Source organism: Anolis sagrei, chromosome 2, assembly GCF_037176765.1.
Source record: "Anolis sagrei isolate rAnoSag1 chromosome 2, rAnoSag1.mat, whole genome shotgun sequence".
Lineage (NCBI taxonomy): Eukaryota > Metazoa > Chordata > Lepidosauria > Squamata > Dactyloidae > Anolis > Anolis sagrei.
Genome location: NC_090022.1, coordinates 96,152,264 through 96,396,622, shown reverse-complemented (window position 1 = coordinate 96,396,622; position 244,359 = coordinate 96,152,264). Strand labels below are relative to the sequence as shown.

General features: G+C 39.6%; 1 long non-coding RNA gene across 1 annotated transcript; it reads right to left on the bottom strand.

The window, feature by feature from the left end:
* Nucleotides 1–81,951: 81,951 nt before the first annotated feature.
* Nucleotides 81,952–240,503, bottom strand: LOC132766661 (uncharacterized). Its single transcript, XR_009630536.2, has 4 exons — nt 240,369–240,503; nt 239,186–239,350; nt 186,564–186,664; nt 81,952–82,007 (listed from the first exon to the last, which is right to left on the bottom strand). It is a non-coding gene; the product is annotated as an uncharacterized lncRNA (long non-coding RNA).
* Nucleotides 240,504–244,359: the final 3,856 nt, after the last annotated feature.

Sequence of the window (244,359 nt, the reverse complement as noted above, 5' to 3'; positions counted from 1 at the left end):
AAACATTTCCTTCCAAATTATCATGGTTTTTAGTGAGAAGCTAACATTATTTAAGTTCCCTCAACATTTTTAGATTGGTTGTTTCTGCAGCATCCTCCAAATCAGTTTGATGAAATTCTGTGGAGTTCCAAGTTGTTAGAGAAACAGAATGAAAAAAAGGATGGCTTGTTAGAGCTATATGAACAAGGGAGTATGCCCATTTTAACCAGGAAAGGTCCTCAGCATTATAGTACATTTCTTTGCTTATTCTGGGGAGTTTTTTTTTGGGGGGGGGGGGAGGGCGTCTTAATATATTGTAGAAAGAAATGTGGAAACTGTGCTTTAAACAAATAAGAGATTTGTTGTTGTTTTCATTTGCCTTGACATCATTTCTGACTTATGTCAAACCAAGAGTGACCCATCATATGTTTGATTTGCCCAGAGTTACCCAGTGGGTTCCATGGTTGAGAGGGGACTTGAACCCTCGTCTTCAGAGTTGTAGTTCAGTTCTCAAACCACCACACCACAAGATCACATTTCAACAATTCCAACACTAAATGAAAGCAAAATTGATTACATTTAATTTGCTTATACTCCTGTATCTGCTTGTTGTGTTTCTATAACATCTTTTCATGTTATTTCAGTTTGTAAAACCCCTTTGGAAAAGAAATAGCCATTATCTCTAATGATCAAATAGTTTTGAAAGGCACATGGATTTTACCAGACTATATTTCCATTTACCACCAACCATTCTTCCAGAGCACCATTTCCCCAAATTGCACCATTTCCTCAAATGTATTATTTGAACATGAAAAAAGCTTTGTGAAGTGCACCAAGTTCTTCAGTGACAACACATCTGAGAAATATTAAATCTATTCCACAACATAATTTCGGTGTCAGCCAGTGCAATGACGGAACATTAATTAAAGATAGAGAGGAGTACATTTTGTACATTCAGGCTCTGTTTTGAGTAATCATTCAGCAAACACATTTACCTGAATATTCATAGTTACTCAGGAGGCAAGATGACTCCATGAACTAAACAGATTTTTTTTTATTACTGAAACCTGGCTCCATGGTCACCAAAACCTTACTGTTTTTAGACTATAGTATCCAAGGGTGAATTCACTACAGGTTTTTCAAGATAAAAGATATTCAGGAGTGGTTTACTACTATGCCTTTCATGCAAGACTAACAAGAGTTTGTTAAAGATCCAAGTCTGTTGTCTCTGACGGTGCATCCACACTGTAAAATTAATGCAACTTGATGCCACTTTAAACTTTCAAGGCATAGTGCAGTGGTTCCCAATCTTTGGTCCTTCAGGTGTTTTGAACTTCAACTTCCAGAAATCTCAGACATCTTACCGGCTATCAAGAATTGTGGGAGCTGAAGTCCAAAACACCTGGAGGACCAAAAATTGGGAACCACTGACTTAGTCCTTTAGAATCCAGGAATGTGCATTTTGGTGACGCACAAGCATTTTTTGGCAGAGAAGGTTAACAACCTTGTGATACTACAACTCCCATGATTTCATAGGATGGAGCTATGGCAGTTAACATAGTGTCAAATCACTTTAATTCTACAGTGTAGATACACCCTGAATTTGTCCATCTGTGTCATCTCACTTCAACTACTGTTGTTGCCCAGTTAAGAAGATTGCAGTAGGAGAAGAGGAAAACAACATATCTGCTATGGTTTTCTTCTTTATTGAACTGCATTATATGAGTCTACACTAACCAGATAATTCAATTTCAAACTGCATTATATGGCAGTGTAGATGATCCTGTGTCTTTCGTCTAGAAGTATAAATATACTCAGAAGTTCCATTCAATAAAATGATCAAAACGTGTGCCATGTCACCAACATTTACAAATTATGGTTCTTGATAGCAAGTGGGCAGGCAGAAAAATGTGTAGCATGTTTCTGCGTATATTCAGAGATGCTCAAAATATTTCTGATTCGGAATTCTCCATCTTTGATTTAATGACTGATCTTTCCATCCAGCCTCTTATTGCTGCATTTCCATTGTCCTCTAGCTGTAACAAACATATAATTCCACCACAATTTCTAGTACCACTCCTTAGTACTTGTACTAAATAAAACGTTTGAAAGGCAAGTGACTAGTATACATGATGGCAAGGGTAGGAGAGAAACTGAGAAAAAGAGGGAAGCTATAGATCAGTGGCAAACTTTAGTTGATGAAGTTGTTACATGACATCCCCTGCTTTAGGACAGTCTCATCTAACCTGGTAAAGAGTCTGGGAGTCCTTTTGGACCCTCTGCTGATGATGGAGGCCCAGATCTCCGCCGTTAGCAGAACCGCTTTTTTTCATCTGCGGCAGGCTAGACAGCTGGCCCCCTACCTGTCCAGGGACAACCTAGCTACGGTAATCCAGGCTACAGTTATCTCAAGACTGGACTACTGTAATGCCCTCTACATTGGCCTTCCTCTGTCAGTGATCCGAAAGCTCAATTGGTTACCAATTGAGCACCGGATCACTTTCAAATTTCCAGATGTGTTGAACTTTCACCACCTCTAGGCAAGGTCTGTATGTGTAATCCATCTTTGGAAACAATTCCATATTGGAGAAAGGCAACCAGAGGATTGGTAAAAATAAATTCTAACAGGAAAATAGGCAAGGGAACATTCAATGTAAACGATATGGAGGCTTCAAGAAGGGGAGGGAGGGAGCTGCCTGGTTTGCAACTCTGTGATGATATATTGTGATTTCACTCAACCCAGCTGAAGCTACTATTTGGCCCACAGTGTCAACAAGACTTTTAAAAAAGACCAGAATGAATAACCTGTTTTATTTGACAGCTCCAAAGCAATAAAAATTGGTTTGAAATAAATATCTACTTAATGTCATTCTCACCAGGCCTCCAGAAGAGTTTAGCAAAGAACAGATGATGTAAAGATGGTACTGCATCTCAATGTCACCTCAGATAATCCTTCCAGAAGTTTTCGGACACCTCAGAAATATCCTCTTGTGAACTTCATTTCCTAACACAGAGATGGAATTCTACTTCAGTAAAAAACACTTCTGGCACCTTTAAAAGATTGAGTGGCCTTCTTTGTGGTTTTCTTTCAGTTATTCCCTGAAAGGATATTCAAGGTTAGGTGGTATTAAAATGATGAATACTGAAACAATCATAGCAAAAATTTCATGGCATTGTTTTGCAGTAAAGGACAAAAAATTACAGGGATAAAGGAGACCAAAACAACTGGCAAGAAAAATCGCCAACATCTCAAACATCTGTTGGAATAGAGAATAAGACCCTGGCCATGAACTGCGGCATGGAGGAAGGGAGGTGTTCCGCTAGCCGAGGGGGCCCCCATAGAGGTCGTGGTGGGAAGGAGGAGATGCGGGAAAAGGAGACCTCAAATTCGGCCAAATTCGGACCATTTATCTAAAACATTAACAATTCCAACTCGGTCTCCTAAGGTAAATTGGTGTAACCAGGTGAGCGGACCCTCTGGACTAAAGGTGGTGCTGTTGAACGCCAGATCTGTCAACGGTAAAACGACCTGGATCCAGGACCTAATCCTGGACGAGCGGGCAGATCTGGCGTGCATCACGGAGACCTGGTTGGATGAAGCTGGAGGAGTAAATCTGACCCAGCTTTGTCCTCCGGGTTTCTCCGTGCAGCACCAACCAAGATCCGGAGGGCGGGGAGGCGGGGTCGCAGTGGTCTATAGAGATTCCATCCATCTGACCAGGTGCCCCATCCCGCAGACCGCAAATTTTGAAAGCGTCTACCTGAGGGTGGGTGACCGGGACGGAATAGGGATTCTGTTAGTGTACCGTCCACCTCGCTGCACTACAGTCTCCCTACCTGAGCTAGCGGGGGTGGTCTCGGGCCTGGCGTTGAAGTCTCAACAGCTCCTTGTGCTGGGAGACTTCAACATCCATGCCGAGGCGACCCTCACAGGTGCGGCTCAGGACTTCATGTCTGCCATGGCAACCATGGGGCTGTCCCAACAAATATCTGGCCCCACCCACTGTGCTGGACACACATTGGACTTGGTTTTCTGCCAGGGATGGGAACAGGGTGGCGGTGTGGAGGAGTTGTCCATCTCTCCGTTGCCATGGACCAACCACTTCCTGATCAGATTTAGGCTCACTGCACCCCCTAACCTCCGCAAAGGTGGAGGACCTATTAATATGGTCCACCCCAAGAGGCTGATGGATCCGAATGGATTCCTGACGGCTCTTGGGGATTTTCCCGCCACCTCGGTAGGTGACCATGTCGAAGCCTTGGTGGCTCTCTGGAATGGGGAGATGGCCAGGGCTATTGACATGATTGCTCCGGAACGTCCCCTCTCAAGTAGCCGAGCTAAACCAGCCCCTTGGTTCACTGAGGAGCTGGCAGTGATGAAGCGAAGGAAGAGGGAACTAGAGAGCGTGTGGCGTTCGGATCCGAGCGAGTCAAACCGAGCACGGTTTGTGTCCTTTCTTAGGGCATATGCCGCGGCAATAAAGGCCGCAAAGAAAACTTTCTTTGCGGCCACTATTGCGCCTGCAAAGAACCGTCCGGCGGAGTTGTTCCGGATTGTCAGAGGTCTTTTAACTCCCATCACTGCAGATGGGAGCCCTGACAATTCGGTCGCGCGCTGTGAAGCATTTGCTCGGTTCTTTGCAGACAAAGTCGCCTTGATCCGTTCCGGGCTGGACGCCGCGTTAGATGCAGTCTCCGAGAATGTAACAAGAGAACCTGCTTGTCCTATTTTGATGGATTCTTTTCAGTTTGTGAAACCCGAGGATGTGGACAAGATACTTGGAGGAATGAGGCCCACCACGTCCATCCTAGACCCCTGCCCATCCTGGCTTCTAAGGGAGGCCAGAGGGGGATTGGCTGAGTGGGTAACAGTGGTGGTGAACGCCTCCCTTCGGGAAGGCAAGATTCCAGCGAGCCTAAAACAGGCTATTATAAAGCCGCTGTTGAAGAAGCCATCACTGGACCCCACTAAATTGGACAACTTTCGGCCTGTTTCCAATCTCCCCTTTTTGGGCAAAGTCATGGAAAGCGTGGTGGCTTCACAACTCCAGGTATTCTTGAGAGACACTGATTATCTAGATCCGGCACAGTCTGGTTTCAGACCGGGGCATGGTACCGAGACGGTCTTGGTCGCCTTAGTGGATGATCTGCGCCGAGAGCTAGACAGGGGGAGTGTGTCCCTGTTGATGCTCCTGGACCTCTCAGCGGCCTTCGATACCGTCGACCACGGTATCCTTCTGGGGTGCCTTGCGGAAATGGGTCTTGGGGGCATTGCTTTGCAATGGCTCCAGTCATTTCTGGAGGGTCGCACCCAGAAGGTGTCATTGGGGGACTCCTGTTCCACACCACAACCTTTGACTTGTGGGGTGCCACAGGGTTCCATACTGTCCCCCATGCTGTTTAATATCTACATGAAGCCGCTGGGTGAGATCATCCGGAGTTTCGGGGTGAGGTGTCATCTGTACGCAGATGATGTCCAACTCTGTCACTCCTTCCCACCTGCTACTAAGGAGGCTGTCGAGGTCCTGAACCGGTGCCTGGCCGCTGTAACGGTCTGGATGAGGGCGAACAAACTGAAATTAAATCCAGACAAGACAGAGGTACTCCTGGTCAGTCGCAAGGCCGAACGGGATATAGGGTTACAGCCTGTGCTGGACGGGGTCGCACTCCCCTTGAAGGCGCAGGTTCGCAGCTTGGGTGTGACCCTGGATTCGTCGCTGAGCCTGGAGCCCCAGGTTTCGGCGGTGACCAGGGGAGCATTTGCACAGCTCAGGCTCGTGCGCCAGCTGCGCCCGTATCTCGGGAAGTCTGACTTGGCCACGGTGGTACACGCTCTTGTCACATCCCGTTTGGACTACTGCAACGCTCTCTACGTGGGGCTGCCCTTGAAGATGACCCGGAAGCTTCAGCTGGTTCAGCGCGCGGCAGCCATGTTACTAACTGGAGCGGGGGGCAGGGAGCACACAACGCCCCTGTTGTCCCAGCTCCACTGGCTGCCGATCTGCTACCGGACCCAATTCAAGGTGCTGGTCTTGGCCTACAAAGCCCTAAACGGTTCCGGCCCAAAATACCTCTCAGACCGCATCTTGGCCTACGAGCCCACGAGGACCTTGAGATCGTCTGGGGAGGCCCTTCTCTCGATCCCGCCTGCCTCACAGGCACGGCTGGCGGGGACGAGGGAGAGGGCCTTCTCGGTGGTGGCCCCCCGGCTGTGGAACGCCCTCCCTGCACACATCAGACAGGCGCCCTCCCTCATATCCTTTCGGAAAAGCCTTAAGACATGGCTGTTCGAGAGGGCATTTAATTAAGTGCTTACATTACGGTAATGAAGAATCGGAACGGAACAAGGAATATGAGATGGGTTATGATTCCACTACGAGACGAAGCGGATTTTTAGTGTAGTTTGTAAGTGTTGTTAGTTTAGATGTTGTTGAAATTGCCTTTTGTAATTGTCTTTTATGTGTACTGTACACCGCCATGAGTCGCCCTTCTGGGCTGAGAATGGCGGTTAATAAGTGCATCAAATAATAATAATAATAATAATAATAAATAATACATCCGAGGGAGACTATAGAAATAATGCAGTTTGGCACTACTTTAAATTCCATGCAATGTAATTATAGATGTTGTAGTTTGAAAAGGTCTTTAGCCTTCTTTAACAAAAAGAACAGATCTCTCATCAAACTAAAAATCCCAGAATTCCATACCATTGAACCACAGCAGATAATTGGTGTCAAAATTGGTGTCAAACCGCATCAATTCCACTGTATACATACACCCTAAGATACCTTTTCACCCAACAAATGTCTCACAAACATCCTAACTGCAATTTTCTCTCAATCTGAGTTCTTTTTTAATGAAATATATTGTCAATTTTATATATACTTAAGATTTTTTTTGTTATTTCCATGTTATTTAGTTCATTATGTAAAGTATAGTGTAATAGAGTAACATTTTAAACATGAAATTCCCATGTTGGAATTTTCTTTTCTCCCTGGAATTTTTGAAAGGTTCTTTTTTGAATATTTAAGTGTCTTTTATCTGTTAAAATGTCAATTTCCACTCTTTCAGCTACTTTTAATATCAATTCATCCATTTTGATGTTTCTTCTAGTTTTCACATCTGCGTATGCACAATTCTTGCTGTAGTTGTCATCAGAATGAAAAGTCTGTAATATGTCTTCAAAAGTGATCTATCTGTTATGCCTAGTAAGTGTGCCTGTGAATGGATGAGTATTTTTTTAAGTTTTAATGCTTTTTCTATAGTTTTGTAGATTTCAATACAATTTTTTGCCTTCTTGCAGGACCACCACATATGAAGAAATGATCCCATTGCTTGTTTACATTTTAAATCAGTATTTCTCATTATGGCTTCATTTTAGCTATTTGTATAGGTGTCATGTATTAATGATTATGTATATGTCCTTTTGATATTAGTGGTGTATTTGTGTAAATTCAAACCAGTTCAGGTTGTAGCTATCTTCTCTTGGAATTTCCACTTTGTTTAAAGGCTTTGTGAATCAAAGTTAATTGTGGTCTTTTTGTATACAATTTCCTTTCCTGCTTGTTTCAAGTTCTCATCAGAATTTTCCTTATAGGGTGTTTATTAAAGTTTGGGTCTTCTGCCACTTTTCCATAAATTAGGTATACATGCAAGCCAATTTTAAATCTGCTCCTTCAAGAAGTATGAGGATTTGATTATCAAGATGGTTCCATTATTTTAATCAATGCAGTATAGCTGCTTCTCAATATAGTTTTAAGTTTGCGAGGGCAAGTTCTCCTCTTTGTTTAGCATCTTGCAAATTGTTCATCTTTATTCTAGGATTTTCCATCTCCAAATAAATCTTGTATGTTCAGCATTCCAGTTCTTATATTCTTTTTCCTTAATATCAATTGGGATATTTTGGAACAAGAAGTATAGTTTGGGTAGGATGTTCATTTTTATTGTAGTTATCTGTCCCAGAAGAGAGATCTCCAAATTCATCCATTTCATCCAAAAAATTCATCCAAAATTCATCCAAAATTCTAAACGCAGAAACTCTATCCAGCTTAGCTAACAGTCAGGAATTTTAGGAGCTAAAGTTCAAAAGCATCTGGTGGACCAAAGTTTGGGAACCATTGAGTTGAGCGACATAATTTAAAAAATCATTACATGCCTATTTGACTAAGGAAAGCATGGCATGCCTACTCCATCTGGGGCATTTTTGCTCCATCTTTATGCTGGCATTTCAACCAAATGAAACAGATATTCAGTTGTCATACCTTTAACACAGTGACATACTTAAATACTCAAAAAATCACCAGCTGCCACATCTATTTCTAACCTTCGGTGTTGGGTTTGTTTTTTTTTTAAAAAAAAACAACCCTCCTTTTTACAATGATGGCTCCTCTTTGTTAAGGCTCGAGTTCTTTCTTCTCTAAAGGAAATTTGTTCTCAAAAGACCACATTACACTTCCCACGTTTCATGAATGAAGGTGTAAAATCATCCTGGCAGTCTGTTTATAGAGGCAAAATGTGTTTCCTCCATGTGTTTTCCTTCACGATTTCTTCAGCAAGCTGCTTTGTCTTTCCAGAGAACCTATAAATACACACGTTGTGTTCATTATGAAAAACAGAAAGCCAGGCACATTTTCACAGTTCAAAAATCTCCCTAATCAATCAATTCCAAGAATTCCAGGCTAACTTTAGGCAATTCCAAACCTCCTTTGAAGAAGTATTGGAAAAAAACAACAACTAGGAGAGGGTACCCATAAGTAAAAGTTGATTTGAAAGCACATAATAACAACTTCCATATGTCAATGCCACTTTTTCTGACTACAGATCATTTTTTTCATACACTGCTCTTGACTGGAATTCCTTTTGCCCTTAATCACTTCTGAACATTTGGAGTCAAGTCACGCATGAAGTTGAAACCTTTCTCCAAAATTTCAAATAAAATTATTAACAAAGATTATTTCTAATGAAATTTTAAAATGTATTACTGTTGTCAAAATGGACTTTTAAAAAATAGATGTTTTCACCTTTAGTAATAGGTTAGTAAGAAAAAGAGGCTTCTTGACTTTTGAACTACAGATATTTTTCTACCTAAAATCAGCATTTCCCCCAACGACTTGCTTTTTATCCTACACAGCAGAAGATAAAGGTCCCCACTTCTTGTAGGAGAAAAGAAGGGTACAGATTTCATAAATTTCATAAATAAATAGCTTAATGTAAAAAATCAAGTTTCTGGGAGCAATTTTGAAAGAAAAAACAGGGGAAGATATAGCTAAGCAGCTCTTCATTTATTTAGAGCTTCTCAACCTCCAAAGAGGGACTCAGGCCGGCTAACAACAGGAAATTCATACACAAATAAGCTAAAACATATTAATATCATAATATGTTAATACATTAAAACACATTAAAATACAGATTTGTGCCACTCTTTCACTAAAATGTCCAGCCTCTGATAGCATCAATAAACTTAAGAATCAAATAAAAGTTCCAAGCAACTATGTATGATGTGCTGTCTGGGCCAAAGAAAGAGAAAAACTTTAAAAAGCTTACATTACAAGAACAGCCAAAACAAAGAAATAGATCTGATTCATCCCACAGAAAGTTATAATATTTCTCCATCAGGATCATTTGCAGTTAAATTGTTTTGATCTTGAGTATAAATCAATGAATGAAAAAAAGTTTGAATTAATATGGCCACTAAAAATCCAAAATGTTAGTAGACTGTGGGTGTTAAAAGACATGATATTAAGGAATACATTGTTTACACAATGTTGTTGCAAACTTTCAGGTTGTTTCCTACTTATTTTGATCCTGATTCTTCCTGAGAAACACACACCTTTCCATGCCTATGTATCCCAGCAGGCATGGAAAATATGTTCTTTCCTTCCCTCCCCTCTGTGTGGTCTCCACAGCACATGTGTTTCTGAAAAGACCTAAACAGCTGATCAGTTGCTTTAGCACAGCAGGCTAACCACCAGCTGCAATAAATCTTGTTAATCAAAAAATTGGAAGTTTGAAGCCCAGGTCAGGGGTGAGCACCCAACCTTTAGCCCAGCTCACTGCCCACTTAGCAGATCGAAAACAGCTGTGAATAGATAAATAGATACCGTTTAAAAAGCAGAGAGTTATTTTAATGTCACCATAAGGAAATACCAAAAAATGATGGTGATTTGACAAAAAAGGAGGAAGTCTGTGAACAGGGCACTTTGGCATGGTGAATGGAGTAACAACTGCCTCAAAAGGGGCATAGTGTCTAGATTGAGGAAAGTCATGGTGTCTTCCAATTCTGCTTTGGTTAGACCTCACCTGGAATACTGTGTCCAATTCTGAACACCACAATTTCAAAGAGATATTGAAAGCTGGAAGGTGTACAGAGAAGGGCAGCTGAAATGGTCAAAGGTCTGGAAACCATGCCCTATGAGGAGCATCTTAAAGAACTGAGTAAGTTTAGTCTGCAGAAGAGAAGGTTGAGAGGAGCCATGATAGCCATGTATAAATATGTGAAAGGATGTCATAAGGAAGAGGGAACAGACTTGTTTTCTGTGGTCCTGGAAACTGGGACTAGGAATAATGAAAGGAGATTCCACCTAAAAATTAGGAAGAAGTCCCTGACTGTAAAAGCTGTTCAGCTGTGGAACTCTCTGCCTTAGAGTGCGGTGGAAGCTCCTATCTGGGAGGCTTTTAAACAGAAGCTGGATGGCCATCTGTCAGGAGTACTTTGATTGTGCTTTTCTTGCACGGCAGGGAGTTGGACTGGATGGCACATGTGGTCTCTTCCAACGCTATTATTCTATCACTTTGCTTAGTCACTTGGACGATCTGTTCCTCAGCTTTCATGCTGATCACAACATTTTCTCTAATCACCTCAATACGTATCTATTTCGAGGACAAGTTGACCAGTGTACCATTGTATGACCATGTTCATCTCTCACATTATACACCATATGGGATGAATCAGACCATCGGGTAGGAGGATGACCAAGAGGTCTCATCCATCCCCGTCAGTACCATGTTGTTGTGGCATTGCTCCAGCTCCCACCTGTCCTGCACATCATGTGGCTTGCAAAGTGATGTTTGAGTTGGCCTACATGGCATAGAGGATCGTTCACTTTTGATATTTTTGAACATCCTTGTTGTGCAGTCTGTGTTCTCTCTGCTTTCAAAGAGACATCCCAATGAGCTGTCTTTCAAGGGAGGCATACATTATCTGTAGTTGTTCCAAGAGAGCGTACATCTTTCTCCATGTCTCTGCACCATAGCATAAGGCAGGTAGCACAGTCGAGTTGAACTACTGTACTATTTTATGATTCTATGAATTCTAGAATCTTTAATGCATATCTTCCATTTCTCAGCCTACCTCCCTCAAAAGTAGCACTGATTATCCTCAAATTAATGTTTCCTATACGGCCAAGTTTTGGAACTCGCTATTACGCCTTTCTTCTAATTTACTTCCATAGGATAAGCTGTGTAAACTACTGGCTCTTCCCAGTTCCTAGGATCTTATCACACTCCACTTATAGTGTGGTGCTTTCATTTCATTTTAACATTATAACTTGGGAAACGGGAAAAACCAATAACTGAGATCTAGAGAGCTGCCGCTAGATAGATTGGCCAATGCTGGTTTAGGTTGGACAAAGGAGGTGTTTCAGACTATTATGACACAACTCTCAGTATTTCCTACTTGCCCTCAAATACACCTATATAGAAAAAGGGGTGAATGCATGATAGAAAGAAGCATCACATGCAGCAGATATGTTCCAGAGGGTGTTGACAGTGGGTGTTGACATTTAATTTTAGACTTGGGTGACATCTCCAAGATATCGCATTACGTGTACACAAATATAACAAAATCCAAAAAATAATAATCCCAAATTTAAAAAAAATTGACCCCAGGCATTTTGGAAAAAAGACACTCAAACTGTATAAATTTCAGATATTTATTATGTTTCCAGATACCAAAGCATCCAATGGATGAATTAATGTTCTTTTTAGCATGCAGGACAATTATTATCGCTTTCACAAGGAACAATATACTCAGTTCTCCCAAAGATTTGTGATCATAGTTCAGCCACTTTCGGTGCAATAAACCTCCTGACATGACGCACATTCCAAGAAAGATAACTGACCCATTTGATAACCATGACTCATCTCCTGTTGCACTTATCAGAGAGAGGGAAAATGACCCAGTCACTTCCCCCACAGTTTCAGGCAATTTCCAAACAACACAGGAACCCAAGCTTCAAAGAGCTTTAGTGCAAACATTAGAGGGAGCACTTAAACCTCTGCAGGTTTCTCAACAATTCAGCAAACACATACTTTTGTTTTAGGCAGGCTAAGCATCATGTTTCCTGCTTCTGTGTTATGTTACACTGCACTGCAGATTCAAAGGCAAAGCAATTCAAATGTTATTAATGTTAGCTCTTGTTATCATGCCAAGAAAAGCATCGGCATTATTTGAGGTGAGCTACATTTCATTACGCTATACAACTGCTTGCAGCAGTGACTCATAAGGTAGTTTGCTTGAGGGCTTTCAGCTTTTGTCACTGAGCAACAGCTGAATGGGAGAGAGGTCCCCAGGACTTTATGGGACAATATTGGGAGGCAAAAACACTGCAGAAATATAACAGTTTGGAATTACTTGAACTGGTATAGCTCAATATTATACAAATCTAGAATTTGGGGTTTTGTGAAATATGTAGCACTTCTCCGTCAGAAAGTTCTGGTGTCACAGCAAACATCCTAGAATTCTATAGCATTGAGCCACTGCTATAGAATTATTATAGCAACATTTAATTATTTAATATCTCTACACCTTTATACGTATGTCAAGAGAGACTGCATGATATTGTATTTCTTCATTTCTAAGACATATCCCCCCTTATAAACATTTCTAAAAATAGGGTGCATCTTAGAATCATGGCTGCTTTTTATGTATCAAAAGCTTTTTTTTCTGTTGCTGGTACTGAAATAAGTGTGCCTCTTATAATTGACAGTGTATTAGAATCAAAGAGATACAGTATATCAGCTTCAATTTTGGACTGGGAGACCAAGGTTTGAACTGCTGCTCAGTTATGGAACTCAGTTGGCTGACCTTGTGCAAGCCACATTCTCTCAACCTTAGAGGAAGGCAATTGCAAATTCCCTTTAAATAAATCTTGCCAAAAAGATTTTCCTTAAGAGTCAACGTAATTGGGAAATGACTTAAAGGACACAACAAGGACAAATGATGAGCAAGGAAGAAGTAAGCGATAAGGGAGGTAGGACAAGCTGAGATGGAATTTGTCCCACTCAATCCCTCCCCCCCCCCAAAAAAAGATAGTATGAAAACCAACTAGTTAATCAATCTTATAAATGTCTCAAAATGGTTCATCATCGTGGGCTTAAGTGAAACATTTCATGACCATAGACTGTCAGTAGTCTGAAGACAGAAAGTAGTGTGAAGTGGATTAGAGTGACATTAAGTAGCATGGGAGGGGGGAGGACACAATGACATTCAAAACAATGCAGGATGCATGCTTTAAAGGTGGCTTCTGGATTGCCCATGTATTTTTTCATTAATTGCCTAATTTCCCAGTGTTACAGAATTAAGCTAAGCAGGTTCATTTGTGGTTCATACATGGATAGGAGACTATGGGGAAATGGAGGAAGGAGTGAAGAGCTTGCAAACCACCCTTTGAAGCATACACACTGTAGGCTTCAGGAGAGGTGGCAAACCCTTGAATAATCAAATCTACGAATGTCAAACCCACAAATGTGGTGAATCCACTGTAGCCCCAAAGAGTAGGCCTGCATCATTCAAATGAACATTGTGAAATCAGCCTGCTTATCAGGATGATGGATGAACAGACTGAGGACATGACAGATAACAGAACTGTCTGTATGTCTTTCATCTCTTCTGGTAATATTCTGAAAGCTGCCTCTTTTTTGTAAAGAAAAGCCTTAGGGTTGCTATAGGTCAGAAACAACTTGAAGGCACACAATGACAACAGCAAAGCTGCCCCAGGATTAGGGAAATGGTGGGCTTAAAATTAACGAAATATAAATAAATTGCAATGAATAATATTAACCTTTTAATAAAAAATGGAACTTAAATGGAATCTTTTCTTAAGGTATCGGGATATTTTGTTATGGATTTTATCTATATAATTTTAATAAGTTAAATTAAACAACTATTTCTTATTTCTTCCAGATTTTAAAGAGAGGAAGAAAAAAACCAATGTATTTGGCAAATATCTATTACTATTAATCAACAGTGCTATCAGCAGTCATTAAGAAACCTCAACATCTTCCTGCTTCCATTCTGTTTTTACTTTAGCATTTGCTAAGCTACTTAATTACAAATATCTCATTCTTTATTCGGCATTCAATTTTCCAAATGAAATAAATGATCTGTTTGCATGCATCACTTAGACCATCTGGTTCCAAATGAGAATTCAACAAAGAATCTATTAAGTGTCAGTCATGTTTATTCAGCAGCCTGAATCCATAATTCCTATAAATGATTTACTCACAGGATCCTTAGCAAATAACTATTGCTTTGACATTCCACACTTGAAGGGGTGTTTGACTAAATACAATATTCTCTTAGATGATAACATCTTGAGTTATATATGTCAGTTTCCTTCAGGATGTTCAACATGACACAAGTCATTAAACATGAAGATAGGTGAGGTTACACGAGAAAGAAAAAGAAGTTCGGGAATTGGTTAGATTTGAATATGAACATTATAGAAAGATGGCTTCAAATAACATTTATTAAAGCTTCCTGGAACACAGTACATCATATGACTTGAAGCTGAGTCTCTGAATTGTTATCTTACTTTTGTCCCAAATTGAACATATTCTCCTCAATTCTTACAGAAAGGTTAGTTAGCATTGAAGCCCTCTAGGCCCCTTCCACGCAGCTGATTAAAATCTTACATTTTCCGCTTTGAACTGGAATATATGGCAGTGTGGACTCAGATAACTCACTTCAAAGCAGATATTATGGGATTTTCTATATTGATATTCTGGGTCATATGGCTGTGTGGAAGGACTCTGAGATTGCCTCTTGAAAAAGTACGCAATACTTAGGAAAAATGATAACATAATCCATTTGTATATAGTATGATCCCAAATCCATAGAACCAAGAATATGGTTTCACTTATCCACAGTTTCACTTATTTATTTAGGGCCTCAGATACAAACTCTTCTTGGTAACTGCCATTCATTCCATTGAAAATGACAGGGTTCGCTGTTATCTGAGATTTCAGATATTCCCGCAAAATCTGGAAATATATCCCAGCAGATATAGGGGTCATAATGTATTTTGAGACAAACTGTTAATTACTATTGGTGCCATAAATCATGCATAATTTTCCTATTTTTTTTCTTTGATAAGCAAATATTTGATAGATAAGGATACTATAAAACACTGTGCTTTGCCCTCATATTCATATAGAATCATAGAGTTGGAAGGGACCACATGGGCCATTCAGTTCAACCCCCTGCCATGCAGGAAAAGCACAATCAAAGCACACACCCGTCCCCGCACCCGAAATATGGCCATCCAGCCTCTGTTTAGAAGCCACCAAGGAAAGAGCTTCCACCATACTCTGAAGCAGTGAGTTCCACTGTTGAACAGCTCTTACAGTCAGAAAGTTCTTTCAAATGTTCTGGTGGAATCTCCTTCCCTGTAATTTGAACCCATTGCTCTGAGTCCAATCTCCAGGGTAGCAGAAAGCAAACCTCTTCCTCTTACTTATGACATCCTTTCACATGTTTATACATGATTATCATGTCTCCCCTCACTCTGCTCTTCTGCAGGCTAAACAGACCCAGCTCTTTAAGACACTCCTCACAGGCCATGGTCTTCAGGCATTTGACCATTTTAGTTGCCATCCTCTGGACACCTTCCAGCTTGTTAATATCTCTCTTAAATGGAGGCCCCAGAACTGGACATAGTATTCTGAGTGAGGTCTGTCCAAAGCAGAATAAAGAGGCACCATGACTTTCCTTCTTCTAGACACTATACTCCTTTTGATGCAATGTATAGTGCACTATATAAACTCTGGCTGATCTACAACATTTCTCCTCACTGTCGAATATATACAACTTCATGAGTAAATTATAGGAGATGAATCACAAGTGTTGTCATAATATAGAAGCACAATTGATTGGAAAATCCTCAACAAGTTAATGTGGTAAAAGATTAAAGCAATCTTATGATGCAAGGATTTCTCTGTAATTCAAGTCTCCTTAAGATCTTCATGAATGCAAAAGAAGAAGAAGAAGAAGAAGAAGAAGAAGAAGAAGAAGAAGAAGAAGAAGAAGTGGAATATGATTTTGGTGTAATAGACCCAGATAACAACATCTTTCCAAGATGAGAACAAGAGTGGTATAAACGACACAAAATAGCAAATATAGTGCCTTTCATTTTGTATTGCACAGTGACAGGATTACTTTTAAAAGGCAATTTACTTCAAATCCTGGCTATCTGTTTTTGTGAGGGACATCTTGAATATGATGTAGTGCAATGCTACTCTCCATTGATGCTCAGAAAGAGCGTCCTTTGGATTAAGAGCAAATAATGTGATCCTGGAGTCTTATCAAGATATGTTTTGGGCACAAAGCCATCAAAAATACCCAAAGTGATTTGTAACTTCTCCATATGATTTCCTTGTCTTTTGGAATAATTAAGGCTTTGTTACCACGATGGACATTCATCTATTTTTTTCTCTCATTCTAAAATTCACAACAACCAAGCCAAGAAACTTCTGCCTTTTTTCCCCAACAAAAACATCACACATGAAACAAGCCATAGATTTCTTCCATTCTGTTCCACCCCAAAGACAATGTGTTGTAGGGAACTTAAATTACAGTGTTGGGGGGGGGGGGCAGGATTTGAGAGAGACTTGGGGCCACAAATAGTAAGTTATGCTTTAAAAAAAACATTCCCAGAAATTGGAACTAGTAGTTATCAGATATGCAGTCATGGTATTGATTTTCCAGTTAGAGATGGGTTGAGGATTATAGGCCATTCCTCAAAAAAGTATTCTAAACACTAACAGCTACTGCTAGAGACTTTCAGGCATGGCAAAATCTCTTTCTTGGTGGAAAAAATGATTCAGGATGGGTTATATTTCTTTGCAATTTTTTTTCTCAAAAGAAGAAATGAGCCTTGCACTGAAAATCCAGTTTGCAGAGTAGCAAAAGATTCTTGTCAGTCCAGTATTCTAGTGTGACCTAGTGTCAGATATGTGAATGTGGAAGAGGATGAATTTGTAATTGGCTCTGAATCCAGAGGAGTCTGAATCTCTACTTGTTATTGATTGCATTAAGTCATCTTTGACCTATGATAACATCCTGATCTCAGAAGCCAGATCAAACCTGCAAATGCAGGGTTGTGGCTTCCTTGACTAATTCTATCCACCTGTAATGTTCTCTTACTGTCTCCTATTTTATAAATCATTACTATCTTATCCAATTAGTCAGGTCATCCCAGTGTATGGTCAAGACACCATAGCATCGGTTTAGTCATCTTAGCTTCTAGGGCAGTGATTCTCAGCCTTCCTAATGTCACAACCCTTTAATACAGTTCCTCATGTTGTGGTGACCCCCAATCATAAAATTATTTTCGTTGCTACTTCAAAACTGTAATTTTGCTACTGTTATGAATCATAATGCATATATCTGATATGCAGGATGTATTTTCATTCACTGGACCAATTTGGCACAAATACCCAATACGCCCAAATTTGAACACTGGTGGGGTTGAGGGACATTGATTTTGTCATTTGGGAGTTATAGTTGCTGGGATTTATAGTTAATCTGCAATCAAAGAGCATTCTGAACTCCACCAACAATGGAATTGAATGAAACTTGGCACACAGAACTCCCATGGCCAACAGAAAATACTGGAAGGGTTTGGTGGGCATTGACCTTGAGTTTTGGAGATGTAGTTCACCTACAACCAGAGAGCACTGTGGACTCAAACAACGATCGATCTGGGCCAAACTTGGTACGAATACTCAATATGCCCAAATGTGAACACTGGTGGAATTTGGGGAAAATAGACCTTGATGTCTGGGAGTTTAGTTGCTGGGATTTATAGTTCACCTACAATCAAAGAAAATTCTGAATTCCACCAATGACAGAATTGGGTCAAACTTCCCACACAGAACCCCCATGACCAACAGAAAAGACTGTACTTTCTGATGGTCTTTGATGACCCCTCTGACACTCCCCTTGTGACTCCCCCCAGGGGTCCAGATCCCCAGGTTGAGAAACGCTGATCTAGGGAAAGGTGAAGCTTCATTTCCTCCAGGACCCATTTGTTTTTTATTGGGGCAATCCATATTATCCATAGAACTGACTTGGCCACGGTAGTCCACGCTCTGGTTACATCCCGTCTTGACTACTGCAACACTCTCTACGTGGGGTTGCCTTTGAAGACGGCCCGGAAGCTCCAATTAGTCCAACGGGCGGCAGCCATGATACTAACAGGAGCGGAGCGCAGGGAGCATACAACTCCTCTGCTGCACTAGCTCCACTGGCTGCTGATTTGCTACCGGGCTCAATTCAAAGTGCTGCCATTGGCCTTTAAAGCCCTAAACGGTTCTGGCCCAACCTACCTATCCGAACGTATCTCGGCCTATCAGCCCACCTGGACCCTAAGATCTTCTGGGGAGGCCCTGCTCTCTATCCCGCCTGCTTCACAGGTGCGGCTGGCGGGGACGAGAGACTGTGGTGGCCCCTCGGCTTTGGAATGCCCTTCCCATGGAGGTAAGATCAGCCCCCTCGCTGATGGTGTTTCGAAAAAGATTGAAGTCCTGGATGTTCGAACAGGCATTCGGTTAATTCGGTACAATGAATTTGATGACTAAAGGATTGGTAATATGGACGATGAAATTGGATTGCGATTTTAGTTAAGAGATGCATTGGATTGTTATTGATGGGCCAATATTGTGTATTGTGTATGTTTTTTATGGTTTTTAAACTGAATATTGTTGATTGTTGTATTTTGTTGTAAACCGCGTTGAGTCGCCAATTTAGGCTGAGAAACAGCGGTATACAAGTACAGTAATAAATAAATAAATAAATAAACTTTCATCCAGCATCATTTTTCAAAAGAGTTGCTTCTCTTCCTGAGCTTTCTTCAGTATCCAGCCTTTACAACCATGCATAGAGATCAGAAATAAAATGGCATGGATGAGCCTGACTTTGGTATTTAATTATATAACTTTGCAGTTGAGGATCTTCTAACTCTGAGAAATAAAACTCATAAAATGCAGTGTTCGCTTCCTCTGTTTTCAGTTTACATCCAGGACTGGGTTACTTCCTTGCCTTTGGTAAAATATACAACAAAATTCAGATATGATTTCAGGTGATTTTCTACAAAAAGATATTTTGATAAATGAAATGGATGGGTAGGATTTTGTTTTTCAAGTTCTACAATGAAATGTCTTGGCTTGCCTCAGCATAAATGTGAATATTCTTCTTCCCACCGCAAAGTTATTCATAAAATGTCCTTATTAATGGTACATCCACTTTCATAACTTTCTAGCCACTTATGACAGGTTCTTCTGAAAGGCTGTTATCTCTCTCAGTCCAAAAATCAATATCTAACAGCATGCCTCCTCCTTGGCAAATGTTTGATTCATAAACTGCCACACTATTCATTGCACAGGAGATGAGACAACAGGAAATGTTACTTTTTAATCATCCAATAAAGTTTCCCAAAGTTTGAAGCATTTTACTGCTTCAATTTTTTCCATATTATTAACATTATCAGTGTACTGTTCGCTCCTTTACCCCCTTTTTTTTTGCAGAGAAGAGACATAGTTTGTGTTGAACACATGTACAATTCCCAAAGTAATGCTGTCCCCAGGTGATATGTGTTGTCTTAGTAGAGCAGGTACTTTATTTCCAAATCTAAAAACATCCGGAATATGAACACTACTAATCCCAAGCATTTTGGATAAGGGATACTCAAGCTTTATCTGTAGCATGCTGCTTTGGAGCTTTGGATGTTATGCTATTCCCATGTTCTTATTACAGAAACAACAATCCATGGGCTTAACTGAGCAATGATGGACATCACTTGCAACAGTGATGATAAACACTACCATTAATAGTATTCCAGATGCACTGTGGAGATTAAAACAAAGGCCCGCAGATGCAGGTGGCAAGCATAGGATAGATTGTGTTGTCTAGGGTAGAGTGCAGAGCCCTGCCAGGGGTTGCATTAGGGATGTGCTGGCAGCAAGTATGAAATAAAAGTCAATCTCCTGACTAGCCTAATATGAACTCAACCCTTTGATTTCATGTTGTGATTTGAAAGCCTATTTCCAGATAGCAATCACAGGGGAGTGGATGACAGGCTTGAGGTGTTTGCTCAGAATTTTCAGAGAATGGCAGCTTGCTGCTTACTGACTAAATGAAACTTTGTTACCTTCTGACAGGGATCATTCATCATTAAAATTGGTTTCCGGTGATTCAGAAGTATTTTGTGGGGAGAAATTAGATTCAAGGAAGGTTGAAGACAGACATACTATTAAATGTGGCTTTTCATGGAGATATGGCAGGTCATCTTCACGGTTAAACTGAGTGACAACCATCTTGGCAAAATGAGAGCTGATTCAAGCTGTCCTTGCTGTTCAGTCGACGACCCCTGCCCCCTCTCCTTACTCCATCTATGCAATTCGGCAGCAATTTACCCTGATGGCGTTGACCTTCCTTAACTGACCCAGGGCTCAATGTATAATGCTTAACCATTTCCACTCCACGATGCATATAATTTGTCCTCACAAAAAACCTTTGTTGTTGTTTATTCATTCAGTCGCTTCCGACTCTTCATGACCTCATGGACCAGCCCTCGCCAGAGCTCCTTGTCAGCTGTGGCCACCCCCAGATCCTTCAAAGTATAAAGCTGAGACATCAACCTGGTTCAAGAAAATGGGAAAACGAGAGAGCAAGAGTATAAAGCCCAAATGAGCACATGTCTGCACCCAAAACTTCCACCCAGAGATGCAATTCTACACTAATTTTCTCAAAGGAATCAAGGAGGAATTTTTGCAATGTTCTTCCTGCTATTACAAAGTTTGAAAATGGTATAGTTTTTCTAAGGGTATTCACAAGTCAGGAGTTATTCTTCACCAAATCCACACAATTGAGGCAGTTCCACACATAAAACATCACTTTCTCCAGAGACAAGAACATTCCAGCCTAGAAATATTATTTTCTGTAGAGAAAATGCTGTTTTTTGGACAGAAAGTGCAATTTTCTATGCAAAACAACCACATGTGAATTTTACACAGAACTGAGAAGGTTCTCATAGTTTATGGTTCTTTCCCGTGGTTTTTAAAACATGAAAAACATGTTTTTCAACCATTATTTTGGATACTGTTGAATATTCTTTTAATCCACACCCATACCACATTGTCACCATGAACAACCTTCTCCTTCAGAATTGTCCAAACATGTTCAACTTGCAGAGCTAGGATTCCTGACTGCTGACTGCAGGAGGAATTCTAAGTACATTCAACAAAGTCCTTGCATCTCCCTGTCTAGTTATCGCATGCACTTCTAATGTATGTGGCTGTCTCTTTTGTGTGTGTGTGTGTGTATACACTGCTAACTTATCAATCTGGATGGCCAAATCTTCCAACATACAGAGATTCCTTGTCAAAGAAGCTGATGTGAAATGGTTTCCTTGCAGGTAGAAAATCTGAAACTGGTTGACAGTTAATTGTACTTTTGCAATTGTACAATTGACAATATAATCTAATTATTCATGTCTAATTAGTTTAGATGTGAATGAGCTTTTGATTAATGATAAAGTGGACTAGATATTTCCTTTAAAGCTAAACAGATTCAGATTTCAGGAAATAGTGATTAAGAACAGTGAGTTCTTGATATCTGCTGGTTTTGGGTTCTGGCCCATGTAGCCACAATCAAAATCTGTGGATGCTCAAATTTCACTGTATACAATAGTAGAAAAATGGTCTCCCTTGCATTATTAAACATTTTTTTCAGCTGTGGATAGAAGAATCTGTGGATACAGAGTACCAAGGTTATCTAGAACAGCAATGGTGGGCACTCGGTTTTAGAAACCAAGTGCCCAAACCACAATCCAAAGCTATAAGCCGAGCAGGCAAGTGCACGAGTGGGGGACAGGTGTGCCATAGGTTTGCCACGACTGTACTGGAATATTATTCTTTGGTACTAGAAGAGAAGATAGGTCTTCAGTTAACATTTAAAAAAATGAGCAAAGCCAATACATTCCTTTCAAAAATAAATATTTCATAATTATAGCTTCTAAGCAATTTTTGATGCTATTGTTTCAGTTTTAAAGCAACTATACACTTACCCAATAATCAAAACTAACTAACACCGTTGCATTTGGATAATTTAAAAAAATATCAGCATTGTACCTGGCACTGGTCTGTTGTAGAAAATGTGCTTAAGCAATGATTCTACATTTTACAATTACAAAAGTAACATAGTTACTGAAACATAGTTATATTGTGATAAGAGTTGCACAGTCTTGATATAACTAGGCTGTGTCTTAGCTGTCTCAGAAATGAATGAATTACAGGCAAGATATCATTCTAATGCATTCTAATGCATTCTAATGCATTATGGCCAAGGTCTGAAAATGTGAGAATGCAGTGAGTGATTATTTTCAAAACATTTTGTAATGTCTACCTTGGACATCTCTACTTCTCATAACAAGATTGAGTGAACTGGTGGTAAGCTGCATAATAGCTTGTGAGTAAAAAAGAAAGAGCTCACTAAATGGAAAGCAACACCATGCATCTTCTTGCAAGACTTTTTTTCATGTCAGGAGTGACTTGAGAAACTACAAGTTGCTTCTGGTGCTAGAGAATTGACCGTCTACAAGGACATTGCCCAGAGGACACCCAGATGTTTGATGTTTTACCATCCTTTGGGAGGCTTCACTCATGTCCCTGCATGAGGAGCTTGATCTGCAAATGGAAGCTCACCCCACTACCTGGATTCAAACTGCTGACCTTTCGGTCAGCAGTATGAGTCGGCACAAGGGTCTAACTGATTGCACCACCAGCGGCTCCATCTTGCATTTGGCATTGAAAATTGATAATAATGTAAGTCTGAAATCTGGCTCAGAAATTGACCTGAGTAACAGATTCTGGCTGATAAAGCTGAGCATATACCAATATATTCATGTATAAGCCAACCTTATGTATACATCAAGGGTAGGTTTTTTGGGCAAAATCATGGATTTGGATATGACTAAAGAATGAGGGTCCATTCTACAGTGATGGGAAATGTTGTAGATCAACCAGAAGCTGATGGTTTAACTGATGAGTTAAAGAGAATTGTGAGCTTTCCTGTGGCATAAAGTGATAGACCCTCAAGTCTGGGAAATTCCGGTCTGGGAAATGATTGTTCTCTTCATGAGGAAACTGGCTCAGAATGTGCAGGGCCTCAAGGCCAGTTAGAGGAGCCAGAAGTAGCAACAACAGATGAAGGACCGAGTGAAGAACTGAGTGATAATAAGGGTTCCCAAGAGAAACCACCTGTAGCTACAGAGATAAACAAGCCTTCATTTACAAATCAGAGCTGAAAATAGATGTTGTCGTTCAGAGAGATTACATGAGAAAGTTGTGAAGAAAATTCATGGGAGACGTAATGCTCTTGTGCAAGAGATTTTATCTGTGAAATGTATATTAAAGTCATCACAGTGACTACTGAAGGTTCTAGCAATGGATTCAGAGGGAAGGCACCTGGATTAAAGCTGGGTAAAGGGGGTCAGTGCTTCTTTTAAGATATTCAAGAATGAACTATCAGTTAGCTCCTATTTTCACCACTCTATTCGGATAATGAGATATTTCCTTTTTTTTATAAGGGTTAAGGTACCATAGTCTCATTGACCAATTGATAAGTCAGTCCAGATTTCTGAGGTTGATTTTTTGACTAATGTTTCTAGACTTATACATGAGTATATAAGGCATGTGTGCAAGTCAACCACTCCTTTATTCCACACAAACATGTATGTGGAATAAAGCTTCTTAGGGCAGAGATATGTGTCTCCAGTTATCTGTTGACATGACAGCCCCATTAATTTGATAGGGTTTTTCTTAGGCAAAGAATACTCAGAGGCTTTTGCCAGTTCCTTCGAAACAATAGTCTACAACACCTACTATGGGTCCAAGGACTAACTAGGGCTGACCCTGCTTAGCATTCAAGATCAGACAGGATCTGGTGTCTTTAGCAGACTCTGTCCTTAAATATTTTATAAAACACTATGTACACTGATGGCACTATATAAATGAAACAGAAACAATGGTTCCACATGAGTGGGTAGAGAGAACTGGTTATCTTTCCTGCCTTTAGCAGGCAAGTAGAATATGAGTTCATTCTCTCTCTCTCCAACACATATTTCTACAAGAAATTAGGTGAATTCTGCTCCCACCCTTCCCTCATCTTGTCATTAATAAGTGCTTACTATGAGAAAGGCTGGAAAGCTCTTTCCCCTTCTTTCCCATGCCTTAGGGGAAATATGTTATTGATGGTACTGAAAGCTTGAAGGAAACCATGGAGCTGAGTTTATAGACCACAGAAGATTTATGCAGCTGCTGGTAACTAGTATGCACATGTTTGCAATTAGCGTTCATCCATACATTTACTGGAGTCAAATGATTCGTCTCCTGAGTCTTGTCTCTCTACCACTGTGCAGCACTTATTCTCTTTACTGATAGGAACTCATGCATACATGTCAAAGATAGGGAGAAGAAGGAGGGAAAGGAGGAATCAATTCACCCAAACCACAAAAGGCTACGTTTTAATAGATTAGGCTGAAATATTATACTAACAATTTTGTGAGTGCCAAAAAATGTAATGGAAAATATTTATATTCAACAACTGCTTCTAAAAAAACACAGGAATGCATGCAAAAACTGTATTTCTGCCTTCATTTGCATCTCTCTCTCTCTCTCTCTCTCTCTCTCTCTCTCTGAGCATATCTGTGTGTATATTTTACATCAGGCATGTGAGGTAGCTACATTTACATGTGTTTGTGTGTGTGTCCTCTAGAGTATTAGTGCCTAGATGAAGATAATGATGCAGCTGTATCCTAAAAAAAGGTTTGCAAACTACAAATAAGCAAAAAATAGGCAAATTCAGTTTGGTGCCAAGCGAAAGACAGAGAATCTATGTAATTGATATTAAAAGCAAAATAATTAGGAGGAAAACAACTGCCTGAACTAATTAGGGATGATGTGTTGTTTAGCAATTGATCTATCTGGTTGAGAGTTTCTAAAATAAAATCTGCATGATTATATTAAACAGTATGAGAAGAGAACTGGTTTTCTATTTCATGTGTGCATGCTATAAATATCAATGGTTTAAACATATTACCTTGTTTATGGCATTAACATAGGTAATACAAATAACACAAAAATATCCTCATGAAGCTTCATAGATGTGTGTGTGGGGGGGGGGGGCAACATAGGAAAGGCAGAAGAGATTTGAAGGAACTTGATAATGTTCATGTCACACCAGAGAAATGGGAATTCCTGCACAGAGCTGAAATAGCAACATTGAATTTGGTAGGGGGAAGGCTTTGTGCACCTCAGAGTTGCATAAAATGGAGATGTGGTTGCCAAACTGACTACATTTAAAAGGAGATTGCATACCGTTATTCTTAGGTCCACTAGTGGCTACCAGTCCGGATAGCTATATGTTCCCTTTAGAATAAGAGGAAGTGTAATATGTCATTTTGTAAAGGCTATATGGAGCACATAATGAAGGATGCAGCTTCACTCACATATACTTTGAAGTTTACTTTGAGTAGTGATTTGAACCAAAAATGTTAGAATATGATGTGCAGGTGGTATTTGACACAGCGAGGATTTCTAAGATGTTGGACAGCTCTAACAAATGTTGGAAACATGATCATGATGTTGGGATATGCCATCATATGTACTGGTCTTGAAGAACGGTTCATATATTATTTATTTATTTATTTATTTATTTATTTATTTATTTAGGGCTTTTATATCCCGTCCTTTCTCAACCTCTGCAGAGGGACTCAGGATGGCTAAAAGTGGCACCCCATGGTGCCCACATCAAAACATATACAATTAACAGTAATGTAATAATAATAATATAAACCAGTATAAACAGTATAAAACTGTATAAACAATATAAAAACAATATAAAAACAAACAACAAATAGTCAATGGTCACCAATTTAAATCATTATCCAAGAGCAGTCCATCAGTTCTAAATCAGACAACACATCAGTAGGTCAGCCTATTCTCCAAAGGCCTGATCCCATAGCCAGGATTTTGCTTGTTTCTGGAAGGTCAAGAGGGATGCAGCAGATCTAATTTCACTCAGGAGTTCCACAGCCAGGGGGCCACCACAGAAAAGGCCCTGTCCGTTGTCCCCACCAGATGCAATTGTGACAATGGGGGGACAATGAGCAGGGTCTCCTCAGATGATCTTAGGGCCCGAGGTGGATCGTAGTGGGAGATACGTTCAGACAAGTAAACTGGACTCACACACTCACATAGTGGAAAATATTGTTAAACTTAAATTTCAGATGAGTCCAGAGTTTTATTCACTGAGAATGCTAGATGATCATCTAGGAAGAAAATTTGGGAAAATCCTATAATGTGCAGTAACTGCTACAAGAGCTGTATATGATCAAAGATGGGATGAACCAGTTATCCCAATGCAGGAAGAATGGCTGGTGGCAATTTGTGAAATAGCAGAAATTAACTATGCTGATTGGGATGAAATATTTGACTAATTTAAGATGTAATAAGACCTGTTTAATTTTAAAAATACGTAATATGACTTGTTCATTTCTTTTTCACAAAAATGTTGTGGGAATTTATGAATTGTGGGATTTCTAAATTAGAAGATGGTTGCTTAAAGTAAAAAAAAATGTGATTATCTTATCATTTAAAGGGAGTAGATTAGCAAGGAATAACAACCAACAGCTAGAGTGGGACGTTTGTGGTTAAGTTCTTTGATTGTAGCATACAGTGTAAAGTTGTGTAGTTTTATACATCTAAAATGCCTGTTTAGGTGTTTTATTTCTTCTCTTTCTACAGGCATCAAGTTGACCATTATGGGAGCAGAATGTGGAACTAAATAGTCCTTGGTCCGTGTCCTTCATATAGCTCTTATTATATCCTTGTGTTCTGTATGGGCAGCAGAGGTAGAGGAGCAAAACAGCTGCTGAATTGGGACCAGTGAATGTGCTTTCTGTGAGTTTTGATTTTCAATAACACTTAAAGCAGATATTGATGAAAAAGAAATTTCCATGTAACTCAAAAGCCATTGTTTGACAATATTTTAAGCACATGCATGAAATGCAAATATAAAGAATGGGGGATGCCTGACTCAATAGCAGTACACGGGAAAAAGATCTTGGAGTCCTCTTGGACAACAAGTTAAACATGAGCCAACAATGTAATGTGGCACCTTAAAAGGCCAATGGGATTTTGGCTTGCATAAATAGGAGTATAGTGTTTAGATCAGAGGTTCTCAACCTGTGGGTGCCCAGATGTTTTACCCTTCAACTCCCAGAAATCCTAACAGATGGTAAACTAGCTGAGATTTCTGGGAGTTGTATGCCAAAACACCTGGGGACCCACAGGTTGAGAACCACTGGTCTAGATCCAGGGAAGTCATGCTACCCCCTTATTCTGCCTTGGTCAGACCACACTTGGAATACTGCGTCCAATTTTGGCTGTGCAATTTAAGGGAGATGTTGCCAAGCTGGAATGTGTCCAGAGGAAGGCAACTAAAATGATCAAGGGTTTGGAGAACAAACCCTATGAGAAGCAGCTTCAAGAGCTGAGTATGTTTAGCCTGCAGAAGAGAAGGCAGAGAAGAGACATGATGGCCATGTATAAATATGTGAGGAGAAGTCATAGGGAGGAGAGGGCAAGCTTGTTTTCTGCTGCCCTGGAGACTATGATGTGGAACAATGGCTTCAAACGAAAGGAAAGGAGATTCCACCTGAACATTAGGAAGAACCTCCTAACTGTGAGAGCTGTTCAGCAGTGGAACTCTCAGCCCCGGATGGTTCCTTCTTTGAAGGCTTTTAAAACAGAGGCTGAATGGCCATCTGTCAGGGGTGCTTTGAATGCAATTTTCCTGCTTCTTGGCGGGGGTTGGATGGCACACGAGGTCTCTTCCAACTCTATGTTTCTATACATAGAACCTGTGAATATATTAGCAATGATCAAATAATTGGACTTTCAGATTTTTACTGCTCAATTTTCTTTCATTTTGCTTAGCTGAGTAGTATCACAATACTACGAAACAAGGGAAACAACCCGGGAGACCTTGTTGTGTGTCACTGCCAGTGATGTTGTTTATTGAAGAAGAACTTTCTACAACATAGAAAGTGTTATTTTGTGTCACTGTGCCTGACATTGTTTATTGAAGAAGAACGTTCTACAACATAGAAATTGTGATTTTGGAAACTGAAGTTTCATTATATGACATTCAGCAATATTTGAGTTACTATTTCTAACATCATGTACCTATGAAGAATCTCCTGGTATATAGTAATTGTTATTTTGGAAGCTCTAGTTTCACTGTGTTGACAAAGTATTGATAAACTATCTTCTATTTATAAACAGTCTCTAATTAATCGTGTTAATGTTCTCATGTTACATTCAATGTAAAATTTCTTGGAACATAGAAATTGTGAATTGCAATCTACAGTTTTTGTAATTGTTGTTATAGATATCTGTGCATGTTACACTAGTATTACAATACAGCAACTTCAAATATAATTTGGTTCCATTTTTTATGATGAATACCAATGGATAAAATACTTTTTTATGTGTGCATTTGGATGAACATTGAAGATGTGGCCTCATGATACTTGAAAAGCCATTTGAGGTTAATTAGTAATCCAAAAGTCATAAAAACATAAAGGTACAAATGGATCATATGTTTCCTGTAATATTGCATGAGAAAAATGTTTGCATGTGATCTTGCTGTTTGCCACAGATTTTTAATTTTTAATTTCTATATCAATTAATTAGTGTAAGATAATAGCATAGAAAAGCTCATTCTTTGCACTATATCATCACACTACTCTGAAGCTCTTTATAATTTGAAATATAAACTTTTGCATGTTTTCATCTATATCAACTCATTATCACCTGAAAGAATGTAATGTTGTGTTACTAACCAACTTCTTGTGGAATAAATTAACAAGATCTTGCATTTCTGCATTTACATGCAGGCTGAGGAGCTGGTCTAGGGTAGACCTGGCTTTGGCTAGGATTCTTGAGACTTGAAGTCCAACAGCATCTGGAAATAGTATCTGATTCCCACTCCTGAGAGGAAAGGGGAAGACTCCTGATGAACAATTAGATTTTGCAATCAAGAAAACTTTATTAAAATGAAGAAATAAGGAATGAATATGTGACAATATATTTGCTTTCTTGATAACATTTCCCTGCTGAGGGTCCAAAAACTTTAATCTGTTGCTACAAAACCCAATTTTTCTTGTGAACTTATGAATTGAGTGTGAAAGTTATTTACTCTAGAAACCCAGGAGATTCTGACTCAGCAATGCTTAGAGCAAATCGGTAGGATGTAAACTCTGAATATGTTATATGAATAAGTTATGGGTAAGATATAACAATAACAACAACAATACTAACAATATTTCTTGGTTACCCACCCCTCCCCAAGGTTCAAAGTGGAATACAGCATAGTTTAATAAACAATATATAACCAAAACACATGAACTCATTTAAACACATACATTAAAAGCACATAAATACAAAATTAAAACACAAACACATAAAAATAATCCATATATAAACGTTAAAATGTCAACTTAAAATTCATATCAAAGTCTCCTGCAGAGGTGAGAGGATCCCTCTTGTCCATTGCTGAATGTAGCATTTGTTGGATGTTCTTAGTGGGTCTGTAGCCTTCGACAATACAATATACAAGACATTAAATAATCAACAAAAAAATCTGATGCCAACTATTACACCCAATCTATTTTATTGGGGGGGGGGGGGTTGTACTCAATTAAATCACCAGCCAACTGCTACCCAACTTGTCCTCAAAACTGAGCAGAAGAAGATTGTCACATTTTCTTCATCAAAAGAATTAGATACTGTTAGGATTTTCAATTTAAAGTAATTTCATTTTAAAAGTCCAAACAGTACATTCAAGAAGTCTGAAGCACAGAGAATTGGGAGTGGACAAAATATAAAACAGTTTCGAAAGCTAGAAAACATTATTAAATGAAGAGGAAGATATTTTATTATGGATGATATAAGTTTGTTTCTTTTGAAGGCTGAATATTATAAATGGAGATTTAGAATGGCAATGTCATTTTGATGATTAAAAAATGCAGTTTGTGGAAAGAGAATAATTTTTGTATTTTGTATCTATCTTTTAAATGGAAGAAATATTAATTCTGATTCAAAAAAGCTGTTCTATACAAAAAGGTAATATGGTTACCAAAGAATGTTATGTACAGATTGATAGAATTGGAAAGCACCTTGTTTTCAGTCAGTGTGTGGGTGGGCATGTGGTTTGAGAGCTATATTTACTAGAATATGCAAGGCCTTTGCAGGTTGGAGCCAGCCTGAGATCACCCCAAATGCCCTATGGGGAGTGTAGTTGGCTCATGGGGTTACATTTTCCTCAGTCCTGATGTAGAAAACTAGCAGTTTATCCTCTGTCAAACAATTCCCTCAAAAGACAACTCAGTACCCCCATGTGAGATTTGTTCCTCTATAAAGCAACTCTTCATTTAGGAAGTTTCTCCCAGAATTTGTGAAAGTGGCTGGATTTGGGGAAAGTGCAGTTCAAAAGATGACTTTCTAAAGTTGTCTTTGCCCTTAATGTTTAGTTAAAATGTAAGCTAACCTTTTCAGAACTCTGTTTTTAATCTGTTTTTTACTTCTGGTTTATGATGCATCAACATTGTAAAAGTAATGTAGTTTGATACCAATTTAATTGCCATTGCTCCATGCTATGAAATTATGAAAGCTATAGCATTTTTTGACAGATAAAGCTAAATACTTTGCAAACTACGACTACCATGATTCCATAGCATTGAACCATGGTAGTAAAAGCTGGTGTCAAATCGTATAAATTCTATAGTGTAGATGTGGGGTCCCCAAACGAAGACCTGCAGGCCAGATATGACCCTCCAAGTCCTTTTACCCTGCCCTAAACCTTACACTCAGGGTCACCCTAAGTCTGAAATGACTTGAAGGCACACAACAACAACAGTCCTAATGAATTTGACTATCTCATCAGCCAAAAGCAGGTTTACACTTCCCATTGAAATACTGGTAAGTTTATGTTGGTTAAAATTGTTCATTTTAAATATTGTATTGTTCTTTCAAAAAAATTTTGCACCACAAATAAGATATGTGCAGTGTACATAGGAATTCATTCATATATTTTTCAGACTACAGTTCAGCCCCCCCCCCCCCAAAAAAAAAAAAAAAGTCTGAGGGACCATGAACCAACCTTTGGCTTAAAAAGTTTGAGGGCCGCTGGTGTAGACGCACTCAAAGAGCAGAACATGAAGGTGGGTGGAAAGGACAGATGTTCAGTCATATATTATAAAAATGAATACCCTTAAATTTTCATCTCAATTATACAAAACAGTTCAGCCATCATGAAATCCCAGAACTCACCATATCCCCAACTTCAAATCCTTCAGACCTTCCCAATGTCTCTAGCTGCCCTCACTATTTTCACAAACAAGATACCAGCTTATATTTTTCCTCTCATATGCTTCCCATCTCATTATTCTCTGAGCTGTAGTTGGCACTAAGCAAGCTTGCCCAGCTTTCCCTTTCCCTATGGGTTGTGCAAGTGCTGGTAAATGCAGATGAGGAAAACCCTTGACCGGGTAAACATCTTTACAGTTTAGAATTTATTCTGCACAGAAAATGTATATGGATTTCTTTCAGCAGAGTGACATTTCTGTACAGAAATGACATTTCTGAACAAAACCCTAGCATTTCCACACAAGAAATGCAATGTTCTGCATGGAAAACCTGTTTTTTCATGCAGAAATGTACCCACATCCTCGTAAGGATTGGTAGATGTCAGGAAAGTGTATGTTCTGGTTGCTTGAGAGTTATTATTAAAAATGGGCCTATTACTGTGCCATATTATGCCACACCATAAACTGTGTATTGACTTAATATTAATGCTGAAATACAGTTATTATAAACAAATAAAAACAAACCTAATTTAATATAACAGTGTTATTGTTTACCTGCATTATAAAGACAGTTTTTAAAATTAAAAATATTATTTCTTTGATTTTTCCCCAGTTGTTTGAGTTCCAGCTAACTGAGAGTCTCCTGTATATGTCTGGAACTAAACACTGGTGCCTGATAAAGTAACAATTATTCTGTTTGTTGTGAAAATAAAGTTAAATTACTTGTTACTTTGTTAGACTCAGCTTTCTTAATCCTGGAGTATAGAGTATCATGTTTACCATTATAGGAACCAATTGTAAAATAAATTTGTTAACACTGAAAGGTTTATGATCCTAACCGAAGGAGGGATTTAAGTGGAAATCATCAGGGGGAGGGGAGCACAGAAGTGAAGGATAGAAATACATATATAAGAGTGAAATGTACAGTAGATATAATGAGATTAATGAGGGAGGGGGAGGATTAAGTGCCTTTGATATTATATCTCTGCTGTATTGTAAATATATTGCTTTATTTTATTATACACACAACAACAACAATAACAACAACAACAACAACAACAACAACAACAAATCATAAGGCAGAATGACAGTGGAGGGCATCCAATGCTAGAAACTGTGGGGCCAGCCTTGACAAGTCTACATGACACTTCCCAACTGTGTTCTTCAGAGAGCATGCTGTTCTTAATGGCTTTCTCCCAGAAAAGAAAAAAAAATAGTAAAATGATTCTGCGAGAATGACATTTGTAAAGATTTACATGTCTGCTTCAAGATCATTCTCTCAGAAGGGGCTCTTTCATTAAAGTTAGTCACTATGAGTTTGGTAAGCTTAAAGTTTAAAGCTTACCAAACTATAAACAGCATTTGTCCCTGTTCCCACCAAACAGTGGAGTCTCCAAAATTCTCCAGGATTAAAAAACTCTAAAATTACAACAGCAAAACAACAGAGAGGAAACAACCAGGCACAGATTAACACCTCCCAGCAAGAGATTTTCCCAGGCTCAGGCAGGCCTTCAAATGCTAATGAAGGTGATCAGCTGAAACATTCACACCTAACTGCACCAGGGAAGAGCTCCTTGCCCCACCCCAGCCATTCCACAGATATATAAACCCATTGTCCTAATTCCAACAGACCTCACTACCTCTGAGGATGCTTGCCATAGATGCAGGCGAAACATCAGGAGAAATGCCTCTAGAACATGGCTCTATAGCCCAAAAAAACCCCACAAGAACCTACTCTCCAGGATTAGTTCATCCACAATATACTCCAAAAAGGACCAGTATGGAAAGGAATTGTCTACCTAATTAATGCCATGGTTGTGTTACAGAAATCCCATGCTAGCTGCACGAAGGCTAAATGAGTTCATTGAGATTAATATTATTACATTAAATGTCACAGGAATGAATAATGAGCAGGGCTTTTTGCAACGGTTCCATGAAAATGAATGATTCTGTTCAAAGAAAACAATTTCACATGAACACATATTAAAAATTGAAGGAATTAAAGTAATCATATTACCATCTCCCCTGGGTCTTATTACAATTACTGAAAAACATCAAGTACTCATTTGCTGCTGAGGATTGAGATTTATTTCTCTGTGTCAGCCATCCTTTTATGGGGTTATCACCTCCCCCCGCCCACATCTGGATTGGTTTATTTCAGTGGGAAAATGCTATTCATATTATGAGCAACCTAGCACATCCTGCAGTTTGAAAAACTGTGTGGAATGCAGTTGAACAAATGCAATGGACTTCTATTTAATACTGCCATGAGTTACAATCACCTCTCTTTCTTCTCCCATACCACATGGATTTAAAATAATTATAAAGTAAACCTGGATGCAGCCCTAACAAGTGTATTTGGCATATTCTTGTATATCGACACTTTCCTTCAATTTTAAAGTTTAAGCTCTAAGTGTCAAACAGTAAGGACATCATCACACTATGGTGTTACAGCATCATAGTGGAATATTAGTCCTGCTTTTGGCTCAGCCTTAATGCATGACATTCTCCAGGCATTGTTGCATTGCAGGCCCATTGAAGGCTCCTCTTGCACTGGAAATATGGTAATCCTTTAATGACTCTTTTTCCCCCATAATTCTGTAACCATTTCAAATTCAGATTTCTCTAGTGATTTCTTCCACAAATGATCGATTAGTTGGTGCAGTGTGGATGAATTATCCCTTCTTCAAGAATTCCAAAGGAAATATTTGACAGAGAAGCCCCAGATCAATCAGAAAAGGTTGCTTTTCTGGTATGTTTAAGTCCCTCTTCTGGTTTTGTATTTGTTTGATGTTATACTGTTATAACATTATATAGTTACTAGGGTTGTGCATGTATCCCAATACCTTTGGTACCTGAGGTGCCTCTGGCACCTCCAGCACCTTTGGGAGCCCATAATGGGAAGGTGGGCCCCAGCACAAAAATCTGCTTAACATGAAAGCAAGCAATAGCTGACACCTGCTCCCCCTCTGCTTTCGTGAATATGTGGGCTCCATGCCTCCTTGCCTTGGAAAGACAGTGTGTGTGTGAGAGAGAGAGAGAGAGAGGTGCAGGCCCACTGCATGTGCCTGCCTGCAACTAAACACCTGAATGCACAAGCCTAATAGTTACATTGTCATACTATTTCGGAACACAGCAACAGAACACTGCATGAATTTTGTTTTAAAGCATAATAACACAATTTCAGAAGAAGGCATTTGTAATTCTGGCTTCATCCTATCTAATTTGATTGTACTGTTTGAAGAAAAAGTGCATGAGAGGATACGCTTGAGAATTTTTTGGTTTTTTTTTAAAAAAAAAACACCTTTACTTTTGATCATCAGGTTCATCATGCTGGGTCCCCATTTTGAGCAATGGCAAACATGAACAGGAAAAATAAACTTTCACATTTTTAAAGTTCTAGGTAACACTCCTCTTTCCCTTGCTCCCAGATCGTCTTTCCTATTACAATAGGGACAATGAGGGTTCTTTGCCAATGTTGTTACTTTGGACATTTCTACAGACCATGGACATAACATTACATTTTTCTCTGTGTTGTATTTTTTAAATTTATTTTTTATGTTCATTTATGTTCTTTTGGGGCCATAATGGATCTGCAAACCATGCTGGTTTTTTTTTCCAAAGTGCATAAAGGGGTGATCTAGGAGTGTACCTTTTTATTCAGGGTAGTGTCAGGAAAGAGTGTGTGAAGGGTATACTGAACACCTATCTGGTTATACACCTTTTGTTTCAATCACCCCACTGGTCATATCTGAGGGCCATTTTGAGGGCCATTTTGAGTGCAGGTGAGGAAACAGAACACTGCATGAATTTTGTCATCTCTGGTGATCATATCCAGGTGGATCATGTGGTATTCTCCATACCATCCTATATATTTTCTTACCTTTTAGTTATAATTTGATGTGTTGTTTCCATCTCTCACCCTCCTCCACTGCTCAAAGGTTATGCACTGCTTTCTCCTTGCTATAGGGTGCTCCAACATGCATGGAACAGAATGCTCTCTAAACTGTGGAAATGAATTCTCAACTAGGCACCTAAAAAGATACTATCCAGGTATGTGTGCTTTTCTGATTCTGACCAATAATTCTAGGTACAATCTGTAGCTATCTGGAGGGCTGGGAGGGTCAACCTAACCCCTTCCTCTTTTACTTGCAGTCAGCTGAATGTAGGACCTCTAAACAAGCTTCAGCTCTTGTTGCTCTCAGGCAACCATGTAGTTTAAACCTTTCTCCTGCCTTCAATTTTTAGGTTACTGTTGCATCTACAAGGGATGCTGTGCACAGAAAGAGTAGACAAAGTCATGAAAAACAAGGTGATTGCAGACAAGGCTTTATATATTTTTTCCTGTATCAAAGCTAACACCGGGAACCTGAAAAAATCCCTTTCTTCTTGTCCCCCAGCATTGTCTTCGTATTTCCACCATGTTCTGCTTCTGGATTTCACTTGGGAATCAGGCTGGCCACTGTAAGAACAGAATGCTAAATTAAATAGACTGGGAAACAATTACAAATCCTCTCACCTCTGCAGGAGTCTACCGTATACCATGCAGCTGTGGACAAGTCTACATAGGGACCACCAAACGCAGCGCCCAAACAAGAATCCAGGAACATGAAAGGCACTGCAGACTACTTCAACCAGAGAAGTCAGCCATAGCAGAGCACCTGATGAACCAACCTGGACACAGCATATTATTTGAGAACACAGAAATGCTGGACCACTCTCACAACCACCATGTCAGACTACACAGAGAAGCCATTGAAATCCACAAACATGTGGACAATTTCAACAGAAAGGAAGAAACCATGAAAATGAACAAAATCTGGCTACCAGTATTAAAAAATTCTAAAATTGCAACAGCAAAAACAGCAGGGAGAAAAACAGGCAGGGACATCTAATCACCCTTCAAGAAGAGTTTGCTCCAGGCATAGTCAGCCCATTGTATGCTAATCAAGGTGGTCAGTTGAAAGATTCACACCCAGCCCAACTTACAAAAGCCTTTTGTCTCACCCTGGTCATTCCACAGATATATAAACCCCTTTTTTCCCAGCTCCAGCAGACCTCACCTCTGAGGAAACTTGCCATAGATGCAGGCGAAACGTCAGGAGAAATGCCTCTAGAACATGGCCATATAGCCCGAAAAAACCCACAAGAACTGAGTGATTCCGGCCATGAAAGCCTTCAACAATACAATTACAAAAAAGACTGGGAGCCATATCTAAAGTTCATCAAAAAAAGAAAAATAACCTCACAACCAAGGATAGAGGATAATAGCTACTTTAAAAGTATGTGCCACAAAATTAAACAGAAATAACACATTCAAGCTAGGAACAGATTTTTTTAAAAAAAAACATTACAGAATGCAATAGTGGCCATTCTCTTGGGTCAAAAATGTGAAAAATAGCATTTTTATATGGTTCATAATTAACCTGTTAATAAAACATATCATAATAGATTTTTGAGCCTCCATGAAGCCTTGCTGAAGTCTTGATGTATGGCTGCACAGTTAAAACAAACTATGTAAATTATATCTGAAACTGGTATTTTAAATATTAAAGTTGAAATTCAACTTTATTTTTCAAAGTACTTTAAAGAAAGCTCTCTTGATGAAACAAAGTAAAGGTCAAATTATTTGGTTGTTTGTATCCCTAGTATACCTCAAATTGTGTTTTTGAAAAAGAACACAAACCTGGAATATAAATTCTTTCTCAGAGCAATTAAAACATTGAATAAATTTCACTAATATGTGTACATACATCTATCTGTATAAAGTGCACCTGTGAAATTGAAGTTGTCTTGCCTCAGGGATGGAAGGGATAAAATAAAACAGAAACACAGTTAGCTCAAAATATCAAAATAATACAATATGGTCATTGCAATGTTCAATACTCTATTTTTAGGAGAAATTGAGGAAATATTTGTCAAGTATTTTGTGAAAATAAAACTGACTTCCACCATGAGCCTAGTTGTTCTAATCTCAGAGTTTATGTTCATCTTAGTGTTTATGGGTCTTTTAAATAAATTTTGATGCTCATATAAGATCTGAATATATTGAGATTTGTCTAATGGCATGCACAAGCAATAAAAGGTATGACTGTACAGTAAGTTCTGGTGTTTCTTCAAGAAAAAAACGAAGGACCCATATGGGAATTCTGGCATAAAGAGGCAGGAGATAATGAGGAAACACCATGACAAGCTAACACTGGAAAATAAAGAGGAGCTATTTTCACTCAACAAGCCCTAAAGGGACATATACATGCTCAGTGACTACAACAATGAGCAGATAAAGTGACACTAGAGGGGGAATGAATCTCCTTACCTCTCCTGCCTCTCTCTCTCTCTTTCTAAATCTCTGCTAAATTTGAATTGTGAAAAGTGTCTTGGAGGAGGGTCTCCATTTGGATAAGAAATATGATATGGAATGAAGGGGCAATTAACCCTCTCCTACCCATGCTGATTTTCTTTCATGCAAATTCTCTCACCTTTCAAAATGTTGTTGGATTTCAGAAGAGAAAGCAAACACGCAGGGACAAACTTAATCCACCAATGTGGGTTGTACAAGCCTTGTGGAATTCCAATGAGCAGGAATTGGTTTTTTCCCCCTTCTTTTCTTTTTGAAGTTAACCTTTTTACTTTCGTTTCACCTTTTTTATATTGTTAGTATTGCATTTTATATATCTGAAAAATAAAAGGATCTTTCTAAAAAACCAATTAGCTATCATTGCGAGTATGATAGCTAATTGAAGTGTATTTAAATAGTATAACAAAGCATAATAGTTTGGTAGGATAAGGACTCAAGAAATAGCCTTTAGCTTACCAATTGGCTGCCTCATATTTTCTCCATCTACACTTTGGCTAATTTCTTATTTACTTGATGTATACATTACCCTTTTCTCAATAAGAGTCTTATATAAAAACACCCATAATTTAATATCTATAAAATCATTTAAAAGATCATATGGGTCATGATACTTATCTACCCAACAAGCACATTGTAAGGATCACTGAAAAGTGCTTTTAGTTCTCTGCCTGTCCTTCCCTTATATGAATGAACCTCCTAAATGTAGGAAGACCGTACTCAAGAAATGCCCCTTTATCACCATCCACATCATCTCCTCAGCATATACACAGGAACCATGCTTGGCATTACAGGAAACGAGGGAGAGTGTCTATGTTCTCTTTCAAAACCTCCACTCAGATCTTCTTTTTGTGAATGGGAGAACCAATGACTTGAAATTATTCATAGAGGAAAACCTGGATGTTGACCTGAGCAAGGCTAGCACAAATTTGATTAGAGCAGATTAGCAGATTCACAACACTGCTTCCAACCTCTCTCTCTCTCTCTCTCTCTCTCTCTCTCTCTCTCTGAAACAAGCATTTTCCAGCTGAGCTAGCTGCCTCTCACTTCCAAATGGCCCAATCCCGGATAGAGTAATGTGCACAAACCTCTGATTTATCACAATGCCCTGGCACTCATGATGCATGCACAGCTTTGTCTTGTTCTGTTGGGAGTCTTTTGATTTATGCAGATCTAGATATCACACTTGCACTAGGAAGTACCATCCTATGCATAGGGTCTCCTTGATCACCAGTTGGAACAGGATGTTATAAGCAAAAGGGTCCTCCATCCAAGGCTTTAATCCTCCTCCTGGAAGACTTCTTAAAAACAATAGATGAGCCCCTTGGTCTTGCTCTGAACAGTTGCATAGTCATTTAGAAGAAGCCACTCCTAAATTCTTAAGACTACAAAATCAGGATTGCAAGGCACCCACGAGATGGCATTGTCTCTCAAGTAAACCCCCAAGATAAAATTTCACAGATTTCATATCCAAATGTAAAGGGTGAAATAATAGACCAAAGTTTAAGAAGCCTGTTAAACTTGCTAGTAAATTAAAAATTACCCAGGGTGTCAGCCTAGGCCAAAGAGCTTTTTGTTTTGCTTTATTGTTTAAAAGAGAAATGTGGGGTTTTCATCCACAACTCCCTAATTTTCTAGAGCAAGTTGATCTTGCTAGTCATGAAACTATTTTTTAACAACAGGGTGAGGTGAGGACTCAGTAGCTCGATATCATTGGGAGGAATCTGACAATTGTAGAGTGTGTGTGCTGTATTTTACTGGCAGTGTGCTAACTGAGCTTCAGTCTGCCTTGTGCAACTTATTTTAACTCTTGCTGGTACATTTTAGTCACAGTCACTGAAATTTTCTTCAGCTATGTGTGCCATAGCTGACATATCCTAATTGGCCTTACAGAACAGCCCAGACTTCTGAGCCAGTGGTGTGAGCTTTCTGGTTAAACAAAGTTCTTCTATATTTTGCTTCCATGGATGAAAGCCTTTCACCAGATTTCATTTAACAATACTAAGAAAAACCTTTTTTGTTTTCCTTAGCTTTTTTCTTTCAAAACAGTAATGTTTGACAAATCACATACTCCTAGATGAGCCTATTGACTTGCTTTTGCGCATGTCTTAAATATATTTGTTTCTGATGCAATGCAAAATTTTGAATTTGTGAATGGGATTACTTCAGCATGTTAATAAAAGGGAAAGATTCTTACACCACAAGAAGTACAAGCACTATTTATTCTTTTATTTGATTTACAAACCATCAAAGACTTAAAGTAGCTCACAATAAAAATAGCAGGAACATGAATTAAAATTAATAATAAAAGAGAGTTTGAAGGCATTAAATAACCTATATGAAAACATCAATACTTGAAACCAATATAAAAACTATTTAAAACCATGACAAGAACAATAAAAATGCAGCACCCTTACATAAAGACCTTTCCATGTAGCCAGTCACCAGAAGCTTGTTCAACCACTACCCTAAGAAGAGCATAGAAAGGGCCAATCTACCATCCTGTAGAAAATAGTCTCACAGTCTGAGAACAGTTTCCATCATTAGAACAGAACTATTTGTTTCAGATTAATAGTAAAAACACATTTTGCGTAGCAAAAAGCATAAGCTCACATAGGACTGGTTCAGACATATCTGTAGACTGCTCGATTTTGCTGTTTGCTTATTAGTTGATTATAAACCAATTTCACTCATCATCATCCTCACCATCATTTTTGTTTATGCTCCTACTTTCCCCCTGCCCAAAATAAAAGAGTGGGATTCAATGGAACTAATTTATTGAAAAGCTTTACATTAACAGCAATATTTAGTGTGGGTAATTATCTTTTGTATTAAATAAGTAAATGTCCATTGACATACATAGGTGACAGGTGTTAAATGAGGAAAAATGCTATCATATTATATTATGCAATAAAACAAAGAGAAGAAAGCAGATAAAGTAGCCTCATCAGACCTACAGCATGTTAAAGAAAATCAAAGATCTTTATGCTGAGCCTCCAGAGTAGAAATCATAAGAAAAGAGGAGACTAGTGAAAGTAACATTGCTAGATATATTTAGGAAGAGATTCTCTAGAATACTTCAGGTGTTTTTATTTACTTTACAAAACTTACCTAATCTGGCAGTTTCATTTCACATTGTTAGTTTTGAATAAGAAATTTGCTCAAACCAGTTTAACTGCTATTTTGTGAATATGATGTAAAAACCTAGCCAGGCACATTATTTCCATATTATTCTGCTTCCGATATCAAATTTTCTGTTAAAGAAGGGATACACCTGCTTCATTAAGTCAGATATCCCTGTACATGGACTGTAGACATTCCACCCACACAAGCACACAAACAAATGTGGTGGCACCTTTGTCACTGAAAGCACCATTTTGCTACTATTCCTAGTAGTAAAGCAGACCATCCATCTGTTTGGATGGATTGCTGCTTTGCCACACACATGACAGTAGCAAAGTTTCAATCTGGTGTGTTGCACCAAAAATGAAGAGTACCTGTTTCCTTCCACACTGGCAGTGTGGCCCACATGGCCACCTGGAAAAGTAACAGCAATATCTATCAGGTTGCAGGAGGTAGGCAAGTCTCTTCTCCCCAGAACTGAAAATCAACTAGAATAGGTCTTACATCCTAACTTTTACAGAGATGCATAGGTATAGCACAGGGTTACTGGAATGGGAATGAGATTAAGGCTATACGTCATCCCCGCATGGTATGCATATGTGAATCGACATAGACAAATCAATTATTTATGTCTGGATGTGTTTTCTCTTCTTGCACTTGTACGTGTGCATTTACTATTCCTGCCCCAGCCATTACAGTCAATACTCCATATATTTGTTCTATGCCTTTCTCAGCATCTTGCTGCACATCATATTCTGAATGTCCCTTATTAGAATGTGATTAGGAATGGAAATAACAGCACTGGAGAGCCCAAATATATTGTCATAAGCAGTGGCTGGTGACTTTCATGTCAGCAGATCTGTGAATACAATCTAAATAATAACCCATAATTGATAGAACTATTCACAGTGCTGAACCCTATTCTCCAAATCACTTCAGCACCTTGGGTAGCTCTTTAAAATTCAGATTGCTTGTTACTTTGTGGTTCTATGACTTCAACATGATTGCAACTTATGGTGATCTTTTCAGATCTTGGTCTCTCAGAGTCCTAGTTCAAGACTCAAACTGATGTGCCATACTGGTTCTATTTGCCTGTGCAGTTGGTGTCTGACTTAAAGATAAATAAATGTCAGACAAGATAGTAGGAGTCTTGAAGTTGTCCGTCAACAATTTGCAGCTGACCAGTAGCCGGGTCTAACCAGCCAATTAAAAAATCATCTGGGTAATGCTCTCCAGTCGCATCCTGGCTGGTTAGAGTAGTCGGCCCCCAAAGGGCCTGCAGCAGCTGGCAGACAACTGCAGCGGCCAGACAACAAACTCCCACAAAAACCATATGAAAAAAGCCCTTAATATGCATCAGTGCTTTGTGATTTGTATAATCAACATTTAGGCCTCACTCTAGTTCCAGAATTTCCTGTGTAATCATCTGCACTTTCTTCATTATCAGTCTGAAATTGCATTTAATAGTCAATGTTGATAGGAACTGAGTAAAACAAAATGAAGATAAAGAAGTGAAAGTGGTAAATGTCAGTGATATAAAGTATAGTTAACTCAAGAAGCGACTCCACTGTACTGCACCCTTTGACCCACATATTTAACTTGGAGGATGCAACTTTACCAAGATAAAATCCCTTAGTGGTTGTAATATGAATATAAGCAACAAGATGACATCAGTAGAGATCATAAACAGTATAAGCCTATGAAGTTGAGATGCATTTGAGTAGGGAAGACTGGAATTTTCATTTTGGACTACATGTTCCAAACTAAAACAGTTACCATGATCACTGGCCATGACAAAAGAAATATAATTAATAAATTATCCAATGCCATCTGCCTATGTGTTATGCACCTACTTTGGTCACCATGGACTGTGAGTGTATATGAAGTTGACCACCACTTATGACAGTGGTTCTCAACCTGTGGGTCCCCAGGTGTTTGACCTACAACTCCCAGAAATCCCAGTCAGTTTACCAGCTGTTAGGATTTCTGGGAGTTGAAGGCCAAAACATCTAGAAACCCACAGGTTGAGAACCACTGACTTATGGATTCTTTTTGTGAAAGCATCATACATTGATATAACAATACTATTGAAATAAGAAACACATTCACAATTCCTTTGATGGATCTTTAATCCACCATATGTAGAGCCCTGACAATTTCATCAGGCTATGTACATCTTTACGCAAGCAAATTCTCCCAGTTCAAATGTGCTTTCACCCTGAGTTGGGGCAAGTTCAACAGACATGGAAAAGTGGCTTTGAAATTCAGACTACATTGTTGTTCCCCTCCTTTGAAGTGAGCATGAGCTATATTTCCTGTGTTTAACAGACTACTTTCCAAACATCCTTTTAATTAAATTAGCATGAAGGAAACTGTTTGCTGTCATTAGCTGGAGCAAAACCGAATACAAACACTTTTAGATTACAAGATAGATAGAATTGTATTAGGTAAGGAAGCAGCAAGAGTTAGCATCTTGTTAGTGTGTTTTTGTAGCTTGCTTTTGAAGAATTGAGGGGGGGGGGCATGCTAGGCAGGATTTGAAACATAGCAACTTAGTTTATTATTATTCCCTTCCTACAAATGCAGCCTGCTTCCTTCCTTTATCTTTTTCTGGACATTTCCCTTCTCTTTTTTCCCAGGATTCTCTTGAGAATTCAACAAGAGACAATCCCAAGGGATAAACTTCTAAGCATAAGGCAAAAATAAACAATTGATTTGGAGACACAACAGTTTTGACCCTAGTTTGCCAGAATGAGAGGAGGAGGTGAAACTTCACTCATGGCTATGCTAAGCTTTATAACACTGCAATGTAAGAAAAAACAATTGTTGAATGAATTTTGATACAGTGCAAACCAAGATTCTTTGGCAATCTGAGAGGAAATTTCTCCATCCAAGCACAACAGAAAAATTGTGGCCATTTGGTTTTGTTTTTTTAAAAAAAAAAAAAAAACTAAACTAACAAAAGTGAGGAAAATGAAGCCTGGGAAAGAAAGGGTGTGATCAGTATTTCTGGCTCTTATTTCACATGCAAGAGAGATAATTTGATATTCTTCTTCCATGTATGACAAAAGAAAGCAATTGGATATGGAAATGAAGAAAAAGGAAATCAAACTCCCAAGAGGAAAAAAAATAATGACAGAAGAAAGCTTGTCATTTAAATGGGATGCCAGGGATGAGGATGGCTTGAAGCAGCAGACAGAATTCTCCATGGTAGTCCTAGAATACATTCCCTTTATTCTGACACAATCAGTTGCATTGTGAGCCACTGAAAGTCTGTGGTCCTAAATGAATAATTGAATGTAATAGTATCTTTGCATAGCTGTTTTGCACTGGAGTACATTCACAATGGGCACATTTATGCAATTTATCAGTTTGAGTAAAATCTTGGAAACAAAACCTTTTCTTTAAAAGTAAAGTTCTATCTCTCTACAGGTCGAATATCCCTTATATGAAATGCTTGGGGGCAGAAGTCCTGGAGTTTGGATTTTTTTTTTCCATATTTTGAAATACCTGTATTTGCATATGGAGACATCGTGGGGATGGGATCCAAGTCTAAATGCAAAATCATGTATGTTTCATATACAACTTATAAGCATAACCTGGAGGCAATTTTATACAATATTTTAAATATTTTTGTGCATGAAACAAAATTTGGGTACATTGAACCATGAGAAAACCAAGTTGTCACTCTTTCAGCTACCCCTGTGGACGATTTTGGATAAGGGATGCTCAACCTGTATTAGGGAACTAAATAATAATATAGCTTACTCAATTCATGATCACTTTTAAACACAGATTGTCACGACTGTGAATACCATGCAACAGGGGCATTATACTGTTGCGGCTACCACTAATTGTCTTTGGGCTAGTTGGTCATATTTTCCATTCACATAATCTATCTGAATGGCATGAGGATCACATGACCAGCAAAAGAATGAACTTCTGGATGCTAGATTGAAATGGTCTCACACACACACATACACACACACACCCTTTGGTGCGGGTGGGGGGGTGCTTCTGGAGAAATGTTAGGGAAAGGGAGAGTCACTATTCACCTATTCCGGCACTGGGGCTACTTCCCAGTCCTAACCAGCTTCTGATCAGAAGGGCATTGTGTTACATCTAGTCTTCCAGATTCAGCATTGTTGAAATTGTCTTGCTGAGAATTTTATCTCTTCAAGGAAAAAAGTATAGCTATCAAGTTATCCTTTGTATATATGAAGAAATCTGCCACATCGACATGACATCCTCTCCAACTGTCCCCATTTGACAGGTACGATTTCTGTTAATCCTGTCACACTTTTCAGCTGTTTTTAAAAGGCCCCAATTTTCTCTCTCCTCCTTTGTTTCTCCCCCTTAATTCAGTTGCTACAAACTGAGTTCAACGTATGAAAAAGTTGGCACTCATCCCAATGACGGAAAAGGAGAAGGGGGATAGAAGCATGCAGTAGGTTTAGGCAAAAATAAACTGATGTAGGCTCTCCTAGCTTGTGTGTTCTTCCTCATTAGATGATGTTCATGATTCTGCCACACTCTGATGTTGTTCGGTCGAACGTGCCCTAGGACATTGTCACACACACTTCCCAGAATTGGCCAGTATTGCTGGATTTTAGCAGCACCCACCCAGGGTGCATGGGGACCTGTCACCCAATGCCTTGCACCATCCCAGCTTCCCTCCTACCTCATTACATGGAGGAAAGCCTGTTTAAACCAGGTCAATCCATCTTTCCTTATGTCCACCGCTGACAATTTTTTGGGCAGCAGCAGGGTTTTTCTTCCAGTTAGGCCATGGAAGCTGGCCTGGAAGTAATTTTACAGAGTGTGATAGGAGCTGTTGGGCTTCATGGCTGAACTAAAAAAAAAAAATCATTGTAGCTGCCAAAATCATGCCTGTGTGAAGAGGTCCCTGGTTTTCAACTAAGAAGTGTTGGTTGGTATGACAATCAGGTGTGTGAGCAATTCAGGTGTGTGGTCAATTCACCTTACTTGATAAGATGGCCCTCACTTCTGAATGTCTTTAAAGAAAAGTTGCTGAAGAAAGACAACTTTTTTCATATGTTGTGGACATGTAAGAAAGCAAAAAATTACTGGTCTAAGATTTATATATTAACCCAGAAATGTTTTTTATTGAGTTTTATGGATAATGAATATGGTGCAATGTTTCTGCTGCCACCTCGAAAATGCAGTTTTTGCATAGCACTGTATGGTGCATATGCATGCATAAAGACAATAAAGGATTTTGGACAATGGTATTGAACTAGAAGATCAGTACTACATAGTGACAATTTCACTATTTTGACATGAAAAACTCTCCATGACATTAAATACATATATATTAGCCCAATAATTAAATCACAAAAGAGTAGAACTCTAATCAGTGGAGAATACATAAATCGTCACTTGCCAAGTTACCATTGATTCAAGGAGTTTATTCTAGTTGAGCCGACAAATTGGCTTTAGGCCCTATTTATGCTACTCTCAAGAAAGGGTCCAAAAATAAATGGATTATAAAAACCATAACTAGGTATTATTTATCATTTGCAGATGGTGATGTGCTACCACCATCTGCAATCTCCATTTACTCTTCCTCCTCCTCTTTCCTTCAAGGTCATAGCAGAGGGAGCAATGGGAGACCTGGGAGAAAAGGAAGGATATTTCTATGATCTTGTGTTCATTTGCTCATTTTGTTTCCAGGTTAATTCCATTGGTTTTCACATCACCTTCTGAGCTTGACTCTTTTCTATAATATTTCAATGATTCTTTGGAGAATCACTCAAATGTTCTCAACTGATATTTATTTTCTTTGTCCATATTTTCAAAATACAATGCAGTGTTAGGGCCTGCAGTGTCAAATTATTATGGAAACTGGCATTGTATTACACCATCAGGTAATTCAATTCAAATGGCTTTGAAATGCAGAGTTTAGCTACAAGGTGCTGAAACTTAACATTGCTGTATCATGTAACCTAGTGGGAAAGCTATACATTCCCAAGAAGAGGGTGACATTTATTTTATTTTAGGTTATTAATACTGCAAGTGCTATTACTGCAACTAACCTAATTATGTGGGTGTAACATACACTGTATGCCCAAAGAAGTCAATGACTTTTGACCTATAAAATAATAACCTGGAAACCACAAACATTTGTATATATCTAAAAATATTTTATTGTGAATCAAACTGTTATTCCATTAAAACCATTTGACTCACCACTTCGTTTGCTAAGTATAGTGAAATTGTGACCTATTTCATACATCCATTTAAAGGACTCACAGGGAAAAGTCTTCCACTTAAAGACATTCCAGCTATGCAGTTCAAGTTTAGTTCATAGCTGAAGAGCCCATAAGGGAACTGCTCATTTATAGTTAACAACTAGATAGCAGACTGAAAAGCAGGCACAGAGATGTTGTTTGGTTAAAATCACATGAGAGGCTCCCTGGTTGAGAATGCTAAATTGTTGATCTCAGGATTCATGAGGTGATGAATGATAGTTAAGTTGGAATCTTACCACTATAATTCTATAATGTGAATGATCCTTTGGTCCAAGTTTTCCCCATGAGAGTGAGAAGAATTTTACTCCTCTTAAAATTATAGTAGATAGGTGGAACTACCTAAATACCCTAAAACAAAAGTGTCAGACTTGTAGCCCTCCAGATGTTTAGGCCTCCAGCTCCTAGAAGCCCTAGCCAGCTTGTCCAAAGGCCAGGAGTTCTGGGAGTTGAAGTCCAAGAGACATGAGATCCTCGCTAATATGCCAGCTGCACTTCTTTCTAGAATTGGAATACCTAAAGGTGATGTGCTGATACCCTAAAAGTCGGACTTTTATATTGGGCACTTTATATTTGGCTACCTTTGTACCAAGTTCAGAAACTCCAATTACTTCAAAACATGACAGCCAGATTCGTTTCTGGGCAAAATACAAAGTGTTGGTTTTGACGTTTAAAGCTCTATATGGTTTCAGTCCAGATTACTTACAGCATTGCATTGTCTCATACAATCAACCCTGGACACTTAGGTCCTTTGGGGGATGGCAACCAGCAAAACACTTCCCAGAATTGACCTACTAGAAGAGCTCAAATGGCCTATCAGAATTCTAATGGCCTACCAGAATTTTAGAAATAGCTGAAGAACTATTTCTTCCAGCAGTCCGTTTTATCTTGGAATTTTAAAATCGCAATCTATGTTTACTGTGTTTTAACTTTTGTTCCATGTATTTTAATATGTGTATGTTTTAATGTGTGTTTTATGGGTATATTTTAACTATGTTGTGTCCTGCCTTGAGCCATAAGGAGACACTGTTCCTAAATAAGTTGTTGTGGTTGTGGTTGTGGTTGGGTGAGCCTCAGATGGGAGACCACCAATGGATACTTGGTTTTTAGTCTTTATTTCAGGAGAAGGAACTGGCAACACCATAGCTGGCTATTCTTGGAATGTGGGGGGTGCCTAAATGCCCTCCCGCAATCTGTAATCAATATCTCTCACAAAGCTTTTGCACATGCTACCATATAAATATTGAGCGCCTTCCATCCAAAAATGTGTACAGAGTCACGTACAATGGTATGTACACAGCTCTGTGAGTGAGAGAAAACTTCAAACAGGAGCCAGTAACTAGCACTGAGTTACTGAATCTGCCCCTACTCTTGAACTGATATCTTCTCTCCTTGAAATCAGTGAGTCTCTTTTTATTTCTGCATTATTTCTACAGTGCTTCCAATAAACCAGGAAGCACAACCTATTCACAGAATAATAATAATAATAATAATTGTTATTAATTATTTATTTTTATCCCGCTTTTCTTCCATGGGTGGGACTCATAGCGCCGTACAGTAGTTAGAAGCAATGGATATTACATAACATACACATTCAAACAAATTCAATTAAAAACCTCATAGACCAAATAAATGAATTGCCCTTACATAAACCATAAATGACAAATTAATAACTTACAATATATATCATTAAAAATCATTGAACCTCAAGCCACTGGGGTTAGCCATAAAAATAGTTGCATTAAAATCCTAGGAAATCCATCTTCGTTAGGCTGTATAGCAGCATTGCCAAGTCTAAATAACCAGAAGGACACAGAACCTTCATCCATCTGTTGGGGGTGCTTTGATTTTCCTGCTTTTTGACAGGGGATTGGACTGGATGGCCCACGAGGTCTATTCCAACTCTATGATTCTATGATTATAGAGAAAAGGATAAAAAGAAGAGGAACAAATGGTAGGCAACCATCTATCAAAGCTATCTGAGCTCTTTGTTTCTTTCACATATCAATCCCCAGGAAAAGCCAGCTTCTCTTCTTGCCCAGACCTTGGCACTGCAGACATCTAATTATAATTACTATTGTTCCTAAGCGACTATGTGACTGATAACTTCTGAGAAGAGTCCTGACCCATGCAGCTTTACTGGCAGAAACACTAGTGAATAGTTTCAGGAAACTTTAGATAATTCAGATTTAAAAGAGACAATGGGAAAATATATTGAAGTACGTTTGGTTTTAATCTATACTAAAACAATACAGTCATTACAGAGTAGTCTAAAAGAATAAGTTGAAATGCATGATGATGCTTGATGTTTTGTTGAGAGTACATTTTGGGAAGATTGCTATATATAGATCTAATATATCAAGACTAAGGGAAGAGATGCAAGATGCCAAGATTTAAAGCAGAAGGGGCACAATCCTGGCCAGAATGATGTAGTTTAGTAAGACACAAAAGCACAAACTTACATCTCTCCTACTGATACCAATGGACAAGTTGGAATCAAACTTTAGCATTTGCAAGATGAAGATGCCCAAGGGCAACAATGCTTTTAAAGGCTGATTAATAATTTGTTCAATTCATAAACTCTTATATCTAATTTTTATTTCTGTGCCAAAGAACATAAGGGGGGGGGAGGGAATATAAAATTGGATTATGTGATAACAACTTATGTTTTAGTGGATTTTCTCCTCAGAATATGCAACCTTTCTTTTTTGTCAGCTTTGAGTTAGGAAATGACTAAGGATGCATCTACACTTTACAATTTATGCAGTTTAACACCACATTAACTGCCATGGCTCAATGCAATGGGATCTTGGGAGATGTAGTTTGGTGAGGTACCAGCCCTCTTTGGCAGAGAAGCAAAATAATAATTATAATTATAATTATCACTCTTTCCTGTCTTAAACAACACTCAAAGCAACTAAAGACCATATAAAGTTACAACTCCATAGCATTGACTTGTAGTGTCAATTAATTCTAAAGTTTAGAATAGATTCATTCTGAGACAGCTGAACAACCCCAGTACCAAATGCCACTCTTGAACACAGGGTCTATTAGAGTACAAGCATGTCTTAAATTATTTTAAAATCAAAATTAGTCTTGAAATCACCTTTGATTATATTCTTCATTGCAAAATAAATTAGCCTGGAATACAAACCAAAATTTACCAGAACTTAAAAGTCAAAGATTTAATCATAGCTCAAAAAGAATAACTCGCATTACAAACACTAGATGCAATCACAGAAATATAGCAGTTCCACCCTCGTGTCTCACAAATTTAAAGGTTCCATGGGACTTTCCACCCAGGAAAAGCCTGTTTCTTATTATTTAATCTAGGGTTTTGGAACCCCCAAGTGTGCAGCCTAGACCTTCACCTGCTGAGAGATCTTGAAAATACAGTACTTCCACTTATCGATATCTAATTTTATGATTAATCTATTTCCTTATGCCTCACAACACAAAGTACAGATATTAACAACCCAAGCTTTTGAACCCAGTACCTAAGATCCTCATTTTGTCTAGTAGGTGTCTGCCCAGTTCACATTAGTAGTAGTACTGGAGCAGCATTCATAGTAGTAACACCCTCTTTTTCTCCAAGACTTAAGATGGCTTGCAAAAGTTAAAACAAAAACAGATAAAAATTCATGTTATACAAAGGTTCAATGTGTAATTAATCTATCAATGAAATGAAAACCAGTGAACAGCACTATGATTATGTAATGACTATTAACTAAAGCTGGACTCAGCGCTGATGCTTGAAGCTCAGGTGTCGGCGGTGGCCGGGAGAACCTTCACACAATTAAAACTTATACTCCAATTGTGACCATACCTCATGAAGTCTGACTTGACCATGGTGGCCCATGCCTTAGTTACCTCTAGACTGGATTACTGCAATACTGTTGAGGCGCTAATGATTGTTATACGGATGTTTAATGATTTATGTTACAATTGTTTTTAATTGCCCTATACTTATCTCGTGATGTTTTGTATTGATGTTGTTCACCGCTTTGAGTCGCCTGAGGGCTGAGAAAAGTGGTATATAAATAAAGCAAATAAATAAATAAATAAATACATTCTACGTGGGGCTACCCTTGAAGGCGGCCCGGAAACTACAACTTGTCCAACAGTCGGCAGACAGATTAATAACTGGGGCAACTTACAGGGAGCAGTCAACCCCCCTGTTTAAGGAGCTCCATTGGCTACTGTTCATTTTCCGGTCCCAATTCAAGGTACAGGTTCTTACCTATAAAGCCCTAAATGGTTTGGGACCCGCCTACCTTTGTGATCGTGTCTCTCTCCATGAGCCAGCCCGAATACTTCGATCTTTGGGGGAGGCCCTCCTTTCGCCCTTGCCAGTTTCTCAGACTCACATTGTGGGTATAAGTGGGAGAGCCTTCTCCTCTGTGGCCCCTCAACTCTGGAACTCATTGCCCAGAGAGATTAGGAAAGCCCCTACTTTAGAAACCTTTAAAAAGAATCTCAAGACTTGACTCAGCCATTGTGCTTTTGGAGAGTAGTCACATAATCCTAAACTATTGCTCCACTCAACATTCTTGTCCTAGGAGTACACCCACCCTTATATGAAGGTCTGTCTACTACCCTGTCACTCTATGATTTCTCCCTCACAAATGATTCTGCTCTTTTATCTCACCCTGAGTTTTAATTCATTTTATGTACATGCGGCCTGTTCACTGTCACTATGTTTAGTTTACTCCTTTTTTATGTTTTGTGTATATTGTTTACTGTATATGTTGTTTATTTTATTGTAATTTGCATTTTATTTTATCATAATTTGTTGTTTGGGCTTGGCCTTATATAAGCCGCCCCATATGTGTGTGTGTGTGCAACAGGGCTTCCTGCAAGTATTTTTTTCTGTACCTGGTATATATTTGGCTGAACTACATCTAAGGATGACACTATTTTTCAGTCCCCTGCTTCAGTCTTTGTTTGAGCATTAGACTTTCACCCCAGGTCTTTCACCCCAGACCTTCTCTGCAATGTTTGTAGAATACATTTTGGCTCCAGCTACACATTAGGACTTCATGCATCTATCTAGCATGCACTGCCCACTACATTAAAAAATCACCTAGTACCAAATCTCTTCACTTAGCCCAGGACATATCCAATTGCTGTGCTTCCAACTTTCCCTCCCCATTTTACTGATATTTTTCAGATGAATAAAAGGGTGGATGTTACTGTGGGCAGGAAAGATGACATATATGTATTTTATTAAAGCAAAGCCCACTGGTAACACCTTGGCTACCTGTAGGATTAAATGAAAAAAATGAAAAAAATGCTGCCTTTTGCGATGAACTGTGATGTCCATATCAGGAGTGGGAGGCAGAAAGATTTGTGCTTTTCATGACAGCATCCCTTTCCTCCATAAGGGAGGTGCTATGCTGTTTGGGAAGTAAGACTCCAACACTTCTTTTGCTACAATTGCAAGCTGGCCTGAACCAACCAGACTCTTCCTTGCACTTTATGCTTTTCATGGAATTTACCTTATCACATTGAGAAATTTCTCAGTCACTTCAGCCTCTTTTCAAGCATGGAGAGGCATGGAGCTCATCACATGTTTCAGGGTTGAAAGGAGGCTGAAATGTCCTGAAAGGAAGGAAAACTCTGAACATGGGCCAGCAGTCATGTTCAGAGCTCCTACCTCTTATCACACATTACTCACATTTTTACAACTGAAAAACAGGTGGGATGGGAACCATCAAAGTTTTCCCATCCTGTTTCATTGCTCAACCATCAGCAGTCGCTTGTTTTCCATGCAGTTCAACACAGCACAATAGGATGCCATGGAAAGAAGTCACCTTAGGGCTGAGTCGCCTTAGGGCTGAGAAAGGTGGGCGACAAATACCGTAAATAAAAGAAATGATTTTAATCTGGCCCACTCTCTCTTGTATCCTCTGGGGATCAATGCAGATCAATAGAATCCCATGGCAAGCAGTGATTTTAACCTGGATCACTGTCCCTTCTATCCTCTGAAGTTCCATATAGATCAATAGGATCCCATGGGAAGAAATGGTTTTAACCTGGCTCACTGTCTCTTGTATCATCTGGGTTTCCATGCAGATTTCATAGGAAGATGATATTTCATAGGAAGATGATATTTTTAACTGGTGTCAGTCTCCTTTAATATAAGAGGCTTTGGGCAGTGCAAGGAATCTCTTGTTTTTTGAATACTGTTGTTTCTCCTGATTTAAAAAAGTAATACTGACCTTGTGATGAATGTAAGATGAATGTATTGCCAGCTCTCAAGTTTCGACTCGTGAGTCTAATGGAGAGGCGGAACTCGAAACTAGGTGATTCTCTCCCTTAAAGGGACAGTCACCTATGCTTTTACCTCTCAATGTGATGAGATAAATAGATACCAATATTCAACTTTTGACATAATCACCATTACTGTAATCATTCCAGTCTCACAATCTATCAAATGTGTTACTGATTGGAATTCTAGCCCATTAATGACTTGGTTTCCATCCAAAAAGTTAGGAGTTGGTGTGGTATTGTCACATAATATGTTTTTTTCTGCATCAAATAATACTGTGTGTTGTGATCCTCTTTATGGCCATGTCAAAAATGTTGTCAGTCCTCTTGGAATCACCCTCAGGTATTGCTTCATTCATTTATATGCTTTGTTTTTTCTAAGTATTATGACTTGAGGCAACTTATGAAGTATTAGAACTAGTGTAGACTAAAACATCACTAAAAATTAAAATTTGATATATAAAAGTAATGTATAATATGTAATTAGATAAGCTATATAATTAAAACCATTTAAACGCCAATTAAAAACAGAAAATAAAAAACTCTGTACTATTAAAAGCCCATAGAAGTCCATTCCTAAAAGCCAAAAATCTATCCCTACAGGTTTTCACTTGGCAAATGAAAGCAAGAAAGAAGAGAAGCAATCCCACTACCCTAAGAAACAATGTCAGCATCTGGGACAGCCATCTAGAAGACTCTTTTAAGCCTAGTAAAAATGCCTGGGAAGATGGTGAGAGGGAAAAAAATACTCCTCCCTGAGGTATTATAGTTTGGAAAAGTTCATAGGTATGGACATTTGGGCATGAAGATAAAGCTTGAAATAGACAGAAGGGAGAAACAATAATTATAGAACCTAGAAAATTTTAAGAGATGTGGTAGATATTTTTCTATTAAAATATAGTTTTAAAAAACCCATATCCATGGTTTCATTTATCCAATTCTAACAGAATTTGCCATCTCCAGGATTTTTTAGCTAGTTCATCATGAATGTATGGTATTCTTGGGTTGGAAGTACCTCATTTTATTAGGGTTTGCTAATATCCGCACTTCTTTGTATCTACACATAGTCCGGAAATGAATCTTCCACAGATTCTGGGGCATGTTTACCACTGATTGGACTATATTGCAGAAAGGAAAACCAGGAAATAAATTGTCTCTTTTTCAGTTTGATTCTCTGTCAGCAATTCTAAATGCCTAATGAGAAACTGGAGGAGTTAAGAAACATACATTTGTGCTCCAATTATGCAGGGAAAGTCAGGGAGAGATTAATGAATGGGAAGATCTTTTCCAAGTGTTGGCTGGAGTGCAACATTTATATCTCATAGTGAAAGCATAACCATCATTTTTGCAAATGCAAACTACACCATATGTGTGTTTGTGGCTTCAACTTGCCTATTGACTTATTTTGACCCTCAAATTTTTAAACAAGGAATACTCAGAGGTGGTTTTGTCAGTTCCTTCATCTAAAATATAGCCTTAAAAACCTGTTATTGATTGTCAATCTCTCATACAAGTACAGAAGCTATATCATTTAGGATATTTAATCCTTAGTCTTTCTAAAAAAAAAAAAAAAAAGAGGTGTAAAATGTTTAAAATGTCAACTTGCCTCTATCTGTGTGCCCCCCCCCCCTCAAAAGTCAGCAATTTCAGCAATGGTGCAAAATCATTTGATTTAAATAATGTTCTTAAATCTGAATAAATGAAGCTGTGAAAATGACCTCATCACATGGAGTTCAAGAAGCGGGGGGATACCATGAGGCAGCATACCATTTCATTCCCTTACCATAGTTGCTTGAGGGCTGCCATCCCTCATTTCCATGGCTTCCTCCCGTCTGTCCTTGACTTGTATGAGAAGTCACCCAACTCCCTGGGGCTCCATGTCTCTGCTTTATTGGCAAGCTGCTGGTACACTGGAGGCAAGAAGCCCAATGGAGCCCGGACAGAAGTAGCCCTGCATCATTTTATGGGGTCTGGGGGATTCTGTGTGGCAGTGCACAGAGACAAAGAAAACCATCCATTTGATGAGGCTGTGAGATTCCAGTGAGGGGATTCCAAGCAAAGAGAAAAGCAAATGATACATATAAAATAATAAATAGTTCATGTAAAGTACACCAACAAACACTATAGGGATATAGTTTTTAGGAATATAAAATATTTGTTTGTTTCTGCTCTGAGATATTGAAATGAGGAGGGGAGATCAAATAAAAGTCAAGAATGAGTGACTGGACTAGCCCTAAGTTATGATCTATTTCAATAAGTTCTCTAAACCAAAAACACTTGTTAGGACACCAACAAGTGATCTACCAACCTTGAAAATGTCCTTTTAATTTATGAACAAAATACATATACTGTAATGACCGTGAGATATGTAAGTTGTACTCTAGCCAGCCCTTGGAAAGGCACTCAGTTTGTCATCTGGCTATGTTTATTCATTTACATTAGACAGAGTTTATTGAAAGGTCACTACCTCATTTCCAGCGTATCAGATGAGGATAGTTTTTAAATTAGTACATTCAGCGCCTTCAAAATAATAAAATGAAGTGCCAGGAACCATTTTTTGAACATCTAGAGCTATTTTCTAGAAAATTGAATTTGATATAACTTTCTGTAAATTGCTGGAGACAATAGAGGGCTCTAGAGCCCCCCATAATCTTATTGTGGATTATTGAGCACTATAGAGTTGACTGAAGTGCCAATATAAACTTATTCCCAAACCATCAATGAAGAAATCTGGAATCATGTGAAGAAGATTTCCCCAACACACATACTATTATAACTTCTGGTCACCCATGTAACTGATTTGTATTTGTAAGAAAGATAAATGGAAATATTTATTCGTACATCTGATGGAACACATGGTCAAAAAAATAGGGTCAGACCCTATATAAGGCTATAGAAAGCCACATTCGTGTTTGGTCCAGATCTTCCTTCGGTCAATGTTCACCTTTTCCCCATTGTTTTATGGTGAGTACATTGGTCCTCCCATGAGGCCTTGAAGGTTGCACACACCTCACAAAAAATTAGTCTCAAAATTTCCTTAAATGTTATAGGACAGTGGTTCTCAACCTGTAGGTCCCCAGGTGTTTTGACCTAAAACTCCCAGAAATCCCAGGCAGTTTACCAGCTGTTAGGATTTCTGGGAGTTGAAGGCCAAAACACCTGGGGACCCACAGGTTGAGAACCACTGCTATAGAGAGTAACCCCATTGTGGCTTTTGTCTCCTGTGGGGAAGGGCAGTAGATCTCAAAAAGAGTCGTGAAGGCGCCATGTATTCCATATGCTGTATTTCGCTAATTCTGCTTTAAAGTAAGAGAAAGTGGTTTTCTTCATTTATAGACTTCCAATCACTCACAGTTGTCCTCTCACTCACCTGCACCTGGAGAGTAACAAGGAGTCAAATAATATATAAAGCACAGGAATACCCTCTGAAATTCTCTAATATGCTCTAATATTCACCATTATCCAGTATATGTTTACATTTTTTTGTGCCAGGAGCCACTTGAGAAACTGCAAGTCGCTTCTGGTGTGAGAGAATTGACCATCTGCAGGGACATTGCCCAGAGGATGCCCGAATGTTTTACCATTGTGTAGGAGGCTTCTCTCATGTCCCTGCATGGGAAGCTAGAGCTGATAGACAGGAGCTCACCTCCACTCCCTGGATTCAAACCGCTGACCCTTTGGTCATTAGTCCTGCCAGCACAAGGGTTTAACCCATTGTACCACCAGCTAAAAAAATAATTCTGATATTTCACACTCCATATATGATAAATGAATTCGCTGTAGAATCTGCATCATCACTTTACTTGTATGAGATATTAATGGAATGGTCCTATGAACAGTGCAATTCCTAGAGTCCTCTTTCTTAGAAATTAGAATGAATATTGAAGGTTTTCAATTTATTGGACATTGTTTATTATGCAGATGCACTGTATGTAATGAAATAGGTTTATATCCATGAAAGCTCATGCTAAAATAAAAACAAGCTAGTCTCAAAGGCGCTCCCACAATCTATTTCCTTTCCTTTCCTTCCTCCTTTTTATTCTACAATAGTTGCTTCTTGAAAAGCTCCTTCCATGAGAAATATAACATACACAGAAGTTACTCATCTAAACTGCACAACTGTCACATGTATTTCCCATTTTAGACTGCAGCTTTTACAAGGAAGCTAAATTTCAACATACTCAGTTTTTTTCTTCCAGGCTTTCAAGCATACTACCCTCAGTCCCTTGTGCTGAGAACTAATACAAATAGATTCTGAATAAGCCCTCTGTTAGACATCAAAATGTCTCTGAGGCAGAATTCAAATTAGCAAGACTCTTGTGATTACAAAATTATAGGGGTTGCATGGCACATGAATTATGCTGTCATTTAAAAACAACAATGTAGCACACTATGGTAAAACAATCAGATTTCTTCCAACATATTGCACTAAAATTGTGTATCAAATGACAATAGGATTAATAGGTTATAATGCTGTCATATGTCATGCAACAACAAAACACCTTGCCATCTCTTTGGCCACATTTTCTGTAGACATATTTATGTCCTGTTGCTATATTAATAACTAAGAAACAGCATATTTGCATATTTAAATAGTTTTTCAGTGGAGATGGTATTTATTTCAGACAATTGAAAACTCAAACATAATTACGTTTTATTTTAATTAGCTAATTATATTGTTTAGAAGTGATCAAAATATTTGAGAAGGCAAAAGAAAATAGCAAAACTTTAATTAACCTACTGGGGTATGTCGCTCCTATTTTTTAGTCCCTTAATTATTAGATTAATTTGCTTTGAATGTTAATGCAATATAATAAAAGAAATAGCAGTCATGATGTGAAAAGAATATATGCCATAATATATATTTTTACTCACAAATATAGAAACCAAAATTATAACAATATTCCATGCATCCCACATGCAAATGTACAAATGCAAGTCAATTCATTTTTTATTTGCTTTTTAAAATGGATTTGGTAAAACTTCTAGGTCTAATTATTTTAGTTTAATTTTAAATTTAAAAAATTCCTCATGTATATGTATTTTTGTTTATAGTATGCATAACCGTTTAATCACAAAAGCTCTCAAGCAGCCGGGGCCGGCCCTAGGTAATTTTCAAGTGTAAGTGGAGGGGCCTGAAGAGTGCCCCTCAGGAATTTTGTGCTATATTCAAATGCGTAACTTGCCTATTGCTTCAGCCGCCCCTCAATTTAATGAGGTTCATCCTCATTCCTTGGGATTGGGTTCTTCTGGGAGTTGTAAATATTACAAATAACTGTTTTCCACCAGATTCGGAATTGTAGAACTGCCATCCAATTTGGGGCAGCGAATGCACATGCGCGCGCGCACACACACACACACACACACACGTTGGTATGTAAACCAGCAGATATTTGTGTCTCTGAAGGCTTTAGCTTTCGATTTGGGGCAGTGGTCTGGAGCCAGGGAGGAAAACGGCCACACTGATCATTTCATGTAGTTTCAAAGTGGTTTCACTGTGTGTGCTGATGGTTACATAGGAAAACCAGCTTGAAGCTGGGATGGGCTTTATACAAGCAGCAGAACACTGATGCTCACGAATGACTTGCTTTTGTGGAAATTTTGTTGCCTGGCTTTGAAGTGCATATAACATTCAATGTGGATTGAAGCCCCTTCTACCACACTGTCATGTCAAACACAGATAGTCTGCATTAAACTGGATTATATGGCAGTGTAGACTCACATAATCCAGTTCAAATGAGATAATGTGGGTTATCTGATTTAATAATCTGGATTATGTGGCAGTGTAGAAGGGACCTGGGAGACATGGGACTTCAGCAACACTATCATATAAAATCTGGATTTATCTGCTTTGAGGTGGATTATATGTGTCTACACTGTCACAAATTCCACCTCAAAGCAAATTATTTGGCTTTTATATGGCAGAATAGATGGGGACTGAGGGCCCTTCCACCCAGCCATATAACCCAGAATATCAAGGCAGATAATACACAATATCTGCTTTGAACTGTGTTATCTAAGCCACACTCAGCTAATGTGGGATTTTCTGTCTTGATATTCTGGGAAATAGGGCTGTGTGGAAGGACCCTGGGTGGTATGGAATAGTGGAAGGTCTTTCCCCATCTCTGCCCAAGAGAACTGGTGCCATTACACCAAACTGCCCCATCCCACATTATTCAGCCCTGGCAGTCCAAGCGGTGTCAAACTACATTGAGTGTAGAGTGGGGATGCAGCCTGGAGCCAGAGGGGAGAAATGGGCCATATTGTGGTCAATTTGAGGGTAAGATGCATTCAATCCATCCATATAATTTCAAAATTGAGGATGTAAATATGTACATAATGCAAAAAGGAAAGAGTACTTTATCACATTAAAACAAAAACATATGCAAATTAACAAAACAGAAGGAATTTTCTCTTGCAAAAATGGCAATGGTATAGAATTAATGGCCATAACATTATGTTAAAAAGATTTAATACAGCATACATTATTAAAATATCACTACTAAAGATGTAATTATTCACTTGAAGGAAGCAACAGATAATTTTAGCAATGTTATTACTTATGTGAGAAAATTTTTGAAAACCACTAACAATTTGGGAGTTATTCTGCACAAAATTTACAACTGAAGTTTTTGTAATAAAATGATATTCTGCGAAGAAAATGCTATTTTCTGTGCAGAAACTCTTTCTATACTTCCTTTATTTTTTGTTGTATTGAGTATGTGGCATTACAAAACCCGAAGGGTTATTATCAGAGACAAAAAGTGAAATCAATACATAATTTCACTTCTAGTGGGGTGTGTGCATGTAAGGGTATTTAAACTTGTCCTTTTATTGTATTGAATAGCAGGTGTCTATAATTAGTCTGTTGGAAGGAAGTCAGACAAAAGGATGAGCACATTGTTTTCTCTCTCTGACAGGCCTTCTGACAATACAAGGCAGAACATTCTGAAGACTTTGTCAGCCACTTTATCTCTTGCCCACCCCTTAGAAGATACAATTTTCTCTCGCAAACTTTATTGAATCCAGCTTCTCTGCTGCAACATCAATCTTTTAAAAAGGAGCATGTCTTGATTAATAATACATAGTGACAGATTATGATTTTGGAACAAAAGGTCACATGTAAAAGTGTAATGAATTTTCAACAGGCTGATTTAACATAATCCATTTCATCCAGCTGCTTCCAGTATGAGGGGAAATTGCATATTTTCCAATACAATGTATCTCATTTCAGAAAAAGCATTTGAATCAGGTGTCTTTTTGCACTGAGCCACTGAAAAATGTTTTCTGACTTGACAACTCTACATGTTTTCTGGTCACCTGTCCATTTTCACACTTTCTGTTAAAGTTCCTCTCTTTTCTACTCTCTCATCTCTTTATACCCATATCCTTATGATCACTGGATCCATTTGTCTTTAAAGATATACAGCAATATCCACTAAGATTTGATTTGCATGGATACCAAAATCTGTGGAGTCTCAAGACCATTATATACAGTGCCGTAGCAAAATTGTGCCCCTTACATAAGATGGCAAAATCAAGATTTTTTTAGATTATAAAGAAAAAACAAATTTCAAGTAATGAATGGTGATCTGTGGATGCAGAATCTGTGAATATGGAGGGCTCGCTGTATATCATTTGTTCCATTCCTAAATTTGTAATAACTAATTATAAGGGCATATGGCAGAGTGAGAATCATATCTTCTTCAAGTATCGTTGGTTCCAACAGCCCTAGCCAGCAAAGCCAATGGTAAAGAATGCTAAGCATCATAGTCCATCAACATCTGGACTATATCATCCTACCCCTAATATGTAGATGGCAACTATTAAAAGTAGAACAGAATATTACAATTGCTCTGTTAGATAAGTGAGAGTTATTATCATTCACAATGGCTTGTATAAAACAATCCAGTGATTTTGTTGCTGGGGTAAAATTCAGGTTTAGTATTTTCTGGATTGTCGGCCATATCTGTGCCACCTTTTTGAAATGCTGCTTGGGAAAATTCAGCCCTACAAGGGAAAAGCTGCTGTCATTTGCTTTACACTGGCCTGATTTCAATTAAAGCACACAGAGTCAGGCTGTCAAATGTAGCTGTCAAAGGGTCCACAGACTTTCCCCTGTATTTCTCCTAGCATCCATTAACCTAAATCACTGGTGAGCTGGAAGAAAACTCCATCAGTCTTTGTAAAATTGATGTCAAGGTTCCTATATTCCCATTAAGTCTGGATGAGTGAAACCTTGTGACAAATACAAAGATCAGCACAAGGCAAAATGAGAGTCAAATCAGTTCATAAGCAGGGTATGGCGTTAGTAACCTTTCTTGTTGCTTGCCTCCCGGCAACTAGTATTCAGAAACATAATGCACCTTACGACCTCATCAGACGGGTGGTTTTCCCCATCTCTGTGTGCTACCTACATGCTGCCAGGAAGGAGTGTGCTGGAGCCCATAAAATAATGCAGGGCTACTTCTGGCAGGGCTCTGTTGGGCTCAATGCCAGCAGTGCACAGAGACAGAGTCCTGAGAAGTCGGGTGACTACCCGACTCCACATAGAAAAAGCCAGGGACAGCACAGAAAGAAGCCAGGGACAGTGGACAACCCACAATGGTAAGGAGATGAAGCAGAACACTACCCTAAGGTTTACACTGTTGTCACCCAGCTTCTGGACCTCCATGTGATGAGGTGTTTGGGAGATATCATAGTTAATAGCAGCTGAGAAACCTGCTTTCCAGGGCTTTGTCTCATTGGGGGTTTTTTTAATCACCTTAACTAAATCTCAAAGAGGCAAAGCTGCCAATCAGTTACAGTAACTCTGAATCTATTGCTACTAATTTCCTTTTTGTGACCCTAAGTTTATTTACATGACAGGCAAAATGGGAAGGTGTCTAGGAGATCCACCTCAGCTAAGGTTCTTAAGTTCTTACCATACTGCATTGTTATAATGCTATTATCCCACTCTAACTACCATGGAAACATACTGTTGAATTGTGGGGTTTGTAGTTTAGTGAGGTTCAAGAGCATGCTTGCCGATTCCATAGTATGTTGCCATGACACTTAAAGTGGAATACAGAACTATCCCAGTACAGTGTAATAAGGCAATTGCAGGTTTGCATAAGGCTAAATAAACCTTTAGATTAGAGTTATTGCTTAAGATAACCCAAAACTACAAAATCAGATTACACCTATCTGACCATCCCTGTCTCTTTCTATAAGATAAAGTCTAGACTTCAGATGCTATAAAAGAGCATCACAGTTGGCTACCTGAGCACCTTTAGAAAATACTTAGATTATATCTTCCAGATGGATCACAATTTATTCATATATGCCATGATTCCTCAGTCAAGGTCATTTGGTTTGTTTAATCCCATTTAATTAAATCTCCCTCTTTTGATTACTTTAGCAAATAGACCCTTCCCATTCTCCAGTTTCACAACTACTAAACTTAATCACATTTTATATGTTGGTTGGCATGTAAACAGTAAATCAATAACTCCTAAAGGTCCATGAAATCAGATTTTGAAGAAGCCATGCTGATATTTCCCCAACAATACTTGTTTTTTATTCGTTCCTTCATTACATTTGCATCATCACCAAAGATGCTGAAGAAACCCCAAGAGATTCTGTTTGGCACTGAAATTCTGATGCTATAACATGATGGATCCTACATAGTAGGCCTGGGTAACAACGGAAAAATTTGTTTCTAAAATCGATTCGTTTTTTGGGGTTTTTTGCGTTTCGATATTTAAAAGAATTCCGAATTTTTTTTAAAAAAAGTTCGATATTTACGAAATTTCATAAATGGTAAAAAAAATACAAAACAATAACGAAACAATAACGAATCGATTCGTTAATGGTGGACGCGACCGCGCAATACGCTAAAAAACCTCCAAATGGGACAGGGGGAACTTCTGAAGCTTCCCTCTCCCTTTGTTGTTGACTGTTGGTGTGATATTATAATTTTTTTCACTAATTAAACAAAAAACAACTATAAAACTTGCCCCAGACATGCGGAAATAATAACGAAACGACCTCAAACCAATAACGAAACGAATACATAACGAAATGCGAAGCATTTACGAAACGAATTGAAAAATTCGTTTCGTTTTTAAGTTGCTCCAGAATGGTTCGTTATCGCTTTGTTAAAAAAACGAATTTTTAACGAATTACGAATCAACGAAACGAAACCGCCCAGCCCTACTACATAGGGCCAGAAACAACAAACACCCACAAAATTTCCCAAGAGACAAAACGAATAGGTCAGCAAACATATGTAGATATTTACATGGCAGTTTCAGCAAAGGTTTACATAACTTTTTCTGCAAAGGTTGCAGTGTACCATTTTGAACATTTTTCATATTCAATGTTCAATTTTTTACTCATCACCACCTTGCCATTGGATTAATTGTTTATATTCTCTTCTATTCTCTCATTACTCTACCCTTCATCCTTCCCACCAAGATCGTCTCTAAATTGGCACATTAGCAATATTTCCCTCTATAAACTAGAGTGCACAAAGTACCAAGAAACAGTATCCCTCACCTTTAAATTAAATGTAATTTAAATGTAAAAACAAATCCAAATGTCTGATAATTAATTCATACTCTCCTGTCATTTCCTGTACTTTTATAAACATTTACTAGAGAATAAAATAAGAGTGTTCCAGAAGATGAGACTCCCAGGTTGGAAAGCACTCAACTAGCTACTTAGGCATAGCATAGGACAACGATGTGTGATGCTGTGACTAATGACATAATTGAACTCAAGCCAAAAGAATGATCAGTTGGTGACATGGTTAGAGATGAAAAGAAAGTCCAAAGCTGCACAACACATATTATAGGAAAGTGGAATGTGAATGTGAAGTTTGTAGAATTGTTTACATGTTTGTTAGTCTTGTTCATGTGTGTGTATATGTGTCTTGTTCTGTGTTCGTGTTTTCTGTAAATTATAGGTTTGTTACTAGTAATAGTGGAGCGCCCAGTGGTGCAATGGGTTAAACCCTTGTGCCAGCAGGACTCAAGATCGATAGGTCATAGGTTTGAATCTGGGGAGACCGCGGATGAGCTCCCTCTGTCAGCTCCGGCTCCCTGTGCGGGGACATGAGAGAAGCCTCCCACAAGGATGGTAAAACATCAAAACATCCAGGTATCCCCTGGGCAACATCCTTGCAGACAGCCAATTCGCTCACACCAGAAGTGACTTGTAGTTTCACAAGTTGCTCCTGACACACAAACACAAAAAATGGTAGTAGTAAGTATATAGACTGTAGCTGTGTGGTTTTCATGTTGCATATTACAAAATGTGTTCGTTTTAATATTGTCGTTCTATGATGTTTTTCTTTTTCTTAGATAAAAATTATATAGGGGTTGGGGGAAGGGAGGAGAAATAAAGAGAAAGATGGTGCTGGGGAAAAGCTCCACAGACATCATGGACTGCTAAAAAGGCAAATTAATAGGTTCTGGAGCAAATCCACCTTGAACTGTCATACTTTGGACATATCATGAGAATATATGACTCACTGGAAAAGACAATAATATTTGATGAGGTAAAGGCAGGACAAAAAGAAAAAGACAGCATTCCAGGTGGATAGCTTCCATCAGGGAAGCTGTAGCCCTGAGTCTGCAAAACCATTGATGACAGGGTGACTTCACGGTCTTTTGGTTATGAGGTTACCATAAATCAAAGTGGATTTGAAAGCAAAGCAAAATAAAAACAAACATAGAGGTTGATAAGTGCTACTTGTTTGCTAGACACTTTAATTGCAAAAAGGACACATTGGATTTTCTTTATGGATTTACAGTTTGATAGCTCCTGTCCTTCTCAATAAATTGCTTCATCAGGAAGTGTCAACCCATTCCTTGTCAGATTAGAATTCTGACAAACGAATTACATTTTAGACAAAGATGCTTGCAATTTTGTATTTAAATTTACTTCTTCACAGCAGGACATAGGAAGGGCATGCATCTTTTAGTAGACCTTTTACTGTACAGAAGAAATTATGTATTCTATCCGCATGCCATCATAATTATGCACACTCAGATACCTAACGTGCAATATTCATAAGTAGAATAAAGGAGTAGCTTCATCCATCCAGTAGGTGATAGAGTTAATGAGAGTGCATACCCAGTGAGAAAACTTATAGGGCAGAGTAAGGGTCATTTGCACATCACAACCTTACATACATTGCAGAAAATACTTTTTAAATAGTGAGTCTGCTGAATATGTAGATACTCCATGCATGATGTAGAACCCTGTAAAATTTGTCTTTTAAATTTGGGGTTGGGAGTGAGCTATACATTAATCTGAGTGTACAAATAGGGCTTATATGCTCAATAATTTGAGCATGAATACTATTTTTCACCAAAGGCAGAAATGAGTCTAACAGTTAAATAATTTCATGAATCCCTTTTAAAAAATTGGAATATCATTGGCTACATTCCAAGAAACAGGCTAATTTTAATGACGTCACATATTTTAGACATCAGCAGTTGGCCATTGAGATATTTAAGAGCTAGGTATATGTAACTAGAATATCCGTCATTGTTAATTTTTAATTCATCAGTTAGGTCTAAAACCTTGCTCCCTTATCTCACTTGGTCTTAGCTATTCAGAAGACTATTCACACACAAGAAAATACAGTTTTAGCTTGAGCACTTATTCAGCACCTTTTCCAATTAAAATTAAGTAATCTGTTCAGCTGCACGGATAAAATCTAATTTTCTTGTAGCTAAATCTCTTTAAAATAGAATCTTTTGCATTGCACCTTCCACCCAATATCACCGCACAAACAGATGAACACATAGTGTTGGGATAACCTAAGGCCACAACTTGACTGAGAACTGTAGTCCAATGATAACATTTTGAATATATATAATGTATGTATATTAATTATACGTTACATTTTTACATCTTTCCACACACCAAGAAACAATGACATGTATTTACCATTTCTGTCTCTTTGTCTCAAAATAACAGGCTTTTAATAAAAAGAATCATTAGATTAATTCACTGGAAGGTGGTGGGGAATCCTCATTGCTGCCTTTGTGCGGGAGAGAAATGAAGGCACAGGGGCTGCGTAGTAAAATTTAATCAGCTGCTGGCATGGTGGGGAAAACTGCTGTCAGAAACCAGAAACTATATACACAATGGAAATATCTGCCTATAATGTATATGATAAGTGGCTTCTAGCTATTATGAAAGAAATGAAACTAGTATTTCACTGTCATGTTTTATATGGGGCACTCTGATAACTATGCATAAATCATTTTCTACATTGATCTGTTTATCCATAAATGCAGAACAAATTTAATTAATGATTAATGACAAATGGAAACACTCCATATACAGTAGCAGAACAAATTTCCACTCTCTAGCCTGGAAACATATATATGAGCGGTGTTATTCAATGGACTACAGTAGCTCTTATTATCCATTTTGGCACTTAAGAACAGTTGGACTAAAGAATTTAACCCTATTAAATATGCTGAAAGACTGATAAAACTATACATGATCACTAATAACCTAAATACAACAAGACCTCATTGCAGGCTCATTCTGCAAAATGAAAGGGTGATCACATGATTGTGAAATAATAGGCTTCTGCTGCTAGCCCTGAAAACATGCAGCTTTCCTCCAATGTGGCCCCTAACATCCAAGCACAGCAGGAGGGTGAAAGTATGCCTTTGCAAATAATTATAGACTGAATTTCCACAAAACATCAACATTTGTCAGCCTAGCTAGGGATACCTCCGAGCTCTTAAGGAAGTAATGCAGGGTGAAATTCTACATCACTTCAGAGGAGCTTAAATATCCACATGCAGAATTATGTTCCACAATCCCAACAGTGAATAACAACATAATGTAATGCATATGGATCAATGATCAATGTGCATGGTTGGCAACCCACTATACTAACACAGTGTGGACATAGTGGTGATGTGCATACACACATTGCTCTGTGTACTTTAATCAATTACCACAAAGGCTATCTATCTATCCACACGTGCAACTATTTTTACATAACCACCAGCTGAGTATGGTTGTCATACATCGTATAAATTAAAAAAAATCACTCCAGATGGGACGTGCAATTCATGTCTGCATAACAGGATGCCAAACAGAGATTTAATTGCATAAGCTCCATTCTGTATACACCAGGAGTTTCCAAACCAAGGCCTGTGAGCCAAATGCAGCCCTCCAAAGTCCTTTACCTGGCCCTCACCCTAGTCTTTAGATTTAGGGTTGGCCTAAGTCTGAAATGACTTGAAGGCACACAACAACACTCCTAATTAACTTGACTATCTCATCAGCCAAAAGCAGGTTCACGCTCCCATTAAATTACTGGTAAGTTTATGTTGGTTAGAATTGTCCTTATTTTAAAATATTGTGTTGTTCTTTCATGGTTTTTCTTTGCACTACAAATAAGATATGTACAGTGTTCATAAGAATTCATTAGGTTTTTTTCAGACGATAGTCTGGGGGACTGTGAATTGGTCCTCTGCTTTAAAAGTTTGAGGAACCCTGGTATACACTCACACCCCTTCAATGGATTGTCATCTTGTCATGGTGAGGAGGCTTGTGTGTTCAAATGAACCTATGGGTGTAACCACTCGAGTCATGCACTCCCGAAGGAAGGGCGCTCAGGGGAGGTTCCAGACCAAACACAATCTGAAGACCTCAATGGCAGATCAGGTGGAAAATAACATGGTACATGTTACAATGGCTGTGAAGGTAGAAGAAACCTGCAAAAGATTGAGAAGCCACCATCATCATGTTAACCATGCCACTGGCTGAGACTCTCACTCTGTGAAGACAGTGTATTGATCGGCTGTGCACCGACTTTCACACATTTAAAAAACTCACAAACAGGCATCTTCCAAGAACTTGGAAGGCCATCATACTCAGATAATGAGGGATTACCTAACTAACTATATACACTCACACTTTGTACATAGGGATGTGTTACAATATATAACTTATAAAATCATTGTTGTTGTTGTTCATTCGTTCAGTCGTCTCCGACTCTTCGTGACCTCATGGACCAGCCCACGCCAGAGCTCCCTGTTGGCCGTCACCACCCCCAGCTCCTTCAAGGTCAGTCCAGTCACTTCAAGGATGCCATCCATCCATCTTGCCCTTGGTCAGCCCCTCTTCCTTTTGCCTTCCACTTTCCCCAGCATAATTGTCTTCTCTAGGCTTTACTGTCTCCTCATGATGTGGCCAAAGTACTTCAGCTTTGTCTCTAGTATCCTTCCCTCCAGTGAGCAGTCGGGCTTTATTTCCTGGAGGATGGACTGGTTGGATCTTCTTGCAGTCCAAGGCACTCTCAGAACTTTCCTCCAACACCACAGCTCAAAAGCATCTATCTCCCTTCGCTCAGCCTTCCCTAAGGTCCAGCTCTCACATGCGTAGGTTACTACAGGGAATACCATGGCTTTGACTAGGCGGATCTTTGTTGCCAGTCTGATGTCTCTACTCTTTACTATTTTATCGAGACTGGACATTGCTCTCCTCCCAAGAAGTAAGCGTATTCTGATTTCCTGGCCACAGTCTGCATCTGCAGTAATCTTTGCGCCTAGAAATGCAATGTCTGTCACGGCCTCCACATTTTCTCCCTCTATTTTCCAGTTGTCAATCATTCTTGTTGCCATAATCTTGGGTTTTTTTTATGTTTAGCTGCAACCCAGCTTTTGCGCTTTCTTCTTTCACCTTGATTAGAAGGCTCCTCAGCTCCTCCTCGCTTTCGGCCATCAGAGTGGTGTCATCTGCATATCTGAGGTTGTTAATGTTTCTTCCAGCAATTTTCACCCCAGCTTTGCATTCATCAAGCCCCGCACATCGCATGATGTGTTCTGCATACAAGTTAAAAAGGTTGGGTGAGAGTATGCAGCCTTGCCGTACGCCTTTCCCAATCTTGAACCAGTCTGTTGTTCCGTGGTCAGTTCTTACTGTTGCTACTTGGTCCTTGTACAGATTCCTCAGGAAAGAGACAAGGTGGCTTGGGATGCCCATCCCACCAAGAACTTGCCACAATTTATTATGCTCCACACAGTCAAAGGCATTAGAATAGTCAATGAAGCAGAAATAGATGTTTTTCTGAAACTCCCTGCTTTTCTCCATTATCCAGCGGATATCGGCAATCTGGTCTCTCGTCCCTCTGCCTTTTCTAAACCCAGCTTGAACGTCTGGCAACTCTCACTCCATGTATTGCTGGAGTCTTCCTTGCAGGATCTTGAGCATTACCTTACTGGCATGAGAGATAAGGGCCACTGTACGGAAGTTTGAGCAGTCTTTTGCATTTCCCTTTTTTGGTATGGGGATATAAGTTGATTTTTTCCAGTCTGATGGCCATTCTTGTGTTTTCCATATTTGCTGGCATATGGCATGCATCACCTTGACAGCATCATCTTTTAAGATAAAATCATTGCAAGTTATTATATTGAGCATTTATGAATATGTGATCTAGGATTACTCACTTCTGACTATTATGAATTTCTAATCCCTATATAGCCAATCCAGGCAGCAGCATTTTGAATGGCATGGATCTGCTCCTTTCTCAATCAGGAAGCAGCTGGCTTATGGTATCATCCAACCCCTTGTGCAAGCAGTCTCTGCCAAGTGGGACTGTAACATGGGTCACACTTCTGCTTGTTACACCAGAGATCACTCATGGGAAGGGATGTCAGTCTGTTGTCTCCCAATACAAACCCCTATTGATTGAAGTGACTGGTGACCTGTAAGTGAGAACTGGGCAGGATCAGAATGTGCATAATTGTGTATTGCAGCAATTATTGTGCATATGAATTCACAACTCCCAGCAGGATTCCAGTCCAGGGAATCCTTGCATGAAAATATGGTTCCAGTGGATATCTGCTTGTTTTCTAAGATAAATCAGAATAGTCTTCTCAGGGTGCATCCAGACTAATGAAACAGTCTCAGATTTTGTTCTTTCAGATTTTATATTGAGTTAAAATAACCTGACCTAAAGAGCTGGTTTTAAAAGGTTTTGATTAGATCAACAGGCTGACCGAAAATATTTTGGGATAAACAAAAGGTTTCTATTTTTAAAAATAAAAAAAGATCAGAAACAAGCCTTTGACAATACAACAGAAAAAAACTTTGTGACTTTTTGGTAACTGGAAACTATGATGGAGAAATATTTTAGGGGTTTCCACCTCCTTTGTACTTCTCACAGATTCTGTCTTTGGAGACCTCATTTTGTCTTCAGCCTCCTCCTATGCACTTCTTTGGCTACTAAAAAACTGTATTTATGTGTGCCTTGATTGCATCCTGTTTGGACTACTATGAAGCATTTACGGTACAACACCTGCCTACATCTGTGGGCCAGCCATATGTACTTTCACTTACCCATCCACAATGGAAGAGGGCTTTAGAAGCTGAAACAGTGGCATACATAGCCATGGGCCACATTTTCCCTACTTATGGTGGACACATTTCAAAATGTTATTTGTTTTAATATATTGTTTGGGAGTTATTGCAGTCATTCTTTGGATTTTTTAAATTTGCTCTTCTCAAGTCCCTCTGAAAAAGGCACATATTTTTTAGGCCTGGGCGGTTTCGTTCGTTAATTTTGTAATTCGTTAAATATTCGTTAATTTTAGCAATTACAAAACGATTACAAAACTTATTTTTAAACCTGGAAGTGTTTTTAAATATCGAAATGGCATGCGCCAAATATTTTTGTATTTCCGTCCATTTCGGAAATACGTAAGATGGCTATGCTTGCTGGGAGCTCTCCTCTCTCTCCTCTCCTTAGCCAGTCAGAGCCTGATAGAGGAGGAGGAAGAGGAGAGGGCGGGGAAGGCGCCGGCTGAGCTGGAAGGCGGCCCGTCCCTCCTTCCTCACCTTTGCGGTGGGTGTGCTTCGTTCTCCCAATTCCGCACTGAAACCTTAACGGAGGGCTGGGCTAGATGGCCTTTGGGGAGCCCTTCTCCCAATTTCGCATTGAGACCATAGCAGAGGGCGGGACTAGATGGCCTTTGGGGAGCCCCTTCTCCCAATTCCGCACTGAAACCTTAGCTTCGGAGGAGCCGGGCCCGACTCGGCGGCAGCGCTTGAGGGCCCGCCAGAGTGAGTGCCTGCCTTCCCTCCTTAATAATAATTTCTCCTCCCTATTCTACTAAATTAATAATTAAATTTAAAAAATATTGAAAAAATATTGAAAAAAAAGGGCGCCATCTTTACAAAATGTTTTGTAAATATTAACGAAATTTCGTAAATACCGAACTTTTTTAAGGGAAAATTTTGTAATTATTTTAAATATCAAAACAAAACAAAAAACCCCAAATACAAATCGATTTTAGAAACAAATTTTTGCGTTGTTACCCAGGCCTAATATTTTTAGTGCCTGTCTCAAAAGAAAGCTGTGGTGCCTGATGGACTGGACTGTATGGTTAGCAAGTGTGAGTGAAAAATGAATGGTGTATTATTTTCCCCTTTATTTTATAATTTTAAAAAATGCAGAAGAGAGAGAGAAATAATGTGGCCACTTCATGTACCTAATAAGGTAAAATACAAATATATTCCCAGGACAATTTCTACTGAAGTTCTCTTTCGTTCCCGGTATCTTCACAGGAACTTCATTTTCTCACACACATACACTACCAAAAAAAGAAGTAAGACATGTTTGGTGCAGCTTTTTTATGTCTGACATTTTTTTTAAAGTAATGCATTATATATATGTGTGTGTTATCAATAAATATCACTTTTTATGACTACTTAAGACCAATGAGAATGGAACGGTGTTTTTTTAAAGTATCACAATGCAATCACATGCTTCTAGAGTGAATTAGGATCAAATTAATTTTTAATTAGTAGTTTTGTACTAAAATTCATTCAAGGGCAAAAGCTGAGATAACCAGGAGGCAGAGCTACAAGGAAGGTCACAATAAGTGATATGAGATGCTTTGTAAATTCACTGCCTGCATGTCTCCCATGATTACTCCTATCACTCTGGAGAGGACACATTAATCCAGGCACATACTGCAGCATGGCAATGCAGAAAACCTGTCATTCGATATGAGACATACAAGGGCCAGGCATGATAGGATTAAGGCCTGTCAATTCCTTGTTAAAAATTCCTTTTGCTTGACGTAATGCTGATTTACAATAAAACCCCTTCTTTGATTATATAAACTGCATGCTCCTTATTTGTGGCATTTTCTCTTTGGCATCATAAGCTGTTTCTATGAACTACATGCATTGTTTAAGGCAGCAAGATATCTAGGATTGACTGCAATTTATCGAAGCTAATACATTGTTGCTGCTGTTGTTACCTTTTGTAGTCTGAGACTCTAAAATTACAAGAAATACTGCTAAAAGTGTTTAAAATATATGAAAAATGTAAACTATCAATAAAATTAAAAGAAGTTGAAAACAAATCATTCAAAAGAACAAATTTGAACAAGACAGCACATGAGCAGTCAACCCACAAAAATGTCTTTCTTTGCCTACAAAAGACTAATAAGGAGAATATCAATCTAACCTTTCTAGAAAGGGAGTTCTATGGCCTGAGAGTAGCTGCCAAGTAGATTATCTTCTTTGATAATCTGGATTATATGGCTTTAATCATTGTTCCCTAACTTCCTCAGTATTGTCTGGTTAAGTTTAATTTTTCACTTTTAATCAGACCATTCCTGATTGCACACATTGGTTTAGAACAGGGATCCTCAAACTAAGGCCCAAAGGCTGGATACGGCCCTCCAAGGTCATTTGCCCGGACCTCGCTCAGGGTCAATTTAAGTCTGAAAGGACTTGAAAGCACACAACAACAACAATCCTATCTCATCAGCCAAAAACAGGCCCACACTTCCCATTGAATTACTAATAAGTTTATATTGGTTAAAATTGTTCTTCATTTTAATTATTGTATTGTTTTAAAGTGTTTTTTGCACTACAAATAGGAAATGTGCAGTTGCATAAGAATTCATTCATTTTTTCAAATTATAATCCAGCCCTCCAACAGTTTGAGGGACTGTGACCTGGCGATCTCTTTAAAAAGTTTGAGGACCCCTGGTTTAGAACCAAGCCAGCATTTTTAAAGTAAGGCTAGATCTACACTGCCCTATATTCCAGGATCTGATCCCAGATTATCTGTTTATCCCATATTATCTGACAGTGTAGACTCATATAATCCAGTTCAAAGCAGATAATCTGGAATCGGACCCTGGGATATAAGGACAGTGTAGAAGGGACCTAAGGTAGAAGGAATAGTAGAAGTGAGGACTTCTTCACATAGGACATTTTGCCCCATTTTGCTGCTTTTCTCTGTGACTTGGATGGAGCCTGCCATACGCCATCACACGATGCATAGCAGGCCCTGCCCACATTCATCCCAAAGTGGGGTGGAAGTGCCAAAAGGCTCTTTCTCCACCACTATAGAGAGGAAAGGGTTGTTTGGGTAGGTCCGATGGAGCTACTCGCACTTTCCTCCCCCTTTTGTCCTGTCCTCACTGTATGATGAGGTGAGGAGGGAGGGCACACAGGGCACTATGAGACGACCCCCTCCCCATGTGCCTTCCCTTTAGCGGTGCAATGGCATGGACCAAAAGCATCATGTGAAGAGGTCCTGGGCAGGCCCGTAGCCAGGATTTCGTTTCGGGGGGGGCTAAAAAATTTTCAGGGGGGGTTTCGGGGGGGGCTGAGTTTCGGGGGGGGGCTGAGTCTGAGTGAAAGAGGGTCTAGCCTAGCAAACCTTTTGTATCATTACCTCAATACCCCCATACATATGGGATATATTGAGAATGGTGATCAAATCATGATTTTAATAAACATAACAGTTTAAATAATGCACCAGTAAGGCCTTTTCGCGAACCACCATGAGAATTTCGGGGGGGGGGCTGAAGCCCCCCGAGCCCCCCCCCCCCCCTGGCTACATGCCTGGTCCTGGGTGTCCTTCACATACTCCTGGCACTGGAACCCAAAATGCTGTTAAACAAATTGACTAGCATGGGATACAATATAGAAACCTGAGGGACCACATAGGTCTATGGCCAAGGAATCAGACAGGAGTCTTCCAGCACCACTTTCTGGATTCTCCCCCCCAGGAAGAAATGGAGCTGCAGTGCTGCCAGGTTACTCAGAAGAGGTTCAGCGGAACCATGAGGGATACACTTTCTTTGTCTAATTCCTTGAATAGGCTATCAATCAAGCTGCCTCTGTATCATAGCCAGGCCAGAAACAAGATTGATATACGTCTAGATCAACCCAGCTGCTGAACAAATTTAGCTAGTATTAATACACAATCAGAGAAGGAGCGGGTAGAAGCCATGTGTATACATTTTCTCACTATTAATTTAGCAAGCCTGAAGTGATTCAGTGGGAAATAGTAGTTAAATCAACCTGGTTATACTTGGTTTTCATAACACCAGACTTTGTTGATTCCACATTACCCAGACCTGAAAAACATCTATGGTGAATTTGTTTGTGCAAGAATCCAAGTATTAATACAAACTTTTACAAATATTGACATATCATGGAAAATACATCTTTAGGAAATCCTCTGTGGACTTCAAAAATTAGAACATGTTCTTTCTAATACCTTAATCATATGTGGCTAACTGGTTATACTTTTCCACTGTTTTAAACTTTAAAATTATACTCTTTTTTCATGATTGGTGCAGATCTGATGCTGCTAAGGTATCTTCAAAATACTATGCATATTTATCAAAATCACATGGGTTTTGCATTATTTTAGCATTTTTCTGGGAGTGACAGGTAAAAACACAAAGAGATATGTAATCTGTATCATATCCTGTTAAATGTATTTAATTCTTCTGTAACAAACTGTTATGAAGAATAGCCATGCATGCATGGTACATTAGCACTATCTCCACAAGAAATCTATTGTAATTATTCTGACAGCATATATTATTTATCCCCTGACAAGCAGCCATCTGATTTGCAAAGGAAAGACAAAGAATATAGTACACTTTCATCATGTTGGGATTTTTGTAACATCATGTTGACATTTCCAGTTTTTACAATATATTTGAAAATATAATTTTAAATATCTGTAGCATTTATGAAGACTTTCCAAGGAATTACTTCCTCTTGCAGATCAGCGACACCTGAAGGTTCTTTTGCTACCACTCAAGACCCCTGGTGGCACAGTAGGTTAAACTGCTGAGCTGCTGAACTTGCTGACTGAAAGGTTGGTGGTTCGAATCCAGGGAGTGGGGTGAGCTCCCGCTGTTAGATCAATAGGTACCTCCTCAGCAGGAAGGTAACAGCGCTCCATGCAATCATACTAGCCACATGACCTTGGAGGCGTCTTCGGCTTAGAAATGCAGATAAGCACCACACCCCAGAGTTAGACATGGCTAGACTTAATGTCAAGGGAAACCTTTACCTTTACTACTTAAGACAGGACAAATGAAAAATCAGTCTTTCATGTATGGTTTTCTGATACTCAGGACTGATTCCATAGGATACAGGGAATGTGCTGATATTTGTCTGTAGAGCAGTAAGCAAACTGGGAACGTCTTCCTATCTCTCCTCTCAAAAACTATTTACCTAGCATTTCTTGAGATAGCCATGCTTACTGTATGTCAGCCTCTGACAATAGCAAATGATGAATGAGAAGTCATGCTTCAAGGCACAGAGTTAAAAGAGTATGTTTGCCTCTGTTGGCTCAAAGAATCCAAGTGAAAAGTAGATGGAGTCACACACGTAGACTGAGAGCATGAAAGCCTTCGCTGGAGTATTGATCGAATAAATGTGCCAATATGAGAGAGAGAGAGGCTAAGTTGTGAAATGTAGAAGGATCATGAAAAATTTATATGTTAAGTATTCCTGAAAATATAAATGGAACTCAGTTAACCTGTAATTTCCTGTTAATGATCTCACATTTTGATTTAGCTATTCCTAAATCATATTTATTTAAAAAAAACAGGGTAAGAAGCTATATGGGGTTATTGGCCTCAAAAACCCTCTGAAAGAGATCTGTTTGGACCTCGGGTAGGAATGATCTATATGAAGAAGAGAAAAGGTGGGTGAGGAGTGAGGAAAGAAAAAAAAGGAATGGGGAGGGAGGGAGATTCTGTGTCCACTGCTAGGTTCTCCTACTCCCACTGTTCTCCTTTCTCTTCCCCCCCCCCCAAAAAAAAACCTGACAAGTGCAACCCTAGACAGAAAAGGTTATTCTCTTTAGATTGAAGATTTCATAGAGCAGTTTTTGAACAAGCCTTCAAATGGCTCTGTCTAACAAACTTGCTCGTGGTTGTAAAACCTCTCTATACTGCTTATTTTCAGTTTGTACTCCAACTCTCTGGTTCCTGCATAGTCTTCTGAGACTTCAATGTCATTAATATTTATTTATTTATTTATTGAATTTTCCCAATTTCTCCTAGAAAAATATCAGAATAGGATTTACTAGCAGATAAATCTCACCTGTCACCAAGGAGGCTGTCCAGACCTTGAATCGGTGTCTAGCTGCTGTGTCGGACTGGATGAGAGCTAACAAATTGAAACTGAATCCAGACAAGACAGAGGTCCTACTGGTCAGTCGTAAGGCCGAACAGGGTATAGGGTTACAGCCTGTACTGGATGGGGTTACACTCCCCCTGAAGTCGCAGGTTCGCAGCTTGGAAGTGATCCTGGACTCATCGCTGAGCCTGGAGCCTCAGGTCTCAGCGGTGGCTGGAAGAGCTTTTGTGCAATTAAAACTTGTGCACCAGTTGCGCCCGTACCTCGGGAAGTCTGATCTGGCCACAGTGGTCCACGCTCTTGTTACATCCCGTATAGACTACTGCAACGCACTCTACGTGGGGTTGCCCTTGAAGACTGTTCGGAAACTTCAACTGGTCCAACGAGTGGCAGCCAGACTGCTCACCGGAGCGACATACAGGGAACACACAACTCCCTTGTTGTGTCAGCTCCACTGGCTGCCAATCCAGTTCCGAGCACAATTCAAGGTGCTGGTTTTGACCTAATTGTTTTAATTGCTTTTACGGGTTTTTTGGATGTTTTGCCGATAATAATGATTGCTTATGTTAATTGTTATCGTTGCTATAATTGCTATTGTTACTGATGTTATGTTTTTGTTGTCATGTAATGTGGGCATCGAATTGTGCCTTGTTTGTGTAAGCCGCCCTGAGTCCCCCCCCCCCCCGGGGTGAGAAGGGCGGGGTATAAGCGACCGTAATAAATAATAAATAAAATTTTAATTGTGATGACACAACACTGTATTAGTCATCATTCCTCAAGGCTGCTTGTTTGGGCTGACATGAAATTACTTTGATTAAGTTATGAAGTGACTGGCTTCAATCTGAAGGAGCTGGGGAAGGTGACGGCTGACAAGGAGCTCTGGCGTGGGCTGGTCCATGAGGTCATGAAGAATTGGAAATGACTGAACAAATGAACAGCAACAAAAGTTATGCATGCCACTAAGCTAAGAGGGTTACTCAGCCCATAATACGGTGGGATCAAAGCAATAGCAATGAATGGCTGTCTTATATACTGTGCCATCATATGAAATATCTTGATTTCCACTCACACATCACCAAAATGAAATGAATTTTCATATGTAGGATAAAGAAGGGCTCATATGTACTATAAACTATGTATATACTAAGTGAGATAGATAGATAGATAGATAGATAGATAGATAGATAGATGCAAGTTTAGAAATAACTGCCTAAATGGTGTACAAGTGTTCATTCTAGTTAGAAAAGATTCTGTGAATCATTGGTATCTCAGTAAGTCAACACTTATGAAAGTTCCATGGGTTTAATGAGTATGCTCTTTTTGTGACCAGCAATTAGACCTGGAACAATTACTACAATTTATGGTGGGATCTACGCTATCCTTTATCCCAGAATCTGATTCCAGTTTATCTGCTTTGAACTGGATTATATGAGTCTACACTGCCAGATAATCTGAAATAAGGAGATAATCTGGGATCCGATCTTGAGATAAAGGGCAGTGTAGATCCAGCCAAAGAAGTATATTTTACCATAATGGGGAAAACTCTTTCCAGGTGACAATGCATCCAGCCATTAACAACTGGTGGAAAGATTCTAAACCTCTGTTCCCAAAACTTATGGTCCTTTTTCTTTAAACCAAACAGAGAAATGACAATCCTTAAAACAGAAAAGTAAGGCCCCTTCTACACTATCCTTATATTATAGGGGTGTAACCATTTTGGTAACATTATTTTTTTATGTAAAAAAACAGACCAAAAGGTATTTTTCATGTGCTCTGTTGTTTATATTATTTTGTCTTCTATTTAATGGTCTGTTTTTAGTTGTGCTTAATTTTTAAATTTATATTTCTAATGTAAATTTGAATGTTTATCTCTTTTAACTTTTACATCCTGCCCTGAGTCTCAAATACAGAAAAGACAGGGGAAAGAGAGGGGGGGGGGGGGAGAGAGATGAATTAATTGTAGATCCATTCATTTGTGAATTTGTCTTAATACAAGAAGAATAGGCTGGAGCCAATGCATGGTTATGCATAGCTAGAAGCAGCATGCAAATGACAGCACGCTATGACTTCATCCTTTTTATGGTCTGAACAAAAATAGATGCTCACATTTAACCCTGCAAATGCTTTTATTAAAGACACTCTCTGAATCAAACAACGGCATTTTCATCGTATTGACTTTTCAATTATAACAGACAGATTTTAAAACTAGAAGGGAGATATTGGGTTAAAGATTCCTAGCCCAGACATGGAACTAAAAATATTCTGCAATTAGATAATTTCAAGGACTAGGAGATACAGCCAATTTGACATCAGACTGAACAAAGCCTGCTTTCTCCAGCTCTCTTATCCAACTGTTTGACATTATGCACAATGATCTTTTCTATCCTCCCTCCCTCCTCCCCATTACATTTTATTCATCAGAATCTGGCTCTGATCAGACCATTAACAAAGACCTTCAAAAATTAAAAAGAAGACTAAGCCATACAGTCAAAATATGGATTCAGATGTGGTTTTGTCTCATTCTGTATTGGTTTTCTGTTCAACGAAGTCCTTTTTCTGATTTGCTGTAAAAAAGGAAATAGGGAGGAAAAAAATCAATAATATAATAAAACTCATTTGAACTATCTGCCTTCACTACAAAGATGTATCAAAGTTTTTAAATTATTGACCCTCCCATCTTACAAACCATTCTCTATTATATTAGATTGTCTTAAAAGAAGAGACGATGTTGAAGAAATAGAGTGCTTTGAATGTGATTTCTAGTGAAATAATAATAATAATAATAATAATAATAATAATAATAATACTTTATTTATATTCCACCCTATCTCCCTTGTCGCCCTATCGCCTGAACATCATAACAATTCACCCATAATTACTAAAGTCAGACATGCTTTCCTCAATACTTGGGGCAATATCACAAATGATTTTTTTTTTTTTTGCTATTGCCCCTGAGTGGATGGGAAGAAAGCAGACACCCTTTTGCCAAATAATGACTGCATTAAACTAAATCATTGCCTTTTTAAATGAAGGGGGCAACATTTACTTCCCATGTGGGAAAATCACTTAATCAGCTTTATTTGTAGTCAACAGATCATAAAATCCCCTGCTTACAACAAACAGTTGGTAAAAAGACATATGAAACATTTCAAATATACAGTAAATAAAGTTAAATGACTAGCTAAATTACTTGCTGGAGCTTTGGAACAGTTATAGTTAAAAGAGACTCAAGGGGGAAATGGGAAAAGCTGAATAATTGGAAACATAGGTGTTTCCTAGCCCCTTCATAATAACCATAATGGAAAAATGTATGCAGGACAAGGTGGTTACAATAGCAGTCCCTGTTATGTTCAGTGGTGTTTTATTTATTTATTTATTTATTTATTTATTTATTTATTTATTTGCCCTATTGATATCCCACCTTTCTCTACCCTGAAGGGAACTCAAGGCAGCTTGCATATGGCAAATATGGGTTAAAACACATATAAAACATTAAACTTAAAAATAAATTCAATTTCAAATCAATACATGTTAAACATTTAAAGCATTACATTCAATATTAAAACCATGCCATCCAGAAATCGTAGTCCAAAGTCAAGCCGTCATCATTGTACATATTCCATATCTACTATTGCACTGCGTTATTCTCTGAAAGCTCAGTCTCAGTCTCAGAGCCAGGTTTTTACTTTTTATACCTCATTATACTTTCACAATGGAAGAAAGAAATGTGAATCTTTAAAATGAATGAGGAAGTTCCATCAATTTAATCACATGGCTAAAACACTGTTGGAGCATCTTAATTGTTTATGGAGAAATGAGAAAAACAATTGCACATTTGCCTTGTATCTTGGCATCTACAGAGGTTAGAGATCTACTTAAAAATGAAAGCTAGTTATCTTTGTGGGGACAGCTTATCCATGAGACAAGTTGTAAAACTACAACTCCCATGGAATCATTAATTCTACCTTGCAGATGCACCCTGAGACTTGGAATACAACAACATCTGTGTGGTTGCACAACCCCCACCACAGCTGGAAGTGCTGCCAGAATATGGTCCTCTATTTGAAAGTGTCCTCTGTATGAAGGGCTGCCCAGTCCCATCTATTCTAAAGGCAAAGAAGCATTAGTAGTAGTAGTACCCTGCTTTATCTCCCCCACAGGTGTCTCAAAGCAACTGAGTATGACAGGAATACTGACATTGCCAATCTACGATTAACACTTGGGAGAGCAGACTCAGTCCAGGTCATTTGACCACAGTTCTTCCCCACTCCTGTGAAATGTATTGTAATTTTTAAAAATATATATTTTAAAACCCAGCCTAAAGCTTAAATTAACATATTGAGCTTTATCCAAGTCAGTGCATTATTTTGTCCTCTTTTTGGTGACGCATATGTGGCCATTAACCAAAGAAATGGTTTATTAACATTAAACAGGGTTCAGTGGAGACCTCAGAATCTCTTTCCTCCATTGGCCTTTGGCCAATTGTAAGTATTTATTTATTTATTTGCTATACTTGTATACCGCCGTTTCTCAGCCTAGCCAGCGACTCAACGCGGTTTACAACAACTTATAACAAACAACAGTATACAGTTTAAAAGCATAAAAACACAATCCACAATACATATATCAATAAACAATCCAATTCATCTCTTGACTAAAATCACAATCCAGTTTCGTCGTCCAAATTGCCAATCCTTCAATCAATTACACTTATTGCACTGAGTTAACTGAACGCCTGCTCGAACATCCAGGTTTTTAGTCTTTTCCGAAATACCATCAAAAGTAGCACCAAATTCCCTGAAACCTTGGCATGCCTTCTATGGATGGATCATTCTTGGCCACATGTTTGCTGCCTTGAGTCCTCTGTTGGGAGAAAGGGATTGTATAAATCGAAGGAATGAATGAAATAAACTAAGTAGTCTCAAGATGTTTTTAACCTCAAGTCTCATTCAGCTCAGCTATCATAATCAGATGAGGGTTCCTGTCCAAAACAACATCTCTGCCCTAATCACACATGGGCTTCTCATTGCAAGATACAAATAGGACATTGGCATTTACCCAACTCTTACATACAATTACAGTTCTTCTCAGTAGTCCCTCAGGCATTTTGGATTTCAGCTTCTGTAAGATTCAACTAACATAACCAATGATCAGAAGTTTTAGGAGCTGAAGTCCAAAATATCTAGTGAGCAATTACTGTAAAGCACACATGTTTGGATAGAGTGTGTCCATAATGGTTGTTCCAGACCCAATTTTCAAAGCATAACAAATGCAAAGCCTAAAACTGATTGATGTGATTTTAAGTTAAACTCTAACCATTGTAAATTATTTTCAGCTTTATATATTTTTTCAACCTTATGTCCAAAAACTATAAGGAAACCAAAATGTAGGTGTTTGAGATCAAAGAGTTAAATGAGGAAGATGGCAAATGTTGCTGGAATTCATCAGATGACAACTTTTTCAAAAATCTATTGATGAATTCAGAACATCCTTCCTCCTTTTTGATTGATTCCCAGTGACATCCCACTTTTTTGCCAGACTCAGAGTTCTATTAAAGAAATTTAATTTAAGAGAAATGTCATTTTATATATATCAAACAGCCAAAATCTTTCCAGTAGACTACATTACCTTTTTGTGAATGCAAAACATGAATATGATTACAAAGCTAGCATTTTTCCATTGTAAATGTTATCCCATATCCCTTATTGTTTAAAAATCTTCCATCTCTTTTAAGACTTTCTGATCTCTGTAGGATGGGTGGTAGCAGAACATATTGAAGTTAAGAAACATCCAGAATCTATATTTCTTAACACACTGTAGTCAAACCTTTGAACTCATAGGGCATGCATCCCACACACACATATACATTGAGGAAATTTGCATTAGAAATGTTGGATTTAAGAATTCTTTGATTGATTTTGATGGGAAAATTGGGATTTGATTTATTGTATTGATGATTAATCAAGTTATTTTAAGAAAAAATAAACTATGGGGATAACATAGAATAGAATGTTTGGTTGTACACCAAAGTGTCCCACTCACACACTGGCTTCCTCAGAAGTAGACTTCTTTTATTTCTCCCTTTTGCCTTCAACAAGCTGGCCCTTTCCCAATGTACTGGACTATAAATCCTTTATTTTGATTGCTTCTTAGGGATGGTGCCACTGGTAACACATCATATGTAGAAACTGCCAGACAAGGGAGGCTATCTGAAACAAATAAGATCTGTCCAATTCACTTTTTGCTAATAACCTGCTGGAATACCCAGAGGAGTCACTACATAGAGGAGGCAAATCCATCTTCAGTTCTATGTATGAATGCCTGCTTTCATTTGTCCTGTGTTATACAGGTGCTGGATCCCTAGTCTAGAACACAGAGCAACATTTGACTTCAAAGACATATATAGTTTAGTTAAATTGGTTTTGCTCTGCCTACAATCAAAAGTTTGCCTTTCTACATCTTAACACAAGACCTTCTATCTTAGAGGACTTGCCTCTTAGTGTGCATCTACATTGTAGAATTAATGCAGGTTGTTACCACTTGAATTGCCATGGCTCAATGCTATAGAATTTGGGTAGTTGTAGTTTGCTGATGCACCAGCACTTTTTTGTAGAGAAGGCAAAAGACCGTAAAAGCTACAAGTCCCATGATTCCATAGCACTGAATTATGGCAGTTCGAGTGGTGTCAAACTGCCTTGATTCTACAGTACAGATGTGCCCTTAAACCAGTGGTTCTCAACCTGTGGGTCCCCAGATGTTTTAGCCTTCAACTCCCAGAAATCCTAACAACTGGTAAACTGACTGGGATTTCTGGGAGTTGTAGGCCAAAACACCTAGGAACCCACAGGTTGAGAACCACTGCCTTAAATGCATCAGAAGACAACAGACACAACCAGGAAGCAGCAATAAAGGATTATTTGTTGAACATCCATCTCTTCTTTCCATGATTCCTGAAATTATATATCTGTCAGGAAAGCTTAAGACATTTTTGGTTCACAATAGCCTTTATTACTACTTATCTAAATATGTGTTACTGTCTTTACACCAATTGCAGACCTAGAAATAAGAACATTAATTCAGAATGTAAATGAATTATTTTTTTCTTATCAATACCAGTGCAGTAGTCCCAATTGTCCCAAATTGAAATTATTGTCCCAATGGTCCCAAATTGAAATTCATGAAGGATTTAAAGAAAGAAATCGACAGACAGGATTATGATGAGCTATTATTATTGGGATATTTTAATGGGGTAGTAGATATAAAATTAGATAAAACATACAGCATTCCGGATACATCTAAAGAAAAAAGCAAATCCTGCTTACTCCCAAAAAAAGTCATACTACAACTAGAAGGTTTATATTTACTAGATATATGGAGACACCATAAAGGCAACATGAGAGATTATACATTTTATTCAGGCAGGCATAAATCCTGGTCGCGTATAGACATGGCCTGGGCCACAAGCACGTTACTAACCAAAATTACTAAGTTAAAAATTGCAGCCAGATTGTTTTCAGACCACCGCGCTTTAGAATTTACCATAAAGGGGGAGAAGATAACCTATAAATGGAGATTAAAAGAGAATCTATTGAGAAAAGAAAAAGACATAGAGACAAATAGGAAATTACTTTTAGAGTATTTGGATTTGAACAAAGGAGAAGAAACCACTAAAATCACTCAATGGGAAGCAATGAAGGCAGTAATGAGGGGTTATTTTATTCAACAAGATGCAATAAACAAAGCGAATAAAAATAAGGAAGATAAAGTGATTACAGAAAATATAGACAAGATAGAGGACTCTTTAAAAAAGAACCCCAAGGATCAAAAATTAGTTAATAAGTTAAAATCACTGAAAAAGCAACTACAACTAACGCAGACAGAAAATTTGGAGAAACAATTGAAATTTATGAAGGTCAATCATTTTCAAAATGCTAATAAGATAGGCAAATGGTTGGCAAACAAATTGAAAGCACGTAAACAAAAACAATTAATAACAAAAAATCAAATTAAAGGGAAAATATATACGGAAAAAAATAACATAGAACAACATTTCATCAAATTCTACAAAGAATTATATAAAAATACAAATATAGCAAAAGAGGAAATTACAAAATACATCTGTGAGTCCAACCTCACAAAGCTCACAGATACTCAAAGAGAGGCGCTAAATGGCCCAATAACCATGTCCGAAATTGATAAGGCGATTAATAAATTAAAAAAAAAAAACAAAGCCCCAGGACCGGATGGCTTTACAGCCATATTCTATAAAACCTTCAAAAATGAAATAAGTCTCCTCCTGAAAGATATTTTAAACAATATATTAGAAAACAAAGCTATCCCCAAAACCTGGGAGAAAGCCAACATAACCTTAATTCATAAAGAAGGAACCGACCCACTGGAAATTAAAAACTATCATCCAATATCTCTATTAAATCAAGACTATAAAATTTTTACATTAATTCTGGCTGAAAGATTTAAAGGTTTTCTATTAAATTGGATCTCGGAAAACCAAGTAGGCTTCCTACCAAATAGACAAATAAAAGACAACACAAGAATTCTGATTGACACTATTGAATATTATGAGATGCATAATGAAAAGCAAATGGCTCTACTATTTATAGATGCTGAAAAGGCATTTGATAAAGTGAATTGGGATTTTCTAAAATTACTACTAAAAGAATTAGACATAGGCCACAAGTTTAATAATGCGATTGAAGCCATATACTCCCAACAAGAGGCAACCCTAATGATAAACGGTCAGGAAGTTAAAGAACCAATCCAAATCACACAGGAGACCCGCCAAGGGTGTCCTCTCTCCCCACTTTTATTTATCTTAATAATAGACACCCTAATCAAGAACATAAACAAGGATCTAAACCTTAAAGGAATGAAAATACTAAAGTACCATTATAAGATTAGAGTATATGCAGATGATGTTGTATGCATCATAGAAAACCCACTGGACAGTATCAGGATGTGGTTAGAAAAGATTGATGGATTTGGCAAATTGGCAGGCTTTAAATTAAACAAACAAAAAACCAAATTATTAGTAAAAAATATGGACCAGAAATCCAAGAGTCTGCTCCATGAAATTTCAGGAATAAACATAGAGAAAAAAATAAAATATTTAGGAGTGATTATTACGCAAAACAATTCAAAATTGATAAAAAAAACAACTATGAGGTCCTATGGAAAAAATACAGAAAGATCTGGAGAGATGGAAACACCTGAATATCTCACTCTTGGGAAGAATTGCAATAATTAAGATGACCATACTACCACAGCTTCTTTTCCTTTTTCAAACGCTGCCAATCATTAGGAACGACTTCCTTTTCAAAAAATGGAATTCGGACATAATCAAATTCATCTGGAAAAATGGTAAGCCAAGAATAAGCTTAAAAATCTTAGCCGATGATAAGAAAAGAGGTGGGCTAGGTGTACCAAACTTTAAGGCATACTATGAAGCCTGTAACTTGGTTGGGATTAAAGAATGGGCAACACTAAAAAACGCCAAATTACTTAATCTCGAAGGCCATGACTTAAGGTTCGGATGGCACGGGTACATGTGGTATAACAAAAGAAAGGTAGAAAAAAATTTCAGTAATCATTTTATTAGGGCTTCATTAATAAAAACGTGGGAGAAATACAAATTAAGACTATGCATTAGAACTCCATTATGGATATCGCCCCTGGAGGCAAGACACAAAAGGGAACTGGGAGAAGAAAACTGGATAACTTATCAACAAATTCTAAAAGAACAGGAAGGGAAATTGGACATAAAATCACTAGAAGAAATAAAACAAATAATGACTAATATCACATGGCTGCAATATTATCAAATCTACCAAGGATTTAAGGAGGATGAAAAAAACGGTTTTAGCCAGGATAAAGGCACATGGGACTTAATTTTGGCACGGAACAAAAAGCTAATAAAGATCTTATACCAACAACTACTGTGTTGGTACATGGAAGAAGAACAAATAAAGGAGTGCCAAATCAACTGGGCCAGGGACATCAAACATAATATTTTAATACATCAGTGGGAGAAAATCTGGAATGTTAAGTTAAAATATACAGTAGCCAGCGACCTGCGGGAGAACTGGTACAAAATGTTCTTTCGATGGTATCTTACACCGGAAAAATTGGCTAAAATTAATAAGAACCTATCAAGCAGTTGTTGGAAGTGTGGAAGAGAGAAGGGAACCTTCTTTCACCTTTGGTGGTCCTGCAGAATAACTAAAAATTATTGGAAAAGAGTCCATCAGGCAACACAAAAAATATTAAAAATTAGCTTTCCCCAAAAACCTGAAATATACCTACTTGGCATATCCCCACAAAAACTGGATGGAAACCAGGATAAAATCCTGTTCTTATTGAGTACGGCAGCGAGGATACTATTGGCTAAGTCTTGGAAACGGAAGGAGATTCCAAGCATAGAGGAATGGATTGTAAAAATATTTGACATCATACAAATGGAAGAACTATCTCAAAGATTAAAAGGAACAAAAAAAAAAGACCAATTGGTCAGGATTTAAGGACTTCATTACAAAAAGAGGACTTCCATTACTGATAGACTTGACCAGCATATAATGAAGGCTAGCAACAGAGACTAAGCTGGGAAAAAAACTGAAAAATATTAGGAGAGAACAATGAGAAGAGGGAATCGCTCTCTCTTCCCTTTATGATACGCTCAGAAGATGTTGGGAAGTCAAACCACGGGTTCGAAGGGAGCAAGGGGGGGGGGTTTGAGGGTTTTTTTCTTTTTTCTTTTTCTCTTCTTTTTTTTTCTCTCTCTCTCTCTCTCACCTTATATTGGCACATACCTATACATTTTCAATCTGCTTCTATCTTCTCCCAAATATTCACCCACTTTCGCTGTATTATTTCAAAAACTTAAAAAAAATACCAGTGCAGTAGTTTTGTGTTGGTCTCTCTCTTTGCTGCCACCCATGGCTATTAGATCTCTTCTGAATGAGGTCATGGACCACATTTTCAAGTGTCAGAGGTTTTCACAACCTGCATAGTATGAAGACACTTTTGGGACAGATGCCAAGAATAACATACAAAGATACTCTTCCATGCATAATTTTCTAAAATTAGAGAACAGCTAGAGCTATTGCTGTTTGACCTAGAAGCTCTGCACCCCAGTGATAGGGATCATATGCACTTATTCATTTGTAAGATAGACATGTTTGACATGTGTTCACAAACTTTCTACTTCTACTATTTCTTTATGTCTTGCAAGCAGATGAATTCAGGATCAGAATGAACCCCTTCCCAATTTTTTGAGTCCCACTCTAGATGTTCCTTCAAAATATTTGTTGAGAATGAATTGCATTATCTTGATGTCCAACAACCTTTAAAGTATTTGATGGGAATTGATTTTTTTCAATCATTCTCTAACAAAAAGTTCCTAAAACAGATGCTGATGGATTATTTGAAGACATTGCTTTCCACAAGTTACAAAGTAAATATATGCCCAGCATAGTAGAATTTCCTAACCATAATTGCAGAAGTTTAAGATACGGAAGAAAGAATAATCTTGTTATTCTTAGGCACTTTCCTTGCAGTTGTATAAAATCCACATTGAACTGGATTGTATGGTAGTGTGGACTCAGATAATCCAGTTCAAAGCAGATAATGTGTATTGTCTACCTTGATATTCTGGGTTATACGGCTGTGTGGAAGGGCACATTGTAACATTTTAGTATATCATAGCATTGACACTTGAATCAGCAACCCCACAAATTCTATAACCACAAAATATTTCCTGTCACATAAATTAAACACAACTTGTTAAATTCTTACCTGTGATAGTTGAATCAAAATCCCCTGTACTAAAGACCCAAAAACCTACAGTTTAAAAAAGGAGTCTATGTGGTTCTATTTTTCCATTTGTATGTGAAAGAACTACAGCTTGTTTTTCACACTGCCAAGCAATGCCTAATTGTAAAACAAAGATCTGATCAGTTCATTTCACTTGACTCTAAAAATATATGAATGTCAGCCCAGTGACAGTTGTGTCCCAGCAGCTGATATGTCTTAGGATGGTGAATCAGCTCCAGATTTTAGACTTCGATGGCAATCAGTATTCTAGCAAAGATTCATAGCCTAGAATTGAATGTGTGCGTGTGTGTGTGTGTGTTTTGTTTTCTTCTTTCAATAAGGCTATGTGGCCTTTGTTCAAACTACACAAATGCCCACTAGTCCACTTTAAAAGCCAGTAGCCACACTGGGTGAAGGAGGTTTGTTCAGCTGTCCATCAAGATGTTTCCAACCTTCTCTCTTTCATGAGTGAAGTTGCTAGGGAAGACCAGTAAGAGGAGTCCAAAGAAGGTGGACACAGAAAACACCCACAAATTTCAAACTCAACAGTTTATTCAATTTTCCACCAAACCAGGAAATCAAACAGCCGCAGCTCCACCAATTAGCATGCAGATTGTAATTTGCACCAATCAGCACCTGGATCAGCAAAAGTCCATTCTTTGAATTGCTGTCATGTCTCTATAAATAATTCTGTATTTATCTATTGCTTTATGCCTGATTTGAGAGTTCTTTCTCTCTACTCCAAGCATGTTAAAAAAGCACAGACCTGTGAGTTTGGTACCCAAAATGGAAATCATAATAAGTGGAGATTGATGAAAGAAAGAAAAAAATGTCCTGGATACAATTGAAAGACATTTTGAAATGGTCTCTAGAAGATTTAAAAAAATGTTTTTGGTGTTTTGTGCAAGACTTAGCTGACACCCTGAACATCTTTTGTAGTATAAGAATTGGCTTCTATTTTTTCCATGTTATTTCTGTCTGTGGTGCTAAAGTTTATATTAAAGAAGTAATACCTAGAACACATCTACTTTTCTGTTAATTGTGGTATGCTCCCTCAGTATGTGTATATGAGTATGTTCTATGAGTTAGGTCACATATTGCAGAGGCCTGCTTCAGACTATCCTTCCGAAGGTTTTCATGACCACCTTGTTCATAAACACATTTACAAAGAAATGAAGGCATGACAGTCTCATCTTTAACTATTGAAAGCATCATGCTATGAAAACCATTAACTGACAAATTGCTACATGTGGGTGTCTTGTGCCCAAGGGCAGAAAGGGTCAGCAGGCACATTTACAGAGAAGTTCAGACCTTGCAAAGGATGTTCACTGAGGATGAACAGAGATGTTGTTGTTTAGTCATTCAGTCGCTTCTGACTCTTCGTGACCTCATGGACCAACCCATGCCAGAGCTCCCCAGCGGCCATCACCACTCCCAGCTCCTTCAGAGTCAAGCCAGTCCACCCATCCATCTTGCCCTTGGTCAGCCCCTCTTCCTTTTTCCTTCCATTTTCCCCAGAATTGTTGTCTTCTCTAAATGAATGGAGATACAGTTCAAAATTTTAAGCCTTTGCAGATTCCATCACAGAAAGACAAAAAACATAACAAGGGAAGGACAAAGAGATAAGGCAACCCAAAGCCAAAATTCTTGCTTTAATTTTATTAAATTGGAAAAAAATCCAAAATATACTGCAATAAATTGGAGAGTCTTCCCTTTGAGGTGAAGAGCTGGCCTGGAGATGCTTTTTGGTTTACTAAGTGTGGAAATGGGCACAAAGACAATCAAGATAAATGAATTTGGATAAAATCTGGTAATCTAGGAAAAATAAAGGATTTGTCAATGGCCTGATAGAGAGTAACAGGTGTCTACAATTACTAACATTCCCATTAAAACTTACACAGTGGGTCATCTCATCCATCAGCATGCGCAGGACAAAAAGGGAGTTTTCTAGATCTGTTGCTGCTGGTTGAGCTTACAAAAACACCATCAACAGGGCGTCCAAGACATTTTTTAAAAGCAAAATAGGACTCCATTTGAGTTTTAGGGAGAGACTGAACAGTCCTCACAAAAGTGAGGATTTTAATCCTCAGTTAAGCCTTTTCAATAAAGATAATGATATAACAAGAATTTTAAACATTATAGCTTTTCCTTTTGTAGAAAAATGTGGTTGTGATCAAGCATGAACACAGTAGACAGCTCTCGGTGTATGATTATGAAAGCATCATTAAACATGATGGCTCATCGCAAGCTCTCTAAATATAATCCCTGGTAAATTTCTGGAAATACTTTATTCTCTGCCTCCCAAAATGACCAGAAAACAATATATTTTATACAAAGCAACTATACGCTTAATTAGCTAATGAAATGAATTCTTCTGGCTTTTTGTTTTCTGCAAAATTTCTAATAACACTATCAAAATCGATTTCTCTGGCAATGCTTAATTCAACACTTGCTAAAGCAACAAGTCAGGTTTGAAACATAGTAGAGCTTAAAAAGAACAACATCAATTATATGCTTCAAAACAATCTCACTGCTTCAGATGAGCTTGTTGCTTCTAATAAAGAGTCCATTCCTTTCCCAGATGTGATATATCTTTGAAATCCTCTCCAAGCTATATAGCATTGCTCGTGGCTTTTGGTCCTTTTATGTTCTGACACCCCAACCTTTGGGTCTTGTCATTTATCCTAACTCCAATCTTCAGTGCAGACTTTGAAGCTGAAGCAATAGTGAGTGCCAAAAAAAGTCAACATGTCAAACGTTATCACATTTCTTTCTCTTCGCTCCAATCAAGCCAGTCATTTTTGTATAGTTCTCTATTAGTATACCAAAATTTTAAGTACTTCCTGTTGTCTTTTGGGAATAGTTTAGGCAATGAAATAAGAGCATTGGTAGCAGCACATTGTTTTATTTCTGCTTGAGAAAGAAGTTCATTTGTAATGCACCCAATGTCAAGCCCAACATTTGACTTAGCATTCCTCCCATCAGAATGTGGTTCTTCTTCAGTCTAGATTATCTTGGAAAAAGGAATTTCACCTGAATGGACATTTCCTATATCTGAGTTTGTGTCTTTATTTTCTACTGGCATATCTTAGGATTACATCAGTTCTATTGTGATTCAGCCAGATGAAGATGAGGGGTTTGAGGGTTCAGGGCCTGATGGTTCTGTAGGTAAGCAAACAGAAGGGGTTTTAGAGCAAGATGGTTCTGTAGCTGAAAGGACAGAGGGTGTTTTGAAGCAAGATGTTGTTGCTGAGACACAGTGTGAAAATGGAACAACAGGCAGGGAGAGGAGGTTAACATTAGCCCATCTGAAGAAGCAACTTGCTTAGACAGAGATGACAGGCTGTTTCTGAGAGGACAGAGATTCAGGTGCAGAAAAATCTTTGAGAAAGAGAGGCAGAAACAGGCCTCTCAAGGTCAAAAATGCATTCATGTTTTGCAGTCCTTAAATTAGTGAGAGAGCTGTTAGGAGTTTGGATCAAGCAACATTGCTACTGGAGTGAGGAATTCCTGTCTTGTTCCTAGTTCATGCCTTAGTTCAAGACCCAAGATTCATGATCAAGTTTTGCTCCTTGTGTTACGGATTTACTTTTGTATTCAAGCCCATGTTTTGCTCTTTGTTTCCTGGATTGATGTTCATGTTTTAACCATTGTTTTCTGGATTTGCCCATTGCCTTTGGGACATGCTTCCTTTATTAACTCTTGGATTTTTACCCTCCTATTTGCTTAAGGTGCCTTTGGCCCTTTTTATATGTATTTTTAATATGTAGTGAACTGTTTATTACCATGTTTGGTAAGTGAGTGCTGTGAGCAAGGTGAATTCCTGCTGAGGTCCAACGGGTTCCTCCTTCGTGTGAAGCATCAGAAACTGGGCTTTCAACAGTTTCTTCTAATTTTTTCCAGACAGAAGAACCTGGAGAGACTTCTGCGGGAAGCATGCTCCATGCTGTTAGTTCTACCTGGAAGAGTGTAAGGAAGTACTTCCTGATGGTAATTGCTGTTGAAAGTGGCTTCAGAGTGTAGTGGAGTGTGGTGAAATTTCCTCCTCTGGAGGTTTTTAAACAGAGACTGAATCAATCAGGAATACGATTTTGTAGCATAAGATTGGGGCAAAGAGAGGCAGGTTTCAAGTCATTTTGAACCTGATATCATCTTCCTAGTTCTACCTTTGTTGAGGAAAAGATGCCAAAAAGGAAGTCATTTAAATACCATAAAGGCAAAAGATTCTATCTTATTTTGTTAACTAAGCAGGGTCAGCCCTGGAAGAAATGTCCAAGAGTTCAGTCCTAGTCCCTTGATTCTCTGTTCTTAACAAAGACATATCCTCAAGAAAGGGTGCATAATAGAGCCTCAGAAATTTGCTAGTGTTGCATCAGAAAAAGTCAGAACTGAGAATCTATATCTGGCAAAGCTTTAGTATTTGTATGGTTTGGGAATTCAGGAATGCATTCCAAGCTTGCAGAAAACAAAAACAAAGAACTTGCACAATAGGTCTCTTGCTTAAAAGAACTTTCCTTCCATCACTTATTCATGTAGATTCCTACAATCAGCAAATAGGAACAGGTGAAATCAGAGTTTCTCAGCAACCAGTTGAATGCTTCAATGCTGGTGTTGTAAACTGATGTTCATTCGTTTTATGAACAATACTTTTCTGAAGGAAAAGCACAGCCCAGTAATATTGATCATTGTAATAAGAATGCATGAAAATTCCTTATATCAGGTACAACAGAACATAAGAAAAGCCATTTTAGTCAATAAGGTGATGTGAATACATACATACCCACGTATTTCTGTCTCTATACAATGGACAGCCGCAACATTGTTTAAACACAACTCTGTGTTTACAACCAACCATTTTCAGAGAATGAACCCCAATATGCCTAATTCTTTGAAATTATTCCATATCAAGGCAGAAAAAGCAAAATCTTCTGTGATAATCACACATCATGGCCTAATCACTCTAGAAAAAGCAAGAAACTAGTAAAGGTGTGACCAAAGGTGCATCTATACGTTAGAATTGATACAGTAATTGGACCTTACTTTAACTGCCATGGTGCAATTCTCTGTAATCATGGGAGTTGTATTTTTTCTAGACCTTTCTTCAGGAACCTATTTTCTATTTATCAAAAATGAAAGTTGTCAAATCCCCCTTTCCCCAAAAAATCTATAAGGGATTACCAGTCTTTGAACAATGTCTCTACTGACCCTTCTCAAATCAAACCAGATAATTTGCCCATTTCTGCTAAATCTATGAACTATTCCTCCTTGATAGGTAATGCTGAGATTTGTTTAGGGACATATTTGTTTAGGAACATAATATAAATGTCCATGCCTTATGTATGACTGTGTATTTGCCATTAACTCATCTATATGTTGTAGCAAAAAAACCCCATTTTAACTTGTTATTACATTTCAAATTTCACCAAAATATACATTTTTGCAACTACTGATTCATCATTTATACACAGTCACATCTCTAATTCTTATTTATTTTGTTCAAATCCATATAGCATTGTTCTGTTTTTAAATATTTCCAATAACTACAAACTTTGAAAATTCTATCCCTCTATTTGTAATTACTCTCCTGATTTGATTTTATATTTTCCTTTGCAAATCACCCAAAGGTCTTGACTCCTGAACCATCACTTGTTACCATCCAAACCATAGTGCAGGCTTCAGGTGAGTCCAATCCTCCCCTTTCCCTTGCATCTTGCCACATTTTCTCTTTGACTTGTGTTTTTTTTTATTTTGCTGCACAAACTTAGATACCTATTCTGCTATTGTTTACATAGTATATCAGTTGTCAAAACCAATATTGTCTGAGCTAAAAACATCATTCTAAACAAAGCAGAAACCTTGGAAAGGGAATGTGCATGACCTCCACTCATTAAGCTGATCAAAAGACTTTCCTCTGTTCAGAGCTCCCATATAAGAGTTCAATAGAGCAATTTCGTGGGGCGAGACAGAATGCTGCAATACTTTGAGCATTGGACTATGATTCAGAAGACCAGGCATGAAACACACTGGGTAGCCTTCAGAAAATCACACTCTTTCAGTCTCAGGGGAAGACAACCTCTTCTAAACAATTATTGCCAGGAAAACCTTATAATATAGGTTCATCATGACAACATGAAGCCAAACAAGAGGAAGGCAAACAACAACCACTCAACTACTACAGAAACTTATATGCTTACAGAAATATACACACATCTTTCTGCCAGATTTTATGAAGGTGAGAGGGTAGACACATGAGAAGGAACATCTCTGATATCATCACATCTCATGTGGCCCTCAGGACTAGGTTTCTCAACAAGAGCCTTCTCTCAATAACTGCCAATCTAAGATAAAGCAGTGTCTGTTCGATAGAAGTGGGTGGTCTCTTTTTATTCACTGAGGTTGAATAAAAATACAGACCCAAATACACATACTGGATGTCTCTTAAAAGGTTAAAATAACTAACAGAGGGGAAGGAAAATCAGGAGCAATTCAATAGATGTTGTTAAAACATGTTCCAACATCTTCTAACCCAACCTGCTTTTCTTCCTCACGCTAACAGTCTTGAAACGCAGCAAGGAAAAAATAAGATGGAAGAATGCTGCTTCAAAAACTTCTAAAGTCCTCAGATTAGGAGAGACAGCCAAAATATGTGCTTGAAAAATTCAGGCTCTGAGTACAAATGTGCTATAAAGGTGCTTCTTGCCTATAGCGTCCAAAAGCAAAGTTATGGCCTGAAGATAGCACACTGTAGTTCCTAGAAGTCTGTAAAATGGTGGATTGCATGGCAAACTTTGCATAATTTATATAAAAAAGAGTAAATAATCAATATGCAGAGTAAATATGCAGCAGGAATCCTATAAAGCAAACATTTGCTAGTGATTTTATATTTTGAATTTAAAATATCTGTGCTGCTCTCACATTTTAACAGATTTTTAAAACATACAGGTAGAATAACCAAGTGTTTGGATAAAAAGAATTGCTAGACTTACAAGGGGGGCTTTTCGGAGGGGGGTGAATTAGACCTGTGGAACTACAGCAATTCATCTGTTTTTAGATATAACCTTAACACTGTGCCAGATGTATAAGTATGGGCCCTTCTTCACATGGCCAAAAATCTGGATCTGAGAAATGCACACCTTTGCATGACTGTATATCCCTGCAGCCATGCTGTTGGAGCACAGATGCCTTAAAGGGCCAGACTCAGAGTTAGTTCCAAAACAGAGTTTATTAAACAAAGGAAAAAGACTCAGAGACACTTATCTCAATGTCTCTGGTCAAAACTCAAAGGTAAAAACCAGTCCTGGTTCAAAAATCCGGAAAAAAGAACCGGATTAAACAAAGTACTCCAAAAGTCACACAAAACAGCACAGCATGCAAATGGTTAACAAAACAGAGAAGCCGCAGGGAAGAAAGCATAGTCAAGCAAAGTCCAAGGTTGTAGCAAGCAGAATCCAAAATAGCAAAGTTCCAAAGTCCACTGAAGCAGCATCGTAGTCAAACCGGTCCAAGGTCAAAGAAGGGGGAAATCCACACTCATGAGAATCCAAGCCAAGTTGAAAGCACACACGAACAGAAGAAGCAACCTGCAGATCCCAAACCCAATGCCAACACGGAACAGGCAGCGACAAGTCCAGACAGTACCCAATGCACAAATGTATACCAACACCTTGCCTTCTGCAAACATTCCCCATTTCAGAGCCTACTTTTATCTTACACATCATCATCAGAAGATGAGCTGACCTCCACCCCATCATTATTCCTTGCAGCTGTTCTTGATTCCACATGTGAATTCCTACTCCCATCTCTCCACCTTCTCCATCTTCTGTCAAGACTTAGATCCCCCCCAAGACTCAGATGTATTCCCCGATTGCCAATCCTCATTACCAGAGAACCCTACAAATGTATCACTAGACGTCAGCTCCACACATACAGCTTGTACCACTTTTACCTTAGTCCAGTCCAATGTGTCATCCCCGTCTTCATCACTCCCTAACCCATCACCCCCAGAGAAACCCACGAATGATTCCTCATCTGTAGGATTCCTCATCTGTAGGAGGATCCTCTTCCTCTGTCGCTCCTCATCCAATTCCTGCTCCCGAGTAACCCTCTTTGTTCCCCTATTCCCATTCATTGTATCTCCTTCCTCTCCTTCACTCATTGACCTTTCGTCTCCAGAGAACCCCTCAAATGAGTCCTCATCGGTAGGTGCCATAAGTATATCCCAGATCCTTTTCCTTTGTTGTTCCTCATCTGACTCGTGCTCACGAGTACCCCCTTTTCCACTTCTGGCACCCATACTACTGCTTGCAACGTTACTTACAGGCTCTACTACAACACATGCAAAACATATGCTTTCCTTCTCTTCCCCATATGTGGACTGCTCCAGCACACGTGAAGCCTGAAACAACTTATCAGCTAATCAGGCAGTCAAAAATGAAATTACAGACACACAGATGGCTCAAGGGAAGGAGAATGGGAAAGTAATTACAACTCTTGCAAATTCTTTCTTTTAAGCTTTATAATATTAAAGAGAGCTTGAATAAACAATTAGGTGAAAAGAGAGATCCGATAAAAGATTTTTTTTAAAAAAAAATCACTCCATTATGTGCTGGACCTCATATGCGCACATGAAAATCAGCTTATGTTTACATGAGGTCCATGTAACTGAGTGAATTGTTTTAAAAAATCTACCCCCATCTACTCTCCATCCTTATCCACTACAAAGGAAGCTGTGAGGATGGCAAGGAACCATTTCCCAGAATTGATAGGTCTGTGTGTGGACCTGCTATCAGGTTCCAGATTTTTTTTCTTCAGTTATAAAACATGGGTTTTGGAACATCTGGAAGCACCCTGTGTATCTCCTCACTCTCATTCACAGATTTGAAAAGTACACCATTCACACTGAGTATAGTTCTCTCTTCTTACTTAAATACTAGAATACCCTGCCTTATGAGGTTCTGACAAACTCTTGTTAGGCATTTGGAGCAATTGACTGGAAAACCAGATATTATTATTGTGTATCTTCACATTTTTGACTAAATCACAAGATTTTCTTCACAAAACTTGTTCAGCGGGGGTGTGACTTTCCAAGGCCACCCAGTGGGTTTTCATGGCCAAATGAAAAATGAACATTGCTCTCCCAGATTCCTATCAAGCACTCAAAACACGACACCTTGCTAATTCTCAGACCAGAATATGCTAAAAATAAATACACAGTAGTTCATGTTGAGGTCAATGAACAATGCTACAACATGATAATAGTCCACCTGTACAGAAGAAACCTAAAGTTGTTAACAGTCTAAGGTGGGTTGCTTCACCATTTGTTCATTCTTTTGTGCCCCTCAAAGGTTTTCGATATCACTGATTTTGACAGGTCATTTGATTTGAGATATGAAAATACTAGTTCTGTCTAGGCTTGTGCAAAATTTTCAAAAGTTCTGTAAATTGTATTAAAATTTTTGAAATCTCTATTTCTGAAATGATAATATGTGGGTGTGACCTGCACCTAAAACTTAAGAATCAAAACTTTCCCAATACTTTCTCATTTTAATTTTGTAATGCTCAGAAGCCTCCTAAAGTCAGTTTCATTTTCATGGCAAGCAGCCAAAAAGGCTCCCATTCCACTTTAAATTAATTGCCCTTCGCCATTAGGAGGGAAAGCAGGGAGTAGAGTTTACTGGGAAGAGACTGAGATAGCACAGAACTTTGGGAAATGTAGTTTAGGAAGTCGAGGAGCCCTATGCCAGAGAATTTAAAAGGCCCTGCCCTTAACTACACTTCCCAGAATTCTGCTTGCATCAGAAAGCCCCAATCAGGATAGGGAAGAAATTTGTCACTCCATAGCAGCAGCCAGCCAGAGTTCCAATACATTGTTGAATCCGCAAAGAGGAGGACTGACAGAAACTTCTAGTAAGTAAATCTCTGTGCTGGGCTGGGAAGAAATCCCTAAATGGAAGACCCTTGCGGGTTGCATCCAACTCAATAGGGGAGCATATTAATTAGTTTAGAGACTGGATGGCCATCTGTCAGGAGAGTTTTGATGGTGCCCTTTTGCCTGGAAGAAGGGAGTTGGACTAGATGGCTCTTGGAGGTCCCCCCAATTTTAGGATTCTATGAAAATGTTTAATTAGTTAATGTATTGGTTAATATGAGAGACATTCAATGAGATAGCTGTTGTGGCACCTATCACCCAACCACAGTGACGGGCATAAGCACTCCAAACAACATCACATGATGGGGAGGGATTTGCCATTTTAGTTTTCACAATACCCCAGAGCAACACTACATTTGGGGCAGCATTGGAAATTAAAATGTTTGGTGACATTGAGAGCACTACTGGGCTAGTTTTCAGCCCTTGATCTTGCCAAGGTTTTGAGACTCTGGCAGCCACCCAGGGATGCCCAGCACTGATGTCATCCCCTGTGGCCTTGTGGTCTCTGAGAACAGGTGCTGCACTGTCATGACCTCATTCCTACTTTACTACCAGAGCAGTTTGGCTATTAAAGTTACAGAAGTTATTCAGCAGAAGAAATGAGCATAGGATGGCATGTGGTTGAAGTGATTTACAGATCAGGTAGTTGGCTAGACAGGCAGGAACTGAGCTGGGAAGCCTTCATAAACAGAGTGAAACTATTTATAAGTACTTCCTTTAACACTGCCAAATTTATTTTTAAAGAATTTCCTTACCAGCTTTGTAATGTGACATTATGCCCCTTTCAACCCTTCTCCATCCTAGAGAAAGTTGTTTTTAAGCACTCTCTATTTAAACTACTTTTCTCAAAAAGAAACTCAGTTGTAATATGGAGGTAATCTTCAATTCCAACTTACAGTATCTCTTGCCTGTGAATATGTATAGAATCTACACTGCTGCAAGAGTAAACCTGTCTGTCTTACATCTGCACATCCAAACTGTGCTAAATTGTAAATAACTACAAGTTTTCAAACTGTCTAGGCTAGTGAATTGTGAATTGACTTAAGATGATAAAATTGTCAAACAATATTTCAATACATTGGCTGGCTACCTAATAATACAGTGGCTACTTATGGGGGGAAATACGAGGGAGGTTTGCTTTAAATTTCCCTATGCTAATTTAGCCATATGGATGCAGACTGATAAATAATTATTACAGCTTCATCATGCCTCACCAGCAACTGTTAGGAGCCCCTCTCACTACCTTTAATTGCTATTCTGCTGACCATTCACTAGGAGAAAGAGAGCCAGTAAGGCATAGCTACATTGTGTCTTGTGTATCACATACAGTAATCTGAGGAAGTCTTTGACGGCAGAACAGGTGGATAATAACATGGTACATGACTGGGACTTATGGGACTTATGCAGTCCTAAACTCCCAATGGGATTTCATCTCCCAGAAGCTCCAGTCAACACAATCTATTAGTGCAGGATTATTGACACTGAAGTCTAAAACAAAGGCCATGAAGAACAGAATGACTTATCACAAATTGTGTGGTCACATTTTAACGCAACTGTCCACATGGAAGACTCAAAAAGGAGAAAACATGCCCATGATAGAGAAGGACTCAGAAATAATATTTTTCACATGTTCCATTCATGTATCTCAATTCAGTTGTGTCCTGCAATCCATAACACTTTTTATCAGACGTAGTGAAATAAACAGTCTTGTGCATATTCTACCATAATATTTTCATCATGTGCAAGATGTATTATCAGAATGCCTCCTCTAGCAACAGCGAATTGAGAGACAGTAATTTCCATGACAAGGAGAACCACTGTCTATGATGCAAGAAATACAAGTTCTTACAAGGTCAAAGCTGCATTTGAATTAAATATTCCCCACATAAAATTGCAGAGATCACTTTGGGGAAAATGTACTTACCACATCAAAAAGTAATCTGATTATGATGTACCTCTGGCAATATTTGCAATGCGTTGGATTGCCCTACTACCTTGCTTCACAAGATTGCCCCCACCCTTTGAAGGTCACCTGCTTTCTCCATTTTCTTGATTTCTCATTATTAGAATAAGCACTCTTCTAGAAGTCATATAACTTTCTTTGGGACCAGAAGTGTTTTGGATTTTTTAAAATTTTGAAATACCTGTATTTAAATATACGTACATCATGAATTATCTTAGAGAAATGACCCAAGTCTAAACATGAAATTCAGTTATGTTTAATATACAACTTATACACATAATCAGAAATAATTTTATACAAGATTTTAAGTCTCCATAGCTCAGCAACCCATGTGCACAATTTTGGAGTATTCTAGATTTTAGAGCCCCAAACAAGTGATATTCAACCTGTACTTAGTTAAATCTGTTTAGGATTGCAGATTCCTTGGAGTGGAAACCTGTCCTTCCCAAAGCTTATGCCTAGACTAGGTACTATGTAGAGCAAATCCCACTTAGCTCCCAAAATCATACAGAATCTGGTGCCTTTAAAAAACCAATAGGGAGATGACACCTACTTCTCCATTTTTGCACTGCCACCTAGAGCTGGCAGGGTTTGGTGTATGTCAGAGGCCTCAAAATTACAACACTCCAGTTTTTTAAGTAGGATTATCCTGCCTCCGTATGTAGCATGTGAAAACTGTAAATGTAGCTTTGACTCAGCTAGGGATATTAATAGAAGCCCAAGTTTCACAGTTTGTAGCAATTCTGAAAAATTCAGTGAGCAGTACAGGAACTGAGATAATGCTGATATAGTTATATTTGCTAAACAACAGATGGTTGCAACATGATGATGCTTCTAACAGGTTTGTGTAATATCATGGCAAAAGCTCTGGCTTCCATTCTGATTCACCCTTTGGCCTTGATAGAAAATGCCACTTCTTCCATTAAATCTTCTCCATGAATTTACAATAGCTTAGGCAAATAAATTAACTTCTTGTACACTTCCATTTGTGCTAACTTCTGCACAGTCCTTACCTCGGAGTTGTTCATACTGTATCAAAGTAAATTTGCACATTGGATATCCTATGCTGGCATTCAAAAGAGCAAGTGAGAATACAAACCATGGTAGGGCAGGGGGTGCAGAGAAGGCATACTGGCTCCTGATGTGCCCCATCCACTCTGATTCATGGATATTGAGTATGAACATCTGAAGGGAGCCTTTTTTCATGTTCCTCCAATTCTGTGTAAAGAATTCATCGCATAAGTGGGCATTTTGCAGGGAACCTTTTTTCCTGGAACATCTAAACAGGCAAAGCCACATTCTTCTTCAGACTTTGCCACTCAGCACAGAAAAGCCAAGGAAAGAATGGGAGGAGCTGGCTTTCCTGGGATGTGACAGTCTTCAATGTGGACCTAGGGCATTCATTCCAATTTCTCTCTCCCATCATTTGTGCCATCATGAGTTCTTTTGAACACACAAATGGGGCTGGTTTGTAGATTTGTCCATATTGATAATTTTCCCTAATGCTCTGTGGCAGGCCCAGTTTTCATTATTAATGCATATTGTATGTTATATAGAGATGGGAAGAATATTAAAATATTTGGAAATGCTAAAATGTGTTTCTCAAGTGAGAAGACCCCAGGACTATTGAAAAACTTCAAAATGCTGGACGTATTCTAAACAGAATTTTGTTTTTACATAAAATGTGCACTTTGTTATTTTGCACAGAAAATGCAATTTTCTTCTCGGGAAGCAGCATTGTCTGCATAAGAAATACCGTAATATTTATTAAGCAGGAATGATATTTTCTATGCAGAAAAAGCTGTTTCCTGCATTACACCAAAAAGAAAATTACTAACATTATTTTTGTTACTTTCTTTGAGAAGAAAATTAACAAAGCGGAACATCTTTAAATTAAACTATTCCATAGAGAACTCGGATTCTCAGTTTACAAACCTGGTTTTCCAAGACATCTGTATAAATTTTAGTCTGCCATCAGTTAAAATGCTCTAGACAGAATAGATCAAAGCAGCCTAGCATATAGCAGAATGATATAACAAAGGATGACAGAGGAATGTATTTGAATCAACCAGAAATACTCCCCAAGAAGTATTGACAGAGGGAAATGCTAATTCTTTTCTCATTTATGATGGATGCATATTGACAGCTGTTTCTGTCATCTTCATCCAACGTGGCTGCTAGTGGGCACTGGTCAGAAAGGATAACAGGTGTATCTGGAGGGCCACCAGTTAGTGCATTAAAATGGACCAATTAGAAACACATTACACATCTGTACTGAAGAAGCTGCCAACCATTTTATAATATACTTCCTCCCCTTGCAATCTAACAATGGGATGTTTTCATCTTTCACAATTTGCAAGTGCATATTAAATGAAGGCAAAGGTGATTCTCAGAGATGCTTCTGATTTAGCAACTAATGCAAAACTGTGTTTCCCTCCCAATAATTCCTCTCGCCACTCCTTGCGGTTGTTCCCTCTACTGAGTTCCAGTAAGGTCATGTATCCAAGAATCCAGGATTCTAACTTGAAAGACAAGTATGTAATGCCAATAACTTGAAAATCAGCAGAGAATCTTGCTTTTCTGGTTATACTAAGCAAGTATAGGTGGTACTTCTTTTGTCAGCTGAAATTGGCTCCTTGAGCTTTTGCGTGGCTTGTTTAGCCTAAAGCTGGAACAAGCTGAAAAGATTAGGGTTTGTTTTGGGGGTTTTTTTCTTCAAAAATGCCTTGTCTTATAGAACAAATGAAAAGGTGCATCAGGTTTTCTGGTTTATAGTTTTATTGTCTCTAAAGTTAAGCAAAAAGTATCCAGCACAGATTGCCTTTTTAAGGAGTTCATGGGAATTATCCCAATTCTGTCTAAATTTAATATCACATTAGAATCTTGAGAACTCACAGATTGTAGATTTTGAGAGTAAACTATTTAACATTACTGCTGTTTTCTGCAAGGAATTCTGCAAAGAATAGTTTTCAGATTTTCAGAGTTTCATTATAAAACAAAGGTGGCAGAATACTGGTTTCAAAATTGCCCAGAATGATAGATCAGATATTTTTTTTAAGTGTGCTTAATTTAAATACATCTCACTAAGCAATATCTCCTAGCCCAAACCCCACAGATATATTTTACTGAGTTGCAGCTATTCTAAAAGACTGAGGTCCTGTCTACTCTGCCATATAATGCAGTTTGAAATTGCATTATATGTTCAGTGTAGACTCATATAATGAAGTCGTTATACTGCATTATATGTGTCTACACTGAACATATAATGCAATTTCAAACTTAAAAGATGAAAATCCATTCTGATGGTGACTGGGGAATGGGTGCATGACATTGCCACCACTTTCTCGCCAAGAAGCAAGGCTGTAATGAATACTTGTGACACGGACCCTGCTTCTGGTTGTTGCAGCCTCACTCACTGACAGTAGTGAAGAGAAAACATCATCTAGAGCAGTGGTTCTCAACCCGAGGGTCCCCTGGTGTTTTGGCCTACAACTCCCAGAAATCCCAGCCAGTTTATCAGCTGTTAGGATTCCTGGGAGTTGAAGGCCAAAACATCCAGGGACCCACAGGTTGAGAACCACTGTTCTAGAGACACCTCAATTGCCAGCAGAATGAACCTCCTTTTGTTTGAGCAGCTGTTGTCCTATAATATCAGTTTGGGGGATTGTGGGAGACTCTCTAGAGACTATGAATATGGAGCATTTATGGATTAATAACTTAAGGTCACACTTTTGCAACTGCAATAGCAAGTGCCAATCATGATTTTTAAAAAGATCTTATTTCTCTATAGAAATAATAGTATAAAGTAATAATAGTATAAAGTAATAAAAGTATAAAGTAATAATAGTATAAAGTAATATAGTATAAAGTAATTCCCAATGTCAGAAGGAATAACTGGATTAGACAAAAATGAGAATTATAAGGAAGGATTATGAACAGAGTATAATCCTTCCTTATAATTCTCATTTTTGTCTAATCCAGTTATTCCTTCTGACATTGGGAATTACTTTATACTTAAATTAAAATAACTAACAAAATGTCATTTTAAAATATCATTTTGTGCTATATATTTCCGAAGAATCGTAGAGCTAGAAAAGACAAGATGGGCCATTCCATCCAACCTCCTGATATACAGGAATAAAAAACTGAAGCACTCCCAACAAACAGTCATCCAGTCTCAGTTCAAAAATCTCCAAGGAAGGAAACTCCAACAGTGTATTCCAATGTTGAACAACTCTTATAATCAAGAAGCTTTTCCTAATATTCAGGTATAATGTCTTTTGTTGCCATTTTCATTTTTACTCCATGTCTTAGCCTCTGCGGCAACAGACAAGTGACTTGCTCCCTCCTCAATATGATGTTCTTTTATTTTCCCATATACATGCACATAAATATATACAAGGTCAATGAAGGATATTTTGTTGCCTTTGATGGTATTCTCCTAAAAACAGATGGTATTCTCTTATGCCAGTTGAATTACCAGTTGCATGGTTCCTCAACATTATTAGTAGGATAAGCTCCACTATCACAACTAAGGACAGCAAACTAGTTTAAGAGTAGTGACACATTCAGCATTTTAAAACTGTCAACTCAAAGAAGCTTCTTCACTGAAAGGTCAGCCCTGTGGATATAGTCATGTTTTCTACAAAAGACCTTTAGCTCTGTCAGAATATGCAAAACTTGGAATAATGATAGTCCTACAGCTCTTTTCTTCATTGTTGTAGTTCTCCTGGAATTTCCATGGTAGGAAAAGGCATTGTGCATTTGCAAATTATGGCAAACACAAGTGGCTTTTGCTTTAATTAATAGTAGATCATGTTGGGGGGGGGGGGGACTGTCCCCAAGGGAAAGTAATCTTTGATTTAATCTTGAGTGGTTCTGAGTGATGCAGGTGCTGATATGGGATATAAATGTTACAGTAATGGGCATGACCACAGGGCTATCAACATATGGAATATGTTAGAGATTTCAAAGAATGCCCAACCTATCCTCATTAAATTCCAAACACAGGGAAAGAGGGGAAAGGTTCAACTTGAAGAAAAGCATATTGATTAAATCTATTCCAGGTGTGATTATTATTTTAAACTACCATTTCAGAAACTGAGACATTCTTAATTGTCCCTGGTGATGCTAACATGGTTATTACTAAAGTTAAGGGAGACATAAAAGGGCAAGGAAGCATCCCAAGACATCTGTTCACCTCTTTTCATAAAAGGATGTTGGATTAGATACACCACTGGTCTGATCCAGCTGCCTTCTTGTTTATTTAAAATATGTAATACCCAACATAAACAGTCAAACAGCAAAAGTGATAATGGAAAACAATTAATGACCGCCATGAGCCCCAGTTATCAGCTGCTCTGTTAAACCTATTTTGGAAAGCTTACTATCTAAACCAGCCTAGGCCTAACGAAGGGAAAAGCAGATGGGACGGTCTCAAAGCCATGCAAAGAAATAGAAGTAATAACCTGACATTAATACTTCCTTTTAAATGGTGATGTATTGCATTTATGAGTTGGAAGAGCCAAGGACATGGAAGAATTGTTGCCAGGTAGGTAAGGTAAGCTCTGTTTGACAGCTACTGTTATGACGCCTCTTTTAATGTGAGCACAAATATATTGGAAGACTTTGAAAGGTACTTAACATTTGAAATTGAATGTCTGTTGTTGTCTTCTTTAATCAGTTGCATCTTTTGTCTTCTTAGCCAAATTGTCAGCTAAGATAGATATGGGCCATGCATATACATTCCTTAATTTTCTTCCTTGCCAAATACATGGAATTGAATTTCCTTAACTCCTGTTTAGTTTACTCTAAAATAATATTGTGTGAAACATGTATAAAAGTCTAATTCCTAAATGATACTATTTGACAATGTTTTCTATTCATGCAAGTAGGGAAATAGCTCAAAAAGTATTCATTTATTTACTTATTTGTGGACATTTGTTGAGGTTCACAACTCTCCTTAGGATACAACTCTCTTATAGTGTGTGTGTTTTTAAAAAATGGAGATGTGTTATCTCATGAATTAGTGATCCTCAGAGCCAACTGCCCAAAATGTTATCCATTTGTCCCTGCAGATGATAAATTAGCTGGGAAGCCCATGGACCTAAAGGCATCATCAATCTTGTCATTCTTACAGGACAGCTTAACCAAAATTTGTTACAATGGCGAATGGAGCAGCTACTCTGAGAATACAAACAAGTGGGCCTGACTATACATGAGACTGACAAGATGCAAGGACCCCATAAAAATTTATTTAAAAATTAGTTTTATGCTACCTTTAATCAAAATTAATTTTAGGGACATTCACAAAAGACATGATTCTTCTCCTTTATGTATTATCCATACAGCAACCCTGTGAAATAAACTGAAAGATAATTCCTATTCCAGTGTTATCTAAACAAATTAAGTAAAGATAAGGAGAGGGAATGAACAATCCCTTCTCTGTCCATCAGGGTTTGAGGGAAGCATTTGGTTAGAAATCTCAGGGTGCCTTTCTTCTTCAGAGAGTTTCCAAATTTAGAGGGCAACAGAACTAGTGGTGGAAAGAAGCAGACGCCCCATCTTTTATCCCCCAAGGATTTACCTTTAAGCACTAATCTGAGAGAGGGAGCACCACACCATGCATAATATTATACCCCTTGATCCTTTTCTTGCCCTTTTTTTCTGCTAAAAATCACTACACAGGAGAATCTCTCCATTCCCTTGATTATTTCATTTTACATTTTGTTTGCATGTGCAAATACAGTACAGGCAATCCCCACGTTTCGAACAAGAAAGGTTCTGCAAGTTTGCTTTTAAGGCGAATTTGTTTGTATGTCAGAATAGGTACATTTTAAGTGTAATTTCAGATACATATGTCTCAGAGGGAAGGGTTAACAGCCCTGTGGTGCTTGTTTGGCTGTCTGTGTCCCTGTTCAGAAGATTTCACCTCACTTCCTGTCCCTGTCATAATTGGATTTTCAAAAATTAGGCTTTTGGTGGAAACAAGGACTGGTGATAAAGCTTCAGTTGAGACACTTTTCCCCCATGATAATTCTTTCAGGAGTGAATTTCCCTTCTCAGAGATAGATTTCTCTCACTTCCTGTTTGTAACTGAGTCGTTTTCAAGTCAGATATTTGTAACTTGTGGACTGCATGTACCCCCCCCCCCCCTTTCAATTCCAGAATTCAAATGTAGTTGTATTAAGGATTTTTATACAACAGAATGAAACTGAGAATTTTTTTAAAAAACCACTTCCTTTCCTAATTATGCTCAATATGGAATTTGCCTCTTTTACATTAGCCACATACTGGATCCAGCTTTTTATCACAGTGTGTACTCCAACCTTAAGAGCCCCTTCTGGGTCACTCACTGCCAGCTTAGATCCCATCACTGATACTTTTCAATATTTTATTTATCTTCCTTACATTGTGTCATGTTTGCCTTTTTAATTTTTCACAGTAGATTTTTATCTTCACCACTCTACAAAATTCTGTGTAATCTTCAAGCATGGTCATTTTACTAACACCCTAAGCTCCAGGTCATTTGTAACTAAGTTTGCCAGCACAAATCTCAAACAGATCTCTGAAGAGCCAAAGGAATGGATGTGATTGTATGGCAGGTGACTTATCCAATGATTATATCCATGTCCCATATTGTGCCAAGGCTCTAACAGATGTAACCAATAAGGGTGTGCCAATTTCTACACCAACATTGTCTCCAGTTTGTGTTAGAAGCTATCCTCATCATTGCTAGCCTGGAAATCTTGATCCAAGGATTAATGGAAGCCTGCATTGTTGGTATGTTTTATAGACTTTAGATAGGTTTCAGTGAATGACTAGATGACACATATACAACATCCATGTCTGGCTGCAAATACAAGTCACCCATCTAGAAAGGCTAAGAGCCTTTTTACTGCTTGTCTGAAGTGACATTGAATAAACCTTCAAATAGTTATTCTTAAAGCTACAGTTCTTCACACTCATCATGTAGTCTAAGGCAGGGGTTCTCAAGCTTTTTAAGCAGAGTGCTGTTTCACGGTCCCTCAGACAGTTGGGGGGGGGGGCATGACTATAGCTTGAAAAAAACATGAACAAATTTCTATGCACACTGCACATATATTATTTGTAATTTAAAAACATGACAAAACAATATAATATTGAAAATGAAGAACATTTTAAACCAACATAAACTTACCAATATTTCAATGGGAAGTGTGGGCCTGTTTTTACTTGATGAGAAAGAGTTAATTGGGATAATTGTTGTTGTATGCCTTCAAGAGGTTTCAGAGTTAGGACATCTCTTAGTCTAACATTTAGGGCAGGGGCCAGATAAATTACCTTGCAGGGTGTATCTGGGCTGCAGGCCATAGTTTGGAAACCCCTGGTTAAGGCATTTGGGGATTTGTAGTCCAAAGTTCTGCATTTACTCAGAAAAATTGTTGAACAAGATATAAATGGTTTAATATAGAAATTGGGTATGTGCGGATCAATGATGCAAAAAAGCTACCACTCCCATTGTGCTAGCATTCATCTAAACCTGCAGACACTTTATTATGATCCAACTACATTAAACCACTTAGCTATTATGTATATTTAACTTATTTTATTAATATAAATATATATCCTGCCTTCCAGACATAATATCTTCAAGGCAATAAGAAAAACAAGCATAACCACAATTTGAAGCAACAAAAAGGTTAAATGGCTGCATAAGTTTAAGACCAGAGGAATAAAACCACAGAAAGAATAAAACCAGCTATCATCTATTATTAAACTCATAAAATACAGACAAGAAAGAGTCTTTACTGCCTGGCTGCAACCGAGCATTAAGGGACAATACAAGTGGGGAACCAGCCTTTTATGTTATGCAAAACTTTCAGAATCAAACAAACTTTCTAATAGTTAAATTGTGACCCTATTGTAATGATATCTGGCCTTGGTAAAAATTATCTTAAAGATCAGCACACTTTTCGTGTCCATGTGATAAGAAAGAATATAAGATCCAGAAATGAAAGGAAAACAAGATATGAGGATAAGATAGGAAGGTAAACCTTCGAATAGTTATTCTTAAAGCTACAGTTCTTCACACTCATCATGTAGTCTAGGGCAGGGGTTCTCAAGCTTTTTAAGCAGAGTGCTGTTTCACGGTCCTTCAGACTGTTGGGGGTGGGGGGCATGACTATAGCTTGAAAAAAACATGAACAAATTTCTATGAACACTGCACATATATTATTTGTAGTTGTCATCTACAAATAATATATGTGCATATTATTTCTGGTTGTCATCTGAGCAAGGAGTTAGGTGACCAGACATAAGAGGTGCTGGTAGAGGGAAAGACTACAGCTATTGTCAATGCTCTTCCTGAGGGCATTGCATTTATATAAATTATACCTTGCAAGTATGATGTTCCTCATATGTTGCTCTTTCTTGAGATACCAATTCTGGAAAGATTTCCACTTTTTTCTAATTATTATATTTTATTTATTTTATACATAACTTTTATTCAAATAAGAAAAAATAGTAGAATAGCAATGATAAAATAAACAAGTTGGAGAGATACACTAAAAACTATGCAGCTATTTTTTACTTATTACTACAGAACTATAACTAAATACCTACTAAAAATAACAAAACATAATAAAAACAAAACAAATAAAAAAACTAACTAACAAAAAGACAGATCTATGGATTTACACGCAATATCTGATGGTTTTTGCCCCTTATTATTCTACTCCTTTAAATGATATTCTAAAATCACACTTCTACTTTTGATAGGACTCTCCTGATTTGTGATTCCTACAGTTGACAAATCATTGTTATTACAAAGTAATAAACAAATCCCATTCTTTGTTAAGGTTGGTCAGAATTTTTTCCATAATCAGCATAGTCAATTTGTCTAATTCTAAAATTATTTCCAAGCTCATAAAATTGGTCATTTAGCAATTAAGGCAGCACATAAAAATTATGTCATGGGAATCTTAGGGCCCATTGGAACAGAATATATAAGCAAGGATTCAAGAGGGGTTTTTTTTGCCACACACACATGCACATACACACACAGAGTTCTTGTATATATATGGAAGATCAACTTATTAACTCTGTAAAATGCACATTGACTCTTTCTCTCCTCTTATCTCTTTCTCACAATCTCTTGCACTCATACACTCCCAATAACCACTATTTTTAGTAATAGCTTTCAAATTATTTGGTCACTCCAGCATTCTTATTTCTTTAAACTAGCTGTCCCCTGCCACGCGTTGCTGTGGCCCAGTCTGGTGATCTGGAACATAAAGTAATGAGAAAGTGTTGGTTTCTAATATATGTAATTCCTTTATGCTTGTGAGTAAACAGTATTTCTTGTTGTTTCTTTGTCAGTGTTGATGTGGAGAGTGTCTGGTTTGCCTACTGTGGAATATGCAACATATCATAGTCCTTCTTTAAGGGTCTCTTTCAAATCTGTGATACTATACTCTGTGTGTGTGTGTGAGAGAGAATTATATCTATCTATCTATCTATATTTATGACTGGATGGCTCTTTGTCAGGAGGGCTCTGATTACATTTTCTTGCCCTGGAGAAGAGAGTTGGACTGGATGGCCTTAAGTATTTTCTGTTGGTCATGAGGGTTCTGTGTGGGAAGTTTGCCCCATTTCTGTCGTTTGTGGGTTTCAGAATGCTCTTTAATTGTAGTGAACTATAAATCCCAGTAAGTACAAATCCCAAATGTCAAGGTCTATTTCCTCCAAACTCCATCTGTGTTCATATTTGGGCATATGGAATATTTCTGTCAAGTTTGGTCCAGATCCATAGTTGTTTGAGTCCACAGTGCTCTCTCGATGTAGGTGAACTACAACTCCCAAACTCAAGGTCAATGCCCACCAAACCCTTCCAGTGTGTTCTGTTGGTCATGGAAGTCCTGTATGCCAAGTTTGGTTGAATTCCATCATTGGTGGAGTTCAGAATGCTCTTTGATTGTAGGTGAACTATAAATCTCAGCAACTACAACTCCCAAATGTCAAGGTCTATTTTCCTTAAACTCCATCTGTTTTCATATTTGGGCATATGGAATATTCATGCCAAGTTTGGTCCAGATCCATCATTGTTTGAATCCACAGTGCTGTCTGGATGTGGGTGAACTATAATTCCCAAACTCAAGGTCAATGTCCACCAAACCTTTCCAGTTTTTTCTGTTGGTCATGGGAGCCCTGTGTGCTAAGTTTGGCCCAATTCCATCATTGGTGGAGTTCAGAATGCTCTTTGATAGTAGGTAAACTATAAATCCCAGCAACGACAATTCCCAAATGACAAAATCAAATTTTTTGAGTGGAGAACATAAATTGGACTGTTAGGTGTCTTGTGTCCAAATTTGGTGTCAATTCCCCCAGTGGTTTTTGAGTACTGATGGTAGCACGAACTAACATTACATTTTTATTTATATAGATTGAGATGTTTCTTCTGCATCATATTATAGGATATATAGGTAGATGGCACAAGTGCAAACGGATATTCTCACTGTGACATTAAATCAGTTGGCCTATATTTTGCATTAACTGGGTGTTGAGAACATTTGTTTTGTCTGGAAAAGTGCATTTTGCAGCAAGAATTTTCACATATTCTGGAAAAGGTCCAAACATTACTAATTCATTTAAATTTTATTTTGGGAAACCATTATTTCTCCTGTCATTACAGTATGAGAGACGCAGGAGAAAGAGAGAGAATCAATGCAGCCATTAATCTGGCTGTATTTCATCTCTGTAATGATGCAAACTGAGAACTAATCATGAAAAGACTTCTCAGCTAATCAGTCCAGAAAAAGAGTGACTATTAAACTTTCTGCATACAGGGACCTTTCTGCAATGTCATTTTTTTCAAGGGGATTTAAAATAATTATGAAAAGGCCAAATAATTAATTGTACTTAAATTTAGCTCAACTGAAATATTGGTAATCTTTAGATAATATCATTTTTAGTGATTTTAACTATACAGTCTTTTTAAAAAAAGATGCCTTTAGTTTCTGTCTCATATCCCAATACAATGGTTCTGACTGAACACAAGAAAATTTAACACAGATGTGTTGTCTTTCAGAGCTTTAGAAAATTGCCTTTTGGGACTCCTTGAATTTGCAGACCACCAGCTGGTAATATTGAGAACCTTAATCCAAAGCACACGCATGCAACTTTTCCAAGATTCACGTCTGTGTAATCATGAAGTGATTCTTCTTTTTTCATGAATATTTCACTGTTAAGGATTATAAGTTTGCAGAAGTTATTTGCAAATATTTTTGACTTGCATATTTTTGTTTATGTGTGACAAATCAAACTAGATTAGTTGTCATCTATGTTTGGAAAGCCCACAGACCAGGGCTCTAACCACAGTCAGAGCAAGAATTAGCATTACCCCTGTGTGGATTGCTGGAGTTCAGCAAACTGAATCATCCTGACATTTGAAAAATTGCCATCTGGAAATGCTTTGCTAAGGGTTTTTTGAGCTCAGTCTTATGCATGCTAACAGAGAAGAAAACCCCTCAATGTTTAATGAGGCTTATTCCTAGCTAAGCATGTGCAAGATTGAAGCCATGTGACCCAGTAACAGTACATGTTTACTCCCAAGGTGCCAAGGAAGCAAATCAAATAGCTGAGCCCAAGCACCCTATTCCTTGTCTTGAATACTAGATGTCTAGGCTGAACTCACTTCTTGCATTACCATCATCATCCAAATGGGCAAAACATCTGATCCAGGGTGACCAAGAATGGCTGGCAGGTCATTATAGATTGTATGTATTTGTATACAGATATATTTTTACAAAACAATCAAGCAACAGAATACAATAATTAATGAATCATAGAGCAGGAAGTGATCACAAGAACCAGCCAGTCCAATGATGATGATGATGTAACTCAAGACATTTCTGAACTATGGCAAACATAAGATGATTTTTTTATGCATGGAGGGGCGTGTGGTAAGATTTGTTCAGAGGAGGTTGTACTTCACCTTCCTCTGAGATGTATTGTTTGTAACTTGCCCAAGATCACCCAGTCAATTTCTGTGGTTGAGCAGGGATTCGAACTTCAGTCTTCTAAAGTCTTAGTCCCACACTCAATCCATTGCACTTCACTAGTTCAATTAAAAAACAGCAGTTAACACAAATACCATGAATATATATTAGATTAAATGAATATTACAATGGGTCCCATACTGGGAAAAAGGTGAAATATAAATTAACTTAATGTCTTTAAATACAATAAATAAATTAATAAATATTGAACAATATGAATGTTTATTATAATAAATAAATGAATAAATATTACATTATTATATTATAATAAATGGCATGTTATTAAAGCCTAATATCAATACATCAAGAAAAGAGAACATTTAAAAGAATGTATTAATTAAATGCCAAGATGACTATAAACTAGACACTTCTGAATGGTACTTTGTCATGGGACTAAAATACACAAGAATTTAATGTTCCTGATTCTTAGTGCCTAATCACTTTAGTGTGATGAGTGGCTTAAACCAAATTGCTGGTCTCAACTTTCTTGGATCAATTTATTTGTTTGTTTATTTATTTCATTTCTCAATGCCTGGGTGACTGAAATCAGTTCAGTTCAAATTAAATGGCAAAAGTCAATGCTCAAAATATAAAATACAACACATATGTAAAATAGCATATAGCAATAGATTAAAAGCAGTAAACTATAAAACATCAAACATAGACAACATAAAACATTGAATATTTGACATTGCATCAATCCTAAAATTATCTTGACTGCTTCATCTCACTCTCTGAATGCTTGGTTTAAAAGCCACATTTTAAGTAGTTTCCTAAATATCAGGAGGGACAAGAGCAGGACCTCCTCAGCCGATCTTAATGCTCTAACTGGCTCAAAAAGGGAGATATGTTCAGATAGGTAAGCTGGACTGGGATCACTTAGAGATTCATAGGCTAAAGCCAGCACTTTGAATTGTGTTCAGCAGCAAACCAGCAGCCAGTGGATCTGGCTCAACAGGGGGGTTGTATGCTCTCTGTGAGTCACTGCAGTTAGAAACCTGGCTGTCGCCCATTGAAATAGTTGAAGCCTCCGAACACTATTCAAAGGCAACCTCACATAGAGTGCATTGCAATAGTCTATTCGAGATGTAAAGGTTGATTTACCAAATTCCTCTTTATTGGCTATATTGTAGCAATTGGATTTAGAGCTAATAAAGTATGGTGGCTATTCCTCGATCAGAGAGACATGTTGTACTGCTTCATCTACTGCAAGTCTTTCTTTATAGGATGGAATGAGAGAAGGGAGGCCACCTTTAGTCATCCAGAAACTACAGCCTGCTCACATAGATAACCGCGTACCACATCCCATAAATCTTCTTTTGTTTGATTCTTCACAAGCAAATTGCTCCCTTTTGGGAGGAAATGGGAGGTGGGTGAACAAGCACTATATAGAGACTTAAAATTGGACAATCAAAGGTGATTATCATAGCCATTAAGACCCAGCAGCAGTTCCATTCCAAAAGCTTTTTGAAGTGATAAATGGCAATAGCTTTTCCTGCAAATGATCAATAACAGATTTGTGGGTGAAAGGAAGTGAGTCTCCCCTAATGCTAATGCTTCAGATGCTGAATATAGTGAAATATCTTCTGAAGGAAAGATACATTTTTGGTATTATCACCTGACATTAGAGAAAAAGAATACTGTACAGCAAGATTGTCCAACATATGACTCATAAAGCCAAGACAGCTCACCAATCTTGCAAGATTTTTTCTAAGGAGAAATGAAATATTTGATGTTGACACACACACAAACACACACACCACCTCCAGTGGGGAGTAAGAAGATTGTAAAAATATTTCTGGGAAAAATTTATTGCTTTTCCCTCGGTCATTAAGGAAACTTTGTAACTAAAATAAAATTTCATAATTTCAACAGAATTTGAAATTTGGGAATTTAAATATATGATCATGTTTTGACTGTAGATGAATGAATGTAATGTAATAACATAACATGTACTAAAATCTATTATATGTCATTCTGCAGGTACGTTCATATGCCAATATGGGGTTTTTTAAAACTTAAATTTTAGTACTAGTTCTGCAATTGCATTCAAAAATATTATAGAATATATTAAACCAGCAGAGGAACCAGATTAGTCAAGGTTTAACTATTATACTGGCCAACACACATTTTGGCACCTCAAATGTTAACCTTGTTTCTAGCTATATTTGACCTGATGATTCAAAAAATGGCTCCAATTTTGCCCTATCAGTTGTAGTTTTTGAGACACAGAACACACACCATCTACCAGTCTTTATCTGCTTACCCATACAAAACCATGATAACCATAACTAAGAAACCACAGTTGATGTGGTCTATCCAGGGGCAGCTCAACCCATTACGCAAAGTAAGCACTCTTAGGGGAAAATAGACCTTGACATATGCGAGTTGTAGTTACTGGGATGTATAGTTCACCTACAATCAAAGAGCATTCTGAACTCCACCAATGATGGAACTGAACCAAATATGGCTCACAGAACTCCCATGACGAACAGAAAATATATATCAGTGATTGGTTGCGGGAGGGGGGGGGGGATACTGTTTGCTTACCGTTGAAAATTACCTAGGGCCGCCTCTGGATCTATCCAATGCAATTTTCTGAATCAGCACCCCAAATGACCCCAGGAACAGACCTAAAAATGAAGACACCAAGAATTTTTGTTGTTCTTGGGCTGTGTTATTTTTTGTTAAGGAAATGTGCTCTAAACTCTCATCCAGGTGTGTAAAAAAAACCCGCATGATTTCTGGGGTATTTCTTAATGCCAGAAAATGCTATTACTGTAATTTCCAATTCAAAATAAGAGGGAAAACATATTTTGAACTCAAATTCGGAGGGAAAAATAAAGCTTGAAAGAAAAAGTTGTGTGGTTTGTTTGTTTTTTTAAGAAGGCATGGTGTTAAAAGTATCATGGAAAAAATTCTGCTGCAACAAAAAAAAAAACTGCTGAGGGAAATGTCTCACAGTGGAGGGTCATTCTTTGTTCCAGACACTTCAGAGGCAAGGGTGTGTTACTTGGATATTACAGGAAGCTTGTAGGAGAGGAGAAAAGAAACAATCCTTCCAAAGGCTTCAAAACATTCCTGCTCAGATGAGATAAATCCAACACAGAGAAAAGTGCATCAAAGTTTTATATAAGACTCAGTAACACTCCCCGCCCCCGCCCCAGCAATTACTAGTGAGCTATGGTAAACCATTCCTTGTAGTCATGTGATAGATATGTCAGTAACTCACCTTGGCATTGTTTTATATAAGTATTACTCTCATAGCTGTGGGACCAGTACCCGTAATTTCACCTCCCTGCATGAAACAAAATATATGATCTTTAGGAAATGTTTAGGTCCTTCATAGTGACTCTATGGTAACTTTCACAGAAGTCATTTATTTTGATAGGGTTCACTATTACCCATGGCTTTCTATTTCCACAATAAGTTCGGGAACGTATCCCATTTGGCTAAAAGGACTGTACTGTATTAATAAAGCAATAAAACCCCTTCATTTTCATTTTCTTTTTAAGTGACATTCCTTTTCTTCAGCTCACAGGAAAGGAGTGATTCTAATGCGGTGGAAGATCTATATTGAGTTTTGTTCTTCAGAAGGGATCTCATTGCATCTTGAAGAGCTAATGAATTTCTTTCATAATAGCATGGTTAGACATGAAGCACTCCCCTAATTTACTGAAAATTGTATCAGCTATTTATGAATAATTTTATGGAAATATGTTAAGTGTTTATGAGCCTATACTATCAGAGGAGGGATCTATATATATATTCCATATGTGGATGGATTCATGTGTATCTGTTTTTCTGGTGAAAATGTGCATGAAAACGATGCTTGCTTATCACACAACTGAGGAAACATGACTGTCATACTAAGACATGGATATTCATTCAAAGCAGGTATTCTGTCACTGATCCACAGTGGTATTTACAAAATTTTAGTCCTACACTGAGCTTTATACAATTGAACTTTATGTGTCCACTTGGATGAGCTAAAGAAGTCAAAGGCTTCCCTATGGTAGCTCCCATAGAGCGACCACTCCTTTCTTATCAGAGTTGCTTGAAGCATGCTCAAGACACTGTTTAACAATGATGTCACTAGAGCTGGTGTCACACAGTGTGGTACCTCATGGTGTCACCTGCATGGACCTCATCTCATAACAGACCTTAACCACAAAATCAGAAACCTTACAAAAACAGCAGCAATGAAAACAACAACGTGCTTCTAGTACATACAAATGAAAACACAGGATTCAAAGCATCATTGTAATTGGATAATGATAACAGCCCTGAACAGAGTGCATGCTCATTAGAACATTCAAAAAATAAATTAGCACAGAGTTTTAGCTTTGTAGGTATATTTATACAGTGCATGTTATTTCTAAGATATTCATGTAAATATCTATATGACATTCAGAAACCTTTTATGGTTACCAAATTTTGCATGACCCCAAAAGGGTCGGGACCTTCTGTCTAAGATGCAGTGCTTCAACACAACCTCTCTAGGATGAAGTTTTTGTACTGGGATGTATTGGCAAGGTTTCCGGTATTAATCGAAAAGTCCATTCAGGATTTTTGCCCAAATTCAGGAACTTTAATTGACAAAGCAGACCTAGAAGGAGTTTTTATCACAACCACTGAATGGCTATTGCGTTTATCTTGTCTACATTGAGAGCACTGAATACAATAGGCATCTTGTGGATCAATGTTTTTGGTCTCTCTAAACACCCCTTTTGCTTTATATTAATATTTGTGTCTCTTTTCCTCTCTATGGACACGTACATACACATACTTATGCAGTGAGTAGGACAATGCATACATCCAACAATATTGTCTATGGTGTGTTGTCATAGTTACCAGTCAACTTGCTTGGGCTTTTACAGGGAACTTCCTGTTCCCACCTCACTGAATTCTTAATTCCAGCAGTCATCTTTGTCTGGAGTACTGATGATGTTGCCTTTTGTAGAGTTGACTGAGTAAATGCACGTAGTAAGATATGCATTGTTTGATGTTCCCAAAGGGAGATGAAGGGAAATAATGAATCTAATGATGTTTCCCATGGCATCTGCTATCCAAAATGATTGACTTATTTGATGTAATGATAGGCCTGGCCTTGCAGACCCCAGTTACCAAACTATTGATAAAGATGAGGGGAGGGAGAAGGGGAGGGATGGAGGAAGGGGAGGTAGGAATTCAGAGAAATGGATGAATGAGTAAGCAAATAGATGATAGATAGATAGATAGATAGATAGATAGATAGATAGATAGATAGACAAAGACCAGCCTTCCCATGAGATGTGTTTGATGCTATTTTTGGTCTCTTTCCCTCTGAACCTGAAATTTCTAATTATTACTATGTGGGACAAAACATTCTAACTCAGTCGCCAGATGTTTTGGCCTTCAGCTCCCAGAAATCCTAACGGCTGGTAAACCAGGTGGAATTTCTGGGAGCTGTAGGTCAAAACACCTGGGGACCCACAGGTTAAGAACCACTGTTCTAACTGAAGAACCAAACTTGGAAGAAGAGGAGTCTACAGCCAGCTCAGATCCTATTGGTCGGTGTCCTCCCATGGCCCTGCCCTTGACTGAAGAGCTGTACCTTCTGTCCATACACCATAAGAGTAGTTGCTGCAGTATAACAGATTGTGCCAATCATTCCTTGTTAAAAATCTTGCTGGCAAAGTATTTTATAACATGAAGCATTATCATTAATAGCCAAATTAAGACATGCCAAAAAGATATGTTAAATGTAAACATTTCTGTAAGCATTTGATTCCATCTTTTCTTCTAATATAATATTCCTTCTAGAAGTTCTACAAGGCAAACTGCCCTACAGTCCTACTTACATATTACATCCAGGATGAACCGATCTACTCATTTCCCACTACATCTCTTTTAGTTCAGTGACTGTATCTCAAGTCACTTCATCTGTCTGCTTTTTTAACTGAGCTTTAGCTTCCATATGAAGTATTAACTGAACAGTGTACAATTAAGTTTCAAAAGTGTTCAGAATGTGCTCATTATGATATGTGCTTATGATCTCTTGCACAGCAAGTATCTCTTTTTAATTTAGACATTTAAATAAAAAGGAATTTTGTATTTGCTCTTTCAGGGTGATAAGAGGCAGGGGAGATAGCTGGTTGAAGTGAAATCAGATAGAAAGCCAATCGCTGTACAGATCAGGTCTTAAAATTACATTTTTGAATCACAGTGTGATCTTTTAAAGCAATTTGTGTTCTTTAACCTGCATATTGTTCATGAACTTTTCACTTTTTGACAACCCTGCTATTTAGTATAAACTGGATGGTGGTAGGTGTCTTCTGAATGATCTGCCATTAGAACAGTAATAGTTAGTAATATTTAGTATAGCTGTAGACTTCCTCACCACCACTGCATCCTACTTCTGCAGACATTAGAAGTTTTTGTCTCTATTAAAAAGTTCAAGGATTGAGAAAGAGAGAGGGAGAGAGGTTATCATAGAGCTGGAAGAGATTCCAAGGGCCATCCAATCCAACCCCATTCTGCCACACAAGAATACAAAATAAAAGCACTCTGAACAGAAAGCCATCAAGTATCTGTTTGAAAACCTTCAGAGAAGGGGACTCCACCACACTCCCAAGCAAAATATTCTACTGTCAAAAAGCTTTTAGTATTAGGCAAAATCTCTTTTCCTACAGTTGGAATCCAATGCTCCATGACTTGCTGCCAGCCTCCAAAACTTTGATGGCCACTCTGTTCTAGACACATTGCAAATTGACAATACCCTTCTTGAATTGTGGTGCCCAGAACTGGGCACAGTTTTCAGGTGAGGTCTGACCAAAGCAGAATAGAGTGGGACTACAACTTCCCTTTTACACATATTGCTGTTTGAAAAGTTGCTTTCAGATTCTCTTTTTTAAGAAGCACCTGTTAATCATGAAGTCCCTTTCTCTTTTAGTATTCTTGACCACCGAATCACACATAATATCGGCTTTCTTAAAGTTGAGAATGTGTATCTGACTATACCTGTCTTACCTCTTTCCATTGTATAACAAACTCTAGTTAAACATTGTGGCTCCCGCCTAAAAACCCTGTCACTTCTGTCCCATCAACCAGGCCACCACTATTGGCTAGACTGAGACAATTCCCTTGTCTCTTCCACCTTCTGAGCAACGCAATTTCTATGGAGATGTAATGGCTCACCAAGCAATGCTTCAGGATTCTGTCTGAAAAGTAACTTTTAGCAGACATATAAACAAACCTACAAGCAAAGAGAAACAGGAATACATACCAACCTTGACCAGCATCCTTACAATTACATCACTTTTTTAAAAAAATGGTATGTGTAGGTGTATTCTTGAAATATTTTAAAATCTTGACATATTAACTCATCCTATGCATATTGCATCCTGAAATACCCTGAAAGTCAGCCACATTATCCAGCACTGGCGTGATGAATTCTAACAAGATACAGTTCACTTTCATCTTCCTATCACATCTCAAGCCAGTTAGGCCAAAGCAATCAATCACACCTTGTTTCTTTTTATTGCTATGGCAAGCAACAAGATTCAGCCTAATGCAGTGGAATTGGATTTAGCTTGACTTAGCAGCATAACGGCTTCAATTTTAACCCACACATCGTGTTTGAATCCCTGGGTACCTTTTTTATTTTTAGAAAACTGTGATGATGCACTTTTGTTCAGAGGCTATGGACTTCATCACAAAACCTCACTATTCCCCTGCAGTCATACTGTCATTGACATGGCAAACTACTGGGCTCAGCAACTTTGATATTTCACCTCTCTTCAATTACTGATGTCACAATTTGTGGTCCCACAATCATACTTCCACATACCATCATAACTTTACCTTCCTGCATTGCCACTCCTCTGTAATTTGTTTGTGTTCATTTTTATTTTATGTCAATTATGCAATTCCAGTTTTGAAAATCAAAAAAGGCAAATGTAACTATACAATATAAAATAAATGGCAACTACCAGCTTTGGAATAATAAGGGGATAGAGGGAGTGGAGAAGAATTCCACATCAGTGATAGGACTGCTGTGGTATTGGGAGCTATTGACAGGCTTCACCCATCAATTGCAAAGGACAGATAGTCACAAGAAGGAAGCAGAACAGCAGTGGGATGTATATGACATGATGAAATGTGGACAGCCACCTTTGGTAATGGTCCAGTGCAATGCCACTTTGCCTGCCTCGGGTGATACCCAGTCAAGCATTAATAGATTATTCTAATTTCTTTTTTAATAAAATGAATTACAATGCAACAGAAGCTATGGACATAAGTGCCTCATGTGCAAACAGTTCTGTAACAGAATGCACCTTGAGATTTAATAGACAATGCATAGGTTTCTTTATCATACATGTGAAAATTAAAGCAGGAGATGGATAGACAGAAACAGGAAAAGAACTGATTCAATGGATTTGAATCACAGAGGACAGGTTGAGAAGTTGAAATGGATAAGACATAGAACTGGATCCTGTGCTGTAGGGGGAATTGGGTTTTTTTTTAATGAATACTATCTAGGAGAAGCTGATTTACACAGTCATGTTCTTCCCCATCCAAAAGCTTTCCTAATAAGAATGCATTTTGGATGCTCAACAGTTAGAAATTGTTGGCTGTGGTATATGTATATGTCTATGTAAATATTGCGAAGTTGTGCCACAGGTGTACATTCATGTTTCTTCCATACTGTAGAACGTTTTAACAGCAACCTGTTTCTGATAATCATATCTGACAATGGATGGGGGTACCATTAGTTTTATTTCTCCATTTGAATTCAAGTGTGTGAGAGCCTTTGCAGATTTGATTCGTTAATTAGATCTAAAGCTGGTCCTGTAATTAAAGTGATGGAGGACACTCCCAGATTTTTGATGTTGTGGGAAGGCAGTTGAGTAATCTCAGATATTGAGTTATTATTGTATTTTATTACCATGGAAGGGAACAGTTGGAGGATTTTCTGCACATAGAGGCTGAATAATTTGGCTGCCCGGACGGTCCTAAATGAGATGTGTGAATTAGCCAAGTTAGATCATAATTCAGGCTTTACAGAGTTAAATCTGTCATTGAACTTCGCAAGGCTCACATTCCATATGCCTATTGAGTTTTTAAAATCAAACGTGAAGCCATCAAAATGATGTGCATATGTTGTTAGCCACCTGCTATTCTCACAGTAATAGCCAGGAACAAAACCAAAAACAAACCCCCAGACAGCCTTCCTTGTTGAAGAAACCAAATGTCCATTTGGCATAGAGTTACTCATTAGCAACTTCTTCTTTAGCCTAAAATGTTCAGGAAATGGCATTTCTTTCCACATGCAAGAAACTGAAACCACAATTCATCAAATGCCAAACCATGTAAACAAGAAAAAACCAAAAGTATCTTGTTTATGTTGAATTTAAAATATCTACTCTTATGGAAAACACCTTTGCTTGCGACACTTGGCATTCTAATTTTGGAAATTTGGAACTCCAGTAATGAAAGAGTGTTGTACTTATAAACCTTTAGAAAGTTATTGTAGCATTTCATGCACTAATAACACAGAGAATATTTTTAGTGCTATTATTATTCCTGTCTAAAGTTATTACTAGTATTATTGCTTCTGGTATGAAAGAATCGGCTGTCTCCAAGGATGTTGCCTAAGGAACACCCGTATGTTTGATGTTTTACCATTCTTGTAGAAGGCTTCTCTCATGTCCTTGCATGGGGAGCTGGAGCTGACAGTGGGAGCTCAACCTGCTCACCCCAAATTTGAACTGCTGCCCTATCAGGCAGCAGTCCTGCCAGTACAAGGGTTTAACCCATTGCACCTATAGAAAAAGTATGAACCAGCTGAAGTGGGGAAACATGTAGCCCTTTTAAATGTTGTTGAAATGTTCTCTCATGATCTTTCACTACTGAAATGAATAATCATAGCATCATAGAATCATAGAGTTTGATGAGACCACATGGGCCATCCAGTCCAACTTCCTGCCATGATTCCAATTCCTGATCTAGATGGATTGAGGTAGATAAAAGTATGGTATATTGAATAAAGTATCGTATGTGGCTAAAGAATAGTTCTGCAATGCTGTGCTAAAAAGCAGTGCCTGTGTTTCGTGTGTGAAACCACTCTGTAATCACCATATATCCTGAAAGGACTAAGGAGGTTTTTTTATTAAAAGGTTCAAGCCTCAGTGAAAATAAAGTATACAGTCTCCCCTCCATACACTCAGCTGACCAACAGCAGATTGGTGCAACCTTCAACAACTGACACATGAGAAGTAGGACATGTGTGGTCAAGCAACATCAGAGTGTGGGCAAGATGGCAAAAGTTGTTAATGAGGAAGAACACAAAAGCTAGTAGAAACTACAGCAGCTTGCTTTTGATTGATTCTACTGGGGATTGTTGTTGTTGATTATTATTATTATTATTATTATTATTATTATTATTATTTGAAACACAACAAGATGAATCCACAGCAGACAAGATCACTCTGCTGGTTGTATTGGATCACACATCAGATACTTCCCAAGTGTCTAGGACTGTGTGATGTATCGGCGAATAATGCGTGCAGATCCCAGTAAGGTGGCAGTTTGCAGATGGTAATTTTGTCAGCGCCGATTGTGTAAGTGCAAGCCAAGGTCTTTAGGCACTGAACCCAGTGTGCCGATCACCACTGGGACCACCTTTACTGGCTTGTGCCAGAGTCTTTGCAGTTCGATCTTTAAATCATCATATCGTGTCAGCTTTTCCAGTTGTTTCTCTTCAATCTGGCTGTCACCAGGGATTGCAACATTGATGATCCATACTTTGTTTTCAACACGATCGTGAGGTCAGGAGTATTGTGCTCCAAAACTCTTGTCAGTCTGAATTCCGAAGTCCCAGAGTAGTTTGACATGTTCATTTTCTGTAACTTTTTCAGGCTTGTGATCCTACCAGTTCTTTGTCGCAGGCAGATGGTATTTGTAGCACAAGTTCCAATGATCACTGTTGTTGTTGTTGTTGTTGTTGTTGTTTCTATCCTTTCCCCAGTTTGAAACTCAGAGGGTCTTGCAAGTTAAAAACATAGCTAAAATTCACAGGATACAAAAGTTAAACAGACAAAAAATTTAAACCAGATGAAAACATAACAGTTAGCAAGATCCAGCATATTGTTTAAGTCAGATGGGACTTGTGCAGTCACTATCCAGAAAAAAAGGTTTTACATGTCTGAAAAAAGAAAGAAGGGTGCCATTCTAACTTCTCTGGGAAGGGAGTTTCAGAACCCCCTACTACTAAAAAGGTCTTCATCTACCATGTTCCTACCAGATGTAGCCATGAGGGGGGTGGATAGAGAGAAATAGATCCTAGAGCAAATTGAGCCTGAATTCTCACTAGAAGGATATATTTTATACACATCATGAGATGATAGAACTCATTGGAAAACACAATAATGCTTAATAAAATGAAAAGCAGAATGAAAAGAAAACCACATTACAGATGGATTGATTCAGTCAGAAAGCCACAGCCTTAAGTAAGCAAGAACTCTTGATACCATGGACCACATCAGACCGGCAGGGGGGAAACGGGGGAAAGATGAGGGAACAATCCTCCTTAATTCCCTACCATCTTTCTGTATTTTCTGGGATGTCCTCCCATCCCATGTGGTTTCCCACTTCCTCTTTATGTTCTTCCCTTTCTCCACACTGTCCCACAGGGTCCCTATGAAAGTTGCCTTGCATCATGTGATAGGCTCTGGGGCGAAGACGCAGAGAAGACTAATCCCTATTGCTCACGGAGGTCTCTCATTGATTGGAATGCCCCATGTCAAGTTTGACTTGCTAGCAAACAAGGTCAAAAACAACCTTGAATACTGTTATAGCAAGAGCCAGACAATTCTGATGATGAAAGTGTCTTAATGTGTTCAAGAAGATTTGCAGACAGGTAAGCCTGACTCGGATGATGCTGTGCATAGCTTAGATTGTTCCTTAGCAAGCAGGGAAAATGAAACTGAAGTTTCCCTGGAGAAAAGACCTTGGGAAGATGGGGAGGGCAAAGAGGTCACTAGGGATTAGATCTCAGAAAGCAAGGCATGAAAAGTAGACAGACCAGGTCTTCTCAGTGCCTTCAAGTTAATGCCTTGAAATCTAGGTGCCTCCAGCATGACTTCATGAGAGCCTGGATGGGCTTAAATATTTTTATTTATCGTGTCATCAGCAACCATACCATTGTGTTACAATTCTAACAGAACAAAACAAACACACAGATTAAAAATAAAAAGAAAAAAACACACAGATTTTGCAAACTTGGTAGTTGGTTATTGTCATGGTTGGTCCTGAAAAGGACCGTTGGTTGTTTTGCTTTCTTGTTTGCATGCTGCAAGTCGTCTCTGGTTGCTTCTGGATCGAGAGAATCGGCCGTCTACGAAGACGTTGCCCAGGGGATGCCCGGATGTCTTGCAATCCTGCGAGGAGGCTTCTCTCATGTCCCCTGGCTTAAATTAGGTGTTTGGTTCCAAGCATTTCAGAGGAGACAACTTTGTTAAAGGGAAAACAGTTTTCTGTTCATGTTATCAAGTTTTCAAGTCCATGACAAGAATTGCCAAAATTCTTGTTTCTGCCTTTGCCTATATATATTGGAAGAGTTTTGCCTGGAAGAGTTTCCCTTTTTCATGTTCCTGGAATTACCTTGGATTATTTCTATGTTTTTGGATTTCTAGTTCCAGCCCAACCACAGCTGCTGAAGAAGCAGAAGTAGATCAGTTCTATGAGGATCTGCAGGACCTACTGGATAATACACCAAAAAGAGACATTATTTTCATTACAGGAGACTGGAATGCCAAGGTGGGAAGTCAAATGACAACTGGGATCACAGGCAAGCATGGTCTGGGAGAACAAAATGAAGCGGGACGCAGGCTGATAGAATTCTGCCAGGAAAACTCGCTGTGTATAACGAATACTCTCTTCCAACAACCTAAAAGACGGCTTTATACATGGACCTCACCAGATGGTCAACACCGAAATCAGATTGACTACATCCTTTGCAGCCAAAGGTGGCGGACATCCATCCAGTCGGTGAAAACAAGACCTGGGGCTGACTGTAGCTCAGATCACGAACTTCTTATTGCCCAATTTAGGGCATCCTTGAAGTGACTGGACTGACCTTGAGGGAGCTGGGGGTGGTAACGGCCGACAGGGAGCTCTGGCGCAGGCTGGTCCATGAGGTCATGAAGAGTCGGAGACGACTGAACGAATGAACAACAAGTTCCTGTTATTTTTCCTTGGGTTTCTTGAAATACTTTTATTGAACTCTGACTCATTTTGTATATTGCAAGGTATATATCCTGATTGCTATTTTTGGATTTAACCCTTTTTCCCCTTTTATATTCTTTATTCAATAAACTCTTTATTATTGGACTTTTGCCCTCTGGTGTGGTCCCGGGTGTATAGGTGCCTCAGGGCTAGGTGCAACAGATCCTTCTTTTAGACTGAAATCCAGAGCAGATTCACCATTCCATTGACATGCTACCATAAATCAAAATCCACTTGATGGATATAAAAGCAACACTTCATAACCAATAACCAGTATTTGAAGGCATCCCAACTCAATTAGAAGGTGATATATGCATCACCTTCTAATGGCAGTTATTTTTACAGAACACTAAAACAAATATTGGCTCTTGTGCAGAGGCTATTGTTGAACAAATTAAATTCCACAACACTTAGAGAAATTGAAAGAAAGACTATTAATTATATAATGATCCATTTACATTTACAGGCAATCCCCATGTAATGAACAAGATAGGGTCTGGTAGGTTGGTTTTAAATTGAATTTGTTTGTAAGTCAGAACAGGTACATTTTAAACATTACTCCAGCCATATATATATATATATATATAGAGAGAGAGAGAGAGAGAGAGAGAGTATAGGGAATGGTAACACCCCTGTGGTGTTTGTTTAGCAGTCTGTGGCCCTGTTCAGAAGATTTCATCTCACTTCCTGTCCCTGTGGTAATTGGATTTTCAAAAATTAGACTCATTGTGGAAACAAGGATTGGTGATAAAGCTTCAGTAAAGATACTTCCCCCCTATAATAACTCTTTCAGGAGTAGATTCCCCTTCCTATGGCTAGATTTCACTCACTTTCTGTTGTCTTAGCCCCATTCTTAACTATGAGTCATTTGTAAGTTGGGTGTTTGTAAATTGGAGACTGCCTGTGTACATATAAATATGTTTTAAAAGGACATACTGCTTTGCTATATTATAGTCTTCTATGAACAGCCATGGGGAGTAGAATCTCTCACTGTCAGTTCTCCAGCCATATTAATTTTTTTGTAATGTAACAATGTGTTGACTGAGTCTGTTCAGTTTAGGCTGGATCTGAAAGAAATTGATCATACATGAAAAGAAGCCTGTGGAAATAAACTGTGATTTATTCAAAATCCAGCCTTATATATTTGGTGTCCAGTGTTATTGACTTTCAAATGAACTCAATCTAAAGAAGCTACATTGGATTTTGTTCAAAGCTAAGTCAAAAATGTTAAGAGCAGTCTCACTTTTGATTATGTCCCTTTTTATTACATTCACTCCCTTGCGCTTAACAGACTTGACACTATAACAACTTCTTTTGAAATTCACACAGTAAATCTAAGAAAAAATGAAATGCTACAGAACAGGAAGACATAAAATGTATACAGTAAATGCTCGGAACACATAACTAGCTCAACTAAAGATAAAATGGAAAGTGATGTCTTTAAGAAGCAATGTTAAAAAGAAAAAAATACAGGGCCTGTTGGAGAATTACAGCTGAAAACACATCCATGGAAATAGCATGATGATGAATGAATCTACCAAGATTTGGACATGAAGTTCTCAAATAGTGTTATTTGAATTTAAAACGACCTATGTAACATTTTTTATGTTATTTATGATGGGGAAAGCCCTATTTGTTTTGGCAATTGCTTTGTACCCAAAATTGTGTACAGTTCCATTGATTCCAGCTCCTTGGCAGTTTCAGTTTCATGCCTGGCCAACACATTCTCCTTTGGAAGTTGACTTCACTTCCCCGGGCAATTTATGTACATTTGCTATTTTTGGAAGGCATGTCTTTAATCTGCTGAAAGAAGAGTCAATCAACCAATTCCTTTATTTTCATCAAGCTATGCTGCTAATTTTTTGTCTTCAAGTCATGAGTAATGGATTTTTAAAATGCATTCAATATGTTGGAACCAAACAGTCATGCTTAGAGTATCCTCATCAGCCATAATCCTAATGGTATCATTGACAATGAACCAGTTAGGGAACTAAGGTCTGTTTAGCCTGGAGAAGAGAAGGTTAGGAACCGACATGGTAGCTATGTTTAAATATGGGATAGGTTGTTATATTGAAGATGGAACATATTTATTTGTTCTAGGGTAGTGGTTCCCAACCTTTGGTCCTCCAGATGTTTTGGACTTCAATTCCCAGAAATCCCAGCCAGTTTACCAGCTGTTGGGAATTGTGGGAGCTGAACTCCAAAACACCAAGATGACCAAAGGTTGGGGGCCACTGCTCTAGAGCTTAGGACCCTTTCTACACTGACATATAATCCTGTATTTGATCCCAGATGATCTGCTTTGTACTGGATTATATGGCAGTGTAGACTCATATAATCCAGTTAAAGGCAGATCATCTGAGATTAAATACTGGATTATCTAGCAATGTAGATCCAGAGTTAGACACAGAACAATGGATTCAAAATAGATAAAAAGAGAGCAATCTGAACGTTCAAAAGAACTTTCTGGTGGTAAAAGCTGTGACAGTGGAAAACATTGCCTTAAAGTGTGGAGTTTTAAACAGAGACTGGATGACTAAATTTGACTGTGTATCTTCTTCCAGTTTTATGATACAGTTTCTCATAAAATATGAAATGTGTTAACAGTGGCACTGAGATAAAATTCAGCCATTTCAAGGATTATACAAACACATTGTGAAAGAGCTATGTGTTTAAGGTCGCCTAACAATAACAATTAATCAAGCCTAGCAAAATTCCCTTGTGAAGGAAATCCATATATTAAAGTCCTCATTTCAAAATGCTCTTTTCTTAATTCAGAACAATGTTTCAGACAGTAATGGTACTTGTAACATTAGATCTCCAAGGAAGAGTACAGAGGTCACCATAGAGGAGTGTATGACAGCCTGCAGAGCTGAGCACCTGGCCCCTGTTCTCATGGCTGAGCCTGAAGGCCATTTCCGCCAAACTCAGCACCTTTGGCAGATGTGAGGGGCAGCTGGGACAGATCACTTTTCCTAATCACTACCATCTTGGCAGTGTATTTGTTGTTTCCTTAGCAGTTCTCCAATCCAAAAGAAACAATGAATACCCTTTTTATATTGAATGAGCTGCCATTCATTGGCAATCCCACAAAGGTATAAGCACATTTACTGTTTTTTCCCAATTGTTTTTAAAATGTCCATTCTGGCCCCATCTACACTACCATAGAATCCTGTCTAAACTGTATTAAAATGGCTAGTGTAGATTTATATAATGCAGATTGAACCATGTTAAGCTGGATTACATGCATCTAAAGCAAAGGTAAAGGTTTTCCCCTTGACATTAAGTCTAGTTGTGTCTGACTCTGGGGGTAGTGCTCATCTCCATTTCTAAGCTGAAGAGCCAGCATTTTCAGTAGACATCTCCAAGGTCATGTGGCTAGCATGACTGCATGGAATGCCATTACCTTCCCACCAAAGTGGTAGTAATAATAATAATCTTTATTTATATCCCGCTGCCACCTCCCCAAGGGATTCGGAGCAGCTTACATGAGGCCAAGCTCAACAACACCTCAGTAAAAACAGAAAGCAATAAACAAAAAACAATAAATACAATACAATTAATATAAATCACATATAAACAATAACCAATAAAAAGTAACACACAAGGATTTAAAAACCTGTGGCTGGGCCAAATGAATAGTTTTAAAATTTAAAAATAAACGCTGGGCATGAACGAGGTCAGATATATCTGGTACAGGGTTTTAAAAGAGATGAGGGAGTGCAATCAATCCTAAACCAGTAATAAAGTGCATTCTGAGGACATACTGCTGGGCATTTTCCTTATTCTGGGATGGCACACTGGAACAGCCACATTTTCAGGCTCCTCCTAAAGACTGCCAATGTTGGGGCATGCCTGATGTCCTTGGGAAGTGAGTTCCAGAGTCAGGGGCCACCACCGAGAAGGCCCTCTCCCTTGTCCCCACCAATCGTACCTGCGAAGGAGGCAGGAGTGCGAGCAGTGCCTCTCCAGATGATCAAAGAGATCATGTGGGTTCGTACACAGAAATGCGGTCACGTAGGTAGGAGGGTCCCAAAGCGTTCAGGGCTTTGTAGGTAAGAACCTGCACCTTAAATTGCGACCGGAAAATAAACGGAAGCCAATGGAGTTCCTTAAACAGGGGGTTTGACTGCTCCCTGTAAGTCGCACCAGTTAGTAACCTGGCTGCTACCTGTTGAACCAGCCCCACGTAGAGTGCATTACAGTAATCCAATCTGGAGGTGACTAAGGCATGGACCACCCTGGCCAGATCCAATTTCACGAGGTACGGTCGCAGCTGGCGCATGAGTCTTAATTGTGCGAAGGCCCTCCCGTCCACCGCCGATGCCTGAGCTTCAAGCGTAAGTGATGAATCCAGGAGGACACCCAGGCTGCGGACCTGTGATTTCAGGGGGAGTGCAACCCCATCCAGCTCAGGTTGCCACCCTATACCCCGATCTGGTTTATGATCGACCAGGAGGACCTCTGTCTTGTCGAGATTGATCCTCAACTTGTTCCTCCTCATCCAGACAGCCACAGCGGCCAGGCACTCATCCAACACCCGAGGGGCTTCCTTGGAGTTGGGTGGAAAAGAGTAGTAGAGTTGCATGTCATCTGCATAGAGATGGTACCCAACTCCAAAACTCCGGATGATCTCTCCCAGCAGTTTCATGTAGATGTTGAAAAGCATGGGGGACAGAATAGAACCTTGCAGGACCCCACAGGATAAAGGCCAGAGGTCCGAGCAGGTGTCTCCCAACTTCACCATCTGGGAGCGACACTCCAGGAAGGACCGGAGCCACGACAAAGCCTTGCCCCCAAGGCCCATCCCGGAGAGTCATCCCAGAAGGATACCATGATCAATGGTATCGAAAGCCACTGAGATATCCAAGAGAACCAGCAGGGTCACACACCCTGTCCAGTTCCCTGTGGAGGTCATCCACCAAGGTGACCAAAGCCATCTCGGTACCATGACCAGGCCTAAAGCCAGACTGTGACTGGTCCAGATAGTCGATGTCATCTAGGAAATCTGGGAGCTGAGAGGCGACCACCCGCTCCAGCACCTTGCCCAAGAACAGGAGGTTGGAGATTGGTCTGTAGTTGCTCAAGACCATGGAGTCAAGGGAGGCCTTTTTCAGGAATGGTCTAACCACAGCCAGATGGAAAAGTCCCCTGCTCCAACGATGCATTAATGATTAACACAAACCAATCAATCAACCCACCTCTAGCTGATTTGATTAGCCAAGAAGGGCAAGGGTCCAGAGCCGACGTGGTTATCCTCACAGCCCCACGTCCTCAGGATGAACAAGCCAGAAATAATCCCACAAAACCGGAGAAGCAGATGCCTCGGTCACCTCCTCTGGCACTGTACTTAAACTGGTATCTAACTCAAGGCATATCTGAGCGACTTTATCTGCAAAATGGTGTGTGAAATCGCAGCACCGAGTTGTCGGGTCGTCAAAGGCCTCCTCCACCCCAGGGGGGTGAAGGAGCTCCCCAATTACCCGAAACAGCTCTGAGGATCTATTGGATGCAGACGCTATATGGGTAGTCAAGAGGGTCTCCTTGGCTACCCGTATAGCAGCGGTATAAGTCCTAAGTGAGGCTCTAGCCTGCGTTCGGTCGGAGACACCCCGAGATTTCCTCCAGATGCACTCTAGACCCCTTCTTGTGCACTTCATCCCAGCCAACTCCTCAGTGAACCAAGGAGATGGCGTGTCTCTGCGCAACAAGAGGGGATGTTCAGGAGTGATTGTATCTATCACCCTGGCCATCTCTCTGTTATAGCGATCAACCAGGGCTTCGACAGTGTCACCAGGCTCCATGACAGGAAGAAACCCAAGATTCCTCAGGAATCCATCTGGATCCATCAGTCTCCTGGGGCAGACCATCTTAATTGGTCCTCCACCCCTGCGAAGGTTCGAGATCACAGCAAGTCTAAAACTGATCAGATGATGGTCAGGCCATGACAATGGAAGAATATTTTGCTCTTCCACTCTGACTGTTCCGCAATAAAAACTAGGTCGAGTGTATGTCCAGCCTGATGGGTGGGTTCAGATATAACTTGTGATAGCCCCATGGTCGTCATGGTGACAAGTCTTGAGCCACTCCTGTTAAAGTGGTCTCTGCATGAATGGTAAGTCCCCCAACACAATCAAGTGCTGGGAGACCAGAGCTGAATTGGAGACCACATCTGCTAGCTCAGGCAGTGAAACTGCTGAGTCGCGGGGTGGACGGTACACCAGCAGAATCCCCAGGCTGTCATGGTTTCCCACACACTCAAACCCAGAAGATTGCAGCACAGCTCATCGGACCGTGGCGATGGACTGCCAAAAGACTACTGCGACCCCTCCTCCCTGTCCCCCAGACCTAGCCTGCTGGTGCACCCCGAAGCCAAGTGAGCACAGCTGGGTGAGATTTACCCCACCCAGCTCATCCAACCAGGTCTCAGTGATGCAAGCGAGGTCTGCCCCCTCATCAAGGATCAAGTCCTGGATGGCAGCTGTCTTTCTATTGATGGACCTGGCATTTATCAGCAGGATCTTAAGTCCAGGGGGTCTACTATGGAGTCTACCACATCCTACCTTCTCCAGGGTTGCAAGAACTCTGTTGCGCTTCTCCCTGGTGTGTTCGTGACCAGCAATTCTCCTCCCCAACTTATTTTTTAAAAAATTATTGAAAAGAAAATAGCATATTTGAACAGATAATATTTGTCTATTGTAAGCATACATCATAATAACATATTTCTATATTATCGATTCACATTCTTCACAAATTCATTCATATATATTTTTTTCTCCCACCTCCTCCCACCACCCTTCCCTACCCCTCCCACCACTTTTCTCTCTATATCTTTATTTTTAACCATGAACACAACTTTTGAAATCTTTGTACAATATCTGTGCTGGCTTCGCCTTCTTCTACCCATTTCATATATGTTGCCCATTTCTCTTTAATTTCTTCTGTTTTGTCCTCTTGTGAATGTTCTTGGGTTATACATGCAATAATATCTGATTGGACTTGCTCAAATAAATAGTTATTCCAATTTTCCAAATTCCATTTTTTTTATCTCTCCATCCCCAGGCTATTACCGCCTTCTCTGCTAAAATCATTGCTTTAAATGAATCTTGATTCCAAAGTAGCACTTATTGATCTACTCAAATTCTGCTAGGTTGGCAGAAGCTCGGGCTAACAGCGGGAATTGTCAACCTTTCAGTCAGCAAGTTCAGCGACTCAGTGGTTTGACCCACTGCGCCACCAAAGGCTCCTGTGAGTCTACATTGACATATAATCCAGTTCAATGCAGTTGAACTGGATTCATCTGCACTGACTATATTACTCAATTTCTGGATGCAGATTATCTGCCTTAAACTGGATTATATAAATCTACACTGTCATATAATACAGTTTAAAGCAGATAATTTGCATTTGGAAATGGGATTATATGGCAGTGTAGGGGGGGCTCAAATAAAGTACAGCAACTATACTTGTACTTTAGAACAGGTAAGGTATCTATAAAATGCAGAGTGCACAGAAATAATCACTTGGCTTTACTTTGTCTTTTTCTGAAGTGGTGCACTTTTGCCTTGTTTAACCAAGGAGGAGGAGATAAATGCTGCTCTGAAGGTTTTGTAACCAGAATATAAAAACAGGAGTAGTGGGGCATCTCCAGATTGGCAGGCTAATCCAAGACAAGATGCCTTGGCTCCATTGTAAGGATTCACAAGAAATAATCCCCTTCTCTTAGCAGAGTGGCGAATTGCCTTTTTGAATCAGTTGGTGGCAGGAATCAAGGGCTGGTACTTTTCCCTCACTGTGGAACAACCCTTGATTTATCCTTAATTTTGGCCCCAAGACCTCCCCTTGAATATACACACATGAATACGATTACTACTTTTTGTGAGCCATGTCCTCTTCTCCTGCTTAGCATTCTTCTAATTTTTCTCTCTCTCTTTTTAAAATGGTTACATCTTGCCCTCTACCAAGCCTGGCCAATCTTCCATCAGCATTCAGAAACAAGGCAGCCACTATGATCCATAATAATTGTCTGTCTAGCCTCCCAGATGAAGTATCGTATAAATGAATCTAATAACTTTCCAGTTTGACCTTGCCATCTTTTGTAATAGACAAATGACCTTTTTTGTATCTGATGCCTATCAGGAGATATCTGCTCTTTTGTAAATAAAGACATCATCTATGTGATCATTCAAGTTTATATCACTGAGAAGAGCCACTGTCACATCACATTAATGGAATTAATATTCTTCTAGCAGGCCAACATCTTGTTATTCTGATATGCATGTTACCAGTACAAAGAGAGGTGACTAATCCATTTGAAACGCTGTTACGCAGGATAATTCAATCTACTCTTCCTTAGCAACTGAACATTTTATCTTTTTAATCCTTCAAGAATTAGTGACCCAAATCTCTCATTTTAAAATCATGAATAAAGTACAATTTCATTATTAATTAATATAAGAATTTTACAAGCTGAGGTGGACTGGTATAATGCATTATTCAGGTTTTTTAGGTCTGCTGCCAAGAAGGATTGGCAACAAATAATGGCCTGAACTGAAGTAATATGAGTTTCATGGTAAATCATTGAAACAGCAATTGATACTCATGCCTCCTTCTCTGTTGACACCCTGCGCTCTCAAATCTGAACAGGGTATGGCAATGTGAAATTGTGGTGAAAAATGTTGAGACACTTTGACTCTCCTCCAAATGCATACCATCCCTGCTTCCTCAAGATCTGTCATACTGTGTTGAGCACCAAGAGGTGACTAGGGACCTCATCACACTATAGAATTAATCCACTTTAAATCTGGTTTCTGCCTCCTGTAGAAATCTGGGCTTTGTAGTTTAGTGAGGCTGTTAAAGGCTCCTCCCTAAACTACAGAACCCAGAATTCTGCAAGAGGCAGCAACCAGATTTAAAGTGGATTCATTCTTTAGTATGATGAGATCTTAGGAATCCTATCAGTGTTTGCTGAGAATGTATATACATACATACGAAAGAATTGGGAGTTATCCCACTCTCTAATGCACACTGTGGAAAATATCCATTAAAAAAAAAGAATTGGGAGTCCTGATAAAGCAGAGTCCCAGCTGAGCAAAGAGACCTGCTCAGACTCATGTTCTGACTTATTCATTCAATATGACAAGGTCAGAGCTATACAGTGAGTGAAATGTAGGGGCATGCAGGTCCCAATGCACCTATTCATGCATTGCTGTATCCCATTCAGGATCATCACCTGAACAGGGCTAATGCTGTAGCAATTCTCCACATGAATACTATGTACATCTGTGAAGTATCAGTGAAGATGCACCCTTAGACATGTACTCTGGTTTCAATATTCTGCAATTAACTGTCTTTATGATGCACAGCAGCTTCCAGTGGTTTATTTGGATTTTTCTTTTTTGGAGGAGTGGGGGTGAAACCAACTGGACATATTCACATTTTTAGTAAAGTTGAGGGATACTCCAGGGTTTGCTGGAAACACCAGAGTTTAAGGGTAGTCTGGACATATTCACATGAACTTTTTTTAGTCTTCAATTTAGATATCATTCTGTAATATGTAACATACATACTAGCACCAATCTATTCTAAAATCTCAACATTCAAGACAGATATAGCATTATAACATGCTATATCTCTTTCTTGAATGCCTCAAAAACAGATGGGAGGCTCAAGTGTGTCTCTGAACTTTAAAATAAAAATTATATCCTGAAAATTACACAAATGAATTTTCATTCCAGTATTTTAATTCTGAAGGGACATATAGCTCAATATATTATTCCACACTTTAAAACTACATTCATGAGTCAAGCTGATTATTTGACCATAGTGAAGAAATTATATTTCTGCAAGAAAGATGTTAATGCTAGAAAGCTGTTAATTCCATTAATTCTGAAATATGGTAATTTCCACATGGTTGTCATAGTAGATATAGTTTAGAATGGAAAAAATTAGGTACACATCATGAATAGGTTGGCATAAGGCTTTTATTGAAGGAGGGTTTTAGTGCTGGTAGTAGATATGGTATTTTCAATTTTGGTTGTTTCAATAGTTTTTAATTTTGTAAACATGTATTTTAAAGTTGGGTTTTAAATCAATGCCAATGTAATTGTATTTTAAGTTTTGCTCTGAGATTCATTAAATTGTTTTGTACTTTTAAATGTGTGTTTACACTGCCTAGGGCTCAATACCGGGAGAAAGATGTTGAATTAAATAAATACAGTACATACATACATACATAAGCCTATGCCAGTCATATTGCAAAATGACTGCCTGGCATTCTCCCCCACACCCATATCTACATTCACATGGAATCTACAATCATAAAATATATGCCAATGTATACATAATTTTGTCAGTATAACCAAACAACGATGGTATAACAAAACTCTTTGATGTAATACAGCTCAGTATGCAAATTTATGTGAAAACTGTTTTCTCGCCTATTAGCAGTAGTTAGTATCTGGGAAAAAAGTATGTTATACAGGTTGAGTATTCCTTCTCCAAAATGCTCAGGACCAGTTGTGTTTTGGATTTCAGATTTTTATCAGATTTTGGAATTCCTATATTTGCATATATATACATAATGAGGTATCTTGGAGATAGGACCCAAGTCTAAACAAGAAATTCATTTATGTTTCATATATACATAGCCTGAAGATAATTATATATTTTTAATCATTGTGTGCATAAAACAAAGTTTGTGTACATTAAACCATCAGAAAACAAAGGTGGCATACTCTCCGCTATCCATGTGGACAATTTTTGAGTACTTCTGATTCTGGATAATCAGAAGTTCTCAGCATGTACCAACTGCATTTTGCTTCTGGTGGGCTAAAAACTCTACTCTTTGGAACATTCAATTGAAGTTGATACCTATTTATTTATTTTGCAATTTATACCCTCCCTTCTAACATGTAAACACTCTCGTGGTAGCAAACAAAATAAAAAGAAAACAATTAAACTAAAATACAACGAACCTACATTCTGCAATGGGCATTGGCTAAACTAAAGTATCCCCACAAAAATGTTTGTGTGATCGAAGAGCAATTTGTTCAACTTCCTTTTTGATAGCTCAGTATAATCAGTTTCATCCCTGCTCCTTGGAATGATTTACAGAATATGAAATACAAGGTGACAATTGCAGATTTGCTGCTTAAATTGAGTGCTGGATTTAAAAGTAACTTGGGAAAATGTAAGTGCAGATATTGTTAAGTGTTTGGGGTTGTTTTGTTTGTTTTCAAGAAAATATGCTACACACAAATTTTGATTAACAGTGTTGCAGCAAAAGAGGTGAAAGTTTTCATCTCATAGATATTTTGTACATTTAGAAAATGTTCAGTGATTTAGAATATCATGCATAGGATTTTTTTCACCATGAAGACTGCCTTTGCTAAAGATATAGGTTAAATGAAAGGCTACCCCTTTTTTCTCTTCATCCCTGAATGCAATCGGAATGGTAGCATATTATCCCCAGACAGTCTTCGAATTCTGCCTCTAACAAGTAATGTAGGTTTTTAAAAAACACCTCATAATAGTGACCAGATGTTTCCAACTTGGCTACATAAATGATCAGAGGGAGAACAGCCAGTCCTCCTTCACGCCTCAAAATTGGAGGCCAGTTAGTAATGAAGTAATATGATTAAAAAGCAAATCATTTTCATTTATCACAAGCATAAAATTAGGCAATCACCAAAAATGCAAGGAATACACATTTTGTCTGTTTTTCCTCACTCTTCCCCCCACCCTCTCTCCTTTTTTTAACAATTTGGCACTGGGAGAGGTTTTCTTTTGAATTAGAATTTTGTTTCACAGTCTCCTCCCACTCTCAAGAGATGAAGAGTCATAACTACATATTCTTCTTCCAGTGATATTGAATTAAGTCAACAATAATCAAGTATGGAATTATCTCTTTTCTGAGCATCCTTTCCCAGTTCAGGTTGATTGCATTGCACATGGTCCCCTTATTTTTGCACCTTAGGACTTGTAGTCCCTTAGCAGCAACTATGACTCAGTACTGGCTGGAAGAACCAAGATGTCTGTGAGGATTGATCCCTGGGATCACAGAAGGTTGTTCTGGGAGTCAATCCCCACAGGCCCAGCACATCAACGGATCTGGACTTTTCAGGGCCCTCAGGCTAGCCTTGATGAGACTTCCAATAAATGTAAGGGTGTACTGCAGTTCCATAACAGACAGAAGCCAAATGGAGTTTGAAATGCAGTAGCACTTTGCAACCTGCTGAAGCTTTCTGACCCCAATCCTGCATTACAAGGATAGCATAACATTTCCACAAGTGAAACTACACTACAACTTTACTCCTACCCCTTGGGGTCACAGTGTAGCCACTGTAGCCCCCTTGCCACAATCATGCAGTTGCTGTTGGACATCTGAGGGGTTTGGAGAAGCATCATTTATCTGAAGTATCTGAGGACATAGCCTGACATCATGTACAGTTTTTATACAACTTGCTTTGCAGTTTCTATGTTGCAAAAAGTGCCTGAATGAAATTACTACTGAAATTAGTAATGACACTTGTGAAACAACACTTTGTGGTATGGCATTTGTACTTTTCAAATTCAGCACCCCAATATATGTTATGAACAGCTACAATATTGGGGGAGGGGAAATAATAGGATGCCTGTGTAATGGTAAGTACTGTAATAACATCTAGGACTGAACCAGAAGCAGGAGAAATTCATTGAATATGAGCACTCTCCATCATTTGGAAGAAAAGTATTCAGCAGTATATAGGAATACCCACTTACTATGATTCTGCTTTAATTTACAATGGCAGCGTCCTGTGGAATCCAGGGTTTTGTGCTTTGGAGAGACACTGGATGAGGATGCTAAATACCTTTCTCTAAGCCACAGATCCCAAAAATCATAGGGCATGCCTTCACAGGGCCCTTCTACATGGGCACTAGAATTTGGTTTGAAGTCAAATCAAGGTTGGGGTGTCTACAAAACTTATACCTTAATGTGAGCTACAACATAGATTCAGCCAGAAACCGCTTGTTTTAAAAAAAACCAACTAAAAATTCCAGATCAAGCCATGAAATCTGCTCATCTGTGTATAAACAATACACAGGAGAAAGCCAAATGTAAACAGGACTAAACAGGACTAACCTGCAACAACTGAAGAAAAAACTCAGATGTACAGCTCAGAGTCAAGGTAATCAAACATCTCCCCCTTGGAAAGAAAACCAAAACATTCCCATGGGAACTGCTGTCTCTTGCTTTGCCTTCATGCAATCAAGGGCTGAGAAGTGGGTTTTTTTTTAACCAGCATGTTTTTCTGGTGGAGTTAGGAGAGGAGGAGGAATCATTAAATGAGATCAATCCACATTCATTGGATCTTTATGGCCACCATCCCAGTTTCCAGCTGGTTCGTGGGGTGCCTGTGTAGGCACTCAGAAGCAACCCAGATTTCCTTAATCCATGCTTTTACTCAGATTACATGGTTGTATAGAAGCAGCCAAACTTAAAGTGAAATCATTGTGTTATAATTATGTAGCATTAAATGACCCATGGGAGCACAAGTTTATGAACAAGATAAATTGATTGTGTGGGTGAGCAATCATTACAATAGAAATTGAGGACAAAGAAAGAGGTGATATTAAAAGCACAAAATAAAAAAAACCCACAGGAGATTAAAACAAATTGTTTTTACAGTTTTCTAGTATCTCAGGGAAGTTGTGGGATTTACCAACCCAAATACAGGCTGTGCACTTACAGTTTTACTGTACACAACAGTAGTCATTCAGTCTTCATCAAAGCTTAAACATGTTACTGTTTTGGACTACACCTTCCAGAACCTCCAGGACAACATGGTCAGTGACTGGGAGTCCATAAAAGCAATATTTCCAATCTCTGGTGTGTACTAACAACTCAATGAGCTGCAAAGATATGTGTGGTGTGGAGAAATAAATTATGGGCTGTCTGAAACACAGCACAGGGGGCTCTCCTTTAGACTTCCTCAATGGCATCCTTGTTTCCATCCATCACTACTCCTCTCTGAAGGCTAGTTCCACTGACCACACTGATGGGTGATTCAAATTCTACATAAATAAATCCCAGAGAAGATAATTTGCTTTACTTTGAACACTGACATTAGTTAAGTGTGGTTTTGCTTTTTTGCTGGATGAAATCATCATTTGAATTTCCTTTCCCTGATTGGCCTGAGCAAGATTCTTAGCAATTCTGCCCATTTTACACTGTTTTTCAAAATTCCAGGCACAAAGTGATCTAACATTTCAAATGCTCTCAAGACCACAAGCAAGGACCCTCTTCAAAGAAACTTGCAAATTTCTAGTCTCCTAACTTGAAAGCAAAGGGTGAGAGTAAGAGAAGGGGGCAGATTAAAGATTCTCCCTTGTGAAGTTCCAGTGGTGTGATCAGACTAAGAGCTCATACATTAGATACTGAGTTGTGGAAATAAAAGTAGTTAAGCAGGCAGCTACTCCTTAGAGAATAGGGAGGAAAGGCCTATTGAAATTAAGTCCAAGTAATTTGTCCTACAGGCAATTAGACGAGGCAAATATTTATACATTTATGGTCCTTTGAATAAGTTGCAAACCAACACTATTATTTTTCCATAGAAGATAAATGAATCTTGTTAATTAGCTCATTGTAGCTTGGTTTGGTCCACTGTAGAAAAGTCAGGGTGATTTTGATTTCAGAACACTTTGTTGAAAACCATCTCCCTTTTAGATGGATTCCTACTGACCTCAATGAGTAAAGGCCCCATCTACACTGCAATATAGTTCAGTTTGAAACTGTATTATATGATCAGTGTAAACCAGTGTTTCTCAAACCAGCTGTTAGGAATTGTGGGAGCTGAAGTCCAAAATATCTGGAGGAGCACAGTTTGAGAAACTCTGGTGTAGAGTCAAATAATGCAGCAATCCAGTTAAACTGCATTATATGAGTCTACACTGACCACCATATAATTCAGTTTCCAACTGCGTTATATGGCAGTGTAGATGGGGCCTAAATAAGTTATTAAGTTTAGCTCTGATCATTTAATACACAAATACAGCTATTTCTTCAGTAGAGATGTAGCATGCTCTACAATGAATCCTATTGTTTTTGCCACTCACATCAACAAGAGAACTGTGCTTAGCACAACGGGTTAAACTGCCAGCTTCAGAAAATCTTGCTGACCAGAAGATTGGCAGTTCAAGCCTTGGGTCAGGTTGAGCTTCTGCTGTCAGCCCTAGCTTCAGCTTACCTAACAGTTCAAAAACAACAATGTGAGTAGATAAATAGGTACCACTTTGGTTGAGAGGTAAAAGACGCCCCTAAAAACATGCCAGCAATTTAAGGACACCAGGCTCCTCGACATGGAAAAATGGAACAACAACACCTCCCCATGGCCAAGTCGAGCACAGTCCCCAGATGCCAGAGATGAAAAAGAAGGAAGGCTTGCCTCTATGTACTGTCTTGTCTTTGTTGTTAATAGTTTAACGGTTGTTGTTGTTGTTGTTGTTGTTGGCCACAGTAATCCTGGAATGCTCTCCTTGGATCCTCATGTTGTGCTACATTTCCCTCTTCCTGCCAAAACCTCAAGTACTTCAGTCCTTAATTTAAGGAGCTCTATGTACATGAGATATAGATCAGATAAGAGCTGAGGAAGTTCACTCAGGGCTGATCATCAGTCTATTGACTAGGTGCTAGTAGGGGGTGCCACAAATCCCATGGCTGTACCTCGTATGAAAACAGATTGCCCTACTTCTTGTGACCTTAGGGGCCTTCCACACTACCCCTTTATCCCAGGATTTGATCTGTTTATCCCAGATTATTTGGCAGTGGGAACACATATATTCTAGTTTAAAGCAGATCCTAGGATAAAAGGGCAGTGTGGAAGGGCACTGAGGTGAGTATTTTGGTTATTTAAGAAATGCTTCCCAGTGCAAAGCAAATCCTAATGCCGGGAGACAAGCTTCTTCTTCAATAGGGCGCTCATGGCACCCAAGGTATTAAGGATTGCTTTGCAATCATGTAATGGACTAATTGAACCAGTGGTTTGAACATTGGACTTACGACTATAAAGAACGAGATTCAAATACCTGCTCATCTATGAAACCCCAATAGGTGGCCTTGTGCCGTCGTGCCTGGGGGCTATTATTCTCAATAAAGGAGGGATGGACATGGCATCTTTCCCTCAGGGGATTGCTTCTTGCCCTCCTATAGGAAACTGGAACTCCCAAAAACCCAAAACGCTGTAAATAGCTCAAGATAAGTTTTATTTATCACAAAGTCATTTCTTCAAAGCAATGAGCTGGAAAACTTTAGAGGGGTGAAGGAAAACATACGCTACAGTCTCAATTAGTCCTGGGTCCAAGGGGTTTGAAGCTGAGAAGCCCCACAAAGTTTCCTCCTTCCTCAATGGCTGTGAATGTCGGAGCAAACCACAACCCCAATTCAGATGGCCTATGTTTTGAAGATTCAGGATTTTCCTTTGGTGCCAAAAGAACCAGCTTGAAGGAGCCTGGGTCTCCTCAATAATTGTCCAGGACAATCCGGACATAAAGCATGAGTCCCAGGGGTAAAAAACCTCAGAACTGGTGCTAAGAGGTAACTTAAATCAGGGTCCTTTAGAATCAGGTCTCTTACTCACGTCCATCTGGTACGAACTCTGATGGCAGAATGAAAAGAAAAAGGAAGCTCTCCCCTCTTGCAGGAAGAGGTGGAGCCAAACAGTACTGATTGACAGCTACAAACAACCAATCCATACAACTATACATAAGCAGGGTAAAAAGGGGCAGGATTAAACATGATACAACAGTTTAAATCTTACAACTAACAGTTCTATACATAGGTGGCGCCACTCGCGCCGTCACAGGCCTTGAGCAAGTCACACATTCTTAGGATGCCTCTACTCTGTAGAATTGTTGCAGATTGACACTATGTTAATAGCCATGTTCAGTTCTGTGGTAGTTTGGTGAGGCACTAGCTAGCACTTTTTGGCAGAGAAAACCAACTGTAGTTGCAAAATGACAACTCCCATGATTCCATAGTATTGAGCCAAGGAGGTTAAAGTGGTGTCAGATTGCATCAATTCTACAGTTAGGTGCATTCTCAGAAAATCCCATCAGAGTTTTGCCTTGGGGTTGCCATAAGTCAGAGGAGACATGAAGGTACACAGCAACAACAACAAATGGACTAATTTATAAACAGAGATATGGAATCCAGAGCAAGGATATCCACCTGAAGGTTTAAAGGAAATTGTAGATTGTTAGATAGGATGAATTGATTGAATAACTGGAGTTCAAGTGGAACTGTAGACCAGAAATAAAGAGAAGCTGGGGAGAAAGAACAAAAATAAAAAAGGATGGGGGTAGCATTTGTTAGTTCTCTCACTAAAACAACATCTCCAAATCTATTGTTGTAAAATAATATGATCTAAAATTAAATGATGGAACAGTGATAGTACGAAACACAATGCTAAGATTTTTATCTTATTTTATTTTATTTTTTGTGTCAGGAGCGACTTGAGAAACTGCATGTTACTTCTGGTATGAGAAAATTGGCTGTCTGCAAGAATGTTGCCCAGGGGGGTGACCAAATGTTTGATGTTTTTTACCATCCTTGTGGGAGGTTTCTCTCATGTTCCTGCCTGGGGAGCTGGAGCTGACAGTAGGAGCTCAACCCACTCTCCCTGGATTCAAACTGCTGACATCCTGCCGGCTCAAGAGTTTAACCCACTGCACCACTGGGGGCTACTAATGCTAAGATGATGTGGATATGGCTGAAATATGTGTGGGTGCAAGGGGGAGGGAACAGAAAGAGAGAAAGGCTTTAGTCACTATGAGTGTGCCCAAGCATTAACATTTGTAAGGGAGAGCTTCCTTTGCTCTGACCACCATCATGGGACAAGAAAAAGATGTTTCTTTGGTACCATTCTTTGGAAATCTCTGCTGTATTAAGCTTGGCTGATTCACCTCTCCGTTTTACTTCTCTGGTCAAAGGCATATTTATTTAGACAGTTATTTGACATGTAAGCTTCTCAACCTCTGAGGATGCTTGCCATAGATGCAGGCGAAACGTCAGGAGAAATGCCTCTAGAACATGGCTCTATAGCCCGAAAAAACCCACAAGAACCTTGTAAGCTTCTCTTTTGCTACAGGAGCTAGTATTTAACTGCTTGACTGCTATTTGTTTTATTGCTGGACTTTTATATATATTTATCAATTCACATTTATTACATTTATTTTATCCTTGTTAGCAACCTCAAGCACCCTTTTGGGTAGAAAGAATATAAACTGAGTACAATACATGGCACTTCACAGTCTAATCCTAAACACATTTTTTGAAGGAAAGATTCTGTGAGAGCTAATGTCAGCTATTCATACAAGCAAGTTGCACACTTAAAAGAATCCTATCACAGAAGCCAATGTGAGTTTCAGTGATGAACTATGACTTTGGAGACCAGGGTTTAAATCCGTGCTCTGCCATGGAAACTTCACTGGGTGATTATGGGCAAATCTCATTCTCCCAGCCTCAGATAAATAGAAAGGCAAAACTCTCTCAGAAAAAAAATCTGCCAAGAAAACCCCATGATAGGTTTGCTTTAGGGTCATCATAAATCAGGAACTGCTTGAAGAAACACAATGCTAACTTTTAAAAAAATGCCACTTTGAAGCTGTTAAGCTTTTATCTTCTATCATCCATTTAGCTCTCTTGCTGAAATGACCTATTTCATTATTTTGAAATCAAAGACGGCTTTCTTTTTATAAGACTGGAGAGTCTCCATAAATCACTGCTGTTCGTTTTTCAGGCTCCTCGCTGCAGAGCTGATGCAATGGGACCATAGTGCTCTGTTTTGTTTTTCTTCTCGGTTATTCATCCATCCCCTCTGTATTTTCATTACACACAGTCCAGCGTACAAATACACGCCACAGATAGGCACTGCCAAAATACCTACCAAATGAGACATTCAGTCTTCCCTGTGCCAAAAGAAAGTGTTTGGCTGAAGCAGAGTTCCTGTAAATATTCCCACTGGCCTGAATGAGCCAATTCATCTGAACTAAGCGTCTCGCCAAGGTGTAACAAGGTTTTCAAACTACTTGTTCTAAATTAATTGTACCTCCTACATTACATAGCATCTGGATTCTCAAAAGGATGATGGGTAGTGTTGAAGTCAGCCCTCCCATGGGAGAGAAGGAATTACTGCAGGAAGAAATGCTCTGTTAATATCAGTTTCAGTTCTCGCTGGACGTTTTTCACCAAACATACTGACTACCTCATGCACTGCATTGTATCAAAGACATTAAATCATTCTTTAGCCCTTGGTTTACTAAGCATTGTACCAGAGGGCCTCCAAAAACAGCCTGTCCATTCCATGCCTCATGACACAAAAGATAAGCAAGCTGAGTAGTTCTTCCTCACAGTGAAAGTACAGCTACACTGCCTAATTAATATAGTTTGACATCACTCTGTCATTACTCGATGATATTGAATCATAGAAGCTGTTGCTTTATAACATCTTTAGCCTTCTTAGTCAAAGAGTGCTGGCCTCACCAAACTACAACTCCAAGGATTCCATAGCATTGAAACTTGTCAGTTAAAATTGTGCCAAACTACATTAATTCTGCAGTGAAGATGCATCCTTTGTCATCTCTCACGGCAGTCAACAAGTTTGAAAATATGTAAACAGTACACTTTGAACCAGCCCAACTGCTTACATGGCTCCAAAGTTGCAGTTTGCTCTGGATCTTTGGAAATAATTTGGAGCAATCTGCAACTTTTCCTAACATGGTTCAAGGCCACATTATGTGGCTTTGGCCTATGTTAACCCAAATCAGCTCCATGCATCATTTAGCCATCACAGAGCTTAGTTGTCCCCCTTTGGGGATATCAGACCAGTGTAGATGTGTCCTATGTCTATTTGCATCTGAGAAAATAGACTTGCTACCTTGTCACATGCACCACCAGAATCACCCAATATCACTGTGAATTGTGGCAATTTTTCCAGCGCCCACCCAGAGGGCATGAAAACCGATCGCCCTGCACCATTCCAGCTTTTCCCCACCTTATCACAAGGAGTTGGTTGGAAACACAGTTTGGGACAAAAAGAAGATTCACGTTATGCTACACCACTTGCAGCTGACCATCCGCAATGAAAAGGAGCCAAAAAAGCTCTGGGAAGACTCACCATAACCAACGGAGGCATCCTGCCCAACATCTACGCTGTGCTTCTCCCCAAGAAGACCAAAAGCCACAAAGCCATAAGGAAGTAAAGCCCACTGGTCTCTCTCCTAATGGAAAGATGAGGGAGCAGGACTCCTGTTGTGCACCACTGGCAATTTTTTGCTAGCAGCAGAGTTTTTGCAACAGTTCCATGTGGAAATACTTTTATTGAATGTGATGGGAGCCAGCCAGCTCTACGATGAAAGGGCCAAAAAAACATCACTGCTGCTGAATTTTGGATTATGTGAAGAGGTCCTTATAGACCGTCCACTCTGCAGTGTGACATGATTTTAATGGACATGACACCATGTTATGGAATTATTGTATGTGTAGTTTGTTAAGGCAACATAAATCCCAGTATTCCATAGCATTGAGCCTTGACAGTTAATGTGCTGTCAAACTGCTATAATTCTGCAGTAAAGATGCATGTTTAGTCTATGAAAAGTATGCTAGCAAAGTTGTTCTCTCAATAAGTCTCAAATGTGCCACAAGACCCTTTTGCATACACCTCTTCTAGGTGGATATAAATTCTAAAATAGTTATTTTCTGTTCTCCTGGGGATGCTATTTAATTATGCATTTATAATATACAGGCTGTCCCCTTGTAACAAACAAGATAGGTTCTGTAGGTTTGTTCTTAAGTTGAATTTGTTTGGAAGACAAAACAGGTGCATTTTTAAGTGTAACTCCAGCTATCTATATAGCTTTGGATCACGTAGGGAAGGGTTAACAGCCCTGTGGCATTTGTTTTGCTCTCTGTATCCCTGTTCTGAGGATTCACCTCATTTTCTGTCCCTGTGATAATTAGGTTTTGAAAAATGTGGTTTGTTGTGGAAACAAAGATTGGTGATCAAGCTTGAGTGGAGAAATCTTTTCCTCATGAAAACTCTTTCAGGAGTGTATTTCCCTTCTCAGGGGTCAAATTCTCTCATTTCCTGTTGTCTTACCCCCATTCTTAACTATGAGTTGTTTGTAAGTCAGATGTTTGTAACTAGCGACTGCTTAAATTGCTGTTAAACTAAGATAAAATTGGGTATGTGAATCCTCTCAGTCTTGAGTTGGCTGTTATTTTCTCAATCCCACCTGCATTTTCTTCTCATCTTTGTGCCATATACATTGAAATTATGTGCATTTTGACACATTTCATCTAATACATTAGTTTCACTATAAACGTTCTCAAGTTTACTCTTTTTTTAAACTGATTGACTCTATATCCTATGTTTATCCAAATATGGGACACAGGACAACTTAGAAAATAAATCAAACCAAAATATAAATAAAACAACATCTATTTTATCCATTTGCATTTTGAAAAGTATGTATGTGTTTTATTTCTCCAAAGCACTCCTCCAGCCTTACAAATGTGCAGATTCTTGAAAGGGAAGTCTGTTTTGCCTCATAGTAAGGCTCGGAAAAGCTGAGCATACTGCCTGACTTTCATCGAAACTCCTGAATCCTTTGAAATTTTTCCCTTCCCTAGATAAAATGCAAAAATATTTACCTAATATCACAAAGAGCAACATAGGTTTCTATCAAAACAAAGAGGATAATCTTTGCTGAGTATTCATCACTGATCAAAGGGTTAGCTTAAGGAACTTTTTGAGGAGAAACTGGAATGGTCTTTTTCACTGCCGCTTAGCAACGTGGCAATCAACTCCAAGTCCCTGACAAAACTGTTGGAAGTATGCAACTAAATCAGGAGCTTTTAAATAAAAAGAGGTGGAAAAGAGAAAAGAAAAGGTTAGCTTTCTGTTTTTTGAGAAACAGCAGTTTTTGATAGAATCAAACTTACCAATGCAATGACTGACAGTTACCGTATACACTCGAGTATAAGCTGACCCAAATATAAGCCAAGGCATCTAATTTTACCACAAAAAAACCTGAGAAAATGGATTGACTCGAGTATAAACCAAGCATGTGAAATGCATCAGCTACTGGTAAATTTCAAAATAAAAATAGATACCAATACAATTATATTAATTGAGACATCGGTAGGTTAAATGTTTTTGAATACTCACATAAAACTGTAATTTAAGATTAAACCATTATTCTAGCCTTCTTCAATGTAAACATGCTTGCGTATCCTTCCAATAATAATGAAGAGAGTAAAATAATAAATGTAATAAAAACAATAGAGTAAAATAATGGAAATGTAATAATAACAGTAATATTAGAGTAAAATAATAAATGTAACAATAACAATGATAATAAAGTAACATAATAAATGTAATAATAATAGAGTAAAATGATAAATGTAACAACAACAACAGCAACAACAACAACAGAGTAAAATAATAAATAACCTTGACTTGAGTATAAGCCAAGGGAGACCTTTTCAGTCTTATAAAAGGGCTGAAAAACTAGGCTTATACTTGAGCATATACAGTAAATTATACACAAACCAGTCAAACATTATCTTGAATCTAAATTGGTTGGGGCTGGCGTTCTAACATACTTTTGGTGATCTACTGCATAAGTCTAGAAATTTTATTCAACCCCCCCCCCACACACACACACACACACACACCCTCCACACACACACACACACACACACACAAACCTGGTTTGATGTCAGGACCCTTCCATAAAAAGTAAAGGTAAAGGTTTCCCCTAACATTCAGTCCAGTCATGTCCGACTCTGGGGGGTGGTGTTCATCTCTATTTCTAAGCCAAATTGCTGGCATTGCCCAAAGACACCTCTAAGGTCATGTGGCCACTGTTACCTTCTTACAGAAGTGGCACCTATTGATCTACTCACATTGGCATGTTTTCAAACTGCTAGGTTGCACCATCGGGGCCCTTGGGCCCTTCTACACAGGTCCAAAATGCAGGACTTGTCTTACTTCAGGTAAAAGTGAATTAATCCAGAGTAAAGTGGGTTTTCCCAGTTTATTCCATATTAATTAAACACTTGGAAAGATTCGGAGTTTAAGGTAAGGATCTATTCAGGTGTGGGCTCTGTGGGGATTGACTCAATCCCCTCAGCCATCTTGATTCCTTGGGCTCCTTGATTTCTTGGGCTCCGTTAGTGGTGTCAAGCAGCATTAATTCTGCAGTGGAGATACACCCTAGCTCTAATTCAGGTGACATGATTTCTTTCCCTAACATGGTCATTCTTATATTTCTTAACTCATATTATTTTAAATATATATGTGCCAACAAAGATAAGAGTTAACATATTAGGGAAGCCAAAATTCTTCCACCACCTAGATACATTGCTTGTGCCAATAATATTCCTTAATTAACAATGATGAAGTGTAATTCAACGTCTCACCAAAATAATTTTAAAAGCTATGATTCTTTTCCTTTAAGGTGTTTTGAGGCCATATCAGCTGCACTCCAACAGCTCCTTGGAGATGGGAGAGTTGTCATGGAACACAAGGAAAGCAAATATCTAACCCCAATCTTTAATAAAGAAATGGGGAAGGAACCAGGAAATTATAAACAAGTAAGGCCAGTCTCTGGGGACAAAAGTATACAGTATTAAGAAGATATGAGGTCACACAACCTCTGTGTGAGCCTGAGTTTACGTGTGTTTGAAAAAATAGTAAGAAGTTTTCCAATGAATGGTGCTGAAATGTACCTCATAAATCTCCTCAAGTTTCTGACAGCAACTGAACAGGTGGGTGGGAGGCCTCGGGCAATAGACATGCCTTTTAAAAGATCTAAAGGTATCATACCCAATGGACAATATTGCACAGGTCTCGTTCATTCAAGTAAGCGCTTTTGAAGCCCATATAGGGTGGTAAAGACAGCTTTCTCTCTATTCCCCAGGTTCTGCTGCCTCAGAGGCTAATGTGAAATCAAGCAGTACTACTTTCTGGGCTTCATCTATGGGCTTGTCTACACCGACCAAAGAAAATATGTTTGGTATTGCATTTTCCTGGCCCACAACCCATATTTCCAATGCTTTGCAGTATTTCTGGCCATACAGCCATGGATAACTCTTACTTGTGCCTTCATCTGGGTCACTATTACCTTTCAATGAATACATTATTTTAAAACAGCTCAAGATCTATTGTTTGTTTGTTTTTTTCCATCACACCTTTAAATATATGGTACATTTTTTTCTGCTGAGTGAGGATGTGCTAGTACTGATATATTGATACACAAGTACAGGCAGTCCCTGAGTTACAAACATCTGACTTACAAACAACTCATAAATAAAAACAGGGGTGAAACATCAGGAAATGAGAGAAAGTGACCCCTCAGAAGGGAAATTCACTCCTGAAAGTTACCATGGGGGGAAAGTACCTCACTGAATCTTTATCATCAATCCTTATGTCTACAACAAGCCAAATGTTTCAAATTTCAATTATCACAGGGACAGAAAATGAGATGAAATTTTCTGAACAGGGGCTCAGACAGCAAAACAAACACCACAGGGTGTGTTAACCCTTCCCTATGTGATCCAAAGCAGATAGATATGAGGCGCTATGTTTGTTTCATGTTGTTTGTTTCATGTTGTTTGTTAATTGTTGTGGATCGGTGTTGTTGATCCTGTTGTTATATTTGTTGTGTTTTTAATTGCACCGACATTGTTATGATAATTTGTACCTTGTAAACCGCATTGAGTCACCTTTTGGGGCTGAAAAATGCGGTATAGAAATAAAGCAAATAAATAATAAATAAATAATAGATAGATGATAGATAAATAGATAGACAGACAGACAGGCTGAAATTACACTTTAAAATGTACCTGTTCTGACTTATAAATCAAGAACAAACTAACAGAACCTATCTTTTTCGTAACTTGAAGAATGCTTTTATCTGCCTATCAATATCTCTTCCCTGAAACTTTTCAAGAAAGAAATTCAGATTTTCTGTAAAACTGCAGGTTAAAAAGCAAGTTTTTTGAACTGGATTAGAACCCAAAGAACCACATTGTAAGCAAATTGTCAAGAAAGTCAAGTGTCAGGATCACAAGGTCCATATAGATATGCCCTATGTCAAGTTTATGAAGACCTGGGCATCATATATACATCTTGTGTGTTTCCATGCTGCCAGAGGATGGGTACATAAACAGAAAGACAAAGAGATATCCAGCTTCAGAGCTATGCAGCAGATCTAGTGGAACCAAACTGGATCTCCACTGTATGTCCTGAAAACATGGAAGAAGATGACACATATGTTTCACACTTTGAGGGGGCGGGGTTTTAGGGTTTGCATTTTGCTCATTTGTAACTTTGTGGTATAGTAGTAACCTAACATTAAAGAAATTTCCAAGTTCTTTATGAGTGAAGTTAATTGCTACCAAGGTTCTGCAATCATCACATACGTAAAGGTATGAATCAATACCTGCTTTTCCTGAACTCTGCTGGTGACAGTCAATCAATTGGATTCGGCAGTAATGTTAGAGAGGGGAGATCATAGTGAGGGCTAGGGTGAGGCATCTACCCCACAAGAGGCAGTAGGTCCAACAGGGTTCGAAGAACAGAGATAATCCCAGAGTAGTGACCAGATAACATGGAAGAAGATTTTGTTTGATCCCTAAAGTGATGGTGAGAAGGAAGAAGAGGGAGCAGAGCCTGTGGAGGCCAGAAGAAACCCCCAATGACTCTATATCTCGGAATCTAAGCTAGAATTTATGGAGGCAATGCGCCAAAATATTTCCCTAGCATTGGGGACAAAACACCCAGGGTTGGAAGGACCATCAGGTCTGAGGCCTCCTCCAAAGGAGCATCCCCAGAACTGGGGCAACCCAGCAGGCACACTTACTCAGCTGGGCAGATAAGAAGAGGGGCCAGGCAATCAGTCTCCAATACAAGAGACTATGGTCATTTGTCTCCAGCAAAGGATCACCGCCTTGTCGGGGCGCTGGAGCTTGAGCACCTCAATGATGTCATGAGCGAAACCGTGAAGGGACACCCAAGACGGGACGGTTGTGGCAGAGAGGTCAGACCAAGCGTGATCCCTGGGGAAAGCAATGGCAAACCACTCCAGTATCCTTGCCAAGAAAACTAAATGGACCAGTACAACCAGAGATATGTCGGTATGCCATTGGAAGATGGGACTCCCAGGTCGGAAGATGGCCAAAATGCTACTGGGGAGGAGCAGAGGATAAGTTCAACTAGCCCCAGATGTGATGACGCAGCTAGCTCAAAGCCGAAAGGAAGGCTAGCGGCCGACGGTACTGGAGGTGAACGACGAATCCGATGCTCTAAAGATCAACACACCATAGGAACCTGGAATGTAAGATCTATGAGCCAGGGCAAATTGGATGTTGTTATTGGTGAGATGTCAAGACTAAAGATAGACATTCTGGGGGTCAGCGAACTGAAATGGACTGGAATGGGCCACTTCACATCAGATGACCACCAGATCTACTACTGCGGACAAGAGGAACATCGAAGAAATGGAGTAGCCTTCATAATTAATAAGAAATTCGCTAAAGCGGTGCTTGGATACAACCCAAAAAATGACAGAATGATCTCAATTCGAGTGCAAGGAAAGCCTTTCAACATCACAGTGATCCAAATATACGCCCCAACCACAGCTGCTGAAGAAGCAGAAGTAGATCAGTTCTATGAGGATCTGCAGGACCTACTGGATAATACACCAAAAAGAGACATTATTTTCATTACAGGAGACTGGAATGCCAAGGTGGGAAGTCAAATGACAACTGGGATCACAGGCAAGCATGGTCTGGGAGAACAAAATGAAGCGGGACGCAGGCTGATAGAATTTTGCCAGGAAAACTTGCTGTGTATAACAAACACTCTCTTCCAACAACCTAAAAGACGGCTTTATACATGGACTTCACCAGATGGTCAGCACCGAAATCAGATTGACTACATCCTTTGCAGCCAAAGGTGGCGGACATCCATCCAGTCGGTGAAAACAAGACCTGGGGCTGACTGTAGCTTAGATCACGAACTTCTTATTGCCCAATTTAGAATAAAACTAAAGAGATCAGGGAAAATACACAGACCAGTTAGATATGATCTCACTAACATTCCTAGCGAATATACAGTGGAAGTGAAGAACAGATTTGAAGGACTAGATTTAGTAAACAAAGTCCCAGAAGAACTATGGACAGAAGTCCGCGACATTGTTCAGGAGGCGGCAACAAAGTACGTCCCAAAGAAAAAGAAAACCAAGAAGGCAAAATGGTTGTCTGCTGAGACACTGGAAGTAGCCCAAGAAAGGAGGAAAGCAAAAGGAAACAGTGAAAAGGGGAGATATGCCCAGTTAAATGCGCAATTCCAGAGGTTAGCCAGAAGAGATAAGGAACTGTTTTTAAATAAGCAATGCATGGAAGTGGAAGAAGACAACAGAATAGGAAGGACAAGAGACCTCTTCCAGAAAATTAGAAACATTGGAGGTAAATTTCAGGCAAAAATTGGTATGATAAGAAACAAAGATGGCAGGGACCTAACAGAAGCTGAAGAGATCAAGAGAAGGTGGCGAGACTATACAGAAGATCTGTATAGGAAGGATAATAATATTGAGGATAGTTTTGACGGTGTGGTGAATGAATTAGAACCAGACATCCTGAGGAGTGAGGTGGAATGGGCCTTAAGAAGCATTGCTAACAACAAGGCAGCAGGAGACGACGGGATTCCAGCTGAACTGTTTAAAATCTTAAAAGATGATGCTGTCAAGGTGATGCATGCCATATGCCAGCAAATATGGAAAACACAAGAATGGCCATCAGACTGGAAAAAATCAACTTATATCCCCATACCAAAAAAGGGAAATGCAAAAGACTGCTCCAACTTCCGTACAGTGGCCCTTATTTCTCATGCCAGTAAGGTAATGCTCAAGATCCTGCAAGGAAGACTCCAGCAATACATGGAGCGAGAGTTGCCAGATGTTCAGGCTGGGTTTAGAAAAGGTAGAGGAACGAGAGACCAAATTGCCAATATCCGCTGGATAATGGAGAAAAGCAGGGAGTTTCAGAAAAACATCTACTTCTGCTTCATTGACTATTCTAAAGCCTTTGACTGTGTGGATCATAATAAATTGTGGCAAGTTCTTAGTGGGATGGGCATCCCAAGCCACCTTGTCTCTCTCCTGAGGAATCTGTACAAGGACCAAGTAGCAACAGTCAGAACTGACCACGGAACAACAGACTGGTTCAAGATTGGGAAAGGCGTACGGCAAGGCTGCATCCTCTCACCCAACCTTTTTAACTTGTATGCAGAATACATCATGCGATGTGCGGGGCTGGATGAATGCAAAGCTGGGGTGAAAATTGCTGGAAGAAACATTAACAACCTCAGATATGCAGATGACACCACTCTGATGGCCGAAAGCGAGGAGGAGCTGAGGAACCTTCTAATCAAGGTGAAAGAAGAAAGCGCAAAAGCCAGGTTGCAGCTAAACGTCAAAAAAACCAAGATTATGGCAACAAGAATGATTGACAACTGGAAAATAGAGGGAGAAACCGTGGAGGCCGTGACAGACTTTGTATTTCTAGGTGCAAAGATTACTGGAGATGCAGACTGTGGCCAGGAAATCAGAAGACGCTTACTTCTTGGGAGGAGAGCAATGTCCAGTCTCGATAAAATAGTAAAGAGTAGAGACATCAGACTGCCAACAAAGATCCGCCTAGTCAAAGCCATGGTATTCCCTGTAGTAACCTACGGGTGTGAGAGCTGGACCTTAGGGAAGGCTGAGCGAAGGAAGATCGATGCTTTTGAACTGTGGTGCTGGAGGAAAGTTCTGAGAGTGCCTTGGACTGCGAGAAGATCCAACCAGTCCATCCTCCAGGAAATAAAGCCCGACTGCTTACTGGAGGGAAAGATACTAGAGACAAAGTTGAAGTACTTTGGCCACATCATGAGGAGACAGGAAAGCCTAGAGAAGACAATTATGCTGGGGAAAGTGGAAGGCAAAAGGAAGAGGGGCCGACCAAGGGCAAGATGGATGGATGGCATCCTTGAAGTGACTGGACTGACCTTGAGAGAGCTGGGGGTGGTAACGGCCGACAGGGAGCTCTGGCGTGGGCTGGTCCATGAGGTCACGAAGAGTCGGAGACGACTGAACGAATGAACAACAACAATGGTCATTTGTGCTGGGCCAGAGGAGACAGCGAGGAGAATTGAAAGTGAAATTCAAGGGAGACTGGCAGCAGTTGTCTTACTTTCTTACCAACATGCATAACTGCATGCAAGACTATGGAGACACTTTCTCCTCAGAAGATTTGAAGGTGCATACTTTGGGGACAAACCTGAAGGGAGCAGCAGCAGACTGGCTAGTTCAGCTCTATGAGGGGAAAGCGCTTGAGTTGAACAGCCTAACTGATTTATCAGAAGCACTGAAAATAGGGTTTCAAGACCCACTGATGAAACTGAGAACAAAAACACAAATCAAGCAGCTGAGTCAGAGGCCCCATACAGTATCAGAGTATGCCCTGGAGTTTAAAGGAAAGATTACTGATTGGTCAGAGACCACCAAGTATGAGTATTTCAAGGGAGGCCAGAGACCCAAGTTGCTGGACTGTGGCTTACACATAGACGATCCTTCAATCTTGGAGGAGTGGATTTATTTAGCTGGCAAGGTGGAGAATATAAAATAACAGGTGCGAAGAAGAGCAAGAGATTGTGCTGCTGGGAGAAACACCGCAGCACCGGCTGGAAGCAGCAAGGCATTCAGAACTCTGACTAGAGGCTGTTTGAGTAGCCAAGATCAGAGAGGAGAAAAAAGTATCTGCTTTAATTGCAGTAAAGAGGGACATCAGATGGCAAAATTCTGGAGAGGAGCTGCCAGCAGCAACACTGATAAAGAGAAGGGGAAAGCCAGAAAACTTGCCCCAGGAGACGTGAAAGATAAAGCCAATCTAGCAAAGGAGAATGCCTGACAAGAGAACCAAGAGGTGACCACGAGTTCAAAGGACTTCGAACTAAACTTCAGCCAGGAAATGGGAAATTCTTTCAGCCTGCTCTCAATGATGACTGGCAACAGGTTGCAATGGACCAGGGCATCAGGCTGCTGGTGAGTACAGATTGTGAAGTACTGTTGATTTACATTAAACTAAAAAAAAAAAAATGAGAGGATGAGGAAACAAACCTTTGTCGATTCAGGGTGTACTAGTTGCCTAATATCCCCAAGCATAGCTACTGGACGAAGCTGGAGAAACTAGAGAGCCCCACTGTATTTACCCAATTAAATGGGTCAAAAGTCCGGGGGGGGGGGGGGGTGTAGAATACAAAATTGAATTTGTGACCATGGAAGTGGGAGAACACACAGAGACTCTGCAGTTTTTGGCATCACCCATTGATAACTATTCCCTAATCTTGAGGTTGCCCTGGCTAAAAAGTAGAATGACACACATAGACTGGGGAACAGGGGTATTCCGATTTGTGGATGAAATCTGCAACCCATCACCTTTGAAGCAGGACAGAATGAAGGAAGAGGTAGCTGGCATTCTGATTCAACAGAAAGAAAGCCTTACACTTAAATACCAAAAGTACATTTAATAGACTACTACAGCTCTTAGAGCTAGGTAGAAAATCTCCATTCATTGGCAGTATGTCTCATTGGTACAATTTTTCTTGATGTCTTACTGATAGAGAATTAATGTCCTGTTCAATGATATTACCTCTGCAGAAGTTTTAAAATTAGACCTGCATTAGGCCATAAACATGCACCCCATGACAATATGTATTTATAATTCTTTCTCTTTTTCTTTCCCCTTTTCCTCTGATATTTATTTTTAAGAGGTGCTTATAGGAATTACACATTTAATTCAGGACTGCACAACCAGATTCAGGCAGCCATTTTCTGTCCTTGAATCCCAAAAATTCCCCAATAGAAAAGCATACAATGGTCAGAGGTTGCCTTTTTGGGTTGTTGTAGGTTTTTTGGGCTGTATGGCCATGTTCTAGAAGCATTCTCTCCTAACATTTCACCTGCATCTATGGCAGGCATCTTCAGAGATTGTGACCTCACAACCTCTGAGGATGCCTGCCATTGATGACACCAGGAGAGAATGCTTCTAGAACATGACCAAAAAACCTACAACAACTGAGTGATTCTGGCCATGAAAGCCTTCAACAATATATGGTGGCTTTATTGTTTTTAAAAATGGATATTTCTTATGTCAACCATTGTGAGGGGAAAGTAACAGACTAAAGCCTAATTAAAAGATTAATTACCATTCTTAAATGCTTCCTAGAAAGTCCATTCACTCTTTGGGAGGATAGAAGAAGCATGGTCTGTAGTCACTGGAGTAGCTGAGGCCTGCAAACAGCACCTTGTTGATGAACAGAAACATTTTGTACCGCTGTTTCCTTATTTGATGAACTGTACTTTTCCCTTTGTAATTATGTCTCTCATTTGGCTTTAAGGCTGCCTCTTCAGAATATTCTCAAAGAGAGATGCTGTCCTGTTGCGCTCAGTGCAGCCAGTGATTCATGCCTCTGACACATTTTCTCATTCCAACCATTGCTCAGTCTTTATCACTTCACTATTTCAGAAAAGCAATTTCTACCGCTATTATTTGGCTTTTCATCTTTGGCTATTCCTCGCCTGTCCGTGCAACTTATTCCAAGAAGGCAAGGCGAAATGGATCATAATCACCCATTATTTAAAATGTGGCATTCTGAAGAGGTTACCTTCCCTGACTCAGCCTTGACACAATGGTAAATGGTTTTATTGAAAAACACTCATTCTGCCACACAAGGAGGACACTTATCATAAGAACATCCATACTGGATCAGACTGAGTGCCTATCTAGTTCAGCATGCTGCCTACACTGTGGCCGGAAACAGGATACCATAAAGAAAATCCATGAGCAAAATAGCATCCTTTCCAACATCCTATATACAGAGAGCCATACTGCCGCTGGTACTAGAGAAATATCATCCAACCACTGACTACTCAATGACAGCAGGAGTGTATCCAGAGGGAGGCAAAATGTGGACCCCCCACCACACACCAGCAAAGAAGAGTTCTGACCCAACAAATGAAATATTTCTCCAGACCCCAAATTTCTAGAATTGCAGCAACTTCAAACAGTTTTACATTAGATATACCATTTAGGATTATAGAGTGGAGGAAAGGTAGTCAGTATTCCCAAAGTAATGTGAACATAGCAAACGTTCTAGGTGCTTCAGTGTCTTCAGTGATAGAATTTTATGGACTGAAGGAAAATTTCATTCAGGTAAAACATTTCTTACTGAGGACATCAGTGCTCTCATTTTGCCCCATCAACATCCGTGTAGTGACTACTTCTTGTGATAGAAAAATTCCAATTTAAAAATGTTTTATGTGAAATAGAAATTCATTTTATCTTTCTTGAATCTCCCACCATCCGGTATCAATGGATGATGCAAAGTTATGAGAAAAGTTGTGAAGATTTTTACTGTTGACTTTCATCATTTCCTGCCATGACACAATGTCTTTTTTTTTCTAAGCCAAATAGCCCCAGTTGTTGCAATGTTTCCTTACAGAGGAATTGCTCCAGGCAGTCCCTTATTCATTTGCCCTTATTTTCACCTCTCTGTTCTTGCCAAACACTGACTATGGGAAACCCTACTTTTCTCTTCCCCTGGTCACTGTGTATTTTAGCAATGAAATCCAGTATCTTTAGCACACATTATGCTATTTCCTCCTCAAGCACAACTGATTAATAGCTTTTTATCTTTCCACTAGCAAACATCCTTAGAAATGCAGAAATGTAAATAGGCTATTGGTTTCATCACAAACACAAATGCAATACAGTAGTCAGCTAAGGACTTAACCTGTCCACACAGTGATCTTGACCTAAATCTAATGCTTATCCCTGCTTACAGTAGACCGGCTGAAGTAATGGGAACTTGTTGAGTCAATGCCTAGCCCCGAGTCTCCAGTTTCTGTGGTTACCTCCAGGTAGTAGGAAAGGGTGCAAATTCTCAAGTTTTGGCTCCAGGAGAGCAGAAAGAATTCTGTTTTGGGGAACAATTAGTCCCTAAGCCTAGTCCCTAGGTTGTAGGATAGTCCTCTGTTCCGCACTTCACCTTCTTCCCCATCCCTATGATACACTGTTTGTACTACCCCTAACCCAACCCTTTTTGATTGATTAGGTCCATTTTAAGCACTCTTGGCCATTGCTATTGTTGAACCTCACCTGAAGGAGCTGCGATGTATTCGGTTTTATATTTTATTTATATATTTATTTCGTATACTTCTACCCCGCCCTTCTCAACCCCCGAGGGGGGACTCAGGGCGGCTTACAAAAAGGCACAATTCGATGCCTGCAGAGTAATACAGATAAAAATATAGACAGCAATTAAAACAGTTTTGACAGTTAAAACAATCAATATACATCACAATCAATAAAAAACCAATCTTATGCTCAACGTTCGCAACTCAGAGTCCATAACTTCATTCCACAATTTCCCAATCAGTCGTCGTTGTCCTTTATTTATCTATCTGCCAGATTGCCCGAACGCCTGGTCCCAAATCCACATCTTCAATTTCCTTCTAAAGGAAAGGAGAGATAGCGATGATCTAATCTCCCCGGGGATTTTGTTTTTATAGTGTGTTTTATCAGTTTTTTGTATTTTATGATGTTTTTACTTTATTATTTTATTTCTCATTTTTGGATGTTGTGATTATTAAGTTATAGTTATGTTGCTTTCTATTGTGTAATGTGTTTTGTCCTGATGTAAACAATTTGTATGTTTTTTTTCTTTAGGCACTGAATGTTTGCCATATTTGTTGCAAATTGCCCTGAGTCCCTTCGGGAAGATAAGGCAGTCTATAAATAAAGATTATTACTATTATTATTTGAAACACAAGATGAGTCCACAGCAGACACTCTGATGGCTGTTGTATCGGATCACACATCGGATACTTCCCAAGTGTCTAGAACTGTGTGATGTATCAGCTTATTATTATTATTATTATTATTATTATTATTATTATTGTGCAAATCTCCAGCTTAGCAAATGGAGCTACAATTCACAAACATTGCTAGATTTAGATACATGTGGAGAACAAACCCTACAACCTGCAGAAGAAAAGGCTGAGCAGAGACATGATAGGCAACCATGTATAAATATGTGAGGGAAAGTAATCAGGAGGAAGGTGCAGGCTTGTTTTATTTATTTATTTATTTATTTACTTTATTTGTATACCGCACTATCTCAGCCCGTAGGCGACTCAGTGCGGTTCTGCTGCCCAGGAGACTAGGACACAGAACAATGGCTTCAAACTACAGGAAAGGAGATTTCACCTGAACATTAGGAATAACTTCCTAACTGTGAGAGCTGTTCAGCAGTGGAACTCTCTGCCCCAGAGTGTGGTGGAGGCTCCTTCTTTGGAGGCTTTTAAACAGAGGCTGGGTGGTCATCTGTAGGGTTGCTATGAATGCAATTTACTTACTTCTTGGCATGAAGACTCCACCACAGCCTATGCCACTCTCCAATAGCTCTTACGCTCAGGAAGTTTTTCCTACTGTTTTCAGTCAAATGTCTTTTCTTGCCATTTGAACCAATTGCTCCCTTGTACCCTGGTCTCTAGAGCAGCAGGAAATCAGTTTTCCCTGTCCTCCTCAATGGGACACCCTTTTAAATCTTGAAACATTATTCTCATGTTCACTCTCAACCATCTCTTCTCCCAGCTAAACATCCCCCAAGAGGAAAGGAGGAAGGAAAAAGAGAAGGGAGGGAGAAAAGGGAGAAGGAAGTAATGAAAGACAAAAGGGAGAAAGGAAGGAGAAAAGGAAGGAGGGGGAAAAGAAGGATGAAAGGGTGGAAGGGAAGGAAGGATGGAAGCAGGGAAGAAGGAGAGAAGGATAGGATGGTGAGCGAGAGGAGGGCCTGAGAAAAGAGCTCAAGGGGCCACATCTGGCTCCCAGGCCTGGGTTTGCCCATACCTTCACTAAAGGCTGTGCCTGCCTAGATCTTAGGGATTCACTCAGAAAATTCAAGGCCTAGAACGATCTGTCCTGGCAGCCCTAGGTAATGTTACATAGATTCACTAATTATACTCTAGTTGGGAATTAGAATTGAATTCAGGCCACAATTGGAATTTGGGGGGGGGGGGGGGGTATACATTAAATACTAAATTTAATAAGGGATTTCATGAGGATTGTATTATGAGGGTATAATCACTTGCCCCTAATTAAGAATTCTGAAATTTTCCTTCAATTTCCAACTGTCTAGCATCTGAAAGCCAGTTGCAGCAAGATACTAAAAGCCATTCACAGCAATAATTCTTCAATATGCTGTGTTCACATTCCATCGGTAATTTTGCCTGCTTCTTTTCATTGGATGCTTAAATTCTATTGCTGAGTGCTCAGCTGAAGCTAGATATTTGGGGGCATGCAGGATAATTTTATTGGGGTGTGGAGCAGAATTCTTATTTGTTCAGGGTCTACATTCCCATTTGGCACCCTCACGGTCGCTTACACCCCCAGACATTATTGTAGCTGCTGACCTACCCTTATGGATGATAGTGGTTCTCTGGTTAGCGCAAGCACACTGTACACATAGTTTGTGTAGAACTCTAAAGGCTTATAAGTGAACTCTCCCACAGAGTGTGAATTGGATGAGAAAAGCAAAAAGTCATGCTCATATTCTCTTGCTGTAGTGGCACAATACCTGAGTGATCAAAAAGCAACCAAGAGATTGCTATATCTATATAATCTCAGTGGAGCTACAGAAAGCAAATATCATCTTATTATTTGTTCATTCGCAATTTCCATTTGTTCTGGCCAAGACAATAACTGAGGCTGCAAACTTAATGTGAGCATAAACCCTTTCAAAATAACTAAGTTAGTTTGCAAGGCCCACACATGGCCAAGATGATACATAGATGCTTTATTTAGTATTTTATATAAACTGTGAGGACTTAGTATAAGCAAGTCCCTTATCCAACCTTTTGAATAGGATTGACAAAACAGAAGCATCTAACTTAGGACTTGTCTCTGTATAAATAAACAGCTCTGTGGTGTTATTTAAAAAAGAAAAAGAAAGAAAGCAATGACTCACCATCTGCAACATCTGCAGTGTTCGATTGTATTTGTGTTTCATTAGAGGGGGAGGTGAAACGGTTTGAGAATCCTTTAATCTGTCCATGCAGAAATCTTGCAGCACATTGTTAGGATGAAAAGTAACTTGAAAGGCAGGAAGATCATTAGGCAAAGAGAGTTAGCAGATGCACAGGGGTGTGGAAGGAGAAGTAGCAGAAGCACACATACATACACACACACACCAAGTTGTTCCCCTCTGTTAGAGAACCACAGTCTGGGCCACTTGCCTTGCACTCCTAAAGGTTGCTGACTAGCTTCAGGTGAGGTGGAAGATGCTATCTCAGGACCAATGACCAAGTATGATCCACCCACCAGCACAGTCGGTTTCTGTAAGCATACTACATAAATGTGTGAGGTGGGGGGGGGGGGGCAAATGAGATAAAAACTGATTAAGAGGTACTAGGGAGTAATGAGTAAAAGTCATCAACAAAGAGAAAGGCAATAGTTTATCAGTTCCAAACCAAGAATCTCCAATACTGTCCTTATAAAAAAATCTTTTGTATTGTCAGTCTCAACAATTGAGGTGTGAAGTATATAAACCCAAAAATATCACTCAAAGTAGTAGTATATACTAGGCTTGTTTGATCCAAAAAAAAATGGTTCAAAACTCGTATCAGATGTTGGTGGTTCAATTCTAAAATCAATTCCAATTTTCACAGAAAAAAATGTTCAAAACTTTTCGAAACTTCCAAGACTTCCGAATCCTTTTGTTAATGGTTTGAAAGTGTTATTTCCTGTTTCATTGGGTGGTCTTTACTTTAAAAGTAGTTGTTTTACTCCAGGCACGGGGGAAAGCAAACGGAGCAAATTCCTTCCTTCTCCAGTTTAAAACTGGCTTCTCTGGCTTGAGGCAGATGCGGGAAAAGCAAAGGGAGGAAATTTAGCCTTCCCTGGTTTAAAACTGGCTTCTATGGCTTGAGGCAGAAGCGGGGGAAGCAAATTGAAGAAATTCAGCCTTCCCCAGTTTAAAATTGGCTTCTCTGGCTTGAGTTGAGGCCAGAATAATTTCTGACTTCCTAAGTTGGAAGAAAAATGGCGAGACTAGCTTCGGAAGGGCAAAGAGACTTCCGGTTTCCTAAAAAAGTTCAAAATCGCTTCAAAAGGTAATTTTTCCAAATTTATTCCAAATTACAAAGGTTCCGACTGGACCTAACCATGCCTAGTATATACACTCCTTAAGATTGCACACAATTAAGAATGATGTGTCAAATAAATGTTAGGGGGACTGCCAACATGCTAAAACATTGGACCACATGTGGGGGTGCTTCCAGACATGAGTAAAACGGGTGAAAATGAGTTAAACTAGCCCATTTTCACCCATATTGTAGTCCCTACCCACTCCCACAACCCTGGGATTTTCTTCCTGGATTTCCCTCTTGGGGTGGCTACATGCCATCCCAGGTCAAAGATTGAGCCTGGAAGGCATTCAGGTACCCTCCCACCCAGGCATGTAGCCAGGGGGGGGGCTCGGGGGGCTTCAGCCCCCTCCGAAATTTTCATGGTGGTTCGCGAAAAGGCCTTACTGGTGCATTATTTAAACTGTTATGTTTATTCATATCATGATCTGATCACCATACTCAATATATCCCATATGCATGGGGGTATTGGGGTAATGATACAAAAGGTTTGCTAGGCTAGACCCTCTTTCACTCAGACTCAGCCCCCCCCGAAACTCAGCCCCCCCCGAAACCCCCCCTGAAAAAAATTTCAGCCCCCCCCGAAACGAAATCCTGGCTACGGGCCTGCTCCCACCCCATTTACTCTCAATGACATTGGAGGAGAGTGGGTGGGAGGAGGAATTTTCCCTTTTCCCCACTCTCCTCTGGCATCATTCTGAAGCAATTCCACAGATCTCTGGAGAGGTCCTCTGTGCCTGGCAAGCCAGTGGGGTAAGATTTGGGGGAGAGAATGGGGAGCTTGGAGAGGAGGGATACCCTCGGGCTTGGAGAGGAGGGGTTCCCTCTTCTTGCTCCTTCGGGGTGTTGGAAGCCTGAAGAAGTCATATGGCCATGGGGACTCACCCCCAGGTAGTCCCGGAAGTGAGTCCCCACAGGCCCAATACCTAATTAGATCTGGGTCTTTCAGGTAGGCCCAGATCTAATGAGGTATTTAATTCTGAATAAACCAAGGGAAACCTTGGTTTATTCTGAATTTTTTTTTTTTTGGGGCCTGTTGGGATGCCTTCATCACACAATGTTCCTCTTTGGTTAGATGTTCCTGCCTAGATTAACAAAATAACATATCAGGACATGGAGTTTTAAGGTTCCTTATTGAATTCATCAGTTTATAATGATACAAATAAAAATGCATTACAAGAAAAATGGAAAGGATTATTGATCTACTGATGGCTGATCATCATTTGAATGCTTGTGAAAAGCACATGTAAATGTCACCTTACTAGAGTTAAAATAGCCTTAGAACTGACATAGTGCCCACTTATAATACATGTAGTCCCCAAGTTAAAAACATCTGACTTACAAATGACTCATAGTTAAGAACAGGCGTGAGGCAACAGGAAATGAGAGAAAGCTACGCCTCAGAAAGAAAATTCACTCCTGGAAGAGTCATCATGGGGGAAAGGTATCTCAACTGAAGCTTTATCACCAATCCTTATTTCCACAAACCTAATTTTTCAAAATCCAAATATCACAAGGAGAGAAAGTGAGGTGAAATCTTCTGAATAAGGGGCACAGGCGTCAAAACAAACACTACAGGGGTGTTAACCCTTCCTTATATGATCTCAAACTGAAATGTGTATATATTGTTTGGCTGGAGTTACACTTTTAAAATGTACCTATTCCAACTTACAAAAATTTGGGCAAGACTGATTGCGGATATCCCAGTTGACTATGATGGGGAAGCTTTTATCTAGCCTGAGTGAGATTGATTGCCCCTAAGGGGTTCTTACTTAAGTTTCTAATATGACTTTTATTTTATACTGGCTTCTTACTGGTTATATTTTGCAAGCCCTGTTTTATCCTTTTTACATCCTGCTTTTAACTGTTGAACTTTACAGTGTTTTGTATAGACGCTCATTAGATGTTGTTACTTAAGTTTTTAACATGACTGATCTTTTATATTGGCTTCTTACCAGTAAATGTGCAGTTCCTAGCACTCGTTGCACTTGTATCTCTGCACCTCACAATGTATATTTTGCACACTCTGTTTTATCCTGTTTGCATCATACTTTTACCGGTTGGATTTTACAGTGTTTTGTATAGATGTTTGTTAGATATTATTTCTGTGAGGGTAAATGCATATGACAATTAGTCAGAGCATTAATAAATTAATTGAAAAATAATATTCCATCTTACAAACAAATTCAACTTAAGAACAAACCTACAGTCCTCAAGTTTGTAATTTAGGGATTGCCTCTATATATGACTGATTGATTTGTGAAAGATACACTTTTAGTGTTGTTACTTCTTTTTGCTTGCAATTGTCTTATGTTATTTTGAGTTTATGAAATGCTGTCTTCAGAGAAGGGAGGCGAGCAAATAACTACCCTTTTGAAAAAAATAAACTCTTATGGGAATAATTGGGGGGATGAACTGGAGTATGATATTCCCCGTCTTGCCTGTTGTTTCAAGATGTGGTTCAAAAGTGAGTTAGTCATTTAGGGCCTCATCACTAAGGGGAGAAAAGGGGAGAAAAGAGAGGAGATGCCCATGTTACCAAAATAGAAAGCAATCATATTTTATCAGTGTTCTGAAATCAGTTCAGCACCTTGGACAGTGAAACACCTTCCCCCTAAAACCCTCCCCTTTGAGGCCTAATGTGTATGAAACCTATAGTCCTCAAGGATGATGCCATGCAAAAATCTGTTTTTTACTAATGCAATTTAAGTTGGGTTCATAATTATTTGTTATAACTTGTCAAGTAGTTTAAAATAATTATATTTTGTCAAAATACCTATTTGTTCATTTAAATTATTTTAAATTGGTTAAATTGTTTTTATTGAATGCTATCCTGGGACCCCATGACATACATTGGGATATAAATAAATGAAAAGATAGATAGATGATAGATAGATAGATAGATAGATAGATAGATAGATAGATAGATAGATAGATGGATAGATGATAGATAGATTCTTATGAGAGACAAAACTGAAATGAAATTTTCACTCATCCTTAGTTACTCTATGTAACTAGAAAATGTCATAAACACTGAGTGAATTCATTACATATCTAGTCCTTTCTTCTTCTGAAATATCAGCAACAGACTGTTATAAGTGTGCAGCATAGTTTCTGGAGAGATGCTCCTGCATTTGGCAGAGACAAGAACATGGTGCCTACTGCATAGCATATATGTGCTCTTTAGTCTTCATATCTAATACTATAGCTGAGATGAATGCTAAAAGGCTTGAATAAAAACAAAGCAACATTGCTCTTTCAGTTACCGTAGCAGCAGAGAAGACGTAGATAAACATCCTTTTTGAAAAATGATCTTGTTTCTAGCAAATCCTGTTCCCTCCACCTCCCCAATCAAATGCATTTTTAAAGTGCTGGGTTTTTTTAAAACTATGTTTCCTGTGGATGAGTCACTTAAGCAGTTGGCTGAAAAATAAATTACTGAGCTCTAGAAGTAGTGCAAAATTAAGGATTGCAGATGCAGGGCTGACGTAAATAAACTAATAGTGATAGCTCAGAACTTAATAGGAACAGAGGAATTTAATAGGTATGACTGGAGAACTCTACAAACAAGATTAGAGCAACCAGCGGTGGGCTGCTGCACTTTGATTGCTAACCAATTTCACAGTTTACAGGGGGTGATCAGGTACATTGCTAGAGCAACAGACCAGATTAGTTAAAATTTTGCATTGTACATCATTGTATGCCACAAACCCATCTGCAGTCTTGGTTCACATTCTAAGTCTACTGAAAATCAAAACATCACTTTATTATTAAAGAGTTGTAACCTGGTTAAATAGGGAGAGAAGTATGTTTTTACTTTGTGTTTTTGCTTTGTGCACTACATTCAGTGCCATTCCACACTCCCCCTGAAATAATGTATTTGCAGCTTGAGAGTGTTCCTAGATCCATCTCACTGTATGTTAGCCCAGGTAGATGTGACAGTCAGCAGCTGCCTTGAGTCCCCTCTGGGGTCAAGAAAGGCAGGGTAGAAATGAAGTAAATAAAAATATTATTACCAGCTTCAACTGATAGGCCAGCTGCGCCCTTTTGGAGGACCTAAAGATAATAGTGTACACACTGGTAACCTCAAGGTTGGACTTCTGCAATGATATTTACATTGGTCTACTTTTGTACCAAGTTCAGAAACTACCATTAGTTCATAATAAGGTGGCCAGACTAGTTACAGGAGCATCCAGGAGTGAGCATGCTACATTTATACCAGTGGTTCCTAACCTTTGGTCCTCCAGGTGTTTTGGACTTGAGCTCCTACAATTCTTAACAGCTGGTAAGATGGCTGGGGTTTCTGGGAGTTGAAGTCCAAAACAACTGGGGGACCAAAGGTTGGGAGCACTGATCTATACTATGGTAACTCCACTAGCTGCCAATTAGCTTACAAATACAAAAGGTTGGTTTTGACCTTTAGAGCCCTACTTGGTCTGGGTCCAGGTTACCTACAGACTTGCCTTCTCCTATACAATCTGAATACTCTAATATGAAGTCATCTACTCCAACCAGCCAAAATCCAGTTGGCAACCTTTACCTGGAGGACTGTTTCATTCCCTTTCCCAAGACCATGGAATGACTTACCAGAAGAGGTCTAACACAGGGGTCCTCAAACTAAGGCCCGGGGTCCGAATACGGCCCTCCAAGGTAATTTACCCGGCCCTCACTCAGGGTCAACCTAAGTCTGAAACTACTTGAAAGCACACAACAACAACAATCCTATCTCATCAGCCAAAAGCAGGCCCACACTTCCCACTGAAATACTAATAAGTTTATATTTGTTAAAATTGTACTTCATTTTAATTACTGTATTGCATTTAAGTGTTTTTTGCACTGCAAATAAAATATGTGCAGTGTGCATAGGAATTCATTCTTTCTTTTTTTTTCAAATTATAATCCGGCCCTCCAACAGTACGAGGGACTGTGATCTGGCCCTCTGTTTAAAACGTTTGTGGACCCCTGGTCTAATAGCTAAATGAGCTATCAGAATTTAAAATAAAACAAAAGCCTAGTCTCTTCTAACAAGCCTACCCACTCAATTTTAAACTATGTATTTTAATAGGCGGGGATAGAAATGCTCTTGATAAATAAATACATACATACATAAAATGGCATTTCATTGGTATGAATGATTTTGATGTGTTTATGTCTGTCTTTTAATATAAGCAGTTTAATGATCTTATGTCTTGTCTATGTATTTTAATTATGGGCCTCATCAGAAAGGCCAAGCAAAGAGTCCCTGGCAGCTTATTCATTTGCCTTCTTATTCACACCAGGAACTTTCCCAACGCTTGTGCCTGCATGCTGAGATTCAACAGGAAGGCAGATAAAAATCCTCTGTGACAAAAGAGAGGGGAACTGGGCAAATCTGTCACCCTACGCGCAGCTCCCTCTCAGCAACACTTTTCCCATGGGGAAAGCGTCACTCTCACAGAGAGGCCCCTTACCAGCACAACGTGAGAAGCCTCCAATATTCTGGGGGAAGTGTCCAATTACACTTCTACCCCAGTTGGGGGGCAGAGCCTCTGCCAAAAGTCCCACAATATTGTGGGGCTCCATCTTAAGATGGCGTGGAAGTGTCCTATGATGCTGATTTAGGTAAATATCATGAGGTCCTAAGTTATAGTGTCCCTAAATCCTTGAGGATTTATTTCTTACCCTGTGGGGGTTTGAGGGAAAGTGTCTTTTGCTGTAATTTAGAGCAGTGGCAAATAGCACCATTCTCCAACACTGTTCTTCTGCAAGATTGCTAACCCACATTATTTCTGTTAGCTAGAGAGTCAAACAAATGCTATAATTGCAATAAAGACTGCAATGATCACATCATCAAAACAAAAGGGGCAGCATTTAAACACTAGCCAGAGAGCCAGACTCAGACTGACAGTTTATTTATTTGCCTTCCCATTCAAACCAAGATCTTTCCCAATGGTTCTGCCTGTATGCTGAGATTTGATGGGAAGGCAGATAAAGAGCTGAGCTTAGCAACAAGACGGGGTTAGCAGAACCTCAAAGGGACTCAGAAAGAAAGAAGAAACTGAGAAAGAATGGGGTAGTGGGCCCAGAAGGCAAAGCCATTGGGAGCTTTCCTTTTCTCTGGGCAACTGCCTCACTCATTGATGAAGGGACTGCCCTCATTAGCATGAGAGACTCCCTTTTGCATCAACTACTAAGGCAATTGAAATAATGTGTTTCTTAGCATTGCTTCTGACAGGCACATGTCCTTTGCTCTGATGTGGTGAAAGAAGGAGAGAGAAGCAAATTCCAGAGAAGAATTTATCTGGAGCATAACTAAATGTTTCAAATGATCAGGGAATTCAACCTCTACAGATATAAATTTCCATTCAGGTTCTCAAATTGCCTTTTTAGTTTCTGTTTCAATGCCATTTGAAATACAGATTAAGTATGCTGAGTTCAAAATGCTAGAGACCAGAAATGTTTTCGGCTTGTATTTTTCACATGTTGGAATATCTGTATTTGGATATAATTTCATAGAATGAAAGAATTTCAGTTGAAAGTGACTGTAAGAGACATCCAGTCCAACCTTCAACCACACAGGAACATAAAATCAGAACATCCCTGATGCACAGTCATCCAACCTTTGTGAAGTCTGCTTCTCTAGAGGTTTTTAACCAGGGGATAGATGGTTTATTTCTATTGGGTCTGCTTTGATTGAGTGTCCCTGCATGCCAGAAACAGGTTGGACTGGATGGCACTTGTGGCCTTTTCCAACTCTACAATTCTATCTCAAGATCTTTATCAGTCCTCAGGATCAATGGAAGGAATCTCAACCAAGAATGCTGCCCCTGTACATTCCCCGTTTTTCAGACCTGATAGTTTTTATTTGGGTTGTAGTTTTTTTCGGGCTATATGGCCAAGTTCTAGAGGCATTCTCTCCTGACATTTCGCCTGCATCTATGGCAAGCATCCTCAGAGGTAGTGAGGTTTGTTGGAACTAGGAAAATGGGCTTATATATCTGTGGAATGACCAGGGTGGGACAAATAATTCTTGTCTGTTAGACCTAAGTGTGAATGTTTCAACTGACCACCTTGATTAGCATTTGATGGCCTGGCAGTGCCTGGGGCAACCTTTTGTTGAGAGGTGATTACATGTCCTTGATTGTTTCCTCTCTGCTGTTTTGCTGTTGTAATTTTAGAGGGTTTTTTTTTAATACTGGTAGCCAGATTTTGTTCATTTTCATGGTTTCCTCTCTTCTGTTGAAATTGTCCACATGCTTGTGGATTTCAATGGCTTCTCTGTGTAGTCTGACATAGTGGTTGTTAGAGTGCTCCAGCATTTCTGTGTTCTCAAATAATATGCTGTGTCCAGGTTTTTATCTGATTGGTGTACTTTGCTAAACTGCAAAAATATTAGGATTAAAGTTATCACCATCCTTAGGTCTTTGGTTTTGCCCTAAAATCTTAGGACCTGGAACAGGTCTGAACATGGTAACCCTGATACATTTTTAAACTAGCAACAACAATTTAATGGAAATACAATGCATCCCAACATAGTGGTGAATATAACATTTGCTCAGTCTCAACAGGTTCCCGTTCTCCCTTCTTCTGATCTTTATCTTCGAATAAGGATGTGACATCCCTTCAGACAGATAGCTCTCTTCTGCCAAGTAGGTATGACACAGAACTATCTAAAAGAGAGTGAGGAATATTAAACTGTCATCCATCTTAACAATTTAAAATTCTGCAGTTTTTCTCATAAAAGCCAGACTCACTCATAAGACTGTTACGGAAAACTGCCACTGTGGAAAGGCCGACTACAAGAAGGTCAGCTATGGGTGCCGTGAGCACCCCTTTCTTTCATGCCCTTTTCTTTTTAAAATCGTATTCCAGAAGCTGCTGCATATGTCTAAATCCTCCATTATGTTTACTTTGGTTTTGTGGAGCTTGAAATCCCTCCCCCCCCCCCGTTTTTTTTTTACATTGATTGAAGTTATAATCTTTTCTTTAAAAAAATGAAAATGTTGATATTTTTCCTTAACTTAATACTGTATTATATATAACGTGTTGGACTTTTGTTTTCTTTCTTGTTATGCAAATACAGATTGAACATCCCTCATCTGAAATTCCAAAATCTAAAATACTCTCAAATCCCAAATTGTCCACCTGGGTTGCTGAAATAGTGAAACCATTGCTTTCTCGTGGTTCAATGTATACAAACTTTGTTTCATTCACAAAATTATTAAAAAATAGTTCGTATAAAATTATTTTTCCGCCTATGTTTCTCATGAAATATAAAGGAATTGTGCATTTATACCTTTATCCCATCTCTAGAATATCTCATTACGCAAACACATATATTCCAAAATCTGGAAAAAATCTGAACTCCAAAATACTTCTGGTCCCAAACATTTTGGAGAAGGGATACTCAGGCTTTGAATTCTAGGAACAGTAACTGGTAAAAGAAAACATTCATTCTGTTTTGTCAAACATGAATCACCAAATTAAGGGCAATGTGATAATAAAGTAGGTAAATAACAGGTTTTTCCCTGAAATGCCATTTGTTCTTAATTGTTCTTATTTTATATATTTTATCAGTATTAGGCTGCAATCATTAAAGATAATTATATTAATCTGTACAAAATGTATCTGGATTAGTTGAAAACTGGTTCTTGGTGGAGTGAGCTGGTTGTTCAAGGCAGTGTTTCACCCAGAAATAAACCAGACTGCTACAGAATACTGATGAATATCTACTGGCAATGCAACTATTTTTAATGGCCTGGTTCTTTCCAACAAAAGGATATTCACCTAATTCACAGGGAAAAATCTCTGCAGGTACAGGGAAAAATCTCTGCAGGTAATTGCACTTTCGGCGCTAGTGACCTTGTGTTAGAGGTGTCCTAAAATGTTGCTCTAATCTCGAGTGAAAGGAAAAGAAAGCAATGGAAATGTTTCTGACTGAACACTTAAGATTGCCAACTAAACTTTAGACTATACACGAACATATGTTAGACTGATTCAGACAATGGGTCACCCAATTACATTTGGTCTCAGCTGAGTGGCAGTAGGTCTCTACTGCATTCAAGGCCATGTCTTTCCCACCAGCAGAGCAAAATGCACCCAGCAGCTGCAACAGTGGAAGGTTTACTGCAAGCCTCCTTCTAGACTTTTGAATAACTGTCACTGAACCAAGGCTTACTTCTGCTTGGGATTATCTTATTTGTGCAGATTGACATTCAGGAACTGGATAAATAAGGTGATAAAGGAAAATACCTCTGAAAATCTACATAGGTTCTGAAGTTATTGCTGTTATTACTAATAGTATGAGCATTTCTTCCAGACAAAATGAGACAAATCCTCATTTTCCCTGTGGATTGGTAGAAGTAAAGGAGATGCTAAGAGCTGGGGAAAAATTGTCTGATTAATCAAGGCAGAGACCTACTCTAAGATAAATGATGATGGGGAGAATATTTTTAATGGTCAGGTGATATGAAGAGGAACCATTACTGGGCTCATCTTCTTGTGATGGTCTCCTTAATGTCTTCAGGAAGAGGAGAAGAAGTCATCATCATCATCATCATCATCATCAAACTTTACTTATTAGACTGTAAGAAGCCAAAATCTCCTAGACAGCATGGCCACTGGTAGTTATAAACCAAAAGAATTTTCCTCTTCCTAAGTATGCTATTTCTTGCATTTATAATCTGACTTTCCTACAGTGAGCTCTCTCCCCCACCCCCTTTATTTTTGCAGTAGTCTTGGGCCCAAACTTCACCATGTGTTCAAAAGTATTGGTTCCTCAAATGATGGCAGGCATATGTTTTTGATAATATGTGCTTTACTTCAGATATGTATGTTGTATTTCCTGAGCTTTGTTTTAGCCTGGTGATGCTGTGCCTCCCCCCCCCCCCCCCCATCTAAGCTTATTATCATAAAGCTAAAGAAGATGTCATCGAGTTCACTACATTCTGCCCCGCTTTCTTGTTTTTCACACTAGGGTCTGATGAGGTGAGTGAGAAGGGAAAATCAATGGGTGCCATGAAATTACTTACTATTGACCATGTATGGACAGCAAATGGGAGTCACTAGGAAACAGACAGAGCTGATGCTTAAATTCACTACCAGCTTATCTTCTTTCTAAAATTATTTTTTCTCCAGAGACATGGAAGTAGTGTACAGTGATTACATTTATATCCTGCATATTGATCCCTTCAACTTTATATTTGCCTGAGAAAAGGGGAGGTGGAGCAGCTAATAGTCAATTCCCTTCCCTGCCCCATTTGCTGTCAGTCTTTTTAATGCAAAGCAACAGACAAATGCACTTACTCCATCCCCACTTCACCTCTGCAATTACATTAGATAACTCCTTTTCCTGACTTTTGCTTAGAGCCATAAAGAGAAAGAGAGAGAAGAACAAAATTACAGAATACTTAGGGGACTTCACTAACAAAACTGTATTTGCTTCTTGAGAAAAAATATGTAAATGCGACTTATTGATGCCAATGTGGGTTGGTGGGGTTTTTTTGTTTTTGTTTTTTGTTTTTTGTTTTTTTAATGTAGATTAATACAGAAATGAGGCATGAAAGAAGACATGGAAAATTAAAGTGGACTGAAAACACTGGTTCTGGGTAGATTTCACAAACAAAGAAGCACTTTCATTTAAGTCGTTCCATTAGTCTCAATGGCTATCAATGAAGATATTTTATATATAAGGAAGGAGGAACTGGTGCACCCTGTCCTGAAGAGAACTTCAGACTACCACTCTATCACTAATATTTTCTATTTTGGCAAGTTGGTTGAACATGTGGTGACTGAACAACATCAGACGTTCTGGAAGGAAAAAAGGGTATCTGGACTCATTTCAGTCTGATTCCAGGCCAGAGAACAGCACTGAATGGGCCTTGGTCACTCTTGACTGACAACCTACACCAGGCAAAATACAGAGAGGGCATTATTCTGTTGGTCTACCTGGATCTCTTGCTGGCTCTTGATAACACTAATCATGCTGTCTTACTGGACTAGGAATAGCAGACACTGTCTTACAGTTACACCCCTTATACCTGTGGCACTACTTGCAGACAGTGGCATGTTTATCCTCATGCTCATATAGATATTGGACAGCATGGGAGACATGCTGGAAGTCTGTAGGGTACCACAGGCTTCCATCAGAATAAGTCATTTCAGTCCACATGAATTAAGTGACTGAAAGGTTATTGGAAATCCTGTGGTTGAATACCACCAGATTCTGTTAAGCCGGTGCTGGTGCTGAATCAGTGTCTAAATGCTGTAATGTGCTGGGTGAGGGCCAATAAGCTGATGTACAACTCCAATCAGATGAAGGGTCTGTGCTTCTTGCTTCTAGAGACTCAGTAAACAACCTGTCATAAACAAAGGAGCTTGAAGGACAAGCAATAGCTTGGGTGAAGTAATAGCTTGGGCATATTCCTAGATCTCTGTTACAGGAGACCCAAGTGGGCTCAGTGGGCTTGGTACCAAGTCTGAACAGATATAACTTAGCCACTTTACTCAATGCACTAGTAACTTCCCAATTACAGTACTTCCCAATTACATTCTATGTGATATACCCTTGAAGATGTTACAGCTTGTGCAAACTACAACAGCAAGAGAATGAACAGGATGTAACACCAGTGTTAAAGTTGCTGCAGTGGATAGAAATCTGCTTCAAGGTACTAGCAATAACATTTAAAGCCCTAAGTGTTTTCAGACCTTGATACCTGAAAGGATCTTTCTCTCAATACTCCAACTGAAATCTTTTGGAGCTAATCTCCTCTGTGTTCCACTTATAGCAGAAATACATGACACTGGGATGTGGGGGAGGCATTCTGTGCAGTGGCACCATGTTTTTGTAATGACCTCCATTCATAATGACCCACATTGTAGAATTAATGCTGTTTGACACCACTTTAATTGCCATGGAATCATGAGAGTTGAAGTTTTACATCTTTAGCCTTCTATGCCAGAGAGTCCTGGTTCCTTCCCAAACTACAAATCACAGGAACCCATAGTAGTGAACCATTCCAGTTAAAGTGGTACCACACCACATTAGTCAAAATCCAGCTAACACAAGTGTTCGTTTCTTCTACACATTGAGTTTTTTAATGGCCTTTTTATTAAAGCCTTCGAAGTCTAGTTTCTCCTTTGTTATTGTACACAGATATGATTTTAACTCAGTGGTTCTCAATCTGTGGGCTGCGAGAACGAAAATCCGGCCCGCAAACCTCCTTCCTCTTTATTTATTTATTTTATTTCTGCTACTTTTCACAGAACTCACCAGCCCCGACTCTTTTGGTACTAATGTTGAAGACTGGTCCCTGGTCAAAGTGTTCCCCAGACAAGTGGTCCCCATTCAAGTGGGCCTTGGTCAATTGGGCCCTGGTCAAGCGGGCCCTGGTCAAAGTGAGCCCTGGTCAAATGGACGCTGATCAAGTAGTCCCTTGTTAAAGTGGGCCCTGGTCAAGTGGATCAAGTGGGCCCTGGTCAAAGTGGTCCCCATTCAAGTGGGCCCTGGTCCAAAAAATGGTTGGGAACCACTGTTTTTAGTCTTGGTGATCAGTTTAATATACTTTCATCTTTCTAATTTTTCATAGTTTTTATCTGGAATTGTTTTAAATATTTTACATTGTTTAATTCTGAGACCTTATAGCAGGAGGTGGTGGTGAAATAATTTGACTTAATTAATTCAATTGAGTATAAGGAAATATGTAGAACTGAAAAAAATGTTGTCTGGGTTTCTATGTCATGGTCCACACTATGTAACTTTACACATACATAACTGCATAAGAAAGTGAATTGCAAATGCTGGGGTCCAGGTGAACTTTGATTCCACTGCACATTCGTCCCACTACACATCCAGATTTGCATTGATTCAATTGTACATCAATCATTTTGCTGACTGCCCTTTAAAGTAATGTCATGGCAGTGCCTTGTTGAATATGGAAGTTGAAAAACTGCTATTCTGTGGAAAGCATATAATGAATTAAATGTTGAGTGCTTCTCTAGAACTGTCCTCCAAAATTTCTCAGTTTAAGTCATCAATAGTATGGACTAATAACTTCCTATTACCATTCATGAAAATCAGCTTGCATTTAACGTCCTTCATAAATAAGTCTGATATTATCCATAATTTTTATACTGAGTACACAAAATAGGCTTAATTTTACATAAAGATTCCCTGTTACACAAATAATTTATGTTGGTTCCCTTCCCAAGTATGTTAATGACAACCTCAATATGCACATACAGTATTTGCATTTCCCCTTCTAATTATGAGGAGCTCTAGAATTGCAGCAGCACATTAGTCGATTCATGGAACTTGGCTTTCCCCAGACTTGCTTGGCTATCTTTTAGGAGAATTTCAAAGTGTTCTTAAGCAAACTTTTCTTTCTGAGCTTGGCAGCAAGAATTATGTTTGTCAATATATCTGGCTGTCTTCTGCATGCTGTAAGCTGCATCATAGCAAAATATGTCTTTCATTAAAGGATCTCAGTATCTTAAAGAATGCAGCCAACCACTAGTTTAATATCTGTACATATTCATTGCAAATAATTCTGCAATGTAAAGTTGTGCTTAAAGAAGAAATGGAACATTTATAGATAAAAACATTCAAAACAGCATTCTTTATATTTTTAGTGAGGATTTCATAACTATTCTGCTACGTTCATGTGAAGATTTATGGGGAGAACCAGCATAATGTTTTGGGTTTAGGACTAGGACTCTAGAGGCCAATTTTCAAATCCTTGCTCCTCTATAGAAGCCACTGTGTGAGTTTGAAGAAGTCACATTCTCTCAGCCTCAGAGAAAGGTAATGAAAACTTCCTTCAAATTAATCTTGCTGTTAATATTCTGTGATAAATGGTAAAGGTTTCCACTGACATTAAGTCTAATTGTATCTGACTGTGGGAGGGTGGGAGCGGTGCTCATCTCTATTTCTAAGCCAAAGAGCCGCCGTTGTCCATAGACACCTCCAAGGTCATGTGGCCAGCATGATTGCATGGAGCACCATTACCTTCCCACAGAAGCGGTACCTATTGATCTACTCACATTTGCATGTTTTCGAACTGCTAGGTTGGCAGAAGCTGGGCCTAACAGTAGGAGCTCACCCCACTCTCTGGATTCGACGTGCCAACCTTTCTGTCAGCAAGTTCAACAGCCCAGTGGTTTAACCCACTGCACCACCAGGGCCCCCCCACAATATTCTGTGATAGGTTTGCCTTAGTGTCACCATAAATCAGAAATTATTTGAAAACACAACAACTGGCCCCCGAGAAATGTGTGATCCAACAATAGTGAATTTTAATCCAGGTAGCTGTTAGGAATGATCATTGTCATCTCACACACAAATATGCACACATTCATCTGGCACATCAATCACAAAGTACAAAATAGAAGAGGCTTCAACATACAGACCCTAATTAAATTAACGTTAACTGTTCCTTACTGACTGACTGACTGACTGACTGACTGACTTACTTAGGCGATCCCTCGTTGGCTGAGTAGGATAGTCTTCCAGGGTGCCTACATCCCAGGGAATCTATAGGACTTCAGTTAAATGGCTTTCTACAATTAATACTAATTTGGATCAGGTCTTCTGTGGTGAAGTCCATCTGTCTAAACTCACAGGTAAGAACATTTGTTTGAAATCCCCTAAATGCATGTCATGTAAGAACCAAATTATACCAATTTTGGCTATCACAGCTCACTTTTTGGGTCATTGTGAAAGCTGGAATTCTTTACTAGCCATGCAACAACCCAAATTCCCACCACCCTTCCAAAATGGCCATTTCTTTGTCATTGGAGAGGAGTATGATCATCATAAATGTTTCCAACTGTTTTCCTCTGGTCCCTTTTTTGTTACATGAAGCCCTTTGTCAGTAGGGTGAAAACCATGGGCCCTTTATCAGAATGTTACGACAGATAGATTTATGACACTCAGCATCAGTGTGTCTATAAATTAAATTTTAGAATTGTTCAAAACTGCATTTTACAACTTTCCTACAATGTCGATACCTGTTAATCTACACAGTACAACATCTGCTCAAACAGTCACTTTTGTAAAACATTTAGAAATTTGAATTTTCCCACATCATAAAATCATCTCTGCCATTGGCAATTATCCAGAACATGCTATAGCAAAATAAAAATCATGTTAAGCCCACATTAGGCTGTGTATAGGTTTCTTTTTTCAATTCAAGCTCACAGAACCCCCCACCCCTGAAATCTTTCCACAGACCCTTGGTTTAAAACCCCTGCTTTAACCTAGTGTGATACAAAGGTGTCATCTGCAAGGACTTCCTGGAGATCTACCGATATCAGATGTGAGGAAGAGACAGAAGAAGAGCTTGTATTGATCATTATCTCTGTACACCCAATGACTCCCTGCCATCTGTGTTTTAAAATATATGTGCAGTTTGACACTAAATTTACTTAGATTCAAATATTCCCTACTATATTCTGTCCACAAGGCCCACCTGCTTCCACATCATGCCTAATATTTATATTTACTTGCATGCTTCTGGATAGCAATGTTACCCCATAGGAACCCCTGTAAGACTGCCAAATTGGTAATATGCCAGCAGGAGGAAAGTCTGTGTAAAGAAAGATATGCAAATACATGTCTGAGAACTGTGGTTAAATGTTGTGTGTGTGTGTTCACCTGAATACACTGAATAAGTTATATTTGAAAAATTATTGGCTCTCTAAGGGCCGCTCTAACATTGTGGTTTGTATGTATTACACTCCTGCATAACTAGTTGTCTGTGTACCTGGAACATTTTCCCCCTTGTAAATGAAAAGATTTTAATTTCACACCATAGTCGTTTAGATATTCCAGTCTTCTGAGACTGATTTAATCAAATGGCAGCAGTTGTGGCATTAGCTTAGCTTGTTCATCTCAAAGTTCATTCTTTTTTTCTTTAGTTCCCTCGGAATAATACATAGTGAGTATTCACCTGTCACAGTAGTTGGTGACCCTTTGAATAAATGTATTTAGCACTCCAAAAGATCAGGTAGAGATACAGCAGAAGCAGAAAATGTAGTCATCTAAGGGATATTTATATTTAGACAGTTTTGATTAATAAAATCAGTTTGTTCCTGGTGCATTATAATTATTTATGGAGCATCTTGAGTTACATGGTACCATTACACAACTCATAAGAGACTGGGTTCATGCCCTAAGAAGCTTTCAGTCTAACAAAAACACAATATCTTACTGAGGTAATTGATAAAATCATAAAATGAGTGATATTGAGATAATTCAAATTTACATAGTGAGAACAGAGCTACATGTTACAACTAAAAATAGAGGATGATGATGGTGATTAACATGGAAGTCACATTTTTTAAATGGTTTGTTATTTCTAGAACTACAGCTGCTGGGTTTATGTAGGGAGTTGGGGAATGGAGCAAAAAGCAACCAGAAGAATGTAGCTGTCTAATAATTACTCCTTCTAAAGCAGGCTCACCAAGGTTAAATGTACTCCAGCAAAACAACAACAACAAACATCACTTGTGGGTGGGATTTAAAGACAGGAACAACTGGACAAGTAATGTTGATCAGAGCAAGCTGTTTCCATGGTACTCTATGCTAAGCAGAGGGTTTCTGCCAAGAAAACAACTAAGGAAAGAATTGTATTGCAACTAATTCACAAGAGAAGGGATTAAATGGGGAAATATTCCAAAGTTTGCTTGAGGACACCTGGTAGAAAGAAGCTACTTGAGAGAGCACTTATGTTGTTAGCCATCATTACAAAAGTCAGCAATGGAGGAAGGCATGACTCTAAAGTAGGAGGCAACCACTTAAATCAAAGACAGTGGCTAGCATCTTGTTAGGCCCCCTTCTACACTGCCTTATAAAATCCAGATTATTTTATTTGAACTGGATTATATGGCAGTGTAAAACTATATAATCCAGTTCAAAGCAGATAATGTGATTACATTCTTTGATAATCTGTATTATATGTCAGTGTAGAAGGGGCTTTAGTGACATGCACAAATATTAGTCCACCTTACAGCTACATATGTCCTTTCTTGGTTTTTGTAAATGTTGGTGTTCTCTTCCACTCATGGCAACAAAGTCCTCTCCTGGCAAAGACTCATATGACCTCATCAGATGGGGTGAAATAAGAGTCCTAGGATGTTTTCACTGTGTCCAGGGGACAAAGACTGATGGCAAACATCACACAACATCATGTAACTTCCAGCATAGACTGGGCTCAAAGCATTGCCGGGTATTTATTTATTTATTTATTTATTTATTTATTTACTTTATTTATATACCGCTTTTCTCAGCCCTCAGGTGACTCAAAGCGGTACTTTCACCCCCAACATGGGAGGCTTCCCATGTTGAGCTGGCTTCAATGTAGCCAGCACAGGGCCTCTCCATGAGGGCAATACCTTCCCCATGTGATGAAGAAAGCGTTACAGAGAGAGAACAGTGTGTGGGGTAACAAATTTGCTTTGATATTCCCTCTTTCTTTGTGGAAGCCCGGTGAAGCAGGACACTTTGCCATGGCTTTCTAATGAGGTGGATAGTTTTACTGTAATATTCCCCACTACAGGGGATCAGAAAAGTGCTGCCTATGTCCCTGTAGCCAGACTTAGAATGAATACATCATTGGCTGAGATCTCCAAAGAGGATTGCAGGAGAAGATGTCATTAATTTACTGCAGCAAAACCATGTGGATACATCACAGCAAAATCATGAACCCTGGAGATGATGCCTGCTAAGTTCCACCTGCAGAATTCTTACAATACATTAGCCATTGTATGTTGCTGGCTGCTGAATGTCAACAGCGTAGCTTTTCTCCTATATTGTATGTCACCCATGACCCTGTCAAGGAACAAGCCTGCCACCACTGGAGACAAAAAAACTGGTCTCAGCAGATTATCAGTGCTTAGTATTCTTAAGTTTTTCACATCTCTTTAAGAGTTGCCTATTTTGGGGACTAAAATGCACAAGAGGAAGTAGTATGTTTTCATTTATTTTCTTCCATCTTTTATTTATAAAATGGCTAGAGCCTTTTGTAAAGAGAAAATGAGGGCATCCAGGTATAGCCAACAATTGACTAGCAGTCAGTCTCTGCAGTTACAGATGCATAACCCCCTCCCACCAGTGAGTATTTCTGACAGGGGCCCTGTTTCCAGTTGTCACAGCCTCCCTCACTGATGGGAGGTGGTTTAAAAATTATCCTCCTAGTATCTCAGGGCCCTTCTACACATGCTGAAAAACCTGGTAGAAACCGTGATAAAAGGAAGGGTAGCTAAATGGCATTTGGAGAAAATGCAGGAGGAATCGGGCTCACAGCTGAAAAGCTCATGTTTAAAAGGTGTGCTTAAAATCTGATTCTGCACAAAAAAATGGACATCTTCTCATGATTGAATTTCCCTGTACATGATTTCCTTCCAGACCCCCAGTCTGGCCTTCTCTGTGTCACGTGCATGTTTTAAAAGCCCAAAACAGCTGATGGAGCTGTCACAAAATGGAGCCATAGACACACAGGTGCTTAAATGGAAGCAGAGTTGGAAAGCAATTAGGGTTAGAAGTCTCTGCAACCATTCCTTTGTTCTAATGTTTATAATAGTAAACAGAGCTTGAATTCATAATTGGGTGAAGAGAGAAAAAATCTGCTTGTGTGTACCTTAGGATCTTCATGTGAGCACATATGAGGTCTAGCATGTCTCAGAGAAACTTTTTAAAAAGTCCACTGTGTGTCCTCTGTCTATTCATCTGTCCTGTTTTTGTCCCATCCCCGTCCCCCGTCCACCATCTTGCAGACTTGTAAAATCAAAGGCAGGTGTGAGGGTAGCAGGGGAGAATTTCCTGGGACTGACAGGTCTGTGTATGGACTTGTTGTCAGGTCCTGGGTTTTTGTCCCACTTTTTTAACCTGCATTTTGATACTGTCTGGAAGCATCCTCAGTTAGCAGCTGAACAGATCTTCACCTTATTTGGCTGCAGGGAGTGTGCAGGCCAAGTGAATTAGCTTAGTTATGCATTTGTGACTAAGTGGCCAGTATAGAATATTGGTAATTTATATTTGTGAATCATATGCAAATCAGCTAGACTTTGGAGACTATTTTAAATAAACAAAGAGCTTTAAAATCTGTAATTCCAGTTGCAAGGGAAATTCTAGGTTTTTCTTTTTTATCTGAAGGTTTTTCCTCTTTTAATCAATTATAATAAAAGCTGGAGGAGTGTACTAGCACTCAAGCAATATTTGCAATTTTCCAAGCTCAGGGTCATTGAAACTTCATTTTAAGAACTGGCCTAAGAGTGTATGTTTGTTCTCTGACCTAAAGATTTGTGTGTGTGTGTGTGTGTGTGTTCATATCTGTTCCACAAACGCTCATAAAGGCTTCAAGACAGCTTAGGATAGAAAGAGTTAGCAGGCATCAGTCTTGGGGTATATCCTTGGTGTTCAAAAGACCTGGGCAAAGTTCAAACCAATAATATGACAGTTACTACAGAATTAGCAAAGCAGAATAAAGGGGCGAAACGGCTCTCACAGTCAGAAAGTTCTTCCTAATGTTCAGGTGGAATCTTGTTCACCTAGAGATCAAGGATCACATTTGGGAGAGGAAGTCCAATTAAGAAGATGTAGAGTAGAAACTTCTACGTTTTCACTCTGAAGTAAATTCAATGAGTTCAATCAGATTTACTGCATGGAAAATGGGCATATGATTGCAGCCGTATTTTCTCAGCAGTGCGCTAATCATAGAAGATAATTGTTAATTTACTCAGAGTCTTTTAGCAAACAAATCGATTCATTGGTTTAACTCAATATTCATGACACAAACAAATTACAAAATTTTGCTACTAGTAATTACATTTTGCTTTCAGTCTCTTCGTGCTTTCGAAACTCTCGGTGGCTTCAGACACATAAGGGAATATTTCTGTCTAACTAATTGATTTGATATTTAATAATTGTTAGTGAACAGCCAAGTTTTATTCATAAAAACATTGCTCATACACAACTTGAATAAAATCCCATTGGACAAGAACTGTTTTGCTTAAAACTTTGACATAATTCATGGTATCAATCTTATGTGAAGTTTATCAAAAAGGTGCAGATCCATGTATGCTGTTATTGATAAGTAAGTACCTCAGTTAAGTGTACTTAATTCACCCTTAATTTTTTCAAAGAGTTCAGGATGAATATGTAATCACATCACTGCCTTATAATTCTGCAACAGGATGTCGTACCAAAATACAAGGTAAAGTACACAGAAGAATTCATAATTTGGTTGCAATCTTTAGACCTCTCGCTCTGGGGAAAATCAAATTGATTTTCAATATTGACAGTTTAATTTAGGTCAATGCACCTATAACAGAGTAAATGGAGTGGGGGACTGTGGATTTTGTTTGCTTCATCCCAATATGACACAGCGTTCTCTTCCATATCCCTGGGTCTGCCTGTGAATAAGAATCTTCTGTAATTTTTAACCATGTACCATACTCTATTTTAATTGTTTGTTAGAACAATTTGTACTCCGAAAACAAGAAGAATTGCATAATCACCAGTGGAAAGAAACAATGCACTAATAGGCTTATTCTCCAGCAATGAAAAAGGTGCAGACAGAGAAATAGCATGTAAATATAAGTTGTGCCCTTTCCCTTGTACACGTGCATTGACATCTTAATAAATCAGGCACTCGGGGTTCATTCTGCATGTCAGTCCTTGAAGGGACTGTGATCAAAAGTCAAATCAACTAATGATCTTTTAATCAAAAGAAAGCCAGCTGAAATACTTTTGAAATTAAGGCTATATAATGCAACATTGTGCAAGGAATGAAAATAGAATGAGCCCATAATGTGAAGATAGAGGGATTACTGGGACAAAAGACTTGATCATGGGCTGACTTCATTACTCTCCCTATGCTGCTTTTCACAGTTGAGAGCATGATCAAAAGTGTATCAATTTATACAGTTTTTTTAAAAACAAAAACAAATGTGTTTTCAGGGAAACAGTACATCCACTGCATTTATTTCAGCTGGAAAAAACGTCTACTAAAAGTAATCTGAAGAGGCAAAAGCTTATGTACAGATGTCATGTCTTCTACCATTTTGCAGATGAAAACTGTAACATGTGTAGCCAAGCAACATCAGAGTGCCTCCAAATAGCCACACTTGCCATCTCCTACCATTCTCATTGCAGCAGTCAGTGGATATAACATGGTTTGCTCATTGCTGGAGTAACATCTGCCACTACAAAAACCTTAGGGGACAAAAAGTATCAGCCCATGTCTCTGGACAGTCCAAACCTGGGGAAGACAAGATTACACCATTTTTTTCTGACAATTGGTCTCTGAAATCTAGATCCACTTTTGGACTTAGGACCTCATCACATTGAGATTCAATTTGCGGGCAACAGCAATGGGGGCAGGGTTCACCAGGCAGCATGGCAAATTGGCAGGCAGAGGGAAAATCACCACCCCACATCCTGCATCACCGCATTGCCCCCTTAGTCATCCCATGGGGGAAGCACTGCTGCCCAACTTCCCCCAGCACTCACCCCATTCTTTCCTATGAAAATATGGGAAGCATCCCGTGTTTTCTGGGCATCATCCTATGACACTAACAGGATTCTGGAAGCATGGATCCCCACTAGAAGTAGCCTGTCATCTGATGGGCTCTGGCAGGCTCTATCCTTCCAGCATCCTGCAAGCATTCTAGGATACTAAAATTCTGTAATGTGATAAAGTCCTAATTTTACTTTTTGTGTGTCCGTATGTTTTAAAACTGGATTTTAAAATATTGTCTTAATTTGTATCAAAATAATTAGGTCTCTAGATTTTATCAGTTGTGCATTGCCTCAGAGGCTGAAGTATAATCTAGAAACATTTAAATAAATAAATTGGAATGTTTAGCTTTTTATTAAACTTCTTTTTAAAGAACCTTTTGCAGTGTCCTCAAGATGCTTAAAGTACATTTTCTAGTCTTACAACTTTAACCTATGCTTGATTGATTTTATCAATCACCTTCTTACCTACCTATCAAACGAATCAAATATTATAAAATATAAAATTATTTTAAAACAGATTTGATACAATCTGTACATTTTTTCAAATTAAGAATGTTGATTTTTTTAAAAAGACAATGTTTTCAAACACACATATAGGAACATAGAAGAATACCGTATGCCATCTGTCATCTTCACTACCTGGCAACAGTTCTCTGGGGTTTGTCTTCCAAATCATCAGATGAAATCAGGTATGTTCAGGGTTGTGTTGTGGTACTATTCAGAGAGAAAGAGAGAGAAATATATACACATACATAAATGCATGGGTTTTCAGTCTTCTAGTTCCTCTTTCCTTAAAATACATTTAAAGCCTTTTAGACATTTTACCATCTAATTACTAAAGAAGCCTGACCATGGTTGGCTTCCATATTCATCAGATGATTCAAGGTTATGCAGTGATGCTATGCTTACATGTAAACAGAGAGTGCAGGGAGAGGTAGACAGCACAGACAAAGATATGTGCATACATGTACAAATGTGGTTTTGGACTTCTAATTTAATTTCCATCAAGTACATTTAAAATCTTGGAAACAAATTAGGAAAATAACAATTTAAAGTGCAGCTGTTTTATGTACATTCACATAGTCATACCTCTCCTCGGAGAATATTCAGATTCCATTGTCAATACCCTAATATCTTACATATTTTAGAAATCTCTTTCACCAAAGACATTCAATTGGGTTATAAGCATTTGTTCTGTAATCGTGTTGAATTACTGATGGAGCAGCATGATGCAGCCAGCCATTGTTTAATATGTTTTATATGCCCTGCTAATTAACACACATTTTCTCACCAACTTTTTCAAAAAAATGATACATTGTAATAGTAAGCATTTTTTTAAACAGCCCTTTGTTTCCTTGCAGTAAGAGCAAAATCACAAATGATTCATAAATCCCCAGGCATTTTGGAGTAATCTTCACATGTGGATCTCTGACAGGACTGTGTTTGGGAGTGCTAGGTTCTGTCCTCTGTCAAAGAGGCTGAAGCACTGTTCTTTCTCCAATGTGGTTTTACGCATCCGCCATCTGCACTTTATCTGGCATTGTGGCTACACCCATGTAGCTCAGTTGTGCAAGGCTTACAATGGGATAGAAAGAAGAACCAACTTGGAAGGGAAAGCTGAAATAATGGTTTTATTTTATACTCTACATTCAATACTATGATCAGCAGGTATGTCTTTTTATTTTGGTAGAATGCTGTAGAGAGGATCTCTAGTGTGTTGGCTACAATGTGTATATATGCCACATACATGTAATGAGAAGACTCTGAGTCTATGTGAAATAAACAATATCACTGAAATGTGGAAGCTGAAAAATGTTTGATGATGAAATGCCAATATCTTTAACTAATATTCCACCAAATATTCAAATATTCATCTTATCAACCTATACATCTCATTAAAATGGGTGTTAGTGTTATATATGTTTTAGTCTTGCACATATTTACATATCCTTATGTATACATGACAAAAACATGGGGAATGTATTCAAATATTTAAATATGATATGTATTTTCTTACATATATACTTTTAAAAATATAAATGAAAGGTTTTCTAGATAGATGTTTTGTCCTCATACATTTCATTATTACAATTTATGTATATGGCTGTATCTCTTATAAGGGGTTGGCTTAACTCCAGTTTGCTAGTAAAACTAAATTACTGTGTTGCGAAATGATGCATGTCTAAAAAGTACATGATTGCTTGGAAATATGATTGCTTGGAAAGCTCTGTTGTAAATTCTGCCTAAATGTATGAGTGACTAACATAGAATACAACGCATAGTAGAAAGAGCTTACTACATCAAGAAATAAAAGGCAATAGTAATACAGAATATATCTATAAGGAGCCCATGAAAATGATTAAGATCTTTAAAGAAATAACTACTTCTTCATGAAGCAATATTATGGCAACTTACATGTTGCCAAAAAAAGAGGAAGTGCATCACCAAAAAGATTTTAATAAAATTTGTCTATGCTAATTTATTTTAAAAGATGTACATTTTAGGAACTATTCATCAATACTCCACATTGGCGGTATCTCCTGACCTGACACCAGCGTATCGAAAGAATCAGGCTGACTGACAATGACATATCCTGTATACTCAAGTACATATCAAGATTCTTTGTTTGAAAATCAACACAAAAAACCTGGGGTGAGTACCTTAACCCTTTTAAAAAAGGAATCATCACCTTATCTGAATAGAGTGGTTAAAAGCAAGATCTTAGTCTGTCCTGGGAGAACCTGAAGGAAGCATCAAGCCTCTCCGCTCTTTCCACCATGCCATTGCTTCTGCCCTTTTTGAATGGCAAAGTAGGAAAATGGTGGTGGCAGCCAGGGACAAAAGAGCAGGCTGAGAGGAAACATGATAGCCATATATAAATATGTGAAATTATGTCATAAGGAAGAGGTAGCAGACTTATTTTCCACCTCCCTGGAAACTAGGACTCGGAACAAGGGTTCAAAATGCAGGAAAGGAGATTCAACCTGAGCATTAGTAAGAACTTCCTGCCTGTAAGAGCTGTTCATCACTGGAACTCTCTGCCTCAGATTGTGGTGGAAGCTCCTCCCTTGGAAGCTATTGGATGGCCATCTGAAAGGGTACTTTGATTGCACTTTTCCTGCATGGCTTGGAGTTGGACTATTATTATTCTATGATTCTGTGACACTGGCACTTTTCCCTCTCTGTGGAGTGACCCTCGTCTTATCCACAGATGAGATCAAAATCCACAGTTTTGGTCCCACAACCTGCCTTCAGCTTATATATGAGGTTGACTTATACACAGGAATGCAGTGATACCTTGACTTAAGAGTTTAATTTGTCCTGTGACTGAGTTTTTCCATTCAGGCCTCCATACTGCCTCTCTCCCATTTTTGTTATGTGTTTTTAAATAAGAAAATGTACTTTATAAATAACAAATAATGTATTTAAATTAAGACAAATAAAACATTAGATTATCTATTATGAAAAATAGTAAGGGAAAAAAGTTCAGAGATAGACAGTGCTTGGTTCCATCCAACCACTTTGACAAGGAAACACATTTGAGGCAATAAAATGTGTGTTGGACAGTGTAACAAAAAGTCAAACCTTGCACATTCACATGCAACAATAAACCAAAAGAAGATCAACTTTAAAATAGTAGAAGGCCAAAATTGTGGCAAGGAAGTACATTTGAGACAATAAAATGTGTGCTGGCCAGTGTAACAACAAGGCAAAAAAAGCAAGGCAAAGCCAAGCACAAGGTGAAGAGGCAGAAGCATCATTTTCTTCATACTGTACTCATTCCAGCCTCCCTCCTTGCTCTGTCTCCCTCTCTCTCTTCATTAAGCCAAACATACCAGGAATAAAAACAATGCAAAATTAACCAAGCCAAAGTTCCCAAAGCATGCAGCAATCTCCCAAAGCGGACAACAGGAAAGCAAGCAGCAATCTCCCAAAGCAGAGAAGAGCACAGAGAAATAGCACTCAGGCAAGGGCATGCAGGGAGTGAGGCTGCTCTCTTGAAGCCCTGTACCCTCGTGCAAGCACTCCCTCCCTCTTGCACAAATGCTCCCTCTGGCTGCTTGTAGGTTAAAAAGGTGCTAATAAGCTAAAAGGAAACCCAGGCCCATTAGTAGGGATGCTCATAAGTAGAGGTTTGACAGTGTATGTAGTTTTAAAATAATAATATCTAATACTCCTGGAACATACAGCCCTGAAAACTCACAGCAACCCAGTCATTCCAGCCATGAAAGCCTTCAACAACACATACTAAATATAGAGCAGTTAGAAACTTTTAACAAACCTTTAACAAATAAGCTGGTTCCTATACCAATAATTTAAAGAGATATATAAACAGAAATGCATTGAGGGGAACACTGCAACACTGTCAAGACCCTTGATTTTCCAATGCACAATTTATCTTGAAACCAAACTGAAGAGGAAAGCTCTCCAAAAAGAGATCACCTTCAAACACATAACCATCACCTAACGCCTTTTCAAACGAAAGACATCTGTCTATAAAGTGAGGCTCATGGACAAAATAAAGCAAGATATTGTAACTCCAACATCTTGCCTGCAGCTCAAAGGACATCTACAAAGAAGTCTGGACAGATGCCACTGTATCTCTCATTGTTATTGGGTGCTAAAAGTTTACTGCAAAGCTTCATTGTTGGCTCATAAAACTTAGCCACCCTCCAGAATGCCACTGCAAATCAAAAACATAATATCCATTTGGTATTAGGGAAATTATCATTTATTTGCATGCTTTCTCAATTCCTCCCTATCTCCCCTCATTTTATAGTGGTTGAAATTTGGTTTCCCTGCCTATTTTGAAGCAGTATAATGTTTCTGTCTATGTCCTTTTGGACTCTGCCCAGAACTTATTCTGATTTGATAAACAGCTGTCTTAATCAGCCACCAAGAGAAATTCAGCATGCTATGGCCATCTTTGTTTACAGTTCCAAAATGGTAGCAGCTGCGCAACACAGAAGTAAGAATTCTCCAGAGAGAAATGATTTTTGTTAGTTGTATTTATTTTCACTTGATTTCATTTGGAAGTAAAATAGTCTGTGCCTTGACTAAAAGATATTGGATATATTGTGCAGTTGTTTATAACATTGCAGTCTTTTACAAATCACATTTGTAATTTTAGGTGTGCATCCCATCTCCCAAGACCCTGCTTAGGCTCCCTGCAACTATTACTTATGTAAAGAAAACAGGCACAATTATATCAAACATTGCATGGAGAGTACATAGGACTGAAGTAGTATGGCCTTATTCCAAACTAAACAATAAATCAGTTGCACCCATTTGAATTGGATGGTGGAGTGTTTGAGCTGCCCATCATTTGAACTTGTGGATAGCGACCTCAAGTCCCTTGTTCAGATTTCATTCTGAGACCACACCAACACACCAAAATAAGAATGCACACATAATTCAGACATTCATTTCCACTACCAGTTACCAGGGGCGGCTCAACCCATTATGCAAAGTAAGCATTTGCAGTATAGTTGATTTTGCCCAGGGGCGCTCTTGAGATGCTCTTGGGGGAAAATAGACCTTGACATATGCGAGTTGTAGTTACTGGGATGTATAGTTCACCTATAATCAAAGAGCATTTTAAACTCGACCAATGATGGAACTGAACCAAATATGGCACACAGAACTCCCACGACGAACAGAAAATATATATCAGTGGTTGGTTGGGGGGGGGGGGGGGAAATACTGTTTGCTTACCGTTGAAAATTACCTAGGGCCGCCTCTGCCAGTTGCAATACTGAGCATACTGGAAAGTAAATCTCATTAAAGGACTAACAACCAAACTGTAATAAATAAATACATTTTAAAAAATTGTTTGTACCCCGCCACCATCTCCCCAGAGTTACTCAGGAAAGCTCACAAGAGCACATTCAAAGTGCCAGACATGAAACAAACAATACATAAGCCTCTAAAACAACAACATAAATTCATAAACAACAAACACACATAAACCTCATGTAGTAAAATTTTAAAATTCATAAAACACAGTAGAGCCTGCAAGTAAGACTAACTGTCTTCCATTAACTGCCCAAAGTGCTGGAGTGAGCAGCCGCTAAATCTTCAAATCTGGCCATAAACTACACAAGGCTATTTATTTATTATTTATTTATTTATTGCATTTATTGACCGCCCCTCTCAGCCCGGGGGCGACTCGGGGCGGTGAACAACAACAGAAAAGACAGTGTACAATAAATCAGGACAATACAAACCAGACAATACGACATAACATATACTTATACTAAAAATCTGCTTCGCCAAGTCCTGGGGTCATAGCCAAAATTCATAGTCCTAGTTCATTCCAGTGTCGTTCCAAGATACACTCAGTTGAAGGCCTGCTCGAAGAGCCATGTTTTCAGGCCCCTACGAAAGGCCATCAAGGAGGGCGCCTGTCTCACTTCAACAGGGAGAGTGTTCCACAGCCGGGGGGCCACCACCGAGAAGGCCCGCTCTCTCGTCCCCGCCAGACGTGCCTGTGAGGCAGGCGGGACCGAGAGAAGGGCCCCCCCGGATGATCTCAAGGCCCTCGTGGGCTCGTAGGCCGAGATGCGGTCTGCAAGGTATTTTGGGCCGGAACCGTTTAGGGCTTTGTAGGATAACACCAGCACCTTAAATTGGGCCCGGTAGCGGATCGGCAGCCAGTGGAGCTGGGACAGCAGGGGCGTTGTATGCTCTCTGCGTCCAGCTCCCGTTAACAACATGGCTGCCGCGCGTTGGACTAGCTGGAGCTTCCGGGCCGTCTTCAAGGGCAGCCCCACGTAGAGAGCGTTGCAGTAGTCGAGGCGGGATGTGACCAAAGCGTGTACCACCGTGGCCAAGTCAGACTTCCCAAGATACGGGCGCAGCTGGCGCACGAGCCGAAGCTGTGCAAATGCTCCCCTGGTCACCGCTGAAACCTGAGGTTCCAGGCTCAGCGATGAATCCAGGGTCACACCCAAGCTGCGAACCTGCGCCTTCAAGGGGAGTGCGACCCCGTCCAGCACAGGCTGTAACCCTATACCCTGTTCGGCCTTGCGACTGACCAGGAGTACCTCTGTCTTGTCTGGATTTAGTTTCAGTTTGTTCGCCCTCATCCAGACCGTTACAGCGGCCAGGCACCGGTTCAGGACTTCGACAGCCTCCTTAGTAGCAGGTGGGAAGGAGTGACAGAGTTGGACGTCATCTGCGTACAGGTGACACCGCACCCCGAAACTCCGGATGATCTCACCCAGCGGCTTCATGTAGATGTTAAACAGCAAGGGGGACAAGATGGAACCCTGAGGAACGCCACAGGTCAACGGCTGTGGCGTTGAACAGGAGTCCCCCAGCAACACCTTCTGAGTACGACCCTCCAGAAATGACCGGAGCCACTGCAGAGCAGTGCCCCCAAGACCCATCTCTGCAAGGCGCCCCAGAAGAATACCGTGGTCGACGGTATCGAAGGCCGCTGAGAGGTCCAGGAGCACCAACAGGGACACACTCCCCCTGTCTAGCTCCCGGCGCAGATCATCCACTAAGGCGACCAAGACCGTCTCGGTACCATGTCCCGGTCTGAAACCAGACTGTGCCGGATCCAGATAATCCGTGTCTCTCAAGAATACCTGGAGTTGTGAGGCCACCACGCTTTCCATGACTTTGCCCAAGAAGGGAAGATTGGAAACAGGCCGAAAGTTGTCCAATTTAGTGGGGTCAAGTGATGGTTTCTTCAACAGCGGCTTTATAACAGCCTGTTTGAGGCTCGCTGGAATCTTGCCTTCCCGAAGGGAGGCATTAACCACCACCGTTACCCACTCGGCCAATCCCCCTCTGGCCTCCTTCAGAAGCCAGGATGGGCAGGGGTCTAGGATGGACGTGGTGGGTCTCATTCCTCCAAGTACCTTGTCCACATCCTCGGGTTTCACAAACTGAAAAGAATCCAACAAAATCGGACAAGCAGGTGCTTGTGTCACATCCACAGAGACTGCATCCAATGTGGTGTCCAGCCCAGCGCGGATCAAAGCGACTTTGTCTGCAAAGAACCGAGCAAATGCTTCACAGCGCGCTGCCGAATTGTCAGGGCTCCCACCTGGAATAGGGGGAGTTAAAAGACCTCTGACAACCCGGAACAGCTCCGCCGGACGGTTTTTTGCAGACGCAATAGTGGCCGCAAAGAAAATTTTCTTTGCGGCTTTTATTGCCGCGGCATATGCCCTCAAAAAGGACACAAACCGTGTTCGGTTTGACTCGCTTGGGTCTGAGCGCCACACGCTCTCTAGAACCCTCTTCTTTCGCTTCATCGCTGCCAGCTCCTCAGTGAACCAAGGGGCTGGTTTAGCTCGGTTACTCGAGAGGGGACGTTCCGGAGCGATCTTGTCAATAGCCCTGGTCATCTCCCCATTCCAGAGAGCGACCAAGGCCTCGACATGATCACCTACCGCGGTGGCGGGAAACTCCCCAAGAGCCGTCAGGAATCCATTCGGATCCATTAGCCTCCTGGGGCGGACCATCCTAATGGGTCCTCCACCCTTGCGGAGGTTAGGGGGCGCAGTGAGCCTAAATCTAATCAGGAAGTGGTCGGTCCACGGCAACGGAGAGATAGACAACTCCTCCACACCGCCACCCTGCTCCCATCCCTGGCAGAAAACCAAGTCCAATGTGTGTCCAGCACAGTGGGTGGGGCCAGTTATTCGTTGGGACAGCCCCATGGTTGCCATGGCGGACATGAAGTCCTGAGCCGCACCTGTGAGGGTTGCCTCGGCGTGGATGTTGAAGTCCCCCAGCACAAGAAGCCGTTGGGACTCCACCGCCAGGCTCGAGACCACCCCCGCTAGCTCAGGTAGGGAGACTGTAGTGCAGCAAGGTGGACGGTACACTAACAGAATCCCTATTCTGTCCCGGTCACCCACCCTCAGGTGGACGCATTCAAAATTTGTGGTCTGCGGGATGGGGCTCCTGGTTAGATGGATGGAATCTCTATAGACCACTGCGACACCGCCTCCCCGTCCTCCGGCTCTTGGTTGGTGTTGCACGGAGAAACCTGGAGGACAGAGCTGGGAGAGGTTTACGCCCCCCGCTTCATCCAGCCAGGTCTCCGTGATGCACGCCAGGTCTGCCCGCTCCTCCAGGATTAAATCCTGGATCCAAGTTGTTTTTCCGTTGACAGACCTGGCGTTCAACAACACCACCTTCAAGCCAGAGGGCCCGCTCACCTGGTTACACCAATTTACCTTAGGAGACCGGTTGGGAATAGTCAATTTAGATAAATGGTCCGAATTAAGCCGAATTCGAGGTCTCCTTCTCCCGCATCTCCTCCTTCCCACCACGACCTCTATGGGGGCCCCTCGGCTAGTGGAACACCTCCCCCCCTCCATGCCGCTGTCCAGAGTCAAGCGATTACGTTCTACTGCGCTCGTGGTTAGGTTTTTTGGTTCTTGCCAGCATCTCCTCTCTCCCTCCTCCCTCCTCCCCACCACACTTTCATTCACAGGTTCCAACCCACCTCCTCCTCTGCCCCTTCCGCTACACAAGAGCAATAGAGACAGTACACAGAGAGGGGCGGGGGACCACATGGATAACAGCGGCGCGGTGGTAGTCGATGTTCCGGATTGCTCTGATGAGCTAGTTCTTAAAGTGCAATTGTAATTCTTAAAGTGCAAAGATTTTGAAAGCACCCTATCAGTGGAAGTATTCAATCAGCAGCAACACACACTTAACGGCACATTAATAAAGTGCTAGATCTAAAGTGCTCTATTTAGCAGTCTTAAAGTGCGGCACAGAGGGGCGGGGAAGGGGCAAAGTGCAGGTGCAATCTAGCAGCGGATGGCAGGCGCCTAAGTGCTCTGATTCGCTCTTATAACATTGGCGACACTCACAGATGGAAACCAGGAATGAACTAACTGATAATATATGCGGTCACCCCCTTATGGGAGTGGGCCTAGTTGTGGTTGGCTAAAATATTACTATGACCCCAGTAAGTCTCTGGACGGTTGGTATGCCAGCAGATGGGCTTCCGGAGATGGTAGCTCGGGGGTGGGGCAGCACAGATGGTCAATCACACTTGCTCAGTATATGTCAATATAAAGTCAGCTTAAGATCTATACAGCGGTCTGCACAAAGAGGTCATACCCAACCCTCCACAGTCAAGTAGCGCCCGGCCCCCCGACGGCGGCGGTCCGGCGGCGGCCAGACCACGGTAGGCCTCCCCCACCAACTGCCGATGATGGTAATGAATCAGCGGTGGCGGCGGTCTGGCGACAGCCAGGCAGCACCAGGGCTCTCCCCCCGGCTGCCGGCGGTGATGATGGTTGGTTTGGCGGCGGCGGCGATCTGGCGGCGGCCAGGTAGCGCCAGGACTCTCTTCCCGGCTGCCAGCGGTGTTGATGGTATGGCGGCAGCGGCGGCCCGGCGACGGCTAGGCAGCGCTAGGCCTCACAGGCTGCTGGCAGAGGCGGTAGCGATGGTTTGGCAGCAGCGGCGGACCAGCGGCGGCCAGGCAGCGCTCGGCCTCCCTAGGCCTCTCAGGCAGCGACTTAGGCAGCGCTAGGCCTCTTCCCACAGCCGCCTGCGGTGGCGTTGATTTGGCGGCGGCGGCGGTCTGGCGGCGGCCGGCGCCAGGCCTCTCCCCCCGGCTGCCGGCGATAATGATGATTTGACAGCAGCGGTAGTCCGGCGGCGGCTAGGCCGCGCTAGGCCCCGCTAGGCCTCGCTAGGCCAGCGCTAGGCGCTAGGCCCGCGCTAGGCCTCGCTAGGCCTCTCGGCAGCGTCTCCGGCAGCGCTAGGCCTCCTTCCCACAGCCGCCTGCGGTGGCGTTGGTTTGGCGGCGGCGGCGGCGGTCTGGCGGCGGCCAGGCCTCCCCCCCCGGTTCCCGGGCTGGTTGGGCGGCGGCCTAGTTGGGCGGCCTGGTTGGGCGGCGGCCTAGCTCGTCAGCCCCCGGTCTCACCTTCCGGCCGCTGGAGGCGTTCCGTCGGTCCAGCGGCGGCGGCCCGGTGATGGGGCCAGCGGCAGCGACAGCAGTAGTCCGGCCAGCCAGGCCCAGGGTCCCGGCGGCGATGTCGAACGGGCTGCAATGCTGAATAGGCTGCGAGGTAGGCTGCGGCAAATGGCGGCGGGTGGTTCCTTCTCCCTCTCCGCTTTCTCACTCGTTTTTTCGGCCTTCGTGGCTCTTTCCCGGCTTCCCGCCCCTTGTCGGGGGGCCTGAGCTTGGGGTTCCTCTCACCCCTCGTTTTTAAGGGTGGTAAGCGAGGGGGAGGCTCAGGATTCCTCCTGATTGAGAAATCTTGCTGAGCAGCTCAGCGTTTTTGCTGCCAGCCAGCCATACCCGGAACCGGAAGTTTTTCTAGGCTAAAAGCTTATTTAAAAAGATATGTTTTTAAACTAGTACAGAAGGCTTGGAGAGTGGGGGCTAATCTAATCTCTCTAGGGAAGGCATTCCAGAGCTGAGGGACCACCACCAAGAAGGCTCTTTCTCTCGTCCCCATGAACTGTGATTTCACTGACCTACGATCATTACGTCGACTACTGTTGAAACCAAATTGGTACGCTCCTTGGGGCATTCCACTATTTGCTTTCGGGCAGCCAGGATATGTATTATGAAGAATAACCTCATGAAAGAGCCTTCTGGAATTTTAAGGAGTAATACATTCCTTATGAAATAGATTTTGTGGGCAAGAACAGATTGCATAAGAAGCAATCTAGATATTGCAATAGATGAAGTTACTTACAAAAAAAATATATTTTGGGGACTTTATTGCATGAAGCCACCCTCCTGAAAAATTCATGCAAACACTTATCCTGGCAACTTACTAGAACAATCACCCCCTTACTGTTTGGAAGGAAACTCTGCCCTCCCACAGTTCATACCTGCTCATGTTTTTTTTAAAAAAAAAAAAAAACATTAAGGAACTTCACAGTGTCAGTGAAATTTAGTTAATCTTTTAAACTTTAATTATTGGTAGAGGGGGAGCAGAACAATCCCACTCCCTGACATCCTTTCTGTGTTGGCATGTCAGCACAGAAACAGCTGGGACCATCACACTGGGAAGCTGGAGCTCCATGATCAGCGGCTATTGACAGGTTTTTCCCATCAGTAGCTATGTAGTTATGTTATGTACATTAGGCGATTTCTCGATGTCCGAGTAGTATTTTCTTCCAAGATTGGTGTACTGGCGGTGGGTCCGTATGTGACTGTGGAGCCCTATTCTTGATCTGCATGTTCTCCCACAGTGAGGGTATTGGTTTCCAGATGGAAGGAAGTCCTGGTCGGTGTTGGCTTGACGCATCTTCCTCTTGGCACGTTTCTCTCTTTCTCCCTCCATTCATGCCTCTTCAAATTCTACAGCACTGCTGGTTACAGCTGACCTCCAGTTGGAGCACTCAAGGGCCAGGGATATGTTTGTCATAGAATAGTGGCAAACCAGCAGTGGATACACACAGTGTTGTGCCTCCTACTTCTATGCTAGTTGGACCTCTGTGTGTTAACATCCTTGGTAGTTAAAAAAATATATATTTTGCTACATTTCTGCCAGTTTATTTATTTTATAACTCTATCTGAATTTAGCTTCCTCATGATCAGTGGTTCTCAGGCTGTGGATCCCCAGGTGTTTTGGCCTATAACTCCCAGAAATCCTAGCCAGTTTCCTAGCTGTTAGTTGAAGGCCAAAACATCTGGGGACCCACAGCTTGAGAACCCCTGCTCAAGATTTTCCTGTCTCCTGACAAAGGAGTCCAAACAATATAATAAGGCAAAAATGTAAAATGTGATGTTTCAAGTAAAGAATGACATGCCCACATAAAACAGAATTCATTAAACATTCAGAATGAAATCTGAACTCTGGTTTAATTATCTTTAGAGAAAAATGCATCAAAGTTACACAAAGCAACATGTCATTGTCCTGTGACTATGTGACAAAGAATCGCTCATGTGACTTCATTTTGAATAACTTTTTAAAAATAAAAACATGACTTCAAAGCAGTAAACCGATGCAAAAGCTCTGTCAAGTGTTTGTGATTCTAAAACTCTAATGTTTTCCCCTGTTTCCCCATCTTGATTTGGTAATTTAGGGATGATTATAATGCCAAAGATGGAGCCAGATTTCACTCAACCACATAAACTGAATGAATGATTCATAGGCCCCGTGCTTAGTCCCGTACACAACCTCTCTATTTATGTGATATAAGAATACTATATAAATACTGTGTTCTGTTAATCATACATCTGTATGCTTTTCAATTTAATCAGAAGAACAGCAATTATTCCCTTCTAGCACTGATCTGTTTAAGGACCTCCTAATGTGCCAGAGATAAATTACTCAATAAACAGCCGTTTAAATAGGCTGGCACTGTCCAAGAGCATATTGCATTAGCCCGATTCCCTCCTAGCTTCCCCTTTCCACTCAGACTAAAAGTTGGATATCCTCCAATAGGCCAGCATGCTGCAAATATGCTAAAATTATTTATATATATATCTATACACATATGCGCGCATGCGCGCGCGCACACACACATGAAAATAAAAAATTATGCACACATATTTGATTCTGAAAACCTGAAAAAAGCAAAAAGTCAAAATGTCATACCATGTTATTATAATATTTCTGTGCTGCTATATATAAATACTCAGACATAGTCTTATGAAGATGTATATGATAATACACATCCACTTTAAAACCACTTCTTTGGATGTGTTGCAATAGCAGATTCCCAGATTAGTTTAGTGTTTACACCTTATTTTATTTTTCTGGTTATTTAATATTTAATGTTTATTTTACTTAAGTAATATTTGTCTTTACTGTTCTAATGTAGCACAAATCCTATGTAAAATCATACTACGTATTTTGACATTAATATTGAAATCTGAAATATATACAGAAAGACTTTTTAAAAAGATGTATATGACAATAAACCCAGTTATCAGTTTTCTGTACAATGCAGGTAAGAACAGTGTTATTTTAGTGTGGGTGGGGGTGCTTTTAAAATATGTTGTGGCCAAGTGTTCATTGGTTCTAGTTATATCTAGTTATATCTCTTATATCTTTTTAAAAGAAAGAGCCAGTGAACTTAATAGGACTTGCAGTATACTTGCATAATGACTGCAGTGTCAATGGAGGATAGGCTCTAGCACAGGCATGGGCAAACTTTCTAACTTGGGGACCGCATGGTGGGCCAGAGCAGAGTGAGCAGGCCGGGAAGAAGGAGGTTCCCTCAAAAACCCCTCCCTGCCCTTTCCTCCCCTTCCTCTTCTCTTTTGGAGGCAGAAAGTGAAGGAAAGACAGGAAACATTTTGATTCCAAAAGGATTAGCCTTGGTCAGGATGAGATGGTGGATGGGAGAGAGAAAAATGTATCCATTACACCCCGTATTGCCTACTTTTGATATAGAATCATAGAGCTGGAAGAGACCTCCAAGGGCCATCCAGTCCAACCCCCTACCATGCAAGAAGGCACAATCAAAGCACTCCCAATAGACAGCCTCTGCGGAAAAACCTCCAGAGAAGGAGACTCCACCATACTTCCAGGCAGCCTATGCCACTCTGCAGGAAGTTCTTAATTTTTTCAGTTGAATCTCTTTATATGCCGTGTGCACTCACTGCTCTCTTATGGCCTGGCCTCTAGAGCAGCAGAAAGTCAATTTTCCCTCTCCTCCTCCTCCTCCCTCTCCTCAATGTGACACCCTTTTAAATCTTGAAACATGGTGCTCATGTTCCCACTCTACTTTCTCTTCTCCCAGCTAAACATCCCCCAAGAGGAAAGGAGGTAGGAAAAGAAAAAAAGGAGAAAGAGAAGGATAGAAGGGAGGGAGGGAGGAGAGAAGGAACGAAAGACAAAGGGGAAGGAATGAAGGAGGGAGGGAGGAGGAAGAGAAAGAGAGAGAGAGAGAGATGAAAGGAGAGAAGAAAGCGGGAAGGAAGGGAGGACAGAAGGGTGGGAAGGAGGGAGGGAGGTAAGAGGGAGGTAAGGAAGGAAGAGAAAGAGTGAAGGAGGAAGGAAAGAGAGAAGAGAAGAAGGTGAGAGAGAGGAGGGCCTGAGAAAAGAGCCCAAGGGGCTGCATCTGCCCCCTGGGTCTGGGTTTGTCCATACCTTCTCTAGAACCTTGGTTTTTTTGTACATGATTGCAACAATCCATATATGAAGACTTCAGGAAACCTTTTAAGATTCAGCACAAGTCCTACAAGAGCACCTACATTTTAGCCTTCACTTCTTTTTACCAGATTCCTTGGGATCTGTGTTCTAGGAACTGAAGGCTTCCCACCCAACCAAAGATTTCCTCTTCCTTGGTTCAGCTTAATCCTATTTCACTTGCTGCTCCATACTCCTTGAATTGTGAACATTTCCAGACCACTCCTTCCCCCACTGTTTTTAAAATCTCAGTTTCAAACATTCATGTTTCAAATATTTATTTATTTGCAGTATTTATATATTGCTTTTCTCACCCCTGGGGGGGACTCAATACAATATGTTATATTGTATTTTGTCACCCATGTTTTCAATCTTTGTGTGTGCATGTGAGAGAGAAACAAATTGAGAGAGATGACTTACCTACACATGCATACATCTTTCTTGTCCTTAGGAGAACTCTCTTGGTTGTTTTCCAAGACATGTAGGCTGTGTTGTTAAAGTATCTAACCAAAACATGGGAGTTGTGTCATTGTTGAGAGGAAAACATCTCTTCAGGATGACAACAGCTTTTCAAACCAAAATACTGCTTCTGTTTAGGGTGACACAGCAGCTAAATCAACTTAACACCTACATAAAATTTTGTCTGTATATGTACTGCTTTACTAGAGAAGCAGTAGAGTTCTGTGAAGATAGTAAATTTGTGGCATTTGTTATTTTGCTAATTATTATTATTATTATTATTATTATTATTATTATTATTATTACATTATTTGTACCCCGCTAGCATCTCCTGAAGGACTCGATGCGGCTTACATAGGCCAAGGCCTCAAAACACAACACAACAATACAACACCTAAAGCAAATTAAAAACAGTTAAGCAGTATGAACAACAAGGAATAAACAATACATCAAGACACTATAAAAACTGGGCCGGGTCAGAGTAATGGGTACAAGATTAAAAGTGCTGATGTGGTAGGGGGTATGTAGGATTATAAAGTAAGTGCGGTGTGCGGTGTGCAGCAATCTTAGTTCTACTAAAGTGCTAAGATGTTGTTCTAGTATTTCCAGTTGTGCAAAATCCTCATACCAGTACACATAGCTTTCATTAAATTCAGTAGACTCTAAATCAGTGTTTCTCAACCTTCCTAATGCTGCAACCCCTTAATACAGGTCCTCATGTTGTGGTGACCCCCAACCATAATATTATTTTTGTTGCTACTTCATAACTGTCATTTTGCTACTGTTATGAATCATAATGTAAATCTCTGATATGTAGGATGTATTTTCATTCACTGGACCAAATTTGGCACAAATACTCGATACGCCCACATTTGAATACTGGTGGAGTTTGTCATTTGGGAGTTGTAGTTGCTGGGATTTATATTTAACCTACAATCAAAGAGCATTCTGATCTCTACCAACAATGGAATTGAACTGAACTTGGGACAAAGAACCCCCAAGATCAACAGAAATTACTGGAAGAGTTTGTTGGGCATTGACCTTGAGTTTTGGAGTTGTAGTTCCCCGACATCCAGAGAGCACTGTGGACTCAAACAATGATGGATCTGGACCAAACTTGGCACAAATACTCAATATGCCCAATGTGAACACTGGTGGAGTTTGGGGGAAATAGACTTGACATTTGGGAGTTTTAGTTACTGGGATTTATAGTTCACCTACAATAAAAGAGCCAAACTTCCCACATAGAAACCCCCATGACCAACAGAAAATACTATGTTTTCTGGTGGTCTTTAGTGACCCCTCTGGCAGCCCCATGCAACACCCTCCCACCAGGGGTCCCAAACCCTAAATTGAGAAACACTGTTCTAAATGCTAAATGCAATCGTTTAATGCTTTCTTCTTGAGCTTCTACTTTGGAAAAGAAAGAAAGGCATTTGGGAGAAGAGCCTATTAATATCTAAAAGCAAATGAATTCATTGGCAGGTTTGGCAAGAGATTGAGTCGCAGAAAATAAACAACAGTTGATAACAGAACCAGTGGTAACTAGTAACAAGAAATTAGGTATGAGTAATTAATTACTTGTGGCGACTTTCATTTATGCATAGAATCATAGAATTGGAAGAGGCCTTGTGGGCCATCGAGTCCAACCCCCTGCCAAGAAGCAGGAACTTTAGTATTCAGTTACTAAAGTATATTAAAGTACTACTGTAATGTAATGAGAAATAGAGTCAACTGCCACTATGTAATTACTTTTATCCTTTTAGCGTGTGCTCTCACCAAATGAAAGAGGAGGAATATACTATGGCTGAAGTGCCCCCTTATGTCTTGTGCTGCTGCCTCATGCTGTGTTCTGAGAATTGAATAGGTAGTGAAGTGGACAGGAGGATAGTGTCTTTTCTGCTGTTGGACCTTGAAGTATTGAGATTATCTTTTAAAATTTACTACTAGAGGGGGTATTGAAAGAACAGAAAATAAAGAGTTACTGCTTCTCAGGGTGAGAAGGGTGGAATATAAATGCTTTAAATAAATAAATACATACATACACACATAAAATAATTATTCTTAAAGTAACTTTAGATTACAGAAGAAGCATTAGAACTTTTTTCTCTTCCTGAAATTCTTTATTTCCATAGGCAGAGATAGAATTCTGTTATATCCTGTGGTCTCAACAGCCAGTCTTTTAGTCAAAGTCTTTTTAATATTAGAGATTTTTTTTTCTTAACAATACAAATATATATATATGACTTTAAAGGAGAGGATATTTGGTATAAGCACTCCCTCAATATAATGTGGCATAAAAACTGTTTGTCTACTAATGAACCGTTTCAAACAAATGGCCACTGGATTTCCATGGAGTACAAATGTGGAGAGATGTTCAAGTTCACGGTGTACAGGGAGAGCAATAATATTTGCACAAAATCTCCCTCTGTGGGTGTTCAGCATGTGAAACAAGCATGGAACATCTATCAGAGCCATTCAGACTGTTTTTAAAGGGCATCTTTGTTTCATCCTTCAAAAGAATGGTAGTCCTGAGAAGGTTGTCAGTCTAAAACTTGTAAAAGCAATGAACTTCAGATAGGATGGCAAGCTATCATTTGATGAAGCTATCATTTGATGAAGTGTGCATTTGATAAAGTGTGTTGGTTTTCCTGATGTTTAAATGCCCTGTGAAGTAACCACAGCACAAGGACATGAGAGTTTCAGAATTAGCTCATCCTTTCCCACCTCTGTGGAATTTCAGCTGCTACATTTGCCCTTCTCTTTGCCTTTCTATCTCTTACACTGAAATAGAGGTGGATAAATATAGATGGCTATAAAAGCCAAACATGGGATGAGTGCAGTTCCTTTTACTTGCATTTATTATCATTTTTATTGGGTATATATGGATGGTTATGCAGCATTGTAGTTACAGGGAGGGCAAGAAAAGGCCACTGCCCTCCCCCCCCCCCCCCCACAAAAGGGAATGCTCTCCTACATGAAAATTTTCCTCACTTAAAATGTGTATGTATGTGGGGGGGGGGGTGCCATTAAAAAGTGTTGGAGAATGTAAAAAATCAGTTAGTGTGTGTGTCAACTGTAAATAAAATGCACAAGGCTGATTGGTTTGGCTATACACAAGGAGCTGGCTGAGCTTGGGACTTTTGAATTCAGTTACATTTTTTTCAGTCTTGAGCTATGCAGGGGCTTGCAGAGAGAAGCAGAGAGAGAGAGAGAGAGAGAGAGAGAGAGAGAGTGCTCTTATTTCATAAGCTTCTGGAGGGAGTTTTTCCACATGGACAAAGAAAGCTCATTTTAAATCTCTCATAAAAGGATATTATGTGAGTCTATGCAACTGATCACATGACTGTAAATATGTTGTTCTGAATTACGAAGAGTAAACGACTTGTTCTTTATTGATCATCTGTGTAGCATATTTTCTTTCTCGGGCAAGGCAGTGTGTGGGCTGATCAAATGTGTTCTACATGTGGTTTATTTTATATTATGCCACAAAACAAGGTTGTTTTTTTTACACAGGGGGGGAAAGCATTCTGAATAAAATAAAATATGGGCTGCCCAAAATGGTGGGTAGTTACTTTACAAAATAATGCTTTTAAAGAAAATTGCCATTGTGCAATTTTGTACCGTCATGTGAGATCAGCAGAAACCAGAAGTCTTTCACCTCTATTTTACAAAGTAATGGGAGTTAAAATTGTATAGATCCAACCTTTGTGATCAGATATATGCAGATGTGCCCTCAGTATGAGCCCCTAAAGCAGAGATTCTCAACCATGTTTTCCCAGGTTTCCATGAGAGGTCACTAGGGGTTCTGTGATAGATCGTGATCTCCTAAAAATAACTAAGTTTTGAGCTATAGATATAATATTTTTTATGCAAGGATTCCCTGAAACCTGAAAATATTTCCTTCGAGGTGAAGAAAACAAAAAACTGGGAATGGCTGTCCCTAGGGAGTTGCAAAGGATTCTCCAGCAAAGGATCACCACCTTGTTGTGGTGCTGGAGCTTGAGCACCTCAATGATGTCATGAGCGAAACCGTGAAGGACCACCCAAGACGGGACGGTCGTGGCAGAGAGGTCAGACCAAGCGTGATCCCTGGGGAAGGCAATGGCAAACCACCCCAGTATCCTTGCCAGAAGAACTATGGACAGAAGTCCGCGACATTGTTCAGGAGGCAGCAACAAAGTACGTCCCAAAGAAAAAGAAAACCAAGAAGGCAAAATGGTTGTCTGCTGAGACACTGGAAGTAGCCCAAGAAAGGAGGAAAGCAAAAGGAAACAGTGATAAGAGGAGATATGCCCAGTTAAATGCACAATTCCAGAGGTTAGCCAGAAGAGATAAGGAACTATTTTTAAACAAGCAATGCATGGAAGTGGAAGAAGACAACAGAATAGGAGGGACACGAGACCTCTTCCAGAAAATTAGAAACATTGGAGGTAAATTTCAGGCAAAAATTGGTATGATAAGAAACAAAGATGGCAGGGACCTAACAGAAGCTGAAGAGATCAAGAGAAGGTGGCGAGACTATACAGATCTGTAAAGGAAGGATAATAATATCGAGGATAGTTTTGACGGTGTGGTGAATGAATTAGAACCAGACATCCTGAGGAGTGAGGTTGAATGGGCCTTAATTTATTATTTATTTATTTATTTATTACTTGCACTTATTAACCGCCACTCTCAGCCCTAGGGCGACTCCTGGCGGTGTAAGAAGCATTGCTAACAACAAGGCAGCAAGAGACGACTGGATCCCAACTGAACTGTTTAAAATCTTAAAAGATGATGCTGTCAAGGTGATGCATGCCATATGCCAGCAAATATGGAAAACACAAGAATGGCCATCAGACTGGAAAAAATCAACTTATATCCCCATACCAAAAAAGGGAAATGCAAAAGACTGCTCAAACTTCCGTACAGTGGCCCTTATTTCTCATGCCAGTAAGGTAATGCTCAAGATCCTGCAGAGGAACGAGAGACCAGATTGCCAATATCCGCTGGATAATGGAGAAAGGCAGGGAGTTTCAGAAAAACATCTATTTCTGCTTCATTGACTACTCTAAAGCCTTTGACTGTGTGGATCATAATAAATTGTGGCAAGTTCTTGGTGGGATGGGCATACCAAGCCACCTTGTCTCTCTCCTGAGGAATCTGTACAAGGACCAAGTGGCAACAGTAAGAACTGAGTATGGCAACAAGAATGATTAACAACTGGAAAATAGAGGGAGAAAATGTGGAGGCCGTGACAGACTTTGTATTTCTAGGCGCAAAGATTACTGCAGATGCAGACTGTAGCCAGGAAATCAGAAGACGCTTACTTCTTGGGAGGAGAGCAATGTCCAGTCTCGATAAAATAGTAAAGAGTAGAGACATCACACTGGCAACAAAGATCCGCCTAGTCAAAGCCATGGTATTCCCTGTAGTAACCTACGCATGTGAGAGCTGGACCTTAGGGAAGGCTGAGCGAAGGAAGATAGATGCTTTTGAACTGTGGTGTTGGAGGAAAGTTCTGAGAGTGCCTTGGACTGCGAGAAGATCCAACCAGTCCATCCTCCAGGAAATAAAGCCCGACTGCTCATTGGAGGGAAGGATACTAGAGACAAAGTTGAAGTACTTTGGCCATATCATGAGGAGACAGCAAAGCCTAGAGAAGACAATTATGTTGGGGAAAGTGGAAGGCAAAAGGAAGAGGGGCCGACCAAGGACAAGATGGATGGATGGCATCCTTGAAGTGACTGGACTGACTTTGAAGGAGCTGGGGGTGGTGACGGCCGACAGGGAGCTCTGGCGTGGGCTGGTCCATGAGGTCACGAAGAGTCGGAGACAACTGAACGAATGAACAACAACAGGGAGTTGCAGCTAATTATAGGCCACATTTCATTTCTGAGTGGCTTTGGGTCCCACTCCAAAAGAAGAAATAAATATCAGAGGGATAGCTTTCTCTGCTAAAGAAAAAAAAAACACACTTTGTGAACATGTGTAAACCAGCCTTACCAAGTGCTGCACAAATGCTCCAATAAGGCAACAAAAGGAAGGCTGTCTCCCAGAGAGTTTATTTTCAAAATAAGGAGCTATTGCATTTTTTTCTCTACCACACACCTATACTCTAAAAAATAAGGTTGCTTCAACAGAGGTTGTTAGTTTTGGTTATACTCACTGTTATTCTTTCAAGTCTTCACTAAGTTATAGATAGTTTCCTCCCTAAAGATTTTAAACCCTCTCAATGACCTTTCAAAGTATTTCTCAAGGAAAGAAATTTTGTTTCTCAAAGCAGAATGAGGGACTGCTACACCAATATACACACACACACAGAGAGAGAGAGTTGATGGGAAACCAATATATGCACAAAAAGCATGTAAATCGTTGATGCATAACTTCTTGTGTTTTTAGGAGCCATGGACAAAAGATTGTGCACTAAATTTAGACACAGCTATATGGAAGTTGTTTCCTTTGCTCACAGTTAAAATAAAATGAAATGTTTTCCAATTACTCATCATGAAAAATGGAGACAGTTGCATATATTTACATGCTAACTTCAAGTGGAATTTGGATTTGTACCACATATGGACTGAGGGTCTTTTTGATGTCAAGCGCTGTTCAACTGCCTTTCTACAATACTTCATGAGCTTCTTCCATTTAGAGCTTTTGTATAAATCTTCTTAATCTGCTTACATAATTTTACTTTAACAGCAGTGAATTGTTTTGCCAGAGATCTAAGCTGTCATTACGGACTTGCAAATCTGCTGTCTAGAAAAACGTTTAACCCTTCACAGACTTGGCTTGAAGCTGGATAGAGGTCGCCAAATGAATCATGCTTTTTCAAACATTGAGATAATTGAACTCCATTAACATTAATCATTGAATAACATTATTAACATGTCTAGACTGTAATCCTTTCGCTTATTTTCTTAAAAGTGTTTCCCCCTAGAATCAATTAATGCAGTAGAAATTCATAGGATTGTGTTAGAAAGTTGACAAATTGTCTTCATATTATCTTTGATTTAAAGTTTACCACAAAAATTGCAATCTCAACCAAACAAAATGTTTTTATGGAAGTATTCGCAGTGTTAATTGAATGAATAAAAACATGTTGAGCAAAGTGTGTATATATGTTTGTGTTTTTCCTCTTTTGGGTTACATAGAGCTGTGAATTCTGCACACGTGAATTAATACATTTATTTTGTTTAATGTATCTACTTTTTTATTATTGGAAGCCACTCCAAGTTCCTTGTTGGGAGATTGGGGTGGAGTATAACTAAATTTTTATTATTATTGCTGTTGTTTATTAGTTCAGTCACTTCCACTCTTTGCGACCTCATGGACCAGCCCACACCAGAGCTCCCTGTCATCTGTCACTACCCCCAGCTCCTTCAGAGCCAAGCCAGTCAAATCCATCTATCTTGCCCTTGGTCAGCCCCTCTTCCTTTTTCCTTTCATTTTCCCAAGCACAATTGTCTTCTTCAAGCTTTCCTGTCTTCTCATTATGTGGCCAGAGTACTTCATCTTTGCTTCTAATATCCTTCCTTCCAATGAGCAGTCGGGCTTTATTTCCTGGAGGATGGACTGGTTGGATCTTCTTGCGGTCCAAGGCACTCTCAGAATTTTCCTCCAACACCACAGTTCAAAAGCGTATATCTTCCTTCGCTCAGCTTTCCCTATGGTCCGGTTCTCACATCCATTGGCTACTACAGGGAATACCATTGTTTTAACTATGCAGATCTTTGTTGCCAGTGTGATGTCTCTACTCTTCACTCTTTTATCGAGATTGGTCATTGCTCTCTTTCCAAGAACTTGCCACAATTTATTATGATCCACACAAGTCAAAGGCTTTAGAATAGTCAATAAAACTGAAATAGATGTTTTTCTGAAACTCCCTGCCTTTCTCCATTATCCAACAGATATTGGCAATTTGATCTCTCTTTCCTCTGCCTTTTCTAAAGCCAGCTTGAACATCTGGCAACACTCGCTCCATGTTTTGCTGGAGTATTCCTTGCAGGATCTTGAGCATTACCTTACTGGCATGAGAAATATGGGCCATTTACGAAAGTTTGAGCAGTCTTCAGCATTTCCTTTTTTTGGCATTGGAATATAAGTTGATTTTTTCTAGTCTGATGGCCATTCTTGTGTTTATCATATTTGCTGGCATACGGCATGCATCGCTTACTTACTTACTTACTTAATTTTTGCTTTTCTCCCAAAATGAGACTTAAAGTTGCTTGAGTTCTGCAGGGTTAAATAGTCTGACACAACAGTGTCAAGATGTGCCGACAAAGACAAATCCAATGAAATTCAGGATAAAATTGCATTCCTTTCACATCTCTATCTCACATTCACTGTTTGCAAGAATATTCCACTTCTGGACTTTATCAGCAAAGTAGAAGAATACTTCTGCTTAACCAGAGTTTCCATCATCTGACAAGTCTGTAGATAACACTGACTTATCACCTTTCAAACTGACTCACATCACTGAATTATCTCCTGAAACAGGTTCAGGAACCTGTGCACAAAGAAATACAGACGGGCAGGGTCTCACTCGTATTTAGTTCTGTGTTTATCATATTTATTTATTATCAATATTTACTGTAATTATCTTCTTTTCCTTCATATTTATATTCTTTAATATACTTTGTTCATGTTTTTGGGATTTACACAGGTGCCTGAGCACCATTCTTCTATCTGATGGCCTTCTCTTATTACAACCAGGTGCTGACCTCTAATCATTACACAAACTAAGACAATCAAGACATATAACACATGAGGTGGGGAGGGAAAATGAATTTTGCTCCCAATTGAATTTCCCTTCACTCCCCAAATTCCTTGTGTTTCTGTAATGTAAAACTTCAGGTGAGCATATAGAAGTACTGTTTAGGAATACTGAATGAAGAAGGGAATTCAAACTTCCTATTTATTTATTTATTTACTTACTCTATTTACATCCCATCTTAATCTACCCTCAAGGGAACTCAAGGCGGCTTTACAAATGGCAACTATTTGATGCCTTTGGAGAACAAACAATTAAATACATTTAAGTTAAAATTTAAAAATTTTAAATTTATTTTTTTAAAAAATTAGGGTTAAAATGCACATTCAAATATATAAACATTATAATCACTATTAAAATCACGCCATCCACAATCGTAATCCGGGGCCATTCCAAAAATCATTGCACATATTTTGTAGTTATTTTTGCATTGTAATTGAGCTCCAACAAAGTTCCTACAAAGTTGCATATAAATATTCAAGGTGTAAAAGGTTTTCACTATTTCATTCTCTATAGTGCTAACATTGGGAAGCAAACAAAAACTTTATTTTGTCACCTTTGGAGTTATAGTCCTGGTTACAAACCTTCATTCTTTCTAAGCCCTGAGCTGCCAGTATTAAACATTTTTGCCAGCAATTTAAAATACATTTATCACCAGATTGTCACCTGTCAGTGATGAAAAGACTTAGGAGTACAAATACTGTATTCAACTATTTGTTCTTGAGGGTGGAAAATTTTCAGTTTTTGCATTCTGGAGAGGAAGTGAATATAACTGTGCAGGCATGTAGCCGGGGGGGGGGGGGGGGCTTGAGGGGCTTGCCCCCCCCCCCCCCCAAAATCTCAGGTTGGTTCGTGAGAGGCCTTACGGGTACTTTATTTAAACTGTTATGTTTATTCATATCATGATCTGATCACCATGCTCAATATATCCCATATGCATGGGGGTATTGGGATAACAATACAAAAGGTTTGCGAGGGTAGATCCTCAGCCCCCCCAGCCCCCGAATCAAAATCCTGGCTACAGGCCTGTTCATAGAATCATAGAATCATAGAATCATAGAGTTGGAAGAGACCTCATGGGCCATCCAGTCCAACCCCCTGCCAAGAAGCAGGAATATTGCATTCAAATCACCCCTGACAAATGGCCATCCAGCCTCTGCTTAAAAGCTTCCAAAGAAGGAGCCTCCACCACACTCCGGGGCAGAGAGTTCCACTGCTGAACGGCTCTCACAGTCAGGAAGTTCTTCCTAATGTTCAGATGGAATCTCCTCTCTTGTAGTTTGAAGCCATTGTTCCGTGTCCTAGTCTCCAAGGAAGCAGAAAACAAGCTTGCTCCCTCCTCCCTGTGGCTTCCTCTCACATATTTATACATGGCTATCATATCTCCTCTCAGCCTTCTCTTCTTCAGGCTAAACATGCCCAGTTCCCTAAGCCGCTCCTCATAGGGCTTGTTCTCCAGACCCTTGATCATTTTAGTCGCCCTCCTCTGGACACATTCCAGCTTGTCAATATCTCTCTTGAATTGTGGTGCCCAGAATTGGACACAATATTCCAGATGTGGTCTAACCAAAGCAGAATAGAGGGGTAGCATTACTTCCTTAGATCTAGACACTATGCTTCTATTGATGCAGGCCAAAATCCCATTGGCTTTTTTTGCCGCCACATCACATTGTTGGCTCATGTTTAACTTGTTGTCCACGAGGACTCCAAGATCTTTTTCACACGTACTGCTCTCGAGCCAGGCGTCCCCCATTCTGTATCTTTGCATTTCATTTTTTCTGCCAAAGTGGAGTATCTTGCATTTGTCACTGTTGAACTTCATTTTGTTAGTTTTGGCCCATCTCTCTAATCTGTCAAGATCGTTTTGAATTCTGCTCCTGTCCTCTGGACTATTGGCTATCCCTCCCAATTTGGTGTCGTCTGCAAACTTGATGATCATGCCTTCTAGCCCTTCATCTAAGTCATTAATAAAGATGTTGAACAGGACCGGGCCCAGGACGGAACCCTGCGGCACTCCGCTCGTCACTTCTTTCCAAGATGAAGAGGAAGCATTAGTGAGCACTCTCTGTGTTCGTCCACTTAACCAATTACAGATCCACCTCACCGTAGTTTTGCCTAGCCCACATTGGACTAGTTTCCTTGCCAGAAGGTCATGGGGGACCTTGTCGAAGGCCTTACTGAAATCCAGGTACGCTACATCCACGGCATTCCCCGCATCTACCCAGCTTGTAGCTCTATCGAAGAAAGAGATCAGATTAGTCTGGCATGACTTGTTTTTGATAAATCCATGTTGACTATTAGCGATGACTGCATTTGTTTCTAAGTGTTTGCAGACCACTTCCTTAACAATCTTTTCCAGAATCTTGCCCGGTATCGACGTGAGGCTGACCGGACGGTAGTTGTTTGGGTCGTCCTTTTTTCCCTTCTTGAAGATTGGGACCACATTGGCCCTCCTCCAATCTGCTGGAACTTCTCCCGTTCTCCAAGAACTCTCAAAGATGGTTGCCAATGGTTCCGAAATGACTTCCGCTAGTTCCTTCAATACTCTGGGGTGTAGTTGATCTGGCCCTGGGGACTTGAACTCATTAAGAGCGGCCAGGTATTCCTGGACGACTTCTTTCCCAATTTGGGGTTGGATGTCTTCCAATCCCTCATCCACTCCATCTTGCTGAGGTTGAAGACTCTCTTTTTGTGAGAAGACCGAGGCAAAGAAGGCATTAAGTAGTTCTGCCTTTTCCCTATCCCCTGTCAGCATTGCCCCATCTTCTCCTCGAAGAGGTCCTATCGCCTCCTTGTTTTTCCTTTTTCTACTGACATAAGAATAGAAGCCCTTTTTATTGTTTTTAATGTCCCTGGCAAGTCTGAGCTCGTTTTTTGCTTTAGCCTTGCGGACCTTTTCCCTACAGGTGTTTGCTATTTGTTTGAATTCTTCTTTGGTGATTTCTCCCTTTTTCCACTTCTTGTGCATGTCTCTTTTGTGTCTTAGCACAGTTAGAAGTTCTTTGGACATCCATTCTGGCTTCTTTGCACTTGTCCTATTTTTTCTCTTTGTTGGCACGGTTTGCAATTGCGCCTTGAGTATTTCACTCTTGAGAAATTCCCATCCATCCGTAGCTCCCTTGTCTTTTAGTATCTGTGTCCACGGAATGCTGCTCAGCGTTTCCTTCATTTTTTGGAAATCAGCTCTCCTAAAGTCCAAAATGCGGATTTGACTTGTCTTAGTTTCGGCCTTCCTTTGTACCTCAAATTGCAGGAGCACATGGTCACTTGCCCCTAAGGATCCTACCACTTCGACCGCATCGATCAGGTCCTCCGCATTTGTTAGGATGAGATCAAGAGTAGCCAATCCCCTTGTTGCCTCTTCTACCTTCTGGACCATGAAATTGTCTGCAAGGCAAGCGAGGAATTTGTTGGACCTTGTACTCTTGGCCGAGTTTGTTTTCCAGCAAATATCGGGATAGTTGAAATCGCCCATGACTACTACATCTCTTTTCTGTGCCTGTTTGGTCAACTGTTGGCAGAAGACTTCATCAAGATCTTCCTCCTGGCTTGGGGGTCTGTAGTAGACGCCTACAACGACATCTTTTTGAGTCCCAGTTCCCTTGATTCTTATCCAGATGATTTCAAGCTGGTTTCCCAGATTGCTGTCTTGAATTTCTTGTGCAGCATAAGAGTTTTTGACATATAAGGCTACTCCGCCTCCTCTCCCCTTTGTTCGGTTTCTGTGAAAGAGGTTATACCCCTCGATATCTACATTCCAGCGATAGGAGTCATCCCACCAGGTTTCAGTGATGGCTATGATATCATATTTGTGGTGTTGTGCTAGAAGTTGGAGTTCGTCTTGTTTATTTCCCATGCTCTGTGCATTAGTGTAAAGACATGTGAGCCCCTGGGATCTTCCCTTGAGCTGTTTAATTGGTATTATTGTGCTTTTGGTACGTGGTCCTTGTTGTGTTTGTGCAGCCCTCCGTTTAGCCTTCTGGCGATTCCCAGACATTATGGGTAAAGTAGTGTTCGCAAGGCTGTTGTCCCCCTCCCCCGGTGGACCTAGTTTAAAGTGCGTCTAATGAGGTTTGCGAGTCTGTGAGCAAAAAAGTGTTTTCCTACTTGTGTGAGATGCACCCCATCCCTTGCCAGTAGGCCATCCTCCTGGAATAGCAGGCCATGGTCGAGGAAGCCAAAGCGTTCCTCCTGACACCATTTTCTAAGCCAGTCATTGACCTGTACTATTTTTCTGGCTCTTGTGGGTCCGTGTCTTACAACAGGGAGGAGGGATGAAAAGACCACCTGTACATTACATTCTTTTAGCATTGCTCCTAGAGCTCGAAAATCATTTGTGATCTTTTGAAACGTATGCCTTGCAGTATCATTGGTTCCTACATGAATCAACATGAGGGGAGGACGGTGATAGGGCTTGAGGAGCCTGGTGAGCCTCTGAGTGATATGGTGTATTTTTGCCCCCGGTAGGCAGCATATTTCTCGAGCCATCCCATCTGGTCTGGAAATGACAGCTTCCGTTCCTCTAAGGAGGGAGTCGCCTACTACCAAGACCTGTTTACTTTCAGGAATGACAGCGCCCCTTTTGTGCAATGTAGTGTGTAGGTCTCCAGAAAAGTGATCCTGTTGGTGTGAATTGTGTAGGTGAAAAGTGTTGTCCTCCTCCTCGACATCCCCGGTGCATTCGTCAAGGACAATCCATTGAGATTCGTCCGAGAGCCTATGGTTCTCCTGTATGTGTTCCTGTTGCTCCTGGTCTATGGTTGGGGATGGTACACCTGCAGGATTGTGCAAGTGTGAATGTTGTGAAGTGTTGTCCCAGTCAGGGCTGTCCCCCGCACACTGATCAAGGATGAGCCACTGATCAGTATCTAAGCCATTCTGGTCTTCCCCAATATGTTGTGTTTCTTGGTCAGGTGCTAGTTGTGTGAGAATTTGGAATCTATTGTGTAACTGCAGCTGAGCAGAGGTATTCTGAGGAGGCTTCCGGGTTCTATGTGTCCTTCTAAGGGTGACATTTCTCCAAGCCTGAGGGTTGTCCACATCTGAGGTGCTGTTCTGTTGAGCCTCCCCGTAATGTTGGTGTGATATGGGCTGCGTGTCTAGGCCAGTGTGGTGTGTGGTATCTAAGAAGAGCTCAAGTTCCTGAATGTCCTTAGGGGTCTTAATACGGTCCTCGAGTTGTCGTATCCTGTGTTCCATGTGAGTGATCTGTGTACACTTGGGGCAGATGTAATTGAGTAATTGTAGTGTGAAAAAGCTGAACATGCCACAGCTAGTGCATGAGATGGGAAGTTTTCGTGTTTGTTCCATCTGGAGGCTGCTAATGCTCTTGGTGTGTGTTTGATGTTGTTGTCTGTATGCAGGGGTGAAAGTATAGGTTACTGAGTGTACGAGTTCGCGCGCGCCATGAGGCGCGCGCGACACTGGTTTATATAGGATAACCAGGAAGCCCCGCCTCTCAGCAGTTATTTTTTAAACTCAGGAAGCCCCGCCTCTCAAAGAAAGCAGCCCTGAAAGCTGTTAAATTCAAACAAAGCTTACCCTGAAGCAGAAGGAAACAAAATGGGTTCCTGCTTCCTCAACTTCTGTGGAAAGCCCAGCTGCCCCTTGGGTTCAGACACTGGGTGTCATTCACACCCAGTATTGATACATCTTAAAAGCTTTCAGGCAATTGTTCTATACATAAGTACATGGAGTTAATTTTGCATGAGGTCTATAGATTTTCTTTTCAAAAAAATACCTAGTGGAAATCTGTAAGACCAAACATACTATGTACCACTGTGACTATGGACCAGACTCCCCCAATTGGCACTTGCCAGTAAAAAGCCATTGGAATCAAAGGAATCAATTCCCCTGCTGATGGTGAAGCAACTGCCTAATGTTCACATTTTCTCCAGTTTGCTGGGCAGGGGGGGGGGGGGGGAATCCTGGGCACATCTACACTGTTGAAGTAATGTAAACCAGCAGAGGAGGAAGCAAATCCAATCTGATCACAATCAAGCACAGGAACTATGTTGAGGCCTAAGCATTGCTTCTTTGTATTAAAGGGTTTGGCTCTACTCTGGTTTGAGGATACGCAGTACCCACAGCTTCACCATCATGGAGAATTCAAGTATTTCCCCAAAGCTCTCCTGACCTGTGCACATTTACAGATCTCCAGAACACCCATACCTTAATTGGTTTCATCCTGTGATGTGGTTTACACCTATATGTGCTAAGAGTGCTACAAGCCCTTTTTCAGAGCATCCCATGATTTTGCTTAACCCAGTCTAAGGCCCCTAATGGCATTCCTGTGCACATTCTCCCTATGCATCATTTGACTACTGCATTTTGAGATGCCTTCAGCGCACAAGAAGTGGTCAGTGTAGGGGTACCCCCTTTTGAAAATCCCATATATATTGAAGATTATGCATGCAAGGGGGAGGCACTTCTCAGTTAACAGAGGAATGAAGTTTCTCAACTTATTTAATACAAAAATTGCATGTAATTATTTTGTAAAGAAAACAACTTTTTTCATGTGCAAAATGTGCTAATAATAGGGGACTTAGTGCAAAGTTGTCATGTTGTTTTTCTTACAGAAAAGAATATTTCTTCACAGGATTTTCTTTTACATAAAATATTGTTTCCTGCACCCAAAAAAATCTATTTCCTGAAAAAATGTGTGTATTTGGTACAAAAGAAACACCAAAATTCAGATAGTCTCCAAAAACTGCAGTTTTCAAAGGTGTTCTCACAGGAGAATGACAATTGCTAACATGAACATTTTCTTCCTTCATGAGCAAAATTGGCAATGAATTGCATTCCTATTGTTTCCCTTAATACTTGAGTATAAGCTGAGTTTTTTTAGCCCTTTTTAGACTGAAAAAGCTCCCCTTGACTTGTACTCGGGTGAGGGTCCTGGTGGGAAGTTGTGGGACTGAAAGAAGGGCTTCGTTCAGTCCCACACCTTCCCACCAGTACTCTTACCTCTTCGCACAGCAACCCAGCTCTCCTTTCTCTCCTCCTCCCTTGCCACTTTTTCCTCCTCCCTTGCCACTCAAACACCATTTCCTCCTTCTCCCTCACCTTAAGTGTGCCTTTCTTTCCCCCTCCCTGACCGCATGTGTGCCTTTCTCTCTGTCTCCCTTACCCCATGCATGCCTTTCACTCCATCTCCCTCACCCACGCATGGCTTTCCTTCCGTCTCCCTCACCCAGCGTGCACCTTTCCCTCTGCCTCCCTCACCCCACACATGCCTTCCTCTCCTCCTCTCTTGGCAGAGCGAGCCAGCTGGGTTGCTTTTCCAAGAGCGGAGGAGAGGCATTCCTCTTTCCATTCCTTCCCACCTCAGTTTTTCCCACTTTTCCAGCACCCCTTTCCTACCCCAGTCTTCCGTTTTTCTGGTATCCCCCTTCCTACCCCTGTCTTTACTATCCCCAGCCCCTCTCCCACACTTTTCTAGATCCCTTTCCATCCCAGCCTTTCCCAGGTTCCAGCCTCTCCTTCCCATTTCAGGCTTGCCCCTTTTTCCACCACAGTTTTCCACTTTCCCAGCTCCTCTTTTTCACCACAATCTTTACCACTTTTCCAGTCCCCTTCCCCACCTCAGTCTTTCTCACTTTATAAAACATAATTTGGGACTCTTGCTAGTGTTTAGTACAAGATGACATTCAAAATTCTTGAACTACACAAAATAAACTCAAATAATATATTGCTTCTATGTTCACTGAATCTAATAGATTTTTCCATCGTGAAATTTAGATAGGAATTTCCAGTTTGTTCTGATTTTTTTCTTTGTTAACGGCTTTACGTTTGACTCATGTTGCTTGTGCATACATAAAAATCGTAGTCTGCTTTGTATGTAAGTGCCCTTCTATAGATCCAGCAACGTCTGCAGGTTCTTGTATTGCTTATTCAATGCAATCTATTTTTAGCTTTTTTCAGCATCCAGCATTTCCATAACCAGGTTTGGCAATTCTCTCCTCTCCTGCTCATAATTTCTTCTAACCCTGCCTCAACTCTCTTTTATGGCACACATTTTTAATAATTGCATTCCATAATTACATTTTTCGATGTATTAATTCAGAGATCACATATTCTGTCATTTCTCTAAAAAAAAGTTAGGCACTTGATATAAAACAGTTATGCTTGGTTGGACAATTGACTTTCCACTGACTGATATGCCTTTCAGTTTTCATCTCGCACTGTAAATACCATTCAATTATTTCTCAGGTTTTGGATAGGCATATCACATTTCAAGTTTTTAAATATTCTTTTTAAGAATATGAAGCTAATAACTGTTGTTACATCCTTCACCTGGTGCATTAGTAAGTCATAGTATTTTTTTACAGAGAAAGAGAGAAGAGGAAAGAAAATTCTTGTCCTTGGACACCCCAAGTAATTAAACTTTTATTTTACATTTCTTATTTAGATTACCTTGCTTATTTTGGTTCTGGTATGTTACTGGAAACACAAGAATGGCCACTAAACTGGAAAAAATCAAGTTATATCCCCATACCCAAAAAAGGGAAATGCTAAAGAATGCTCAAACTTTGGTACAGTGGCATTTACTTCACATGCCATTAAGGTAATGCTCACGATGCTATACATGGAGCGAGAGTTGCCAGATGTACAAGCAGGGTTTAGAAAAGGCAGAGGAATGAGAGACCAAATTGCCAACATCTCCTGGATAATGAAGAAAGGCAGGGAATTTCTGTTTTATTGACTATTCTAAAGCCTTTGACTGTGTGGATCATAATAAATTGTGGCACGTTCTTGGTAGGATGGGCATACCAAGCCACCTTGTCTGTCTCCTGAGGAATCTGGATAATGGCCAAGTAGCAACAACAAGAACAGACTACAAAACAACAGACTGGTTCAAGACTGGGAAAGGAGTATGGCAGGGCTGTATACTCTCACCCCACCAATTCAACTTGCACAGAGAACACATCATGTGACATGTGGGGCTTGACACATCCAAGGCTGAAGTAAAAATTGCTGGAAGAAACATTAACAACCTTAGATATGCAGATGATACCACTTTGATAGCTGAAAGCGAGGAGGAGCCTTCTAACCAAGGTAAAAGAAGAAAGTGCAAAAGCTGGGTTGCAGTTAAACATCAAAAAACCAAGATGATGGCAAACAGACTGATTGATCACTGGCAAATAGAGGGAGAAAATGTGGAGGCTGTGATGGACTTTGTATTTCTAGGTGTGAAGATTACTGCAGATGCAGACTGCAGACTATGGTATTGGAGGAAAATTCTGAGAGTGCCTTGGACCAGAAGAAGATCCAGCCAGTCTATACTCCAGGAAATAATGCCCTGCTGCTCACTGGAAGGAAGGATATTAGAGGCAAATATGAAGTACTTTGGCCACATAATGAGAAGTCAGGAAAGCTTGGAGAAGATAATGATGCTGGGGCAAATTGAAGGAAAAAGGAAGAGGGGCCAACCAAGAGAAAGATGGATATTTATTTATTTATTTATTTAGAACATTTATATCCCGTCCTATTCTCGGCCTCTGAAGAGGGACTCACTTCAAGGATAGATAGTATCCTTGAAGTGACTGGCTTGACTCTGAAGGAGCTGGGGGTGGTGACAGCTGACTGGGAACTCTGGTGTGGGCTGGTCCATGAGGTCACAAAGAGTGGAAGCAACTGAATGAAAAAACAACAAAAATGTTACTGGAAAGAGCCACCATGGTATAGTGGTCTGAGATTTATATTACATCTCTAGAGACCAGGTTTTGATTTCCTCCTCAGACATGGAAACCCACTGCATGACCTTGGGTGCGTAGCAAAACTCTGCCCCAGAAAAGCATATGATCAGTTTGCCTTGAGGCCACCATAAGACAGAAATGACATTAAAAGACACAACAACAGCAATGTCACTGATATCTTAAATGTTACAAGTTGATTTTTCAAATAAACATTCAGATGATCAAATAATAATTAATAAAATAAAACAATCAGGAATTAATCAGATAAAAATTACTTAATAAGTTAAGAGTTTTACCGTTTATTTAGCTTGCCTGTCTACTTACAACTCACTTAAGCCAAAACTGAGCACAGGAATTCTCTATCTGCATTCAGTTCACTTTTAAAATAATAGATTTCAAGATATAGCTTTAGATATGGGAAGTGGCATCTAAATCTTTCAAAGGGATTAATCAGTCTCCTGGAGATAAGAGAACATTTGTCTTATAGAAAGTGTTTCTCATGCTATCAGTAGGAAAGATCCCTGGACCACACTCTTCATTATGCAAGCAGACATCATCTCCCCACAACAGAATTCTTCCTTTTCAATCCAGTGGTTGTCTTCACTGCTGGTCCTAGGGGCCAATGAACCAGGCTCTTGCGTGTGTGATGTCTGTAGAGAGCTAGGACAGAAACCCAAGGTTCTACAGGTTGTCATTTTACATTTCCAGCTAGTCATCCACCATTCCCCAGACTTACCAGAGAGCCACTGCATTCCTCTCCACTACCATGGTCATTCCATACCTAGTTGAGAGTGGAATTGGAAAAGCATCTGGTTATGATTCTGTAGCCCAATGAAAAATGATTACCCCATATGTTAAGATTTCTGTAAGATCCAAGCTGATCAAAGCAGATGATGCAATCCTTACAGGCCTCTTCAACCTGCAAACTTGCAGGTGTTTTGTACTTCAGCTCCCAGAATTCCTGACTATTGAACAAGCTGGCTTCTGGGAATTGGAAGCACAAACACCTGGTGGGCCACTCATTTAACACCTGACCACAGGGGCAGAACCAGATGCTCTTCTGACACATACACCCTCCACCAAGTGCAGAATAACTGTGGGGGATGTAATAGTAAGTATAGGAGAGGCTCAGGAGGGAGAGAGGAAATACCAACTATTCAACAACCAAAAAAGTTACACGCAAGAGTGTCTGCATGTCTGCATATGCCACTAACATGGTCCCCGTTCAATATTGGAAATAAAGCCTGTGATAGTTCTGCTGCATTTTGCAAAGCACATGGCCACTTCTCAGAATATGGTTTTTCAAGCTTTGGCATGTGCTTGTCTCAGCCGAGTGGCTGTGGCATCAACATTCTAAGCAATGTCATTCTCAGCAGAAAGAATATAAAGCACCTTCTTTGGTAAGTTTACGTAATGCCTCTAAACATAATTAATTCCACGACACGAAGGTTATTCATTCTTCCAGCATTTGATCACAGGCAGGACAATAGTAAAGCAAACAGAATATAAAGGGAGTATTTGGAGCCCCTTAGAGCTCCATGATCATCTTGAGAGGCCTTTCTCTCTGTCCCACCATATTTTTTGGGCTCATTTGATGGGAACAAGGGAGAAGGCCTTCTTGGTGGCTCTTCCCAGACTTTGGTACTCTCTCACTAGAAAGGTCACAATGGCTCCACCCTCTCTTTCCTTCTGTCCACAGGTCAAAGTATTTTTTTTTGGCCTTGGGCTTTTATAAACTGATTGGGATTGGGATGGAATTTTAAGGTTGTGTATATTTGTTTATGGTCTTTTAATACATTTCCATGTTTCACTGTTCAACATTTAATGTTTTAACTATATATATCTTCAATCTCTTTTTAAACACCTCATGTTTATACTTTGCCATTTACTTTTAATAGTTGTAATCTGCATTGTTTTTAAGTATGTTGTTGCCACTTTGAGTTCCATTATAGGAAGAGATGTGGGATATAAATTAATAAAAATAAAGAAATAAGGAATAAAGAGGCTAGAGATTAGGAAATGTAATATCAATTTAACAGAACCTGAATTGCTTGATTAATTTAGATTAATCTTCAAATAATTCCAAGGAAATGGACCATATGTTTCAATCTTGTTTGCACTTCTTTGGAATACTGTATATGTTTCTGTATAAGTCGATTGCATATACAGTAGAGTCTTGCTTATCCAACTTTCGCTTATCCAACCTTCCGTGTTATCTGACGCTCTTACCCAATGCCCCATGCCCCCTTTCCCTCCAGCATTTCCCTTTAGAGGCCATGTTTTTAGTTTCTTTCTTTCTTCCTCATTTTGGCCAGTACCACTGTGCGGACTCCAAAGGAGGAGCCAGAGCATAATGGTTCTGCCTGTCCACCCCCTGTCCACCCCCTGCATGCAGCAATGGTTCAGTCCAAGTTGGAAGGAGGGACTATGGCTACACGAGAGCTTATGGGAAATATAGGAAGAGAAAAGAATGAAAGTGGGCAGTTGTCTTGAAGATTTGTGTAAGTGTACTATCTATCTTTTCATTATAATTCCTTGTTTGTTGCTCTTTTTTTCCATCAGTGGTGAGTGAGTTCTCTCCTTGTGTCTGGAAAACCAAACAGAAGGAGAACTCACTCACCACTGATCTCTGCCAACATTTCCATTTATTAGATGTCCTGCCAGCCTGGTTATGTTGGATAAGTGAGACTCTACTGTATAAGTTTAGGGCAGATTTGGTGATATGACCTATGGATACATCAAGGGTTGTTCCATGGAGAGGGGAAAGGACCAATGAAATATCAAGGGGACAACCATATGAGGCTGCCACTGCCATCTTTTCCTCATCCAAGCATTCAAAAAGTCCAGAAGCAATGCCATGGAGAAGAGAATAGAGGGGGGTCAGTGCTACCTTTAGGTTCTCCTGGGAAGGATTAAGCTTTTGACTTTTGCCACTCTACTCACAGAAGGGGTGGTTCCTTTTTAAAAATAAGAGTTTGTTGATCACATTGACCCTTGGGTAAGTTAAACCAGGTTTTACTATTTAATTCTTGACAGCTATTGCAAGAAGATCCTCTGTCCATATATGATATAGTTAGGGATTCCCATCTCTGTAAAATGATCCATTGGTTGATTAGGGCTGCCCACAAGAACTATCAATAATTACCATTCCTAGTTATTCATTCTGATGGCAAATATTGTAACAGTACATTGGTTGTAGAAAAGCCAACGCTATTTCTAGTATGGTCCATTACTTCCTGTCTGAAGGGAGCAATGATTGAACAAGATCACAGCATATGAGCTATAGTCATTCCATGTTGTCAGCATCTTCAGCATTTGTTCTATTCCATTATGGTTAGTCAATGGAAATTGTCTTGGGTCCAATATGTATGCAAAATTATTTTCAGCTGCATTAGTTGTCATCATAGCTTTAAAAAGTACTTGCCAGAATACAATTCCGAAGAGAAATTTCAAGGGCTTTTCTAGATCTGTGAGCCATTTGATGCACAGTTCATCGAATTCAAGATACAGCTTCAACAAAACGATATAGAAATCAGCAAGCCTGTGCGGAGTCTACACTTGGGTTTCTTAAACTTTTCCACTCATGACCCCTTTTGGCCCAAGAAATTTGGTATATTGGTACAGTGGAACCTTGATTTGAGAGCATCCCAACTTAAGAGTGTTTTGAGTTAAAAGCCATTGTTCGGTCCAGGTTTTGCTTTGACATACAAGCAGCATTTTGAGTTAAACACTAGTGTCAGATCGAGAGCTACCATCAAAGGAAGTACAGGGATTTAGGGCTTTGAGGAAACAGCCTCCGTGCCTCTTGCCTTGTGCTCTTGTTTGCTTTGGGAGATTGCCATTTTGGGAGATTGTCATCCACTTTGCTCTTGCTGCTTTGAGGAACTTTGGATTAGTTGATTTTGTGTGGTTTTTATTCTTGGTAAGTTTGACTTCGTGAAGAGAGAAAGGGAGAGAGAGCAAAGGAGGGAGGGTGCAATCCCTGACCATTCACTGACATTACCTGCATGTGATGTAACTTTCAAAAAACCAAGTTATATACATATTGTTTCACAAAATGTTTGTTGTGGGTTGTGAACCAATCATTCTTTGGACAATGAATGATAATAAATATAATAAATATTTATTATCATTCATAAATGATAATAAATATCATTTATGATAATGATATTCAAATGTTCTGTAAAGACTTCATTAACTTGGGGAATCCCAAGTTCATTAACTCTTGTATTAACTCTTTGTAGTTTATATCTTTTTTTATCATTGTGTTTCAGTGACGTTGCATTACATTTAAATGGGACAAAAAAATTCTCTTCAAATTTATGTCTCTCTGATCTGTTATTTTGTGTCCAGATAATATAGTTATTTTTGTCTTAAATCTCCTTGGATTAAAATGGCTGCTAAAAGGATTTAGAATTTTTCTGTAAACAAAGCTATCTATTCATAAATCACCAGAAAGCAAATCAGTCAGTTTTGGCTATGGACCAAAAGTATTACACTGAAAGGCTGAGAAGAATTATACCAATTCAAACATTCTACTTATCTTCATTGTCTTTTGAATAATACTCAACTCATGCTCTATAATCCATGTTCTGGAAAAGTTTCTCTAACTCTTGAGGGCAAAAAGAAGTTTCCAAGGGAATAAACACAGCTCAAAGCTTTGTGAGGCTTCATTGTCCAGGAGGAGCGAATGACATTTCCCTATTCTCTTTTAAGCAAGCAAATGACCTCTTTGATTCATGAACACAACTATGAACTCAGAGCTCTGCATTGCACTCCTGCCTATCTATCTATTTATCTTGAATACTACCGTGAATATTTGAGGAATTCTATAGCAAGATTCCAATGATGAACGGATACATTCCTCTTTGCTGTGTTGTATTTGAGTCAGGACAGGAGAGGTTACCAGTCCCTACCAAGAAGGAAACTATGGGAGATGTGAATGTGTTACCCAATAAAATGCTCTCTGGCAGATGGGAGTTTGCTTAGGGTTGGATTATTGCACTGGATAGTTAAAAGATATGGGAGAAATCCTATTATGGTCAGAGATCACACAGGATGATTGTGCTTGGGTGAAATGGAAGGCATACTATACAAACCAGAAATAGGAGGGAGAATATCTGGGCTCTTTCCCCATGATTACATTTTGTTGGAGCCTTACATCCAGGATGAGAAGAGCTTTCTAATGTGCATAAATCTGTTTTCTTTATAAGTAAATAGAAGATGGGCATATGGACATAGTGTGGAAATGGAAGATAAAGGTGTTTGAACAGAAAAAAAAGAAGGGCATCAATATTGAGTTTCGTTTTTAGAAAAAGATGCATGACATGAAAATAAATCAATCACAATGTAAGAAATAGTTCAGAACATCTCAGGAAATCAGGATCTGAAGAAAAAGGAACTCAAATCGCTGAGAGGAAAATTATAGGTTGCCTTTAGTTTTCAATGAATGTGCATAATGTAAATGTGTGAGTTTAACAGAGTTATAGCCAAAACTGTCAAATATTTTGATACTGCTCTTTTACACCATAACTCATTTTCTTTTCACCTCATCGGATTTGGATACATTTGGGAAAACAGCTTTAAGATCCTTGGATTTTCCTGTATACAGAAACATAATTAGAAAGAGCTATGGAGAATTTCCAAATCAATTGGAGAACTTGCCAGATAGTTGGACCTCTGAACATATAATTCACTGATACTATTTTTAGGAAATATAGGAACAGCATTTCAAAATGAAGTGGTTGTGCTCCAAATTAAACACAATTTATCTTTTGTGGGGAAATATGGCACATAAGTGAAATTTCTCAGGGTCATTAGGCAGAATGGGATACAGGCAGATCTAGAGTGAGGAAAGGGGGACTTTCAAACTGCACAGTGCTCTATTATGATACCATTTTAACTGTCATGAAAACAATTAAAGTGGAATCATAAAACTATAGTTGTGCAATGAGAATGGATCCAAAGCTGATGGATGGCAGAACTGTATGCATACTACATAGCAACATTGTGCCAGGATTAATCATCTTTGATCATTTTGGCTCTTTGTCTCAGATATCAAAACATCTTTGGTCAGGACTAAATTAATGAAATTGTTACCAGCCACAGTGTTGGGGCTAAACTTTTCTTCATGATAGTGTAGTTAAAATAGTACCATACATTTTTGCTCCCTGTGAACTAGCTTTCTGACAAAATTCTGTGCTGGAGAATAATCTTTGATGATGGTGATGATGATTAATTTTATTTGTTACCCACAGATAATTTAGCTGTTGAATCTCTTTTGGCACATCATTCCACAGTTGTGGGGCAGCCAATGAAAAGGTCCTCTGGGTGATAGTCACCAGTCGGATTCTGGCAGGCAGGGATAAACATCCCCCAGAGGATCAAAGTTTCCTAAGGGATGGAGAAGGCAATCCTGTAGTTCAGGGGTTCTCAAACTATGCTCCATTGAGCCCTTGGTGGGAAGCAGCATGGCTCCACAGGAGATAGCGAGGGGCTCCGTGGTGCCATGCTGCTTCTTGTTTTCTGCAACCTCCTCTATCCTCCTCCTGAGAAATGCAGGGAAATTAAAGTTTTGAGCTGCTGGAAACAGCAGCAGCAGATCATTCCCCCCCCCCCTCCTCCTTCTCGCTCGCTGCCCAAACTCTTTTCCTTGCTGCCCCCCCCCCCCCCAAGCTATCTTCCTTCCTCTGCTCAGGGGGTGCTTTGGTTGTGTTTTTCCTGCATGGCAGAAAGGGGTTGGAGTGGATGGCCCCTGGGGGGTTTCTGCTATGATGATGATGATGATGATTATTATTATTATTATTATTACAAAGGCTGAATGGCCATCTGTTGGGGGTGCTTTGTGTTTTTCCTGCATGGCAGAAGGGAGTTGGATTGGAAAGCTACGAGGGTCTTCCACTGAAATAGTGTTAAGTTTATGAAGGTTAAAATTGTTCTTCACTTTAAATATTTTGTTCTTTCTTTCCTTCTTTTTGAACTGTGTGAATTAGTTCACACAAACATTCTCCATCCATCTGCCAGTGGCCTGGCTCATGCCTGAGATAGATAGATAGATAGATAGATAGATAGATAGATAGAAACATTTATTGTGGCTCCACGAGAAACCTTTGCTTCAAAAAGGGTTCCAAGACTGAAATAGTTTGAGAACCCCTGTTATAGGTAACCTGGACCCACACTATGTAGGGCTTCAAAAGGCAACTTTAAAAAAACAACTTTTTGTACTTTAAAGAACAAACCTTTGTACTTTGCCTAGAAACTAATTGGCAATCAGGGAAGTGACTTGGCATTAATATGCTCATTCCTAGCGATTCCCATAACCAATCTGACTGCCATGTTTTGAACTAATTGAGTTTTCTGAATTACTGTATCATTATTTTGATCCAAGAATCCCGAGAACTACCAAGAACACACACTGGCAAATCTTATGTACATAGATTAAAAGGGCTTGAGCTAGGGATCTGTTTTAAGCACTAAATGTTCTGAACAGTCCTTTTCCATAAAAATCCATTTCTGGTTAAAGTCAGCCACATTAATGGTCCTAAAATGAAACCACGAACCCTTGCTAAGGTAGTACTATTATTATACCAAGAGAAAGAGCACAAACCTTGTATTACCCTTCCAGATCTCTACACTTCTTCATCAGCTAAAATGTTTCAAAAAAAATTCTGAGCAGAAAGTGCAAAAAAGAACTAAAAAACACAGAAACATTAAAAGACCATAACAAGACGTATTGACTTCTGCCTTCTTCAGCTGCTCTGAACCAGATAAACATAGATTTGTGATAATAACCACAAACTTCAGTTTTATGTTTTAGCTACAGTCTCAAATTATTATTGTAGAGATGTCTGTGGGATTTTACATGCCCAGGTAGGATTTCATTGTTAGGTTTTGTTTGCTTTTTCAGCAGCCCTTTCCCACATGTTGCACAAACAATCCTGCCAGATTTTCCTATGCAGATATAAATAATTCAAGAGACCTTCTTAATAGCCTGTGAATAGAAGGGTTAATCTATGAGGGTGTTTTCCTTAGCTCTTTCAGCAGTAGGCAGTAATGCTGACCCCTAAGCTGTAAAGCCTCCTATTAAGTTAATACAAGCCTTGTATACACATTTCCTCTAGCAAATCACTGTGCACTTTTCAATGGGAGTGGTTGACCCCTCAACCACACTGCAGTTCAGCCAGCTTGCTCCATTTGATCATTAACACTCTAGCCAGCTTGAAAGGAATGTGGGTGTGATGGCATTTACTGCAGATTGGATTTCCCATCTGCCTCTCCATCCCCCCTTCCCCCCTCTTCCATCATTAATACATCCCAGCTCACAGAAGGTTGGATTAGAAGTGCAAAACTGAGCCATCCCTGCCAGCGCATAAGCCGTGCAGTGCACTCCACTAAACATTTGTCAGAAATCAGCCTCAAGCAGGTTGCACTAGGGCTTATTTCCAGGTGGATTTATTTTGATTTTCTACCCCACTTTCTACTGAGGCACTGGAAAAAAATAAGTGTGCAGTCACTTCACCAAACATAGAATGCTCTCAAACTACTGACTCAAAAATACATATTATTAAGCTCTTGTGGAGATAATCTGTTGTACTGCAGGAATTGTTTGACTCCAGTCTCTATCAGTCTCACTCAAAACATCAACATCTAGGGCACATCTACACTGACTACTTAGGGTGGTTTGGAACCAGTTTGGGAGAAATTTGTTACACTGTGTGAATGTTACATGTCTAGAACATGTTGGAGGCAAGGAAGGTAATTCCATTAACCATGGGAGGGGGCCTCAACCAATTCCAAAATCCACAGTATTTTTTCCATTTCTGGATGAGATGTACACCAGTGCTCTGGAGGAATAAAAGGCAGACAGGAAAGGGAAAGTGATTGTCAGTGTAGATGTTTCCCTGTAGCAGTGGTTCTCACCCCGTGGATCCTCAAGTGTTTTGACCTACCAGAAATCCGAGCCAGTTTACCAGCTGTTAGGATTTCTGGGAGTTGAAGGACAAAACATCTGGGGACCCACAGGTTGAGAACACTGCCCTAGAGGAACATAGACATAAAATTCCAAGACATATTTGAAGAGGTAGAGATGGGATCATTGCAGGATTGTTCAACTCCCTCCCATCACCAAGAAAAAAACAAATACTGCTGAAAAATATAGGCAATGTTTAAAGAACTCTGTCTAGAATATATGAAGAATTTAGGAAATATAGAACTTTCTTACATTTATACAGTTGTAGCAACATCACAAGAGTGACAGTGTGGTGTAGTGATTTGAGCGTTTGACAAGGATTCAAATCACTCTTGGCCATGGAAAGCCACTGCGTGGCAAGCCCCAGAGGAAGGCAATGGTAAACCCCTCTGAACAAATCTTGCACATACACAAAAAGACACCTGTTTTATACACTTCTCAGTAAGTTGTAAATTATTTGAAGATACACAACAACAACAACAACAACAACAACAACAACAGGCAACATCATATTGATGCTGTTGAGATCTGCATGCAAGCAATTCGGGGTGTTTAGAGCTATGCAGATTACATCTGATATGCACTGTAGGTCAACCTCTGAGGGAGTAAAGAAACCCCCCCCCCCATTCCTGGACTAAACAAAACAGGAAATTGTAGTTTGTTTAAAAGTAGAACTGAAAGCTCGAAATCAGATACTTGGCCTGTATTCAATCATATTACTGTTAATTCCATTGTGCTGGCAGTTGTGGAATTACAGAGTTAATGCAAAGGTGTTATTCAATACAATTGTGCAAACATTTATTTTACACAAAGCAGTTGCATAAGCCATTGTAGAAATTTTGCACCACTTCTTGCAGATGTATGTATGTGCAATTGCTTTACACTAACTCATGCACAAAGGTGTAACATCCGCTAGCATCGAGTTTGGGTTACACCTCTTGGTCAAAGGAGGAGGATGGAGGATTGTGAGGGATAAAGTTTTGAGAAATAAAGGACAAGATGCTTCATACTGGAGTCGCCAAAATAAAAGCAGGGTAGTGTTCAATTATCAAGGTGGAGGCCAAGAGTGGGCGCTAGACAGAAAAGGATAGTCCACTTAAGGGGGGGGGGGCAGAGTTGAAGAAGGAAAACCATTTCCCCTGTTTTTGCCGGTTACGCCCCCTTCCCATCTTCCCATGTCATAAACAAGGGTTGTTTCCACAACAGGGATATGGGTGGGGGGAATAACAGGAAAACAGGGGGAAATGGTTTTACTCCTTCAACCCCCCCCCCTTAAAATAAACTATTTTTCTCTGTCTAGTGCCCCCTTTTGGCCTTTGCTCAAATAATGGAACAATATCAAAATCAGAAATTAAGTTTACAAGGAAGGGCTTATGCTGCCATCTGTTCACCATTTGTATGTACAATTAATATTTTGAAAAGCCTATCCATAATAAGAAGAAAACATTATTAATAGACCTTAGCCATATTGTCTATGAGAGCAGACATGCTTTCCTGGAATGAAATAAAACATTTTAAGTTACTACTTCCTTGATGCGAGGAAGGGCTTCTGAAGAAGCTGAAGAGCAACCTCTGTGTTTAAAGGTATAAATTAGGTACTTCAATTATGTCTTCTTATTTTTTTTTTCACTTCCCATTTTGAAAGGATACAGAGATCATTAGGGAATAGAAATTATTAGCAGCTCACTACACTTGCAAGGAGAGAGAAAAAATATTACTACTTAGAGTAAATTAATAAATCAACCTAGCTAGTGAGATACGGTTTCTAGTGTTCAGTGCTATCTTTTTGCCCTATTTTATGAGACCATCCCACTGCAACATGTGCTATGGGCTGTCGTAGTCAATGCATTTGCACCCCAACTTTTCACAAATCTTAGAATCCAATGACTTGCAAAACCTATAATGAATACCATACAAAACAGTTATGGAAAAAGATGTGAAAACATTGCAAGTTTTTATTAAAATGCCAGTACCTAGCTCTCAGGGCTCTTCTGAGATGGTTAGGCAATCCTGGGAAACTTACTTTTTTTGTACTACCCACACCCAGAATACTCAGTGCAACCTGGGAATTCAGAAAATGGCAGTTTAAAGAGGCAATGTTTCCAACTTATGGGATAATGCTATGTTTACTATTCCAAAGCCTAATTTGAATTCCACTGGACTTCTCTTGCATATTGGAGTGAATATTACAGAATGAGAAATAACTTGTTTTGTGCTTTTCATGATCCAGCCCTGCCCATACCTCTATCCCAAGGCTCAGACTTTGTTGCATTTCTTCTGATGAACACTCAGCCATGTGATTTTTCTAACCATTGTGCCAAAGTGGATTTGTGTGGCTGTGCCCTTCTTTCCTTTTGGCAGAAAGTTATCTTGGGCCAATTCTACTCCAACAGCTATCAAATGCCTCCCAATCAGCTGCATCAGTCACATAACACATGAGGGTTTGGTCATCAACTTTTTCTATTCCCCTATCCCCACCCACCCCATGGGTTTGACCTCCTGCCTCTCCTCTGTCTCTTGAATTTCTGTTGATCTCATCAGTTCTCTACTGCTTTTCCATGTTGCTCTGATCCTCATCTGAATACCTGTTCTGCAGGACTACTCCATCCGTTTACTTGTCAGCTCCCTGCTCCCATAGAGATGAAGGTAAGTCATATTCCAATGTCACTTAAATCCATGTCTAGCTTTTGCTAGATTATTGTGCTTTTTGTGTACTCTAAATATATTTAGCAAGAGCTTGGGAAAAGATACTTACTGGATTATGCGTGTATGTTTGTGCTTTCCCCTTTAAGACAGTTTGATATTTGTTGGTGGACTCCCATCCAATACTAACCAGAGCTGACTTTACTTAGCTTCCAAGATCAAACAGGATCCAAATGCCTTTACATTAAGGATTATAATTCCCATAATCCTTTTGGAGTACAGTTCCCAGACTCTCCCCAAATAGCATAGACAAGAAAAGCATAGACATATTTGCAAGTTATGTGCAGTCATACTGCACAATTACTCCACAATTATTCCACTTGAACTGCCATGGCAGGATGCTATGTGGTCCTCTTTGTAATTGGCCCCAGGGGAGCTGTGGTAAAAAAAGTAAAAATTTCTAAGCTCATCCCCTCATGGCACCTCAAATGCTTTCTCTCCTTCCCCCATCAGATGAAGACAATGGGACAAAGCATGTTGGTGTCGTGTCACTGTCCCCATCAGATGGTGGAAAGGGCAACAACCCACATTACACATTGCCCTTTCTCCCATCACATGGGGGAAAGGGCCCAAAAATGCAGGTAGCTCAGTTGGAGCTACCTGAAAAACACTTACCTCTCCATAGTTTCTGAGAAAGCATCTTGTGATGCTTCCTCGGTACTTGGAGGTTCAATGGAGCAGGGCCTGCCAAGTGTCGTGTGATGGAGCTCAGCAGGCCCCATCCCCAATGTGCTGCAAAGGGGGAATTTTCCCCAGTGTGATGAGGTGGCTAGTTAGTAAAAGTCATTTCAGTTAAGAAAGGACAACCTTTGGGAAAGTGAAAGCCCTTTAATCTTAGCCTCAAATGGATAGTGTTGTAGTTCAGGCTGTGATTGCGTCTGATGTCAATGGGGATGAGGATTCTTCTGGGCCTCTGTCTGTTGTCAATGAGGATGAGGATTTTGCTGGGCCTTAATCAAGCCCAGGAGATAGGCCTGAGGTGTCTGATGAACTGAGTATTTCTCCTGCAGATGCACAAGGTCAAATTCCTGGGCCACGGCAGTCTTTCTCTGAGGATGATTTGTCAGGTGCAGAATGAGGATTTAATGAGGATAAAATAGATTTTTGTAAATGGAGGCTGTTCTCAGGCTCTAAGAAGGTCAATTTGTCTGCAGGAAAAGAGAAATAATAAATCCTTATCTGTTTGCAAGGGCAAGCAAAATGCTTTCCTTTCATTTCAGGGGCCAGGAAAGGCTTTATATTGATACCAGGGAAAGTTCCATTTTACTCTCATCAATATTGATACTTCATGATAGTCTTGTTTCTCCAAGTGGATTTCTGGTTTCACGTTTCAAATTTTGCCAAGTTCCTGTTCTGTTCATTGGATTTTCATGCTGTCTGGTTCTATGAATTCTGTACTTTGGATCTTGTGTTTTTACCTTGTTACCTGGCAGTTTATGGGGTGACTTTTATCTTGGAACAACATTGCTTTGAACTATACTGTTTTTACAATTTTTATTGGTTTACTGACATATATCCTTCAATAAACTGCTTGCTGGTTTTACTACACTGGTGTGGTATTTAAAAACTGAGGTGTTCCTGTTCTGGCATGGAACAGATAGTTGTCATGTGTGTGTTTCAAGGAAATCCCTACAGGAACTTTGAGTAAGAGTGGTGTCCAATTGATGTTGTCTATGAAAGTTAAAAATGCAGGGCTAATGCCTATCCTATTGTAATATAGAACAAGGTAACGGTCAAATCCCTAGAGAAGCATTGGAGAAGCTATGGATTTTCAAATACAGACTTCCAACAGAACCCAGTCAGAATGGCTAGGGGTCAGGAAAGTTCCAATTTGTACTCCAAGGGCATTGTTAAGGCCGTAAGTTTCCTAGCCCCGTCTTATGGTTTAGTCAACAGAGGATACAGGGAGACATAGGAGGGTGCAAGGGACATGCAAGACTGGTACAACAAAGCAAAGGATAACAAATAGGTTCCAGTAGAAACCAAGGAGACAGAAAGTAATGACTTCAAAACTTTTAAAATAGATGAATATAGAACATGAATGCTTAACATAACATAAATGTGACCAATAAGCACATAAACAACACAAGGATGGCAATGTGGAAGTTGCTGCACTGTGTGATCTCTATGACAGTGTTGTATCAATAAAACAGGCAACATATTTTACAGGCAGCAGCTCATTGGTAATATTGCATCAAAAAAGCCAATGATCAGCAATAGTGTGCCGGAGCTCTCTACAGGATAATCAATACGAAGCAGAGGCCCCTGTAGCTTCTCATCAGTACTACAGATGCCTGGCATGGCTTTGTAGCTCATTGTGATCTGACTCACAATTTTCAGTCTTAGAAATACAGAGAATTCAAAAACTGTATGATCTTCAGTCCTGTGCATGTTTGACAAGGAATATGTATGAGAAAAAGATAGCTGTTCATGCTCTGAATTTGCTCTAGGCTGCACTTGAATGCTTAAAGAAAAAAAAATCCTCATTTCATTTCTCAGGTTCATTATCTGTCTGAACATAAAATTTGCTATGTACTCAAATGGATGAATACCTTTAGAGATTACTCTTGATGAGAGATAGGAGTTTCATGTACACAAAGCAAGATTTGTACAATTAAAATAAAAACTTTCTTTAAAAAAAATGAAAACGGTTTTCTTGGATTTGAAACTGCCACGTATTTGAATTTTAATATGTCTAAAATTACTTCCAATTTTAACTCTACATTTGCCTTCCCACTGCTTTAATTATGTGTTGCTTTTTGATAATGTTGTGTATTTTATTGTCTATGTTTTTTAATTGCTTGTATTGATGTTTTATTGCTTTTATTGTTGTGTTTGGGCTTGGCCTCATGTAAGCTGCGCTGAGTCCCTTGGGGAGATGGTAGCGGGGTACAAATAAAATCAATCAATAAATAAATAAATGTATTTTTCATTGTAGTTGAAGAAGTCTATTTTTGAATGTATTTCTCAAATTCAAGAAGGTTTAATATTTGAGTGCTATTATACATTTTCAATAGTCTAATTATAATTTGTTTACTTTAAAGAATAAGTTTTTTAAAAATATAAGATGGTTTCATTATTGGTAGAAAGGTGCATGTCTGTGTTTTAGATGGATTAGGGATCAGATGGTTTTCCCTGTAATAGGCAGTAAGAGCACCTAGAACTTCGGAGAGCTTCTGTTCAACCATCTCAAAGCTCCCTGCTTGAGCAGTAATGGCATGATCATCAGCATAGATGAAACTCTCTGTCCCTTCTGGCAGTGGCTGGTCATTTGTGTAGATGTTGAACATGGATGGAGCAAGCACGCTCCCCTGAGGCAGGCCGTTCTTCTGTTTCCGCCATCTGCTTCTCTGGCCCTGGAACTCAACAAAGAAGCTCCTGTTTTGTAGCAGGTTTCCTATGAGGCGGGTGAGGTGGTAGTCCTTTGTGATATTATACATTTTTCTCAGGAGGAGGCGGTGGTTCATAGTATCATAGGCTGCTGACAAGTCTATGAAGACAGCTCCTGTGATCTGCTGCCTTTCAAAGCCATCTTCTATATGCTGAGTCAGGTTCAACACTTGCGATATGCAGCTTTTGCCTTTTCTGAAGCCAGCTTGCTGTGGGATCAGACAGGTGTCTATATTTTCCATAATTCTATGCAAAATAAGTCTCTCCAGAACTTTGTAGAGGTGGCACAACAGGGAGATTGGTCTGTAGCTTTTTGGGTCATTACGGTCTTTGCCTGGCTTCAAGATGGCGATGACTCTTGCTTTCCTCCAGATTTTGGGGATCTGACAGGATGCAGTGCAGTTGTTCATCAACTCCAGCAGCCAGCGCCGTGCTTTTGGACCAAAGTTCTTGATTTGTTCCATCCGTAGATCATCCAAGCCAGCTGCTTTGCCATTCTTACATTTGTTGAGAGCCATGTCCAATTCAGTAGATGTAAAGGGTTCATGAAGGTTGTTGTTCTCAATCTCTTGTTGTCTGGCTATTGGTTTCTTTCCTACTTTGGTGGCAAGGTTGGGTTTCCCGTTCTTCAAGAGTTGGTGTGCTATCTGATCTGCCTTTATGTTGGCATGGGTATTAGTTTGTGAGGGGTCATTGCTCAGCCGTCTTAGCAACCTCCATGCCTTCTGGCTGCTCCTGCCCATGTCAACCTCTGTGATCAGCTTGATCCACTGTTCTTTCTTGGCTTCAGACATGGAGGACACAATGTTCTGCGCTGCCTGAAGAGTCTGCTCACTAAATGGGTCTTCGTTGTGGAGCCTGTAATAGTTTTCCAACAAGGCAGCTGTTTCAGGAGTAATGCCCTGAAGGTAGTGAGTTCTGCAGCCTCTCGGTATCGAGGCCCGTGAGCAGGTTTTCACTATTTCAATAAAATGTTCGTATTCCTCAGGGATTTGCACGACCGATGTGATCATGTCATCTAACATGTCTGAGAATTTAGTCCAATCTGCCTTTCTGAAGTTGTATCTTCATTTAAATCGAACTTCCTGAGGCCTTATTGTTGGGAACAGTTGGCATATTATTGGTCGGTGCTGTGTGTTTGGAATTGGTGGTCCCACTGATTTGGTGCATTGCTGTACAATGCTGTCGCTCACAAATAAGAGGTCTGGGTTATAACCTCGGTGCCATCTCCCGCTGTTGTAGGATGGTGGGAGCTTGCTATCATGGATGAGTGATAGTTTGTGCAGTTCAGACCAGGATAGGACAGCCTCTCCATATCTGTCCTCTTGGGCATAGCCCCATACATGGCTATGGCTGTTGAAGTCACCAATTACTACCGCCCTTTGGTGCCTGTCAAAGTTCTCGGGGGAGGAGAAGCAGAACTCTTCATTTGGGGGCTTGTACACAGAGGTGATGGGGATGTGATGGTGATGCCCAAACCCAGCACCTCAATTCATGGGTGATACCAGATGAGAGACTCCCCCCGGGCACTCAGAAGACTGGGCGACTTGGAAGGCGCTGAACAGACTGCGCTCTGGCACCACGAGATGCAGAGCCAATCTTAAGAAATAAGGCTACAGGGTGGAATCCTCTGCATGCGAGTGCGGAGAAGAACAAACCACCTGCTGCAATGCACCCTGAGCCCTGCCACATGCACAATGGAGGACCTTCTTGCAGCAACCCCAGAGGAACTCCAAGTGGCCAGATACTGGTCAAAGGACATTTAACCAAAAACCAAATTTGCAAAATCTATGTGTGTTTTTTTTCCTTTTTCTTTTTAATCTGTGTGTTTGTTTTGCTCTGTTAGAATTGTAATACAATGGTTGCTGATGACACGATAAATAAATATTATTGGTAGACACAAAAATCTGAAGGCTATTATCTCAAAGCTTCAGTTTGCATTGAAAGCAGGAAATATGTGCATTCTATGCATGTACATAATAAGTGTGCTCAAAGGAGACCCCATAGCTGTACAAAATTGCTTACAGATGAAACTGCTGCCTTTTGTTTCATTTATGAATTTTTAGCAGTGCTTTTCTTAAGCTCAAAGAGTTATTTACATGAAATGAAACAATATAGAAAACCACATTATACACGAAAGGCTGGAGCCAAACTAAGTCAGTTGACCTTACAGACAGTCCCTATGAAATCAGTGGGACAAATTAGTCATGGCTTAAATTCTTTGCTCCCTTTGAGAACTAAGGGAATCCAGCTAAGTTTGGATCCAACTAAAAGACAAAAGCTACACAAAAATAAAACAACTTATAACAGTTCAATTGAATGCATTCCTATAATAATACAATAGTCTAACAGGAAACGCTAAACCCCAAGGACATCATATTTGCCCTAACTCATATAGACAAAGTCTACATGAAATAGTTGAATTTTTCAACTCCTCTGAAATCCTATCAGGAATGCTCAGTTTCCTACTTCGCCCTACTATGGATAGGGATGAACAAGCCACAGCAGCCACGCATTGGTACCTTCTGGTTAGAGTCCTGCAGTACACTCTGTGTGTGGCTACACTTGCAGACAGTCAGAAGCAACACCTAACACAAAATGCAATAGCAAGGCTAACAAGATATACTAGTATTGAACAAGTTGCACTAAGTGATAATTTATTTCTATGCTGAATTCATGGTGCCAGTGATGACTTTTAAAGTCCTAAATGCATGATATCTTGATATTTAGAGTAACGTTTCTCCCTGTCTCTGTGCCCCATCGGTGGTGGCAATATGAAGTGCAAGAGCATGGGAGAATTGGGTTGTTGTGGTTGTTGTTTTTAATCTGGTCGTGTCTGTTTCCATCAAGAATAACTGCAGCATTCCTGTGGCTATGTAAGCATCAGTCTGGTGGCATTTCTATGCTCTAACAAGGGCAAGAGTCTATACAACTAAGTGCAGCCTGTAAAAGGCATTCCTGGCCAAAACGTCTTATCTTCTTGTCCAAGTTAAAGGTGCTGCTTTTTAATTTCTTGTGTTCAGTTACATTGGATGCAGAATCCTTTGGGTTGTTTTACAAAGTAAGACTCTTTTAAAATAAACCAATACTTTTCTGTCTTAACAGAGTTGTTTTATTAATATCTAGTTTCTTCTGCTGGCGCAGTGGTTAAACCCCTGAGCTGCTGAACTTGCTGACTGAAAGGTTGGCAGTTCGAATCTGGAGACTGGTGTGAGCTCCTGCTGTTAGGCCCAGCTTCTGCCAATATAATGGTTTGGAAATATGCAAATGTGAGTAGATTAATAAGTACCATCTTGGTGGGAAAGTAATGGCGCTCCATACAGTCATGCTGGCCACATAACCTAGGAGGCGTCTGTGGACAACGTCGGTTCTTAGGCCTAGAAATGGAGATGAGCAACATCCCCCAAAGTCAGACATGACTAGACTTAATGTCAGGGGAAACCTTTACCTTTACTTGATTTCCTCTGTCTAACCGTGGTGACAATCTAGAATAGAGAATGTTATATTTTAACGAAGTATGTTTCATTAAATTTAAAAAGAGTCTTCCCGTTCAGGTTGATTGTGCTTTTTTATTTCACTCCAACAACATTCAAAACCAGAAAATACAGAGACCAGTTCAGTAATTTAGATGATGGTGTTATTATGATGCCATAATTCAATATGTGCATTGATTGTTTTTTCTGCACTACTGGCCAGCAGTTATTGTGTTTTGACTGTCATTTTCACACAAGCACTTGGCAAAAACTTATGCCAAGCACTTTTGCTTTTTAAAGCTTCATGGATGGCAACTGAACACTTTCCACTGGTTTCTAAAACAATTGAATTGGAACTTTATATTAATTGTCTAGCTCTGCCATGCGCCTAGGGATATATCATATACTTCAGCAATCAATAAAGTCCTTTTTCATTTCACAATTAATGACTGGTTAGTAATTCCATGTGAACTGTTGGCAGTGGGAAAATGTACCACATGGCGTGACTTTTCAGTTTATGCCTTTATTCCTTGCTTTTGTGCCAAATCTTCTTTTGACCTCAGATATGAGTGTAATTTATGGTTCTCATTACATCTGATGTTCACCCATCTTTGTGTCCAGTCCTGTTTCTCACTATGGACCTCATCAGACAGGCAGAGGAAAAGTGGGTGAAAGCATGGGAGAGAGGAGGGATCCGTCTTACCTTGTTTCCCTCCTGGCCAGGTTTGTCTGCTGCCATCCCACATCCTTTACTCAATCAGGTCTGCCTTTCCCCTGTGTTTCTCCAGTTGGTGCCAAAGGTACTCTGGGCTTCGTTTCTCCACGCTGCCACCAGAAGTTGCCCTGCATCATATGATCGGCTCCGTTTCTGCAATGGGGAGAAACGGGGAGAAGATGCAGAGAAAACTGTGTCTGATAAGGTCTATACACACACACACACACACACACAAAACACAGTGCAGCAGTAGTTCAGTGCTCACAGGGTTGAAGTGCTATAACCTTTTAATTGGCGAGGGCAATGCCATTACTAATTCCCCCTGAAATGAGTCAGGATTCTCTGAGTACCCTGTGTGTGTGAAATTTCCCAGCACTAATACACTGATGTGAGTGACCACTGTTGTATTATAAAATGTTATCTGCTGATTTTTTTCAATAAACAACTAATAGCTTTGCAAAAACTGCCTCTGATTGTTAGAACTAGTTTCTAGATAGTGACTGCATTTCGGGCCTCTCCCATTTTACCTGTTGTGATAAATGCCTGCACATCAAAAAATTGACACTGAACTCCTGTCTAATTGTACTGTGTTTGTTATCTGATGAAGATTCCTGGAGGAAATTCCATCAAAGTTGAAAAGTTTATTATCTCAGAGAAAATCCCTGATGGCAAAACAAACTTTAAAAAATAAATGGGAAAGAAGGAAATGGGTAGCAATAGCATTTGAGTGTTGTGGCTGAACAAAAATATAAGAGATCAGAAAAGTTTGCCTTTCTAAACTACATCCCGAAGAATCCTCCAGGAAACATGGCTTTTGTGGAAGTTGTTGTCCAAATAAATGACTAAATGTGGCACTCTGTTCTTTTACAGTGTCATCGGTGTCCACTAGTTCATATTATCCTGTGCCTGTTTTGTTTCTAAGTACTGTTCAAAGTGATGAGTTTAATCTATGCAACCCTGTATGGTTTGGAACAAGGTTACCTTAAGTCACCTCTTCCACTATGCAGCTTAATCAGAATTAAGAATAATTGGAATGCACTTGCTAAGAGTCTGAAGATTCTATCTCTGGGGAGCTGATAGCAGGATGCACTGTTTCCCATGATGACAAATTCACATTTGCTTGTTCTCTGACATCCATCTGGTTGCAGATCTGTTGACCATCAAAGCATACCGCTGTTCCTCTTTTAAGCAGGTTTTTACTCGCCTTCCTCTTCTTTTATGACCCCTGCAAGATGATCCATTCTTAGAACTGATGTTGACATGGTCCGTGGCAGCCTAACATGCTGCCTCTCCACCGTTTCTGTTTTTCTGGCCTCTGTTTTATTTATATAAGCTTATTTATTTATTTGATCTATATTCTGCCCTTCTCCTGGGGTTGGGATGCAAAGCAGCTTACCACAGGAGTGCATTTGCACAGTTAAAATTAGTATGACAGATGCGCCTGCTCCTGGAGATGTCTGATCTGGCCTTGGGGACACAGGCTTTAATTACATCCCCTTTAGGCTACTGTAATGCACTGTATATGAGGCTGCCTTTGTGCTGGTTTGCATAGCTTAGGCTCAAGCTGTCAGAAAGCCTCTCTCTCCTGATGACCCTGTTCTCATTTGGAAATCATTAGGAGAAGGCTATCTTTCTGCCCCAATATCATTACAGGCATGTTTAGTTATGTGCCTGCTCACAAGCTGTTGAACTGTCCTCCTTTGGCAGGAAGGAAAACACCTTTTTTGGTTGCTAGAAATTGAGAGTTTTGTGAATATTGTTTGAAGTGCTTTTATATTTAAAAAATAATAATTCACTGTGAATCTCAATTAAAATAATCAAATAGCCCATTGCCTTCAAGTTAATTGGCTATTTAGTTATTTTAACTGGGATTTGATTGTTATTATTTATTTTAGCTATTGTTTTTTATGTATACTTTCAAATCATTTCTGATTTATGGCAATCGTGAGGTGACCTAGTGGGTTTCCATGGTAGAATTGAACCCTGGCCTCCAGAATTGTAATCCCAAATTCAGACCACTATACCATATAAGCCGCCTTGAGTCCCTTCGGGGAGATGATGATGGAATATAAATAAAGTTATTATTATTATTATCAAATTACTTTTTATTGAAAGTAAAGGTGAGCTCCTAAGAAACGGAGCAATTAAGAAAAAGAAAGAAAGAAAAAGAATGTTATATATGAGAGAAAAGTAGGAAATTGGAGAGGTAGTTGCGGCTATCCCCATAAAAAACAGAAAATAAAAAGACCTGAAAGTATTATTATTATTATTATTATGGGTCATGATTTTAACTGTACTTTAATCTGTATTGTAAGCTTGTAAGCCACTTTAGGTCCTGTACTTGGAGAATGGTGGAATGTGCATTAAATTACTTATTTAACACAAATAACTAAAAATAGCACATGGTAGACCTCACCTCTCCTACCACATCTGTGGGCTGTGCAAACTGAAAGGTTTCCTTAATTGGTGGAGAGGCAGAAATCAATATTACACTACAATTTCAAAATTAAGCTTTACCTGCTTAATTTGAGCATTCTGTGATAACCTTGTAATGCAGAACAGAAGAAAATATACTTTTAATTGGCAGCACTGTTTTATCTCTGTGTGTATCACTATGGGTGTTGTCTGCATAAGATTTGTGATGTTCTTGTGATGGGTGTGAAACCTTGCTACAAATCCAGGTGCCAACTCTACTCAGGAAATGTTGTTGCAGGATCTAATCACATCACTCTCAATATCAGGGGCACTGTCATTTCCCCATCTTTTAATATGATATATGTTATCTTCTGTCAACAGTGCCCTTCAACATTCTACATTAGGTAGACAGATGAGTCTCCTCATCAGGCAATAAATGGGCATATATAAGACGTTATGAATGAAATACACACAAAAAAGCTTCAGAAAATTTCAGTCTTCCTTATATTCCATCAGAACAGTAGTCCTTGAATGAACAAACAAACAAACTACTAAGGAAGATTAAAAAAGAAATAACAGAATTAGAATATAATCCTAATTCAGCACCACAAACATGGCTTACACAGGAATACAGACCAAGACTTTTGAGATCTAGGCACTCATAGTCTTCTGCCTAAATTAGCAAATCTGTCCATTTTGTTTTTCCCATATCTATATTTCTTAGAACTCAGGAACTTTCATTCAACTTGTTGAAGAAAGGTGCAAATCTTAGAAAGCCTCTCTTTAAAAATGAACCAAATAAAGTCTTCACAAATCCTTCTTCTGGGCGATTATTAGTGGAAACAGGTAGAATAAAGACATCAAGAGGAAAAATCCAATTATGGCCAATGCAACCATCATTCCTTGGACATAAGAGTTGTTGAAATATCTTGCCTACTCAAGAGCTTCACAGAGAATACAGTTTACTCCTCCTGCCCTCTCCCTCCACCACAGCACTGATTATCCTTATTTTTATTTTATTTTTATTATCTTAAATACTTATCCCCTGGTAACACTTGACTTCTGTAGCTTTAGTTTTTACCTTGTTCATCAGACAATTGAGTCTTCTAGTTTTGTTTTGCTTCTTTGTGTGTGTGTATTTGGCTCATGCAGGCATGTAGCTGGCGGGGGGGGGGGCTTGAGGGGCTTCAGCCCCCCCCCCCCCCGAAATTCTCATGGTGGTCCGCGAGAAGGCCTTACTGGTACATTATTTAAACTGTTATGTTTATTCATATCATGATCTGATCACCATGCTCAATATATCCCATATGCATAGGGGTATTCGGGTAATGATACAAAAGGTTTTCTAGGGTATACCCTCTTTCACTCAGACTCAGCCCCCCCCCCCTGAATCAAACTCAGCCCCCCCCCCCAATCAAAATCCTGGCTACGGGCCTGGGCTCATGGTTCCTGACCCAACACTGTTTTCTGGCTCTAGACTCAGCTTTTTAGCATGTTTTGTTGAGAGTCTGGCCTTGGCAAAATCCATTCCTAGATTGGTTCCTGAAAAAAGGAAAATGCTGTTAGGCAACTGATTTTCTGTATGTTTATTCTCAAATTTAAGCTGCAGAGAGGATCATCCCCCCCACTTGCCACAAACACCATCATTACTTGTGTGATACTCCAATTTAGCTTTTGCAAAAGATTCTTTGTAAATCAAGCTTGGTGTTGCAAAGGGATTCTTTCAAGAGGTTCTGGCTTTCAACAGGTAAACCACATCTCCTTCAAATGTTTTAATTACTACAATGTAGCACAGAGGTTGAAGGAGGATCTGTCTTATTAGAGCTGAAGGCTTTAATGAGCAATAGAGAGCCTTTGCAAGCTATAGTTAGTAATGAGCTGGGATAATCTATTTTACCATTCCCAGGTCTCTAATTTTCTTGCCTCCAAGCTGCCTGTACTACTATTAAAGAACTGTCTGAAAGTGATGCCCTGGTAAGAAACTTCCAGTGAATGACTGACTGTTTTCTTTTGCAGCTCGACTCAAACCTTGCGCCTCATTAGCCAGTTGCAAGGGTGGAATGTTCTGACCTGTCAGGAAAGCATGAAATGTCCATTTGTGGCAAAACATTCAAATCAGAAAGTCTGATGTTTTCTTAAGGCCTCTACTGGAAAAAAAATAGAATTCCTGTTCACCTTTTTTCTCTAATATTTCCTTTCCTCATTTGGGGGTTAGCACACATACTGTACAAGCAAAACCCCATAGGAAACAGCTAATTTTGCATTACTCGTTTTTCATTATCATTAAGATTCTCAATGTCTAAAAGGCCTCGGAGCGTTTTATGATGTCTAATCGACAGAGACGAGCCAAAACCACTGTAAAAGTAGCTATTTCCTTTTTTGTGATTAACATCACTAGTTCTGTCCGAATCCATATGAGAACTGATGGTTTGCAACATTTTGTTGAGAAATTGGCTAGGACCTGTGGGAGCAGCAAGGACCATTTGCCTACACTTGTTTTTCATGGTCAGGAATAGAAATAGTAAAAGATGTCTGTCGGCCCCAGAGTGCAGTTAACATATTGGATCAAAACCATTTTTAAAGAGTTTGTAAAGAGGGAAAAAACTACGAACATCTGTGGAGTTGTTCATTAAGCTTTTCTTGCTGCTGTCCCAAGAACCAATAGGATGAGAAGATGGTGCTTAATAAACAAAGGTCAGGGTAGGAACCATTCATTAATTAAAGTTAAGCAAGACATGTTTTGAAAA